A 264036-nucleotide genomic window follows, 5' to 3' on the forward strand; every position below is an offset into this window, starting at 1 on the left:
CAAACAGACACAATGTCTTGGACAATATATGCTCAGGAGTTGTTGAAACTGATTCTCTGGTTACCTCTGTATTGAACTTTTCCCACTTCTGGCTTTGTTCTACGCAGGGCACGTCTTCTTCAAGATTGCACGTGAAGCTGGTGACACTGGAAGACTTGTGAGGGAACTTTATCATAAACATCCTAAGTTTATTGATGTAGCTGGTTAAAATATCAACACATTTGTCCAGATTTTCATCCAGCTCTGTGAAGAATATCAGGAAGACACTTAACAGAAGGAAGGAATGAAAACATCTCCCTGGGAGACTGGCAACACTAAGGGCAGCCCAATGAACATTAACATATTCAAAGACATATCCCACCATATCCTGTTCTGCTTGCACTGGTGCAGAGAGAAAGACATTCTCCCTTTCATTCCTCTCCTCATTACCAGGGGTGACAGTGACAGCAGGGACACAGGGAAGCCTGCCTGAGCCACTCACCTGCCCACTCACACAGGTGCACTCAGTCAACAACATGATGACAAGGAGTCCAAATATAGTATAGAGAGAAACACACAAGATGCAAAAGCCCACAGTATGAACTGACTATAAGGTACTGACCCCTCCTGACCCAGTACAGGTGTTGGTCCAGCTAGTCCAAAGGACTAGGTTGTTAAGTCAGCTTAAATCCTGGAAAACTGACTTAATCGTTTTATGAGTCACAGCTTTACAGCCCATACAGCGACTATGATTGTCTGCGTGTTTATTCACGAGCACATCCCACAGAGTCCAAAAGGGCACACCTCCAAGTATGTGTGTATAGGATTTGGACATTACGGTAATGGGAGAAAACAATTATACATTATTCACTGAGTTGAGGCCTGAATCGCTCCTCCTCCTCTCTCATCAAACACTACCACTGGAGAGGGGTTTTTTTAAAACAAAAAAAAAAAGGTCACATGCAGGAGCACACAGCTTGTACATGAAAATAGCTCAAATAGTAGAAAGGTTTCATGGCCCATTACGGGGGAAATGCAGGGCACGATGATAATTCAAGCAACACAAGCACAACCGTTACCTTCTCTGTGGATACAAATTTCACGGAGCTGTTTGTTAAGGAAAGACAGGGTGAGGTTCAGCAGCTGCTCAGAGAAATGCTTGCTCTGTGCTTCCAAATCATTTTCTCGGATTGCCATGCAAAGCAAATCTAAGGCTGGTGTAAGCTCTTCCATGCCTGTGTGAGAAAAAGCAGGAAATGGCCAGATGATCACTTTAATATGTCCTCCCCACCCCCCACAAGAAAGGATTCTCAGAAAAGAAAGCACAGCTTGCCTCCATCTTTTCTATGGCATCCATTTACCCCATTGCACTTTCTGAATACACAAGGCATGTTCCATCTCTCCCAAGAATTCTTCGCTGAACATAGTATGCCCTTATATAGCTCTCATTATTTTCTATGTGGCTTGTGCAGCTTTAATTTCACACAAGCTGTACCACAGTGAACTTCTTTCATCTTCACTACACCATTCTTTCCTAACATGGAACTTTCCAGATGTTTTGGATCGCCATCAGTCTCGACAACATATGGCCATGTTGGCTGGGGCTGATGGGAACCGTAGTCCAAAATATCTGGAAGGCATCAGGCAGGGGAAGACTACACTATGCTTTGTGAAGGTCTGTGTCAAATCAATGTCCATTTCAGCATTTACATTGTTTTACTTACTCTTCAAGTAAAAATCTGACATAGTGCTTGCAGGCTGATCTTGTAAGGAGCAAGTTGCAGAGGGACTGAAAATATTCTCTTTGTTCTTTAAAAAGAAATCCACTGTGTCCAACTGACGGTTCTCTAAGCCAGCCTAAACAGCAACAACAGAATCACTGTTAAAAATGCAGCAACATGTAGAAACAGAAGTTCTTAACTAAGGGACATATTCTTTTTGCGGATTGAAATGTTACTTTCTACCGATTTCCAGGATGGTTAAACAACAAGACAAGAACAAAGTATTACAAAAAAAGCATCCATGCAAGAATGCAATTAAATAAGCCAAAAAGTCATGCAACAAGACAGGAGAGCCTGTTTTCCCCAAGCACTATTCCACTATGGACCCATAAGTGAGGCTTCATGAAGGAGTGTGGAATGTCCTCCTACCTATCAGAAAAATAGATGCCCAGCAGGTAAGAACTACCATTTGTCTTTTTGTGGGAGGAGGACTTTCCTAGATAGGATGTGCAGCACAAATCAGGAAAAGAAGGATCACCTCATGCCGAAAATACTGCAGCAGAATAAAAAACTAGGGCTGGAGGGCAGAGTCATCAAGAGCAGTCAGTTTTGTCATGCTCCACAATTTATCCACATGGCAGCTCCACATATTACTTTGGGAGGTGCCCTTTCCAAGTAGCCTGCAAAGGCTGCAGGTTAGATAAGCTCAAACTAAACATTTGAGGCTGTCAAAAAGAAAAAGAAAAAAAGAATCCCCTGCCAGTTGCAATATCCCACCACTCCCAGCACTGGGGGATGTGGGAGGCACAGAACCTCAAGGGCCACAAGTGTTTCTTTACCTCCAAGGCATGTATGGGAATAGAGCATCTTCCCCATCCATTGAGCTGGCAAAGAGAATCTACAGTGCCAGCACTTCCATGGATGATCAGTCTATTCAAGAATTCCTCTTGAGTCAAGCCAAACAGAATCAAGGAGAGGCCGGGCTCTAAGGGTTATAATAAATAAAAGAAGAACTTATTCACCTGTCATATCAAACATGATCTATATGGTACTTTATGAGACTGAATGCAATCTTCTTGCATCGCCCTCAATGGTGTCAGTACTTACAAACAAAGAAATGCTTCTGGTTTCTAGACTGCAGGCTTTGGTTTTTATTTGCAACTAAAAGATGCTCACCTGAAAGGATGGGACATAACTGCTCCTCTCTGTTACACTCCACAAAAAATGAATTTTTGCCCACACAGGAACGCATCACGTCTTGGGTCTCCAAATCCCACAGAAGAAGAATCAGTCCTTCACTCTCACTGGAGAGAGTGAACAATGCACTAAATCCTGTCACAGATTTACACTCGAGTTTCACACCATCTTCTAGTCCTCCTAAATCTATGCTCTTCCATAGTCTGTCTCTTTTGCCTGTGTTTTGGGGATCTTTTCTTCTTGAGTTTGAAAGGACATGAGCAGCATCATGCAGAAAGGAGGCCTCAGAAGCTTCACGAGTCTTACAGTCACAGTGCTCTAGATGCAAAGGATACTGACACCAAGGCAGGAAAACGTTGGCTGCCAAATTTGAAGAATTAGATCCTTTTCTTATGTCAAACAATGAAGACAAATGTGCCTTCCAGGATCTGGAAAAAGGAGAAAAATCACATCAACATTTTAAACAATGAATATGAATTATCTATAGTTGTATTGCTTGAACAAAAAGGATTTGTAATACAGATAAACAGATTGGATAAGTACAAATAGTTTCTTGCCATCAAAACAACTGCAAACTAGTCCTGGGGAGGACGGTGTTTAGACATACTTGTGCATCTATTTGGAAATGATGCCACATGTCTAAGCTTATACTAATTCATCCTAACGTTCTAAAGCTGTTTTACCAGCAGTATCAGCAGTAACAGCAGGAACCAGAGAGCTATAGTGGCAAGTAGGACTGAACAAACATATCCCTCTTTTCCACATAGATTAATGATGCAAGGCAGAAGTTCTGTAGACATACCTGTCGGTCCGAAATGGATGCTGCATAAGTTTCATGCTGTAATCTGAACTTCTGAGGTCATCCTCATCTGTCCCCTCCAACTGTTCTACAGGAAGGTTGTCAAAGTTTTTCTTGCAAATTAAATGCTCAGGATATTCTCTGCGGGGGGGGGGGGGAGTGTATATTTATAAATAAGATGATTTCAACTCCACCTTTCAACCCTCAAAAAGTTCCCTATAACAGTTAATCTATAAAAAAAAGAATTTTCACTAATAAATTATAACAATAAAAAACAGTGAGCATTAAAAAGTCATTGAAAGCAATTTAAGCAGCAGGGGGAGAAAGTGAGATTAAGACCACAAACGCCCAGCACAATAAAGTTTTAACCATTTTTCTAAATGTTTCAAGAGAGCAGGACCATCAGACTTTTCAGGAGAGAGAGAGAGGGGGGGGGGAAAGCTAGAACTGGCAAAGAATTTAAAAAGTGAAAATCTGCCTGCCCAATACCACTTTATAGCATATTGTGGCCAACCTACTTGAAGTATAAATGGAGGTCAATAGCCACGACACAACTGGAGCTGTTGGCAACCACAGCAACACTGAGATCATGAGATATATTTAACAGTGTAAGAGAAGACAGGATGTCCAGACGCTTCTCATCTTGCCCCTCTGTTTGATAGAGGGAGACATCAACATGGGCAAGGTAGGCACCATCCGTAGCATCAAAAATATCTTTGCAACAATGTCAAAGAAAGACACTTTCTGAGTCACATGAACAGGCACACATGCAAAGGAAAACCCACCATCCCGACATGGCAATCCTATGCATGCTTACTTAGACCTAATGTGCAAGACCACTGGGCACTGTTTCAAATCAAAATAGTAGACTGAACCATTCCAAACTGCATGCATTTGGACACCTCTTAAGATATTGCAACTGTCAGGCACATGGCTAGAACAATCCTCTTCACAGAAAGATTTGGTGCTCCACAAAACAAGAATGAAAGAGAAACAGGCTGTGTCAATGCACAGTGAGACAGAGCAGGGGGATCTGGGACCTTCAGGTATCAGAGCATCCCAATCTTCTCTGCAAGACAGAGAGGGCCCCTGCAAAGAATCAGAGGCAGAGGCTTAGTTAGCACCAAGTCTGGTGACATGCTGGTGGATAAAGGTACAGGTGCACCCACCCAAAGAACAAGGACTCCTTGAAAATAAAGTGTTACTTGTGAAGAAGCTCCTCCTCATGAGAAGACCAAACTTCTCAGGCCAGAGGTTTTCAACCTTTTTGAGTCCATGGCTCCCTTGACTAACAACATTTTCTGCGGCACCCATGGGGGCTCAGGAGTCCAGTTATGTCACCCCTTGCCGACAAACCTAGCAGCCTCTCACCCCTTTTCAAACACCTTCCCTTGTGGAGTGTTCCCTCAGCCTCCTCTCCTCTCCAGAGTGCTTGAACAAAATCCTTGCATTAGCATCCTGACTTGCCTTGTGGCCTAATGGGTTTTGACCTTGTTTTGATCCTGGACTATTTCTGCATCTTACCTTTTGTATTACTCAAGGCTAGCACTTTATTTATTAAGAGACATACAACAACAAAAAATATCCATTTATATATCTCAGTATTTGTCTCTTTCTTAAGCATTACTGAGCAACACAGACAACTATCTGCTAGTGTTTTATTTTACTGCTTATATTATACATTTGTTTTGCAAACCACTCTGTGCTGCAGGAAGGACAGGATTTTAAAACTTAGTTTAAAAGGATACATATCCATCCAGATTCCTCTAACAAGAAAAGAACACCTCTGCAAAAGGCAACATCTACTATCCTTTCCAGAGCTTCTGATGACAGATCAAGAAGAAAGCATTCCTCCAACTTTTCTGCTTTCAGTTCTCCTCCAAGAAAAGCAAGTTGTGCAATAATACAGTTGTTGAGCAGCATCAAAGCTTTGCCATTTTTAAATGACAGCACTCGCAAAGAGGAGATTGAAGATAAACCTGCATGACAAGGACAAAAGGGATATTTTCATATGCAGTAACAATAGGTGCAGATAAACAAGCAATACAACACAGTCCTAATAAAGATAAATGGATCACCCATCCCACAAGTGGCAAAAGTCAGGCCGTCTGCATTCAATGTTTGAAACAGCCCCACCAACGTTTATAAGCATTACCTGTCTACAACATGTTACAACTCATGGGCTAAGGTCTGCAATAGATACCATATAACGTATTTTGTTTTCTAGACACTGCTGCAGAATGGCCTCCAAATCAATAAACAAATTAATAAACTAGTATCTTACATCTTGTTTTTTTTAAAAAATAATATTTATTAGCTTTTCAACAAATTAAACACAACACTACAAAACACCAAAAAAGAAAAAAACATACAGTACAATACAAAGAAAAAAGAAACACAACAAAACAAAATAAAAACCATTTAAAACACAATCCAATTTCAACATCTTATCTTTCTTTCCCTTATTTCCTCAACCTCCTCACACCTCCCCTTTTGTATTCCACTTCTGTTAATTGTTTCAGCAATCCCTTTCCATCTTCCTCTGTTTTCTATCCTATAATTGTCTTACCACATCTAACCATGTTTTTCTCTTTAAAGCTCTATTAATCTATTTATACTTAATTCCTTGTAACATTTCTACTAAAGCCATATAGTTTCATTCCAACATTCTTCTAACATTCATTAATTTTACAGTATTTCTGTAAATAGTCTTTAAACTTTTTCCAGTCTTCTTCCACCGACTCTTCCCCCTGGTCTCGGATTCTGCCAGTCATTTCCGCCAATTCCATGTAGTCCATCAACTTCATCTGCCATTCTTCCCTGGTGGGTAAATCTTGTGTCTTCCAATATTTTGCGATGAGTATTCTTGCTGCTGTTGTTGCATACATAAAGAAAGTTCTATCCTTCTTTAACACCAATTGGCCGACCATGCCCAGGAGAAAGGCCTCTGGTTTATTAATGAATGTATATTTAAATACCTTTTTCATTTCATTATATATCATCTCCCAGAATGTCTTAATTCTTGGGCACGTCCACCAAAGGTGAAAGAATGTACCTTCAGTCTCATTACATTTCCAACATTTATTGTCGGGCAAATGGTAAATTTAAGCAAGCTTGACTGGTGTCATGTACCACCTGTAAATCATTTTCATTAAATTTTCTCTTAGGGCATTACATGCCGTAAATTTCATACCTGTGGTCCATAACCGTTCCCAGTCAGCCATCATTATGTTATGTCCAACATCTTGTGCCCATTTAATCATAGCTGATTTCACCGTTTGATCCTGAGTGTTCCATTTCAACAGCAAGTTATACATTCTTGACAAATTCTTGGTTTTTGAATCTAACAATTCTGTTTCCAATTTTGATTTTTCCACCTGGAAACCAACTTTTTTGTCCAATTTGTATGCCTCCATTATTTGATAATAATGGAGCCAATCTCGCACTTTGTTTTTCAACTTTTCAAAGCTCTGCAATTTTATTCTGTCTCCATCTTGTTCCAGAATTTCCCAATATTTCGGCCATTTGGCCTCCATGTTGAGTTTTTTCTGTGCCTTCGCTTCCATTGGGGACAACCATCTTGGGGTTTTCTTTTCTAACAAATCCTTATATCTTATCCAAACATTAAACAATGCTTTTCTAACAATATGATTTTTAAATGCTTTATGTACTTTAACCTTATCGTACCACAAATATGCATGCCAACCAAATACATTGTTAAAACCTTCTAAATCCAACACTTCAGTATTTTCAAGAAGCAGCCATTCTCTCAGCCAGCAAAAAGCAGCTGATTCATAATAAAGTTTAAGGTCTGGCAGGGCAAATCCACCTCTTTCTTTAGCATCCGTTAATATCTTGAATTTTATTCGAGGCTTCTTGCCCTGCTAGACAAATCTAGAAATATCCTTCTGCCACTTCTTAAAGCAATCCATCTTATCCAAAATTTGTAATGTTTGGAACAAAAATAACATCCTTGGCAGCACATTCATTTTTATCACAGCAATTCAGCCTAACAATGATAACTTCAAATTTTTCCATACTTCTAAATCCTTTTTCACTTCAGCCCAACATTTTTCATAATTATCCTTGAATAAGTTCACATTTTAGCAGTCATGTTAACCCCTAAATATTTCATTTTTAAACCAATGCTAGTCCTGTCTCCTCCTGAAACTTCTCTCTCTCATTCATAGTTAAATTTTTCTCTAAAACCTTGGTTTTCATCTTATTCAACTTGAAACCTGCAACCTGTCCAAATTCTTGAATCAGTTCCAATACCCTTTTAGTACTAGGTTCTGGCTCCTGTAAAGTCAATACTAAATCATCAGCAAATGCTTTCAATTTGTACTGTTTAGTTCCCACCTGTATACCTTTAACCTCTTGGTCCTTTCTAATCATGTTTAGCAAAACCTCAAAGACTGATATAAAAAGCAATGGAGAAATTGGGCAACCTTGTCGTGTCCCTTTTTCAATCTTAAACTCTTCTGTCATCACATTATTCACAATTAATTTTGCCTTTTGTTCTGAATAAATTGCACCTATACCATTTTCAAAACCTTGTCCTACCCCCATCCCCTGTAGATTCTTCTTCATAAAACTCCAAGAAATATTGTCAAAGGCTTTCTCTGCATCCACAAATATCAAGACTGCTTTAGTATTAATATTCACTTGTAGTTTTTCTAGAATATTAATTATATTCCTCATATTGTCAGACAAATGCCTGCCCGGGAGAAAGCCCACTTGGTCTATATGAATTTCTTCTGCTAACACCTTTTTTAATCTTTTAGCCAAAATATCCGCGAAGATTTTGTAATCCACATTAAGCAGCGATATAGGGCGGTAGTTCTTGAGCTGTAGTATCTTACATTTTGAATGAATGTTATACTCACTAATATTTTTAAATTTGATGAGTTGCTTCTGCGTATCTTCACTGCAGCTCTGCAAGAGTGTTGCATCACATTTTCCAACCTCTAGATTAATTTCATATACGAGAAGTTCATGGGTCTTACTGACAGCAAGTAGTTTAAGACTGTCCACTGGAAGGTCCTCATCTTCCACACTCTCCCACGTGAAGCTAGGAAAGCAATACTCAATACATGAGCCATACCTCCAATTGTTCTTCTTTGAAATTTTAAGGATGCTGTGCCTTTTAGAGACAAATTACTTAACTGAATTACATTACTGTCCACTTGCACAAAAAATGATCACAAAGCTTAGAAGAACACAGCAGTTGAAAAGGACAACATACAATCAATGAAACAAAAACTCTAGGGAGTGAAACCAATAATAATCTACTTGGGTTTACAATTTTGTCTATTTCTCTAACAAGAGTAGTAATACTTCCTATTTATCCAAAGAAAAATTCCAAGCAACTCAATTTCATAACAACAGAGGTAGGAAGGGACCAGAAGGTGAACTGGGGAACTGTAGATTCTGACAGCTCATTTTACATGCAGGCTCAAAGCCTCACAGCAGGTGGGGCTGTTGCAAAATGGGATGCTGAGCCAGAGAAGTGGTTGATTCAAGTGAAACTGGGCAGTAATGGGGGGGGGGGGATAAACCATCCTCAGTGGTGTGGCTAGATCATTTTGGACTTAATGGTCTGACAGCCCCGCGCCCCTCTTTAGACAACTATGTGCATTATTGCCGTAATGAAGGCCAAAACTGACACTTCTCTTCTCTCCCTCACCCGCAATCCATGCTTTACAACTACTTCCACATTCAAGGGTTGGCAACAGAGGCTTTTGGTTATGTGTCTCCAGCCCCCTCTCCTAAAATGAGGTTTTAAAGAAGCAACAGGATAGTTTGTGTGGTGTGTCCTTAGTTGCAATGCGGGGGGGGGGGGTACCCATGACAATTCCTCCGATTTGCAAAGGTGATAAAGGCCCCAAAAAGGTTGGCGAGACCTAATGGTGATAATACTGAAGTCATATGCATTTTTTAACAATGCACCATCATGAATGCAGCAACAAACCCATATGTGCTGAAGCAATCAGCGGAATTGGTACTGCTACAGGTGCCACATAATAACACTTTCTGCCTTTGTAAGAACTCAAACTTTTAGTGTGGCAGGCACCTTCACTGTACTGTACTCTTTTTGTAAGTTTATTGTTTTATTTTTGTTTATAACACATAAACATTTCAGTGCCTGCTAAAAACATTGTCTAGTCAAGCCTACTCCAATGCTTAGAAACTTGATGCAAGCCTAAACTGTTATTTTAACTTTTCGGAAACTTAAAATCATGGTTAAATTTTCTTAATAATTCTACTGTTTTATCTTTCTTTTTTTGTAAACCGCTTTGAGGCCTTTTTTTAAAAAACAATCAAGAGGTGCATAACTTTTATGAAAAAACAAACAAACAAACACCGTTTGCTTCTGCTGCCCCGACATTTACGTGGGGACAAACACCCTTTTGCTGCGGAGAAGGATTGTTGTGCTTCAAAAGCAATAGTAAGTTAGCCTCTGAGATCACCATGTGGGTGGGTGCCTGGTCCTCGACTACGAAACGTTTTTAAATGGGGGGGGGGGGAGCTGTCGCTGGGGGGAGACGGGGGTCGAGTCCGTTACCACCTATGGGGGGGGTCGACGCTGGACTTGGGACCCCCCAGGCCCGGCTCTTGCTCCACCCCCACTTACTCTTCCCAGGCGCCGGGCAGGGCGATACTGCCGTCCCCGCTGGGCCCGTCCTGCCCGCCATCGAGCCGGGCTGACACCAGCCCCGTCAAGCGCAGCTCCGCCCCCGTCACGGTCGCCAGCGCGTCTCGGCCGCCGCTGAGCTTGGCCCGGGTGATGCCCTGGCTGGGGCTGCGGAACGGCTGCAGCAGAACGCGAAGCGACCCAGCCTCCGACGCCGCCATTCTCCTCTTTTCCCTGAGAGAACCGCGACCGCCGGGTTCGTGGGTCTCCTCAGAAACCTACCGCGGCCGCCGCCATCTTGGGGCAGAGCCACAACAAGAGAACGAAAGCCGGGAGGGCGGAGGCCGACGCTCTTCCTTCGGACTAACCTTCCCAGAATGCCTCGCGGGGATAAGCTGCCGCACTACAGGCGGCGAGTGAGAGCGTTGCGAGTCGGGAGATGTAGTCCTCGCTGCGCGGAAAGCCGGGGGAGCGAGCGCGTTGGACGGCGGGAAATGTAGTCTCGGTTGAGAAGAGGTCGCGTTTGTGAGTACAGTACAGCGTCGCTTTGCCTGTGGAGCGCCCCGCCCACCCCGAGACCGGAAGTGCCCGCGAGGGCCGCCTGAGCGACTGCAGGCGGGCCGGTTGATGGAGTCTGTGAGCGGGCTTGGCTCGGGGCGGGATGCTGTCGCTGGGGCTGCTCTGGCGGGCGCTCTCTAGCGGGGGGCATGAGGCCCGGGAGAAGGAGGACGACCACCAGGCCCACCACCGGCCCGAGGCCCCGAGCAGAACCGCCGCCGCCGCTGCCATGGAGCAGGAGCAGGAGCGGGCCCTGGAGGTCTACGGTCAGTGGCTCCCCAGCCCCGTCCCTATCCAGGCTTCACGGGGCGGGAGGTCTTTCGCGGCCCAGGACCCGGCTTGCCTCGCAGTTGGAGGAGGGGGTGTTTAAAAAGAAAACCGAAACCTTGAAGGAGTGTACGAAGAGAAGAAAGCAGTAAGATAAAAATTAAAAACAAAAAACCCCAAAGCAGCTCTGTAAATCACTCAACACATAAAATCAACAATAAACAGAGAACAGTTTAAACTTACGCACCTCCTTTCGTCTGAAACGACAAGGTGCTAAAAATGTATTGAGACTGCAGCACAAACTAAACCAGCAGCCAAGTGTGTCAGAGTGCGCACTTTAAAATGTACAAATTTTAATTTCTATTTTTTATGATAACTTCTACAGCCCGCTGTCACGAATGACTAGCCAGAGGAAATAAATGCGTTTTTAGCAGAGGCCCAGTTGATTCTGGGGTTGGCACTTGCCTGTATGTCTCTGAAGGAAGGGGATTCCAAAGAGAGGGAGCTGCTACTCAAAAGGCCGCCTTCCCCTTGTTTACGGCCCATGGGATCTGTGGGCACAGCCAGGAGGGCCTCACCAGACAGTCCTGGCTGCCAGACAGGGAGATAGGGAAGAAGGCAATCCTTCAGGTACCTGTTTAGGGTATTATAAGTTGAAACTTAACCCTGATCCAGTAATTTATTGGCAGCAACATGAGGCTCTTTTAAGCACACTGTAACATGCGTGACAACAGTATGCCAGCTAATACATTTTGCGTTGCCTTTAACTTCCAGGTCACTCTTAAGGGTAGCCCCACATAGAGTTTATTACAGTGGATCCTAAACTTTTTTGGGGCCACCGCACTCTTAGTTCCATAAACTCATTCCCACTGCCCTTAGCCTTCCCAGTAAATAGCATGATTCATAATGGTGGTTTGCATGACCCATGAAGGAAGATAACAATCAAATTCCAAATTGTAACAATTAATTGCACATTTATTCAAAATCCAATTTTAGTTCAATTAATTTAACAATAAATAATATAGTTTAATTAATTTAAAAATAGTTTTAGTTTAATTAATTCAACAAAGCTGTTGAACTTGATCCAGTGATACCAGCTTTTCAAAGTCTGATATTTACATCTCCAGCCTCCATGCCTCTTACCTCCCCCCACTCAGGTAATCCCTTGCTCAGGTTTATTGCGATAGTTCCTTTCTTGAGGATAACAATGCATGAGTCACAGTGGCAAGATTATTTCCAATCCAGAAGAGACCAAAAAACAAACAAACCCCAAATTCACTCCACAGTACCCACTTGCTTGCAAGGCTCACTGGTCATGAAGCAATGAGCCTCAAAACACATTTCATATGTTGTTTTTATCATTTCTCATTTGAAATGTCACTTGCAACCTTTGTTCCTCCTAAAGGCTGAGAGGGACCAGATTGTGAAGAGTCTTGGCAAGGCTGGCATCAAACTCCCTTTTATGTCACACGCAAGTGGATTTGCAGCTGACTCCAGGCCTAGAGTTTGATCACTCAACCTTTTCCCCATAATCAGACACTTGTGATCTGTTTGTTTCTGCTTAGATATAATTCGAACTATCCGGGACCCAGAGAAGCCCAACACTTTAGAAGAACTAGACGTGGTAACAGAAAGCTGTGTTGAAGTGCATGAAATTGGGGACGATGAATATTTGGTCACAATCAGGTTTACACCAACGGTACCTCATTGCTCTTTGGCCACTCTCATAGGTAAGATCTGGGGGGGGGGGGGTTCTTTGAGCGATTTGTGAAGTTGTTAGTTTCATGACATTAAGTAAACAAAGATATTGGAAAGTCAAATAAAGGGACACTCAGTTCTTCTGGAAGCATTTCTGGATTTGTGCATTGAAACATGCAGCAGCAGTATTGTGAATTATTAAATATGAATGGGTTGCAGGACCTTTCATGTTGAAAAATGTTTCCTTTAGGGATAGGCTTCTCTGGAACCAATTTAACCTTATTTTTGCAAGGCAGACTGAAGACTGTGTCCCTGTGTAAAGCTCAACACATTAGTGTCCTGATCCCAATCAGAGCTCATGCCCTGGCAGTGTGTGGTGCGAAACTCTTCAGTCTTTCAGAGCTTATTACCAAATTGTAAAGTAGTTCTGTGCTTGAAAGCAGATCTCGAAAATGGATGCCGCTCACTTCATCTCCCAGCCTTTTTCACAGTTTAGATGAGGCAACGCTTGCTATCTTTAGAGCAAGATACACTGAGAACCAAGGCCAGCTCTCCCTCACATGTTTATAAAACTGAATTACAGATGGTTGAGCAATATGACCACATGCCACCAACTCTTTTGGTAGAAAGATAATGGAAGGGTAGTGCTTGAAAAGAAAAATGACATCTTTTTCTTTAAAATGCAGGGCTGTGTTTGAGGATCAAGCTGCAGAGATGTTTGCCTTTTAAACACAAGGTACGCAATTTGTACACTTTTGTTTGTATTTCTAAAAACATACTGCAGCTGACTCCCCAGAAATGCATGTTTAGAGGGCATTTTCTGGCCACACATTCCACTTCCAACTTCCCCCCAAATGTTTTGCATGTTTGCTTGTATGGGGAATTTCAAGGGATGGTGTTATCTGTTGCTCATGCAAAATGTGGTCTTAAAAGAGGACGTGAAATGAAGAACCCAGAGTGCTTTTGTTGGCAGGATTTCCAGAGGGATTGCAACCATGCTAGTCTCTTGCAGGAAGAACAACACAGATTTCTGTGACTAACACATTTATTGTTGCGTAAGCTTTCACTCACTGCAGTCTACTTCATCAGGTACACTTCATGCATCTGCTGAAGTGGTTTGTGGTCTACCAAAGTTTAAGTCATAATAAATTTGTACAAGAATCATATAATTTTAGAGTTGTAAGGTAACCAAAGGGTCATCTAGTCCAACCCCTTGCAGGGCAGGAATCACAGCTAATCACAGTCTTTAAGGTACCATAAGATTCTCAGGAGACTGTATTATGTACACAGCTTTGGCAGGCATGTGAGAACTGCCAGATTGTAAGAGGCCATGCTTCCTTACCATATAACAAACCCCTGAGTGGATGTGGAGATTGCACTGCAGAGAAAAAGAGAGACCTTTCATATTGCAAACACAAGTGAGACTTGCCCATTACAGTGGATCCTCGGGTTATGTTACTTTCGGGTAACATAACTTTCAGGTTGCGAACACAGCAAACCTGGAAGCATATTCTTCCGGGTTTCACCACACGTGCATGTGCATAAGTGTTCTGCATGCCTTGCGCATGCGCAGAAACAGTCTATCACGCATGCATTTGCAGAAGCGGCAGCTCTACTTGCAGATTTTTCGGGGTATGGATGGACCCCTGGAACAAATTACATTCGTATCCAGAGGGTCCACTATATAGCAGGCCATCAAAAGTGTTGTATATTCTGTGCAGATGCACACCTGTGCTATAAAAACATATTAAGCAGTCATTTTCTCTCTCATGTAGTTGGAAATCTACATTTCAGAGGGAGCGCATTCCACGGAGGAGGACAGTAAGTATGTCTTCAGCTTGCGTTGGGCAATAAAGCAGCCTCTTGATATACATCACCAAGTGTGTGTGTGTTGAATTTTCCCATTGAGCATGTCTTCAATCTTCTTGTGTGGCAGTCAGGCTGGGAGGGCCTGGCACCCAGCACCATAGGAAGTGATGCATATGAGCTAAGCACGCTGGAACACATTAGCTTCTGCTTTCATACTTGTTTGCAAGATCTCTTGCAATCTTAGCATTGCATGACTTCTCTGTTTATTTATCATATGCCCAAAGGTTCTAGGGCAGAAGTACATAAAATTAAAAAACAAAGTTAAAAACAATATTGTTGAAACTGGCCAACATAAATTCCCTACAAGCAGAAGCAATTAAAAAAACAATCCAATGTACCGTTCCCACAGGAGACACCAAACTTAGATGGCTTTAAAAAAGAATTAGAGAGGTACTCGGGTCCTGCTTGCAGATTTCCAACAATAGGCATTTGGTTGGCCACTTCTAATGTTCTTACCCTTCCCTAAAAGCCCCGTAAGACGGTGATGAGATCTAAAAGTTGCAGGCATTGGACAGCAGATTGTGGGAGGCATTCACTGAGCTCTGATCCTTGACAAATCTGTGTTTGTCTCTGTAGGACTTGCATCTTCATGCGCATACACATCGTGTGTGTGTGTGTGTGTGTGTGTGTGTGTGTGTGTTTTGCGATATTCTAGTGCATTTCTGTTCATCATTAACCAAAGACGACTTGTTTGTTTTTCGTCGTGCTACAGTTAACAAGCAGATAAATGACAAAGAGAGAGTTGCCGCTGCAATGGAGAATCCTCACCTGCGGGAGATTGTGGAGCAGTGTGTTCTGGATCCAGACTAGCAACCGTGACGGCAGCTCCTGTTGACCTGGGATCTTTCTGGCACTTTGGTGTTCATGTCTTTTTGGGTGGGGAATGGAGGCCTTGAATTTGATACTGGACAGTTCTTTGTACCTCCTGTATATTTTTAATAAATTATTTTATTAAAAAAATCCATTTAATTTACGAAGGAGAGTGAGCCATGTATAGTCTTAGATTAATTTTGAAGGAATGTGAGAAGTTCACAATTAAAAATTTTTTTTATTATGAAACCATTCTGTTGACACCTCATGAATATACATTGTAATTTTTTTTAAAAAACAACTGATTTTGAAGATTGAATTTTACACATTGTTATGATGGAATGTGTTTGATTAGCTGTCAGTGTGAGAGATAAATAAAGTACAGAGTTTTAGAAACACAAGTTGTCTTCAATATGAAAACTTCCCTATAAGTTTTTTTAATAGTGTAAACCAAAGTAGATTTTAAAAAGATATATTTAACTAGGCATTTCTGAAGACAGATAAAAATAATGTGGTGGCTGCAACCTTGTAGATATTTACTAGACAGTAAAGTATCACAGTAGCCTGTAGAAGTTACATAAACTCAGAAGTAAGTTCTGCAGGCTTCAGTGGTACTTTACTGTCTAGGGCTGGATTGCCAATGAGTTTGTTCTGTTTAATTAAGTTTGATCAAGTTCAGGTTATTGCCAACTTGCAAAAAGAAAGTGGTTCATACAGAATTTTCTAACAACACCTTGCAATGTGAAATTTCTTGGCTGATATATTGCTTTTCTTCCTGTATCAATAACAAACTTGTTTTTTTATTTATTACAGCAGCATCAACCTTAAGGACGCGGGTGGCGCTGTGGGTTAAACCACAGAGCCTAGGGCTTGCCGACCAGAAGGTCGGCAGTTCGGATCCCTGTGACAGGGTGAGCTCCCGCTGCTCAGTCCCTGCTCCTGCCATCCTAGCAGTTTGAAAGCACGTCAAAGTGCAAGTAGATAAATAGGTTCCGCTCTGGTGTGAAGGTAAACGGCGTTTCTGTGTGCTGCTCTGGTTTGCCAGAAGCGGCTTAGTCATGCTGGCCACATGACCCAAAAACTGTACGCTGGCTCCCTCGGCCAGTAAAGCGAGATGAGCGCCGCAACCCCAGAGTCGGCCACGACTGGACCTAATGGTCAGGGGTCCCTTTGCCTTTACCTAGGCTCTTATAGTCAGGTGGAGGGGAAGACTCAGACTGTGTTTTCCCCCTCCATCTCTCAGCCAAGTTGGCGCTGCAGCTGTCTCAACCACAGAAGCCTTGCTGTACCAAGGCAAGATTTTTGTGGCCAGAACCTGTTGGAAGGAGAAATCCCCATACTGTAAAAACTGTCTTTGCTGTTGTTCTGGTGCTGTTCCTCACAAAGCCAGTAGATGACACTCCTGTGCTAATTAACACTTCCTGTGGGGGATTCCAGCCTCCTGCTTCTCTGTGTGTCTATAGAGGGGGGCTGGGGAGCCTTTCTCAGCCGCAAAGACACATTTGCTTGTGGCTGACCATCTGTCAGGGCCAAACACAAAACTGGGCAATGGATGTGACACTTGCCTTTGTACAGCAGACAGCTTTCCAGCCTCACAGAAAGAAGCCAGAGGTTTCTCTTCCACCCACTCTTCTCTCCATCCAGGCAAGCGAGAGGCTGGATCATAGTTCAAGGACACTTTCCAGCCAAACAGAAGCACTCCAGAAGGCCATAGAGCAGGGATGGTGAGTGCTATGGCCTGAGGAGGGTCCCAAGGGCCAGATTCAAAGGTCTGGGGGCCACTTCCAAACCCCAAGCCTCCACCTTGTTAGTAATATAGCTGACTTTCTCACACTCGGGCACAATAGTTCAGCTGTGAATTGCTTTGGCTTTTCCCGCTATCATTTACACTTTCATATCCTGCCTTTCTTGCAAGGAGGTGTACCTGGCAGTGGCGTAGCGTGGGGGGTGCAGGGGGGGCCCGGCCGCACCGGGCGCAACATCTGGGGGTTAGGGTTAGGGGGCGCAAATCCATGGGTTAGGGGGCGCAAATTACTTGCCTTGCCCCGGGTGCTGACAACCCACGCTATGCCACTGGTACCTGGTTCTCCCCACCTCCCCATTTTATCTTCACAACAGCTCTGTGAGGTAGGTTAAGCTGAGAGGCAGTGACTGGCCCATGGTTGCCCTATGAGCTTCATTGACTGAGGGGGGTGGGATTTGAATCCAGGTCTCACCCACTAACCCCTACACCACCCTGAGCAATGACAGAGATGGCAACTATCCAGCCTGTTCGGGTATCTGGGGGCTGTATTTCATCTCATCTCCGAAATCCAGAGGTAACTTGGAATGTTCTCCAGCTAGAAACATGAAGGCAAGGAGTTGCCACTGAAGTTTCAGTTAACTTCATGTGCAATTAACAATAATTATCAACCCACCCATCCCACACACATTTATTGTGCCACCATTGACATCCTAGCAGCTGAATGTGAGCTGGGTCCAAAGAATCCAATTATATGACGGTCTTCGGTTGGAGGGTGTCTCCTTGGGGGGGGGTGCTTTTTTGTCTGTTATAGCTGATTGGAGGGTGTGTTTTACCTGTAGACTGGGGTGAGATGATGAACTACCATTTTTCCTTATGTGATTTTTTGTAAAAAAAATAAATTACCGTACATTTTCTATGTTTACATTTCAAAATAAACATTTTACATACTTTTGAATATCCAGTGACTTTCCTCCTTCTCCTTCCATGGTTCATTTTACATATCTTTCATTCCCGTATATTTTATCTTAATGCTGTGTACAGTTATTTTCCATGAAGTCAATAAATATTTTTCACTATTCTTTAAATATATCTTCTTCTTGATCTCATATTCTGTATGTTAAACCTGCAGGTTCTGCATATTCTAACATCTTAAGTTGCCATTTCTCTTTACCAGGGACCTCACTCACTTTCCATTTTGGGGCTATCAGAACTCGAGCCGCTGTTGCATACATAAACAAACCTTTCTGACACCTAGGGGTTTCTGTCTGAATTACTCCCAATAAGAAGGATTCCGGTCTTTTTGGGAAGGTTATTTTAAACATTTTTTTCAACCCATTATAAATCATTCCCCAATATTCTTTTACCGTTTTACATGCCCACCGCATACGAAAAAAGTTTCCTCCGTTTTTTTTTTAACATTTCCAACACATATCTGATTCTGCTTTATACATCTTAGCCAACCTACTCAGAGTTAGATATCATCTGTGAATCATTTTCATATAAATGGGATTTATTTATTTATTGCAATACCTATGACAGTTTCTTCAATTTTCAGATGCACCCCGCCCCGCCCAAAAAAAAAGGCTGGAGACCTCAATGTTTAATCACACTTTTAAAATCAATTTTACTGGAATAGGCATTAAGCTAAATGACCTGACAATTTCCTGGATCTCACCACCATTATCCTTCTTTCTTTCTTTATTTTTAAACCAGTGTTTGCTCCTTTCCAATCCTTCGTATTGGAGGACAATTTTTTTTGGGGGGGGGGGAGCTGCATATTCCTGTTAGAAGCTTGCCAATTTAAGAAGTGTGTGTTTTGTCTTACGAGCTCTTGGTTGGATGCCAGTGAAACCTTGTGAATTACTAATTTTCAGTGTGTTGATAACCCGCAGAATCGTATCTCTTCACACCTCCAGTCCTTAAAAAAATAGCCAGATCCTAGAAACTTGCCTCAAGTGTATTTCTGTTATGGAATCTGTGGTTTCAGCCTGTTGCCTAGCTACCTCCTTCCCCATCCATCTCTGCTCCACCTAAACAAAGGTTGTTAAACAGCATCCCTCTCCACTAATTTACACCTGGAATCTTTTCCCATGGCTCTGTATTATTTGGAAAGCTGAGCGTTTCCTTTCCTCTCTCATAGTAGAGGATGTGTGTTCGGTGAATGGAGCACACCGCAGACAAAGTTCCCATCTGTGGTTGACACATGATTCTCTCTGGGGCTTGGGAAACAGATCTGCTGCTCAAAAAGGATGAGAAGCAGGGGGTGGTACTCAGTTACACTCTCATAAATGTTTGGGACAATTCAAACATCTGTTGGGATTTCCAAGGATTTGGAACTATGACTCTTCCTTTGTAATGAGCAACCCTCGGAGGCACGAAACAGACCGTCCTCTGAAGGCTGTGAAAATGAGATGTTGTAGCATGTTTACTTTTGCTCTGCGGACTGAGGGGTGGTCACCTAAAACATCAGGAGGGTACCAGATTGGGGGAAGCTGACCTAAGGTGTCCAAGCGATGTACAACAATCAAATAGGACTTGAAAGAGAAACATACAGAGAGGGCGGTGAAAAGTTTTTTGATATAAGAAGAGATATGGCCAATGGCCCATCTACTTCCACATCCTATTCTCACAGAGGCCAACCAGATTCATATGGGAAACCCAGCTGGATTAGACCACAGAAGCACTCTCTCTGTAGTTTCCAGAAGCTGATACAGTGGTACCTCGGGTTAAGAACTTAATTGGTTCTGGAGGTCTGTTCTTAACCTGAAACTGTTCTTAACCTGAGGTACCACTTAAGCTAATGAGGCCTCCCGCTGCTGCCGTGCCGCCGGAGCACGATTTCTGTTCTCATCCTGAAGCAAAGTTCTTAACCCGAGTGAAATATACTGGGAGTCAAGATTGGATTTCATGCTCTTTATTCAGCTCATAGTGGTGAGGAGGAATGGAAGTTCCCCCAGAATGTCTGCTTTTATATACATTATTTACACAATGGGCCCCAAGTGATTGGCTAATTCCAGTATTCACCTGTAGGCCAATCAGGTTGTGGATTCACTTCCACCTGGAGCTGGATTGGGTGGCTCCTGTGGACTAATTAGGCTGCTGCATTCTGAATCCTATTGTTCTAGGACCAATCGGACTGCTGCCTTTTGGATCCTATTCAACTCAGTACATAACACCGAGGTACTATTTCTGGGTTAGCGGAGTCTGTAACCTGAAGCGTCTGTAACCTGAAGTGTCTTTAACCCGAGGTACCACTGTATTCAGAAGCATTGCTGCCTCCAACTGTGGAGGCAGAGTATAACCTCTATCAAGGCTAGCAGCTATCAATAGCCCTCTCCTCCTTGAATCTGGGTAATCCTCTTTTAAAGCCATCCAAGTTGGAGGCCATCACTGTCTCCTGTGGCAGTGAGTTCCACAGTTTATATGCTGCACAGAGAAGTTCTTTCTCTGATCTGTCCTGAATCTTCCAACATTCAGCTTCGGTGGATGTCCACAAGTCCTGGTGTTATGAGAGAGGGAGGAAAAAATATATAGTACGAAGAACTCCTGGGAAAACCTTTCCCTGCTTATCCTTCCCTTTGGAAAGAAAAGTGTTTCCACGTTTCTTCTAATTCCTCCAGCCACCATGTGTGAAGAAGGGACCTCATGAAGCTGAGAGGGGCCACAGTGTGCCTGCGTGTTCATTGCCCCCCCCCCCCACTCCTCACAGGATCCTTCCCTCCATGGCTGGTTCTTGCGGGGGTTGCGAGAGCTCCAGCCCTCATTTTTCTGCATGGCTGAGGCTTTGCAGATGTTCACCCCCGCTGGAAAATCTGCTTGAAAGCTTTTCCTTCATGCAGACGCCTCGTGCCCCAAAGGGTAAGAGCTGGCTGATGCTGCCTGTTACAAGAACGCAGGTTTTGAAAATAATAATAATAATAATAATAATAATAATAATAATAATAATGGTTCCTCTTGCTGTGAAAGTAATTTCCTCCTTTTGAAAATCATCTGGATTACATTGTTATTTTAGGATGGGCTTTCTGTCTTTGCTGTTTAGGACTTAAAAAAACAACAATACAGTATGGTGAGCACTCTCTCCCCCCCTGCTTTGGCATCTTTTCCTTATTGAAACCAGCTGAAGGCAGCATTAATGTGCAACAAGACCAAATGTTTGTTTTGGTAAATGACATGTGAGATGGGGTATCTTCTTGGTAACAGAATTAAATGTGAAAGTGTGCAACACATTTTTTTTAATTTTTTGTTTTGGAAAAGGGCAAGAATATTTGAAGATCAAACCACTTAATATATTAAAACTTCAGTTACAGTGGTACCTCAGGTTACAAACACCTCGGGTTATAAATACTTTGAGTTACAGACTCTGCTAACCTGGAAAAATACCTCGGGTTAAGAACTTTACCTCAGGATGAGAACAGAAATCGTCTGCCAGTGGCGCGGCGGCAGCAGGAGGCCCCATTAGCTAAAGTGGTACCTCAGGTTAAGACCGGTTTCAGGTTAAGAACGGACCTCTGGAACAAATTAAGTTTGTAACCAGAGGTACCACTGTACTGAAAATGCAATTTGTTCCCAGACTCCTGAACAACTACTTTCTTCTGTGTTTTATAATATCAACTATACCATCCACTGTATCAATATCAGACAATGCAGAATTAGTCTGTAAATCTGTTATATATTTGTTGGCTGCAGCCAGACTGAGCATCACCCAAGGGCGGAGATATAAGCCAGGCTTTCCCCTTAACATCTGGTTTAAGAAGGCCTTGCTTATTGCAGTTTCAGAATAATTTACTCATTCAGTGTGTGTTTCACAAGGCATTGCAAAGCCAATGGACTACTCCACTATGGGGTGGATGTATTGGATGCATATTAGAAAACAAACATATGGTTGGCAGGTTCCCACCTAATTTGGTACTGATTACATCAAGAAGTGCTCACTGGAAGGACAGATCATGAAGCTGAGGCTCCAAGACTTTGGCCACCTCATGAGAAGAGAAGACTCCCTGGGAAAGACCCTGATGTTGGGAAAGATGGAGGGCACAAGGAGAAGGGGACGACAGAGGACGAGATGGTTGGACAGTGTTCTTGAAGCTACCAGCATGAGTTTGACCAAACTGCGGGAGGCAATGGAAGACAGGAGTGCCTGGCATGCTCTGATCCACGGGGTCACGAAGAGTCAGACACGACTAAATGACTAAACAACAACAACATCAAGAAGGCAGTTTCCATATGTGCTGTAGAAGGAAGTGAAGAGCAGGTGGGGCTCATCAACCTGAGAAGGTAGCTCATCTAGGCAAAGGAAAACTGTGATCCTAAACCTCCACTGCCTTGTGAGACATCTTCTGGAGAAGAAAAGGCTAAGGAGTAAACCCTATACCATGGGTAGGCAAACTAATGCCCAGGGGCCAGATCCGGCCCAATCGCCTTCTAAATCCGGCCCACGGACGGTCCGGGAATCAGCGTGTTTTTACATGAGTAGAATGTGTCCTTTTATTTAAAATGCATCTCTGGGTTATTTGTGGGGCATATGAATTCATTCATTTCCCCCCAAAAATATAATCCGGCCCCCCACAAGGTCTGAGGGACAGTGGACCGGCGCCCTGCTGAAAAGGTTTGCTGACCCCTGCCCTATACAAATCTGGAGTGGCGTCCCTTGGATGGCACCTTGTACGCCTCCTTTCCGCGACTCCTGCTGCCAAGCTGGTGCCAAATGACTGCGCAGAGCATCACTTCCCTTCCCTTGTACTGGCAAATTTGCAAGTGTGCAGGATGGGAGCCCAGCTGTTGTATTCTCTCCGACTTTGTGCTGCAAAGTTAGTACAATATTAACATGATGGTCTAGAAAAGCAAAAAAGTATCACCATCCACAATAGCAACCAGATATGACTCAGTGTTTACAGGAAACAGACTTTTGGAGAACAATCTCATGAGAATGAAAGACGGTGCTACTTTTTCCAGCCACGTGCCGAGTAGAAATGGCATGAAATCTACTGGGAAGGAGGTTATTCTCTGGCATGAACCTTGCTGAAGCGGAGAGGAGCTCAAAGAATGGAAGGGGCACTTTTGTCATTTTCTTGAGACTCTTGTCAATTTCAGAGACTTGTCTTAGCTTTAAATTTCACAGATATATGAAACAAACATTTGGCTGATTAAACAATCTGGCCTGTCTCAGGTAGACAACTTACATTTTGTTGTTGGCATCAGTTTGTCTTGAGAGACAATGGAGTACGCCTCTCCGGGGCGCAAGCCTGGGCATTGTTTATGGAGGTCCTGGGCTGCCCAGACAACCAGACTTATCTCTTGGCCTCACTGATGTGGTCCAAAGGAAAACAGAGCAATACGTTTAGCACCAGCCTAGCTACAGGGGTTTGCCAGAAGAAAGTGTACAAGACACCTTAAGGACCCCACTCTGGATTTGTGTAGGGTTTACACCTTAGCTTTTTCTTCTCGTGAAGAAATCCCTCAAGGCAGTGGAGGTTTAGAATCAAGAGTTTTCCTTCTCCAAGATGGGCTGTTTCCGGGTTGACAAGCCCCATCTGCCCCTCATTTCCCCCTACATCACATGCAGAAACCTCCTTCTTGACCGTTGGACACACTACTGGTCTTATCCACACAATCATCCAGATTCTGACTTTGCATGTAGAGGAAGTCCCTAACGCACCAAGGGTTTGACCCTCTCCTGGTTTAGTTGGCCAGTTGAAGCAATTTTCTGGAGTGTGGCCACTGTTGCATGCTGACAGTTTCTAGAAGCCACAGGTGAGAGCTGAGTGCAGGGTGCGGACCAAAGTTGGACAAACTACCCCAGAAGCACATGCCCCCCACCAGACATACTTTGTTGTTGTTTAGTCGTTTAGTCATGTCCGACTCTTCGTGACCCCATGGACCAGAGCACACCAGACACTCCTCTGTCTTCCACTGCCTCCCGCAGTTTGGTCAAACTCATGCTGGTAGCTGCGAGAACACTGTCCAACCATCTCATCCTCTGTCGTCCCCTTCTCCTTGTGCCCTCCATCTTTCCCAACATCAGGGTCTTTTCCAGGGAGTCTTCTCTTCTCATGAGGTGGCCAAAGTATTTTAGTCTCAGCTTCAGGATCTGTCCTTCCAGACATACTACTCTTCCCCTAACACCCCAGGCAACTTAAGTACCCTTTTAGCATTTGAGGAGACTGGGAGGAAGAGACATGACAGCTTGACTTAGAGGAATGGTGGAGGCAGATCAGGGCCATTCTTCACACTTATCTGCTAACCCTAATCTGAGTCTGACAATTTCCTTCCCTCTCCTGCTCCTCCACATGCAGAGCCATCAGTTTTATCCACTTTGACAGCTGGAGTCAAGCATGCTTCATTAAGAGCTTCCCTCAGGCTTTACATTCAGCTTGGCTGGAGTGTTGCCACGATGATTGACAGCTAGGGGGGCCCCCTCCATATCAGCAGGACCGGAGCTGGAGCATCAAATGGGAAGCCTCCACCTCCAAAGTGCAGAGGACCGAAAGCCAGCTGAGATATTTCGGCGCCCGAGGCAGGAAATCCCACTAGCACCTCTCGCCTTCCCTGGTAGTCAAAATGCAACTGTAATAAATAAAACAGCTAACAGACTCCACCTGGAGTCCTGTGTCCAGTTTGGGGCATCACAGCTTAAAAAGGATACCGACAAGCTGGATGGTGTGCAGAAGAGGGCAGCCAAGATGATTGAGGGTTCTGCTCACCAGCTTGAAAAAAGGACAGGTGAGCAGGCAGGAGCAGTGGGGGGGGAGGGGGAGTAGCAAGGTCAGGGGGCTCTAGGGTTTGAATTTAATTGAAAAGGAAGATGGAGCAGGGACAGGTGATGTAGCGAGGCCAATGGTGGTGCCTGCCTTCCTGTTTAGCCATGCTAAGATAACCATAGAGACTCTTCAAGAGGCAGCAGAAATGTTGTGGTGCCGAAACAAACCAACAAAGGCACAGCTCATACTTTGTTGTAACAATTTAATTTAACACACTTGAGAGCTACAGACATTTAAAAAAAAATTAAAAAGACACTCCTCCATAACATCTCCTTGAAAAGAGTTGATTGTTTTTTTATTCCCATGTATCTGTGCTGAATCACTGGGGAAATTCCATGGTTGGCATGGGAGAAAGAAGAAATTTGGATGTGGTCTTAAATATGGTAATTGGTTTTGTCACTCCCCCTAGACAGAGACAAGAAGACAGCCTTGGTCTGGCGTTGACATAATGCAACTGATCCACGGCTAGTTCTGCTGGTACTTCTTGGCTTTCACACTGTAAGGTATTTGTTACCCACCATGCATTGAGAGCAATTTATAACTATTCACACTAAATAACCAAATCTTTGATTGATCTACATCAGAAATGCTGTGGATCTGGCAATCAAACCTTGACATTATCAGCTTTTTAAAGAAGTACGAAAATGTTCTCTAGTCATATAGACAAAGATACTTCAAGTGCATTCATCAAAAGTTCACATAATATTATGCCAAATTATATAAATCAGTCTTCAATGGATTTGCAAATTACTTGGCTAGAATGAAAACAACCCTGTAACATAAGGCCATTTTAGATGAGAAAAATTCAGTCCATATGAAAATTCCAAGTTAAGGAACAATAAATCTTCAGGGCCAGATGGTTTCCCATGTATTTTTTATTTAAAAAATAATAATGACATGTTAATTCCATATTCATAGAAAGTCTACAATGATCCTTTCAGAGAGAGGGTGTATCCCTGACACAAGTAGAATGATGAGGCCTTATTGGACTTCTAGAAAAAACACATTGGCAAATTATAACTTAACTACTGAAGGATTTTGGTGTTATGCCACCTTTGCACCCTGAAAGAATGGGGTTTTGGTTACGATGTCCATATATAACATGACTGTTGCTGTGAACTGAAAACGACAACAGTGGAGTCCTGATCATATTTGCTGGATTGATTACCATTCCAGACATGGAAGGAAGAAGGAAGTACCACCCATTTCTTCATCCACTGGAATTTCCCAACATCCCTACCTCTGGGCTCCCCCCAGATGTTGAGCTCCAGTTCACAGCAGCCAGCAAGGCCATTGGTCAGGGTCCTGACACAGGGATGATGTAGTCCCAACAATGCTTGGAAGGCCACAGGCTTCCTTTTCCTTGCTTAACACATGCTAAACACCCAAACGAAACTATCAGTGCACGATAGAAAGCAATGAAGTGTTCTTAAATCAGGTGCCTTCTTGACAATAAGGATATTGATATGATACTACAAATGCAGTCCCAACTTCCAGGGCTACATAAGGGGGGTGGGAACCAGAAACTGATCTTGATAGTCTTGGGCTTTTTCAGGGTAACCAAGCGAGCAGCCTAGAGAGAAAGGGCAGCTCACCCTGACAGATATTGAACTGCTGAGCCAGATAACAGGGCATTAGATATGGAGGATTGTTCAGTCGGTAGAGCATGAGACTCTTAATCTCAGGTTCGTGGGTTTGAGCCCCACAGATTCCTGCATTGCAGGGGGTTGGACCAAATGACCCTTGTGGTCCCTTCCAACTCTACAGTTCTATTATTCAAAGACCCAAGCCAGAGAGGTTAGCTTTAGTTCAACTTGAGTGAAAACCAAACCACTCTTAACCCCAATGCTTTGGTCCTCCCAGCTAGAGCAAGTGTGATGACCAGCTGGCTCAGCGAGTTTGAAATGGGGGACATTTCACTGCCGCTTTGAGCTCCTCCCACCAACCACCAGGGAGAAAGGCATCCCTATCACAACGAATGCAACCAAACAGTCAAGCGACTTGGTCAGGTATGCTGGACGTCTGTTCTTACAAAATACCAAAAAAATTGCGTGTGTTTCCTGTTTGTGTTTTTTTAAAAAAAGAAATCACTCAAGTCAAGAGTTTCGTGCTGGCCCGCCAACACCGAGTGAAACCTGAATATACCCGACGATAGCACCAGATATGTTTCTGAGATCATGCCAAGAGTTATTGCTTTTGTAGGGTACAGCGCGTGGCCTTGCAGAGCAGATTCTCCTCTGCTGCACATTGGAGGGCAGCAGACTTGGGTAGCCCTGAGGGCAGTTTGGTGAGAGGAACTGGAATTAAAGCACCATGCCTGTCCAACCTCGGTGAACAGCACCAGCCAAGGTCCCATGGGAGGAAGAAGAGGAGAGCAATTGGACAGAGACGGTGGCTGAGCTGCCTTCAAAGCAGCCCGTGAGGCGTCTTAGGCAGACGTTTCTCCCCGAGGCCGCTGCTGGCTTTTTTGCGCCTGAAAGGGTCCTGAGGTGATGGGAGTGCTCACTTCCGGGAAGCCCGCTCGTTCCCGCGGTCCCGGGGGCCATTGCCCTGCTGACGGCACGTCTGGCAGCACTGGAGGCTGACGGTAGGGAGGTGGCACCTGCTCAGGAAGAGCAGCGTCTGGCAGAAGCTGAAGGAGAGCCTGTCGCGCTCGCAGGCAAAACCTGCAGGAAGAAAACAACATACCGAGATTTGAGCAGTGGCGTGTGATTAATTATTTTTGCAAGGGAACGGTTGGAGCTAGAGGCACCAGCTTGTGAGGGCCATTGTGGGGGGCAACATTGTACACATGAGAATCGTGTCTCCCCCCCCCCTAAGCCAGGCAGAAGCTTCCTGGGCTTTGGGAAGGAGGTGCCAGGGTTCTGACAGGATGCTGGAACTCACCTGTCCTGAATCTTTCTACGTTCAGCTTCATTGGATACCCATGAGTTCTGCTTGTTGTGACAGAGGGAGAAAAACTTTCTCTCCTTTGATTCACATAGTCTTCTCCCATTAGAGCCAGGAAGGGAGAAGAAGGGTTTGCCTTTCTCATCCCACAACTGGGGGGGAGGGGAGGCACATCTCAGTTCCCACACTCTGCTGCCCATCTTCTGTCCCCTCCCCTTCCACCACCTGAAGCACTCATGCAAATGCCCCCCCATCCCATCCTGCCTCTCCTGATGTGAAACAGATGCTGCACTGCTGGAAGGGAGTGCATCCCACCATCACTCATCTCAGATCTGTCCATATTCAGGATAAATGTTCCCCTGGGTGAAAAAACAATGGAGTGCTAAAAACCACATTGCAGCGATTGATGTGGGAACAGGGATTCCGCCCCAGATCTTTCCTGTGGCTGCCTAGATCATGGTAGGCAAACGAAGGCCCAGGGGCCGGATGCGGGCCAATCGCCTTCTCAATCCGGCCCGCGGACGGTCCAGGAATCAGTGTGTTTTTATATGAGTAGAATGTGTGCTTTTATTTAAAATGCATCTCTGGGTTATTTGTGGGGCATAGGAATTTGTTCATTTCCCCCCCCCAAAAAAAATATATTCCGGCCTCCCCAATGTCTGAGGGACAGTGGACCAGCCTCCTGCTGAAAAAGTTTGCTGAGCCCTGGCTTAGATCCTCACTAGAAGAGGAAGGGAAGGTTTGTGCATCTCATTCGCAACCTGGAGACACTCCTCCCATCCACACCACCTGCTGCTTTACACACACACACACCAAGCAATCTCTGCATGCTCTTTCTCATCAGAAAGTAGCCCCTGTGAACCTCTGTCAGCCTGTTCCAGTGTTCCATGCTCACAGAAATCACCACCACTCACTTTGGAAGAAATTTATGTCACCAGCAGTGACATCTGCAAATACTAACTTTTTCAAGATCATCTCTTTCCAACTGTTATAAGAATTTTAAGGTCATATATTAAAATAGTAAATGTTCATAACTGTATATATAAACCACATGTCTGAAACTACACCAAAAAGGTCCTGAACAAATTGACCTCAAATATTTCTCTGCAAGGTCAAAGTGGGAAACCTCCCCATTGTCTTTTCCCTCACAAATCCTGTCCTCACAAATCCTGTCTCAAGGGCACATTCAAGATACGAACAGGGTGTGAGCCTGTGACCTGTGACCTAGATTCGGGAATTAAGTAGTTATAATAACAAAAGAGTGGCCAAAACCCAGATAATGCAATCTGGTAATTTGCCAGATAGGCGATAAACAAAGCACTCAGATTTCTGTTGTAGACCACCTTTTCTGTGATGTAGGTATGATGTTTCTGGGGGTGGTCTTGGAATCCAGGGCGGGCAATTTAAAAATGTCTACATAAGGGCTTGTGTGCATGGCTCGGGGTCTTCCTCCTCTCCTGTGTGTGTGGGAGCACCCTGTTGCAACAGTTAATAAAGATCAGGCTTACTAGCTGCTTTACTTCTCAATATTCTCTGGTTGGTCTCTGTTATTTTCTCCTACTGATAGAGAACCTACAAAAGGACTCTATAAAAGGAGCAGTTTTTTAATTTTTATCACAACTATAAGGTAGGGAAGATCACATGCACACTAAGGAATAGGGAGCCACTTTTCAGACTCTTGTGGATTAGGATGACCTCAGGCTTTGGCAACTTGTTACAACTGGATCCATTGCCTGAATGATGATCTGTCTCGTAATCTTCCACTATTTTCTTTTTTTTTAATAGCTTAATTTACACCCAAGAGGCTTCCTCCAGACTCTTTATTTCAGCTGTGCTAATCCTCTTGGAGAAGCCCCCAGCCCCCAATGCTAATATGGTGTGAAAGTTTGCTTTTGGCTGTTTGGGGGATCAGGCTGGATGAGGAGGAATGTGTGGGATCAGGGCCTTTTGGGACACACAATTTAGTTTTGTATGCTTGCTTTTAAATTATGCTGATTTTCTCTACATATTATTCATAATTATTTTACTGGGGTCTTCCAACAAATAGATTATTGAAGCTGTTTATAAAATTCCTTAACCAGCTGAAAGATGGTTAAGAAGGTGCCTGATGCTGTTAAAACTAAGCCCGTTGTCAGAGAAACGAACTAAACTTCATGCTTGAGAGACTGTTTTGCTTTTGTATTTCCATCACCCCCAACCTCTCTCCAATGTAAAGGCTTGCAGTGGAAACAGAGCCAGGACCATCGGTTGACAAGGCTTCCCCTCCAGCACAAGAGTGAATTTCTGCTTAGCCCATTATCTCAGGCGATACCAGGTGAGGCCACTCCCCCCCACCCCATCGCTAATCATTTACAGCCAAGAGGAATGGCCTGGGATTAACCTGCTGCTCAGTGATGTGGAATGGGAACCAGGAGGCTTGCTTGGATGTTTGGCAAGGCGCTCAGCTCCTCCAATGAGCTCATGATCACTTTCTCTTTCCCATCACTCCCAAGGCTCAGAGCTCATAAACAGCTCACTGAACACTGGGCTGACGCAGCCAGTTCCTCGCCTAGCGCTCCTCCAGCATCCCTTCCGCACTGTGCATTTAAAGCACTCTTATACCACTTTAGGACACAGGTGGTGCTGTGGGTTAAACCACAGAGCCTAGGGCTTGCCGATCAGAAGGTCCCGTTGCTCGGTCCCTGCTCCTGCCAACCTAGCAGTTCAAAAGCACGTCAAAGTGCAAGTAGATAAATAGGTACCACTCCGGCGAGAAGGTAAACGGCATTTCCGTGTGCTGCTCTGGTTCGCCAGAAGCGGCTTAGTCATGCTGGCCACATGACCCGGAAGCTGTACGCCAGCTCCCTCGGCCAATAAAGCGAGATGAGCGCCGCAACCCCAGAGTTGGCCACGACTGGACCTAATGGTCAGGGATCCCTTTACCTTTACCTTTACCACTTTAACGACCATACTTTTTCACCCCTGCCAAGTGTCCTGAAAAATGTAGTTTGTGCAGGGTGCTGGGAGTTGCTAGGAGACGCTTAGCAAACCACATGTGCAAGCCATGTAGCCCCAAAGGCAGGACATGAGGTGGTGCTCAGCTCTTAGCCATGCCAGGCGTCCTCAGTCTGAAAAATGCACCTGAAAATGGTTCTTACTTGGGGGCGGGGAGGCTGAGGAGATGGCTTTGAGAGAGGGAAACTGCAGTTCCCAGGAGTCTTTGGGGAAGGTCATGTGCTTTCAGTGGATGGTGTGTATTGCGGCCACAATAGCCCCGAACTGCTACTAGACAGGAGCTTGATATTCCAAATGGGCCGTTCAACAATTCCAAATGGGTAATTGGTGAGGTGTCTTTTTAACTTATTGGATTGTACAAGGGACAAGAAGGGCAATCAGGATTAAATAGCTGGAGTGTGTGTCTATTTACGACAATGATGCTGAGTAGACACTGCAACAAAACACCCCGCATGTGTGGGCAACCCCAATTCCATGATGAAGTCTCCCCGGGAGCCCCCCCAGAGAATTAGGCAGCCCCCCCCCCTGCCAAGGCAATGGCTGAAGAGAGAGGTTTCTTTTGCCTGCTGATAAAAAAAGTGTCTGGAACACAGGAGCTATTTCCTAGTCCATGGAGATTAGCAGTCATGACCTCGCACAGGTCAGAGGTTAAGACCTCTAAACCTCTGGCTCGCCTGCTCTATCACAGGCTAAACCTTCCCTTGCTTTTGCAAATCGCACATCAGGAAGTTTATTTTCCTGCAGTGTTCAAGTATTGTGAGTGAATAGCACCATCCTGCACAAAAAGGCAAAGCAGCTGTAGCCTAACCCTGGAAAACAAATACAAAAGGTCTGGTGTGTTTTTATAAACACACCCATGCAACAAACAGGTCAGCAGTCTGGATGGGCAGCCTGCTGGATCCGTATCCTCTTCTCACAGGGGCCAAACAGATGCCCATCATGGGAAATCCACAAGCAGGATCCGAGCACAATAGTCCTCTCCCCTCCTGTCCTTTCTAGAAACTGGTATTCAGAAGTATTGCTGCTTCCAGCTGTGGAGGCAGAGCACAGCCATCACAGCTAGTGAGCCCATCAATTTGTCAAATCCTCTTTTAAAGCTATCCAAGTTGGAGGCCATCACTACCTCCTGTGCAAGGGAGTTTCACAGGTTAACTATGCACTGCGTACAGAAGTGCAGTGGTACCTCCGGTTGTGCACGGGATCCATTCTGGAGCTCCGGTCGGATCCCAAGGTGTGCATAGCCGGAGGTGCCGCCTCTGCGCATGCGTGCATGGCAAGACCTGGAAAAATACTTCCAGGTTTGCTGCATACATATCCTGAAGCATACGTAACCGGAGGTGAATGTAAGTAGAGGTACCACTGTACTGTGGACGCTCGGGTTGCGAATGTGATCTGTGCGGGAGGCACGTTCGCAACCCGCAGCGTCCGCAACCTGCAGTGCTGTGTCTGTGCACGCGTGGGTTGCAATTCAGCGCATACGTAAAGCACGATTTAGCGCTTCTGAGCATGCATGAGCGCCGAAACCCAGAAGTAACCTGTTCTGGTACTTTCGGGTTTTGGCATGCCCATAACCCGAAAATGCGCAACCTGAAGCATCTGTAACCCAAGGTATGACTGTACTTTCTTTTATCCGTCTTCAGTCTTCCCCAGTGGCGTAGCGTGGGTTGTCAGCACCCGGGGCAAGGCAAGTAATTTGCGCCCCCTAACCCGTGGATTTGCGCCCCCTAACCCTAACCCCCAGATGTTGCACCCAGTGCGGCCGGCCCCCCTGCACCCCCCACGCTACGCCACTGGTCTTCCCACATTCAGCTTCAACGGACGTCCGCAAGTTCTAGTGTTATGAGTAGGGTTGGGCGATATCGGCTTCTCAACATCATGATGTATCACCAGCTAAACATCACAATATAGAGATACATTGTGAAAAGCAGAGGGAGGAACATCCAGCATCAGTTCCAGCCCCACGAAGAAGTAGGTAACCAAGGCCCAACCACAATCTACCACTGGGTGAAGGCGCCATTGCGCTCTGACCCTCAAACCAGTCCTGGACGATGTATCAATACATCACCCTGGCCTCGACTGCAGCTGCTCTGGTGCTGTTCTCCAGATTAGTCTGAACAGGCCTTTGTAGTTTTCCAGCTGCAGATCGTGATTATTCCTGTCGGGGGCTGGAACCAGGAAGCTGCCTTGTACTGCATCAGGCTGTTGATCAGCCACAGGATACCTTCAGGTTCTCTGCCCCTAACCTTCTCCAGCCTCTGGTGCCCTCCAGATGCTTTGTACTGCAACTCCCATCAGCTCCAGCCAGCATGGCTGCATGAAGCTAGAGATGATGGGAGCATGACCACATGGGCTGGGGCTGATGAGAGTTGTAGTCCAAAACATCTGGAAGCCAACAGGGTGTGAAGGTAGTCACTGGGTCACCATTATAATCTGAAGGGGGTTTACTTTTTGGGAGGTCTGTGGATACTGCCTTGGGTAGATTGTTGGCTTGAGACTCATACCTGTCAACAGTCCAGATTTGACCAGTGCACACCAAAATCACGATTGGATGTCCTGTTTTCGGTGCCAAGTTCTCACGCCAGTCAGCTGGCTCCATGAGAGCTTGGCACCAAAAGACTCCCATTCAAAAGAAGGTGGAGGTGGAGGGAGGAGCTGGGCCGCCTCCGCCAGGCCCAGACACCATGTCTCCTGCTCGACCATGCCCTCACCAAAGGAGACGAAGCTGACAAAGATGAGGATGATAACAGGGAAGAGGAGGAGCTGGAGCTGCTGGTCTGGCGCTGAGGGAGCTGCTGCTGGAAACAGAGACAGGGAGCTGGGGTGAGGGAGCACAACACTGAAAGCCACACATCTTGATTTTAATCAGTGGGTGGTTGGAAGGTACGGAGACATACAAACTCCTAACCCATTAATTTTAGATCCCAAGAACTTGTAGGTTTTACCTGCCATTTTTAAAAGCCGCTGGGACAGCTATGGACATCTGAAGCATTTGCCCATTTAAGAAGAGCTACAATCCACAGGATTTACTGTGTGGTTCTGGGGCCAGCACCGATAGGCCAGCCTTACAACGTGGAATTTCTCCAACTGGGGAACAAACATTGGCAGCCTTTCGTGTGGAGGAGATATTTTGCAGCTGATAATGTAAGCGTCTGTTCTCCAGTCCCGTCCCGTCCCCCCCCACCAGACAGGCAACTTAAAAGCATAATGCTCAACAGCAAAGCAAACCGAATATTTTAATTAAGGGCTGGTTGAGTCCCTCCGTGCCAAATCATACTCAGCAGAAACTCACAAGGTCTCGATGGGATCAAATCCCTCTTTGGATATTATTCAGAAGGTTTACTCCTAAATCTGCTGCTAAGCCCGGAGGGAAGAGGTTGAATTTTTTCACAGGGTCACAGAAACAAACTTTGATACACATTCCTAGATAAGGAAACGGCAGCTCGGAGAGAGGGAATTGCCGGGTCAGCTTTAAAAAGTGTGCAGGAGAGCCAAACTAGGCAATGTCTTAGCTACTTAGCGGTACTGTTAAATGCTTTTTCATTCCCTCCAGAAGATGCCAGCATGGACCCAGGACCTCAGCATGGGGATCTGGGGGCTTTAACCCTTTCCCAACTGGAGGTTCCCCCCAGTGCAAACTGCAGGCAGGAGGAGACCAGTCCAGATTGGGTGCAGATCAAAGGGGAAAACAACCCCCATGGTCTTAATCCATATTGTGCTTGCTCCTTGCAATCTGTGTAAAAAAAGGAAAAAACATCCCTGCATGTAAGGGTACAGATCCATAGTTCATTGTAACTTTGCAAAATATAGTGATGGCCTCTACTTTGGATGGCTTTAAAAGAGGGTTAGACAAATTCATGGAAAATTAGGCTATCTGCATAAGGCCACAGTGGCTGTGCTTTTCCTCCAGAGTTGAGGCCTGAAGGTCAGATACTAGGAATCACAAGTGAGAAGAGCACTTCTCTTGCACTTGGGTCCTGCTTGTGGGCTTCCCATAACGGCATCTGGCTGGTTGTCAAGGACTGGATGGATGCAGAGGAATGGGGTACCAGTTGGGGAACCCTCCCCCCCCCCAGGGAAGAAGACTCAGAACCAGGGTACTGGTGGTGGGACTATGATGAGTGGTCAGAGGGAGAAGCCTGGGAGGAGGAGGTGGAGGAGGAGAAGGAGAAGGAGAAGGAGAAGGAGAAGGAGAAGGAGAAGGAGAAGGAGAAGGAGAAGGAGAAGGAGAAGGTGGAGGTGGTGTCGGAAGCAGAAAAGGTAACAGGGTTTAGTGAGCAGGAAGAGGCTATGGTAGAGAGAAGCCCAGAATCAGGGGCAGAAGAGGAGGCTGGGAAGGGATGGGGCCAAGCAGCAGCAATGAGGCAGGTTGCTGAAGAAGCCAGGGGGTCTCCCCCTCCTGCTGCGACAAGCTCCCCTTCCTGCCTGGTCTCCTAGAACCAGAAGAGGTATGAAGAGGGAGCCTCAGGTTGCTGGGGAAGGAACCAGGAAAGGAGCCTTAGCGAGCGGGGGAAAGAGAGCAGGGTCCTTGCAACTGCCTCATTGGGACAAGACCTACTGGGAAGAGTTACTGTGATCATCAGGCCTGCACTTCTGGTTTCTTTGAATAAAGAGTAAACTTCATTCAATGTTTTTATTGCTGACCTACCCCTGACTCTAGTTCCTGATATTGGTCACTGTCAGAACAGGAGGCTGGATGCTAAATAGCCCCCCTCAGGCCACTGATCTGAAATTTTGGGCACATATGCCCAAGGGGCTGACTCCTCCCCTCTGAGATCATGGACTCAGAATCAGGGACATCATAAGTTTCACATGTGAACCCAAGGGGGTTTACACATTTGAATTTGTCAGTGTGTCAGATTTGTCAGATACCTACTCCAAGTCACTTCCAGATGACCTGCTTCTTGTGCATTCATCCTCACTTGTTTGCATAGCGTTTGTGGGGAAGTGACATGACATCTGCTGTTTAATGCACAACCATCCTGGTTTGTTTGCAGAGAGGTTCTATGTTATAGATTCGAGCACTTCCTGGAGTATTTCCCCATCACCTTCCTTACTCCAAAAGCCAAAGTCTGGGGAGAAAGTGGGCTTGCTACATAACAGAGGGCATATCAACACCTCCCTTCCCTTTGCTTTTTCCAGGCACAGCCTGTGCTTTAAAGCTCTGTCTCCGAGTGCCCCCCTTTTTGCTCCAGAGCTTTCCCTGCAAAAACTCGATCTTTAGTGTTCCATTGGCACAAACATCAATCCATGGAAAACCCGAACTGACATTTGCTCCGACTGAACACTAAAGAGCAGGTTTTACCAGGGAAAGTTCTGGGCAAAAAAACACAAAAACTTGGACATCAAGCTTTAAAGTGTGGACCTGTGCCTTGAAAGAGCGGGGCAAATAAGTGCAGATAAGCCAAATCCATGTCAATCGGCTTTTAACTTGGAGTGTTTCAGATCCTGCGGCCTCCTTCAGTGGGTGGGACGTGCTAGGATGCCGTTTATGTATACAAAAGTTGTTAGCTTTCGTTTTGTTCTAGTTTTATATTGCTTTTCATTTTTGCAGTATACGTTAAGTCACTTTGAGCTTACTTTTCGTAAAAAGGACAACTAATAAGTGTCAGCAACGCCACCACAATTTGAATTTGCTAGTATGCAACTGAATGCCACCTGCAAAATAGTAGCAGACTAGAAGTCGTTTGCTTGGCTTTGCCTTTGATCTTAATTGCCTTTGTAATGTGCACCTGTCGGTTACCCACCCTGGACCTCCGGACTGGGATGGGCTATAAATCCAATCAATGCTACCACAGAAAGGGGTTTCAAAAGTGGAGGCAGTGCTTTCTAATTTCTACAACACATCAAAGGAGAATTCAAAGGTCTTCGGGGCTTTATTAAGAGTTTTGGGGTCCCAAAGCAGGGGCGGCAGCTGAGCTGCAGACCCTTTTCTCTCTGGGGCAACGCAGACAGAAAGGAGCGGCAAGGAATCGGGGGAAAGAATGTCTAGTTTGACCACAAAGGTCTCTTTCAGCTCAGCAAACAATGACATCACTGTGTCAGAGGTTACAGCTAGCCCCACCAAACACCCCTCCTACAGCATCAAAGGGGCAAACCGGGGGAAGGGAGCGAGTGGATATTATCGTCTGGAGGAGCCCCCCAGGCCTGTAAAGAGACATTTCTGCCTTTCCTGGATCTTGAGCTGGCTCTTACTGGATCCCCTTTGAACACAAAATCACCTCCGTCCCTTTGTCTGGATGGATTTTGCACTTGGATTTTGCATTATTAGACTCAAATGTTTCCATGGAGATTCCTCCAGGGAGGAAGAACTGTACCTTGGAACTGGTTCCTGACTAGAGCAGTCAGGAAACGCAGCCACGGAGTTAGCCAAGAGTTGCAGAGGATGATGTTCTCTCTCTGCCCCCCTGCCCTGCCTTGACTGCTACCATCGGCTCCTGCTCTGAGCACCGCCTGAAAGATGCCACAGGAAGCTGCGGAGAAGAATGCCTTGGGAATATTGCTTTGGTGCCTCTGATGGAGCCCTGCTTACTCTCGGCAAGGCTTCTTATCTCCAGCCTTCAAGAGGGCTCTTTCAGGGAGCTATTTCTGCAGGAAGGACCCGGCATCTGTCTCTCTGCCAATCTTAGCAGCCGAGAGTCCTTCTCCCAGGGCAAGACACCTCTTCACACACACACATACAGGACGCTCAATAAATGATCGCTGTCAAGTGGCTCATTACAGGGACTAACCTGAGCATAAAATGGAAGGACTCATGGCATTAACACCCCAACAGTTGCGATTTCTGCACTGAAGAGGGTCGGACTAGTTAGAGTCCCTTCCAATTATGTGATTCTAAAAGATATTGCATCTCCACTGATCACAGGTTTGTATCCAGCACAGAGCAATCATGTCTACGTGTCTCCAGCCACCAGTCTGCTTCCAGCTCACTCATATATATATACACTGGCTCTTGATCTCCAACAAAGCAGCTAGGTGAGGAGGGTGGAGGAAAGGCCTACAGCTTGGAAGGCACCACCCCACCCCCTAGTTGTAGCTCTTGCTGAGATAGTTCAGTAAGGACAGCATGAAACTCTTAATTTCAGGGTCAAGGGTTCGAGCCCCACATTGGGCAAAAGATTCCTGTGTTGCAGGGAGTTGGACTAGATGACCACAGGGGTTCATTAATTCTACAATTCTATGCTTCTAACCCATCTCATTCTTTTGGGATGCCAATGAGGACACTTAAGTGGCCAGCTAAGGTTGTTGTCTTACTAAGAAACTTGTCTGACTAGGTCAGCGATTTAAGACTGATCCCCCCAAAATTAAAACCTTCCAAATGCCCTGGGGGGGGACATCCCATTTTTTCCCTCACGAGATCTCAGTAGTCATTTTGGGTGCTACAATCTCACACTGTGTCCCCCCCAAAACCCCCCCACAAATTTTCGGGGTGAGAGCGAGGCGTAGGTCACATGATTCACCCCAGAGCCCGTGTTGGAAGCTGCGTGTCCTGGTTTTGCATCGGGGAAAGTTGGAAGGTATGTTTCCAAGCAGTTTGGCTTTCAGCCTAACATGCAAACCAGTTTGCACACACATGTGCCTGTACACATGCTTTCACTCAGTGCATTTTAAAAGCAACAACTTTTCCCTGTGACAGGAAGGGGAAAGCGGGCTTCTGCAGCGACTGAAGGATCCTCCTTTGGTGATTTGCGCAATCTTGTTTCATGGCTTTCAGTTAATTTATCCCTGTTAGTTATAAAGTTTGGCTCCTTGTTCAGTCTTGAACTGGGGGAAGCTGACAAGCCACAGCTGCACAGTGTAACACACACACACACACACACACACACACACACTGCTCTTCCTTCTTAACATTCTGTGTTACTACATTTTTATTAGCCTTCTGCAGCTGATAAGAAGCGAGTTTATTAATAGCCTGATCTTCCACACAGAGAATCCAGCATGGGTTTATGGGCTGATGATGATGACGCTTCCCACTTCCTAAAGGGAGGCAGGATGCTGGGAAGAGAGGCATCACCACCTGGGGAAAAGGGCCTGCTTCCACTCAGGCGGTTCCTAATGCCACACAATCATCACTTTTGTGCTATAAAGTATAAGCAGAATCACCACTGACTTCTCACCCCCGGGAGCGGGGGGCGGACAGAGTCCTCTGTGCACCTGTTTGGGCCTCCCACCATGTTCCCCCATACACTGGGGGCACTGCAAGCAGGGATTGCCTCCTCCCCCTTCCGCCTGCCCAGTCCAAGGCTACTTTCCCAGAGGCATTTGGCTGGCCACTGCGAGAAGAACATGCTGCACTAGATGGGCCGCCTATCCAGCAGCCAGGCTCTTCTTCGTTTATTATGAATCCTAAAATGGAACCTCCACAGACAGAGACAGTCTACCTTAGAAAGCTGGAGAACAAGTGTGGGAGGAGGCCGTTGCCCTGGGGGCTTTGGGGCATCTGTTTGGCCACTGTGAGAACAGGATGCTAGACTAGATGGGCTCCCTTTGGCCTGATCCAGTAGACAGGCTCTTATTATGTTCTTAATTGTTTTCAAAGCCGCTACTTTGATCATTTAATTATCAGTTTCCAGAAGCTATGTCTTCAGAGGGATAAAGAAGCAAGGGGCAGCTGAAATTCACGCGGTGCCTGCCACGTTCACCAGTTCTCCCCTTGCAGAAGCGGCAACTTTAGTCATGCATACACAGCCATAGCAGAAGCCAGAGACTTCAGTTGTTTGGTTCCTGAAGCTTTTCTTTACCTGGTCACAACCCCAAACACCATTTTAGTGTAACACTGCTGCGTTTCCAGAAGAGTTTCAGAACATAAACATAAAAAGAAGGACAGAGGGGAAGAGAATTGCCCTTACACAAATCTGTGATGTTAGTTTTCAACATGTTCAGCTGCTCTGAGTTCGTTCATTTACAAATTCATAGCTGCTAGGAATCCAAGGAGTGTGTTTGTTGTGTTTCTATCCTGGGAGGTTATTTTGCAGATCATTTTCCCTAATGCCCCACGAGAAGGCTATGAATCCCATATTGGGGGGTTGGAGTAGATGAGCCTTGGGCTCCCTTCCAACTCCACAATTCTATGACGTAAGACCACTCTGCAGCAGCCTGCATGGGGTTCTGGACTAAAGACCAAGGGGACCGGACACCTCTGGGCCCAGGCCTGCAGCTTTAGCAAGGATCTGACTTCATATGGCAAGCGGACGAGACTTTCCCCCTCCCTCCAGAGTTCAGCAGGATATGTTTTCTTTCCCATCAGCGCTTCCTGCCCTGGGCCATAAACCAAATATAGGCCATTAAAAAACCCAGAGTCTTTAGCCCTCCACATTCCCTCACATTGTCTTGCATCGTTTATGTGGGGGGAAATCATGACCCTATACATCAAGGCCATTGTATATCCATCATCACCGCAGGATCTGTATTCCCACTTTATCTCTTAGCGCTATTACCATGAGTAACAAGTATTCTTCTGGATAAAGGCATTTGTTGCAAGGCTAACATTTCCTGTGCCCTGCCCTTGCACAGAAAACCAGTGTAATCTTTTGGCAACAACCAGGACAATTCTACAGGCTATGCTGGATCAGGCCCTCGGGAGCGTTTGCATAGTTTGCATTTTTGGACCAGAAGCAGGCAGGTGGTGCTGGACCTCTAAGTGGTGAGGGTGGAGGGGGGTTGCACCAAAGGGGCTTGCTGGGAGGAGATCGACATTTCTACAGTGTACTCTTTGCACTGAGTGGCTAAGGCCAATGGGAGAAGTGGCCTTTTCAGTGGTGGCTCCACACTTATGGAATGCTCTCTGCAGGGAGGCCTGCCTGGCACCAACACCATCTATTTTAAGGCACCAGCCAATTGCTTTTATTTTTACCCAGGGCTTCAGCCCTTAGGGAGGTAAATTGCACGGAGGTGGCAGGGAAAGAGCTGACTCCCCTTCCCCTGTTGCTGTGGCTCTGGTGGAATCTAGACACATATAAAAAAACACTGTGAAAATGCTTTTTAAAAAAAGTTTTGAAAAATATATTGAATTTTTCTAGTGGCACTTAAACCATTATATTTGCAGCTGTATAGCTGAGTCCCCTGACTCCTGTGGGAGAAAATTCCCTTTGTGGGTTCAAACCAAACTGCCTATCAGTCAGACTTTATTCCGTAATGCAGTACGGGACAGAGCCCCAAAGTGTCTGTGAGAACATTCCACTAACACCCCCTGCCCCATATATGAAATATGCAACATCCTGGCTGCTTTACTCTCTAGCCAACCACTTCTGCCCCCCAGCACATCACCATTTCTTCATCTAACCATGCTCCTTGTAAACACTGAATCAACACAAAGTTTTTACTGAACGTACAGAACCCTCCTTGCACCTTATCTGCAGCTGTTTTTTTCACTCTAATATTCGGTTAGGTTCCTCCTAAACTGGTTCTTACCAGTTCCGTGGCCAGAGGCTGGACTCTTGTGTCCTCACTGCTAACACATCTTGCAGAATCTCTAATTCTCCCACCCCTCCGCCCTGTTAGAATTCCTGCTCCATGATTGCAGTCATGGGATTTTTGTCTATCACATGACGGTGTATGTTTTGACTCCACAGAGTGGGAAGTGACGGAGACAGGATGTTTGTGTTACTGTGTTCTGTGAAGTGGGACTATTGTCCTTTGTTCTTTTTCTCTTTGCTGTCTGATGCTAGAAAGAGAGGGAGCCATGTTGCAGTGCTCCATGTGTGTTTATATGTAAATAAAGTAGATTAGCCAAAATGCTGAATTGCTGAGGTTGGTTATGCAAGCTGCGCAAACTCTGCAGATCCCTAAGTGTGCCGATGTCTGTTGGCATCGGTCGCTGTGATGTTCGGGCTGAAGAAAGCTTTTGAAGCTCCCGAACGAACAACCAGGAGGGAGAGAACATGCCAGTCGGGCATGTGTCTCTTCCAGGGTCCTACTCGAGTGTAGGACGAGCCCCTGACACGCCCACCCCACCCCACCACTTACTTGGTGGGCTGGGGCTGCAGTCCTGGGGGTTGCACTTCTGCGTGTTCTCCGGCCACGGTTCGTGATCGCAAAGGCTGCTGTCTTCTTCCACCTCCCCAGTCTTGGTGTTCATGCATTTCACCTGTCTCTTCTGGATGCCTCCCCCACACATGGCCGTGCACTAAAGAGATCAAAAAGGACTTCAGACCACCCAGCCACAGCCTGCCCTGGACCACCCCGAGGAGGGGGGGTAGCACCCTAATTTCCAGTCATCAAAAGCATTCTGGATTCCTTCCCACCAGGGATTCAGAAGAAGGACTCCTGGCTTACCTGCCCCCAGGATCCCACTGTCCACTTGGTGCAGGGGTGGACGTTGCAAGGCCTGGTGTTGTTTGGGCGGAGGGCTTCATCGCACCGTCCAAATTCCGGGCAGGTCACCAGGCGTTCTTGCTCCCCTCCTCCACACAGCTCAGAGCACTAGCAGGAAACAGGCAGGAGTCAGCTGAGAAGGAAGCACCACCAACCCACTACAGTGGACGCAGGCGGGTGCTTGGGCAGGGGCTAGTTCTGAGCCAAGGAGCAAGCATGGCACTCAAAACAGGAGTGGGAGGCCACACAGCAACCTCCATGGGCTTGTCTGCTTAGTGGGCTTCCCATGGAGTAAGGAGGTCCATTCAGGGCCGGGGCAGCACATTGTAGTGGCCCCCAGATGTTGAACTCCAACTCCCAACCAGCCCCAGTTGACAGGGATGCTGGGAGTTGCAGTCCAATAGTATCTGGAGGGCGTCATGTTGGCTACCCCTGGTTTAAGGCACATCACTGGGGCAGCAGCCTGCATTTCCTGCTCTTTGGGAGCTTCCAAGTCTTTGGGGAGAGAATGTATTTGCTAAAGCAGATCAGATCTCAGGGAGCATCACCTGGCAGAAGACATTCCTATTAAACCGAAATGGCACAGTAGAAAAACTACAATTCAGTGCCCTATACAGCTTAGGTCCAAGCTATGTGAAGGACCGTCTTCTCCCATGCAGACCTGCCTGCGCTCTGAAATCTTCAAGGGAGGCCCTTCTCTCAGTCCCACCACCCTCACAGACATGCTTGGTGGAGACACAGGAGAGGGCCTTCTTGGTGGCTGCTCCCAGGCTTTGGAACTCTCTCCCTAGAGAAGCCAGATGGGCTCCCTCCTTGCTGTCCTTCCATGATCCAGCGAAGACTGTTTTATTCCAACAGGCTTTTGGGAACTGACTGGGGTTTTTTTTAAGGAAAAGGCTTTTACGAGAGCTGTGCTGCTTTGTTTTGTTTTTTAAATCTGTATTTTAACAGATTTATTTTTTATATTGTTCTTAATTCAGCTACTTTTCAACAATTGTTTTTAGTTTTTTCGTATTTGATTTGTGTTGTTTTGATTTGTGGAAGCCACCTTGAGTCCCTGTCGGGGGGTTAAGATCGGCTATACTGTAAATAATTAATAACTACAATAACTACAAGGGAGGGTGGGGGGGGGGTTCATTCATTGTCTTTGGAATTTATTTTCCATTCAGCACAATGGTAAAAGTGAATGGATGCTACAGAGGGCGGAGATCCAAGCCACACATCACCACTACCATCATCATCATTGCAGCCTACTCAAATCTGGGGTAAGAAAGCAGCAAGAAAAATTGGAGCAAGATGCCCTCAGCACAAGGGAGCTCTGGGTTGGGCTCACAGCCTCCTCCCCTCTCTGCTTGCCCCCTGCCCCCAACTCACCTCTCTCCAGGTAGAGGTGTACCAGCCGAGGCACAGCTTGCTATTGCAGGGCATCTGGGTGAGGGGCTTGTACAGCACAGCCTGGCAGTGGAAGGGGCGGAGGGGCCGCTGGTCCCTGCTGTCGACGCAGTGGGTGTCCCGGACTTTCACACCGCCTCCACAGGTCCTGGAGCACTGGGTGCCAAATAGTGCAAAGAGAAGCCGGCTGAGAGCTGGCCACTGTCCATTGTGGGGTGGAGAGATATTGGGAAGCAGTCTGGCTGCTCTCAAAAGGAGACTGTTTTTGTTCCTACCTATTCAATTCCCTGCTGTCCCATCCCCCCATGGTAGGCCCCTCTCAGGTAGGCCAGCCTGAGAGGCAGGGAGTGGCCTCAGGTCAAGGCTATCATGGAGGATAAGACTATCCGTGGTAATTGGCCGCCAGGGCCGGCGCTATCCTAATGCATTCTGAGGCAGTTGCCTCAATGGCACACTGGAGGAAAGCGGACAGGGGCAGCAGGCTTAGACCTGCCTCTATGCCTCTTCCCTTAAAGGTAAAGGGACCCCTGACCATTAGGTCCAGTCGTGGCCGGCTCTGGGGTTGCGGCGCTCATCTCGCTTTATTGGCCAAGGGAGCTGGCATACAGCTTCCGGGTTATGTGGCCAGCATGACTAAGCCGCTTCTGGCGAACAAGAGCACAGAAACACTGTTTACCTTCCTGTTGGAGTGGTACCTATTTATCTACTTGCACTTTGAGGTGCTTTCGAACTGCTAGGTTGGCAGGAGCCTCTTCCCTTACCCACTGTTAGATTGCAAAGATCTGAGGCTTTGGCTCCAGTTGAAGTCACTGCATTTTGGGGTTGGAACAGACTTTGGAAGTCATTAAGTGCAGCCTGATGCTACGCAACATGGAGCAAATACTTTAAAAAATTATCAAGAGGGGTGTGTGAAGAGGAGCCCCAGAGGCCTCCTCGGCAAAGGGCGTTGCCTGAGGTGAGTTTTGCCTACTTTGCTCCAGTTCCCGACGCGCCAGCTAGAACACGGCCTCAAGTAGCACCTCCGGGCAGGGATGGGCTTCCGGGCAGGGCTGCAGTCTTGCTCCTGCCCTGTGCTGCAGCGCACTGTTCTCCAAATGGCGCCCAGGCCGCATGTGGTGGAGCACTGGAAGAAAGAGGAAGCCCTGTTAGCACCCAGGCCTGCTCAGTCCCCAATAATTCGATGGAGCTGGGTTTTCACCTCCTGCCTCTCCAAGCAGTGGTAGGGAACCTCAGGTCCTCCCAAATGTGGCCTCCCAGTCCTCTCCGGCTGGCCCTCCTGACTCTCCCCAAGCCACACCCCTCCTGGTCTTGCTCCACACCCTCCTTGAGTATTTTGCCTTAGTTGGAGCTCCGGGTATGCTTCTTGCTGGTCTGGATGGAGGATAAAGAGGAGGGCGAGAATGTGTAGGGAAGCTAGCCTAAAGAGGTTTTAAAAATCCATACTTGTTGCTCCGCCCACTATTGCCTCTTGCCCCGCCCACTACCAGCATGTGGCCCCTGGAAGGCAACCTTTGAGTTGAAAAAGATTATCCAGCCCCTCTACCCAGTGGCCCAAACTCTGGCCCATCCCCATCTGCCACTGCCTTCTCATACCGCCTGCTGGAGCTTCTTGTAATCACCAGAGTCCCAACAGGCAAAGAGGCCACGTGGTCTGAAAAGACAACCTTGGAGCCAGGACAGGGTGTTCTCTGCACCCGCAACCCCCCTCCATTCCACCTCCTCTAGACCAGGTGTAGCCAACAAGGTGCATAGCCTCCGACAGTTCTCTGATGAAAATAGGGACACCCTATTCCATACCCTCCAACATTTCTCCAATCAAAATAGAGACGTCCCCTCCAATATTTCTCCGGTGGAAAGAGGGACATCCTAAAGAAAAGACAGGCATTCCAGGATCAAATCAGAAACCAGGACAGCATCTGTAAATCTGGTACAGTCTCTGGAAAATAGGGAAGAAGACGAAGAAGAAGAAGAAGAGGAGAAGGAGGAGGAGGAGGAGTTTGGACTTGATATCCCGCCTTTCACTCCCCTTTAGGAGTCTCAAAGCAGCTAACATTCTCCTGTCCCTTCCTCCCCCACAACAAACACTCTGTGAGATGAGTGAGGCTGAGAGACTTCAGAGAAGTGTGACTGGCCCAAGGTCACCCAGCAACTGCGTGTGAAAGAGCAGGGAAGTGAACCCGGTTCACCAGATTACGAGTCCACCGCTCTTAACCACCACACCACGCTGGCTCTCTGGGACACTTGGAGGGTCTGTAGGTGCCGTCCAGAGGTGGTTGGACTACAGCTCCAGATCTGGAGTCCTGCACTGGCTGCCAGTGAGCTAGAGTGTCCATTTCAAGGCGTTGGTGCTAGTATACAAAGCCCTAAAAGACCTGGACTTAGAGGAGAGCCTTACTCCATACATCCCAACTTGCTGTTTATGATCAGGTTGGGGGAGCTTCTTAAGCATAAGAAGCACCAACTGGATCAGGACAGTAGCCCATCAAGTCCAGCATCCTGTTCTCACAGTGGCCAACCAGATGTCCCAATGGGACCCGAGCACAAGAGCAACTCTCCTCTCCAGTGTTTCCAGCAACCGGTATTCGAAAGCGTTGCTGCCTCCAGCCGTAGAGGCAGAGCAGAGCCAGCATCGCCCCTGGATGGAAAGGGCAGTGTGAACATGGAAAGGGACCCCCATCTCTGGAACTCCCTTCCAGACAGCTCCTTATAGGGAAGTTTTTTTAAAAAGGTTTTATTATTTTTTATATACTGTATGTTGGAAGCCGCCTAGAGTGGCTAGGGCAACTCAGTCACATGAGTGGGATAAAAATAGGAATATTGCTGTTGTTGTTGTTGAATAGGATGTCCCTATTTTCAACGGAGAAATGTTGGAAGGTATGCTGTCATTCTAATTATTATATATTGGATATGTCCTTTTCCCTTATGTTTTTTTTTAGCCAATCTAGGCACCCTTCAGGGAGGTAGGGGGAGAAATATAAATTTAATACATAAACAAATAGCAAATAAATAAAATCCCAACCACCAGCATGGCTAGTGACTGCTGTCTAAACAATTTTGCTTAGAAAGTCAATGAGAGTTTCAATTTGTTTTTAGACTTTAAAAACTTTTTAGAAGTTTTTAATTATTGTTGTTAATGCTTCTTGTCGGTAGTTTTATTGTTTTAACTGCTTTGTGGTTTTGGGGGTTTTTTACAATCAAAAAATATGTACATTTTATGAAACAAATAAATAAAAATAATTGCAGCCCAACAATAACTGGAGGGAACCAGGCTGGCTAACCCTGCTCTGGACGAGAGTGTGACCCAAACCCTCCCACTTTCTGCAGAGCTGAGCTCTGGGGAAAGCAGGCCGGGTGCCAAGGGGCTCAGAGCCAAGCAGAGAACTCCCTGCAACCGGCAGGTATCCTCTCCTTCCGGCCAGGAACTTGCCTCACTCCAGTTTCCAGCTTCCCAGCTGGCATTCAGAGCAGCTGCGACGGTAGCTGGAGGAGCCACCGAGACCGTCCTGTCCTCCTTTTCCTCCTGGTGCCTTGCAGTCGTGGGCCTGGGCCCGAGACCTCCATGGCTGCTTGCAAACATCCAGTGAGCCCCATGGGGGGCACTTTTATTTCTGCCCCCAGAGAGTCCTTGGTCCCCCACACTGGGAGGGATATGCTCAGCATCCCACTTGGTTTCCATTCCAACAGATTCCTCCTTCTGCCTTGGTGCAGGTGGCATGGAAGGGACAGAGCCAGGGGAGGAGGGCCCCCACTCCAAGGACGTCGGCTCAGTCGGCAGCTGCCGCCCCAGTGAGTTGGGACTGTGTGGCATGAGCAGAACGCGGCTGGAAGGGGGCTGCCTCTCAACCGTATTGCTGTCAAGCCCAGGTGGCTCATATGCAAAGGTGGGTGGGGGCTCCAGGGAGGGAGACTCGCCCTTGGCCTTGACTACATCAGCAGGAGAGTGTTGGAGGTCCTGTGCATCTGCTGCAAGGCTCTTGCTGTTTGCCACGTCGTATGGACTCACACCATCATCAAGCTTCTTGCTTGTCTCGCTTGGGACCTGAGCTGGAAGGTGAAGAGTGGTTTCAGTAGGACCAGGCAGTGGAGAAATGAAGTTCCCATGCGTCCCCTTTGAAGCTGTTTCTGCAGTTCCTGCCGCAACTGTCCTAACCAGGGCTTCTTCCATTCTGCGTCCATCACCAACGTCATCTTTGAGATCAACGATGGCCCGGTCTGCACCACCACCTTCTCCATGGCCCAACAAGCCATTGTCTTCGATGGTGCTGAGATATGGGACCTTTGAGCCTCCAACGTCTTCCTTCCAGCTCTTGTGAGTGCTAAAGTCATGGTCTTGACTGGGGCTGCCCTCAACAGAAGGTACGGTTGGAGTCAGGAGGGTCAAGTAAGGGAAGATCACAGAGGGGGCCGTGTTTGCTACCTTCCCTTCCCAATGTGTGGTGTCTTCTTGGGCACGATTGACAGATACATGGGTGTTGGTGCCAGAAGGGAAATCCATTGCAGCTGCAGAAGTGGAAGAAGGAAGATCTTCCCAAACGGCTGGTGGGTTCTCCTTCACGTTAACTGCCATGGAGGAGGTCGGAGAGACAGCAAAGGCTGTACCCAAAGAACCATGCCAACTGACAGCAGTGCTATGCTCTTGAAACCCACTGGTTACCCCTTTGCTATTCTGCCCAGCAGCTGGAGATGTTGGGCTTCCATGGTCCATCTCTGGCTTTACAGTAGAGAGAGAATCAGGAGCCATTTCTTGAGGGTCCTCTTTCACGTTGCTGACCTTCTTCACCCCAACATCCGGCAACAAGTCCTCTCTCCCACCACCCTTGGCGTCAGCTGGGTCGTAAGACAGATCTTCATGGAAGTTGATAAAATTGTAATCATAGTAAAAATCATCCACAAACACGTTTCCCTTTTTGTTGTTGCCGGGCGAAAAGTCTTCTTCCCTTATGGCATTGAGGTCTTCAGATTTGGGTGACAAAGGGCTGAATCGAGGGATGGGGTGGCTTGGGATGAAATTGATCTCATTGTACAGCTCCCGGCTCGAGGAACCAGAGCCTGACCAGTCTGGGAAGATGCTCTCGATCTTGTTCCAGCAGGGCAGCAACGAACAGGCAATTTCAGAGGCTGGTCTTTGCCCCGGATCACAGCTGGCTCTGGTATTATTGGGGCAGTACACCAGGCGATGCTGTATCCCACTTCCACATGTGACCGAACACTGTATGGGAAAGGGGAGAGAAAATAAGGAGTGTGAGAGACATCAATGGCCAACACCGTGCTGGTAGTTTCTCTATGTTCTGATCCTCCAAGAGAGATAGTGTGGTATAGTGGTTGGAGCAGTTGATGCCAAAGTGGGTGGTAGCTCCCCCGAGGGGCAATGGGATTACCTAGGTGGGGGTGCTAAGAAGCGTTGGCAAGTGGGAACAGGAAGTGTAAATGATTATCAGATTTGAAAAAGCTGGTATCAATGGTTTGTCCATCAATTTTGTTGTAGTAATTAAACTAAATAGTTTTAATTGATTTTATATATGTGTGTGTGTGTGCAATTAGTTGTCACTGTTTTGAATTTAATTGTGTTACGGTCTTCCTTAGTGGGTCATGCAAACCACTATTCTGATAATACCTTTTATAGGGTAGGGAACACTGGGGAAGGGTTTATAAAACCAAGGGATTGGTGGCCCCCAAAAGTTTGGGAACCACCAGTTAGAGCGTCAGACTAGGACCTGGAAGACCAGGTTTCCAATACAGTGGTACCTTGGGTTAAGTACTTAATTCGTTCTGGAGGTCCGTTCTTAACCTGAAACTGTTCTTAACCTGAAGACCACTTTAACTAATGGGGCCTCCTGCTGCCGCCGTGCCGCCAGAGCTCGATTTCTGTTCTCATCCTGAAGCAAAGTTCTTAACCTGAAGCACTATTTCTGGGTTAGCGGAGTCTGTAACTTGAAGCGTATGTAACCCGAGGTACCACTGGATCCACTTGGCCATGACCTCTTGGCCTAACCTACCTCACAGGTTTGTTGTGGGGATTATAGAAGGTGGGAAGAGAACCATGTATTCCCCACCTTGGGCTCCTTGGAGACATGGGTGGTGGACTATAAATGCAGTAAATAAACAAACCTGGTGCCCCAGTTGTAGTCCAAAATTTCTGGAGGGCACCAGGTTGGGGAAGGCTGGTTCATGCAAAAAAAAGGGCCATAAATCATTATAATCCAAGGTCATTTGCTCTTTCCACTACAGAAGCTCAATCTAAACCCAGCCATCGTTCTTCAGTTTCAGGTCATCTTTGTTTCCTGACAAAGCTTGGCTTGCATGGAAAAACCCAGACAGCTGGGGGGCTGGCGGGTGACCCTGGAGGGGGCTGGCACCCAGTGACTTCATAGGTCGTCTCTATTTGGGGTTCCCATCAAGTACCACCCTTCATCCCAGCAAGATTCCTAGCTGAGGGGGAAAAGAGCGAGTGGGGATTTGCTAACAGGGAGAAACAAAGCACAAGAAGGATGTTTGTTGCGGCTGAGCAGATAAGAGGTCTTCTGACCTTTCTCCAGAGTTGCAGCAACCCACATACCGAAAATAGTTTCATGCCACAAGGACATGTGACTCGCTGCCAGCCACATTAAAAGTGGAGTCTTTCTGTACGGACCCTGGGAGGGAAAAGCCGGATTGCCTAAGGCCAAGGATGTTGGGCAGCCTCCTCTGTCCTCTCCCAAGGACCTAGCGAGATCTCTGTTGGGGCTTGCTCTCAAGTGCATTTGGATTTCAGAGTACAGTGTTGGCCTTTGCCAAATTTGCAAAAGCCATGGTTATTTATGCAATGGACAGTTCCTGTCTGGAGGAAGGTAGGAAGCTAGCTGCTTTATAATGAATCAGATCATGGGGTCCATCTAGCTCAATAATTGATTTGACAGCTGCCCTTCAGGATTTTAGACAGGGGCCATTCCCAGCCCTACCTGGAGATGCCCTTGTGGATTGAACCAAGACTTGCAGCAAGGGTTTTTGTGCTCGGATTCTCCTCACCTTGGACCAATTGCCAGCCAGCCACCGAGCCGGGCAGAGGACCTCTCGGTTGCAGGGGGCCGTGGCATCCGGCTTGGAGAGATGTTGGCATTTGCTGGCTTGCAGAGCCCGCTGCTCATCCAGCGCCACGCTCTGGATGCAGAGGACGGTCCTCTTTGTCAGCCCAGTGTCCCCACAAGTGGCAGAACACGCCTGCCACTCGCCAGCCCACCACCTGGAAGGGAGTGAGCAGGATAGATAGATAATTTATTATGGTCGAAGACCAGCTTATAAAACACACTTGGGGGGGGGGGTACAGCCACAGAGGTAAAACAGACACTTAAAACAATGTACAACAATAAACTATCCCAGGGGGTTGACCCAGAGTCACCCATGGAACCGAGTTTGGGGATTTTCATGGTGGACTATTTTGAGTTGGGAGATGGTCTGTGCCTACAGATTTGTACACAGAATCTGGCGACCATCCAGGTCATCTTCTGATCTTTACCTAACAGGAAAAGGTCAAATTTTTGCTTTTGCGGGAGGTCAGCGAGCCTCACCAGTAGGGGATCAATGGTCTTACTACGTGCATCTTCATAGAAGGTACATCTAAAGAACAAGTGTTCTGGGCTTCCTATCTCTCCCAATGGACAGGTGCAAAGTCTCTGAGCATACGGGACTTTTCTAAAGCTGCCTTCCAGGACTGGCGAGGGAAGAGCCGAGTTTCTGGCGAGTGTAAAGGCCCTTCTTGCATTTCTAGATACGAGAAAGAAGAGATATGTTGCCGGTGCGGCTATATATCTCTCGATATCTCCAATTTTATAGTCGGGGCACCTTGCACAGTCCTGTTGTCTCTCGGTGTCTAATAAGGAGTTCAAGGGTTAGGCTAGGGAAAGAGCAATTAGACGTCCAACTCTGGGAGCATGACCATTGCAAGGGTTTGGAATAGATGACCCTTTGGATCTCTTCCAACTCTACAATTCTGTGATTCTAAGAGGCTCCTTTCACACTTATTGGGGAACAGGATGCTTGGCTCAATGGACCATTGACCTGATCCAACACGCTCTCCTTATGTTCTTGTGGTTTAGATGCAGAGGAGTTGAGCTGACCTGGCAGGGCACGGCTCCTCACTGCAACTCTTCTGCTTGTCGTCCGGCCGGCTAAGGACGTTGCAGTAGTGCTCCTCCACCATTCCAGCCACTTTCTCCATGCAGTGCACAACCTGCCGCTGGACCCCTGAGGAGAGAAGGAGGTGCGTATCAGGCACGCCCCGTGTGCACAGTGGTACATGCTGGCAGGCCAAGAACTAAGGATCAGTGGGGTGTAGTGGTTAGAGTACTGGACCAGGACCTGGCAGACCAGGGTTCAAATCCCCACTCAGTCACGGCACTTGCTGGGTGACCTTGGGCCAGTCACTCCCTCTCAGCCTAGCCCACCTCACAGGGTTGTTGTGAGGATAAAATAGGGAGGCAGAGAACTATGTATGCAAGGTTGCAGGTTCAGTCCCCATAATGGACAGCTGCATATTCTTGCACTGCAGGGGGTTGGACTAGATGATTCTCAGGGTCCCTTCCAACGCTATGATTCTATGATTAAGTTATAAAACTCTTGGCATGTGCTTCCCCACTTGAAGGTTGATCATGAGGAAAAGAGGTTCTTGGACTGAAACAGCTGCACGTCAACGGACAGCAGTGGCCCTCCAGGGTTTCAGGAGGGGGCTATTCCTCAGCCCTACCTAGAGATACGACTGGGGATTAAATCTGGCTCCCCTTTATCACATACACAGCCCAACAAGACAACGACAAAAACCCACCAACAGCATACAAATCAATATGGCTAACTTGATCCAAAACACCCACCCACCCCACTCACACATGAAAACAAAGACCACCACAGCCAACCACAAATGAACAGCCACACCCTAGGCCAACCCCAACCTCTCTCACCACCAAAGGAACACACGTGAACAGCAGAGAACCTGCACAAGCAACGCTGACACCAAACCCCACATATATTAAGTAAAATAGAAACATCACCACCCGACCCCCCCACTCATCTTTCCCCCCCCACCTCTTTCCCCCTATTCTTCCTAATGTCTCGACAAATGAAACTGATTTGTAAAAATGTTACATGGGGAGGGGGCGAATACGAGAGAGACACTGCAAACACTTTTGTAAAACAAGAAAATCTATAATAATAATAATAATAATAATAATAATAATAATAATAATAATATTGTTTTAAAAAATCTGGGATCTTCTGCAGGCAGGGCTGATGGTACAGCCACTTCCCCGGCTGGGTGTTAAGAGTCCCACCACTACACACAATTGCCGCATTGGGCAGCCAGCTGTAGCAAGGACCTTTTGGGAGCAGTGCAGGGGTTAATGATTGCAGAAGATGCTGCAGGTCTCTAAGCCCTGCACCTGTGAGCAGCTGTTACTAACAATACCCCCCCCCCCCAGCCCTGCAAGGTTAGGGAGGGGAAGCAGCAGGAGGCAGCCTAGAGAACTTGGAATGTTGTAATTAAGTCACCACGGAGCACCATTGGGGGGCTGAGGTCAGCAAAGATCAGGTTGAAAACGGAGCATGCCAAGACACACACACACAGAGAGAGTGCATGGATGACCAGCTAACAAACAAGGACCCTCTTTGTCTGCCCCCCCTTCTTTGTTAGGGCCTCTGCACCAACAACTCCTGCATCCAACTCCCTATCTTTAAGCTATTGTAAGATGGGGTGGGGCTGTGGTCTCAAAACCAGGCATAAAAGCGCTTCACCATGCAGGACAAAGAAAACCCGTTCCCTCAACCAGAACCCTCAAAAGCAGCAGACTTAAATAATGCCCAAACCTCTCCATTTCAGAGGTTGATTTGTCCGCTTGTGACCTAGAGCCCAGAGCCGTTAACAAGAAAGAAATCCAAACTGTTGGTCCTGGCCTTAAGTTTATTTTAAAAACAAAAGCTGCAATTTATTCCTCTGTGTTTTTGTTTTTATGGCAATGCCTTCTTGCAATATAATTGGTGCAACTGGTAACGGGACTCCCAAGGAGTCGGTTTTCTGCTGGGCGGACTCAGGGCCCTCCTCCACGTACAATGCTGCAGATTGTCTGCGGGAACAATAGCCCTTTTCTGCCAGGAACAGTAGTGCCGATCTGAAGAGAGCTCTTGCAATTGGATGCATGGAACTCCACAGGGCTGGGAAAGAATCCTGGAAACTGATCTCCTGCCACGTGGGGTGAGCTGCAAGCCAAGACTCTGCAATGAGGAGCGCCGGGCGGGACAGCCAACAGCCGACCTCCAAAATCAATCCTAGCAGCAGGAGAGGCCCACGGGTAATCCCACGGGAGAGAAACCTTTTCCTGAGGATTTATTTGATTTGGTGTGCCCATGTTCCAACAGTACAGTTACATTGCCACCTCCCTCTTTCTTTTGCAGAGCTCAAAGGAGCGTGCACAAGGTGACCTCACCCTGTAAGCTCGGATAGGCTGAGGATGCTACCAGACTGTCCTGTGTTTTACGGCCGTTATGCATGCACATATCAGAAAGGTTCATGCAATTAAAGTGGATCCAAGTGTGCTCTGTCATCCCCATCACAAAAAACCCCAATTTCTAAAAATAAACAAAATATCAGGATATGGATTTCAAACCGATTTGGGATGATATATTGATAGATCACCTCGCCAACAAAGGTCTGTATAGTTAAAGCTATGGTTTCCCTAGTAGTGATGTATGGAAGTGAGAGCTGGACCATAAAGAAGGCTGATCGCTGAAGAATTGATGCTTTTGAATTATGGTGCTAGAGGAGACTCTTGAGAGTCCCATGGACTGCAAGAAGATCAAACCTATCCATTCTTAAGGAAATCAGTCCTGAGTGCTCACTGGAAGGACAGATCCTGAAGCTGAGGCTCCAATACTTTGGCCACCTCATGAGAAGAGAAGACTCCCTGGAGAAGACCCTGATGTTGGGAAAGATTGAGGGCAGAAGGAGAAGGGGACGACAGAGGACAAGATGGTTGGACAGTGTTCTCGAAGCTACCAGCATGAGTTTGACTAAACTGCGGGAGGCAGTGGAAGACAGGAGTGCCTGGTGTGCTCTGGTCCATGGGGTCACGAAGAGTCGGACCGACTAAACAACAACAATTGATAGATCACCCAGCCCTACTTAGAATAATTGAATTGTCGAGTTGGAAGGGGCCCTGAGGATCAACTAGTTCAACCCCCTGCAGTTCAGGAATATGCAGTTGCCCCATACAGGGATCAAACCTGCAACCTTGCCATTATCAGCACCATGCTCTAACCAACTGAGCTACCCAGGCTCTAGCTCTGGCTTCCTGGAATACCCTCTGCTCTGCTGCAATAAAAGCATCAAGATTCAGGCAGAAGGTGTCCTAAGCTGAATTATGATCACGGCTCTTTCCTGCCTCCCCTTCCTTCTGTGCTGCCACGCCATTCCTTCCTCCAGGAGAAAGAGAGGCGCCTGCCCACCGCCCTCCCAGATGGCACAAGGGCTATTTCCAGACCTCTGGAGCTATTTTAGCACAACTGTTTGGACAAAACAGGCTGTTTGCTGCCCGCTAACCTTGGCGGCTTTAGATAGGAAGCATCTGGGAGACGGCTCAGTGAAGGCTGCCCGCTTCCATTGGCGGCCCCTTGGTCAGCAGCAGCACCTATGAGCAGGCCGTCTGCTGAGGACTAGCCTCAGCTACTGCACATCAGCAACAGCTGAGAGGTCAAAACACAAAACAGCTGCGAAATCCTCTCCCTGCAGAAGCCAAAAGCAGGAGCGTCAGGAGCTCTTTGCATGGAATTGCTACAACTCCTTCATGGAGGAGAGGGCAATCGATAGCTACTAGCCACGATGGCTATGCTCTGCCTCCAACTAGCTTTGCGAGAAAAGACTTCTGGGCTGCTTCCAGACTGTCATTATTTTGTAGAGGTAGGGGCATTTCAACTAAATTACCAGCCAATTCAGGTTGCATAATTAAACTGGGTTTGGCACTTTTGCAGGACAAACCCACTTCTCTGACCCTAAACCTGAGGGGGGGGCGGACTGGACAGTTTGCAGTAAGGAAAGGGGTGCGAAAGTGCAACGGAAATTGTGGGGCAACATTTGCTTGAGGCGACATCATTTCATCTCCCTGCAAACAAATCAGAACGAACACTCAATAAACAGTTAATGTTGTTTACCTTCCCTGCAAACTTTGTGGGAACTAATTAGGAAGCTCAATAAACATGTCATCTGGAAGTGACCCTGACCTGCTTCTTAGCCAGACGTATTCAGAAAAATGTCCCATGGAATTTAATAGGATTTCCTCCCCCAAGTGAGTGCGCACAAGATGGCATCTGATCCTTGGGTGACTGTGTGAATGTGCACCAGCTCTGGGCTTGGACCTTGCAAATAGACAACACCTTCCTCCTCCTTACACCCCAGCCAGCACTGTTGCCTCCAGAGAGCCTCCTTTGCTATTTGTAAAATGAATGGCATGGAGGAAGCGGATAGAGATAAGTTGTCCTCCCAGTCTCATAGTGGACATCCAATGAAACTGAACGTTGGAAGATTTGGGATGAAGAAAGTCTTTCTTCACGCAAGGCACAGTTAAACTTTGGAACTTGCTCCCAAAGCAGGCAATTACAGCCACCATCTTGCATGGCTTAAAAAGAGGGTTAGACTAAGGTTACTAGACGTCCCTGTTTCCTGGGGACAGTCCCTGGATTTACAAATCAGTCCCCATACAAAATCCATTGAAGTTGAAAAGTGTCCCCGGATTCATTGGGGGGAAAATCTGGTAACTTTAGGTTAGACAAATTCATGGAAGAGGAGAGGGCTCTCGATGACTGCTAGCCATGATGGCTTTGCTCTGCCTCCACAGTCAGAGGTGGCAATGCTTCTGAATACCAGTTGCTGGAAGCCACAAGAGAGGACTATACCTGAAGGAGGGTCTCCACCCCCATCGTTCTGCCCGCACACTGAGGTCCAGTGCCGAGGGCCTTCTGGCGGTTCCCTCACTGCGAGAAGCCAAGTTACAGGGAACCAGGCAGAGGGCCTTCGCGGTAGTGGCACCCGCCCTCCCACTAGATGTCAAAGAGAACAACAACTACCAGACTTTTAGAAGACATCTGAAGGCAGCCCTCTTTAGGGAGGCTTTTAATGTTTGATGCATTATGGTATTTTAATATTTTGTTGGAAGGTGCCCAGAGTGGCTGGGGAAGCCCAGCCAGATGGGAGGGGCATTATTATTATTATTATTATTATTATTATTATTATTATTATTTATTATCAAATCCTACTTGTGGGCTTCCCACAAGCAATTGGTTGGCCAAAGGACACTGGACTAGATGGTCCACTGGCCTGATGCAATAAGCACTTCATATGTCCTTATATGCAGTCCCCCACCCTGTCACTTGCAACAATCTGCCTCTTGCTCCTGTTGTGGGCTCCTTTTCTACGAGACTCAGAACATCCCTTGCCTTGTCCTTTCTCCTCCTTATCACCAGCTTACCCTTTGCTCCAGAGTTTGACCTTGCAAAGGTCTCTCTCTCCCCGTTCCACCTCTCTCTCTCTCTCTCTCTCTCTCTCTCTCTCTCTCTCTCTTTCTTTCTATCTCTGTCTCTCTCTCCCTCATCCTTTCCCAGCTGGCTGAAGCACACAGACACTTTCCTGGGAGCAAGGAGGAGGCACGTGGGCCAGGGGTTGGCGTAGCTCAGTGGGGCTGGATGCTGGAGCTGCAGGCTGGACAGTCCCCACGGGGGCCGATCACAAGCCAGGATCTGATGTGCTTCTGGCAGCCTCAGTTTCTGGCAGGAAACCCAGAAGGCGCTTGGCTGGCAGACTTCCTCTCCCAACCCAGCAAATGAAGAAATCACCCGAGAGCTCCCTGCCTCTCTCAGTCCACGATTATGTCATCCTTCTTCTGCTCCCTGATTGCCTATCAGCCCCTTCTCCTTTCCCAGACCCAGAACCTGCTTAAAGGTTCCCTTTCATAGTCTGGCGATAACAATTCATAAGGCCAACAGGCCACAAACGATATGAGCGGCTGGCGTCAATGTTTGCAGCACAGCAAGCACACCAGAGGCTTTGGGTGTGTGGGGGAGACCCCGGCTGGGACCCCTGATTGAAGTCTACTGGCAGCAGACCAATCAACAGCCAATCAGATTCAGGGAAATTCACCCTGCCAATCAAGCCTAGAGGAAAATCCACTTTCACAATCCCAAATACAGCCATATGTTTGTTGAGGGTGCTGGGAACTGTAGCCCTAGGAGCACAGGAGCTCAGGAAGCTGCCTTATAGTGATAACAGAATTGTAGAGTTGGAAGGGACTTCCAAGCATCATCTAGTCCAGGGGTAGTCAACCTTTTTATACCTACTGCCCAATAATGCATCTTTCTTGATGGTAAAATTTCCTTACCGCCCACCGGCGCTCGATGGAAGAAGGATTCAGCTTGTGCTGCAGAAACCCCTACCGCCCACCCAGAATCCTGAAACACCTACTAGTGGGCGGTAGGGACCAGTTGACAACCTCTGGTCTAGTCCAACCCCATGCAATTCAGGAATCTAGCCATCTGGATGAGAGTCCACCACTTTCCAAGGGAGTCCGTTCCACTGTCAAACAGCTCTTACCATCTAGCTCACTTCTGCACCAACTAGCAGCTGTTTTCCAGAGTTTCAGGCACTAATCTCTCCCAGCCCTATCTGGAGATGTCGGAGATTGAGCCTGGGTCCTTCTGCATGCAAGGCAGCTGCTCTGCTACTGAGCGGTGTCCCTTCCCCTGTTTGTAGCTCTGTGAGGGGTAAACTGCCGTCCCCAGGATTCTTTGGGGCAAACCATGTGCTTTCAATGTATGGTGTTTACGCAGCCAAATACAAATACATCACAAGGAACACACACACCCAAACCACCACCCCCCCAAGTGCTGCTCTGGGCCTTGTCAAGGCAGTGTGACAGCATCTGTCAGAAAATCTAGAGCGGCGACACTGCAGAGGAGTCCTGGAAGACGATCTGGTTTCAGTAAAAGGGACAGAGATGCCAAGAAAGAAAGAAAGAATGAAAAGAAAGAAGAAAGAAATCTTTGGCAAGTGTAGCTGTGTGTCAGGCCCCAATGAGCTGGGAGAACTGAAAGAAGAGAATCTGTGTCCTCCCAGGTGACATAATCTGCCCCCTCTGAAGACATCCAATTTGCTGCCTCTGAAGCTCAGGTTTCTGGGCTTTTGTGGAGCTGTGAAACCCATCTGCACAGGGCCTTCCAGGCAGCTGTGATCCATCACACAGAATTTCACAGCAACAGACTGGAGGTGGGGTAGCAGGGTGAGGGATGGGGAGAATGCCTCCCCAAGAAATGTTTTGCCCATAGGAGGTAAACATGCAGTAATGAGCACTGAGTTGGAAGGATCCGGCCCTGCCTTCACTGCAGTGCGCCCCTTCAAACCATGGAGCTGATGTTTTGACACTTCTAGGACTTGTAGAAGCAGGCACACCATGTGTGGCAGGTTTGTAATTTATGGAGGAGGGCTATCAATGGCTACTAGCCATCATGGCTTTGCTCTGCAGTGCAGCAGTGCTTCTGAATACCAGTTGCTGGAAGCCACAAGAGGGGAGAGGGCTCTTGTGCTTGAATCCTGCTTGCAGGTTTCCCACAGGCATCTGGTTGGCCACTGTGAGATCAGGCTGCTGGACTAGATGGGATGCTGATCCAGGCTGTTCTTTTGTTCTTATGTAAGGGAGAGCCAGGGACACGGGTGGCACTGTGGGTTAAACCACAGAGCCTAGGACTTGCTGATCAGAAGGTTGGCGGTTTGAATCCCCGCGACGAGGTGAGCTCCCGTTGCTCAGTCCCTGCTCCTGCCAACCTAGCAGCTTGAAAGCACGTCAAAGTGCAAATAGATAAATAGGTATCGCTCCGGCGGGAAGGTAAACAGCATTTCCATGTGCTTCTCTGGTTTGCCAGAAGTGGCTTAGTCTTGACCGGGAAGCTGTCTGCAGACAAACGCCGGCTCCCTCGGCCAATAAAGCGAGATGAGTGCCGCAACCCCAGAGTCGGTCACGGCTGGACCCTTTACCTTAAGGGAGAGCCAAGTGCTATTGTGAAAATTTACCTGGAAAATGCTGCCTTCCGAACAACACTGGGAAATAGGGATATATGCATTTGCTTCAGAAGAACCTCATTCTGACCTCAAACCCCTCATGTCTGGATTAAGCAAACTGGAATAGTTATGAAATGGGTGATTTTGAATGCCGAGCCCTCCTATAACAATCCTGTCCACATATTGAGAAAACCAATGCAAACTTTAATCTTTTAAAAATCTATTGTTATTTTAACTTTTTAAAAGCTTTAAATTGTTGTCGTAAATTTTTCTTAGTGATAGAAAAACCACTTTGAGGTTTGTTGTAGCTTTACAATCAAGCAGTGTATAAATATTATGAAATAAATAAATTAAAAATCCCTTCCTTTTCTTTATTGCAAAAGGTCTGATTTCTGGGGGAATTGGGTGTGTTGCACAAGGCCTCCCAAACCAACTGTAATTGCACAACCTGAATCCTCCCCCAAAATGGTGGTTATTTGGAAGCATCCTAAGGAGAGAGTGAAGAAGCATCCTTAACTGGCCTGTGCACTTGGTCCCCTCATCTCATGCTTTAATAAAACTCAGCTGTAGAGGAGGACTCTTTCCCAGTTACCCCAGTCAACAAGAGGCGGACATCAAAGGACAAGGCAAAGCCTTCTGCTTTTCTGTTTTTCAAGTTGTCTGTTTCCAAAGAGGCCTCGACCAGCTGGCGGCAAGAGAAAGGAGCACATGCAGCTGCGCAAACAGAAACCCATGTCCTTATGCACCACTGTGCATGTATTGGCACACACATTTGCAGAGAGTCAAGCATCCTGGACAAAGGGGCACAGGCAGGGTCTAAACACATCCAGCAGTGTTGCCTGTCTGATCGCTTTGATACATTTGCATTGAGAATTTATGCACTCCACAACAGTGTTTTCCTTATCCACAGGCTAGAGTGGGTGGCAGCGGCCTTTGCAAACGCCTTTCCTTGCCGGCGGAATAAATTCTCTTGCCTGCCTGCCCTTCCATCTTGCACTCAGTTAGCCAGCACCTCAAGGCAGGACGCTGCATCCTCCAATTCAGGGCTCGAATTGAAGTGGCCAAACATGAAATGCATTTGGTACTTCCTACCCCAGCAGTCTAGCCAAACTGCATCCTCAAGCCAGCACTGCATGCCTCTAAGCAGGAGATTATGAACACCATTAAAGGTAAAGGGTCCCCTGACCGTTAGGTCCAGTCGTGGCCGACTCTGGGGTTGTGGCGCTCATCTCACTTTACTAGCCGAGGGAGCCGGCGTACAGCTTCCGGGTCATGTGGCCAGCATGACTAAGCCGCTTCTGGCGAACCAGAGCAGCACACGGAAACGCTGTTTACCTTCCCGCCAGAGTGGTACCTATTTATCTACTTGCACTTTGATGTGGTTTCGAACTGCTAGGTTGGCAGGAGCAGGGACCTAGCAACAGGAGCTCAACCCAGCGTGGGGATTCGAACCACTGACCTTCTGATCGGCAAGCCCTAGGCTCTGTGGTTTAGACCACAGCACCACCCGCGTCTCATGGACACCATTAAGGGATAGCAAAATTTTCTGGCTACTTCATTAGCTAATTATTATTACCATATCCTTCTTACTACAAGGTGAACTATTGGGGGTTGGGGAGAGGATACGCCCATTGGCCTTTCCTGCCCCACAGGAAAGGCCTGATCCTGGGCTCCTAATTCACCACTGTTAAAAGAAGGCTACAGAGCAGTGTCCTGAGTCCTTCTGCCACCATTCATTCATTCATTTCATTTGTTCAGTGCTCTATTCAAAAAACTGCCTTGAAATCGCTTAAAGCATCATAAAGTACAAAACAGCTAAAATCAGTTAAATTTATTATTATTATTATTACAAAATATAGCAGACAAATATTTCCTCAAGTGCTCAATCAGCAATACTTTGAGAGAGACAAATCCTGCACACCACTGAAACAAGAGTTCCACAAAAGAGAAGAGAATCTTACAAAGTTATGATCTAAAATTAACAACCAGAAGCCTTGGAAAAACAGGAATGTCTTAGCCTGGTAGCAAAAGGCTGACAATTATGATGCCTAGCATCTTTTCCTGGGGACAGCATGCCACTATACGGGAGCCAACACTGAAAAGGCCTTCTCTCTCTCTCTCTCTCTCTCTCTCTCTTTCTGCATCGCCCTCTGAGGAGAAGAGACTCTGGTGGTGACTGCAGGGCTCGGGGAAGGTTCACCTGCTTTTCTGGATTTCCCCCAAGGCATGAAGTTTCTTGCTCTGGCTCCTAGGCCAGAACATGACCACCCCCCGCCACTTCTCACCAAACACCGAACAGTGAGACAAAGGCAAAGAAAGAGGCAGGCATCCTTACCTGTGCCACAGGTGGCTGTGCATTTTGTCCAGGGTCCATATTGCCAAAAGAATTCGGCCGGCGTGATCTCGTTCTCGTTCTCAGATTCCCTTTGAATGGTGTATTGATAGCGGACTCCTGGGTTCTTCTCCTGGAATAAGAGCTGAGAGGCAAGGAAGAAAATGTTCTTAGGCAGCATCCAGCCAGACGGTATAAAAAGCGTTTAACGAAATGTGGTCCAAGTACCGAGGAAGTGTGATGATGTCCTGCCAAGAGAAAGAGGGCCAGCAGGAAAAGACCTTGAGATGCCTGCAGCAGAGGACCGGCAACTGCAAACTTACTGAAAGTTTAGGAAGTGACCAGTGTTTGGTTTTCAGAGGATCACAAGGATGTTACAATCAGGGAAGGGCCCCTCCTCAGAGCTAAGGAAAGCAGCATGGATCTGTGGGCTCCTCTTCAGCTTTCCACATGATCTGATTGTACAAAACTCATGCAGTGAGACCAGTGGTACCCAAAGTGGGAGGGACGCGGGTGGCGCTGTGGGTTAAACCACAGAGCTTAGGACTTGTCGATCAGAAGGTTGGTGGTTCGAATCCCCGCGACGGGGTGAGCTCCCGTTGCTCGGTCCCTGCTCCTGCCAACCTAGCAGTTCGAAAGCACGTCAAAGTGCAAGTAGATAAATAGGTACCGCTCTGGCGGGAAGGTAAACGGCGTTTCCGTGCGCTGCTCTGGTTCGCCAGAAGCAGCTTAGTCATGCTGGCCACATGACCCGGAAGCTGTATGTCGGCTCCCTCAGCCAATAAAGCGAGATGAGCACCGCAACCCCAGAGTCAGTCACAACTGGACCTAATGGTCAGGGGTCCCTTTACTTTTACCCAAAGTGGGCAGCAGCAGGCAAGAGGGTGCGGCAGGCAGGTGCTGGAGGTGTAAATGACCGCCAGACTTTGAAAAGCTGGTATCCCTGGATCAAGTTCGTCAATTCTGTTGAATGAATTAAACCAAATAGTTTTATTTGGATTTTTTGTGGGGGGGGGGAGTGCAATTGTTATAGTTTTGATTTTTATTTTGCTATCTTGCTATTGTGCTATCTTGCTTACTCGTGTGCTGGGCAAACTGCTACTCCGAATAGTGCTTTTTACAGAGGAGAGGCACTGGGGGTGAGTTTATGGAACTAAGAGGGCGGTGGCCCAAAACAAATTGGGAACCGCTGGGTTAGACTCTGTCCCATCTTTGCAGAGCATTCATTCCAATTTGTTTATGGGGCAGTTATACAACAATGAGGATTCATCCTGATCTGCTTGCAGGGTGTCTGCAAAGTTTCATGTTCAATCATTCACTCACGCCACATGTTTCAGTACATGCCCCTGTCACTTACCTAATTGCAAAGTCTGTTGATTGGGTTTTTTTAAGGTGGCTTTGTTGCACTAGAGTGACATATTTAAGGCACAGTTTCCCTTAGTTTCCTTACTTCCTTCAACCTGGCCATTTAAATAGGGTGTGTGTGTGTGTGTGTGATTTCAGCTCCACCCCCCGAAATCAGTCTCAGCTTATCTTCAAACTTTATTTGCAGGCTTATCTGCAAAGGCACACCTGCCATTGAATGTGCGTCTACACAGCAAGCCTAAACCAGTTTCAAGGCTCTTTGGCTCACATCACCCCTGCGAAAAGCAAGTCTGAGATAAGAGGCCCGAATCATTTCTCAGCATCCTTACAAGACTAGCCGCAGGGGGTTAAGAGCCTTGAGATGTAAAACAGCTTCTCAGATTTTATTTCCAAGCTGATTTCAGTGTGTTGTAGTGGTACGTGAATGCCCCAAGGTAGACTACCTGCAGGAGGGTTCAAGTATCAGTCCGTGGGGGCGCACAGCTCTGGCAAAGGCTTGCCAACTTAATTAAGGGCTTATCCACACTCACCTCCCGCTCTTTCCAGGCACAGGTCTGTGCTTAAAAGCTTCATGTCCAAGTGTGGGGTGTTGGGGTTTTGTTGCCCCTGAGCTTCTCCTGCGATAACCTGCACTTCGGGCTCTCAATTGGGGCAAGCATCAATTTGGGTTTTCTGGGGATTGTCCCATTGAGCTTTAAAGAGCAGGTTTTCACAGGGACGGCTCCAGAGCCAAAGAAAAAAAGGAGTTTTAAAGCAAGGACTATGGCCTGGAAAGATTGGAGGAAAGGTAAGTGTGAATAAGCCCACCCTCGAAGCTGCCGTTGTTGCCAAAACTTTGCTGCTCTTGGAATGGACTTGGGAATCGGTCCAAGAGACTTCTCAGGGTATATTTTTTAAAATAACGTTTTTTAAAAAGGTTTTTCAATTCCGTTACAAATCCCAGGGAATGTTCCAAGAGATAATGTGCTATAAGTCATTCCAAGGCATTAGCGTGAACATAGAAACTAATAATCTTTAAAAAGTCAGAGAAAGCAGCTTGAGACCCCCTCCGAAGTTGTTTTTTTCCTGAATAAACAAAGGCATTAACATTCATCTAACCTCTCTCTTTGAACTCTTTCCCTTCCAGCTGGCTGGCATGGGAACTTTGTAACTTGGTACCACTGCCTGAACTTGCTTTCTTCCTCCTCCCTCCCAGTCTTTTTCCTTTTGTGCCGTACCTTTTATGTCAATAAGTCCGAGTGCAAGGAGTGGGCTTATCCACACTTACCATTCCTCCACACTTTCAAGGTGTGGAAAACTCCATGTCCAAGTGCCCCCCCTTTTTTTCCTTCTTGGAAACACAATTGGAGCAAGTGTCAACCCATGGTAAACCTGAATTGACGTTTGCTGCGATTCAGCTTTAAAGAGCAGGTTTTGGGGGACAGTTCAGACAGAGAGATTTAAAGCACGGACATGTGCCTTCAAAAAGAGGGGCCAAAGGTAAGGGTGGATAAGTGCCAGCTTGCCTTCTTGATATTTGTAAGCCTCTCTGCAAGCTTTCTCTTGTCTGAAAAGTGAAATTTGCAAACGTATGCAGAAATTGGAGGAAGGCTGGGGAAATTAGAAACAGAGAAAATGAAATGAACAGGTTTGGCCATACTGAACAAGGGGTATGCCCTGAGTTTTCTGAGGACCAGCCAAGAAGTTCTGGGGAAAGAGTGTGTGTGTGTGTGTGTGTGTGTGTGTGTGTGTGAGAGAGAGAGAGAGAGAGAGAGAGAGAATTGAGCTTCCTTTGCTTCAGAGCTCTTTCCATCAAGATTTAAAAAATACTCCCAACTGAGTGATGGGGGGGGGATGAGAACATGGTTTCTGGTAGAATATTCCTCTCCAACCAGTCCTTTGGCTTATTAATATTCTACAGCCTTTTAAATGTGTCTGTGGGAAGGGAGGGGTATTATTTTGCTGTTTTGTTTTAATGATTTACTTTTATTTTTATCTTGTATTTTCTTCTGCGAACTGCCCTGAAATCTTAAGATGAAGGGTAGCATAATAAATAATAATACAGTGGTACCTCAGGTTACAGGCGCTTCAGATTACAGACTCCGTTAACCCAGAAATAGTACCTCAGGTTAAGAACTTTACCTGAGGATGAGAACAGAAATCGTGCGGTGGCGGCGCAGCGGCAGTGGGAGGCCCCATTAGTTAAAGTGGTACCTCAGGTTAAGAACAGTTTCAGGTTAAGAACAGACCTCCAGGACTAATTAAGTTCTTAACCCAAGGTACCACTGTAATAACAATAATAATGTCTCCACAGTCAAAAGCAGCAATGCTTCTGAATGTCAGTTGCTGAAAACCACGGGAGGGGAGAGGGCTGTTGTGCTCGGGAATCTGGCTGGATCTTCTTTGATTGACTGATTGACTGATTGTCTTTATTTCCCACCTTTTCCTCCAAGGAACTGAAGGTGGTGTACATGGTTCTCCTCCCCATTTTATCCTCACAACAACCCTGTGAGGTAGGTTCAGCTGAGAGAAGGCACTGACTGGCCCAATGGTCAAGCAGGGAGCTTCATGGCCGAGTGGGGATTCGAACCCTGGTCTCCCAGGTTCCAACACGCTAACCACAATAGCTCTTAAGGGAAAAAAACCAAAGTTATTCTTGGAACACAAAATGAATAACCTGCCAGGGCAGTGGCAAAAAAAGACAGGGGAAGAAAGCGTGTACCGAAAGCCCCCCACCCCCAGCCTGGCATGCCTCTGATGTCCAACAAGGTGGTGTGATTTAGGAAGAGAAGAGATCCCTGCCTGCCTGCCTGCCTGGTGGGTCTCAAAGTCAGCTCCTTTGTTTCAGAATTCACAAGCAGCTGGAGGAAGACAAGCAGGGGTCAAAAAAGGAAAAAGAATTCCTTTCCTTGTGGAGCTGGAAGGGGAAGAGAATGTTAAAGTAAACACCTCCCTGCAAGAGGGGAGAGAAAAAGAATTAGCCCTGAGAAATCCATTTAACTCCTAAAGAGCTCTCCTGGGAAGTCTGGCTGCTCCAAAGCAAAGGCTTCCCTGGCAGCCAGGAAGACACCCACCAGACTTCCCTGCAGGAAAAAAATGGTGATGAACTGTCCATACAGGGAGGGCAGGAGCCTGTACCACTGACAGGAGGGGCCCTATGGTGGTCTCCGCATTCATAGCAGCCTCTAGAAAGGTTGGAGGCCCTTGGTAGTGCCTCTCCTCCAGCCCCCTCGGCAAACCAGGCCGATGAACCAGATGAGGGTGATGGGAGTGACAGTTCAAGACATCTGGAGGGTTCTGAGGAATGCTGCAACAGATTTCAATTTCAGCTGGGCAAGAGAGAGGCCAGGTCCACCCACGGAAGTCAGCAAAGGCTTCCCAGATCAGCAGGAACCTCCCGAATGCCAGATGCTGCCATTTCCAAAGTAACTCGAGAGGAGTGCTTTGCTCAGAACTTCGCAGAGCAGATTTGCAGAACAGAAGCGGCAAGAAGCATGGCTGGCGGGGGCAGGCAAAGCCCTTGAAGATGGAGGCTATGAAGCAATAGCCAGTTTATTTACATGCTGCGTTTCCCAGAAATCTGTAGTGCGTGCTCAAAGCAGTTAACAGAAAAGAGACAAACCCAGTTCCTGAAATGACAAAGTCCTCGTTCGCAGGCCATTTTAAACTACAGAGAAACTGAACTATGGTTTTAATTTGAACCGTGGTGATGCACATGGCAGCAATTGTGGGCATGTGGCTTCTCCCTCCCTCCTGGCGCTAACACGCTGTGGTGAGCCAAGCCATAGTTTGTTCTTGACTTAGTGCTAGTGCACTCTGCATGTTCATGGATAAACCACAGTTGAACTATACAGTGGTACCTCTGGTTGCGAACAGGATCCATTCCAGAGGCCCGTTCGCAACGTGAAAAGAGCGCAACCTGCAGCAGCATGTCTGCGCATGTGCGAGTTGCGATTCGCCGCTTCTGCACATGAATGTGACGTGATTTTGCACTTCTGCGCATGTGCGAGCGGCGAAACCTGGAAGTAACCCTTTCTGGTACTTCCGGGTTGCCGCGGGACGCAACCTGAAATAACGTAACATGAAGCGGATGTAACATGAGGTATGACTGTAGCTTAAAATGGCATGGAAGCAAGGCCAAAGAGCCTCATGGCACCTTAAAGTCTGACAAATCATAGAATTGTAGTGTTAGAAGGGACCCCAAGGGTCATCTAGTCCAACCCCGGCAATGCAGGAATCACAACTGAAGAGTCCCTGGCTGGTGGCCACCCAATTTCTGTTTAAAACCCTCCAGTGAAGGAGAGGCCAACACCTTCTGAGGGAGTCTGGTACACCGTCAAACAGCTCTCAACATCAGAAGGTTCTGCCTAATATTGAGTTGGAATCTCCTTCCTTGTAACTTGAAGCCCTTGGTTTGGTTCCTCCACACTGGAGCAGCAGAAAACAAGCTTGCTCAATCTTCCGTGCGACAGCCCTTCAGATATTCATAGATGGCTATCACATCCCCTCTCAGTCACATCTCCTTCAGCCTAAACATACCTAACTCCCTCCCCCGTTTCTCATAAGGCTTGGTTTCTAGACCCTTGATCATCTTGGTCACTGTGATTTCTGCACTGCAGGGGGTCAGACTAGATGACCGTGTGGGTCCCTTTCAACTCGGCAATTCTGTGAGAGCACAAATACCATACTGCTACCTACATGAGTTTGGGGGTCAGTTTCAATCAGCTCTTTGTTAGCAGTGAAATAACCTTCCACTCCAGCTTGAGCTGGGAGGGGCTGTTTAAACACAAGCCAGGGATGAGCAGATTCCAGGACATGGAATCACCGAGGGCTGAAAATATGTTTATGACCTCGGCAGCCTCACAGCTGCAGTCGGAAAGTGAAGTCTCAACGAGTGCTGCTTTCCCTGATGCCAAAAAGCAGAGCTTTAGGAAGCTGCACCTGTTGAATTTCTGCTTCACGTATCTTAATTAAGTCTGCCCAACTCTGCAGCAGTGAGTCCACAACAGTGGCAGACTGGACCCAAAACTCCCAGGTTCAAAGCCCAGCACTTGAACCCTCTGCAAGTACCTGAATCCACACTGGCTCCTCCGTGGGGCCTGGAGACGTGAGGTTCTCCCAGTTCCCAGTTCTCTCGTAGGTGAAGGTGGTCCCGGCCACCTTGTAATCGCCGTTCCATTGGATGGTCCAGCCGCCATTCAGGAAGTACTTCTCTGGATCTTCGCTTCTCAAGGCCAGGAAATTCTCTGCTTCTGCCACCTCCTCGATTTGGATCTCTCGTGCACCAGCTGGGATGAGCCCAACATCAACGTAGCCTGTTCAGGGGGATCAAACTCCTCATCAGTTGCAGGTTAACAGGACAAAAAGTAATCCTTTCTGTAAAGTGGAGTCAAAGTCCCCTTTTCTGAATGTCACCAGAGTAGTCCCTTCTTGAATGCTCACACCCTTTCCCAGAATGCCTGTCATTCTACTGTCAAAGGAAATGGCCACTGGGAGACCCAGCGCATGACTTTACTAAGGAATATTTTTTGATGGAGAGGGAAAAGAAGGAGGGATGTTTCTGAACACAGCACATGAATGGGACAGAGGAAATGCTCCAACATTTGCCAAAGGAAAGCATGTGATGTGAACACAACACTCATTGGTGGGTAATGGAAAAACCTCAAAGAAGCGAGGGACCTCTGTGAGGTCTAGCCTCCTCCACAGAACATTTTGGAATGTTGCACTTCAAAGCTCCCCCGCTGCCTCAATCCATATTATTTGTACCTCTAGCTTCTACCAAGTGCACCTTTATATCCTTGTCACAGTGCATCTAATTCCACAAACGCCATGTTATCTGGAACTTCTCAAAGATGGAGGGGGACTGAGGAGGGAAATGAGCAAGCTGGGTCCAAGAACGGCCCCATTCAACCCTTCCCACCAACACCCCTCCATCAGTGATGTTGGTAGGTGTTATGTATTCAGTGGTCTGGACTAAGGATTCTGAGCCCCTGTGTTCTGATTCGATACATGATATCCAATCGCAGAACATTTCAGGATTTGGGCCTCTGCCATTGGCCCTTAAACTCTGAGTCATGATTTGCAGCTTGGAAGTTTTGACAGCCAATCACGTTGGGAGTGGGAGTGGCCAGGCCTTCAGAAATAAGCAATTGCTTTGCCCCTGTTGTCTAGTTCTGTTAGTACAATAAAGGTTCTTGCTGTTATGATATAGTATAGGAACTGAACCTATACTTCAGTAGGCATCCATTTATGTTCTGATCCATGTTCATTCATTGCAGGCAGTCCCATTTCCATTTCTATCCTCTGACATCCCACCTTATTCCCAACCGGGCCCCCAAATCTGGCGGAAACATCCTCACCCAGCCCATCGCTCTCCTCAAAGGTCTTCTTGACGGTCTCGCAGGTTGACCCGTCTCCACGGCACACGCCGCATCGATCCTCCACGGCGTAGGAGTCAATCTCATAGTCACAACCGACATTCTGAAAGGCATCAGGGAAGGGCAATGGGTTAGCCTTGCCCCCAGCACCTCCAGAGCAACTGAGGGGAACTGTAGTCCAAAAACCTAGGGGGTGCTTGGGTGGGGTCGATTGGATCTTCACACTGGCTGACTTCTGAGGCAAAAATCCAGGCTTGCTCTCCGGAAGTCCAGGGCAGAAGCTCAAGGGCACATGCATTTATTACACAGCCACTGGAATTGCAATGTGCAGGATATACATGTATAAAGAGATCATAAGTAAATACATAAATTCTAATAGGCTGCAGGGAGGAGGAAAGACAGATAAGCAGCCACTTCAGACTAGGCTCATGCACTGCCCCAACTCCTGGGGAGACCCTCCCCACCCCCAATTTCGTCACTTCCTGTTCCTCTCTGAGAAGCCAGAAGTGGCAAAGTATGGATTGCTCCACATCCCCTTTCACCTGTCATTACTTGGAGGGTTGTGAATCCTTCTCTGGCTCACCAGCCTCTCTGATCACTTAATCCGCTGGAGTCAGAGGCAGGCTATTTTAAAACTCTCCAGGGGGACCTTCCTTTATCAGGGAGAGAAGCTGCCAGGCTAGGTTTGGCAGGGGAACTCTGAATTTGTTCCTTTCCTCCGGAAACCTTAGGCATCGTCAGGGTTTGCAAGAAATTCCACGCTTACTGTTTCCATGGTCTCTTTCCACACACAGGGACCCTGCCTACCCGGGCAGTTTTGGCCACAATACAGAATGTAAAGTGGCTGGGTTCTAGATTGCACCAGTGTTCGAAACTCCCATTGTTCCAGGCGCATTTTGCGACAGGGAATTTCATTAGGGCGAGCTGTTTCTGAGCTATGGGTGCAGTACTGCGCCTAAGATTTCAGATTAAAACAGCAAAGTGGAAGGAAAGGAGGACTTTTTCTGCCTCCCCATTTCCAGCTCCTCTCTGGAGAAGGGATTCTCGTAAGAATATTAGGGGGTTGGGCAAGGGAAGGACTAGACCATGTGAAAAATGAACATCATATTTGAGCTGCAATTTATTCATTTTCAGCTTTGTATTCTTGTTATAAAAAAGGCGTGCCTAGACATTCCGTTGTTGCACCCATAACCTAGGTTTAAGGTGCCATTTAGCTCCTGGCTTTCCTATCTCACTGGATTGCACCACCACCTTGGATTGCAGGGCTGTGTCTTTGAAGGCTCTCTCAGCTGACTCACCATGCCCTGCATGTAGAATGTTAGCACAGCACACTTCAATATGCTAGATTACTACATGCAGGGATCTTCTTACAGGGCGAGGGCTAGTCTCTAAACTCTCTCTCACTCTCCTCCATCCAGGGAGTCACACTTCCCCAAACCTCTCCTACCTTACAGATCCCATTAATGCACATGTCTCGGCTCGAGTTTCCTTCGTGACACGGGGTCCCGTCAATGACAGCGTCGCGGAGCTTTTCTGCAAAGTACTCGTTCTCCGGGCGACAGTGAAGTTCGCAAGGGTTAACTGCAGATGTCAGAGAGAAAAGTCCAGACACTTGACTGCCTCTCCTCTCCTCTCCTGAAGCCGTGTGGCCCAGGAACAGCTTGCCAGCATTAGGTATTCAATACATGAGGTGTTACACATTGCTGGTCCCATGCAGAGATGCGGCAGGCACCCTCACTTTTGATTTTGAAGGGTTTTTTTATTCTGACCAGCCTGTGCAGCTGTTTAAAATGGCCATTGATTAGCTAGTCAGCTTAGTGAATGTTTTGCAGTGCTTCTCATTTTAAAATATGTTAATATTGCTGTACACTGCCCTGATATCTTACAAAAGGGTCATATATAAATAATACTTCTATAAATAAACAAACATTTATCTGAGCTAAGGCAGGCGCTGACTCTGATGAGATCATGGCACTTCCTTGAGACTTTCTTCTCCACACAAGCATTTGCTGGCTGCTTAAGTTTTTAGCTTGGTGCCTGTGTGTGCATAGCTACAGTATGGATTTCTATTTATTACATTCCATATCCCACTTTTTTCCTCTAAGGAGATCAAGGTTGCGTCCATGGTTCTCTCCCTCCTTATTTAATATCCACAACAACCCTGTGAGGTAGGTTAGGCTGAGAGGCAGTGATTGGCCCTAAGGTCACCCAGTCAGTTTCTTGGCCGAGTGGGGATTTAAACCCAAGTCTCTCAGGTCCTAGCCACCCCCACCCCCACCCTCTCTCTCTCACACACACACACAACCATGAATATAATCTTACTGAGATTATAAACAGATTAATGTATGTGTGTGTGTGTTTTGTCTTCTTTGAACTGCTCTGCTATTGCCCAGAGGAACAACAGTGTAGTGCAGTGGTTAGAGTGCTGAAACAGGAATTGGGAGACCAGGGTTCAAATCCCCTGGCTGGGTGACCTTGGGCTGGCAACTTCCTCTCTGCCTAACCTACCTCACAGAATTGTTGTGGGGATTGAAGGGGGGGGCAACTGTGTAGTCCACCTTGAACTCCTTGGAAGAAAAGTGGAATAGAAATGAAGCGAATAAGTAAACAAATAAATGTTTTAAATAACCGCAGGAGTAATTGTATGAATTCAGCAGCGGTCTGAGTCCTGGACTGGGGCCTAGGAGACCAGGATTCGTAACTGCCATGAATCTAACTGGTGGCCTTGGACCAGTTGCTACCCCCCTCAGCCTAGACTACCTGCCAGGGTCGTTGTGCAAGTAAAATGCAGAAAACCATGTATTCCACATTTTGGAGGAAAGGTGGAATACTAATACATGCATACATGAATAAATACATCTTTGTTGTTTTGCTGGAGAGAGAGAGAGAGGTGGACTCACTGTTATTAGGGAGTGGGGTCCATTTGTACAGCTTCCCCTTGTAGGCTCTGCTGTTGAAGCGGCTGCATTGGAGTTGGCGGAAAGAGGGTCCGTCGGAGGGGCAGGGCTTGGTGTTGCAAACCCTGAAGCGCTTCCTCTCCCCCAGGCAATACTTCCCACCGTACTTTGGCCTGAGGTTGGGACAGAAAGACCGACGCACACCCACATTAGGAAGAACTATCTGACCATAACAGCTGTTTGACGGCGGAACAGAAGACCTTGGAAAGCGGGGGGCTCTCCTTCATTGGAGGGTCTTAAGCACAGGTTGGATGGCCAAGGAGAAAGGGACCCACATTTCTCCTTCTCTCATGATGCTAGAACTCGTGGACATCCAAGGAAGCTGAATGCTGGAAGATTCGGGCCAGATAAAACAAAAGTCCTTCACGCAGCACACAAAATGGACGCAGCTAGGGGGCAGGGGAGGCAGCTGCCCCCCCATCAAGTAAATAAATAAAAATACTTAACTGAAAGTAGAAATAATCAGAATACAGTGGTACCTCGGGTTACCTACGCTTCAGGTTACATTCGCTTCAGGTTACAGACTCCGCTAACCCAGAAATATGACCTTGGGTTAAGAACTTTGCTTCAGGATGAGAACAGAAATCGTGCTCCGGTGGCATGGCAGCAGCAGGAGGCCCCATTAGCTAAAGTGGTGCTTCAGGTTAAGAACAGTTTCAGGTTAAGAACGGACCTCTGGAACGAATTAAGTACTTAACCCAAGGTACCACTGTATCTGAAACTGAAATGCTCGCTGAGGTCATTTGGACAATGTTGTGGCACATGAAAGGTACTCCCTGACGTTAATTTTTAAATTTAACTTGCTAGTTTTCAAACGACTGAAGATTTCGACAGTTTTTTTCTGAGCACTTGGGCTCTAAAGAAGGTAAATTAAAACAGCAGTTGCTGAGACATTTCATTCTAAATCTGCTAGACAGAGACAGACGGAGGATGAGGACAGGTGGGTGTTCTGCCCACCCCCCGGCCCAGGCAACATAAATCCTGGCTAGACCCATGGTGCATCGTTAACCTATGGAACTCTCTCCCACTGGAGGCAGTGATGGCCACCAATTTGGATGGCTTTCAAAGAGCATTAGACAAATTCATAGACAGGATGCTGGACTAGAAGAGTCACTGGCCTGATCCAGCCAATGCTCTTCTCATGTTCTCATATGCCCCTCATGCCTGCCCCCACTGCAAGCAGAACGGTTGGTCACTTACGTGGGGCTGTTGCACTGCCGCTCTGCGTTCTGCACGCCCGCCCCGCAGGTCCGAGAACAGGCTGCCCAAGAACTCCAGGCCGCCCAGCCTCCGTTGATGGACTCGGGGCGGTATCCCATGTGGACACATTCCCCATTGAAGCACCACTGTGGAGGAAGGGAAGGAGGAGGAGGACATCAGATAAGGCTGGCCTGTACATCCAGGCTCAGGCAAGGCCTTCTTCCAACCTGGCACCATCCAGATGTTTTGGACTACATCTCCAAACTCTAACAACTGTAGCAGAATTTCAATACCTTAGCAATCATATAAATAGACGTGTGTGTGTGTGTGTGTGTGTGTGTGTGTCTATGAGAAAGATTCTGGGCTTCATGTTTGGGGAGTTATTTTAGAAACCCCACAGGCAATATCTGAAAATGCAAGCCTGAAGCAGGCAGTTTGATCATTTTCCCTCGAACGGTCTTCCTAATTAAGTACAACGTTTTATCTGCAAACCAGCAGAGCATGACTCACAAATTCTCTTTAACTCGTGACAGCTTTAAAAGAGGGGAAATTATGTCCTAAAAGCCTCACGACCAGAACAAATGGCATGATCCGAACCTAGAAGCTAATAGTAGAATAAAACCATTATCGTAGCCTAGAGAGCACTTTTTATGAGGTGACTCATAAACCAAATTAATAAAATAGATGTAATAAACATTATGTCCAAATGAAAGGTTGTAGAGCAGTGAGTGAGCTCTCAAGTTTGCAAAAGTCTTCATGAGGCTGGAAGCTTTCTTTAAAATAAAAAGAAGAAGAAGAGGGGGTTGCGGAAAAAAGGATTTTGTAAAAGCAGCCTCTCAGCCTGCAGTTTCGGATAGTTTTAAGGCAGAATTGGGAGAGGGCTCTGACAGATTTAATGAAGGCAGCCTGTGGCTGGTGTGTGAACATCTCAGGTTGCACCCAAAGCCAGTGGGAGGAAGAAACTTGAGATGCTCTCCTTTAAAAAAATAAAAACAATAAAGCCAAGAGTAATTTGGGTTCCATTGCAGTGGAAAGAAAGGAAAGAGTGGCTGTCTGTATATACTGAGCAAGAGTGCATTTTATAGAGCCAAGTAGAAGCCAAATCCGGCAGTGGGAACACAAAAAGCTCCCTTAAACCAGGTCTGACCACGCATCTATCTAGCTCAGTATTGTCTGCACTGAGGGCTTATTCACACACACCTTTTGCCCTGTACTTTTCAGGCACAGCTCTGCACTTTAAAGTTCCATATCAGAGTGCTCTGTTTGTTTTTACGCCCTGGAGGTTTCCCCATGAAAACCTGCCCTTTAAAGCAGAAATGGCGAGGCGCTTCGGCACAGAGCTTTAAAGTAGCACGGACCATGCCTGGAAAGCGTGGAGGAAAGTAAAATCTCCTTAAGTTGCAATAACAGAGGTAGCCTGTGCTCACTACCCAGTGAGCTTCATGGCTGAGTGAGGATTTGAACCCAGCTCCTAGTCCAGAGGAGCATGCGTTTGCAGGGGAATTACCTTGCCTTCGTCGCATTTGGTGCCATCGACCGCTGCATCCAGCTTGGAGTGACATGTGTTCCCCACGGAGCACCACAGCGTGCTGCAGACACTCTGTAAGACGAGAAGGCAAAAAAAAAAAAAGAGGTGAGGAGTTTTTTCTCCTTATGGGTGGAATGAGCCCCACACTGCCCTACAGAAGAGAAAAGGGGAGAAGCTCCCACTTATTCCTTTCTCATCTCCAAATCCAGGCAGTGCAGTTTCCCTGCCAATGTGGCCCCCAACACTCTGGATTCTTTTTGACAGTCTTGTGTGAACCAAAGACCAATTTGAAAGGAGCACACTAAGAAAGGCACTGAAATTGGCATTCTTTACAAACCACCATCAATGTATAGATGGTGCTTGATAAAGTAAAGGCAGGCGAAAATGGACAGGTCCCCGCTCCAAGGACTTTACAATCTAACCCAGCCTTCCCCAATCGGGTGCCCTCTAGATGTTTTGGATTACAACTTCCATCAGCCCCAACACAGCGTGACTGAGACCGATGGGAACTGTAGTCCAAAAAAGTTTGGAGGGTGCAAGGTTGGCCTAAACTTTCATGGTGTGGGAGACTAGAAAGGGAAAGGTAAGCATACAGCAGAAAGTGGGGGAAGAGGAATGGAGGAAATGCTTGTGTGGTGTAGTGGTTAGAGCACCAGACTCGGACCTGGGAGGCCAGGATTTGAATCCCCCACTGGGTTATGGAGCTCACTGGGTGGCCTTGGAAAGTGGTGAGCTCTCCTTCATTGGCAGTTTTTATACAGAGGTCAGATGGCCATCTGCCAAGGATTCTTTAGCTCTGATTCCTGCACTGCAGAGGGTTGGACTAGATGTCCTTTGGGGGTCCCTTCCATCTTTATGGTTGTGTGATTCTATGGTCACAGTACTGGCTCTACCAGAGGTGAAAATGCAGGAGCTGCTTACCCAAATCTTGGCTGAACTGGCCTCCTCTCCACTGAAGTTTCCTTCTGGAGAGGGTTTCTCCAGATGAGATTAGACCCCACCCCACCTGCCTACCCTGTTTAGAATTTGATGCTGCATCCAAAATAACTGGGGAGCCCCCAAGGCTCCAGCCCCTCCTTACATCCATATCTTCACAGTAGGTGGAGTAGGCACCATACTGCAGCCGGCACTGGTGGCTGACATCGTAGAGGACTCCCGGAGGGATGGAGGGGAAGTCGATCACATCTTTGGCCGGTGGGTCATCCAGGCAGAGCCCCCAGCCCCGGCTGTGGAGAGGAAGACCCAAATAAAAGGGGTGAACACAAAGCCATGGGTTGCTGAATTAGCCAAAGGCCTGGGAGAAGGGGTGTGTTTTCACCTGGTACCTAAAGATATGCAACAAAGGCTTTATAGGTCAAAACCAGCGCTCTGAATTGGGCCTGGAAACAAACTGGCAGCCAGTGCAGCTGGGCCAGGATCGGTGTAATATGCTCAAAACTGTCTTGCCCAAGTGAGCAACCAGGCGACCAAATTCTGCACCAGCTGAAGTTTCCCAACAGTCTTCAGAGGCAGCCGCACATATAACATGTTGCAGTACAGTGGTACCTCGGGTTACATACGCTTCAGGTTACAGACTCCACTAACCCAGAAATAGTACCTCGGGTTAAGAACTTTGCTTCGGGATGAGAACAGAAATCGGGCTCCGGCAGCGTGGCGGCAGTGGGAGGCCCCATTAGCTAAAGTGGTGCTTCAGGTTAAGAACAGTTTCAGGTTAAGAACAGACCTCTGGAACGAATTAAGTACTTAACCTGAGGTACCACTGTAATCTACCCTAGGTTACCAGGACATTGATGACGGACGTTAGGCTATCGCTGTCTGGATAGGGGCAGAGTTGGGCCACCAGCTGAAGCTGATGGAAGGTACTACACGCCAGCAAAGCCACCTGAATTTCCAGCTTGGCTTGAGCCCCAGGACCTCTTATCTGACACAATGGCCTCTGCAAGCAGACCTGGAGCCTTTAGGCAGGGTTGCACCTCATTCCCAAGTGAGCCCAAGGCAAGGCCTGAATGGCTTGGCTCATTCACTGCCTTGGAGCCACGGGCCTGAAATCTGGGCGAAGGTGCTGGTTGCTTGCTCTGTCACAAGAAATAGCAAGAAAAGGGCTGACAAGCAGCTGGACTGCAGCTGCTGCCCTCACAACCTCTGTGGTTCTTTTCTACAAGAGCCAAAGCGGGGAAGAGCAGCTGGGCCAAGCAGGAGCTGACAGACAGACCCCCAATCCCCAGGCGCTTGGCTTAAGTGCCCTGGGGGGAGGCAGGAATTGGCAGCAAGGAGGCGTTAAAAATAAACAATGCCGGAGGAAAGAATTTGGCACAACTTTTCCAAGAGGACCAGTCTCATCTGGGACAGGGCTGGAGTCCACACTTAGAAGCACAGGGCCAAGGCAGAGCCAAGCCCCTCCTTGATCAAGGCTTTAACTGTTTATCTCTCATTCATGTAACCCACACACTGTTCGATTCTGAGTGTCGACCCACATACGGCCACCCAGTGATGCAGTGTTATGCGACCCCCGAGTCAAAGAGATAAATAACTATTCAACCTTTAGAAGACACCTGAAGGCAGCTCTGTATAGGGAAGGTTTTTTTAAAAAATGTTTAATTGTTTTATTATGTTTTTATATGTGTTGGAAGCCACCCAGTGTGGCTGGGGCAACTCAGTCTGATGGGTAGGGTATAAATAGTAAAAGATACTATTGTTATTGTTGTTATTATTGAATAGGACGTCCTTATTTTCATCAGATAAATGTTGGAGGATATGGGATCAGGGTGAGGGGCAAATTTCTGCAGTGGGGTCCCTGCTTCAAGCCTCCTAGAACTGCCTCATCAGCATGAAAAGGAAACTTTTCGGCCACTGTGTGCTTCAAAGTTAAGCATTGAGAACCAAGAAAAGACAGGTGGGCCTTCCGTTTCAAGAGAGCGGGGTGCAAGTTCTCCTACGTACCATAAAACTTCAATGAAAACACAACTGAAGTCACCTGAAAGAAGATCTTGGAGCTCCCCAAATAATTTGCCCATGCACATGCACAGAAAATAGTAGATCCAAGTCTATTTTTCCCAGCCAGAACTTGCCAGAACTCAGTTCCAGCACCTCTGAAGAGGGCACCATTGCCATTATAAGAGAACAAGGGAGGTGTTCATGGTGAGTCCCTGCACCTCTTTTTCTAGAAACATAGCACTGAGCAGAACTACCTGAAAGGCAACGCACGGAGATCTGCCCTGGTCATTGCAATGCATCTTTAATTATTATTATTGTATGCTTATGGGATTATTGCATAATCTTCAAAACGGCATAGGTGTGAACGGGCACAGGTGTGACTATCATTTGCAGTGTGCCTTTCCTGCAGAAGTCCACGGCTTGTGACTCAGTCGGTAGAGCACTAGACTCTTAGTCTCAGAGTTGAGGGTTCAAGCCCCACATTAGGCAAGAGTCCTTAGACTAGAGGACCCTTGCAGTCTGTTCCAACTCTACAGTTCTATGATTCTATGGCTCATAATTCAAAAACCACCAAAAGCCTAAAGGGGCACTGACTGCAGGAGCCCTCTCTGCTGATGTCAGCACCCGAGAAGGTCTGTAGGGAAGGAGACGATTTTTCAGGTATTTGGGGCTTAAGTCGCTTCATTGACCCAAATGCCCCAATGCCTTGCCCCACCCCTCCAACACACACAGAGTGAACAATGACCCCTGCATCACAGCCACGGCTATCGAGAGCTATGTCAATGGTAATGGCCCCTCAGACTTACTCGAGGAAGCGGGTGATGTACTCCCTGCTGCAGTGGGACCAGGTGAGTGGCGAGGTGTCGTACAGGAGCTGTGGAGACATGATGAAAGGTCTTTTCCCAACTGGCTCACAGTCATTGCCGCTTCCGTCATGCTGAATCCCAAAACTGTAAGAGCACAGCCCCGCAAAGGGGGAGGTGAGCCACGCGCCCAGAGACACGACCGCAAAGGAGCTTCAAGGGGGCACCCCAAGATCCGGGACGGAAGCCAAATTCGCATCCACACACCCCAGGGCGGGAGTCTTCCCTCCCCGAGCCTTTGAGGGATCAGTCTTGACCGACCGAGTGCTCTCCAGAGGGGTTGAGACTACAATACTCATCAGCCCCAGCCAGCAGGGTCATGTGACACTGGGGCCATGCTGTCTGTGGGAAGAGGGAGGTAGTAGACTCTAAATCAGGGGTCGGCAAGGTTTACCGGCCATGGGCTGGATCACTTCCACGGAGATCGTCCGTGGGCCGGACTGGCGCAGCATGACGCCAGAAATTGCGTCTGTGCGTGTCCACAGCACCGGAAATTGCTTCTGCACATGTCCAGATGCCGAAAATCACATCTGCACAGAAGCGCTTTTCGGTGTCTAGACGCGATTTCCAGTTTCTGTGCGTGCACAGACGCAATTTCTGGTGCCGCTCAGCAAGTCCCCACGCTGCACCAGTTTAGTGCAGCGCGTGGGGGACTCGCCGAGCAGGCAGCTTGGTTCAGGGGTGGTTAGTGGGCCAGTAAAATGGTCTTTGTGGGCCGCATCCAGCCCGCGGACTGCATGTTGCCGACCCCTACTCTAAATGCAGCATTCCCTGACCTGGTGACCTCCAGATGTTTTGGACTACAACTCCCATCAGCCCCAGCTCAAGCCCTCAAGCAGGGTCTGAGCACCAGAGCCCTTTCTCCTCCTGTGTTCCGCAGCAACTGGCATTCAAAAGCATTGCTGCCTCCAACTGTGGAGGCAAAGCATGGGCATTGTGCCTAATAGCCATCAATAGTCCTCCACAAATTTGTCAAACCCATTTTTTAAAGCATCTAGATTGGTGGCCATCACTTTATCCTGTGGGAGGGAGTTCCACAGTTCAGCTATGCATTGTGTGATCGAGTGCTGCCCCTTCAGTACCTGTGTCCAAGTTCGTGAGCCACAGTGAAGGCCAAAGGGAGCCCCGTGTCCTCGTTGATGTTGCAGCTCCTGTGAGGCTGGCACATGCCGGAGACGTGAGACAGGCCGAGAGTCTCACAGGGACGGTTCATGGCGGCACAGAGGTCTTTCCTTCCCCAGGCAGGCAGGAAACACACACATGAGGAAAAAGAGGCAGCAATCAGCCTGGTGTGTTTGCATAAAGGGCTGTGCAGAGGTTCTATCACATCCCCTTTTAATTGCATATTCATTCCAATCTGAGTAGATAACAGTCAGTGTAATGTAGCTGTTAGACCTGGGAGATCAGGGTTCGAATCCCCACTTGGCCAGGAAGCTCACTGGGTGACCTTGGTTCAATCCCTCCCCCTCAGCCGAAAGTATGTGGGAGGGTACTTGAATTGATAATGAAAAAATTAACACACTGCTTGTGTACTGTTTACTGCATATGAAACTTAATGTACCACTGGACAAGTTACTGTAGTTATATGTTGTTTTTGTATTTACATGAAAACCAATAAAAATTATTTGGAGGGGTGGGGTGGGGAAGACGAGCAGGAGAACCAATAATGATGATGATAATGATGATAATAATAATAATAATTTATTATCATCATCATCATCATCATCATTTATACCCCGCCCATCTGGCTGGGCTTCCCCAGCCACTCTGGGCAGCTTCCAACAAAATATTAAAATATTAAAAGATGCTATATATATGTAAGAAATAAAACAAACAAACCTGGTGCCCTCCAGATGTTCACAGAATTGTGGAGTTGGAAGGCACCCCAAGGGTCATCTAGTCCAACCCCCTAAAATGCAGGAATCCTGCCCACAGCCGTCCCTGGGTGGGCTTGAACCACCAACCTTCTGGTTAACAGCCAGATTCACAGACCCAATGCACCACACAGGCTCCATGTTGCATGATGCCTCCAGCTCTCTTTACCACCCAAATCGTTGGCTCTGCCAGCTGGGACCGAAGGGATCTAGAAACCTACGACATCAGTGGGGAACCACATGGGATGCCCTTGTTCGTAGCACATGGACTTACCACTCAGAGACCTAAGAAAATGTTGGGCGGTTTATAAATGCCTTCAAAGAAATGCGTGGTAGCGCCAATGCAGAGCCTGAGCAGAGCTATACCTTGTGAGCAGGACAGCCACGTCGTGGTGCAGCGGATGGTCGTCCCCCTTCACATTGATGGCCTTCTGCCATTTGCAGAAACTCCTCAAGGTGTTGTCTGCATGGTGAGTGATTTTCAGGTCGTCCTACAGAAATGGAGATGAGATACTTTGGTCCAACCCCACCTGTGCCCAGTTTTGGGCATCACTATTTAAGAAGGATGTTGACCAGCTGGAAGGTTTTGCAGAAGAGGAGGACCAGGATGATCAAGGGCCTGGAAGTCAAGCCTTATGAGAAACAGTTGATGGAGAAGGGTATGTTTAGTCTGGAGAAGAAGAGACTGAGAGGAGGTATGATAGCCATCTTCCAATATCGGAAGGGCTGCCCGCCACATGGAAGATGGAGCAAGTTCTGCTGCTCCAGAGGGGAAGACTGGAACCAATGGATTCAAATGACAAGAAAGGAGATTCTGACTAAATATTAGGATAAAATTTCCGTTAGCAAAAGTGGAACAGACTCCCTCGGAAGGTGGTGGACTCTCTCCATCAGTGGGGGTTTTAAAGCAGAGGTTGGCTGGCCATCTGTCAGGGATCCTTTACCTGTGACTCCTGCACTGCAGAGTGTTGGTCTACATGACCCTTGAGGTCCCTTTCAACTCTTCAATTCTATGATTCTATGCTTTGCGCTGTATTCCTGTTTAGCATTCCATCAGGACACACTTTGGGGGCATTCCCATTACTCTGTGTCCTCCACCTTATTATTTAAGGTAAAGGTAAAGGGACCCCTGACCATTAGGTCCAGTCGTGGCCGACTCTGGGGTTGCGGCACTCATCTCGCTTTATTGGCTGAGGGAGCCGGCGTTTGTCTGCAGACAGCTTCCAGGTCATGTGGCCAGCATGACTAAGCCGCTTCTGGCGAACCAGAGCAGCGCACGGAAACGCCGTTTACCTTCCCTATTTATCTACTTGCACTTTGACGTGCTTTCGAACTGCTAGGTTGGCAGGAGCAGGGACCGAGCAACAGGAGCTCACCCCGTCGCGGGGATTCGAACCGCCGACCTTCTGATTGGCAAGTCCTAGGCTTTGTGATTTAACCCACAGTTCCACCTGCGTCCCAGCACTCTGTGTCCTCCACCTTATTATTTACAAAGCTCCTAAAAGGGTCAGATACTAAACAGGCCTTTGCCAAGCAGCTGCACTCTCCAGACATTTTGGACTATGATTTCCAGCAGCCCCGGCCAGCGTTTCAAGAGATCCTGGGCCTCGTGTATCGCATCACTGATGTGCCTATTGGTGTCATTGCCCTGAGCATCATCTCTTGCCGTTGGTCCAGCCCTGCCTTGAAGATTCCCCCTCCCCAATAATTGCATGCATAAGCACACAATACAAGCACATAACATCTCCTCCCAACACACCCCAGCAGCCTAATCTGCACAGAAATGCACACACCCATAGACAAATTAGAAGACTCGAGCATGAAGGACCCTCATCGCTGCAAACCACTGCCTTTCTAGAAACACTTCCTGCCTTTCACAGAGGCAGCGCTAGGCTGACAGGGGAAGCCTGAAAAGGCCACTGAAATTGCTTCAGGGAGAAATTGCTATGTGGTCTGTGGGTTGTGCAGAAAGGCACCTAAATTCCCAGAGGCCTGTTCAACCTAATTGCAGAAAGTTGCTCCTATATCCTGTGATGTGCTGGCAGGAACAGAAGGTGTACTAGCTAACCTCTGAATCATAGAATTGTAGAGACAAGAGGGACCCAAACGGTCATCTAGTCCTACCCCCTGCAATGTAGAATTCACAGCTAAATGCTTCTGTTATTATTATATTTCTTTATATACCACATTTTCCCCAGACCAGAACTCAAGGCAGCTTACACAAATAAAAAACGATGCAGATAAAATGCAAAAAGCTAAAAGCGTATAGAATGCAATTGTTAAAAAGTAATTAAACTAATAAAATAATAATAATAATAAACACCTGAATCAATTAAAATACAGATAATGAAAACAGCACAGCAGTATTAAAAGCCTCTTTGTACCTCTTCTTCTTCCAGGAAGATAAGGCGCACAATGGAAACATGGATAGGGTTCCCAATGCTGGCATCGTGGAACATTCCGGCCACCTGTGCCAAAGGAGAAACAGAGCTGATGAAGGCTCAGGGGGTGGAGGGTGGGAAGACCCCGCTATCACCACACTCCCTTTGTAACTCGCACTCATTCATTGGATTTATATCCCACCTTTTTCTCCAAGCAATACATGCTTCTCCCCCTCCTCATTCAAACCCCTGTGAGGTAGGCTGGACTGAGAAAGGCAGTGGCCGGCCCAAGGTCACCCAGTTAGCTTCATAGCCAAGTGGGGATTTGAACCCTGGTCTCTCAGGTCTTAGTCTGGCATTCTAACCACCATGCTACACTTGGTCCTCAGAAGATCAAGGCTGGTGTTCAACGCAAGTCCTGCTCAGAGCAGACCCACTGAAGCTGATGAACCCGACATAGGGCTCATCCATGCTTCCGTCTGCCCCACTGCTTTCCTCTGGGGAAAGCGGCAGTTTGGCGCTGAATTGGAATAAACAGCAATAGGATTTTACACAGATTGCCTTTTCTGCTGATTTAGAGTTAAGAAGTGATAAAAATTTCACACACAGTTACAGTCGTACCTTGGAAGTCGAACGGAATCTGTTCCGGAAGTCTGTTCGACTTCCAAAACGTTCAGAAACCAAAGCATGGCTTCTGATTGGCTGCAGGAAGCTCCTGAAGCCAATCGGAAGCTGCAGAAGCCCCATTGGACATTCAGCTTCCAAAAGAACGTTCGAAAACCAGAACACTCCGGGTTTCGATTGTTTGATCATTCGGGAGCCAATTTGTTCAGGAGCCAAGGTGTTTGAGATCCAAGGTACGACTGTACCTATAACAATGTTACATTAATATGAATGTTACTAATATATAGAAATCAGTATCAATTCATTTTTCTTCTGACACACTCTCCCTCACAGTCTCTGGGTTCTCGCCCAAGGTCCAACAAACTCTCAGTTCACCCACAAAAGTCTCACAACAGCAGAGATCACCCTAGTCTCTCACTCCAGACGTGTTACTATCTTCTTTAGTGGGTTCTGCAAACCACTACAGTGGACGCTCGGGTTGCGAATGTGATCTGTGCGGGAGGCACGTTCGCAACCCACAGCGTTCGCAACCCTCAGTGCCGTGTCTGTGCATGCGTGGGTTGCGATTTGGCTCTTCTGCACATACGCAAAGCGTGATTTAGCGCATCTGCACATGCGCCGAAACCCAGAAGTAACCTGTTCCGGTACTTCCAGGTTCGTTGTGGTGCGCAACCCGAAAATGCACAACCTGAAGCATCTGTAAGCCAAGGTATGACTGTATTCTGAATAATACTTTTTATGGGGTAGGGGGCATTAGGGATGAGTTTATGGGACCAAAGAGGAATTGGCCTGGAAACGTTTGGAAACCACTGGTCTAGTGCACTGAACAGCTTTCCCCACCCAGCACAAAGACTAGTTCTCTCTCTCCCACCCCTGAAGGACTCACCATGTTCATGACCGTCAGGACGTACTTCTCGACGTTCTCGCTGCCATGATACTTGACCATCTTGGTGTCGGCCACCACCAGGGTCTCCACCCACTTCTCCTTGCTGACAGAGCGCTGCTTGATCCGCCGCTTCCTCCGCCGCTTCTCCTCCCACTTCTCTCTCTGCTTCTCAGAGGTCTCGAGGCTTTCTTGGAGGTTGAGAGGAGAAGATGAGAGGATGCCTGGGACCCTCTGCTGCTGCTGCTCTGCAAGCTGGTCAGCCTTGAAGCATCTGGGTCCCTTCAACAGGGGTATGGGTCCATCTGTGCCCTACAGATGTGGTTGGACTCCATCTCCCATCACCACTCATGACCACTAAGGGCAGCAGGCTTGGGAAGGCTGATGTCACTCAAGGATGGGGAACCTGAAGTTCTCCAGATGTTCTTCAGCTTCCACTCCTAACACTGCCATCTGACCATGCTGGTTTGGACTGGTAGAAGCTGATGTCCAACAGGCTTCCAACCCCTGGATCTATACCATCTTCCCACTCAAATAATGGGATCCAACATACCTCTTTCCTTTGCCACATGGATGCATGCCCACCACCCAACTTTGATTCTCCAGGCAAGTTTTTGCTGTAGTCCAGGGCTGGGGAAACTTTGGCTCTCCAGATGTTACTGAACTACAACTTCCAGCAGCCAGCATAGTCCAACTGTAGGGGTGATGGGAGTTGTAGTTCAGAAAAGCTTCTGAAGCCATGTTTTGAATGGCGGGGGGGGGGGATCCTAAAAGCAACAGGGGCAAACTCTCACCCCCAAGCGAGGCTGCCTTCAGATGGAAAGTGTTTACTGTAGTGGTACAGTATCCGTGGCTAATCAGTGTCTCGACTCAAAGTGAAATCTACAAATTAGATCCTCCCAGACAAGATGGGAGGCCCAAAGTGCAATCAAAACCCACCGAGAACATCCCCCAATTTGCTCCAGAGACTTTCCCCACCCAGCAGCAACATAGATGGAGATTTTTAGGAGCTGCATGGTATGAAGAAAACCTTGCCCTTTGGGGAATGCCCAGTCAGGGCTGCACCATCTTGCACACAATCCCCGCTCTCTCTTCCAGCCTTTGAACTGCGGTCACGGTCAATTAGGCAGCTGGAAAGTGAACTTTGGAAACAACTCCCCTGCAAAAATGCAGAAAATGCTCTTCTGAATTGTGTCCAAAAGATTTTGGACAGCCTTCCCCAACCTGGTGCCCTTCAGATGTTTTGGACTACAACCCCCACCTGCCCCAGCCAGCACAAACATATTTTTCCCACATTTGTTTTGGAGGCACATTGCTTCTAAAGTTCTCTTTTCATCCATGCTGGCTGGGGCTGATGAGAGTGTAGTCCAAACATCTGGAGGGTACCAGGTTGGGGAAGTCTGTATTTAGAGCTCAAAAGGTCAAAACCAGCCCTGGTCTGCTTAGCAGAGCCATAGCTGAAAACATGTTCCCAGGAATTTCCATTAAGAAGCATGGATTCAACATTTCTCTGGATAAAAAGTCCCCCGCTACAGACTTGATTCTGCTTTTCTCACCCACGACTGCTGTTCACATTGACACGCACATTCATGTGAGCAGCATTCATGCCGTTAATGTCACATCTAGGCGACATATAATGTGAATTTTCGAATAACAAAGTCAGCATGCAATCTCGGGGAGGAAAGTAAGCAAGCTAACACATTAGGAAGCTTCCTTCAGCCAACAAATCATTTGCGAACCAGGAGGAGGGGGGAGTTACCTTGGACCCCACACATCCTGACAACAGCAGACTGCTTCCTGTCTTGTTTCGTGTTCACGACCGAAATAAACTCTTCGGCTTCATAATCTGGGACGTGGCGTCTATATATCCTGTGGGGATGGGCCGCCTTCTCCCTGGAGTTGCTCTCAGGCAGTGGCTCGATAAAGAAGTCTTCGTTAGCCAGCCGGAAGACTCCTTTCTGGAGATGACAAGAGTCATCATCACTATGGTACATCAGTTTCCAAGTCTTAAGAGTTTGCAGATGTGGTTGCAAATAACATAAGAACATAAGAAGAGCCTGCTGGGTGAAGCCAATGACCTATCTAGTCCAGGAACCTGTTATATAATAAATAAATAAACCTGACTATAATAAAACCTTTCAGGGTTGGACCGTCACTGAGAGTCGAATGAGACTCCCAACATCAGTGGTCTCAGAATCTAATGTGTGTTGCACATGATCTCTTCTGCAAAGCTTTCCAGGGCACGGCATGCAGGAGTCTTGTTTGTTTCCTTTAATCACAATATCTAAGAATAAAACATTACTTTTTTTAAAAAAGGAAAAAGAACCTGAAAAGGAGACGAGACTTATAATTACCTTTACTCGTGCCGAACAACAATTGCCAAACCAGATGTTGTACAAAAACATAACAAAAGAGGGATGTTGAACTGAAGGTCAGCGGCATTTATAACTTGCCATTAAGGAAGTTTCCAACTCTACAATGCATCAAAGCCACCAGGTCAGTTTTTAAGCCAGGCTTCCCCAACCTAGTGCCCTCCAGGTGTCTTGGACTACAACTCCCATCAGTCGCAGTCATGATGAGAACACAGCCATGCTGGCTGGGGCTAATGATGTTGAGTTGATGGGAGCTGTGGTCCAAAACACCTGGAAGGCACCAGGTTGGTGAAGGCATTAGAATCACAGAATCATAGAATTGTAGAGTTGGAAGGGACCCCAAGGGTCATCTAGTCCTCTACAGTGCAGGAATCTCAGCTAAAGCATCCTTGACAGATGGCCATCCAACCTCCGCTTATAAACCTCCAAGGGAGGAGAGTCCACAACCTCCAGAGGGAGACTGTCCCACTGCCAAACAGCTCTTACTGTCAGAAGGTTTCCCCCTATGTTTAGTTGGACTCTCCTTTCTTGTAACTTGAAGCCATTGGTTCAAGACCTGCCCTCCAGTGTAGGAGAAAACAGCCCTTGAGATATTTGAAGATGGCTATTGCAGGGGATGGCTATTGCAGGGGGTAGAGACGCGGGTGGCACTGTGGGTTAAACCACTGAACCTGGGGCTTGCCGATCAGAAGGTCGGCGGTTCGAATCCCCGCGACGGGGTGAGCTCCCATTGCTCGGTCCCTGCTTCTGCCAACCTAGCAGGTCGAAAGCACGTCAAAGTGCAAGTAGATAAATAGGTACCACTCTGGCGGGAAGTTAAACGGCGTTTCCGTGTGCTGCTCTGGTTCGCCAGAAGTGGCTTCATCATGCTGGCCACATGACCCGGAAGCTGTACACCGGCTCCCTCGGCCAATAAAGCGAGATGAGCGCCGCAACCCCAGAGTCGGCCACGACTGGACCTAATGGTCAGGGGTCCCTTTACCTTTATTGTAGGGGGTTGGACTAGATGACCCACTGGGTCCCTTTCAACTCTGCAATTCTACGATCCGATGGTTCTACGTCTTAAGATGCAAAGAGTCCATGATGCTTACCAGCCCATCACAGGTGCTTAGAGCAGCCAATCCACTTTCTTGTTCCTGGTTCTGAACGGACCCGATCATATGACAGGAGTTCTGCTTGTAAGCCTGGATCTTGGCGTGGGCGATGCCTCCAAATCGTCTCTCACTGACGAAGCCGGGAGCCAGGAGGCGGCTGTTCAGGCTCAGGTTGAACATCAGCTCCTGCCCTCGGTGGTACAGCTTGTAGAAAGCAAGCGGGCGATTCCTCGAGGAGATGGCCCTTTTGTATAGCGAGCGGTAGGACAGGTTGTAAGAGAGGAAAAAGCCTTGCTCGTCCACCTTGACGGGGTGAACGACGTCATAGCCAGGATCTTGTGCGTCGGCAGATCCAACCCCTGCAGGAAATACTTTGGAATGATCATCTGGAAAGAGGAAGGGCCAGTCTCTCAAAGGCAGGAACAATGAACCTTCCAGGTGTTTTAGACCAGAAGCTGGTCAGCAATAACTCACAAGGCATCAGTGAACTCTTTATTCAAAGAAACAACCCAGCTCAGTCCTATTTAGCACTGCAACTCTTCCCAGCAGATCTTGCCCCAATGAGGCAGTTGTGAGGCCAGTGTTAGAAACTGAGATATAAAAGCTAGGAGCCAAGTAGCACCTTAAACCTGGATTATGGTCGCCACAAGGATATGCCTAGGCGCATTTTTTCCTACAAGGTTATGAAGCTGAAGGAAGATGTGCTGGACTCGTCAGCAGGGTCACGCCAAGGTGCCAAAGGCGATGGCACTCAAGGCTCATGGAGAAGGAACGGTCGGGGAGTCTGACTGTCAGGAGCCTTCTCTGCCCCTTAACATTGGGGTCCCTTGCCCAGAGATTTTGAGAGGCCCCTGGAGTTGGCACACCTGACCCTTGAGGTCCCTTCCAGCTCTACAGCTTTATTGTTCTTCTAAGCTGGAATTGAAGAGTCGGACACGACTAAATGACTAAACAACAACAAGCTGGAATCTGTGCTTTCCAAAGCTTTATCACCTAAGCTCTGGCTGGCAGACAGCACCTGAGAGTGCAGGTAGGCAAATCTCCAGTTTCCTCCGCTCTGTCCTCCAGAGGCCAAGAGCGGGAGATGATCCTGGCTGCTGGGTCAGGCCAAAGGGGGCCCAACTAGTCCAGCATCCTGTTCTCTCAGTGGCCAACCAGGCGCCCCTAGTGAAAGCCCACAAGTGGGACCTGAGAACAACAGCACTCTCCCCTCCTGCAGTTTCCAATCTCTGGCGTTCAACATCATGCTGCCTGAGCTAGTATATACTTTGGCCCTTGTGGCCAGTAACTACTGAAAGCGCTATCATTCATGAATGTCTTTCATCCTTTTTTAAAGGCTACTAGCCATGATGCCTATACCACCTGTAGGGAGTTGCAGGTGGGCAGAGTGCTCTTGCACTCAGGTGCTGCTCACGGGGTTTCCCTTTGGGGCATCTAGTTGGCCACTGTGAGAAGGGGGTGAAGAACTAGATGGGCCAGTGGTCTGACCCTGCAGCCAGGCTCTTCCTTCTGTTTTAAAAGCCATTGGTTTGACTTTGGGAGCCCTGGAAGTGCACTCCATTGTCTCTCGAGACAGAGGGATGCCAGCCGAAAGCCATCCAACTTGGTGGCTGTCACTGCCTCCTGCGGGAGTGAATTTCACAATTCAACTCTGCACTGCGTGAAGAACTCCTTTCTTTTCTCGGTCCTGAATCTTCCAACGTTCAGCATCACTGGGTGACCGTGAGTTCCAATGTTAGAAGGCGGGGAGGAGAACTTTTCTCTATCCACTTTCTCAACTGGGACTCCAGAAAAGCTGAGATAGATCCCTCTGATCTTCCGAGAAGGCCCAGCGGGTGCTACAAAGGAGCACCCCCCCCCTTGAATAAAAACAGGCTGCCGGATGCCAGGAGGAGAGCCTCCCAGCTCCCCCCCCCCCACAATCTTGCCACAAATATTTCCAAGGAGACAATAGATTGGGGGGGGGGGGGACGCTGCTCCAAGCAGCCTTTTGCCCAGATTCAGTCCACAAACTTCCAAAGCACCCACTGAAGTCTAGATGGCAGGCAGTGATCTTTTTAAAGGAATGCATAGAAGTTTGTTGTTGTTGTTGCTGCTGCTGCTGCTGCAAGAAGCTGCAACTTGAGCCGGGACCCCCGACTTGCCCCCGCCCCGCCACCCCCCCCCCCGATTTGGCACCGTCTCCTCCTGCACCTTTGCCTCCGCCGGCCCTTCTTGAAAAGGAACTCTGTGCATGCTCCGAGCACCCTAGCTTTGCATCCCTCCCCATGCAATCGGAACTATTCCCTGCCAGGAGCCGGGGGCTGCAGGCGAAGCCTCCAAGGGAGAAAGCAGGCGGCACAGTCCGACTCCCCACCCCGCTCCGCAGCACCCACCTGGCTTCTCGGTGCTGCCCCCCCGGCGGGCCAGGAGGGCGGCCACCAGGAGCAGCGGGAGGGCCATGCTGGGCAGGCGGCGGCGGCGGCCGGGGGGCGTCCTCAGGCTGCTGGCGGGGGGCGCCCGGCCGCCTGCTCCTCCATGCCCGGGGCTCCCGGCTTCGCGCCCTGGCCGGAGGCAGCAGCTGCACGACGCGAACGCGCTCGCCGCCGCTTCTCCTGCCCCCACGGCGGGCAGCCTGGCCGGCGGGACAGCCCTGCGACGCCGCCTGCTGGAGACCAGCCGGAACTGCGCCGCCGCGTGGCAGAAGCGCGGTCTTGCAGCTCCGCTGCAGCCAGCGTCGCCCCTTGACCTTGTCGCTGTCCATCAGCTGGGAACCCACCTTGCAGGGATGTTGTGCAGGTAAAGTGAAGAGGGAGGAGAACCACGCACGTCGCTGGCTTGGAGGAGCGGGCAGCGGGGGGAGAATGCTTCTTCCCATAATAAATATTATTATTGTTATTACTTTTGTTAATCTATTTTTTGCCCACCTATTTTCCCAGGGCGGGTTAAAGCATATTTTTTAACTTTTTAATAAAAGAACACAACTTCCATGCATAAAAATAGGGTGTGTCCTTGAAACATACACCTTGGCTTTGAAAGGTGTGCATCTTCTCCAAATGCTGTATAATGAAGGCGCCAGATGTCCCACTGCTGGGAGTGAGTTCCATACCTTAGGGGACTCCATGGAGAAGGCCCTCTTCTGGGCTGCCAACCCCCCCCCCCTGCCAAGTCTCTGAGGGCATAAGAAGACCAAGAGGAGCCCCTCTGCCACTTTCGGCACTGCAGACAGTCTGTGAGGAAGCAGGGCGGTCTCCCAGATATTTAGGGCTTACTGGGAGCAGTTAGAGGGTTCTTGATTTAAAGTTGTGCAAATCCAGGTCTTGCCTTTCTGACCGTGGAGATCCATTGAGCTTTGCTCACAGGTAAAGCACAATTCCTGTTTCCCTGTCCAGGCAGAGGTGACCCAACAGGCCAACCAAGGCCATCTCAGTGCCAGAAAAGGGCCTGAAGCCAGACTGAAATGGATCTGGTTAATCTGCCTCGTACATCCAATCGTTTTGTTTTTCAGTAATGTTTAATCTGAATGCATCTTGCCTTTCAGTCCTCCAAGACAGATTATGTAAGATAATGCACAATTTGAATATCCCATAGAAATAACTAACATTAGATTGGAACCTGATAGAAATCAGCCTTCAATAAACTGCTGCTCTCCAGATGTTTTGGACTACAACTCCCACCGTCCAGCTTACCTATGGTTTGGCCCAATGTCTGAACTGATCAAGCATGCTTTGCAGCAACAATCAGATACAGACACCATGGCTTGCACTAAATAGGATACGGCACGATGCCTGGCTTGACAAACAGGTATCTGTGGCTCAGTGGGTCAGTATGTCTGACTGTTAACCAGAAGGTTGGTGGTTCGAGGCCACCCAGGGACGGCTGTGGGTGGGATTCCTACATTGCAGGGGTTGGACTAGATCAGGGGTCTGCAACCCGTGGCTCCGGAGCCGCATGTGGCTCTTTTACACCTTTGCCGCGGCTCCGGGGCGGATACTAGCGAGGGGAGGAGGCACATTGTGCGCCCCGACACTCCCCACTGTGGTGGGCGCTGTACTGGCTGTGACGTCGCATGGGGGCAGTGTGTGCGTTAGTCACACACCGTCCCGACATCACCTTCCCGCCCACCCACCCGCTACATTGTAAGGGGCATGTACGCTGGTCACTGCATTAAAAGGAGCCATGTACGCTGGTCACTGTTTTGAAGGGGAGTGAAAAACACACACACAAAAAAAGGTAACTTGTTAATTTAATGTTTATTTCTATGAGGAGGAGTAATTCTGAGGGGTCAAACAAAGAAATAATAATAAAAAGTGACAAAAAAGTTATTTTTATAATGACGAGTTTTGCGGCTCCCAGTTGTTTTTTTCTTCGGAAACGGGTCCAAGTGGCTCTTTTTGTCTTAAAGGTTGCAGACCCCTGGACTAGATGGCCCTTGGGGTATATTTCAACTCTACAATTCTACAAAACCATAACTATGGCTGCAGCTTTGCCTCCAGAGACTGAGGTGCAATGGAAACAGGGAGTGCTGAGCATGTGGAACACCAACGCAGTCAGCAGTGATAAAATGTGGTTTGCCTGTCCATTTGGAAGCTGGAAGCACTTGGGTATTGTGTCCATTTATTTAAATCAGTCTCACACACTGCTTTGGGTTCCCAAAGGCACCTGGATTACTTTATTCTATTGGAAATAGAACTCCTGGCCTGATCTGGAAAGGCAGTTTCAATGTTCTCACAGGCTATCCTTCCCTGCTCATTGAGCCCATTATATATTATTTCCTGCTTACAGAGTCCATCATTGAGCCCTGTCTTGGAACAAGGGTGCCATCTGGTGGGAAAAGGGAGAGGCTACCCTTTGTAATCAGTGTCACAATGGAAATACAAAAGCCAGCTGCTCTGCGCAAGGTTGGCATCACAACACCCTACCTTTTTCCTAGTTGCCATCCTGAGAAGGAAGCAGGCAAATTGCACACCTCTCTATGTGCAAGGACTCCTCAGAGACTTGGTGCCGGGAATGGGAAGGGAATCCTATAGTTCTCACAAGAAATCCTCAGCATGGGACATTTATCTCCACTGCCTCAGCACCCCTGGGGCAGAATGTGATCCCTGCCCCTTTGCCTTTTTCCCTCTAGGTGGCAGCATCAGAACCAGCACTAAGGACAGCTCCATGCCTCCAAGTGGGGTGGGGTGGGGTGGGTGGGAGTTCTGAAGTCCCATTCTGCCTAGATTTTTTTTAAAAAAACTTTTTTTTTACTTGCTTTTCAGCTGAAAAAACCTCTCAGAGCAACGTACAAGACTGCTTGCCTGCTTGAAGTCTAAAAGTCATGACACGAAAGGGAAAGGGATTGGGAGGGAGGAGGAAAAAAGCAAGCTCAGGCACGTGTTTTTTTTAGTTGCAGAGTTACTGCAACCACAAGAGTTGGAATGATAAAATTTAGAGAGGAAGATGATAGTGGTGTTTCTGCTGCGCTGGTGGGGTGGTCCCACCTCCTTCTCTCTGCTAAATCATGATTGAAAGGTTGCAGCTGTGGGTAGGGCTTTCTGAGGCTTGTCTTTCAGCCCAGTCCCAACAAAATCCCTCTCCTGACTGGCAGATCCAATGATGGAGGAAAAGGGCTTTTGATGTACCTGCTCCTGAATCCGTGGTGTGGGAAGGTGGGGCAGATGAGTGGGCAGCTCCAATTGTTGTGTGGAAAGGAAATTATGGGTTGTGGCCAGCACTAGCCCAGAGTAGACCCAGTGAATTAATGAACCCAAGAGAGTCAGGTTCACTAACGACAATGAGGTCTATTCTAGGTGGAACTAGCATAGGATACAACCCTTAATAAATGAATAAAATACATGTTGTGTTGACAATCCTGTTGTCAAATATAGGCATATTTATATAAACTCTGACCCTACTCCCCCCCCCCAAGATTATGTGGGGTACCTGGCTGGCCAGTTGGGAAACCTCTGCCATTATCCCAGATCCAGAGCTTCCAGTGATTTTATTTATTTCATAAAACTTATACACTGCTTCACTGTAAAAAAATAATAAATAAATTCAAAATCCGCAGTGGAGGTAAAAAAAAGACAAAACAATTCAAGTATCACTAAGACAAAATAACAACAACAATTTAAGACTTTCTAAAAGGGTGACTGACAATAGACTATAGACTAAGTAAAGGTAAAAGTAAAGGTACCCCTGCGCGTACGGGCCAATCGTGTCCGACTGTAGGGTTGCGTGCTCATCTCGCTCTAGAGGCCGTGAGCCAGCGCCGTCCGGAGACACTTCCGGGTCACGTGGCCAGCATGACGAAGCTGCAGCTGGCAAGCCAGCACCAGCGCAGCACACGAAAACGCCGTTTACCTTCCCGCTATACAGCGGTCCCTATTTATCTACTTGCTCTTAAGAGTGCTTTCGAACTGCTAGGTGGGCAGGAGCTGGGACCGAGCAACGGGAGCTCACCCCGCCGCGGGGATTCGAACCGCCGACCATACGATCGGCAAGTCCTAGGCACTGAGGTTTTACCCACAGCACCATCCGCGTCCCCAAGACTATAGACTAAGAGTAGATTAAAACTTGAATCAACTTTCTGGTTATCTGGCATGTCTAAGGAAAAATGTTTAAGCTGAAAAGAAAACAGTGACAGCATCACCTGCCTGATGACCAACACTGCCGCATGCTTGAAGCCAGACAGCAGCATCAGGGGTTGCAGGCAGGAGTATTTCAGGCTGAAGAACTTGTGCTAATGCCCGGCTAGCTCAGTCGGTAGAGCATGGGACTCTTAATACCAAGGTCGTGGGTTCGAGCCCCAAGTTGAGCGCGCTCTTTTGCCCATTGGTTAATTAAAAAGAAGGAGGTTTGTTTTGACAGCTCATGTGACAGGCAGGCAGGCCCACCGGCGACGAGACGGGAAGCAGGAGGAGCCACCGCCGAAGACTACAAAACCCAGCATGCCCCGGGAGAGGAGGAAGAGCCAGGCGTGGAAAGATCCGTGCGCGCGCGTGCGCAGTAGCGGAGGCTCCCCTCCTCTTGCCATAATGCGGCGACGCAGCTGAGGAGCCCCCGCGGGGAGGGGGAGGCGGAGGAGTCGCTTATAAATGGCGCCCAAGCAGGACCCCAAACCCAAATTCCAAGAGGGTGAGCAGCGGCAGGAGGGAGGGTCGAGCCGGGGACGGAGGGGGCGCCCTGCCGGAGACCCCCAACCACGGACCTCCAACCGCGAAGGGCGGGGGAGAGGGAGAGGAGGGGGCGCCCAGAGCCGGGCGGGGGGCGGCGGCGGCAGCCGCTCTGCCTCCCCCTCCCCACCCCAGGCAGGCAGGCAGTGCATGCACAGGAGCCCGTTTTCCCCGCAGCAAAACGGCCCCTCGGGTTCTTCTCTTTGTCTCCCCCTCCCCACTCCTCAGGAGGGGGGAGAGGGAGCCAGTAGGGGGTGTTTTCCCCCCTCCCCTGTCTGCGTCTTGCGGCTCAGTCTTCCTCTGAGGAAGACCCTGGTTGCTGGGTCAGGCCGAGGAGAATGAGCCAAACACACACCTGAATTTGTCTTTCATTGCGTACTAGTCATAATGGCTACTAGCCACGACGGCTATTTCCCCCCCCCCCCCCAGGAGGCAGTGATGCTCCTGGATCCCTGGGGCAGGGAGAGCTGCTTCTGGCCTGTTGGGGGTCCTGCTGCCTTCAAGGCTTCCTACTAGGGACACCTGGTTGGCCACTGTGAGAGGAGGGTGGTGGGCTAGGTGGTGGACCCCCTTTGGGCAGCTGGCCCAGGTGCAGCAGCCAGACTCTCCTCTTTCTGCCTGCAAATGCCCTCATCCTGCTCAGAGGCTTTCAGCCTCTCCTGTGGGCACCAGAGCTCCGTTGCGTGGCCTGGCACAATAGTTGCTAGCCCAGGCTTTGTGCATGTGGGTTGAGCACAGGTGGGCATATGACACTTTGTCTCCTGTGCCATCTCTTGGTGTGGGACAGGATCAGTTCCTCTGGCATTCTCTGTGGTAGGCCCTGGAGTCTGGACACCCTTAATTAGCAATGCTCAAATAAGTCTTCCTCTTAGCTTATAGGGAGGCAGATTGCTACTTGACGGTTTGGTACTGTGCATTTCAACATGAAAATGAGGACATCCATGTGTGCGCGCACACACACACAGAGGGCGGCGTTGGCGTCCTGTGCAATCCAAATCTCTGATGAGGAAGTTGCATTGCTTCAAAGGCACAGATGAAAAATCCTCTGATTTTTCTGTGTGTCTTATCGTTCAACTTTGAAAGCAAAAATATGTTGCCTTGGAAGCCCTTTTTGCACTCGTCAACAGAAACACCAGCTTTTGAACATGTGTGTTTACTTGGGTTGGTGGATGGGAAGTCCAGTTTGAGCAAAATGGCGGTTCAGCTCTGCGTACCTTGGCCAAAGGTCTTACGAGGAGCTGAAATAATATGAACATTAACGGATCCTTGCATCTTCATTTCAGTGCGATGATGATATTATTCAGTGTTTGTGTGGTGCGTGTGCGTCTAGGCCTGCTTTTCCTACTAAATGGAAATTTTCTCACAGGTGAACGGGTGCTGTGTTTCCATGGACCTCTTCTTTACGAAGCAAAGGTATGTTGGCTGTAGTTTGCTGTGGCAGACGACGTTAACCCACCCACGGCAGTGCTGGATTTAAGGGGTGGTGGTGGGGGACGCGTGCGCTGTGCAAAACAAAACAAAACAAAAAAACCTGCTCTGGGGCTCCAGAGCCAAAGGGCCTGATTCACATACCGTGCTTTCCTCTGCCAGCATTCTCGCACAGAAGCAAGCCTGTGCAAACACAGCAGCCACAAGCAGCCCGGCTCCCTTTCTCTGGTCCGCTCCATCCTGCCTTCCTTTTGAAGTCCTTCTGCAGTACTGATGGTATCGTATTCCTCATGCTAAGAGAGGCAGCCTGTGTGGCGAGTGACTGGGGACATTGTGCCCTCTGGGCAGCCACCGTGTCCCCAGCTGCAAGGAGCAGGATGGGCTCGCACTTTGCATGCTGGGAAACTCCCAGAACATCTTGCCACAGCAAGGGACCCGTTTTGGCTGGGGCAATTAAATACCCTGTAGGCTGCCTAAGAACTGTTAATCTGGCCCAAAGTGGCATAAATGTCTCTGAATTGCATGTGGACTTGCTAAGTTGTTGACAGACTTTCTTCTTCCTCCTTCTAGTGTGTAAAGGTTGCTATAAAGGACAAACAGGTGAAATACTTCATACATTACAGTGGTTGGAATAAGAAGTGAGTATTTATTTTTAAGTAGCGGTAACAAAAAACCACTATTTGATAGGAGGTATATATCCTACTTTTTCTCCAAAATGGAGCACAGGATGGCTTCTGACAATGGCAATCAAATAGCCACATCATAACAAAACCATTATTAAAACCAAAAAAATAAATCTATAACGAACAGCAATGCTTAAAGTTCTTTCATTTCTCTGGCAAACTAATGTTTAAGGTCAGAAAGTTGGGGCAGCACAAAATATGTGCAGCATCTTTGCAGGATTTCACCCCTGGCATTTCCAGCCAAAGCAGATGGCAGCCTGTCCTCAGTCATCCTTCGGGCTAGGCTGCCGAAACACACTATGTGTGTAGCTGCTCCTGAGGGTGTTTTGATAACTACAGTTAGTTCAGGGATATGGCTTCTAGATGAGCAACTGAGGACAGCTGTTGTGATGCCAGCGTTTCACCAACACGACCAGCTCCCTGTCAATTATTTCTGGGCCCAGCTCAAAGTGCTGGTTTTGATTTTTAAGACCCATCATGACTTAGGGCCAGGATACCTGGAAAATTGTATAGGTTCACTTATACTTGCCAATACATTGAGATCTGCAGAAGAGGCTCTTCTCTAGGTTTTTCTAACATATTGTGGTTTCAGGGGAAAGGGCTTCTCTGGTGGTGACTTTTCCCAGAGAGGAATATCTGGCACCTGCTTTGGTATCTTTTTTGTGCCAGGCAGATACCGATTTTATTTTCCTAAGCTTTTTTAATTCAGTTGATCTGTTTTATTCACACACACATTTTGTTTAGCTTTCTTATGTGTTTATATTTTTGTGTATTGATTATTTTATTGCAATGATCGCAGATGTGCTTGAAGTTTCAAGATTAATAAAATAATAATAGTGTTGAACCCATAAGTCAACCTTGTCCACTCACTGCCACAATCGTGAGGCTTTTGAGCAAAAAAACCCAGGCAACACAGCTTTGTGAATTATTGAAGGCTCTTTGCTCTTCACCTCTTGTTGGAGAAACAGTTACAGGTGAAAATAAAAAAATTCCTTCTAGTAGCACCTTAAAGACCAACTAAGTTAGTTCTTGGTATGAGCTTTCGTGTGCATGCACACTTCTTAATTTTTTTATTTTGACTATGGCAGTTACAGGTGGTGTGAGTCAGAATGTGAAATGGGGATTTCTCCTAAGTCTCTAATTGCATTCATTCATATCTGCTTTCCCCATTCTGGCATCCTCCAGATGTTTCAGACTACAACTCCCCATCAGCCCAGGCAGCATGACTGTATGACGCTAGGGCTGGCAGGCCCTGACGGGAGCTAAAGTTCTAAACATTTGGGTGGCACCAGGACAGGGAAAAGATGAATTACATGCTAAGTAGTGATTATGGTTCCTGCTGCAGACATTGATAATTTACCAGAAAGGAGAAAAAGGAAGAAAAAGAAACCACTGTCTAAATTCAAGCAGTGCCCCAAGTTTAACTAGTTATTCTATGGAAATATTAACTGAAATTTCCTAAGTTGAAGGCTACTCCCCTCTCTGCCAGGTTTAAGCTGATACAAAAAAGGAGTCTTCATCTGCCCACAGATTACAGGGCACACTCCTGCTTTCCTTCCATGTGGTGCTCTCCCAGCAGTGTGGGCCACAATCAAGGCATCCGAATACACCCTCTCTTTTTACTCAAATCTAACAGTCCTCCCTGAAGGCTGCTATCTGCTATCTATTCTCAGCCACTCCACACACTCCCAAGGTGGTTGTGGGGAAAGGGAGTAACTTACGTGTCCTCCCTCTCTAAGCTCCCACTAGAACAAAGCCTGTGCCTGCCTCAAAAGGCCTGCTGTACCATAGCAAGGTTTTTGTGGCCTGCAAGAAGTGACAGCGGATTAGGCAGGAAAGGCACAGTGGAAGTCCTGGCAGGTTTCAGTGTCCTGATCAGTGGCAACAGAGCGATTGAAAAGGTGTGTGTGTGTGTGTGTGTGTGTGTGTGTGTGTGAGAGAGAGAGAGAGAGAGAGAGAGAGAGAGAAAACCCCACAGAATAAGCTGCAAATTGATCAGTAATAGGTGGGGATGGTAAACCATGAGGTTATAATCCTGTCGCCTAATCAGAAAGCGTCCCCAAACTTTCTCCAGGAATGTAGTTTTCAGCTAACTTTAAAGTGCTTCTTAATGAAAACAACAACAGCTAGAACAATGATTCTTTTTTCTACAGGAATTGATTGAATACCTGGATTCCGAAACTTAGGAGAAATCCACCCACTTGTGCCTGTAACCCTGTGTTAGGCAGGGCTGCAAGTCGGAAAAGCAAAGTTTTTTATAAATAGCTGTCTATAAATATTTTTTAAATAAATGGATAAAGTTCATTGGTTTTCTGTGAAGCCACTGAATTAACAGCTAGGCGGTGGGCTTCTTGTTATGTAGCCCCTGAAAACTCTTCCCTTCCCTTGCAGCTGGGATGAATGGGTTCCAGAAAGCAGAGTGCTCAAATACGTGGACACCAATCTGCAAAAGCAGAAAGAACTTCAAAAGGCCAATCAGTGAGTATTACCTAGTAATGGAGGAACTAAGCCAGGCCAGTGTATAATAAGTGGTTGGGTTTTTTTTACAGGGGTCTCTGTATTCTTGTGTAAGAAAGGTGTGGGGAACCTTTGGCCTTTGCAATATAACACAAACTTAAAACAGCAAACCTTTTTACAAGATGAATACATTATTGCCTCTGCCAAAAGGGAAAGGGGTGTGCCAGCAGAGAAAGCAGCAGTAAATTCTTGGGGAGCTGCTTCTCCTTGCAGGCTGGGATGCGGAGGGCAGGACAAATGGGAAAAACAGCCCCTTGAGGGTTCAGCACAGTCTCTCTCCTGCCGCCTGAATATGTATTATATGAATTTTATGTGTGTGTGAATTTTGTAGAACTCACTTCACCTAGTATGGGAGAAGGTGCCCTTCTCTCTCATTGCTCAAGCAGGAGAGCTCTTTGGAGCTATAATCTACTTACCCCCAAATTGCTTTAGACATACACTAGGAAATGCCTTCTGTGTTGTCCTGAACTACGTACTGGATGGAGCTCACATTCTGTGCAGGTATATATAAACATATAACACTGTTGGAAAAAATTGCAGCATGGGCACTGTCAGGGCAAGAGGAACAGACCAGGATGCCACAGTTTCGGTGCAATACTTAGGGACATTCCCAATGTTAAATTTTAACTGGTTGCACTGGCAGTTAAGAATAGCAAGATAGGTAGGGCTTCTGTTGCAGAGATACTTCTGTGCTATGGAGGCATAGAGATGCCTCTAATTAAGTCCTGTTTTGATGACTCTTTTTTTCAAAGGGAACAGTATGCAGAAGGAAAGATGAGAGGGGCCGCACCAGGGAAAAAAACGTCCGGACTCCAGCAGAAAAATGTTGAAGTGTAAGAAACTATTTTGTCTGCTTTATTCTTTTTTAATTTAAAGGCTTTCCCTCACAATCTTTTGGCCTTGAAGATCTTAGCAAGCATATTTCCAAAGCTTAAAACTGTACTGTTGGTACATGTGGAATGTTGCTTTGGAAAATGTAACCTTAGTGCTGAGGAAGCTGCTTTCCAACGAAGAACCGTGATGGGAAATGAGCTTGCCACCATTTCCAAGAGGCTGGGCTTTGAATGGTCCAATAGGTGTTCTTTAGGCAGTCATGGCTTCTACAGTATTGTAGGGGTTTTTGAGCCCAGCTCTTTCCCTTACTGTTGAGCAGTCTTAAGTGAGCAGGTGGCGAGATTTCGAAGGAAACTAGCCTTGTCCTTCTCAGGAGGGGGGCCTGCTGACTTCTCTGAGTGTCCTCTGAGAAAATAACACCAATGATTTGCATAAGCCTGGGCTCAACCTTGTGTTGCTTCCATGGATGGATGAATAGTGTACATAGCAGAGCCCAGATATGACAAAATAGCATTCAAGGTAGGAGGAAGATGTCAGCCCCGGTTGGCTTCCCACCCTCCAGACACTTGTTGAATGGGGCTGTAACTTCCTCTAAAAGCTGTCTTGCCTTTTCCAGCTGAACTGAAGTGCATTCTCTTAAAGGTTCCATGTGTCGGGTCTGACACTCTCTCCTTAACTCAACCCCTATTGTGCCTAGATTTTTCAGACGAGATGGAGCGCATACAGTTTGCGGTTTGGAGACCCCTGCAATATCGACGCGGTGAGTTAAGGATGGATTGTCACGCCAGGATCTTCATCCTGAAATCCAGATTTCCTTGCTTTGTGTAGATTGATAAGTTTCTCTCTCTCTGAAAAATGATGTATAGGCATATTATGTGAGTACAGTGGTACCTCGGTCTACAAACTTAATTTGGTACGGAAGTCCGTTCTTAAACCAAAGCATTCTTAAACCAAGGTGCGCTTTCCCCATTGAGGCCTCCTGCTGCTGGTGCCCTTCCACTGTTCGTCTTCCGAGGCAAAATTTGCTAGCCGGAACACCTACTTCCAGTTTTGCGGAGTTCGTTGCCCGAATAGTTTGTTAACAGGACTGTTTGTAGACTGAGGTACCACTGTAATGGAATATCCTCCCTTGAGATAGCTGGTAGAATAACAATTTATGCAGTTCTTAATGCATCAGACTTTCTTGAAGGTGTTCTTCATGATAAAAAAACCACCACCATCTCGGTTGATTGCTCCTTTTTGTACTTCCTCCGGTCACTCGTGATGTGTGGATTGGATTTTCAGATGCTGCATATGGATATTCCACTTAATAATAAATTTATATACCACCCTTCATCCAAGGATCATAGGATTTACAGTATAAAAACATGAAATTACATAACATAGTATTATGTTATTATAACAAACAAAAGAATGACTCCCTGCCCCCATTTAAAAGGCCATAGATTGTTTAATTAGTGAAAGGCCTGGGAGAAGAGGAATGTTCTTGCCTGGTGCCTAAACATATGTATTGAAGGTGCCAGGCGAGCCTCCCTGGGGAGAGCATTCCTCAAGCAGGGAGCCACCACAGAAAAGGCCTGTTCTTCTGTTGCCACCCTCCAGACCTCTTGTGGCGGAGGCACCCAAAGAAGAGCCTCAGATGATGATCACAAGATCTGGGTCGGTGCTTATGGGTGGAGGTGGTCCTTGAGATATTGTGTTCCTGAGCTGTTTAAGGCTTCATAGATCAAGCTAGCACTTTGAATTGGGCCCAGAAACTAATTGGCAGGCAATGCAGTTGGCCAGGGTTGTAGTTATATGCTCAGTCTGTCTTGCCGCAGTGAGCTACCTAGCTGCTGAATTCTGCGCTATCTAAGGTCTCTGAACTGTCTTCAGAGGAAGCCCCATGTGTAACAAACTGCAGTGATCTAACCTTTTCAGATGCTGATGAGAATTGTAGCTGTGCTCTTTTATAAATCATGAAGGCAGGTGGTTGGCTGGTCTGCCATGCTTCCAGCTATTAGGGCAGGGTGAAAGAGGCTGCTTCTAAACCTTATTTTTTTTTAAGGCAGTGTACATTTCTGGTGTGCCTTTGCAGCTGCAGGTATGGCTGGTCATGGGGGAAGCATACTAGCTTTGCGGAAAATGTAAAGCACGTAGCTCTTCCTTTATTTTATCAAATGCTGGGAAAGCAGCTTCTACATATGCCAGATCCTGTCTTTTCTGTATTAGGCCTAAGCACCTTGAATTATCCTGCGTGGATGACGTTCCTTTCAACAATGGGCCTTGCGCTTTGTGGCTTGACCAGTCCCTTACAGATCAAGTGATTGGGCTTAGAAGAAGGAACTTTTTTTAAAAAAAAATGCTGGTGTTATACTTGCTTTGCATGTGCAATAACAGTGTCTCTTTTCCCTTTGGCAGGAAGACCAAAAAGAACAAACAGAAAAGTAAGAGCATCTCTTTTGAGTTGCCCACTCTTATCTAGCATGACGTTCTTCTAGATTTTCAATGTTTTGCCAACATTTCTCCCCAGGCCCCACCTTACTTTTGTAAGAGCAAAAAGGGTTAAGGAAAAGATGGCCCTCCCAGTGTGTTGGCTCCAAAATCGAAGCTCCTAGAATCCGGGAGCAGCAGCAGTAGTACTTTCAATTAGTTACTTGGAGGCAATTTTTTAATCTGCTGTTGTTATTTTGATGCAGTAGTTTATTCAAAGCTGCCCACTCTACATAAATACGAACAAGCGTTAAAAGGCAGCCCTACTATAATGCACATCCTGCTAGAACTTGAAATTTTTTTATATTGGTATCTTAAAAATAAAAATAAAAGGGGAAGGAGAAAAAAGCAGTTAATTGCATTGAGCGATAAAAACTACTCTAATCAGGTGGCAGCCCTAGAAGTCTTAGCTGAGTTTTGATCAGCTACCAGATTAAATCTGCATGTCTAGACTTTTGAATATGGCCTGCCCTGAATGAAAGAATAGTTACTTTATTATTTTTTATTTATTTTTTGAAAAAAAGGTTTTCTTGAAGCAGGGGTCTTCCCTCATACAAAAGAGAGGGAAAGTCTTTTTTAGTGCCTGCTAGTATTAAAAGTTTTAATGTAACACTTCTTAAAAAGCATTGCCCAATCAATTGGATGCATCTTTAAGTCAATCAAAAAGTTCAGTTAACTCAAGACATTGGAGCTACCCCCGAAGCAGTTCTTAGCAATGCTGAGCAACTTAAAAAATGGGGTTTGCATCCGGGATCCCAGCGACTATTTTAAAGGGGCTGCCACAACATTGGGGTGCAGTGTGTGTGTGTCTGATTTCTAGTTCTGTCCAGTAGACTCCTCCCGCGAGTGTGTGTTGCGTGTGAACTGCCACCTGTGTAAAACGTTTAGCTAAAACCACAACAGTGATTCCCTTGCCTGTTTGTGTAGCTCCTGGAATCGGTGAAGGCAGCAGCACTAATGAAAACCCTCAGCCTCCCAGGAAGAAAAGGGCTCGTGTAGATCCCACTGTTGAAAGTGTAAGTATTTTGGAGTATCTGGGACTCTAGGTGGAGTTCCCCTTGTTGGGTTACAGTCATTACACAGTTTGCAAGTCTTAAAAAGCAAAGAATGTCCAAGATTCTTTTGGATCCATCTCAGCCTTTGGGCAACTTCACAAGGAAGGCGGATAGATGGCAATAATATATATTTTTTCAAATCCCTTACTTCAGTATTGGATTACTGCAAGTCACTCTGCATGGGATTTCTTTTGCCCTTGATCTGGAAGCTGCAATTAGTGCAAAATGCTGCAGCACAATTGCTGACATGAGTGAGGCCTTGTCTGCATATAACACCTGTGCTCAGAGACCTGCACTGGTTGCCAGTTTACTACCAGGCCAAGTTCAAGGTGTTACTATTAGTGTACAGAGCCCTTAACAACTTGGGACCAATTTATCAGCAATATCTCCGTACAGCATATACGCCCAATTTACTGCTTCGATCAGTGGAACTGCTGTTGTTACAGGTGCCACATAATACATGTTCCACATTTGTAAAAACTCTTTTAGTGCGGCAGGACTTACAGTTTGGAACTCCCTGCCAATTGACACTAGGCTGGTGCCTTCACTGGACTGTTTCAACGCATGTTAAAAACATTTTTGCTTAGACAACCCTACACAGATAAGCTGAATGCTGGTGTGAATTTTAATCTGCTTTTCGTCAATTGTTATTTTAACTTTGCAAAAGCCTTAAATTATTGCTGCTAATTCTTCTTGATTGTTTTATATTTTTGTAAACTGCTTTGATACGTGGTTTCTTTACTTTTTTACAATCAAGAAATGTATAAATGTTATGAAACAAATAAGAAACGCAGCTTTTGGGAATACGTGAATGCTTATATCGAGTGGCAATGAACATATTTTGCGGCTCCTTGAAACTTTGTAAGTGTCTTCATGGAACCACAAGAAACACTTGGCAGCCCTCCCTATAGGGCTGGCAATAGACAACTGAGGTTTTCTTCCTTGCGCAGGCTTCTGAATGGTTGTCTCCTGCCGTCGCAGTGCCAAGGTCTGTTCTCAGTTCCTTGGATCTTGCTAGTGAGGACATCTCTGAATACAGAGGTGCAATATTGTTAAATTCACTGATACACTGTACATTTTCTGAGCCCCAATACACAACAATGTGCTTTGCTTGGTGCCAGTATCCGAATGCAGGTCTTGTGTCTTTTATTCTTCAGGAGGAGACTTTTATGAACAGGGTTGAAGTCAAGGTAAAAATACCCGAGGAGCTGAAACCGTGGCTTGTGGACGACTGGGATTTGATCACCCGGCAAAAGCAGGTAACTCTGAAATTGTGTTACTAAATGGACTGCTTATTTTTAAGCACCTGCAGTAACCTGAGTTGGTTGTTACGTAATGTGATATTACTGTTTGTTTGCAAGCTGCCTTTCAGCCAAAAAGACTCCCAAGACTAAATCAACACATAAAAATACAATAATGCAAGTACAACTGATAGAATTTCAAAACGTTTCAGCAGTATTACAAACTAAATACATCCATGCACCTTCCAAAAAGGCAAAGAACATTCCCTACAGAAATATTAAGAGAAGGCAAGAATACTTAAGAAGCATAGCTGTTAACTTTTCCCTTTTCTTGCAAGGAATCCTATTTGGAATAAGGAAATTTCCCTTAAAAAAAGGGAAACGTTGACAGCTATGTAAGAAGCATCTTTGCTTTACAAGGTCCCAGGCAGCGGGTTGGGGGAAGGCAGGTGGAAAACCTGGTGGCCCTTGATGGCTCCCGCAGATTATACATCTAAAAAGCTACTTTCAGCCTTGCCGTCTTGTGGTTGCAAAGGAGGTGCAAGTTTCTTCCAATTTGAAAGAAGAGGTTCCATGGAGTTACACCTCTCTCCTGGCTCCAGTCTTTTTTGTTCTGGCTTAGGCGCCTCTCGCTTTCTTCCGTAGCTCTTCTACCTTCCTGCCAAGAAGAACGTTGACTCCATTTTGGAGGACTACGCAAACTACAAGAAGTCGCGAGGGAACACTGATAACAAGTGAGGAGGGGGTGGTTGTGGGGGGGCGCATCAGAAGGGCCCATTGTGGAGTATCTCTAACCAAAAGTATTGGTCCTTTGATATGAGGAGGCTGACCTCAAACTCTTTTGTTTGTTTATTTATTACATTTTTATACCCTCTTTTCTTCCAAGGAGCCCAAGGTGGTATATATGGTTCTACTTGCTGCTCCCCCTCCATTTAATTCCCACAACCATCTTGTGGCTGGCTCAAGGGCACCCTGTGAGCTTCGTGTCTGAGTGGGGGATTCGAACCCTGCTCTTACAGGTCCTAGTTTGATACCCAACCATTTTGCCACACTGGCTCTATTTGAATGAGTCATGTATGTGCTGCACAGCTGTTCAAAGCAGCTTAGTGTGTTTATATTTCTTTTCCTTGTTCTATCTTGAATACCCCCTTCCAGTCCTGCAGGAAGGTTGGCTCAAATTCAGCATGAGGGTTTGGGGTTTTTTTGCAGTCATGCCTCAAGTAATCTTACAACCCAATTCAGTAGTTCTCTTCTCCTCCAGCCCTGTTTGAGGTAAAGTATTTGGGGGCTTGCTTTGTGTGAACTTGGAGGAAGAGGGTGCCAGGAAGCGACTCTGGTCAATTGACCCATTGAACACCTGACTCCATTTATCCACAAAGGGATTTTAGAGAGTTTACCCCACTGTAATATCCTGAAACATTTCCTGGAGCATTCCGGGACACAACTGAATTTGTAACACTCTGAGGCCATCCGAACAAGCTTTCTCTGCCGTGCTGAAGAGGCCGACTGGATCCAACCCAGCCTTGATCTGGCAATAGCCCAATCATGGCAAAAGCTTGGTAATACACCATTCTCAGTGCCACCAGAATCCTACTTTGAGCAAAAAAGTTAGTCCAGAATGTGACTGCCCAGTTTCAAGGTTGCCGTGAAGGCCAGGAGGCTGTGACAGTCAAGGCAGCTTCCTTAAGGGTGTTGAAGCCCCCTACCGTAAGAAAATATAATTTGTGCAGTGTCGAAAAAAATTCTAGGCGCTCTTTAATTTTTTAAAAAGCAATAGCCCTGCCTGCAGGCTCATTATTTTATGCATACACTTACAGATGTCTCCCACAAACAGCTTAATGCTAAGACAGGCTTCTGATACACAAAAGGGGATGGGATGATGTCCATTCCTGAAGGTCTGTAGCTTGGTTCCCACAGGCATCTGGTTGGCCACTGTGAGAACAGGATGCTGGGGAACAGCAAGCTTTTCTTATGTTCTTATGCAAAGGCCAGCCTGGGAGCAGAACAGATAACACCAGGGGGTGGAGAATATCTGTGGCCCTCCAGATGTTGTTAGGCTTCAGCTGCCAGCACAGCCAGGGATGGTGGGAATTGGAGGTTCCCAGCTGCTGAGAACACACTGCAGATGTGCACAGATGGAGGTCAGCAGGAAATGAGGTGACAGCTAGAATTCCCAGAGCAGGAGGGTTTGTTGGCCTTGTCCATTTCCACCCCCCACCCCCCGTGGAACGCCCTCCCTTCAGATGTCAATGAGATAAAGAACTACACAACTTTTAGAAGACATCTGAAGGCAGCCCTGTATTGGGAAGTTTTTAATGTTTGATGTTTTATTGTGTTTTTATATATGCCGCCCGGAGAGATGGGCGGGGTATAAATGAAATAGCAATAATAATTAATAATGAATTATTTTTCTGGCTGTTGCTGACCCTGCATTTTTCTTGCTGTGCACCAGAGAATATGCTGTTAATGAAGTCGTGGCAGGCATCAAAGAGTACTTCAACGTCATGCTGGGCACTCAGCTGCTCTATAAATTTGAGAGGCCGCAGTACGCAGAAATCTTAGCGGATCACCCTGATGCACCAATGTCACAGGTGTACGGAGCTCCCCACCTCCTGCGGCTGTTTGGTATGTACATTGTTTGTGGGACACAAAAGGCTTTTCCCAGCCTGATAACCGTTGCTTTGGACTGCGACTCCCACCACTCCCGGCCAGCATGCTGAGACCTGATGGGAGCACAGCCATGTGCCTGGGGTTTCTGGGAGCTGTAGTTTGAAACGTTTGGAGCAGCCACATTTTACAATGTGCTTTTATGAGGAGGCTGTTCTTTTAAATGTCAGTGGAAGCCGCTTCTTAGCTGACAAACGAGGCCGTCTCTTTCCAGTATGCATGTCCTGTTCCTTAGGTGCAGCATTCATCTTGTTTTTGAACCCATCGTAAAGCTGCACAAAGCAATTTATTGAATCGGGGAAAATTATAACAGACATAAGAATTATGTTGAGGGAAATTGAGAGTTGAACACAAAGAGCTATTGGAGGCCCAGGGTGTAGGGTGGCATCATTGCAGAAGTTCATGTGAGTGAGCATGTGGTGTGATTTCCCCATAAATGAGGCCTTGGGAGCTGCACTGCTCTCCTTTGGGTGGAAGCCTCCAGCCCCAAGATACGAAATACCTTTGCTTCCTTTAATCATTTCTAGTACTGTGGGCAGTGTAGGATGAGTTGCAGAAGATTCAGCGAGGTCCCCATCCTGGTGCATCATTTGGGGAGCTGCTGCCCGCTTGGTTCCATAAACTCACCCCCAGTGCCCCCTGCCCTATAAAAAGCATTGCTCAGGATAGCAGTTTGCAAGACCCACTAAGGAGGATAACACAAACAAATTTAAAACAGTGACAGTGTATTTTTTTCAATATCCAGTTGAAACTATTTAGTTTAATTCAACTAAATGGATGAACATGATCCACTGATACCAGCTTTTCAAAGCCTGGCAGCCACTTACACCTCCAGCACCCGCTTGCCTCTAAGCACCCCTCTAGATAATGTCACCACCCCCGGAGGGTGGTACCAGCCACTTGCTAGACAAAACTGCCCAGGCTATATTGGGGGTTAGCAGCACCTACTAAGTGGACCTTTCATAACCCTCAGTTCCCCTCAGTGCTACTCTTCACTGTGTTCCAAAATGCTTCCTCACTTGTTTCTGACCCAGGAGGCTTTCCAGGCATCCCTGAAACTTCATCTCTGCCTTAGGATCACTAATGTGTCGCTCTCAAAAGGCAGCTGCAGTCATGACCTGTATGATGTGATGGCTGGACAACTCAACTGGAAATAGAGCGGGTGAATTTTATGAATTGTGCAAATGCTTCCCTTAACGTTGTCTTCCCCCTTGTCCTTAAATTACCGTCTGAACAGTCCGGATCGGAGCCATGCTCGCTTACACGCCCTTGGACGAGAAGAGTCTGGCCTTGCTGTTGAACTACTTGCACGATTTTCTAAAGTATGTACAATGGATCGCGCTTGATATCTGCTGAGTTGAGAGAGGCACCTTGGTCCTTGTGAGAGCTTGTGTTTCGTGCAAAGATGTTTGCATGGGGGTTGTGGGCACCTCCAGGGCTCTTCTTCCCTCTAGCGTGATACCAGGGACTGTGCTTTTATCTCTTGGCAAGCTGAAATGTTGATGGATGATGGGACAGGATTAGAAATCCTCTTCCGTGGTCTCTTAGTCCCATGGATTTCCTTAGAGAAGTGTGGCATTTTTTTCAGGCTTTTGAGAGGCAGCACAGATACAGCAAGCCCTTAATGGGTCAAATCTCAAAGGATCCATCCTAGTGATCTGACCTAGTCTACTGCTGTGCCACAAACTTTTGCTGCTAACACAATCTTGTGTTAGCCCTTGTAGAGCTTCTGAATCCAATTCAAATCCTTCCAAGTGCCACAAGCCCCTTGTTTTTGCTGCAACAGGCAGTGAGCTCTCTGGGAATTTCATTTCATTTCATTTCATTTCATTAATTTATTTATTTGATGTTTGTATCCCACCTGCCCTCCAAGGAGCTCATGGTGCTTACGTAGTTCTCACGCTTCCCATTTTATACTGACAACAACCCTGTGAGGTAGGTTAGGTTGAGAGTAAGTGACCAGCCCAAGGTCACCCAGTGAGCTTCATGGTTGAGTGGGGATTTGAACTCTGGTCTCCCAGATCCTAATCTGGCACACTAACATACTGGCTAGGATTTGCTCTGCCTTCTGTCTAAAGCCATAACATAATCCTGCTACTTAATATGGGCAGGTGAAAATGTTTCCTCCCACAAGTGGGGAGAAAAAGAGATCATTGAATATGCAAAAACAAAGTTTTTGGAGAGGAGGTGATGACAGCATCCTTCTCTCTGAAATACTATATTTCTGTGTGAGTTAGTCTGAAGTGGTACCTGTGTAGGTGCCGAGGTTTCTGTCTGCCTGGGTGAGCAGTTGAGCTTCCCTTTCTTCCTTGCTTAAAGGCACAGCCCAGGGGTGTTCTGGCTGGCTGTCCTAGTTCTGCAAAATAGTGCAAGAGGGGGGCTTGTGGGGCTGAGGGGGAAGCATGTGATGGAGCTGTGAGCTGGGTTTGTTTACCTGTCTCTCCACATTCCTTGCAAATCCAAGCTAACACAATAACACCAAGATTGGACACTGTTGTGGATTTTCTTAAATCAACCACACCCAGTTGTGATGTCTGAGATGGCTTGGTCAGAACAACACAGCAGTGGAGTCCACAGGCCTATAAATTAAACAGGCTTATGTAGAGGCATTCCCTCACTTTAGCTTTACACATGTGTAGAGTGTTATAGTCGGGTGATGACTAAGCAATGGCCTTATGGGACAGGTCAAAAGTGACATCCACAACAAGAACTGAGGAGGAACAGGGCCAAAGAAACATCTATCAGTGTTAGGAGGTTCCTTCACACATCTTCAGACAGCTTGACTCTTTTGCAACATCCTCTCCCCAAACCCATCCGTCTGCCAGCATTTTACCATATTTTTCCATTTTTTAAACCCAAAATTAAGAAATTAAGTTTTTTAGCTTTTTGGGGGGGGTGGGGGAGGTCACTTCCACCAATTGCTCACCCGTCTGCCCGCCACTGCCAATCGCTTCCCACAGCCACTGCAAATTGTACACCTTGCTGCAGCCGCCAATTGTCTGCCCATTCGCCGCCACCAACAGCCCACCTGCCCACTTGCCGCAACCGCCAATCGTCTGCCTCGCCACAGCCGCCAATCACCTGCCCACTTGCCACAGCCAATCGCCAGCAGACCTTGCCGCAGTCACCAATCACCCGACCAATCACCGCTGCCAATCTCCTGCTTGCTGCTGCCGTTAATTGCACGTCCCCCCCTCTGCATTCATTATCCGTGTATAAGACGACACCCAATTTTTGCCTTTTTTTTTAAGCAAAAAGTGTTGTCTTATACACAGGAAAATATGGTATTTGTATGGCGCTTTCCTACAACAGTAAATATAACAACATGCAAAACAACATTTCAGTACTATAATAAGATTACATTAATAACACCCAACAACAAAAATAACAAGGGAGTTTGACAGTTTCACCTTGGTCCTAGAAGCTCTTCTATTGCACAGCTTTTTATAAGGCTTCCAAAGACTGGGTGGGGCAGCTGGGGCACCCTTTCAACGCTTCCTTTCACTGCCCATACATCTTAGGCTATCAACTAATAAATAAGTTACAGATAGGTAGCCGTGTTGGTCTGCCATAGTCAAAATAAAAAAATTCCTTCCAGTAGTACCTTAAAGACCAACTAAGTTAGTTCTTGGTATGAGCTTTCATGTGCATGCACACTTGGTATGAGCTTTCGTGTGCATGTGTATCTGAAGAAGTGTGCATGCACACGAAAGCTCATACCAAGAACTAACTTAGTTGGTCTTTTAAGGTGCTACTGGAAGGAATTTTTTTATTTTAACTAATAAATAAAATATCTCACTAAGCCCAACCTCTTGGCTTCCATGTGAGATTCAAGCCTGTTGCCTTCCCCTTCCTTCCTTCCCCGTCCGCAGGTACCTAGCAAAGAACTCTTCCACGCTGTTCAGCGCGAGCGACTATGAAGTTGCACCTCCGGAGTATCATCGGAAAGCTGTGTAAGCTTCTCACACTCATGGTGTGTGTGCACGTGTGTATGAGTGTGTGCATCACTGGAAGGGATCCTTGGGTCTCTGCAGCAGACCTGCCCAGTTCCACGTCTGCTCACGGTCTCCTCTTGCACACGTCTTTCTGCACAGCTGACATCCGTGTCAAGTGAATAGTGTTTTGTGTCTTCAGATGGAACTGTTGCCGCCCCACGTCCCAAGGTCGCTTTTCCTTCAGACGGATCTCTTTCAAGGGGAGAGCCTCCCGGAGCGTGTCATTGGATCGATTTTGCTGTTGGAATGTGGTGCTGGAAATGTGACGAAATGTTTCATAGTCTTGAGCCTCCTGCATGCTTTTAGGCCCATTTCCCCCCCTTGAAACCAAGCTGATGATGGTTTGATGGTGTGTTGTCTTCCTCTTCCATCCCTCAACCCCTTCAAAACAAGCAAACAAACTCTTGCTTCCAACCGAGTGGGGAGGACCAAACGAGATGTCTACTTGCAGCTTGGGAGGGGAGGGACAGGGTGGGGAGGGAGTTCATGTGCTTTCTTGGTGTTGGGAGGGTAAAAATGTGTGGGTTTAAGTCTGTGTTCTTTGCCTGCATAGCTGAAGAATTGTGGGGTTAACTTTTGTCTTGGGTTCAAATGCACCTTCTAACATAGGACGGATTTGCCATTGTGTCTCACAAGTTTTCTGAAATGGTTTTTTTTTTTTTTGGTAGGGGATGTTTACAGGTCCCCAAATAAACTTTTCTATTTCAACTGTTAAAAGACGGGTCTGTTTTGCTGCTTGCAAAACCATACACATCTTTAAAATGCGGTTTTATTCCAGCCATGCATATAGTAGAGTCATATAAATGTAGAGTTGGAAAGGATCCCCAGGGCCCCATGTAATGCACTGGGCTGTACATGAGCAAACAGGTTTGGGAAAGAGACACTTAAGATCACCTAAATGGTGATCTGGGAGCAGGGTGGTGAGAGAGCAATGTGTAAAGAGCCAGCGTGGTGTAGTGGTTAAGAGCGGTACACTCGTAATCTGGTGAACCGGGTTCGCTTCCCCGCTCCTCCACATGCAGCTGCTGGGTGACCTTGGGCCAGTCACATTTCTGTGAAGTCTCTCAGCCTCACTCAACTCACAGAGTGTTTGTTGTGGGGGAGGAAGAGGAAGGAGAATGTCAGCCGCTTTGAGACTCCTTCGGGTAGTGATAAAGCGGGATATTAAATCCAAACTCTTCTTCTTCTAAATATTGGTGGTGAGGCTACATTTTGGGAGGTGGCAAGGGCACAAGTAGCAAACAAGTTATCACCTAACACCTTTCCCCAGCCTGCTGCCCTCCAGATGTTTTGGACAGCAAGCCAGCCTATCTGGGACTGATGGGGCTTTCAGTTCAAAACATCTGGAGAGCACAAGGTTGGGGAATGCTGACCTAACGTATGAGCAGTAGCTGCAGAAGGGGCTTATTGAAAAAGGTGAAAGGCCATGTGAGAAGGGGAGGGAGGGCAGTGAAGCTAACAAGGACTGAAATAATCTGTGTTCTTAAATATAATAATGTTATTATTATTTATATGCCACCCATCTGACTGGGTTGCTCCAGCCATTCTGGGCGGCTCCCCCCAAAATACTAAAAACACAATAAAACATAAAGCCTTAAGACTTCCCTATACAGGCCTGCCTTCAAATGTCTTCTAAAAGTCAAATAGTTGTTTATTTCATTGACTGGTTTTGTCCTGATTGGCCTGGGACAATGTCGTTTAGAAGTGGATAGTTCTTACAGATTTGGTCACCTGAGAAGGGAGTTTTCTCAGGACCAAGTAGATATGTGGGATAATTAGCTGGGCATCAGCGTTCTTGCCATGAGTGGAAAATGCAAAGGAGTGGGGTGCAAAAGGGGTTCTTTGTGGGTGGAGGTTCGTACCCATAATTGTCTGCTAATAGGGTGGCCCATAATGTGTTTAACAGTGGTTTACAGTGCCTCAGGAATGGAGCGTCCTCAGAGCCCAAAGTAAACCCAGTCAGGGTGTACCTTGGGTGGCTGGATTGGGTTAGAGGACAGCTGGACAGAATGGGATGTGTGTTTTCTGCAGATCTTGCACTCTTAGTCCTTCCTCTTAAGACCAACTGGAGGTCAGCAAGCACAGGCTGCAACGTTCCTCAGCTTTTTCTCTGCACACTGTCCTGGGCAACTGGCGATTTCAGAGTCCAGGTCCTAAAGGACATAAGAATACAAGAGCAATCTGCTGGATCAGGCTACGAGAGAAAGAGAGAGGGGGTGGGGTGGGAAACAGACTATCCACTTTCTCCACACCATACATAATTTTATAAACTTCTGTCATGTCACCTCTTACAGTGGTACCTCAGGTTACAGACGCTTCAGGTTACATACGCTTCAGGTTAAAGACTCTGCTAACCCAGAAATAGTGCTTCAGGTTAAGAACTTTGCTTCAGGATGAGAACAGAAATCAGGCTCTGGCAGCGCGGCCGCAGTGGGAGGCCCCATTAGATAAAGTGATGCTTCAGGTTAAGAACAGTTTCAGGTTAAGTACGGACCTCCAGAATGAATTAAGTACTTAACCTGAAGTACCACTGTACAACAGTGACCTTGAGCTCCCAGGAACCAAGATATGGAATATACTCCTGCAAGGGGTCTTTGGATGAAATCCAGTTCTGTTCAGCGGAGCTGTTCCCAGAGCAGAAAAGATTGGTTCCACCCTTTTTGGTTGAAGAGCCTGGTATAACAAAGAAATTATCTAAATAAATAAATTGCAGTTTCGCTGGAGAGTGAGATGGCCATGAAATCCGTTGCCTCTTTTCTCCCGTCTCTTACTGGCCCTTTGTCCTCTGGCAGTGCCCTATATAACTGGAACAAAAATAACCCTATTCCTCATTTGTATCCTTCAGATGTTCCTGAAATAGGCATTGCTTGTCGCCTGGACCTGTCTCTGTCTCTCTGGTGGTTGAGGCTAATGGCACTAGAGTTTGGAATGAAAACGTTGAGTTATGGGAGGCTTTGGTGGTACAAAATCCTCTGCAGGTGGACTGGGGGCCTTTACCCCTGTGAAATGGCCTTTTAGCCAGGCTCCCTGCTGCCCAAGGCCATCAGTCAGCCGCTTGACTGGATGGAGATTTGAATCTGGTGCAATGCCCTCTGCTCCCTGGCCCCACTTGCATAGCCACGCTCTTGTTCAGCCCTCCCCAACCTGGCTGGGGCTGGTGGGAGTTGTCCGAAACACCAGGAGGGCAGCAGCGCATAGCTAAATTCTGGAACTCCCTCTCACAGGAGACAGTGATGGTTTTGAAAGACGATGAGACTCAAATTCATGGAGGAGAGGGCAGTGGATGGCTATTAGCCACAATGGATCTGCTCTGCTTCTACACTGGAGGCAGCAATGCTTCTGAATACCAGTTCCTGGAAGCCACAGGAGGGGAGATGGCTCTTGCACTCAAATCCTACTTGTGGGTTTTCCGCAGGCATCTATGAGAACTGTGACTAGATGGGCCATGGGCCTGATCCAGCAGGCTCTTCTTAGGTTCTTAGTCTCTTAGCTTGAGGAAGGTTGGGGCAGGTTCTCTCTGGCCGCTCCTAAGCCTTCCTTGCTAATGTGCGTCCCAATCTCTTGCTCCACAGTTAGCTGTTTCTGGTACGTGTTTGAGAAAGTGCTGTGTTTTTTCAGGGCTGTTCCATTGTCCCAGCCCTTTCCTTCCTTTTCCCCTCCTAGCAATCTGATTTTCAGCTTCCTGCCTCCAATGGGGCTGTTTTCTTTTCACTCTATCCATATCCTTTGCCGTTACAATACATCAAATGGTCCACCGCTTTTTGCTCGACCTTTTCTCCCATGCTCGGTGGTGGTGGTGGTGTGTGTTGGAGCAGCTTCTTGCACCATCTGTCTCTGTGATACCTGCAAAGCTTGCATGCTGAGAAGCCCGCCTCTTGTCCCCTCTTGCTCTGTTGGCTGATTGGAGCCAATGATCCGGCGGACCAAGCTGCAGCGGAGGACTGAAGGCACCGTCTTGGCCGTCCCAGGGCTCTGCATCGCCCATCCTTTCCTTCTCCACGTCCGCCAGAGTTCAAAGATGGCCTCTTTCTGGGTGAGGCTGCCGTTCTTTGTTCGCTGTCCCTTTGTGCTGAATCTTTACCGGGCGGTGGGGGCCAGGACGGGGAAGTGGAAGGAGATAGGAGTCGGAGCTCTTTCTTTGCCTTGACTTCACTTTCTGCAGGGGCTCAACTGCGAGTGAAGGGTGGGGGTTGGCCAAGAATGTCTGTCCTGTTGTGACTTTTTTAAAAAAATCCTCCTTTCCCCCCCTCACCGTGTGTGTTTTGTTTTGGCTGATGCAGCCAGCGTGACCAAGTCATGGAATCATAGAATGTAGAGTTGGAAGGGATCCCAAGGATCGTCTGGTCCAAACCCCTGTACTGCAAGGATCATGACTAAAGAATCCCTGACAGGTGGCCACCCAACCTTTGCTTAGAAATCTCCAATGAAGGAGCGTTTACACCTTCCAAGGTTGTCTGTTTCACTGTCAAACAGCTCTTACGATAGGCTGGGCTTGCTTTCATCATGTATTTCTACATAAATCTTCTTAGAACTGGGATGGGGAATCTGTGGTCCTCCAGATGTCGCAGGACTCTGAAGCTGTCCTTATCTTTGTCCATTGGCTGTGTTAGCTGGCCTGATGGAAACTGGACTCCAGCAACCTCTGGAGGCCCGCGGGTTCTGCCCCTACCTGATTCAGATGCTGCGGTGGGGAGGCCAGAATGTGTCCTGAAGCAGAGTCTGCGTTTCAACCAGCGGGCACCAGGTTGACAAAGGCTGTTCTGTGCTACTTAAGACTGTGAGCCTCAACCTGACATTGCTGCTAAAGTTCCCTTTCTGCTGGAGGAGATCAGCGAGGAATCTGAACAGCGGCTTCATGCCACGATTGTGCAGGCCAGTCCTAAGGCCAACGCAAAAAGTAAAGCCGAGTGTTGGCAGCAGAGCAAGAGAGGATGTGGCCTTAGTTGGATTCCAGTTCTGAAGCAAGGGTCAGTGCTGGCCCTGAGGGTAGCATCCTATTGCACAGTATTTGGAATACTGTGTGCAGTTCTGGTTGCCTCGCCACAAAAAGGATATTGAAGAGTTAGGAAAAGTTCAGGAAAGGGTAACCAAAGTGATCAAGCGGAGGGAGCGACTGTCCTATGAAGAAAGGTTGCAGCATTTCAGTGTAGAGAGAAAAGGCGAGTAATAGGGTAGAGGTTTATAAAATTGTGCATGGGATTGAATTAGAATATTCTATTCTAATATTATAATGCATGGCATGGAGAAAGGGGATAGAGAAATGGTTTTCCTCCCTCTCTCATCTCACTAGAACTCGTGGACATCCAGTGATGCTGAATCAGCAAGCAGAATAATAGAATTGGAAGGTATAATCTATTCCAACCTTCTGCAATGCAGTAATCTTTTGAGCAATGTGGGGCTTGACTCCATGGCCCCGAGATCAACAGTCTCATGCTCTGCCGACTGACTGTTGGGAGATTTGGGATAGATAAAAAGAAAGGACTTGTTCACACAGTGCATACTTAAAGTTGTTAAATTTGCTCCCACAGGAGGCGCTGATGGTCAGCCATGGCTTTAAAAGAGGAATGGGCAGATTTATGGAGAATAAGGCTACTAGCCATGATGGATCTGCTCTGCCTCCGCAGTTGGAGGCAGCAGCAAGGATTTTGAGTATCAGTTGCTGGAAACCGCAAGAAGTGAGGGGGCTCTTATGCCTGAATCCTGCTTGTGGGTTTCTTACAGGCGTTACAAATATGGCTTTGCCATACAACAGCATGTGCAAGGTTGCAAGCGGGGAGATTCTCCTACTGCTAAAAAGTCATCTCCCCCACCTTAACTGGTGCTTCGGGGCTATAGCAGCAAAGACACTCACCGCTTTGATGTTGGAGATAGATCTAGGTGCCCTTCACCTCAGCCTCCTACAGCTATGCTGGGAGGGGCTGCTGGCAATTGTAGTCCAAAATGCCTGGGGCGCCCCAGTTTGTGGAAGGGCAGTACTAGGGGACGGTTCCCTCCCTTCCAACTCTTTCTTCAGGTTCTCATTAACACTTGAACTGTGCAAGGATGGATTACTGGCTGAAGTGTGTTAGGCTAAGCTGGATAAGTGTCCCTGTGACTAAACCTTGGCTTGCACAATTCTTGTTGCTTATGATGGGCCAAATTGCTCCTAATTCGTCCTGATGGTGGTGGGGAAAGAGAGGGCGCGAGGCCAGGGTGAACATAGTTGTGCCTTCTTAATGTCCAAACTGTAAAAGCATTTCCTCTGGACTCTGGAATCTTTCCTTCCAAATGCCACGGGCTTTCTAACTTGAGCAGCGGTGCAGGCTGCTTTCCATCCCGTTTGAAGGCAGATTTCAGGCAACACGGGGGAAGGTTTTGACCCCAAAGGAGCATGCCTCGGATTGTTGTGGCCGTGTGTCACCCGGCAGGTTAAGTTTACAGCGTGTCGTGCAATTGCCTTATTTGTATTGGACGAGGGAAAACAAACGAGGCAGGAGACGGGAGAGCTGTCTGGTATGTTCTTGATGCGCCCCAAACTACAAATAGCCCACAGTGGCGGGGTTGGGGGGGGTGGAGGAGGAGGCATGGGGCAGCTCAGCCACCAGCGTAGTGCTACTTTTAAAATGATAAATATCACGTCTGTAACCTCCTATAATTTTAGGTCACCCGCAAGCATGGCCTGAATTCCTAGCATGGGGGCAGGTATAAAATTAGAGGATTTATTTTCAGATTGTGGCCGCTCCGTTGGGGGTCTTGAATGCGGGGCTTTTCAGAAAGCTACCCTCTGATCAAAGTTGGCCCTTGGTGATTTTGTTGTCAAATCCTGGGAGGTTTAATATGGCAATAAATCTGCAAAAAAAGTGGGGGGTCTTCCCCAAGCATCTTGTATTCAAAAAAACAACAGCTTTTCTCCCCGTGTGTAGCACTTTAAAATGGACAAACTGCATCTTGGCATGAATTGCAATTGTTGGAGTAGTTGAGGGTAGGAACCCATCGCTAGTCCCTGTCTTCGCAATGATCATAGTGTTTCCTTTTTTCTTTCTTGCATTTATACCTCACCTTTCCCCTCCAAGGATCTCAAAGTGGCAGACATGGTTCTCCTCATTTCACTCCCACAACAACCCTGTGAGGTAGGTTAGGCTGAGATGGGGTTGCCATACATACGGAATTTCCTGGACATAGCCAGAATGCTGCAGTTGGAAGCAGTGTCTGGGCGGAAATTGCAAAAATGTCCAGGAAAATCCAGATATCCAGATGTATGGCAACCAATGTCAGAAGTCTAGATTTTTGCGATTTTCCTGAAAAATGGCTCAAAAAATTCTTATTTTTTGAGATTTTGCAAAAAAAAAAAAAAAAACCCTAAACAACTTTGGGCAATTTTTTAAAAAAGATCAACAGCTTTTGTGTTTGGATTTTCACTTTTTGAAATACAGTGGTCCCTCAAGTTAAGAACTTAATTCGTTCCGGAGGTCCATTCTTAACCTGAAACTGTTCTTAACCTGAAGCACCACTTTAGCTAATGGGGCCTCCCGCTGCTGCCGTGCTGCCGCCACACAATTTCTGTTCTCATCCTGAAGCAAAGTTCTTAACCCGAGGTACTATCTCTGGGTTAGTAGAGTCTGTAACCTGAAGCATCTGTAACCTTAAATGTCTGTAACCCAAGGTACCACTGTATTGTAAAATTAGGCTGAGAGGTGTTGACGGGCCCAAGGTCACCCAGTTGAGAGCTTCATTGCTGAGTTCGGATTTGAATTCTGGTCTCCCAGATCCTCGTCTAACATTCTAACCACTATACCATACTGGTTCTAGCAAGAGGATTCTGTGAGTGCTCCCATGGTTTTTTGGGCCAGGCTTATCATGCATAATGCACCTCGTCTAGACACCTCTTGCTAGCACCAGTCTTCTGCTTGTGCAAATAAATGGTTAGCAGCCTTTATGGCACAGAGCTGCTGGCTATTCCTGTGCTCAGAACAGGAACTGTTTGGTGGCACGGAGAGATCTTGGAACAGTCAGAGGGTTTGCAGCGATGGCTTTGTAGCTCATAAAGAACTCCCAACCTCCCCCCATCCCAGCGGATTCTCTTGTCTCCTATTGCACAGACCTATGCTTGCAATCGCATGCTAGAATCATAGAATTGCAGAGTCGATGGGACCCCAGGGGCCATGTAGTTCAACCTGCTGCAGCGCAGGAATCACAGCTAAAGTATGAATGAGAACTGGCCCACCTGTGTACAGAATCTTGCGGCCACTGAAGTGGATGCTCTCAAGGCAAAGCATCGTGAGGCTTTGATGCGACAGACGGGCCCTGATAAGTCAGTTATGATCTAAGCTGTTCCCCGGGGTCTTGTCTCATTTTGCTAATGGCTTCATATTTTAGATTTCAGCTCCATATGTGACTTTAATTCTTCTGCATCAGCCTTCCCTAAGCAGCCAGCATGACCAGATGGAGCAAGCCTGTTTTCTGCTTCTCCAGAGGCTAGGGCCCTTACCAGTGGATTCAAATGACAAGGAAGAAAATTCTGACCAAACAAACATTAGGAAGAACCTCCTTGGTGGTAAAAACTGTTTGACAGTGGAATGGACTACAGCTCTCCTTCCTTGGAAGGTTTTAATCAGAGGTTGAATGGACATCTGTCAGGTTTTATTTAGCTGTGGTTCCTGTACTGCAGGGTGTTATACTAGATGCCCCTTGGTACCTCTTCCAATTCTACAATTCTGTGATTCACAGAGTCACTGCCTCTGTGACTCCTCTCCTTTGTCAGAAGCTCTCCAGCTGTGTGGAGATCCTGGTAGGGAGAGTGCCCAGGTGGAAGAGACCTGATGAGGCCTCTTAGGAGCTAAACTCCTGCCTGAAGCGTCTGTTCCCCGCCCCCCAGACATTAAGCTTCTCCACTGAGATTCTTTCCTGAGCTCACATGGAAGGATCCTTTCTAACTGCAGTGTGGAAAAAATTGGGGTTTCTTTTCCCATGGTAAACAACCCTGATGAGATAGGCCATCAGATCTCTTGTGGAAAGCGTCATCTTCAGGAGGCAGATTCGCATGACATTCAACCCAGCAAGGACTGAGCATTTGCTCTGCATGCAGATGGTCCCCGTCATGCTGGCTTGTAACCCAACACATCTGGAGGGCATCAGGCTGGAGGAAGGCTGGGTTACATCAATGCCAATTCCAGCCAGTTGGCAGTCTTACCGCAATGGGTCCTATTGCAATCCAAGTAGGGTCATTGTCTGGAGCAGGGGACTGGCTTGCAATCTTTCTGCATCTTCTCCCCCCCCCCCCACATAAAACTATTATTCCCATTGGGTACAAAAAAAATTGTTTCCCTCTCTTCCCGTTAAAAGCCTATTTTTGGGGTGGGGTGAGGACCCAGCCACCCATCCTTCTAAGAGCATAAGAAAAGCTGCCTGGATTGGGCCATTGGGCCATCTCCTCTAGCATCCTGTCCTCACAGTGGACAACCAGATGTCTGTGGGAAACGCACAAAAGCCCTCTCCCCTCCTGTGGTTTCCAGCAATCGGTATTTAGAAGCATTTCTGGTGCCAGCTCTGGCAGCAGAGAACAGCTTCCCCAGCTAGTAGCCATTGATAGCTCTCTCCTCCATGAATTTGTCTAATTCTCTTTTAAAGCCATCTCGATTGGTGGCCACCCACTGCCACTTCTGGGACTGAGTTGCAGAGTTTAACCATGAGCTGTATGAGTAAGTCCTTCCTGAGCCTCATGGGCGTAGCAACAATTTGTAGGGGAGGGGTAAGCTTTTTTAGGGGGGCTGAACCTTAGATTTGTGTTGATTGGGAGAGCAACTGCCCCCCTTGGCTACACCCATCCTGGGCCTTGACCCATAACTATCAATAGCACCTGCACCTGTGCACATGGGCCTGTGGCTGGTGCGCTTTCAGGACCTAGGAAAGCCCTCCCTGCAAGGATGACCAGGCAGGCGACACAACCAGGCCTGCTCAGCTTCAGCAAGGTACGGGGGTGTCTTTTTGGCAAATTTACAGTATTTATTTGTTATCATTTTATAATGTATATAAAACAAGACAAAAAAAGATGAAAAACAAAACTATAAAATGGGCACGTAGAATGAGTTGGACATGAGTCAAAACAGCAAAGTCCAAAAAAAGATTGTCAACTTTATCAGATCTTAGCAGCGCGAGCGTTCGATGCGCCATTGATTCCTGGCTATTTCGCCAGCGCGATGCCAGGTCCAGAGGGCAGCCCTACCTATTTCCCACCCGGGCGGCTGTAGCTGCCGCTCCTCCAGCGCAGGACCCGCGCGGCCCTTTTTAAAGCTGCGCAGCCTCCCGCCTCCTCCCCGCCTAGGGGGCGTGGCCCCACAGGCACCTGGCCAGCCCCGCCCCTCTCCCGACCCAGGTGCGGAGTCCTCGCTCAGGGAGCCGCTTGCCGAAGGAGACCAAGGAAGTCCCGCCCTTCCCCCGAGGATCCGCCTCCCCAATGGCTGCAGCGGGGCCTGGCCGTCTCCCATTGGCCGGGTGTGGGTGGAGGGGCGGGGCGAGGAAAGGGGCGCCGGCGCCGAGCGTCGTCCCGTCCCGAAGTCTGAGGGGCAGCGGCGGCGGCGGCAGTAACATCATGAAGAGCCTCAAGTCCCGCCTGAGGAAGCAGGAAGTGTCGGTGGCGGGAGGCGGTGGCAGCCTCGGGGGGGTGAGTGGCTGGGGGGGAGGGCCAGGTGAGGAGGGCGATGAGGGGGCGAGAGTGGGGGGGCAGCCTCAGGCCAAGAGAGGGGGAGGGGCAGCCTCAGGGCAAGTGGGGGTGAGGGGCAGAGGGGTGGAAAGGGAAAGTGGGAACTGGGCGGGGGGCTCTGGCATGCAGCTCCCGCCTTTCCAGGGGATACAGCGAGGGAGGTAGTTGGAGGGTCGTCTGGAGGAGGGAGGGAAATGGGGTAATGTGTGACCCACACATTATCCTATTACCCCACATATGGGGAGAGGGACAATAGGAGCAGCAGCAAGGTCACGCTCTTCTTTGTTTTGACATATTGTTCTCAAAGCCCTCGCCCTCTTTTTTTTGTGGGGGAGGATGGAGATCCAAATCCCGAGGTAGGAAAGTTTTCGCCCTTAATCCAGTTGCCACAGATCGATCTCTCCCTCCCTCCCCCCCCTCTCTCTCTCACTGTTGCATGGGTTGCACTTTCCAGGGCAACAACGTAAGCTCTGCATTTGTTGTCACACACACACAAATAAAAAGCTGAATGAGTTTGGCCCTCCTCCTGATGCTGGTGCTGGCAGAATTTACGTGCAGTTGACAAGGCCTCCCCTGCATAGCGATCCTCTGCACTTGCTGAGCAAAGCAAAGCTGAAATAGGAGCACCCAGGAAATGTTCTGTGAGAGCAAAAGAGATGGAAAGCTGCGTGTCATGTTTTTGAAAATAAGTTCATCTGGGAAACTGTTCAGCCGCTCCCGAAGTGAACTAAAAAGGCTTCTTGTTAAACTGCTTCCCTTGGAAGTGAGTTGTTGAACACATTGTGCATTCAATTTCCCCTCCTGAAAATGTGTTAAGAACTTTTTTAAAAAAAATATGGATACAGGCATGATGAACATTATCTTAATTAAGTTTGACATGACTTCACAAAAGATGAAGATTTATTGTATCTCAGCCCAAAGTGTGTTGCTGTCATCCATCTGTCTCAAGAGACAGTGGAGTGTGTTCCTGGGGGTGAAGTCAAACTGTTGCAGTAGTCTGTATGGTTGGAAATAAGTTTCATTGCTTCCAGCCAGACATACTTCCAACTATATAGATTTGGGACAACAGCCATAAAATGATTAATTATGCTTTATTTGAATATACATTGGAAAGGGCCCTGTTCACTTACGGTAAGTTGTTTATTGGTCCTCAAACTTTTTTCAGCCAACCACTTAAGAAACTTTTTTTTTGTTCTGTAAAGCAAAGCACATGTTTAACTAGTATTTTAATAACCATAGTATTGTCTTTTCTAATGTGATGAATGTACCTGTTCTTGTGAACAAAAGTTATTTGAAGTTGGGTTTGTCAGTTGCAACATTTTTCCTGTTTCTGTATTTAGACTTGAGGTAGAGTGATGAAAATCCCATATTGCGCTAGTGCTGTTGTATGAAAATCATGGGCCATAGCCTGTTTAGTAATCTGGTCCCAGTTCTAAATGGTCTTGTCAGTCATCAAAAAAGAAGAAGAAGAAGAAATCCAGTTGTTCCACAGCTTTTCCCAGGACCACCTAAAGGGAGCTTGCAGTTCACCAGTGGTCTGTGACCACTGTTTGAGAACCTCTGATGTGTCTGATCCACAGGCCTGAATCCATTTGTGTGCCTATTACTTCACATTAACATCTGTGGGAAGTGAAGTAAGCAGGCAGGTGAGGCAAACCTTGATGACTTCAGGGCAAGTACTGGAATTTCACGGTAGAGTTGTGTACCTGTTAATGACTTTGGTTGTCATCACAGTGACAAGACTCTGAGATACTTGACAAGATACATGCTAAATTAGTCATCTTTAATTTGGCATGTCGGAAAACCACACTCTTGTTACCAGGAAGGGGGGCACCTCAGGGTGAATTCACATGGGAAGAGATTGAGGTTATGTGTTGTGTTGGGGTCTGAGAGGAAGGCGCTGAATAATTTGTTTGAGGACTTTGTTGTTGTTTTTTGCTTTGATTGCATGACAGATAATCTATAATTATTCCTTCATGCTCCATAACTGTGGAGTGCATCTCCCCTCCTCCAGTATTTTTCATTAGCTGCTTCTGGTGGCTGTCACACACCTTTAGTGTGCTGTGTTTGGTTTCAGTCTCTCCTTCTTCTCAAATTGTTGGTAGTCTTTGACCAATCCCCAGAAAATGATTCTCCCATCCATCATTGGAACAGCTTGATGCTGAGGCTTTGGAGCTGCTCATGTCACAGGGGAACTTTGCAGCTCTGTTGCTTTCTTGCTGTGAGGCAGCACATAAGTCCATGTCTAACCTCAGTTCTTTTTCCCTGCTGCTCTTATAAAATAGGAATAGAGCAACCTCTCTCACCATCTTGATGAAGTGATTGCATTTCTCTTGCAAAAGGTGTTATATGACCTGCGGGTATACGGCAGTATATAACTTCAATAAATAATAATAAGTAATAATAATATGGAAATGAATGAAGGTGTGAAAATGGAACAAGGTGTATTGCCTCTGTACTGAAGTGCATTCATAATTAGAACATGTTTTTGCTTCTTGGTGTTATGGATTGTTAATATATGGGAGAAAAAGTGGTATTGGGAACCTTAACATTGGGCTGACTGTGATTGTGAAAGCAACAGTAGAGCTGAGCAAGCTACCCCCCCCCCCGCCGACAACATGTTTTTTAGATTAAGACTTATGCATATACATACTAAGTTAAAATGAGGTATAAAACATATCAATCTCTATACTGAGGCAGAACCAATCTCTATACTGAGGCAGAACCTTAAATTCATCAGATTATGGTTAGAGTAAAATAAAGCCACTTGTGCACCCTTGACCAAATCCCTCTATGGAAGGTGATGAATGGCTTTTGGCAAGCTGTTGAAATTTGTGACTCTTAGAGTGAGTCAATAAATATGCTAGAGGGAGGAACTTTCTAACCTGCTCAGGGACCCTTAGGATGAAGAGTGGATAATAAATTAAAAGAACTTGTGTACACACAAACTCGTTCTTTAGAGGCAGCTCATTTTTTAAAGATTTTGCCAGACTTATTTTGCTATGGAACCTGTTGGTCAAGGCTGTTTTGACACATTCATGCCCCCTGAACCATAGCTATGTAGACTCCAAATGGGTGGAATCTCCTTTGCCCATTATTAGCTTACCTGACCACATACATCAATCATTAGTGCTGTATCAGCTGTTTGGAAGAACAAATTCTTATTTACAAAAACTCATTTGCTTTGTTGTCTGGAAATTATTGCTGCTTGCCAAAGGCATCCAGACCAATGTAAGCCAGTACTGTAGACATATAACCTGTACCATAAACTTAGACATTGTCTCAGCATTCTTTTCTTCAAACTTATCTCCTGTTTTGATTCAAATGTCAAAAATATGAGCGCTTAAGGAGGGTTTTCCTTGAGGCGTTTGTGGCACATTTTTTTGTGTGTATGCATGTTTTGCACATGAAATAGTGCTAAGGTTGTGCCCATTGTGTGTTTGTGAGAACACACATTTTGGATGTGTAAAGTGAGAAGATGAGGTGTGTAGGAAGTGCTTGGGTTTTGTTGCATTAGGAAGGCAATGCACTTATTTCGTAACATCTCAAGTCAAGCAACTCTTGCTCTCAGCCTACTTAGGAATTTGGAATAGGCTGCAAACCAAGGGATAAAGTTGGCTAGCTACACCTGTTTTGGCTAAAATGGATCCCCTCAAAAGGAAGGCGCACAGGGAAAAATTCAGAACTGTCATAAACTATATAAATGGCTTGTAACTGATTTCATGAGGGCTAATGATTGACGTTGAGATTCATGCAGGCAGAACTCAGAGCTTTGCCCATTGAGATGGTTGCTAAAGATCTGCATATACTCAGGACAGTGAAAGATGAAGTGTTGTGTGTTTAGGCCAGAAATGAGGAACACAGAGAACAAATTCGAGGAGGACAATTTCCTCCTAGAATATGCCAGCAACTCAGAGAAATGTAGCCTCTTCATCGCAATCGGACTTGGCAGTATCTGACTGCACACTGAAGTTAACCTTTCTGTCAGTTGCTGAACTTTGCTCCAAATGTAGATCTTCTTTCTGGGCAGTTTTTTTTAATCACAACTGGATTTTGCCCCATGAATTGTATCTTGTGGAAAAGTACTTTTTGAGACCCATGACTCCACCCGCCTGATACAGCCTTTACACAGCAGCAGAAGCAAGGAGGGGCTCTTGCTGTGTGAGTTTTCCATTTCATTGATCAGACTTTGGCTATTGCATGCTACAATTTCTGCTGTGCCTGGATTAATTACTGGTCATAAGCTTGCATCACTCATTAATTAGCAACGTTGAGGCAATCCGAGGTCACCCTGTGTCTGTAGTCATAGAAAGCCAGGCCCAGTGTGTAACTATGGGAATGCTGTTATTACCTCCTCTTTTTGAAACAAGATTCCCATGCTGATGTTTCTGCACTCCTTGAATTTAAAAGCAGCCTTCACATTTGCTGGCATGCTTGCTCCATGACGATATAAATATAATGTAACTGAGAAATGGGCAGTTTAGGTTTGATTTGCCAGATTTACTACTTGCCTGCTACAACCCCAAGATCCACCAACCAGAGCTGGGTGCAAAAGATGGTTGGAAGAAAAGAACAGAGTGCCTCCAAGCATAGAAATTTCTTTTCAGTACCAGACTTGAGCTCCTTTCTTTCACACACACAAAATGCTGCTCCTAATTCACTTTCTTCCTTTTGGCAACGTAATTTGGGTGGAAAAGGTCCTTTTGTTATTGCTACTGGAGTCAGCAACCCATGTAGATCTATTGCAAGTCTCCCAAGAGATCTAGCAGTAGATCCAAATCTGCCTTCTACTCACCCTTGATGTAATTTATTAAGTTTACAGTAATGCTGATCACAGGTCTGTTCTTAAATTTCCCTAGATCAGTTAGGGGTGGTGTGGAGGCTGTGGAGTTGAATTGGGGCACAGGGTTATCAGCACATTCAGTGGGCAGCTTCCTTCCTTTGTTCAGATTTTGCATTCAACAAACAGCTTTGTGGAGACTCTGCTGACCCTTAATGTGATCAGATGAAAGGGAAAGGTGGCCCTTTTCTTGAGAGCAAACAGAATGCTGAGCATCTGATACTGGCTATGCTGACAGCCTTAGCTTTCCTGCAAACTGTTTACATAGGTTTGCACCTTGGTTGCCATCCTGGTTTAAAACTTCTTGGAAGAGAGTAGCAGTTAAGGTGGTGGTGTTGTAGGAGGAATTGCTTACTTCAAGGGCCAGAAACCTCATGCAATTGTCACACTCTTTGTAACACTGTTGTTGTTCTTTGTAACACCTGGTATTGGTTTTTATTTTATTTTCTTAAAACAAGCCTCAGCAAAGTGTTTATTTTTTGTTGTTTTGCTTCTGTGACATAAGCCACTTGAGTGTGACAGCAATAGTTTTCAAAAAACAAATGTATGCTGATTCCTGCTTTAAATAAGATGGCATTAGAGGACTACCCATTCCCTATGAAATTGGAAACGTTCCATACAGTTTCATAGGAAGGGACATTACCATGTTGCATCAATCCTAGGGGAACTTGTGGCCCCATTTGCATCACAGATGGGAGCAGCTGCACACTTTCTAGCTGCTCCAAGCTATTTTTACCTGTAGGAGAAATAAACCATATGTTTTAAAGATGGATTTTGGACCACCTAGAATTTGGTGGAGTGTGGATTTCAGAGAGGGAGCATGTTCTAGTGTGCAACTCAGTCAGGAGTTGCAGGTCAAAAGAGCTAGCTGTGGAATGCAGACCACTGCACCCCCTTCCTCCAGTTCCTCCAGCATTCCCTACTCTGTGCTGCTCATGGGAATATGGATTTTATGCGGATATGTGTGGGGTCCTGATTGCTGTTGGCTGGATCAGTGATCTTCTGTGCCAAATTGCACAGCTATTACTTAAGTGATAGTGGACATAACCCTCCTTGTTCCAAACTCAGGAGTCTTAACCCAATTGAAGGCAGATTAGTGGCAGCTTCCCTGCAGTGGTCTGCATTCCGAAGATTGCAGCCGAAGATCTTCAGCTTTGCTTAAAAGAACTGAGGAGATCTGCTGATCAACCAAATCATTATGGCCAAGTTGTAGATTTCTTCTTGGAGTCTCAACTGAGTGTTGCAATGGCATATTTCCATGCTTCAAAATTACTTCAGCATGCTCTGTTGCTCAGAAGCATACTTTACTGAACTGTTTACTGATGTGTGTTTGTGTGTTTTTCATATATAGGGAGTGGACGTTTATGCAACTTCTTCTGAGAAGAAAAATGTGTGCCTTGAATGAAATGCTATTAGTGGTTAAATGTGTCAAGACTTGCCTGTATTAATTACAGGGTGGAGGGTTAATCTAAAACCTGCTGTTCTACAGTTCTAGAGTACACTGTCAAGTCATTGCTCTTCCAGCAGAGGAGGGGCCAGTGGTGCTCACTGGTGGAGCAGAACCTGCTTTGCATAGGGAAAGTCCCAGGTTCAGCCCCCCAACATCACGGCAGCCTGATGCCCTCCAGATGTTTTGGAATAGGACTCCCGTATTCATGCTGGCTGGGGAGTTGTAATCCAAAACTCCTGGAGGGCACCAGATTAAGGAATGCTGATCCACAGTGAAAAACTGCCTTAGGTAGCACAGTTGGCAATGACTTTCCTCTACTTGAGAACCCTGCTAGCCAGAGAAGATGATACAGGCCTGACTTCCTGTAAGGCAGTTTTGTACACTCAGTGAATAGCTGCAGGCTTAGGCCTGTGATTCTTTGGCCTGCACTTGCACTACATTCAGGTTTACCTGACTATTGGCATAGGGATGTAAGGCGTCAGCCATCTCCATCCCGTCCTGCATTCATTGCAATAACAACAACAACAATAAAAATAGTAAAAATAATAAAAATAAATGTAATAAATTGCATTTATAGCCCACCTTTTCCCTCCAAGGAGCTCAAGGTGGCATACATAGTTCTTACTCCAAGTCCTCATTTAATCTGCACAACAACCCTGTATGTTAGACTGAGAGGCAGTGACTGGCCCAATAAGCACTGTTTCTATTCCACTACAGCTCTGCTTCCACTAAAACCTACCTTATTCATCTTGCTGCCAGCTGTGGCTGAAATGTACACAATTAATTTCAGTGCATGTCAATGGAAGTAAAATGTCAAAAACAATGCAGGGAATAATGCAATTTAAGTAATGTTTGTGGGTTTAAAAAACAGCCCTAGCGAAAACGACTCCTATTTGCTTGCATGATTTTCAGTCCTGACCTCTTACAAACATGCACATTGTGGAAATTCTCTTAACTTTCCTACTTTTGAGTGAGGCTCTTAGGTCGGATTGCTTGCATTAGTATTCCAGCCTGCGCAAATCACAGGCACCTCCAAATCTGTCAGCTAAGCTCTGCTGGTTTCCCTTTGAAAGGGATATTTCCATTTTGTCTTTCCATTTCATAATCGGAAATAAAGCACTCTTGCCAGTGTGAGTGATGGCATGTAAACATCAGCTGGATTTAATTTTGTTTGTCCCTCAGACTGTGTGTAAGATTGGGGGGGTGGTGCCTGCATGTAGAGGTGGCAGTGGGGTCCTGTTTCTTTGCAAACTAAACATAAGCTTCAAGCTCCTTTTTCTTGTGGGAAGAGTAGAAGTGTGTGAAAGTGCTTCCTCCTGTTGCTTGTGGGTGTTTGCTTGGAATTTATTCTACCCTCGAGAAGCCATCTCATAACTGATGGCACTGTCCTTATTACGGTAATTAAGGTGCCACAAGACTTAGTCCTTCCACCCCACTTTGGTGAAGACACTGACATTTGCAAAACACACACTTTATGAGCTGGGCAATTAAACTGAGAAAGCTGCCAGCTAATTGAGAAGGAGCAGGCTGTCCCTCCCACATGTAACAGGAAGGTCAGTCTCTTCCTGTGATGTTTTAATCTTTCTGGAATGCTCTCCTCCTTTGGCTAAATCGTGAGTTAGGGTGAATGTAGCTTTAAAGATAAGAAAAAAGCAGTTCCCCAAATATTTTTCCAAGGGAACGTGTCTATGCTGGGTGAGGCAGGCTTGAGTTTGAAGAAACTTCATGGGAGAGTTTTAGTTTATTCTCAGGATCTGATGCCTATTTTTCCAGATGTGTAAGGAAATTTTCCTCAAGACCAATTGGCTTGTGACCCTTCCATTTCCTCCCCACCCCTCCTTCTGTGTCCACTTGTAAAGATTTACTCATTTGCTTAAGCCATTCTGGATTTATCTGCCCTGCAAACACCTTGGTGTGGTGTAGTTCAGGCTTTGCCAAGCTGGTGCCCTCCAGATCTTTTGTAACCACAATTCCCACCAGCTGTTGTACAAAACATCTGGAGGGAGCCAGCTTCACGAAGGCTGGTATAGCTTGTTCATCCCTCATCTCCACCTGTGGCACAGTCTAGGACTATATGGGTTGTATTCAGGCCCTAACCTATTAACTTCAGAGAGTCTAGTCTGAAAAGAGCTAGCATGGAACATCACAGTATCTGTTTATCAGTCAGTGATGCTGACATATTGAGGACCATGTATTGGGACTCCAAGCAGTTTGGCTAACTGTGCCCAGTTGCTGCTATGCCAATGACTTCCCCACTGCCCCAGCTTACCCCCAAATTCGCAGAATTGTTGCTACTGTAGGCAGACTTGTGACTTAAAGAGCAAATCCGTTCTTAGATACACTCCACAGAAAAATATTTATTTTTGTGAGCAATGTTGGTATCCAATATGTTGCTTGCAGTAGTGTGCGGTGAATTTTTTTGTAGGGGAACAGTTAAGGCCAGAGGTGTCATCTTGCAAGGACGATTGTGGGGACAGGAGGACTGGGACGACAATGTGCACATGTGCAATGCTGCACACATGAGCATCGTACCTCCCTCCCTAAGCCAGGCAGAAGCTTCCCAGGCTTTGGGAAGGAAGTGCCTGGGGAATATTTAGGGAACTAGCCTAGTCCCCCTAGTCCACTGACCGCACCCCACTGGTTGCTTGATAGTATTAAAGCTACTTATCATGTTAAATGAGGTAATGAGAGACTGTAATGAAGACCCATAGAGGAAGAGCCATCTGCCTTGCATGTAGCAGGTCCCAGGTTCATTCCCCAGCAGCTTTTCCAGGTTGGACTGTGAAAGACCCCATCCTGAAACCCCAGAGAGCTGCTGCCAGCCAGTGTGAACAAAACTGAGCTAGACGGACCAACTAGTCTGACTCAGTATATGGCAGCTTCCTATGTTTTCCCCATGAGGAAGGCAGACAACCAGCAGTAGGTGGGGTCTACTGGAAATCATGACTGGTTGTGTTTATGATAAAGAAAAGTGTCTGGATTGAGCGCTGTGTGTGTTTCTGCATGGCTTCCAGAGTGTCATCAAGGTGGGGTGCCATCTACAGAGGCACTCGCTTTGGCAGGGAGCCTGTTTTAAAATAAAAGCGGCTGTGTGGTTGGAAGCCTGTGCCTCTGTGTGTCTTGGCAGGAGAATCACTAGTGTTGTTGTTCTCGTGCTACAAGTCCGGGCCATGAGGCAGGAAGAAGCAAAAAGGGGAGGGTGTGTGTGTGTAAACAAACAGCCACTAGTTTCACATGAGCATCTGTGGCAAAAACAACGGTAGAGGGAGGGATCTTGATGGCCCATGAAGACACTTTATACTGATTTCCCCTTTGGCAGCAAATGCCACTTAAGGATGAATAGTTGGGGCAAGGCGTGGTTACCAAGTGCATGAATGTGGGACCCCCTGCTGCTAATTCTTTCTGTGTGTAGTCTGGCATCATGTGAGGCAGGCTAGGGACATGCATAAACAACTACAGCCAATGCATTTGGAGAACCAGTGTGGTGCAGTGATTAGTGTGTTGGACTAGGGTTCAAATCCCTGCTCATCCGTGAAGCTCACTGTCTTGCAACCTCACCTTCCTCACGGGGCTGTTGTGATGATTAAATGGGGAACAGGAGAACCTTGAGCTCCTTGGAGGGAAGGTGGGGTGGAAATGCAATCAATCAATTTAGCAAATTTCCAAATGAAGAACCTTGGGAATAGTGGGTTTCAAAATGCATGGAAGCATTCCATCGGATCTCATTGAATTCCGAATCTTTGATACAAACAGTGGCATTTGTCAGTATGGCTAGTTCTAGTGAATTCCCACTATTATTTGAATATTCTTGATTCGGGTTGCACCTTGTATATATTTCCTTATGCTGATATCCCATTCCCTCCACCCACCCTAGAACCCAAGGTAGTATGCCTGCAGTTCCCAAGTAGTCTCCCATCCAGGAACTGATCAGAACTGGACCTGCTTAGCTTCAGCAAGTGGCCATGCAATGTTCCTCCCTGCATATTGACATCAGACAGGTGCCTTCACTGTATTCCTTCAGTGCCCGCTTAAAACTTTTTTGTTTTGGCAAGCCTTTCCAGAAATATAGAAGTTACATGTGTTTTAATATCATTTTAGCTAGTATGGAACTGAAGCCTCTTTTAATACCTATTTTTAACTTTTTTATAGATGATTTAAATGCTTATTTTTATTTGGTTGTAAACTGCTTACAGGTTTGAGTCCCCTCCCACTGAATCAAGTAGGATGTACATTCTGTTTAATAATAAATATGTTGGAGATTTGGGGTATGATTTATTAAATGTTACCCCGAAAATAAGTGCCCTGACAGATTTCATTGTAAGCCCTTGAGTACTCATGTTCCACTCATTCCTAGGTCATGTTGTTCAGCCTGATTTAGGATTTTATTGTGTTTGGATAATGTGTGTCTTGTTAGACTGGCTGCCTGGGTGTGATCAGAAGACAGAACAGTAATATGTTTAATAAAATTGAATCTGAATTTTTGCTTAAATTTGCAAAGCTGATGAGAAGAGTGGGCTTTGAGGGCAAGAGGTCACTGAAGAGATTAGCACACTGCTGCATCACCCCTCGCTTTAGTTACTTGAGATCCCACAGAATGCCACTTTTATCAGTTACCTATTTAATCATCCTGACCTTGTAGAGACTATCAGCTCCTTGGCCCAGGATTGTGGGAGTCTGATGTCTCTTACAGGAACTCTGAAACTAACTCAGTTTAAAAGAAACTTAATCAGTTGTGGAATTCACAGGGCAGTGAGTGACTGGAAGAGAGAATTACAGCGTAAGAAGTACACTATGTATCTTTCATAGAAATCCCTGGAATAATCTGGGAATGTCCCATGATTCTCCTGTTTACAGTTGCTCCACTTAGAGTTTCCAGCATTAGAATTGTCCCCTAGGCAAATTCTGGTGCATGGGCTAATAACTTGCTGCCAGGATATACATTCCAGTTGCAGAGTTTTGGATAACATGCAGTGAGCAAAAACCTGATTCTGAAGTGTGCTCTAATCCTTGGAACAATGTGGTGGCAGAGAATCAGTGCCACCACTTAAGCCAAAATCCCATAAAAATATATCAAAACATTAGTGTGAATTGTGCTGGCAGATTATGCTTCTTACTTCTTTTGCGGATTTTTGTGACCTAGAAACACGCAAGGTGATAGACACTTCTTCATTTGAGGTTTTTCAACAGAGGTTAAATGATCATTGCTTGATTGTTTAGCTGTGTGATTCCTGCATTGCAGGGGGTTGGACTAGATCACCCTTGGGGTTCCTTCCAACACTTCAGTTCTGTGATTACATAAGGCTCCATTAGAATTCGAGCTGTAATAGTGCTCAGTGTATGTGGCTCAGAGATAAATGATTGTGACAGAGGAATAACAAGAGATTTCAGTTTTCAAATACTATAAGAGGACTTCAGAAGCCCTCACCAAGTAGCTCCTTTTGACTGGGTGCATCTGTGTTGGGGCTTTTCTGAGAGGGAGACCTCTCATTACCTTAACTGCAGGCCAGAGATTTACACTTGATTGGGTATGCGGGGCTGAGGAGGTTACACTTCTGTTGTCACCCTTTTCTTTTGGCATTCAGTGATACCACCATCTCTCATTTGGCATGAGTCATTAACTGCAAGAGAGATCACCTTACCAGTCCAGTTGGTAAGCCTTGTAAGGCAGGTGTTGTTTTTCTCAAGTTGAGAGCAAATGCTGAGGATTTATTAGCCTGTGTCCATCTCCATTTGGAAGAGAACTTGACAAAAACTTGAGTTCTGCAGAATGAAAGAAGAAATAGGTCCGGTCTAGTGGTGGCCTTGATCCTCGCTGCTTGGATAATCTAGAAACTGGAAAACTTCAAAGTCCTTAGAAGCAGCAGAAACTATTAATAGCCTTTATTGCTGGTAGCACCCAGTGATTCCTATTCTCTGTGTTCACAGCAGCTGTATGCCCTTTCCGCTGGTAATTTAAGAACATCCTGTCTCATTTTACCCTCATCTGCAGGAGTAATCCATGCTCTTGGTACATTACATACCACAAACGCCTCTTTCTACCTTTACTTCAAGGTACTGTAAGTCTTTTATATGTAGGCTCTCAAAAACCAGACAAGTTAGGAAGGATTTACCCCTTTTAAACAACAGGGGCTGCATTGGATGTACAGTGGTGCCTCGCAAGACGAAAAGAATCCATTCTGTGATTCTCTTCGTCTAGCGGTTTTTTCGTCTTGCGAAGCAAGCCCATTGACGGATTAGCGGATTAGCGCTATTAGCGACTTTTAGCAGCTTATCTGCTGATCGGATCAGCTGATGGCTTAGAAAAAGGGGGGGGGAAACCCCCGCAGGAACTCGCAAGGCATTGTCGTCTTGCGAAGCAAGCCCATAGGAAATTTGTTTTGCGAAGCACCTCCAAAACGGAAAACTCTTTCGTCTAGCGAGTTTTCCGTCTTGTGAGGCATTCGTCTTGCGGGGCACCACTGTATTGTGGGTATCTGCAAAACTTTATAATCTGTTTCATGTTCGCTTTTGGTGCATAGCTGTCAACTTTCCCCTTTTCTTGCAAGGAATCCTATTCGGAATAAGCGAATTTCCCTTTAAAAAAAGGGAAAAGTTGACAGCTATGTTGGTGATATGGCATGTTCTAAGATCGTAAATTTGTAGTATTGGAAGGGACCCTAAGGATCATCCAACCCCTTGGCGAATAGATATTCTGTTGTGGCAACCGTGACCTTAGTTTAAGGTGCCATTTGGCACCTAGCTTGTATACCTGAGTTTCTAACGCTGCTTATATATAGTATAAATGTATAGCATTGTTAGCAGATATGATTTTCTGTATTATTATCTTTAAATCTCACTCTCTTCAAAAAGAAGCTGAAAATGTCTAACGGTAATAAAAGCAAGAAAACAACTGGCAGAAAAGAAACAGCAGCAGATAATGCTTTGTCAAGCATTAAAAGGAGAATAAACCCACCAGCAGGAGTGAGGTGGTTTCAGTAACTAACTGTCTTAGGAGTAAGCTCCATTGGACGTGGTAGTTAAAAGCCTTTTTAAACAAGACTAATGAACTCCTTCACATTTTTCAGGGTTGAGTGGTTAAAGAACTTAAACTTGCAGGAGACTTGCAACTTGGGCTGTATTCTGGTCAGGATGAAGCATGTCTTATGATTTATCCCCCACCTCCTAAAAAATCACTGCCTTGGTCTGCAGCAATTCCTTTACTCCTTATTCCCATTACACTGTGTCTGGTTTATCTATCCTGCAGACTTCTTCACTCCTCTCACTATAAATATTCCTTGTGTTCTTTATTCTGGCCTACAGGAACCTGATTCAGCCTCATTTTTCAATCCAAGCATCTTGCTTCCACCAGCCCCGGATTCAAAAATCCATACACCTGGAATCGGGCTTGAGGTTATTTGATCAACCGTTTGCACAGCTGAGGTTCCCTATATCTAAATGTTATTCACAGTCATTAATACAGCTAATATCATAAAACTTCCAAAAATAAACATGTGAATATCATGAAGATCACATTAAGACTATCACAAAAAATCATTATCAGACACACACACACACATGCACACACACACAAAGACCACCCACTCAAAGAAAGCAGAAAAGACCTGAATACGTAATTTCACCCCAGAAGGGATATTTAATCATGTATTTATTTAGGAGCAGGGGCAGTGGGAATGAGTTTATGGAACCAAAGGGACAAAGAGCCCACCAATTCCTTGGGAGTATAATATTTTTCACCAGGTTGGAACTTGGATGTGAAATTCATTTGGCACCTGCTGTAGGCAGAAGGAAGTAAGATATAATGTGGCAAGTCAGGTAAACAACTTATTTTTAAGATCTTTGAAGCTAGTTTAATTTGCCCTTGAACCTTCTTAACATTATAAACCAAATTATGGTAGATTTACAAAATGACTTGCTAGTCCCATTAATATGAGATTTTGCTAACCATTTCAGTTTCATTTTTCTTGGAATGTTGTTTTCGTGAGGAAAAGCTGCTGGGTTGCACAGCTGGTTTCCTAGACTATACCGTTTTCCAAGTTCACTCTAATGTTAAAGCAGGAAGTAGAAAGCAATTCAGCTGCTACTTTCCAGCGTTATGAGAAGTGCAAGCACTTCTGCCTTGCCAGGGAAGCGAGTTCAATTGTAGAAAATGACCAACAACCTTTGCAACAATGCAGTTTTGCATGGGTGGAATGGAGGCTGAGGGGAGCGTTGGTTGAGGCCAACAGTTCGCCTGTGTCTTGCATCGCCAGATCCAAGGCCAACAATTCATCTATGTCTCCAAGTGCTTTCGACATGAAGTATACATGCATACCCACTCAGGAAAAAGGAGCTGTAATGTTAGCTCATCTGCCCATACCTGGTAGATCTCCTGAGTACTGCTGCAGTCTCTCAAGTGTTACTTCTTTGGGGCAGCTTATCTGAGCCCAAGCACTGAGGCAAACCAAAGAAGCTGTCAATGGCTGCTCCCAGCATCACCAGAGTGGTATCAATGCAAGACCTTATTTAGGCAAGCATTTTGTGGCTGGGGATGAGTGAGGGGATCCTTCTATTTTAAAATGCTGAATGTTGTTGTCCATGAGTCTTTTATGGGGGTGGGGGGAACTGGAGTTCGCCTATTGAATGGACAAATGTCCCCTAGACCACAAACCGACCTCTGAGCCACCATTAGAACTTTCCAAGAAGGGTCACCTCAGCAAATTGTATTTTCAGTCCCTCTGTCTTAATAGTCCAGAGGGCTACCCCCCCCCCCCGCATATTTCATGGGCTCCCTTTGGACCATTTGATCTGGAAGATTCAAAGCTGGTGTCATCCAACTGTGCTAAAGATGGCATTTTAAGAGTGTGCCTTCCTTGTTAAAACTGAAAAGGAGAAAAGGGAGCACCGCATCCCTAGCCCTGTTAATCACTGTGTTGTCTATTTGATGGTTTGACAAACCTCCATGGGGCTTCTCAACTAGCCAGCAAGGAGACAGCCTGGCAGCAAAAGTAAACTGAAACCTCCTTGGCTTTCAGAATGGGGTCCGTGCTTGTAAAAGGAGAGTTCTTTTAATTATTTAATTTTTTTTTAGAAAAGCAGGGGCACGTGTGTCTTCTAAATAAACATCTGAGATGCTTTTGTCAAAATAGACTCTTGCATTCCTCTCCGCTGGACGCAGTCATATGATTACAAAGCCGCGATCGGCTCTTAAGCTGTTGGGAGCCCGTACTGGTTAATGACAGGGGTCCCTGGTAGAACTGATCATGCCCTATTTTACAGTGGCTTAGTTTCCCTTGGAAAGTGTCACTTGAAAGCTAATTGGGCACAACGTACTGTATTTGCTTCTTAGAGGGAGCGCAGCGCCTGGGTCAGTAGCATATGTCGCCCGCTCGTGGTGTGAGCAGTTTGTGCACATTCTTGCCTCTCTGGCCGGCAGCGGCCGTCACGTATTACTCACCGGTTGAGCATGCACTGGATATATTATTAGCTATTTCTTTCGATCGCTCAGCTATCAAGTACCGGGCAAATCAAAAAATAGCTCTGGACTGGTGTGAGACTGTCTGCATATTGTTTACAGGATATTTTGGAGCGGGGCAATATTTACTGTGTCTGAACTGCAGAGGCAGTAGTTGGCGCTACGGCGCAGGAGGAGTAAAAACAAAAGCCACGTTGGTGTTGGGCATCCCCCTCCTCCAGTGCCAGGCGGGGGCAGCTGCAGCAGTTGGCACAGCCCGCTGGAAGGGACGGTGCCACTTGGCACAGCCCTGTCCCTAGAAGCTGCCCAGTTGTCTTCTCAAGAGTGATGAAGTCTGAAGAAGACCCCGAAGACGGAGACAGCATGTCAGGGGATCCGAGCTAAGGGAAGAAGGACCAAGATGAATGCAGAAGGGCAGCAGAAAATCAGGTTGCACTGGGCAGCCCCCTTGGACTCTGGCTGTAGCTGAATGTCGGGTTTGCTGTTCACTCTTGGCAGCCAGGACTCGGGAACTCTAGGATGAGTTGCTGGTTTTCCTGTGCCCTTAAAAACACAGTAGGTATCGTCTTACGGCAGAGCAGCTTCCAACTTTTTGCCACAGCTTGCATTGTTCCTTCTCAATGTGGCCTGAATTGCAGCATTTGCTTGTTGTAGTATTCTTTCCGCTTAGAACTCTTTGTGAGAATTTCTCTTAATTTACGCCTTTTTGTGCAGTACAGCAGGTGAATTGAAGAGATGGACGATCTCGGTGCTGCACTCTTTATGGTAGATTTCTGTTCAGAAAGAGTTGCTGGGCTTCTAATGTTTGAAATCCTTTAAATTGTATTTCTGTTGTCTTTATATCCCACCTTTATTCCATCTTGGAAGCTTGCACCTGTGACAGACACACTGTTTGCAGCCCTCCAGGTATTCGCTTTGAGAGGAGCTTCTATTGGTGTATTTATCTGTTTAACTGTAACTGGGAATGTTTGACAAAACCATTCTAGTTCTTCTATATACTTAGCATGCTGGAGCACTTGTGGGCTCTTAAGTTTTCAATGAAAGGAAATATTAATTGCCTAAACTTAAAAACGTCAAGTATGCTTAGGGAATGGGTAGAGGTCAAAAGCATTTATTTCAGTTCCTGGAAAGGGATGCATCACTTCTGCGTTCTGCACCAGCACTGCCCAGAATATTTTTATGCTAGGTAGAAATGCTTGCCATTGAGAATTCTGCTGGTTTGTCAATGACACAGATGTGCAGGAATATAGAAAGTGAAGAGCCTGAAATGGTGCTTCCAGTTGCTTTTTTTTTTTTTTTTTGAAATGTGCCTGCTTGGGATTCCTTGAAAAGATTTATCAGGCTTTTTCAAAGTCAAATAGGACTTGATTTTTGCTGCAAGTGCTTGGTCCCAATCCTGAAATAGAGAATGTGGGGCACTTGTATTGGAGGGCCTGTGGTATTTAGCTCCTCAGGTGTTTGCCATTTCTTCCCTGTAGGTGGTCCAGGTGAGGCTGTTTCTTCCCCATCCAAACTGAGTTGTGGCTTTAGAGTCGCAGTGGTGGTGGTATTTGAGAATTTTCTGGGCGAGGTTTTGCAGGCAAGAATTGGCCAGCTGGGAACAGCTTAAGTGCCACTCATCTGCCGATGCTTCCCTGCAAATGCCCCCGTCACCCCCAAAATCGCATGCATTAAAATCAGCGTAACATAAGCATCCTTAATTCCATGCTTGTTTCTTTTGAAATGTCTTGTTTGGCCTTCAGATGCTGGATGTTTTGATGACTCCAGACAGGGTTCAGTAGGTCAGTGGTGCTGCCTTTGCTTCTTTGAAGAGCCCTAGAAGGGAGCGGCTGAAGACTGAAGGGCTGAGAGATGAAAGCAGGCTCGCCCCATACCACTATAATCCCATACAGGCCAGAATTAGCCGTGGGATAATCAAATATGACGTCCATTGGCTTTTGTGCAGTTTTTGCCTACTGACTTGGAGCAAATGCAAACGTGGAGTCCTGCTGCGGCCCCATTTTTAGATGGAAAGGTATACCTGGACATGCAGACCAACTTGTGGGTCACTGTGCCCTCAAATATGCCTTTCTGAAGCTGTTGATACCAAGGGGATATTTGTGTGCACAAGTTTTTAAATCTGATTGCTGGGAGGTGAAAGATTTAAATATTGTTGTTCATAGATTTTTTAAACTGCTGTTGCACATTGGAAATAGGGCTGTGCAATAAATACCAGTATTGAAATAACATCACAATATATATCGAGATATCGTGATATTTAGCTGGTGATATATTGTGATGTTGAAAACCAGATATCGCCCAGCCCTAATTGGAAGTAGCTTCTTATTTGCAAGGTAATGAGTTGAGCAAAGCCTGGTCTATATGTACAGTACATGGAACAAGATAGCTTGGTGGACCATTGAATGGCAACATGTATTTGGAAGCTTCCTGCATATAGAAAGCTAGCACATCGGGGGGGGGGGAGTGGCTAGAATTTTCTCCCTGCTGGTACCAGTTTAGCGTTTGCTGCTGGTATGGCAACTGCTGTTTCTCCCTCTGGTGATGGATTTCCTGCTAGCTAATGGGGTGCATGCTCAAATTGTGCTACTGTGGTTTCATGTGACACTACAGGCAGAAACATGATACCCTGCTTTGGAATGCAGTTGCTTGCTATGCAGTGGGAGGCAAATAAAATAAAATAAAATTATTGCTTCCACATTCATTTGGGTCACTTTGCAAGTTGTCTTTCCGTAGAAATGACTGGAAAAAAGCAGGTGCCTTGCAGTGTTTGAATGACACTACGGATTGTACATTCTCTCTCTTTTTGTGGTCTAGGTGTGCCTGCCAGGAAGCTGCAGTGGGCATTAGTTTTGGCTTCTTCTGTACATTTCCAGAGCAAACCACACATGCCGCCATTCATAGGCAGGAAGATACTGCTTTTATTTCAGGCAGAGATTTAATCTGCAGCTTGAGAGGAATAACACATGAAATAGGCCCACACCCAGTTGAGATGGGAAGTGGGAGAACCTCAAAAACAACACATTCCTGTGCAGTTCAAATGTAGCCATTATCCTTTGAGTAGAAATGCAAGCCTTTTGCAAGAAAGGAGGACTTGGGCGTTGGGGGGCTGAAGTAGGGGAAAAGAGTGTTTTGGATTGCAATACTTTTTCTTTCTGTCTCTCTTGAAAACAAGAAATGCCAAGTAGGGTGGAGAACCTTGTTTCTATTCTGAGAAGGCACCGAGGTGGCCTGACTGGAAATCCAAACAGAACGCTCCTGGCAATTAAACCAGAGCAAGGAGGCTCTGGAAACAGAAAGGGCCTCTTGATGGTTAAACTGGTGTGCAAATGATATCATAGACTCCTTCTGTTTTAGAAGAACTGTAATTAGTTCTACCGGAAGCTAGAATTCTTGTACAGTCAAAGGAATAGAGGAAAAAGCTGTTTTGTGGGAGGTCTGGCTTATTATCCTATTCATTTATTCATTCATTCATTTGCATTTATATCCCATTTTTCCTCCAAGGAGCTCAAGGTGGTATACATAGTTCTCCTCCTCATTAAATCCCCCCAACAACCCTCATGACTCCAGCAACTAACTGAAGGGCCACAGATCTTCCCCAGGTCTGACCTAGCACATTGTCAGCTGTGGCAGGCAGCAACTCTCCACCATCTTGGGCAGGAAGATGCTTTTCCTATCAGCTTCTATCTACGCCAGGGATGATGAATTGCCAGCCCTCAGGCTGGGTGCAATGAAGGCCCTGGGCCCTCCCCACACCACCTGAAATCTCCCTCCTTACCGCCTCTCTCTACACACACACACACACACACACACACACACACACACACTGCCCTTAGAAGCAATAGAATTTGGTGGTGGGCATTTTCAAAGTGGGTTGCAGCTGGGAAGGGTTGACTGTCTTCTCCCCAGCTGTGACCCCCTCTTCTGAAAACTTCCTCTGCACCAGAATTAGGCTTAGGGAAAAACCTATTAATTACGTGAGAGAGTTTTAAGTGAGCGCGCATGCGTATATGTATAGAATTAGTTGTAACTGGAATGTTTGTTTATTTTTTGCATTTATTTCCTACCTTTTTCTCCCTTGGAACTCAAGGTGACTTATGTGGTTCTCCCCCTCCTCGTTCAATCCCCACAGCAACCCTGTGAGGTAGACTAGGCTGAGATTGAGTGACTGGCCCAAGGTCACCCAGCAAGCTTCAAGGCTGAGTGCAGATTTGAACCCCCATCTCCCAGGTCCAGCATTAACCATTGCACCACTGCTGGCTTGTTGTGTGTGCTATGTAAAATTCAGTTAAAAGAGAAAGCCTTGTTGAAGCCTAACTGTGTTGCAGGAGAGGTGAGCTTTCTGGAGAGAGTGCAGTGAGGGTGGGTGGCTGGAGGGCTAACTTTGCCTCCCCAGCTGAAGTCTGCAAGAAGGTCACCTCTCCCCTCTAGCTATTAGGCTCGAAAAAGCCAAAACACTCCCCACACCGAGCCTGATTGTGTTTAAGGTAACCCGTTCTTCTGATCGTTGTTTAAGTGAAGCTGCCCATTGAGCTGAGAGCTTCTGCATCTCTAAGCACATTCAAATATACATTGAACTGCAGAAAGGTGCTGCAAATATCCTATTATCTTATTTTGTGAGAATAACATTGCATGCCAGTAAATAGTGGGGTGCAAAAGGCATGAATCCTTCATGGTTTTCTCAGTGTTTGGATTTTTCTTAAGTACTTCCCGTATTAAACTGACACAATAATATGTGAAACCAAGCTCCTTCAGTTTTTTGTTTTGTTAAAGACCAGAAGCAGCTTTCCCTGGCTTCCGTTTCTTAAGGGATTTTCCCTTCCAGCTACATGGATGGCAGATGAATAACACTTCTCTCCCCTCCCCCACTTTATCCTCTATGGGAAACAGGCATTTTTGCTCGTATTTCTGAGGGATTTGCACCACTGTACGCTGAAAACATTTCTCCCGCATTCTTTGAACAGTTGACTGCAGACTGGAACAAGTACGATGATCGCTTGATGAAAGCTGCTGAACGGGGCGACGTGGAAAAGATCTCGTCTGTCCTTGCCAAGAAGGGCGTAAACCCCACCAAACTCGATGTGGAAGGAAGATCTGCGTGAGTAGAAGTCAGGGTTTTGACCTCAGCTGCTCTGCCCACCTCCCACCAAGTTTGTAGCCCACCCACCCCTTGGAGGAGGGCTGCTTAGATGTGTCTTTTTTGCCTTTGATCTTCCTGGCCCCTTCCAAATTTTTGAGAGGGGCACTGTTGTTTCTGTTGGCTCTTATCTGCCTAGTGCTTATTTCCTGTAAGCCTCCCTGAGCCTTGGAAAGGTGCCATAGAAATGTTTTAAATAAACAGAAAGCTGTTGGGACCTGCATCCTGCGGAAGAGCATTTTATGCTTCCACACATACAGGGCATGTTTGGATGTCATGCCGAACTGTGTAAACATGTGGTTTAGTGGAGGGGAAACCTGGGGGCCCTCCAGATGTTACTGGACTACAGCTCTGACCACCCCCACTCTTGGGCCATGCTGGCTGGGGCTGATGGGAGCTGTAGTCCAACAGCAACTGGAAGGCACTATGAAAGCTGCTTGAGATGAATTGTTTTCCTTGACACAGTAATATGCAGCAGATCCAGAAGCAAGTAATTGGGTGGTCTCTGCCTGGTTGATTCAAAAAAATCTGTCTAGGTTGCAGGGTGTGTTTGTGGTTTGGTTCCAAACTTGCTCCAGACAAGAATAAAAGGCCTGGGTCTTTCCCATGCGGTTTGTATTACTTGTGTGGTGTCTGTCCCACTCCCGGGTTCCTTTTTGTTTCACTCTCTGAACTCCTGTGTGTGCACATAATAAAAGGGGAGATATTTGTGGTAACTTCAGAAGCTTCTCAGTAGCCAATCCGGAGAAGGTTTGAATGGCAGTCTCAAGTTACTGCACAAAGCTGTTTTCTGTCTTAAATGGTAAGTGGTGAGGACATTTAATGCTAGGGTTATTCTGTGAGCCTTGTATTGGATGCTTTGTGGCGAGTGACTCTGTCTGGGTGGTTGTAGGTCACAGCCTGCATACCCCCAAGAGTTTCCAAGATGAAAGCCAGAGGTCAGAGGCATTCAGGCACAGCTTCCCACTCTCTGGAACCAACATCCAGAGATGTGGCTTCTCAGCCTAGCCATGAGCTCACTCGTTGGTGTTGAGCAAGCCAGCACCTCAGCCCCTTTATTCTAATACATTGGTACCTCTGGTTACGTACTTAATTCGTTCCGGAGGTTCGTTCTTAACCTGAAACTGTTCTTAACCTGAAGCACCACTTTAGCTAATGGGGCCTCCTGCTGCTGCTGCGCCACCGGAGCACGATTTCTGTTCTCATCCTGAAGCAAAGTTCTTAACCTGAAGCACTATTTCTGGGTTAGCGGAGTCTGTAACCTGAAGCGTATGTAACCCAAGGTACCACTGTATGGAGATAACAATGGCCGGCTTCACAGGGCTGTTGTAAGGATTGCTGAGAATTACAGAAATCTCTGAGTTTGTGCATTCTCAGCAAACTGAAAAACAGAAATCCAGGGTTAACCTACATTCTATCTGGCTACTCAAAGATTGCCTTTCCATTAGGGTTTACCCGTTGCACATTCCTCCTCCTCCTCCTCCTCTTCTTCTTCTTCTTCTTCTTCTTGAATTGCTTTCTGTGAGGCATCCCAAAGCAATTTACAATATAGCATATATACAACAGTTATGTATATTAACACAGTTAAAGAAATTGCAACAATAAAAAGAACAGTTTAGAAATCACCCAATTATAAATACAAAAAGAGTTTAAAACAACAACAGTACATACATAAAACCAATTCAAATCCCAGATACAAACTGGGGTAAAGATTTTAGAAGGCTTGTTCTAAAAGATTGTTCTCCTGTTGGAAGATTTGAACTGCAGTCCTTTACTCGCTTAACCCAGGAGTAAATCCCATTAAATCTCAAAAGGTCCTAATTCAGATGAGACATGTGTAGGATTGCACTGCACATTGAGACCAAGATATCCAGAAACCCCTTGGATGAGTGTCTTTCTGGTGCCACAAGATCCAGAGCCGTTCAGGACTTTATGGCCCCAACACGTTATTGGCCCACAGGACATAGCAGGAGACGCTTGGTTTGGTTTTCTCTGTGAGGCAGGAGGAGGAGGGGGAGATATGAAAGTGGGATGGGTGTGTGTGTGTGTGTGTGTGTGTGTTTAAAGAAGGCTTTTGCCATGGTAAGGCCATTTCTGTTGAGGTTTAAATTTCTATCAGCCTCCTCTTGCTTCTCTATAAGGGTGGTGGCCTATTAAATTGGCTAATAGATCCCGAGGGCTCCAAGAGACTTTTTAGCTCACATTTACTTATCCCATTTATATTTATAGTTGTGTTTTAATATTGTAACCTCCCTGGGATCGTAGGATGAAGGGTGGGAAATAGATCGATAGATAGCGGCAGCAGCGGTGGTGGTGGTGATGATGATAATAATAATAATTTATTACATTTGCATCCCACCTTTCCTCCAATGAGGTGAAGGTGGTGTACATAATTCTCTTCTTCCACATTTTATCCCCATAACACCCCTGTGAGGCAGGTTAGGCTAAGAGTAAATGCAAGAATCTTTTGGTCAATGTGGGGCTTGAACCACAACCCTGAGATTAAGAATCTCATGCTCTCCAGACTGAGCTATCCCAGCAGCCTATTTGTTGTATTTCTTTTTATTCTCTGCTGCAGGTGCTTTTCTGTGCTGCTTTTGTATTTTTATAACATTGGATTGCACTTGAAACATTTAAATTGTAACCTTGTATATGCAAACATTACACAGACATTTTCCTGTTTTGCTTTGTTTAGGTTCCATGTTGTAGCTGCCAAAGGGAATCTTGATTGTCTGAATGCCATTCTTGTACACGGGGTTGACATTGTAGCTACAGATGCGGCAGGTATGAGTCCTTGTTTAAAATAAGAGGGTTGTCTCTCTAATAAGATCCTCCTAAAGAGAGATTGTAGAAGATGTTGGGCAAATGTTTTCATGTATTGCTCAAACTTGCTGAGTGAATATGGAAAGGGGTTGTTGTAAACTAGCTTCTTAGATGTGTATCAGTGTCCCTGTTGGGTTCCCAGCCACCTTTTTGCCGATTACATCCCTGGGGTTGTGGTGAGGGTTTGTTGCTGGCAGCCCTGGGGAAGTTGAGACATCATGGAAGGGTCTAAACTGGGTCACTCTTCAAGGTAGATTGACTTAAAATAATCCATTCCATCCCTGGTGAATTGATGTATAAAATACAGTAATTACATCATGGTCAGTATTTTAACTCAAGCTATGTTCAGCACAGGACACGGGTGGCACTGTGGGTTAAACCACAGAGCCTAGGACTTGCCGATCATAAGGTCGGCAGTTCGAATCCCCACGACAGGGTGAGCTCCCATTGCTCGGTCCCTGCTCCTGCCAGCCTAGCAGTTCGAAAGCATGTCAAAGTGCAAGTAGATAAATAGGTACCACTCTGGCGGGAAGGTAAACAGCATTTCTGTGCGCTGCTCTTGTTCGCCAGAAGCGGCTTAGTCATGCTGGCCACATGACCCGGAAGCTGTATGTCGGCTCCCTCGGCCAATAAAGCGAGATGAGCGCCGCAACCCCAGAGTTGGTCACGACTGGACCTAATGGTCAGGGGTCCCTTTACCTTTTTATGTTCAGCACACAACCCATCTCTGTGTGTGTGGGTCTGTGGTAGACACTGAATGAAAGCTCTGCCATGTCTTTCATGATTCCATTCTGCATTTCCTTGTCACTTTGACCTCTCTAGGAAGGAACGGTCTGCACCTCGCTGCGAAATATGGGCATGCACTCTGTCTGCAAAAATTGTTGCAGGTACTGTAGGTTTGACAAATTGTTTAAGTGTTGCATGTAAAAGGCAGGGTAGGCGGTGAGGGGAAACCATGACAGCAAAGCTTTTTTCCTTTCTCTGTGTGTGTTGTCCCTTGAAATATTCCCATCACGTTATAGCTGCCGCTGTTTGGACACCTTAACCCAAATGTTGGTGCAGGAATGGCCAAAAATCTAATAAGGTTTTGATCTCCCTAAACCTTGTTATTTTCAAATTGGGATGTAGAAGAAATCTGAAGAAACAAGCAGAAAACTGAGAGTCTTTGTTCTAGGATAGATATAAGCAGGTAATTCCTCTGTGTGTATGAAGCTTTCTGTTTCTTAAAGATTTATGGGGGAGGATTTATAGCTCACAGCATACAGAAGCTCCCATGTTCATCACTTAGCATCTCCTGGGAAAAGGCTGCTGTCTGAAACTCTGGAAAACCGCTCCCAGTCAGTGTAGGCTAGGCTCCCATAGCCAGATGTTCTTACATTGTCTCTCCCATCAGCTCCAGCCTGTTACTAGGAATGATGGGAATCTTAAGCATCAGAAGGGCAGCTAGCTGGAGAAAGCTAGTGTAGGCAATATTGTGCTGGGTGGATCAAGGTCTGACTCTATATTAGGAAGCTTCCTTTGTTATCTACAGTACAGCACAGCCACTATATGTTCTGACTCCTTTCTTTTAATTATCTCTGGCCTCCTTCTGTAGATGGGATGTTTTATTTTAAAAATACTGTATGAATGCATTTTAGATTCCCCCCATTTTGTTTTATGCTGGTTTTAATGCATGCGTGATTTACTTATTGTTCCAGTTACAGATAGGTAGCCGTGTTGGTCTGCCATAGTCAAAATAAAAAAAATCCTTCCAGTAGCACCTTAAAGACCAACTAAGTTAGTTCTTGGTATGAGCTTTCGTGTGCATGCACACTTCTTCAGATAACTTCTTCAGTATCTGATAACTTCTTCAGTATCTGAAGAAGTGTGCATGCACACGAAAGCTCATACCAAGAACTAACTTAGTTGGTCTTTAAGGTGCTACTGGAAGGATTTTTTTTATTTTTACTTATTGTTGTAAGTCACTTTTAGTTATTTTTATTTTTTAAAAACTGCTATAATAATAATAATAATAATAATAATAATAATAATAATAATAATAATAATAATAGATCTGCAAAGCTGAACAGCACATTTAACATTCTGGAACTGAATCTTATTTAAATGTTTCTTGAAATATTTTCATCATGAGAGTGCTGTCACTGTTAGGAACCCTTAACTGTAAATGTTAGAATAAATAAATTACAGGCCTATTCCATATTCTTGGGACAGTGATTTGTTTTAGCTGTTTTTAAAGCTGAATTTTAAATGGTTGTAGCCTGCCCTGTGGCCTGCTGGTGAAGGGCAGGTAATAAATTTAACAGCAACAACGATAATAATTAATAGTAATAACAGTATTGATGAAATGTGTTTGGCTGTTCCCATAGTACAACTGTCCTACAGAAAATGTGGATCTTCAGGGTCGCACTGCTCTTCACGATGCAGGTAAGGGAGTGTCCTTCCTTTGGAGCAATTTCTCCTAACGCCTTGAAAAAGACCGTATTTGGCAAGGCATATGAATAGCTGCTCATTTTCCACATGTGGCTGGGACAGCCTCTCCCAATTTGTTGTCTCAATGTTTTAGACTATGACTCCCATCAGCTCCAGCTTCATATGACGCACACATCTGGACGCCCCCTAGATTGGGAAGTTTGGCTGCAAACTTCTTATTTTAATATTTATTTTTGTATACTGCCCTTTGTCCAAAGATCATAGAGTTGTTCCGAACATAAAAATTCACAATGAGAACACAAAATACACGATAAAACAAAAACAATCCAATTACCCCCCCCCCAAGTGATTGATGTTCCTCTTCCAGACCACCAGTTAGGAGAAGCTTTTAGGGAGAGGCTAGGTTCTCTTCCACACTATCTCTGCGCCTCAGGCAACTGATAAAGGTGTAGTTGGGTTAGGTGAGCCACTAACAACACACAGGCTTTTCTTGCAGGGCTGGAGTTCAGGTGCAATGAGTAAAGCATGGAAGATACTGGCATATTGGCCCTTTTTAATTGCTGTTCCCTGGTTGGACCTTTGTCATTAGAATGATTGTGGCTTCTAGATCTTAAAGGCGCAGCCATTCATAGAAATCTGACAATGTAGAAATAGCCCACCGGTAGTAAAGTGACCCATTTACTAACGATGTGATGTCCTTCTGTCTCCCAAAGCGATGTCAGATTGTTCATCCAGCATCCAGTTACTGTGTGACCATGGAGCCTTGGTGAATGCCAGAGATGCAGTAAGTCTCATGCAGGCCCCTTTCAGGGTCCTTCCCCAGGATTGGTCAAGTTCATTTTGCCCTTCCTTTGTAATGTTTTCCTGCCCCTTCTCTCTAGGATGGGAGGACGCCTCTGGTGCTGGCCACTCAGATGTGCCGTCCAGCCATATGTCAACTTCTGCTCGACAGGGGCGCTGATGTCAATGCAAGAGACAAACAGAACCGGTAATGCATCCATTTAGCGCCTCGTGGGTGATGTGTCTGTATGCTTTCCAAAGAACACTCTCTGGGGATTCAAACAATGAAACTGTTGGACACAAGCTTGGGGTGTGTTGATCTGAAGTGGTGGGATTTCTTCAAAGATAGCAAAATTCTGACTCAGTTTGGCAATTGACAGATTACCTGCCTACATTCTGGCCTGGTTCAGATGTCACAGCAAACCATGGTTTATTATTACGTATATGAGCCTGGGTGAATCTTTGACTTCTATGCTCTTCCTGCATCCCTCTGTGGCCAAGGGGGAAGAGGTTTAAAGGTCCCATTCCTGGTTGGAACAAACCATAGTTTATCGTTGTGGTTCAGTGTAGAAAATGGTGGTTTGTTCAAACTACAGCTGCTTAAACAAGGATACCTCTGTCAACAAGCCACTGGTAAATAAATAGCAGATAGCATTTCAGGGGGGGGGGGAAGCACCTCAAGTCTCAAACGTGTTGTGAAAAAGAAGAAAAGAAAAATCTCATTGTGGGATGATCTACTGTAGGAGTATTAGACCAGTGGAATGTGAGAGAGTTTTTGAGTTGATGGAAATTTTGCAGGTGCATTTTTCATCTTGTACTACTATGTATTACATGCATATACCAACTTTTCTTCCAAGGAGCTCAAGGTGGTGTACATGGTTCTCCACCTCCCATTTAATTCTCACGACAACCCTGTGAGGTAGGTTAGGCTAAGAGATGGTTTCTGGCCCAAGGCCACCCAGTGAGCTTTGTGGCTGAGTGGGGATTTGAACTCTGGTCTCCAACCATTATGCCACAGTGGCTACACATTACCACATGCCTGGTTTATTGTGTGAACTGTTTTATTGTGCCTGTTTGCATATGGGGAGCCCCTTTGCCCACAGTTATGCAGAGTTGGGAATATTAATGCAAGCGGATGAAAAGAAAAAGCGTAGTGATTGTTCCACAGAGCCCACCATTGCATGTGCCATCTACACAAGACTCCTCATGTGGCTTCTTCTTTCATCCTCAGGACATCTCTGATGTTAGGCTGTGAATATGGCTGCAAGGATGCTGTGGAAGTTTTGCTCAAAAATGGTGCGGACGTCACTTTGGTGGATGCCCTTGGCCATGACTGCTCTTACTATGCAAGGATTGGTGATAGCGTTGAAATCTTGGCTCTGATAAAGGCTGCCATGGAGGAGTCCAACAAAGGTACGTTACCTTTCCTTGGAGTTGAGGAGCGGGTGCTTAAAAATAAATGAGGAATATTTACTTCCTTGCATGTCTGGTTCCAGTTTGAGGCATGAGAAGTTGCTGTTAAGCCAGGACTGGGCAGCTTTTGAGTTTTTACTTGTGATAGGCTGGAGACTGGCCTTTGGGACCTCTCCTTGTGACAGTCTGCACTCGATTGCTACCCATTGTTGAGGAACGTACTGTGACATGATGTGGTAGCTAACTTGAAATATCTGAAAGCCTGTCACATGGAGGATGGAGCAAACTTGTTTTCTGCTGCTCTGAAGGATAGGGCCTGAACCAATGGATTGAAATTACAAGAAAGCAGATTCTGACCACACATTAGGAAGAACTTTCTGATAGTAAGAGCTGTTTGACAGTGGTACGGACTCCCTTGGAAAGAGTGTTGCATTTTGTCTAATCCTCTGCGTGGAATGTCTAAACAGAAAACAAATTATTCTTTTTTTTTAGCAAGTTACGAAGTCATGAAGAAAGGACAGCATCTTCTCAAGGTGAGGATTCTGCATGTTTTCATATGTGTTGTTGCGAGTTCATAACCAAGATAGGTCCTGCCTACTTAATATTTATTCAGGGGGAGTTTCTGCTTTCTAGGAAAAGTCTTGCCTTATTGACCTCTCATCCATCCCTAATGATGCTAATTACAATAATATGATTTCACTTGTTAGTTGCTTGTTACCGGAAGGTCTCCAAGTGACTTAAATCACAATTAAAGGATAAATATGAATACATTACACCATGAAAACAGCACAAACCAATCCCTATAGCCACCAGAGAAAGCTTTGGCAGCACACAAGTAACAAAACAACTTCATCTTAGTCCATTAAAAGCCTGGGAAAGAAGATAAGTCTTTACTTGGTGCTGAAAAGATGTCAACGAAGGTGGCAGGCAGACCTTGCTGAGGAGAGCATTCCACAGATGGGGAGCCACAACTGAAAAGGCCCTCTCCTTTGTCATCATCCTCTGAGTCTCCTTCAGAGGCGGGACTCGAAGAAGGGCCTCAGGAAAAGATGTAAGCGTCTGGGTATATTTGTCAGCCTCCTCAAAATGAGCAAGGCCTGCCATCTTCGCCACCTTCTGGGCTGCTGTTTGCCTCCAAGACTCGATAGCTTTCTGAGATTAATGTGACTGATGGATCTCTTACACTTCTGCTGCTTTTGCTAGCACAGTTCATACGCGTCTCTTACTTCCTCTGACAATTCCGTGTTTCAATGCTGCACAACAGGTGACCAACATGCTGCCAAAATGGAGTCAACCAAATGCCTTAGAGGACATGAGCTTCAAGACGCATCAGAAGGAACACCGGAATGTACAGGTGAAGGGAGAGATTTGGGCTTTGTGTGGGATGCTCTCAAGCGAGCAGGTTTGAGAAAACGCTGAAAGAAGTGTGGGATTCCAGCTTTTCAGGTTCTTTTCAAAGTTGCACAGGTGTGGCACAAAAGTTAAATGGGTGATAGGAACAAGTAAATGTAAATGAGCTCTGCTGGGATCCTCATGGGTGTTCCATTCAGAGCAGACTCATTGAAATCTATGGCCCTGGCTAGCTTAGGTCCATTTCAGTGGGTCTACTCTGAGCAAAACGTGGCTGTTTAGGTTCTTGTTTGCATAGTACAAATGCACATAGTACAAATTGCACAAATGTGAGATCTGGATGAGGACCCATTTTGGGGCTGTCTTGTTTCTCCTCCTACTCTTCTCATGTTGTTTGTAGCTTTAACTGGTCCAGCCTTCCCCATCCTGGTTCCCTCCAGATGTTTTGGACTACAACTCCCATCAGCCTGAGCCAGCACAGCCAGGGATGATGGGAATTACAGCCCAAAATATCTAGAGGGCATGGGGTTCGGGAAGGCTCCTCTATGAAATATGAAGACATGCTTGGCATGGTCCATTACTGGTTACCACGATAGCTTTCCTCCTTTTTTTGTTTGAGTGTAAGAAAAGCTGCCTGTTTTTGAGCTAAGCACATCTGTCTGTGGTGTGTGGGTTGAGCAGTTCAGTGTCTGGCATATCCAAGTCAGAGGAAAAACACTTTAAGCATCTCTAAGAGCTGGTTTTTCAGCTGTTGACAGGCTGGAGATAAGCAGCGGTTTGAAGTGCTGATGGCCTCTTAAGTATGTGGATAAGGAAAGAGGGCTGTTACTGGCCACCTGCCATATTTAGGAAGGGTGCCCACTAGTGGTTGTTGTTAGGATTTACTTTGATTTGTCACATCTAGGGGCGGACAAATCCGTCAGTAGCAGTTGTCTTGTTCAGTTTGTATCATTTTCCACATTAGTTTATTAATTTTTTAAAAGTCTGCATGAGAGTTCATGTGTGTTTCTCTTAATATACAGATCTTTGCAAGCAATGCGCCTTAATATAAAGCATCTTTGTAAGTTGTTTTCCCTAATATGCACTTTTCAGTATGCACTGATCGACTGGAGACTTTTCTTTCTTTAAAAAAATTATACACCGCTTGATTGTAAAAAGAAAAAAACTTAAAAGTGGTTTGTAAAAAAGCTAAATCAATAAAATTATCAGTAAGAAGCATTAAGAAAAATTTAAGACTTTCAGAAAGTTAAAATGACAATAGACTAAAAACAGACAAAGTTGCACCAGCTTTCTAAACACCTGGCCTTGTGCATAAATGCTTTTAGCAGTCACCGGAAAGATTACAGTGAAGGCACATAGCTGATGTCAATAGGCAGGGAGGTCCAACGTGTAGGTGCTGCCACACTTAAAGATGGAGCTCTTAAAAATGCAGAACGGGTGGCACCTGTAATAGTGCTGGTTCTGCAGATCAAAGTGGTTGAGTGTGTTTATATCTGGTAAGGTGATCTTGCAAGTAAACTTGTGTCACAGAATGCAGGGAAGTGTGTATTTCAGAGGACAGCTGTGTTTTAGGTTAGCATAGTGGTTTGGGAGTGTGTGAATTTGGGAGGTGTGCATTAAAATTGGAATTGTTCCATTTCCCTAATGTTATCCATCAGTTGCTTTAATGCTGCCGGAGATAACTGATCTCAGTTTTGAAATGTCCCCTGTTTTAAGGAATTAGAAAGAGAGAATGAAGACTTGAAAGGCAGGCTAAGGGAGATCCAGCAGGAGCACCGGATTCTATTGGACAGAATCAATGGTCTGCAGCTGCAGCTGAACGAGGTAATGGAACACAGTTTGCAATGACAGCAGCTCAGAGGGCCCTTCCAGGGTGATCTGGTGGATTTATGGGCTGGTGCGTTCATGGGTTTATGGTGCATTTGTTTGCCTTTATCCCCATTTTACAGACTGGGATACTGAATGAGGTTGGCCAGGTTTCCTGCTGACAATGTTATATAACAATATAAATCAAGATACAATTCCAATGGCTGTTTCTGTTCTTTGCAGGAGCAAATGGTCGCAGATGATCTCGAAAGCGAGGTAAAGAAAAAATCTTTCTTTTTCCCCACCCTAAACTTATTTGTTGAGAAATCTGAAGCTGAGGGAAAAAATTCTTCCATCTCTCTTAAACAACAACTGAACATTTGATTTGAAATGAAAAAGGAAGGAAGGGAACTTTGCTTTTGGGGTCAGTTCTGATAACATGTTTGGCATCCACCGTACCCACCATAAGATCTGCTCACACCACTCCCTAAAGCCAGTGCAAGAGTCATGGGGGCTAACCTTCCTTGCAGGCTGAATCCAGAAAGGAGAGTGTGCTTGTGTGCATGGATCAGATCTACAGGGGAAGGACTGCAGCTCAGGGGTCAAGCATCTGTCTTGGATGCAGAACGTCCCAGGTTCACCTCTGATTGCATTTCCAGGTAGAGTCGAGAGAGACTCCTGCTTGAAATCCAGGAGAGCAGCTGCTGCCAGTCAGTGTAGGCAGCATTGAGCTAGATGGACCAATGGTTCTCCTATATTACTCTATATAAAACAGCTTCCTATTTTTCTGTAAGCTACGGTAGGCTGGAAAGTGTCATGTTTCTGTCCTGCAGGATTTCCATATTCATATTTCTTAGTGCTTAAACATTACCAGTATGTTCCATGTTGATTTGTTGCTCACTTTCAGAAAGATGAGCTCAGGAGGCTGCTGACAGCAAAGGAGAAGCAGCAGGAAGAAAGTTCACGTATGCTTGAAGCTCTGAAGTCAAAGCTGAGATTCTATGAGGTACGTCACCCTTTGGTGGGGAAGCCAGTCTCTGTTTCAAGCAGCCCTCCACTAAGTTAGCAGGAACTGGGAGCTGTGTTATTGGGTGACAAGGCTATAGCTACAGGGCTCAGTCCACTCTTGCACAGACCCTTCTGGAAGGTGTGCAGAGGAGGGCGACCAAGATGATTGAGGGTTTGGAAACTAAGCCTTATGAGGTACAGTTGAAGGAGCTGGGTATGTTTAGCTTGGAGAAGAGAAGACAGAGAGGGGATATAAAATCATAGAATCAGAGTTGGAAGAGACCACAAGGGCCATTGAGTCCAACCCCCTGCCAAGAAGGAAACACCATCAGAGCACTCCTGACATATGGTTGTCAAGCCTCTGCTTAAAGACCTCCAAAGAAGGAGACTCCACCACACTCCTTGGCAGCAAATTCCACTGTCGAACAGCTCTTACTGTCAGGAAGTTCTTCCTAATGTTTAGCTGGAATCTTCTTTCTTGTAGTTTGGATCCATTGCTCCGTGTCCGCTTCTCTGGAGCAGCAGAAAACAACCTTTCTCCCTCCTCTATATGACATCCTTTTATATATTTGAACATGGCTATCATATCACCCCTTAACCTCCTATGTTGCCCATCTTCAAATATCTGGAGGTCTGTCGTGTGGAAGATAGAGCAATATTGTTTTTTAAGGAGAGGTTGGGTGGCCATGAGTCACGCATGCTTTAGTTGAGGTTTCTGCATTACAGGGGGTTGGACTAGATTACACTCAGGATCCCTCCCAACTCTACAATTCTGTTATTCCGTGAAGGTATTAAGTATCATATCCATTTCAGGAAAGTTCTCTGTGGATTAAGACTATGAAAAAACTAGATCCATTCTGAAAACCCGAACCCTTGTGAACGGTTAATCTGTTATCTCTCTGAACCCAAGTCTGTGTGTGTCGATTTCAGGGTGACCACGGGGGATCTGGAAACAGTTTTGGTAACAGTGAGTATTGCTATTCCTTGATACCTCTTTTAGAAAGGGAACCGAGCGCTAACATTGTGGAGTTTTTGTGCCCTTCTATCTGCAGTTGTGGCAGTCAAGTGAAAGTGGGTAATTTGGGGACATACAGAAGCAGCAGGGCTATAAAGTTCGCTGACTATATCTGTTAATGTTGTAAGCTGCCCTGTGTGTAAATCATCTTGGGACATATGTCCCATTCATAAATTTAATGATAATGATAATATAGAGCAGGAACGGAGAACTTCAGACCTAGGGATCAAATGTGGCCGTCCAGGCCTCTCTGCCTTGTCCACAGGGCTCTCCTTAGGCCATCTCTCTTCTCTGGCCACAACTCTTTGACCCAAGACACACCCCTCCCTGGCACTGCTCTCAATTGCTTTTGTCTGGCTGGGAGGTGACCTTGGTCTGAGATGATTCCTCTTGCTTGTTTGGATTAGGGTTGGAGAGGGATGTGTGTGTCAGTGAGTAAATCTCTTGACTTTTGTGCAGCCAACAGACAGTACAAAAGTCAGCTACATCTGTTGCCCACCTGCTTTTTCCTCTGGCCTCACCCACACGGTTGCCAATGTGACCCTTGAGCTGAAAGAGATCCCCCACCTTGCCTTAGATCTTGTGCTTTCAGGACCAGAGAGATTTATAGTATTGGTTGGCCCCAATCAGCCTGCTGCTCTGTGGTCTTCCAGCCTCTGTGGTTCTCTTGCCTCTCCATTCCCTTTTCCATAGATGCTGCCCTGAGTCCCGGTTCCCTTGACCCTCAGCAGTGGGGGAGGTCCCTGCTTTCTATGACATCCCAGCTGCTCAGCTCCTGGCTACAGAGCCTTGCAGGAAGCAGCTGTCTGTTTAACTTTTAATAGTGCAGGCTGCGTTCCACCTTCTAAACATATAGCAGATTTGTACTTTGTCACGTTAGATTGAACGAGTTCTTTATTTTGTCTTTTTGTAGGGAAAGAAGATGTTCTGCTGAAGCAGGGTTCCACGTATTCTGCAGAACCACAGGTACTCCACTTTGTTGGCTTGTTCATGCATTTGGGAATGCCACGTGGGCATCTGCAGTGTGGCTACTTTTCCTATGATGTTGAGCATGTTAAAATGCCATTGGTGCACCTGGTCACTGGGCCGTCTCTTGGGGCTCCACAATGCCATCATGGTGTCCAGTTGCTCCGTGTCCCTTCTCCTGTGGGAGCCTTGCTGTGTACTGCACAGAAATGGAAGGTGTGGGCCAGCAACTGTCCTCTGGCAGAGCCAGCGAAATGAACAACAGGCTCATCCATTACTTGGCTGTCACACTTATTTGGCTGGGAATCAGCGGAAAGCGGGAGGCTTGTTGCAATTGCCCCATTAGCAAGATAAATTGAGCTTCTGCCCTCAGCTTAGTAACTCGGTTACTGTGATCCGTGACAGATCCATTACACAGTCAAAATGTGTTAATGGAGCAGAGGAGGCCCTTAAGGATCTTCCTGGATGAGCCTATTGTCTGTCTGCTCCGTATCCCTAACGGTCAACTGGCAGTGACCCCCCAGTCTCTCTGCTCACTTACCTGAGATCTACTTACCTTTCAACTGGAGATGTTGGGGAATGGGACTGGGGCCTTTCGTACACAAGACACATGTACTCTGCCATTGAGCTGTAGGAAAGTTCTAATGCCGTACATCCGTGTTTCCCAAACATGGGTCTCCAGCTGTTTTTGGACTACGACTCCCATCATCCCTAGTTTGCAACACCAGTGGTCAGGAATGATGGAAATTGTAGTCCAAAAACAGCTGGAGACCAATGTTTGGGAAATGCTGCCCTACATAAAAGCTAGTTAAAGGTGTGTGTGTGTGTGTGTGTATTTGTTGGTAGAAGCCCCTCTCTGGAGTCTTAAGAAGTCCGTCTCCTTGTTTTCTAGCAGGCCCCTGCCTCAGCGCCAGCTGCCCTCCAGAGTAGATCCATGGTGAGGCCCCTGGAGCTCCTGAGCCCAAGCCTGTCTCCTGCTGCCTCCGAGGCGGAAGCTCTGAAACGGGAGCTGGGCAACCTGAGGAGCTGCTACGATGCGGCCCGAGGGGAGGTGAGCAGGCTGCAGCTGGAGCTCTCCCACAAGGCGGCAGAGTGCAAAGCGCTGGCAGCGGAGTGCGAGAGAACAAAGCAGGAGTCGGACCAGCAGATCAAGCAGCTGGAAGACGCCTTGAAGGACGTGCAGAAGAGGATGTTTGACTCGGAAGGGAAAGTGAAGCAGATGCAGACGCACTTCCTGGCCCTGAAGGACCACCTGACAAGCGAGGCGGCGGCCACCGGCAGCAAGGCGGTGGAGGAGCTGAAGGAGCAGCTGAAGGACACCAAAGCCAAGTACGAGGGGGCCTCGGCTGAGGTGGGCAAGCTGAGGAACCAGCTGAAGCAGAACGAGCTGTTGGTGGAGGAGTTCCGCAGGGATGAAGCCAGGCTGGTGGACGACAACAAGAAGCTGCAGAGGGAGCTGAGCATGTTGAAGGTGGAGCATGAGAAGCGGGAGAGGAGGGCCTGCGAGGCGGAGGGTCAGCTGAAGGAGGCGGCGGCCAAGCTGGCGGAGAAGCTCGAGAAAGTGAAGAGCTCGCTCTCAGGCGAAGTGGAGGAGAAGGCGCGGAGGTTGGCAGAGGCGGAGGCGGAGCGGCAGAAGCTGCGCACGGAGGCTCAGGGGCTGAGGGCGGAGCTGGAGGGCCAGAGAGGCCAGTTTGCCCAGTATGTGAGGCCAGAGGAGCACAAGCAGCTGAAGGTCCGGTATGAGCAGAAGGCCAGGGAGCTGGAGCGAGTGCAGGCGGAGCTGAAGCACCAGAGCCAGGCCTGGCAGGCGGAGGCAGAAAAGGCCAAGGCAGGCCACAGCCTGCTGAAGCAGCAAGTGGAGGCCCTCCGGAGCGAGATGAAGAGCCAGTACGTGCCTTTGAAGATCAGCGAGGAGGTGAAGCGGGCGAGCGACGTCACGGTTGGGGAGCTGAACAAGAAGCTGGCGGAGAGCAGAGAGAAGTGTCAGAAGCACAGCGCAGAGGCGGAGAAGCTGCTGGCGGAAAACCTCCGCTTGAAGGAGACGGTTGGCCAGCTCCAGGCGGCTTACATCCCCCGGGAGAAGCACGAGAAGGAGACGGGAGCCTTGAAGCTAACCGCGGCTGGCCTGGAGCGGCAACTCACCGAGCTCAGCCAAAAGTACAGGGAGCAGCAAGCCAAGGCATCCGAGTTTGCGTCCAAAAATGCCACTCTTCAAGAGACCATGGAAGAGCAGTACGTGCCGGTGGCTACTCACGAGGAGGTCAAGGCAGTGCTGAACAGCACTCTCGAAAGGACGGGCCAAGAGCTGTTGGAGCTGAAGGACAAAATGGAAAGTGTCAAGCAAGAGTTTGTGAGGGTGAGCGATGAGAACGGGACCCTGAAGAGGAAGCTGCGAACGCTGCAAAGCCAAGTACAAGGAGGCGAATACATAAACACACGGGAGCATGAAGCAAAAGTCGCCGCCCTCCAGAAAAACATTCAGGAGCTGCAGGAGAATGGTTCCGAAATGCAGGCAAAATACCAGGCGAAGCAAGAGGAGGTGGCCCAGTTGCATGCTGAGATCAAGGCCCAGAAGAAGGAGCTCGACATGATCCAGGAATGCATCAAGTCCAAATATGCCCCCCTTGCCAGTTTCGAAGAGAAGGAGCGCTGCTTTGAGGAGACGGCGAAAGAACTGAGGAGCCAGCTGCAGAAGGAGAGGGAGCAGCGTCGAGAGAGAGAGGAGGAAGGCAAGAAATGCAGCCAGGAGAACGAGAAGCTGAAGGCCAGGCTCCTGAGCGTCCAGAACGACTTGCAGCAGAACTATGTCCTGGCGGAGAAGTCGCACGAAATGGAGCGCATGTTTGCCAGCAAGATGGACGGCCTCAACAAGCAGTTGTGCGAGCTGCAGCAGAAGTTTGCCGAGATCCAGTGCGAGAAGGAGCGGCTTCAGGAAGAGAGCGCCCGGCAACGCTCCGAGGCCCGCGAGGCAGAGAGCCGCCTCCACGGCCAATACGTCCCACTGGAGCAGGTGGAAGCCCTGGAGAGGCAGCTTGGCCGCACCATTGAAGAGCTGAAAGGGGAGCTGAGCAGCAAGGAGGCCAGCTGCCAGCAGGAGGTGCAGAAATCCCAGGAGCTGCAGCAGGAGATGGCCAATCTCAAGGCCGCCTCTGTGCCTCTAGCCGAGCACCTCCGCATCAAGGAAGGCTTGGAGAGGGAAGCATCCACCGCGAAATCCGCCTTAAGAGAGAAGGAGGGAGAGAGCCAGGAGAGGGCAGAGAAGGTTGCCAAGCTGCAGTCTGAAATCCAGAGCGCCAAAGAAGCCCTGTGGGAGCTGGAGAGCCGAGAGGTGGTTGGGATGGCGGAGCACAAGATGGTGAAGAGCAAGCTGGAAGGGCAAGTAGGCAGCATGGCCGAGAAGCTGGCCGAGCTCAGCCGGAAGCTGGAGGCAGCCCAGCAAGCCAGGATGGAGGAGGCGCCCACCAAGGACAAGAAGGAGCCCCTGCAGTCCAGGAACTTCAGCATTGAGCAGGAGATCAAGGACCAGAAGGAGAGGTGCGACAAGTCCCTGAGCACCATTGCGGAGCTGCAGAAAAGGATCCAGGAGTCCGCGAAGCAAGTGGAAGCCAAAGACAACAAGGTGAGTTGGGCAAGGGGGTGGACGCAGTAGGCTAAAGGCCGGCCAGCAGCATATAAGGCACAAAGCAGAGGATAATGAATGCAGAGGGATCCTTGGTGGGAGAGGCAGTGCTTGGACTAGCGTCTGACATTAGCTGGGGGAGCAGGTAGGCCAGACTAGGCCTGAGTGTTTTGGACTGCAACTCCCATCAGCCCCAGGGATGTATGGCCATGCCAGCTGTGGCTGATGGGTGTTGTAGTCCAAAACATAATAAGGCTCCATGCTAGTGAAGGTGGTCCTGTAGTAGATGCAGGCAACCTCCGAATCCTGCCCAAATCAACTTGGAAGCTAAATGCAGGCTGATTGGTTGAAGCGGGGGTGGGCTGCACCCTTTAATCTGCATTGGAAATGGATTCAGACATGATTTCCTTGCATGAGAGGCAGACCTGCAGAGCTGGTTCATCTGATGAGATGCTGCCTGTGGCTTTCAGCTCATTGGGAATTCAAAACGGGCTTCTTTCCTGTTGGCTAGTTCAAAAGCCCGTGTTTTAAATTATCCATATTTTAATTATTTTTGCTGTCTTGCATTTATCGTATTGTGCACCAGCCTGTGTTCTGTGTGTGTGGGGGGGGAGGGCAGATTAATAATGATAATAGAAGTAGTGAAGTTCTGAACTGCTTCATGCACAGCCACCTTCTTGCCACTCCAGCTCAGACAAAACAATGTGTGTGCTGCGCTTTGACAACCCTGGTTTTTCCTCCTTAATAGACCTTTGCAATGTGCATCCATGCACAGCTCCTGGCCCCGAGACAGTCCTTGTTTCCTTGCAAACTGGTGACTTGAATTTTGGGGGCTTTGGGGTATCATAGCGCATTGTTTCCACCCACCCCCCGCCAGCCCCAGCCCCAGCCCCCAGGGTTGGGGGTTTTGGTGACCTTCCTGTTGCTTGCTTGGGCCAGGGTTTTGGTGACCTTCCTGTTGCTTGCTTGGCTCTGCTCCAGGCAGGGCAGAATACAGGTTGGAAGCAAGCAGCTTTCAACCTCTTTCTTTGCTTTGATCACACAAGTGTAAGTCTGGGATGGGAAACATCTGTGGCTCTCCAGGTGCTGCTGGACTCCATCTCCCATCAGCCACTGCAGCCAACACAGCCAGTGGTCAGGGATGTTGGGAGTTGTAGTCATCCAAATATCAGGCCACAAGCTCCCCATCCCTGTAGTACATGTTGCTGAGGAACCACAGAGGAAAGGCTTACAGTTTGAACTTTGGCAATGTCTCTCTTGAAGATAACTGAGCTACTTAATGATGTGGAGCGGCTAAAACAGGCCCTTAACGGTCTCTCTCAGCTTACGTACAACAGCGGCCTCCCCACAAAGCGACAGAGCCAGCAGGTCGAAGTGCTCCAGGCGCAGGTGAAAACCCTTCAGCAGCAGCTGGCCGTAAGTAGTGAACTACAGCCGTCAGGTGGTAGCTGAAACTTGTCTCATTGATCAGGGTTCTGGTGCTTGGGGGTGAGGGGGGGACAGCAGGACTGGGTGTGGTGATCACCCTTGAGCTGTGGTCTTGCGTGATGCTGGCAAACAGTTTAAGGTCCAATGACCTTTGCTTCCATTTTTTAAAAAAAGTTTTTTTCTGTTCTTTGCGGTTGCAAAGCTAAGCTGGAAAGTGTGTGGGCAATTTTATTTATTATGCATTTACTTAGAACCTTTGTTCCTGACTCTTCAGCCTTACATAAAGTCAAAACGAGACAGTCCATACCTGCAGGCTTACTGTCTAAAAAATAAATGACACACAAGGGAAAAGGAACACGGAGGGAAGAGGAAAATAAAAATCCTGAACTCTGGCACCAGTTTCTGAACAGTTGTTCTTATAATGGCTGGCTGGCACAGTTCAGGGGCAGGAGGTGCTTGATGGAGCTGGGCATTCAGCAAAGCTCTTCCATGGCAGCAGTCTGAGGCAATGGCTGCCCCCAGATGGCAGTTGAGGGGAGAGGAGGCCTGATAGAGCAGAACGGATGGTGTGAGCTCTGCTTCCCAGCTCAATGCTTGGCATGGCATCTTAGGAAACGAAGGGGTTTTTGTTGGCCTTAGAAGTAGGGTGCCAGCATCCCTGCAATGCTGTGCCTCTCTCCAAGACTAGGAAATATGGGAAGCTGCCTGATGGAGTCAGACCATCAGCCCACCTAGCCCAGTATTGTCTACACTGACTGGCAGCAGTGGCTCTCCAGGGTTTCAGGCAGGCAGTCTCTCCCACCCTTACCTGGAGATGCTGTTGCGATTGAACTGGGGACCTTCTGCCTGCCATAAACCACAGTCCTTCCCCAAGGGGGCTAGCGAAGCAGACGAAACTTTGAGAATGTAACTGGAGAATGACCAGGTGTGCTCTTTTATCCTAGGATGCTGAGAGGCAGCACCAGGAGGTCATCTCAATATATCGGACGCACCTTCTCAGTGCTGTTCAGGTACGTGTTCTGCTTTTGCTGCCGCCTGCTGTGTGTCGCACCCTTTTTGACTGATGCCTGCTGAACCTGCCTAAGAGAAATCTTCAAGGGAGGCAGCATGGAGGGGTGGGGGGCATGTTCCACAGCTTGCCTGTGGTGTTTGTTCCACCACAGTTTCTCTTACTCTGTGGGAGCAGCTTACTGGGGTTGGAGGGACGTCTCTTACTACCCACTGCTCCCTTCTGTGAATCAGCCAGAGCCAGTGAATAGTTTAGGACAGTGGTTCCCAAAGCTTTCAGGGCAAGCTCCTCCTTGGTTCCATAAACTCATCCCCAGTTCCCCCTTACCCTAGAAAAAGCATGATTCAGAATAGCAGTTTGCACAACTCACTAAGGAAGATAGTAACACAGCAACAAAATTCAAAATGGTTTCAATTAATTGCGCATTTATTCTAGTACCCGTTAAAGCTGTTTACTTTAATTCAGTTGATAGTCCTTTACACCTCCAGCACCCCCCTGCTGCCCCCTTCCCTCTTAGCACCCCTAGGGAATCCCACTGCCCCCTGGGGGTGTGTGATACCACCCACTTTGGGATCTATAGGTTTTGTCACTGCAACTGAAAAGTCACTGAAAAGTTCCAAGTCCTGCCTGTTTCCTGCAGCTCTCCTCTTTGTTTTTCAGGGTCACATGGATGAAGATGTCCAAGCTGCCTTACTCCAGATCATCCGCATGCGGCAAGGGCTTGTTTGTTAGGGGTGGGGGTCGGGGTGGGAGGGGGAGGTCATGCTGTTGGTCTGAAGGTGCCTACAGCTGTGAAAGCATGCCTTCCTTCCTGCTTCGATCCAGAAAGCAAAAAAAGGGCTATATTTACACGGTCTCGATTTTTTTAAACAAAGCAAAGGGGCTATTAATTGTTTGCCTACTAAACTTAGAATTTGAAAGGTGAAATGCCTGCGCTTTAGATATCTGGGTAGTCAAAATGATGACAAAAGCAAAGTTCTTCTGAATGTCGGATTGACAACGCAAATGTTATAAAACATCGGGAAAGAAAACCCCTCTTTGCTCTTTTCCTGTCCAAACAAAACCCACTCTCACTCGACTGCACCGTGCAAAGTGTGAACAAAAGTGGGGGGCCCAAACCAAGTCAGTGTGGCCAAAATCTTGTAACTCTTCTTCTTTTCCGAATGGGTTTTACCCAGGGGCGATTTTTCGGGGCTATGTCAGGTTGACTGTATTTCTAGCCCAGTCAGGTGAAACAAGCAGTCAAGGAGGCTGCAAGGGCCACGCTCCGTATCGTTGCAGCTTGGCTGGCCGAGTTGCATCTTCTTAAATCATTTTAAGAAGGAGTCGTGCCTTTCTAGCGCTGTCTTCACGAGCAAAAAAATCCATCTCCTACAAACGGTTTTGCGTGTTTTTTATAAGAGATATTTTTTCACAGATTCTTTGTTACTGATTTACGCATAGTTTCAAGAGCAGCGGGGCTGAGGAAGACGTGAATGAAAAGCTATTGCCTTATCTTGAAATGCAGCAGCCTCACGTTTGTTTTAGAGAATTCTCCGTTTTGTTTTCAGAAGCAAAGGACATTTCCTGCAATTAAAAAAAGGCGTAGTGGTGTCAGGGAAAAAAAGAGAGAACTCAGAGCAAACACTTGCAAAAACAAGGAGACGAACACACGTGCCTCCTGCTTTTTAAGATGACCTTGTGATCCCATTTGCTTTTTTACTCCTAGTGTATTTGGCCCAGCTGTCTTTGGCAAGCTGGGAGGGAGGGATCACTTGTTCTTACCAATGACTGAGCTTAAAAAGGCTTATTGAACCTCGTGCCAAGGAAAGAGGCAGCCTCTCCTGGAAAGGTGACCACTGGTGGTTGCAGCTTCACACAGGAGCAAGCAAATCTTCCTTCATGTACTAGTTTCTCTGTGAAAATTGGGTGGCCCCTCCCCTTTGGCCTGGCAGCTAGCTGGCTAGCATCACCTGTGTCTCTCGGAGTGGCTGCCAGCACCTCCCAGCCAACCTTCCTAGGGAACAAGCTCATGAGAATCCCATGTTCTCATGCAATGATCCTTTTGGACATCCCCAGGTGCTAGATGATGTCCCTGGTGGGGGTTGTGCCTGAAGGAGCTTGTATTCATCCAGTCATGTATTCATAGTGGACTCGTTGAAGTCAATGAACTCTGGTGGGTCTGCTCTGAGTATGTCTTGGTTGGATTGAGCCCCTAGACCTTTTCTCCCAATATGCAAAAAGTGTAGATCACTCAGTAAGCCTCCCCACGAGCTGGATTTGACTGACATTCAATTTCGTAGTGACTTCTTAAGATGCTTTCTTCCGTTTTAAATACTATTGTTTTGTAAATTTATGTACTATAAATCACTACGGTGGCTTTTATTTATGCCGGGAGAAGCGTAGGTAGGATGAGAGGTGTAACTCAGCTTAGTGTGTGTGTGTTTATTTCTACAAATGAACACTACAAGGCTTGATAGTTTGTTTTAAGTAAATGTGCAATAATTCTGAAAGCAGAAACGTTAAATCCTGGGTTGCTGGAAGAAGAAACGGAAACTTTTGAAACGGAAAAAATATTTAAAAGGGGGTTGTTTTAGAGAAATGCCAGTTTGGCAGTTGTACTTTGCAGAGCTGGGAATAATCTCCAGGCAAACTTGCTTGCTGCTGGGAAACTGTTCAGACAGAGCACATGTGCCGCTGCTTACTCCCACAGGGTGGTGTCTCCTTCCTCCACCATTCCCACCTGACATCCATTCCTGGAGGCAGAGCTTGCTGCAGGTCGCCTTGCCTCTTAGTACATGTTGCACATGCTTGAGAAACCAGTGCCTCCAACCATGAAGCAAGCCAAGCCCAGTTGCCTCCACTTTCCAGGTTTACAGATAGCAGGCTCTTGACTCTCAACATCATTAATTGGCTTGCAAGCATGAGCCGCCCTTCCTAGGGGCAGGATTGTCTCCTTGTTGCAGAGCTGGCCATCTCCACTGAGAGGCCAAAAGGGGCTTCTTATGTCCTGAACTCCCCAGAAGCGCTTGAACATTAACTGGGTCGCCTTGGGGCAGGACTTCAGAATCTGCAGAGGACATCGGTGAACACACCCTGCTGTTAACTACCAGTCACTGCCTCTTTCTGAAGAAGGGCCCTGGGGTGGGGGAACCCAGTTCACCAAGTGTTCTTCGTGCTCTTAGAAGCAGTATTTTCTTTACCAAAAACAACTGGACAGTAACTGATTGGTTTTGATATACTAATCCTGACAGTTTGGGTATTGTAACTCTCCTTTTGTCTGGGAGGCATTTTGTGTATTTTTATTCTCTCTCCCACACTACATATCAATAAAGTTTTATCTTCTGTGTTATTGTTTCTGAGTGTTTCCTATCCCTCACTGAGACTGTGGGCTGCTTGGGGGAAGCGAGTTTGACCGTGGATTTGGGAGAAGAAATGAAGAACCATAGAGCATTGGCATATGATGAGGAGGAGGAGATTTATTCTCTGCACTTTAGAGTGGCTTAAAATGAAATATTGAAACACCGTAAAATATCCAACACATAAGAAGAGCCTGCTGAATGAGGAAATCTAGTTCAGCATCCTGGTCTCACAGTAGCCAACCAGATGCCCCAATGGGAAACCCCCAGGCAGGACCCCCAAACACAAGAGCCCTCTCTCCTCCTGTGCTCTCCAGAAACTGGCATTCAGAAGCATTGCTGCCTCCAACTGTTTTAGCATAATGTTATTAAGCTTACTGAAAAACTGAATTTAGAAAAAGCAACATAAAAATATCTAAATACTCCAAAGAAAGCTGATCTGCAAAGATTTTAGAAGCCTTAAGATTTATTTATTTTAAGTGCCTTTGTGTCTTTTGAGGCTGGGATGTCTCGACCCAGTATCCAGTGGTTCCCATAGCAGTTCCTTTGGTAGCATATAAGGCATACTGCAGTGGAAACCTCTGGGGCTTAAATGAGAAGAATCTGCTGGCCTGAGGCTGGGACCTTGCCTAAGTGAGTTACACCAGCCTGTCCATGCCCAGGTGTCCCATCTTCTTAAGGTGTAGAAGGAACCCAGTGTGCAAAATCAGTTGTTGGCCAGCAGTGTGAAGTCTCTGGATGGGCCAGGCCTGGGGTGTAAACATGAGGTGTCTTCTGGATTTCTGGCCTTACCCTGTCCACAGAAAAGTATCTGGTTGCTGTGCTTTAGGTTTCACCTTTGCCAGCCCCAATTCTACCCTGGGTTGTGGAAGGCACCTTCCCAGCTGAGGCTGGAAAACAGCTGTCGGCAGTCGTGGAAATGTGAGGTTTCTGGCAAGCAGTTTTCATCAGATGAAAGTTGTTGCATTCAGCAGTCAACCTGTGTGGGAACACTTGGATGTTGCTGTTCATCTTATTTAATACATATATATTACTATTCAAGAGCTCCCTGGGGCCTAGGTTTGCTTGATCAATAAATAAGCATGAGGGAGTCTGTGTGCACTAGAAATGCAAAAGCTGATTTGCAAAGGAAATACAGCTTTTGCATTAAACATTATGAGAAGGCAGCCTAACGTCAGAGAGGAGTGATTGGTATTAGGGCCTGGGATCCATGGAAACATCACTAAAATACTTGGATGGTGGCTTCATCCCATAAGTGAAAAGGGGTAACACTGGCTCCTAGTGACAGAATTCAGCATTGCAGAATCCATGTGGAATACAGACTGAGCAACCTAGACTTCCTTTTATAGTGCTTTCTACACTGACTTAGTCATGCTGGTCACATGACCCAGAAGCTGTACACCGGCTCCCTCGGCCAATAAAGCGAGATGAGCACCGCAACCCCAGAGTCGGTCACGACTGGACCTAATGGTCAGGGGTCCTTTTACCTTTTTACACTGACTGGTACCAGTTCAGCCAGATTCCAGGCAGATTGTGTTTCTCAGCCCAACCTGGAGTTACTGGGATCTTTGAACCTGGGACTTTTCTGTAGGCAAAGCAGGTGCCATCCTACTAAACTCTGGTCCTATGCAAGTCTTTTTTTTTAATGCTCTTAAATATGCCACATTGGGGTTAAACCGTCACATATCTGGCCTGGCTTTATATCTAACTGTTGGCTGTCTTAAGATTCTTCCAAATAATTCCTCTTAACTGCTTTCGCTGCCAGGCTGTTAGATCTGTGTTAAGTGTAAGGTGTTATTTTAACCACCCTGCAAGCTCTCATCAGTACAGAGTGGATCTTCTCCCTCTGATCTGGGAGAGGTGTGCAAACATGCAGTTAATTGAATGGCCTGCTCTTTGTCTTCATCATTTGCATTTACGCCTTTTAAATATCTCTCTCAAAATCTCTTCCATTTACTTTCTTTAATCTTTCCCAGAGTTGTTGCTTTGCTTTGATCCTTGTCATCATCGGCTCTTTGATGATAACTTGGCTTAATTTGTATTTGAATGGAAATGGAGGTAGTCTAATTGCCCAGAGTTCAGTGTGTGTTTTGAGAAGGGGGGGGGGGTTGGGGTTGGTAACTAAACCTGTTCTTCAGGCTCTCTCTCTCCTTGCCCTGAGCTACTGCCAGTGTGGGAATATTCAAAACATGGACTATTTCTCAAATGCATTCATCCCTCTCAAGAAAGGAGATTCCAACTAAGCATTAGGAAGAACTTTATGACGGTCAAAACTGTTTGACCGTTGGTATCCCTATTCTGATTCTATGTTATTTATCTTCCTTATAAGCTCTTTGCCTATGAAGTCATCACCTTTGAAGAGTAGCCCAGTCGTCCATGCATGTCTACACCAGAGAATGACTGCACTATTTTGGTGACAATGTAAGCTAAGTTCACACTAGAGTTAGAAGCAAACCTCTTGGTTTGCTTGCGGGAAAACTTGTTATTATATACTCCTTGTTCAATATTTTCCCACGCTGCTGTCTGGGATCCCAAATGCAGCTCTGTGCCTAAACAGCAAACAACTGAATTCAGCAAGTTTTGTTCAACCGTGTTGCTTTAATATTAGTAAGATGTATTTTTCTTTAAAGTCATCTTAGAAACAAAATCTGGAAACTGAACACTGAGAACTACAACACTCCAAATAAAGGATTCAAATTCGGTTTTCATCTTGTATAAAAGAAGACACCATCCTGCAACTATGGACATGTGCAACTGTTAGTTTCAATCCCTGCCTGGTTGCTGTGTGTGGTTATCTGTTATCTCAGGCAAGTAGCATCAAAAACAGGGCTTCCAAACAGCTCTCGGTGGAGGCGGCTCTGTGTTAGAGCTAAAAAAGGTAAAGGTAAAGGTAAAGGACCCCTGACCATTAGGTCCAGTCGCGAACGACAGGTTGCGGCACTTGTCTCACTTTACTGGCTGAGGGAGCCAATGTTTGTCCGCAGACAGTTTTTCCAGGCAAAACCAGAGCAGCACACAGAAATGCTGTTTACCTTCCCACCAGAGCGGTACCTATTTATCTACTTGCACTTTGACGTGCTTTCAAACTGCTAGGTTGGCAGGAGCTGGGACTGAGCAATGGGAGCTCACCCCATCATGGGGATTCGAACCACCGACCTTCCGATCAGCAAGCCCTAGGCTTAGTGGTTTAGACCACAGTACCACCCCCCGTCCCCACTGTGTTAGAGCTGGCGGCCTGCAAAATGATGTTCTCAGCTGACTTTGGAATTTCCTGTCTCTGTCGTCTCTTTGGCAATTTCTGTGCAAAATCTTGTATGGCTTGTTTTTCCAAGCAGGCAGATAGGGAAGATCAGTGTGCCTGGCCCTCACTCTTACATGAGGGGTGTGATACTGATAGTTGATAGAATAGGTCGTGGGGAGTACTGGCTTTGTGGGGGGGGGGGGCACCCACAACAGTTTCTCCAGCTTGCAAATGTGTTCCTGGGCCCAGAAAGGTCAATGACCCTTGTAAAAAAAATGGCAGTTGCCAGTTCAAAGTGGGGGAGAATTGAACAAGAGGGATTTATAACAGAGCAAGAACATGTGATGGCCAGCAGAGGTCAGTGTTTCTACATTGAAACAGGGAAAGGGGAAATGGAAAGAAAGATGTACAGCGGTACCTCAGGTTACAGACGTTCCAGGTTACAGACGCTTCAGGTTACTGACTCCGTTAACCCAGAAATAGTGCTTCAGGTTAAGAACTTTGCTTCAGGATGAGAACAGAAATTGTGCTCCGATGGCACGGCGGCAGCGGGAGGCCGCATTAGCTAAAGTGGTGCTTCAGGTTAAGAACAGTTTCAGGTTAAGAACGGACCTCCGGAACGAATTAAGTTCTTAACCCGAGGTACCACTGTACCAGGGAAAAGAGAGACTGAGCGTCACTGGAACACAGGACCAGCCCAAGTGCTTCTGCTGGGGCAACTTGCTCCTCTGTCTACCTCCATTCCCAAAGGGAATGATTTAGCAGCACAATCACTTGCCTGGGACAGTCTGAGAGAGACTGCAGGTCAGTCTCCAGGATCCCTGTTGATCCCACAAGAGGATTTGGCATTTGTATTCCCCTGGTGCCCCAAGTGATATTCCTCAATATTAGATTTCAAAACCCAAAACTTTAAAATCCAAAAGATCCAGTTCCAATTAATTTGATATGGTTGCAATACTATGAAACCCAAGGGAAAAGAAGCCTCGCATACCTTCTCACATCAGTATGACCCTAACATTTAATATTTTTATTATTTGCATTTAAACCTTTCTCAAGGTGGTGTACATGGTTACACCCCCTCTTCATTTAATTCCCACAACAACAACCCTGTGAGGTAGACTAAGGCTGAGAAAGGGACACAGGTGGCTGTGTGGTCTAAACCACTGAACCTAGGGCTTGCCAATCAGAAGGTCGGTGGTTCGAATCTGCTCGACGGTGGTGAGCTCCTGTTGCTCTGTCCCCAGCTTCTGCCAACCTAGCAGTTCAAAAGCATACTGGTGCAAGTAGATAAATAGGTACTGCTGCAGCGAGAAGGTAAACGGCATTTCTGTGCACTCTGGCACTCGTCACAGTGTTCCGTTGTGCCAGAAGCGGTTTAGTCATGCTGGCCACATGACCTGGAAAGCTGTCTGTGGACAAGCGCCAGCCCCTTTGGCCTGAAAGCGAGATGAGTGCTGCACCAGGGGTCCTTTACCTTTACCTTAAGGCTGAGAGGAAGCGACTGGCCCAAGGTCACCTAGTGAGCTTTGTGGCTGAGTGGGGATTTGAACCCAGGCCTCCCAGGTCCTAGTCCAACACACTAGCCTCTACACCATGCTGGCTTTCATTTAACAGTTCAGTTTTCTTCTGATGATTCATACATGGGATTGCATTGCAAGTCATGCTTGGAGTAAGTCCCTTGAAATCAGTGTACTTACTGACTTGCCCATTGATTACCAGTGGGGCTACTCTGAGTAGGTATTGGTTACGATCCAAGGTTTCCGCTTTTCTTCACCACTAATGGGCTCTTACTACCTTTCCTTTCCAGGTGCATTTAAGAACTTTAACACTAATTAGGTAATATAATATACCAGTCCCACCTTCTCCCCCTGTCCCCAGTGCCACCAGTCATTCAGCTTATTTTTGTTCTGTCGTTTCCTGCTATTAAGAAGTTACCTGCAAGAGATCTTTTCCTAGAACTCAAAGACTCATTACCAAATTTACCCTATAATCTCCTTGATGACAGAAGAAAGCGTTTATAACAGGGTTCTTTCTGAAATAGCTAATCACATAGCACTTCTGCCAAACATGAATGAAGTCATCATTTATATAATGGCACCTCTTAATATCTCCCTGTCAAATTAGGGAACATCCTTTTAAAACTCATTGGGATGTAATACTATTTTTATTTTTTTTAAGGATACAATATAGCTCGAATATGAGAGAGGGAAAGAATACAGTGGTACCTCGGGTTACATACGCTTCAGGTTACAGACACCACTAGCCCAGAAATAGTACCTCAGGTTAAGAACTTTGCTTCAGGATGAGAACAGAAATCGTGCTGTGGCGGCGCGGCAGCAGCAGCAGGAGGCCCCATTAGCTAAAGTGGTGCTTCAGGTTAAGAACAGTTTCAGGTTAAGAACGGACCTCCGGAACGAATTAAGTACTTAACCCGAGGTACCACTGTATCCCGTTTCCCAGAGTGACCGATCTGATTTTTTATTTATTTACTATACATAATTTATAACCTGCACCTTAAAAATAAATTTGTTCCCTAGGCAGTAGCATAAAACAAAAAGTGCATTTTTAAAATAACAATTTTAAGATATTTTATTAACGTACTAAATTTAACATGCGTATGCTTTATTTTACTGTTACTAACATGCCAAATTAAAACAGCAACAGTTCATCCAAATAGACAAGAGAATCAAACTTCTCTAAGTTAAAAAATTTGCTAAATTGCCAGTTCTTAAAGGCCTAGGGGGAAAAGGAATTCTTTCAGGGGTGGGGACATTGTTTTATAAAGTTGATGGCTTCTTTTTAATTGTGTATGTAAGTCACTAGGACTTTTGTTTTAGGTGATTATAATAATGATAAATATAAAATATTTATAATAATGATAAAAATAGTAAGTTCTCCAGGTGTACCTAGTTGGAGAGGGTATTCCAAAGACTTCCCGCTGTTTTCCCACTTCTATCTTTTGTGTGTGTGTGTGTGTGTGTGTGTGTGAGAGAGAGAGAGAGAGAGAGAGAGAACACCATGGATCTGTATAAGGGCATAATGATAATTCTAGAATCCTATTGTTTTATTTTCAATCCCTTCCTGTGTCTCTATAAGGAGCCGCCTGCTACAGTACTGAGTGAATAGACATGTTCCTGTGTCACAGACTTCCAGCACTAGAGGCTCTTGAGGTGATAGCTTCTAGGTCCATCTTCCAAGGCTTAATCCTGCCCCTTCCATTTTGCATTTTTCTACTTCTGTTTTATTATTGGACACCTTCAGCAGGGTTTTTTTTTTATTTAAAAAAATGGATTCAGCCTCACTTTTTATTTAACAACTGAATATGAAATCCAGCTTGATTGTAATAAAACTTTAAGGCTCCCTGCGGTGTTTGCAGAAAGATGAGGATGGAAGAACAAACCAACCAACCAACCCACCTTATGAGCAGTGCTGGATTTATGTATAAGCTGAACAAGCTATAGCTTAGGGCCCCACTCTCTTGGGGGCCCCAAAAGAATTCAAAAGAAAAAAACAACCTGGATGTATATTTCCAAAAGATAAGATAAAAAACAAATAAAATTATGTGCTAATGGCTTTGGATACCTATTAGGTCTATAAAGTACCATATAGCATATATTCAACAGACAAAAAACAGTGACAATTTGTTGTTGACAAAGGACAGCTGGACATATAAAGGGCCCCACTGCCTTCAGTAGCTTAGCCTTAGAGCCTCATCAAACCTAAATCCGGCCCTGTGTTATGAGCTCAACACTTTTCAAAGTTAAATCACATCTTGCAATGTGAAATTCAGAGGCCAGAACCAGCTGTCTTGCCCCAATTTGGGACGAGGGCTTTGACTCTCTGCAAGATGTTGTTCCTTCTCCCTCTGCCTGCGGGTGGGTGTGCAAAGCATCCTTATCTGCTTGCAACACTGCTTTTGAGCAGCTCCCAAAGCAATTCATCCCCTGTTAACAAGAGTCAGTGAACCTGAGCTGGTGAGTGGAAGGAGACAGAGGCTCCTCTCTGCTTGGTCCTGGACCACTTTGGGTGTTGACTTCAATTGGAAGAAGCAAGCTTTGCTCAGTCTTAGAAGGCTCCCCAAACGCTGCAATGTTGCTTAGAGCCAGAAGCTCCTGCCATCTCCCCAAAGGCAACTCCTTGCCTGATTTTGCCTCATTTTAAAACATCTGCAACTCTGCAAAAAAAGAAGAAACTGAGCAGAGACTCTGGGATGCTCATTAGCTGCTGTTCTTTGTCTGGGAGTGCTTTTTCCTCTTTGCCCCCACAAAATGCTTTGCTGAGCTTTGGAGGGATTTCTGCCTCTATCAAATATTCAAGGCACAGGCCATTTGGGGGCTGGCGTGGAGCAGAGTGGAGTCAGGTGTGTGTGTGCGGGTGGGGGAATAATAAAGGAAACTTAAAAGGTTCGTCTGCAACCGTGGTTGACTCCTCTGCCTTCTCTGTGGCTCGACTTGTGCCTCTGTTAACTAAGTATCCATTGCTGACAGCTTTGGAGCGATGCTTGTTTTGCAATTTACAAGGTTGGGTTGGGCTGGGCTGCTTGTGCCGCTGAAAGAGAGAGCGATGCCGCAGGATTTGCATAAAATTTGCCCAGGCTAGTTGGTAATATCAAGGTGCAAATTGGGAAAGGGTTACTGTAATTTTCATAGAAATCGCACAATGTGAAACCTCTCCGCTGTGAGGGAAATGGGGAGCGAGGTCCCTGCTCTCTCTGGTTTGGTTTGCTAATTCCTGATGGGCAACTTCAAGGAACGTAAGAAGAACAGGCTAGGAGGAGCCCATCTAGTCAGGCATCCTGTTCTCACAGTGGCCAGCCAGATGCCCAAATGGGAAGAAGCCTGCAAGCAGGACCTGAGGTCAGGAGCCCTCTCCCCTCCTGCAGTTTCCAGCAAGTGGGATTCAGAGGTACAGTGGTACCTCGGGTTAAGAACTTAATTCATTCCAGAGGTCCGTTCTTAACCTGAAACGGTTCTTAACCTGAAGCACCACTTTAGCTAATGGGGCCTCCTGCTGCCGCCACACTGCCAGAGCACAATTTCTGTTCTCATCCTGAAGCAAAGTTCTTAACCTGAGGTACTATTTCTGGGTTAGCGTAGTCTGTAACCTGAAGCGTCTGTAACCTGAAGCATCTGTAACCCAAGGTACCACTGTATTGCTGCCTCCAGCCATGGAGGTAGAACATAGCTGTCATGATTAGATGTTGTCGCTACCCTTCTCTTCCACGGAGCCCCCTCTTGCTTCCTGCTCTTAAAACCAGACTTGGACCAACCAGCCCTTCAAATACTATCATCGGTATACAGTGGTACCTCTGGTTACGTTCTTAATTCATTCTGGAGGTCTGTTCTTAACCTGAAACTGTTCTTAACCTGAAGCACCACTTTAGCTAATGGGGCTTCCCGCTGCCGCCACGCGATTTCTGTTCTCATCCTGAAGCAAAGTTCTAAACCCGAGGTACTATTTCTGGGTTAGTGGAGTCTGTAACCTGAAGCGTATGCAATCTGAAGTGTATGTAACCCGAGGTACCTCTGTAGTTTGATGTGTGCCACAGCCTTAAACTCCACCTGGGCACCATCTGAGAATCTGGTCTCCCCCTCTCCACATCATCCTCACAACAGCCCTGCGCAGTAGGCCTGGGTGAGAGAGCTGGCTCAAGGTCACCTGGTGAGCTTCTTCGTGGCCAAGTGGTCTCCCTCACGAGGTTGTGGACTCTCCTTCCTTGGAGGTTTTTAAGCAGAGGTTGGACAGCCATCTGTCGTGGACGCTTTAGCTGAGATTCCTGCATTGGACGGGCCCCTTACAAGTCTATGATACTGAAATTTGACCCCTGATCTCTCAGCTTGCACCTGTGCCTTGCACCTTGCACCTCTTTGTGTCATTCCAACCTCTGGTTTCGGTGTGGGAGCTCCTGGAGGGCTGTCGAAGGAAGCTCTGTGCTTCTCAGACGTCCCTCTGGCGAAGCGATGGTGACCCCACCCAATCTTGCTCAGCAGCCTGGATGATTAACAAGGAGGAGTGATCAGATGCTGGCACTGGGTGCAGCAGTCCCCCCACCCCCACCCCGCCACTACCTCCTGCCTCCCATGACTCAGGCAACGGCAACACAACACCTTTGCCTCTTGCACCGTCTCTGTGTGTGTTCCTCTGGCATCACCTCCTCCTTGGCGGCTCTTCCTGTTCGGTTCCCACCCCCTTCCCTGGAGGCTGGCACCTGCAGCCCTTGGCTGCCGAGCTAATGAGCCGCCCGCCACCCACAGGCAAGGCTGGGTGACGTTCCCGGGGTGGGGGAGAGGCCGTGTCTCGTGCGCTTTCAAAGAGATGGCTCCAGATAGCAGCACAGATGCACTCAGGTCTCCGCCGCCCTGTCTCATGTTCACACAGGAACGAGGCTTGCTGGCTGGCTGGCTGCCTCCAAGATGGGTCTGCACCCTGCAGTGGGGCTACTGGCTGCCCCAGGCCGCCAGGTCAAGTGCACTTGGAGGCACACAGGGGCGAAACTAGGCTTTATTTCACCTGGGTCAAAGACCCAGTTTGGCACACACCCCTGCATTTGCGTACGCACAAATGGCCAGGGTCCAAATCCCCACTCAGCCATGAAGTCCACTGGGTGATTTTCGGCTGTCACTGCCTCTCAACCCAACCTACCTCACAGGGTTGTTGTGGGGATTAAACGGAGGTGCGTGGGGAACGAGCCTTGGAGGAAAGGTGGGCTATATATGCAATAAACAAACAAATAATAAACCCTGCCTTAGGGGTGACTGTGCTGACCAGCAGAAACTTAAGTGCCAGTTTCAGCTGGAAAGGAGAAGCAGAAGCAGCTGTTCTTGCAAAAATAAAAATAAATGCCACCAGCACATTTTCCACCTAACTCTGAGCAGGGCTTCTTTGCCCTGAACTCAGTCAACTCTCTCCAACAAGCCTCTCTGGGTTCGAAACAAGGTCCCATGTGATAACAGGCTTTTTCTTATAAGGCAGAGGTGCCAGCTGTAATGTTTTGGCCTGCGCTGCCAGATGCCATGCCAAGGTGGTGGTGGAGGAGCTGGCCCTACAAGTCTTCCTACCGAGAGGAGATTGAGTATTTCTGGCACAGCCCCTGGCAAATGTGGAAACCTGGCTGTGCCGAGACTTCAGCGTGTTTCTATGTTCTTGCTCTGTCATACGTATTTTATTCTGCTTTTGCCAGCCACGAGGAAAGATGCAGAAGATGCAGTCTGAGCAGAGATGTCCCTATCCAGGACCACGGCAGGACTTCTAACATCCTTCCCTCCCTCCTCTTCCGCTAGACCAACCCATTGGCAAGCACTTTTTGGGATCAGTTAATCAACCAGCTGTAAACCCACCTAACAGTAACATTGTCCAGCCCACATTTAACCAGCTTCTCCCCTGCCAGAGAGTGTGCTGAAAGCCTTACTGAAATCAAGATGCACTACATCCGCAGCGTTCCACTGATCCACCTAGGTCATTTGCCAGTTGGTGCTTCCGAGCAAAGAGAGCCCAGCTTGGTGTTTCAGCAGCTGTTTGGCCGCCTTCCTTTCTGCATCCCTGCCTAACCAGTGCAATATTGCTTCTCGGTGCCTCTGTGCTGTTTTCCCTGCCAAAGCTCTGCCATCCTCGAGTGGCATCTCTCTTGCTGCCTCCGTGGGCGTGACACACGCCGCAAATGGCAGGGTAGATTTCACTACCTTTCCTTGCCGAAAGGAAAATGCCATGCAAAGGCCTGCCCTGCCCTACAGAATGAAAAGGATGCCTTCCAGGGGGCAGGGCTGGTTCCCACTCCCTCTTTCCAATATACATATATATATACACATATACTTTTTGCAACAAGCTGGGTGGGTGCTGTCAGGGTTCTGCGTTCCGGGAAGCCTGCCAGGCCTCCCATGTACATTGAATACTTTACAAGTTGTCAACTGAAATTGCACCCTTGGAGAAAGTTTGTCTATATGGAAAACCACCCAGCAGTCCCTCTCTGAGCAGATGCCAAGAAAACTCCCCACCCCTTTGCCTGCCTCTCGAGCTTGTCATCAAGATGCAGAGTCCCTCGGAGGCGTGAGTGGGAGGGAGCACCCCCAGGTGGCTGCCAACTTCCAACTTCAAAATTGCTGGCTGTGCTGCAAGGGAATCTTAGGCAGGGGGCAGCAGCTGTTTGTGGGTGTATGACAACATGGGCAAGCACTCAGCCCTACAGGAAGCATGCCTCTGAACCCGTGCAAAGTCCAGCAGCCTTGGTTCTTCTTGCCTCACCCGCTAGTTCCCGAAAAAAGAGGAGGAAGCTTTGCATCCCCCGCTCCGGAAACCTTGCCCCCTCCCACAATTCAAGAGGGTGCTCAACTGCTGAGAGTATGACACTCTGCACATGATTAGAGAAACTCGCTTCTTGCTTTTTTCTGCAGCCTTGAAAGGCATGGAAATGAAGGGCTAAATTTGGGGAAGACACACAGGGGTCCTCTGAATGGGGATCACTGCCTTCTGAACCAGCCACCACCCCAAGAAGGAGGAGGAGATGTGTTTGTTGGTGCCCAGAGATTCCTTATTGAGAAGGACAAAAGGCTGCACTGTGCAAATCTGCCAGGTGGGTTGCCTTCCTGCCACAGGTTCTCCAGGGGTCGATAAGTTGTCAATGGACTTTTCAACCCCACCCCCTGCCCTTCAGTCCTGCTGGCCCATGTAGGAATGAATGAGACGGCCAGCAGAAACATACATATAGACAGCCAGGAGCCAGCGTGATTTGGTGGCTGGAGTGTCAGACTGTGACCTGAGAGAGAAACAGTGTTCCTATCCCCATGTGGCCATGAAGCTTATCTTGGGCCAGTTACTCACTCTCAGCCTCACCTAACTCAGAGGGCTGTTGTGAGGATAAAATGGGGAGGAGGAGAACTATGTTTGCCACCTTGGTCTCCTTGGAGGAAGGGTGGGATAGACAGAAATGAAAGAAACAAGTAATAATTCTTGAAATGATCTCCAAAGACTATGAGGCTCTAGGGAGGCAATCAATGGTCTTGGGGGCATGGTGTGTGTGTGTGTGTGTGTGTGTGTGTGTGTGTTTGCTGCTCCTTCCTGTTTGAAGAAAGGGAAAGCAAGGCAACCTTGGAAGTCAGGGGTGATGGGGGAGGGAAGCCGTGCCCCTCCATACATCCTTGGGCTCCAGCTCCTGTCAGCCCCAGCCAGCAGGAGGCTCAAGAATGATGGGAGTTGGAGTCCAGCAACAGCTGGAAGGCCAAAAGTTCTCCATCCTTGCTGGAAGTGCACAACTGGCAATACAGCTCCTCCTGGGCAAGGGCTGGGATTTTGGGATCATGACGTACCCCACCAAAATGAAATACTCTTGGCAGAAGGTGGGGAGCACCTTACGAGGGCTGGGAAGGACCTGTTGATGGATGGCGGCTAACAGTTTGAGGTTGAATCCTGACAAGACAGAAGTACTGTTTTGGGGGGACAGGAGGCGGGCAGGTGTGGAGGATTCCCTGTTCCTGAATGGGGTAACTGTGCCCCTGAAGGACCAGGTGCGCAGCCTGGGAGTCATTTTGGACTCACAGCTGTCCATGGAGGCACAGGTCAAATCTGTATCCAGGGCAGTTGTTTACCAGCTCCATCTGGTACGTAGGCTGAGACCCTATCTGCCTGCAGACTGTCTCGCCAGAGTGGTGCATGCTCTGGTTATCTCCCGCTTGGACTATTGCGATGCGCTCTACGTGGGGCTACCTTTGAAGGTGACCCGGAAACTACAACTAATCCAGAATGCGGTAGCCAGACTGGTGACTGGGAGCGGCCGCCGAGACCATATAACACCGGTCTTGAAAGACCTACATTGGCTCCCAGTATGTTTCTGAGCACAATTCAAAGTGTTGGTGCTGACCTTTAAAGCCCTAAACGGCCTCGGTCCAGTATATCTGAAGGAGCGTCTCCACCGCCATCGTTCTGCCCGGACACTGAGGTCCAGCTCGAGGGCCTTCTGGCAGTTCCCTCACTGCGAGAGGCCAAGTTACAGGGAACCAGGCAGAGGGCCTTCTCGGTAGTGGCGCCCGCCCTGTGGAACGCCCTCCCATTAGATGTCAAAGCGATAAACAACTACCTAACATTCAGAAGACATCTGAAGGCAGCCCTGTTCAGGGAAGTTTTTAATATGTGACATTTTAGTGTATTTTTCATCTTTGTTGGAAGCTGCCCAGAGTGGCTAGGGGAAACCCAGCCAGATGGGCGGGGTACAAATAATAAATTATTATTATTATTATTATTATTATTATTATTATTATTATTATTATTATTATGTTGAGTGGGTAAATTGCAAGCCAGACCACAAGGGCTTGAAACTGAACAGGAAGGCAAAAGTCCAGGGTTTAAGCCCTGAGCCAACTTGTCTTGTGGACAAGAAGAGGCATGGAGAAACAGGAAGCAGGCCCAGGGTAGGAGGTGGTGCTCCGTATTTTGTAGGCAAATGTGTCAGGCAATCCAGGAAGGTGAGATGAGATTCCAGATTTGGACGAGAGCAGTGGGAGGGGTTACACATTGTTCCAAAAGGACAGAGAGCAGTAGGTAAGAGGAAGGAGTTCCCCACACAAAAGTGTAGTTCAACTGTGGAACTCACTTCCTCAGGAGGTGGTGCTGGCTTCCAACTTGGATGGCTTGAAAAGAGGATTAGACAAATTCATGGAGGAGGAGAGGGCTATTGATGACTACTAGCCCTTGTGGCTTTGATCTGCCTCCACAACTGGAGGAAGTAATGCTTCTGAACACTAGTTGCTGGAAACCGTGGGAGGGAAGAGTTGCTCTTCTGCCTGAATCCTGCTTGCAGGTTTCCCAAAGGTTGGCCACTGTGACAAGAGGATGCTGGAGTCGATGGGCCATTGGCCTGATCCAGCAGACTCCATGTTCTCATGCACATGTTGTGCACTGTGTTGTGGTTACGTTAAAGCTCTTTGGTATAATTACTTTTAAAAAAGCTTTTATTCAAGATTTTCTTGTGTAACAAACAAAGAAAGAAAAGTACGTATAGTGTCAATTCATAGAGTCTTGCATATTGTATGATTTTGTGGTGTCATGGATTAAATATTTTAAAAAAACAAAACAGGGACACCAATTGACCTCCATGCAAATTTTGTATACAGGCACCTGTAGCCCAAGGGATCTGTAGGGTGCCCTTTGGAGGTAGGTTGTGTGCCAAGGTGTACTTAAAATGCCAACGAGGCTTCTCTTGGGATGGTTGGTAGTCAGTCACTATCGCTCAATTTAGCCTACCTCACAGAGTCATCGTAAGGATAAGGTGGGGGCTGGGGCTGGCTGAATTGGTGGCTTTAAATACTGGCTGCCCTGGGGGACCACATCTGGCTAGGAAATCACGCCTTCTGGACGTGTCTGGGAAAAGTCGCTCTTGCCACCCACCCACTGTTTCTCAAGCCACTTGGGGCTGACTAATACTGAAACTCTGGAGGAGGAGGAAGGCGAGCAGCAGACCACAGGCAGGTGCTGCCTTGAGGACTTCTTTGCATAGCTAGACACATGTCAAAGGAAGGAAGGCTCACCCAGAGTTGCAAGGCTTCTTCTGCTGAGTAATTGTGTGGAAGGGCCAGAATGCAATGGATTGCAGGGGGTTGGACGAGATGACCCTTGTGTACCACAAAACTCTACAATTCTTTGATTCTATGTAATGAAAGCTAAGTCCTTTTTCATTTTGTTTCATTGAGAGGAGGGAGGGAGCAAGCTGCAAAATAGCTAGTAAATGTTCCGTATCAACAAAGTGTGCCTGTGCTTTCCCAGGTTGCATAATTTTATTCTGCTCACTGGTAGGGAGGGACCGTGAGCAAGCAGAGAAGCGGAACCCATTGGCCTCATCCTGTTGCAGTCATCCGGAATCCTTCCCGCCCCCTCCAGCTTTGGAGAGTTTGCTTGTAACTGCCCTAAATGCACAAGCAGTGGTGCACCTACATTTGGGGGGGGGGGCATGAAAAATTCACCAGATTTGTTTGGTGCAAACCTCTCCTAATATGCACATAATTCCCCTTGATTCAAAAAGAAAAAAACTGGGATGCCTTAGGTTTCCTGCAACTGGGCCGATCTTCACCATCGGCTCCCCAAAACTCTGTGGGGAAGGTGTTTATTTTACTAGCTTTTTAAAAAAACTTTAAAAGGGGAAGATGTGGGTGGAGGGAGATCGTAACTCGAGTGATGTGACCTTTGGGGGAAACCCAGCTGCCCCAAGCTGCTCCCTCCTCGCCCTGGGTTTCTGCATAACCAGTCATGTGCCTTTTCTTCCAGCTCTCATTTTTATAAACTTCTGTTCCTTAACCACAATGCTTGCAGTTCTCGAAAGGTAACTGCTGCAGCAGCTCGGTGATAGAGAATCTGCCTTGCATACAGAAGGTTCCTGGTTCAATCCCCAATGACATCTCCTGGAAGGATTGGGAAAATACGGTAACTCCTGCCTGGGAAACCCCGGAGAGATGCTCCTACTGCCAGACAGTGCACACAGCACTGAGCTAGCTGGGCCCAAGGTCCGACTCTGTGGGAGGCAGCTTCCTGTGTCCCCTAGGCAAGTTCCCCACAGTCTGTTTTAGGACTATCGCTCCCATTGAAAATCTCCCAGAGCAGCACAGAGCTGACCCTGTGGTTGCATCCTGCCCTGCAAATCTGTTAATTAGGTCCAGCATATACAACAATTAGGGACACGGGTGGCGCTGTGGGTTAAACCACAGAGTCTAGGACTTGCCAATCAGAAGGTGGGCGGTTCGAATCCCCGTGACGGGGTGAGCTCCCGTTGCTCGGTCCCGCTCCTGCCAACCTAGCAGTTCGAAAGCACGTCAAAGTGCAAGTAGATAAATAGGTACCTCTCTGGTGGGAAGGTAAATGGTGTTTCCGTGCGCTGCTCTGGTTCGCCAGAAGCGGCTTAGTCATGCTGGCCACATGACCCAGAAGCTGTACGCTGGCTCCCTCGGCCAATAAAGCGAGATGAGCGCCACAACCCCAGAGTCGGTCACAACTGGACCTAATGGTCAGGGGTCCCTTTACCTTTATACAACAATTAATCAGCATAATGGCATATCCTATCATTCTAGGACCCACATCTCTGCCCTGCCCAGCCTCTGCCGCTTAATAGGCACATTTATTAGATTTCTTTCTGCCTTTCTCATTTACTTTTTAAATTTTGTTCTTTATTAAAAAAATTTCTTTTTTCCTGGTCTTTAATTCCACTTGAGCATCAGACCAAAAGGAATCGGTTTAGAAAAAGATTAGCCTGCCTGGGAGGAAGAAAAAAATATTTCCCGAGTATGCGCTGCGCTTAACAGTTCTGGCTGTAGCTGGAAATGAACCTACAAGTATGAAAAGCGGATTAGGGACACATTGGATCGGGGCCAAGGGGCTCCTTCCTGCCTCCTAGCGGGAGATGGAAAGGGTCTTTACCTTTTAGGAACAGCTGTTTCTTCAAAAGAGTTAATGGGTTATACAGAAAAGGTTGGCATCTGCAGATGCAAAGCAGGTGAGGGGTGGCAGGGAATGGGGTCACTGCCCCACCAAACTCAGTCTATACCCAGCCAGTTCCAACTAGCTTCCTGCCCAGGCCTGCCTGCCATCTTCCCCCTCCAGCTCCTCTACCCCCATCTCAGTGTTACCCTTGCAGAACATTAGAACAGAATAAGAGCCCCTTCCTGGAGCAGTCTGCTTTTGAAAGACAGTTGTGCTTTGGGTCTGGTATCGTTTCATAAAGTGCAAGTAACACTGTTGGCATCTGCCTGTCTTGAGAGACAAAGGAGTGCGTCTCTGGGGCTGAAGTCAAACAGCTGCGTTAACAGCACGGACGTGACCTCCGCTGGGCAGTATGTATGGGAGTCCTTGGCTGCCCAGGTGACAAGACCCCCCTCTCTACCTTGCTGATGTGGTCCAAAGGAAAGCAGAGCAATACGTTTGGTGCCAGCTTGGCTGCAGGAGTCGCTGGAAGGAGGCGTACAAGGTGCCATCCAACCGTCTTAGGGACTCCACTCTGGATTTTTGTAGGGTTTACTCCTTAACCCTTTCTTCTCCCAAAGATGTCCCACAAGACAGCGGAGGTTTAGGGTCAGTTTTCCTTCTCCTAGATGGGCTACTTTCCCAGGTTGAGGAGTCTCACCTGCCCCTCACTTTCATTTGAAGGTAAACAACCAGTGGGAGGAGCTTGTTGATGCAAATACAACTGGAAGCTTCCCCTGATGTCACCGGGGGTCGTGCCATGGCCCTAGCCACCAGCAGGGCATCGGACAGGATCCACGACTGCCGGATTCCTTTAACGGAATACCCAACAAGGGGAGGGGTAGGTGATGGCCTCACCCCGCCCACCAACACACGACACATATTCCAATGCCTAACCGCCACCCGAGCCAAAGAGGCTCACTGCCTGATACCCTCACAGATGCAACCAATCCCTGATGCTACTGATGATATCAGCCAACCGCACATCATTTCCTTGATCGGACAAATGAACGCCATCGTCTCTAAACAGGGCCGCCTCGCTGAACCTGATGTCAGCATGCTTGATCACATGGCCGTTAATAAAACGCAATTTGCAGGCCACCACATGATTCAAGAGTTTCCTGGGTTTGTCAATGGCCACGGGGCAACGACTGCCACGCCAAACTCTCCTCTTCAGAAGGGAGGACCAAAACAAGGAGACTCTGGAAATAAAGCAGCAAGTTTGTCTAAGTCCTTTTTTACACTCTTGGCCTCATCTGCTGCATAGGTTTGCATTCAAATGTGAACGGAATCGCATTTTCCCTACTCACATGTAGCAGCTGCCTTTTCATTAGGAGTCTTTTTTTTCCAAACGGGAAGGAATTGTGATTGTTGCCATTCCTGGGATGTGGCTTATGATTGTGGCAGAAATAAGTGTTTGTGTCAAATTTTGCTTTAAAAGAGAAGGGAAAGGGAGCCAGCTCCTTTTCCCGTTGCCTTTTCTCCACTTTTGATCCTTGAATAATCAGCTGCGCTGGCCGATTTAGCCTGGGAAATTAAATTAATTCTCCTGCTCTGATTCCTCCAAGTGTATGTTCCGTTATGAATTATTGAAACAGGTTTATTTATGCAGTTTGATATTTTTCAGTTTTAGGGAAGCAATTAAGTTTTGCCCAAGTTGCTGATCAACAGCCTCTGTCATTAATCTCTGCTTTCTTTGGGTTAATTTTCCTCCTTTGTTTGCTCTCTACACAACAGGATCACCCAATAAAGATTTTTTTCCCCTTTCCGCTGGTGGTTTACACAACCTGCTTCTCCATCTTGTTGTGGGACTCCTTAAGTGGATAGCCAGAAAGTCTAGAGCGGCCAACCTGGTGGTCTCCAAAAAATTCAGATGGTGACTCCCATCACCTAGGCACAATGGCTATGCTCTGCCTCTGCAGCTGGAAACAGCAATGCTTTTGAATACCAGTTGCTGGAAGCCACAGGAGGGGAGAGGGCTCTTGTGCTCAAATCCTTCCAGTAGATTTCCTACAGGCATCTCATTGGCCACTGGGAGACCAGGATGCTAGACTAGATGGGCCCCGTACGCTCTTATCCATCAGGCTCTTCTGATGTTTTTAAGTTTCCTGGCCCAACCAGGTCTGCTGGGCTGCCCCACCTGTTGCCTTCCTGCTCTTCTCGGCCCAGTTATTGCTCCTCCGAGCTCCACCTGGCCTCCCCTTCTCCCCTCCCTGCTTTGCCTGGCTCAGCCTGCCCCTCTCTGACAGCCACCAGAGCCCTACTAAAACCAGCTGAGCTGAAACGGGCATGTAAAAATCTCTTGCAAATTTCCCCTCTGAGAAGCAAACTTTGTGATGAGATGTGCCTCAAAGGGATGGTTTTCCTTCTCCATCAAGAGAAGCGTCTCTCAAGAGCCAGAATCCTCATGAACAAGCAGCAGGAAGTCTACCATGTGCACACACCCCTCCTACATTATTCTCTTTGTTCCTTCCTAACCTGCTAATGCTGTTCACCTTCCATGGCTTCTCTTTCATCTCTCCTTTCACCTGTTCCATCCTTCTCCCTTTTTTCTTCTCTGTAGCTGCTGCACCTTGGAGAACACTAAGAGTTTCTCTGCCTGATGCCCCAGGGTTGTACTGTGGAGGGTAGAAACTGGAGTTGGTGGCACTGAAAAAAATAAAAGGTATATAAAGGAGAATTCCCTGGATGCCAAGATACAGGTGTGGGGCAAGTACCCTTTGGTGAGAGAACCCCAGCAGAGATTTAAAATCATAAAACATGCAGCAAAGTAATGCATCAAAATATAGGCTGCTAAACCTTTAAAATATTCCATTGTAAATTCCTTTAAAAGTTTCTCTCTTCCCCTAGGATAAAACACCCCCACATGTTTGGTAAGTTAAAAATGGTTTACTTGCAAATTCTCCAAAGGTCAATTGCATGTGCTTTTCCATACCTCATTTAGAAAAAGTTACACAGGCAGTAAAACTTGACTAAGTTACAAAATTGTGAAAGTTCCTAAATTATGGTTATAGGAACTCAAAAGTGGCTTGTAAGAGCCATGCAATCTGAGCTGCAGGAACCAGCTCAGACCTCCTCACACAATGAGTTTCTTTGGCAAACTGGAAGATGAACAAAAGCTTGATTACCTAGTCCCAAGGTGAGCTAAGCCTGCCAGGACAGCTTACTCTATGGTCTTAACCCCTTCATGGTTTAATTAGACTTAAGCATGTTGCTTATATGAGGCTGGCTATACCACAACTAGGACATCTGTTCATTGACCTGGTGCCCTCTAGATATTTTGGACTAAAACTCCCATCATCCACAGCACAGAATGTAAATGACTTTGCCCTCAAAGTGTCCTGAAAACGTGCAAGAACAGGTTTCTGAGGTCTTGGAGCTCTCCCCAATACGTCTCAGCAATCAGGACCCAAATATCCACAGGAGCCAATGATGACCACCAACTTGGATGGCTTTAAAAGAGTAGTAGACAAATTCATGGAGGAGAGGGGCTGTCCATGGCTACTAGCCATAATGGCTATGCTCTGTCTCCACAGCTGGAGGCAGAAAGGCTTCTGAATATCAGTTACTGGGAACCACAGTAGGGGAAAGGGCTCTTGGGGGCAAATCCTGGTTGAGAACTTCCCAGAAGTGGCTTCTGGCTGGCCACTATGAGAACAGGATGCTGGACTAGATGAACCATGGGCCTGATCCAGGAGGTCTCTTGTGTTCTTCATGTGATTCTTTTCTTGGCCAAACAGATCCAGAGTCAACATCACTTTCCAGATGAGGCAGAAGTCCAAAGTTTCCCCCCTCCCTCCAGATCTGGCTGGGGCAGATGGGAGTTGCTCTCATCAGGCTCCGTCAACATGGCCAGGCTGGCTGGGTCTGATAGGAGCCGTAGTCCAAAATATATGGAGGGCACCAGGTTGGCCAAGGTTGGTGCAGAGTGCAGAGAAGTCTTCTCATACCCGTTGGGTTTTCTTTGTCTTGAATGGAGCTGCCTGAAAAGTGCTAAGTTCTGATGAAACTTGTCAAAGGGATATTGATTTGCGATCAAAGGGATGTGGTTGCGGTGGTGGTTTGGGGGGTGCAGGAAGGGAAGAAAGCTCCGCTGAATAAAAGGAATATTTGAATTCCCCTTTCTTTCTAAAAAGAAGTGAAGGAAGCTGGTTTCTCTCTAGGTAGGTGTTGCTGCCAAGCCTTTCATGTAAAAGCTTAAATGGAATCTGGAATGAGGGGGAAATCTCACCGGAGCCTTGGTGATCCTTGTAGCCCTCAATTAAAATTAATACGAGCATTGATCTGTACAATTTATTAATGGGCCGGCCCTGACGGGGGAGCTGCTCTGATAAACAGCTGCAGCCCCAAACAGCCCACGCTGTGTGTTCCCCCCACCCCGCCACCGCAACTTGCTGGGCTCCTTCGGGGGTCCCCCGTCACTGCCTCCCGACCGGTTTTTAATTGGTCTGACTTGTTACTATTCAAACACTGCAGGACCAATTAGCTGGCGGTCTTTTCTGACCCACGGCTGGCGTGGGGCGAGGGAGCCCCCGAGGCTCGCTGTGAAAAATAGGAATAAAAAGAAGTTGCAGCTTCAGCCTGCGAGCTTCCCATTCCTCTCTCTGGCTCCCTGATTAACAATCCTGTCAGGGTTATCGCAAGCCTGAAATATTAATGCTGGTTGCAGCTGGGGGGGGGAGCTTTCCCCTCTTTTCGTTTTATGCTTTCTATTAATCTTTAATGATAGCATTGGTCATTGAGGCTCTTTTATCTTGTCAGATAAATGTATGGTTAACAGGCTAATGAGACTTCCAAAGCCGGCTGCCAGCCATCCAGGGCATGCGGCGACCTTTGACCTCTCTCGCGAGGGCGAGGCAGGGAGGAGGGAGGCATGCCATGGCGCCGTTGGCAAAGGGGCTGAGGATGGATGGAGAGGAACTGATGGATGGGTTAAGCTGTGCGGCGCCAGGGTCAGGGGGGGTCCCTTGGCTCGGGGAAGCAATTGCGGTTTTATTACCGGCAGGATCCAAGGGGGGTGTAATTAGATGTAGCTCGGCTGCTTTATTAATAAGTAATCTGTGCTGTCATTGCTTTGGGTTCGCGAGTCTCTTCCGCTGGTAATTGAGGGCATTGGTGTGGCTTTATTTATTAATTAATGCGAGGTGCATTTCCCCGCTTACGGCAGAGAGACCGCGGTGGGGGAGAGGAAACCAGTCCATCCATAGCCCGTGGCTGGAAAAGATAATGGCTGCATTGTCACCCCCTGGCCACCTATGGCTCATTAACACAGCCACTTCCGAAGCTTACAAACCGGGGCCACGTATACTCGTGGGATTTCTGTTATTCCAGTGCATTCCACTGCTTGTATTTGCCATACCCTCCAACATTTCTCCTATGAAAATAGGGATGTCCAAAATTATTATTATTATTGTTGTTATTGTTATTATTATTATTATTATTATTATTACACCCAGCTCATCTGACTAGGTTGCCCCAGTCACCCTGGGTGACTTCCAACATACAGTGGTACCTCGTGTTACATACGCTTCAGGTTACAGACACTTCAGGTTACAGACTCCGCTAACCCAGAAATAGCACCTTGGGTTAAGAACTTTGCTTCAGGATGAGAACAGAAATCGTGCTCTGGCGGTGCGGCAGCAGCAGGAGGCCCCATTAGCTAAAGTGGTGCTTCAGGTTAAGAACAGTTTCAGCTTAAGAACGGACCTCTGGAACGAATTAAGTACTTAACCCAAGGTACCACTTTATATAAAACAGTAAACGTTTTAAAAAACTTCCCTACACAGAGCTGCCTCCAGATGTCATCCACTGTAAAGGTTGTAGAGTTATGCCCTCCCTACCCTCCAAACATACCCTTGCATAAATCCATACCCTCCAACATTTCTCCAACGAATATAGGGGCGTCCTAAGGAAAAGTGGGCCATTTTGGGATCAAATCAGAAACCAGGGTGGCCTCTGTAAATCTAAGACTGTTCCTGGGAAACAGGGACATTTGGAGGGTCTGGGGTTGGGGTGGGGTGAAATCCAGTGGCTCTTAGCACTGATCCTCTTGGGAGTGATCTCTGGGGAGCAAGTACCCCCAGAGACACAGAGGTCAGCCTGTGGCCCAACCTCTGGATGTTGCTGGGATCGGGCTTCCCTCAGACCCCACCTAGCGTGGCCAATGGTCAGGGCTGAAAGGAGTTGAGGCCCAAGAAGCATCTGGTGGGCATAAGAAGAAGAAGAAGAGTTTGGATTTGATATCCCGCTTTATCACTACCCTAAGGAGTCTCAAAGCGGCTAACATTCTCCTTTCCCTTCCTCCCCCACAAGAAACACTCTGTGAGGTGAGTGGGGCTGAGAGACTTCAGAGAAGTGTGACTGGCCCAAGGTCACCCAGCAGCTGCATGTGGAGGAGTGGGGAAGCGAACCCGGTTCACCAGATTACGAGTCTACCGCTCTTAACCACTACACCACGCTGGCTAAGGTTGGAGGCTGCTGATATAGGCACACATGAAATGGTAGCTCAGTTGGTTAGAGCATGGTGCTGGCAAGGCCAAGATTGCAGGTTTGATCCCTGTAAGGGACAGCTGCATTGCAGAGGGTTGGACTGGATGATGGTCAGGGTTCCTTCCAATTGTATGGTTCTATGAAGAGGGGCATGCATCTGGATGTTTGGTGCAGGCCATGCCCTTTCAGAAGTCCCACTGCCTCAGCCTCTATTTAAGGAGGGCTGCCAGGACCTTCTGTGTGCTGAGCGAGTGCTTCATGGTAAAGAGTTGCGCATCTCCCTTCGATTTCGCATTGCAATCTGCCGCCAGAAATCGGGGGTGGGCGACATAGCTGTCTGTCCAGCACCAAGCGGAATACAGATTCCTCCACCCACTCCCAGAACAGCTCCGTTCTTCAAGAAGCAAACACACACACACACACACACACACACACACACACACACACACACTCTGAGGACATGCAACATGAAAAGCAGCTGCTTGAGCAACGGTGCCAGTTAATAGCACTCTGAAATTAAAACGCCCACGCAAGACTGGGAGCAATTTCTCCAGGAGGGGATTCAGCAATTGTCTTCATGTTAATCAGCCTCGACTCATCTTAGCCCACATTAATAATAAAAAAAGGCAAATGCATTCGAGGAAGTGCCCTTCAGTGGGAAACATCCACAATATCGTAATGAGCTCCAAGGGAAGGTGGGGGCGGGGCGGGCGGAACCCCTCTGAAATATAAAGGCAGGAAGAAAGCAGCCATTGCAGTTGGCTTCTCAGCGGACAGCAACTTCTTCTGATCTGGGAGATCTGAGGCGCATGTCCTGAGCCTGGTTTCATTGCTCTGTTGCAGCTAGTGAATGTAACTCCACGTCGGTTGTGGTTGTTATTAAGGATGCAGAGTGGCCTGTGGTGAATAATAAAAGGTCACTATGAGCAGGTCAGGGATGCGGGTGGTGCTGTGGGTTAAACCACAGAGCCTAGGGTTTGCCGATCAGAAGGTCGGCGGTTCGAATCCCCGCAACGGGGTGAGCTCCCATTGCTCGGTCCCTGCTCCTGCCAACCTAGCAGTTCAAAAGCACATCAAAATGCAAGTAGATAAATAGGTACCGCTCCGGCGGGAAGGTAAACGGCATTTCTGTGCACTGCTCTGGTTCACTTAGTCATGCTGGCCACATGACCCGGAAGCTGTACACCGGCTCCCTCGGCCAATAAAGCAAGATGAGCACCACAACCCCAGAGTTGGTCACGACTGGACCTAATGGTCAGGGGTCCCTTTACCTTTACCTTTATGAGCAGGTCAAGCACATCCCCTGCTTTTGCAGTGCATCCTGCAAGCAGGGAGGGTGAACAGCAGAGTTTGTCTGCCTTTGAAGCTTTGAATCCAACAAGCAGACTTCCTTGGGATATTTGTTCTTCTGCAGAAAGCAGACAACTTTACCCTCTCACCATGACAGGTCAAAGGCTTTGGCAAGGGAGATCACCCTGTGTAAGAATCGTAGAATCACAGAATTACAGAGCTGGAAGGGATGTCAAGGGCCATCTAGTCCAACCCCCTGCAATGCAGGAATCACAACTGAAGAGTCCCTGGCTGGTGGCCACCCAACTTCTGTTTAAAACCCTCCAGTGAAGGAGAGCCCACCACCTTCCGAGGGAGTCCTTTCCACTGTCGAACAGCTCTTTCCAATCAGAAAGTTCTTCCTAATGTTGAGTTGGAAGCTCCTGTCTTGCCATTTGAATCCATTGGTTTGGGTCTTCCCCTTTGGAGCGACAGAAAACAAACTTGCTCTACCTTCCACATGAGAGCCCTTCAGACATTTGAAGATGGCTATCACGCCACCCTTCTTCTCCAGGCTAAAGGGACTTGGAAGAAGAAGAAGAAGAAGAAGAAGAAGAAGAAGAAGAAGAAGAAGAAGAAGAAGAAGAAGAAGAGTAGTAGTAGTAGTAGTAGTAGTAGTAGTAGTAGTTTGGATTTGATATCCCGCTTTATCACTACCCTAAGGAGTTTCAAAGCGGCTAACATTCTCCTTTCCCTTCCTCCCCCACAACAAACACTCTGTGAGGTGAGTGGGGCTGAGAGACTTCAGAGAAGTGTGACTAGCCCAAGGTCACCCAGCAACTGCATGTGGAGGAGCGGAGACGCGAACCCAGTTCACCAGATTATGAGTCTACTGCTCTTAACCACTACACCAAATTGGCTGCTGAGTCAGGCGAAAGAGGACCCATCTTAGCCCAGCATTCTTTCCTTCCAGTGGCCACTGGATGTCTTCAGGACGCCTGAGAGGGAGGGACTAATTTACATGGGTGTAAGACCTCAAAAACAGAAAATTGGCAACATATGCATCTTATGGCATGTTTGCTTTAGGCAACTTACGGGTTATTTTGTCTTTTGGGGAAGGTTTAAACAAATATTTTGATTCCCCCAAACAGGAACGTTAACCACCGCCATTTAGATGACTGCGTCTTTCACCCTATTAGTCGTACACAATTTGTTCCCATTTTGCTTGGAATCATCTGTTTGTTTCTGCCATAAAGATTTGATTACTTTCCTTGTTTCATTAATCTTCGTTTGTCTAATTATTTGCTTAATCTTTTTAATCACTGGTTTAAGTGGAAGGAGAAGGCATTTAGCGGGAGTTGCTCGTTCTGATTAATTCCAGGGGTGTTCCTTCGTGCTCCCCACTCTCCTGCGGACGGTTAACTTGCTAGTTTCCTAAAAACCGATTGGTTGGTTAAGAAGGCCTAGTTCCTAAGTTGGAAAGATGGTGGCAAGCGTTTTATCCAGGGCAGGAGTAGGCAGCTTCAGATACAACAGGATTTCTAGTGGGAAGCTCACACTTAATGGCTTGGATGCTATGGGATATTATTCATTTACTACTCATTTATTGGGACGTGGGTGGCGCTGTGTTCTAAACCACAGAGCCTAGGGCTTGCCGATCAGAAGGTCGGCAGTTTGAATCCCCGCGACGGGGTGAGCTCCTGTTGCTCGGTCCCTGCTCCTGCCAACCTAGCAGTTTGAAAGCACGTCAAAGTGCAAGTAGATAAATAGATACCACTCCGGCGGGAAGGTAAACGGCGTTTCCGTGCACTGCTCTGGTTTGCCAGAAGCAGCTTAGTCATGCTGGCCACATGACCCAGAAGCTGTACGCCAGCTCTCTCGGCCAATAAAGCGAGATGAGCACCCCCAGAGTCATTGTGACTGGACCTAACGATCAGAGGTCCCTTTACCTTTACTCATTTGTTACACTTCTATGCCACCTTTCCCCCAAGGAGCTCAAGGTGGTGCACAAGGTTCCTCTTCCTTTGAGTTTTATCCTCACAACAACCCTGTGAGGTAGGTTAGGTGGAGAGTGTGTGGCTGGCCCAAGGTCTCCCAGTGAGCTTCATGGCCATGTGGGGATTTGAACTCTGCTTTCTCCCTTGTCCCAGTCTGACACTCTAACCACTACGCTACCCTGGTGGTGGGATTGCCATACATCCAGAATTTCCCAGACATACCTGGAATACTGTATCTGAAAGCAGTGTCTGGGCAGAAACTGGCAAAACCTCCAGGGAAATCTGGATGTATGGCAACCGATGTCGGTAGTGTCATTTTTGCTAATGTTCCTAAAAAATAGCTCAACAACTTTGCCAAAAGAAGCTCAACATGGCAACCCTACTGCTCATGCTGTGGCAATATTCTCACGTCCAGGGATGGACAAATCTGTTAATTTCTGTTAATTCCCCTCTTTCATTTCCCCAGTCTTCAGTTCAGTTTGCCACTTCTCTGCATCAGTTTGCATTTTTTATGCATGTCTAAAAAGCCTCCTTGAAGATCCACCTGCATTTTAGTGAGCAGCTCTCACAATATACACATTTTATACACAATATACACATTTTGTATATACAGATTTTTGCAAACAGTTTCCTCATATGCATCCCCACCCCCATGTTATGTTTTCTTGTAAATGAATCTCCACACACCCCTTCCCCTAATGTACATGTATTTGGCTTGGAGAACTGCATTGCAAAATTCAGAGAATTGCAAATTTCAAAGGCTAGCTGGATTTTGGTCTGTGTATTGATTCGGGGTGTGTGACTGAGATAGGTCCCCCATCCCACCCCTGCCGCCTCAGAAAAAGGTGTCTGTTGAAGTCAGAAATGCTTCCTTCCACCTTTCTTTAAAACTCCTTGAGCTTTAACAAGGCGCCTTCAGACAGCTGAAGCACTGCCCTTTGCTTTGAATTAGAAATACACACAATTTTGCAAATAAGTGTAATCGTTTAAATGGTTCACATGGAGAAGGGACCCCAGCAAAGGAAAGCGAAAATGTACCTGGCCTCTGCTTGATGATTTCCCTCTTTCTCTGACTCTTTCTGAGATAACCTGTCACAAGCAAAACTTGAAAGCCTTGTTCTCACCTCATCTATTGGCCAGAACAAGGAACACCTGCCATTTACCCTGGCACTCTGGAAGATGACTCCCTTGCGCCTGCCCTGAGGAAGGCGGTGCTTCGCTGTGTTCCCCCCTCCCCTATGCTGCATACGGCTTCCCTTTGCTCTCCTGCGCACATCCGTGTTGCTCAGGCAAGCAAATCCTTTCCTTCCACCTCCCTTCATATTCACCAAATCTCTAAAGCTTCCAAGAGCATCCCTTTGATCTTGCAGGCCTTGTCCTTGCCTCTCCCCCGCTCCCCCCGCAACTCCGCTGAAGGCTAGGAAGGATGAATATTTCATGCTATGTCTGTGTTTTGACTCTTGCTATGAGAGATGCAATTTTTCACCAGCCCGGGGTGTTTGTCTGCTCCTGTAATCACTCGCCTCAATCACGGATGTAGCGTTTTATGAATTAATAAAAATGATCATGGGTAATCCAGTGGGATTCTGGGAAAAAGAAGGTTGCTTGGCAGAATCTTAATGGGCTCGGCTGAGAATGGGAGGGCCTCATTTCCTTTCATGTTATCTGTCTTTCTCGTGACTCTGCTCTCTCCCCCCACATCCCACACCCTTTCTGTTCCGGACACCCCCTTGCAGTCTGCTCCCCCTAAATCACTGTTGTGCAAATGAGGGTTTTCCTGTCCCTTCTAACAGAGCCATCCACTGCAGGCCGTTCACTGCAGCGAAGGGCACCTGCTCTCCTCTCCTAATTGAGTGCGCAGCCTGCCAATTTGTCATGTTTATCTCCAGCCTCTTCCTGGGAAGCATGAGACTGAACAGCCAGTGTGTTTGTGTGTGTGTGTGTGTGTGTGTCTGCTTCTCTGCTCCAGAACACTGAAGCCATCGCATTAAAAAAATAAAATTGACAGCTCTCCTGCTTATTACTGAATAATTCATTGTTGCATGAGGGCCTTCAGATACCATCTTCCTCCCTGTTCTCTTCCCCGCCCCCAACTTCTCTCTCTACAACGCCACCCCCCCCCCGAACTCTGCCCACTTGGGGAAACTTTATTATGCCTTTGCTCTTATTACAGAATCTGCGGATAAAAGATAATTGCTTGGCTTGACTCTGCCATTGATATGAAAATAAGATTTAAATTATTCACTCCTGCTTAAAGGTTAGTTGAAGGTTATTATGGAGGATGGAGAACGGCGGCTCTTCATAACGTTTCTGGTCAAGATGAGGTCCGGCTGGGAAACAGGAGAGAGAGGGGAGGGAAATCCTTTTGCACCACAAGCAAAGAAGGTGTCCCGCTGTTCTGAATGAATAGAGAAGGTCCTTAATCGTTCAGAAGTCGGTTATGCAGAAGGACAGAGCTGCCACCTCTCGCCCTTGCATTGACACACTTGCAAGGAGGGTTGGTGCGTTTTGCTGTACTCTCACCCCAGAATTCCTTGCAGGACTCAGACAGCTGCTACATGGACAGTGTGGATTAAAAGGGATGTCAATTTTTAGGGGTTCATCTTCCTGCCTTTTCAAACAACAACCCGGTTGGAATAAAATGTGCATCTTACTGAAACTTCAGTATCGGGGCCATCTTCAAACGGTGGATGACGCGTTAGGATAATGTACAGTTCCATAAACAGAAGAACCGTCCCTCAAGCTATGGATCTAGTCATGCGATCGTCTGGCAGCTCTGTGCATTAGGGAGATGCTCTGCTGTTCCAATACACCTTGCTAGTTCCCATTTGCATAGTCTAGACCAGCGGTTCCCAAAGCTTTGGGTGCCACCGGCCCCTTGGTTCCATGAACTCATCCCCAGTCCCCACTACCCTATAAAAAGCACTATTCAGAACAGTGGTTTGCATGACCCACCAAGGAAGATAAATAATAAAATAATAAATAATAAATTAAAATAAACAATAAATAGATAAATGATAAAAAATTAAAAAACACAATAACATTCAAAACAGCCCCTTTTATTCCAAATCCAATTAAAACGATATCGTTTAATTCATTCAACAATATTGATGAACTTGATCCAACGATACCAGCTTTTCAATGTCATACACCTCCAGGGTCCCCTTGATGTCCCCTTGTCTCTTAGTCGCCCCCCCCAAGAATCCCCCCGTCAAAGGGGCAGTACTGCCCACTTTGGGACCCATGGGTCTAGGGGATGAGGAGACTGAGTGAGGGGAAAGAGTATAGGATGCTGCCCATCCTGAGCAGCTTAGAACCACAGAAGTGTAGAGTTGGTAGAGACCACAAGACTCACCTAGTGGTCCAACTCCCTGCTGTGCAGGAATATTTTGCCCAATGTGGGGATTGAACCCACAAACCTGAGATTAAGAGTCTCCTGCTCTACCTGCTGAGCTTCTGCTCTTGACTGGTTGGCCATGATTAACCCTGTCCTCACCCCCATCGGCTTCCTTTTACAAGAATCTTGAAGAATTTGACAGAGCCATTTCCTTCCTCCCTGGGCAATCTCTTTTTGTGCCACTGCCTCCCCCCACCATGCCAGCATCCTTCTGGAAGGATAACAAGCACCAGGATGCTCTCTGGAAGGCACCCAGCCTTCCTTGGCACCGTTGGATGTGTTCATAGTGAAAGGCTCTTGGGTCCTCCTCCTCCTCCTGCATGCCAATCCGCTATGGGAGTGGGATGTTTTCTTGGCTTGGCTTCCGCCCTGGCTCTGCTCCATTTTGTACTTTTTTCTACATACAACACCATCAGTGTATTCAGGAAGGTTTTTACACTGAGTTAAAACAAATTGGATTCAGTGGTGGGTGGGATTGCCAAAGTCATTTTCCCCAGAGCTTCACCCCCCTTTTAATTTTATTTTTTTGCCGTGTACATAAAGCTGAATGTGCACAAATTGAATGTGCATAAGTTACAGGCATACTGTATTTAATAACATGGGTGGCGCTGTGGCCTAAACCACTGAGCCTCTTGGGCTTGCCAATCAGAAGGTCGGTGGTTTGAATCCCCATGCTGGAGTGAGCTCCCATTGCTCTGCCCCAGCTCCTGCCAACCTAGCAGTTCCAAAGCACACCAGTGCAAGTAGATAAATAGGTACCGCTGTGGTGGGAAGGTAAACGGTGTTTCTGTGCACTCTGGTTTCCATCACGGTGTTCCGTTGTGCCAGAAGCAGTTTAGTCATGCTAGACACATGACCCGGAAAGCTGTCTGCGGACAAACAGCCTCGGCCTGAAAGTGAGATGAGCGCCACAACCTCATAGTCACCTTTGACTGGACTTAACCATCCAGGGGTCCTTTACCTCCCCCAAAAGTTAGCCCAACGGGGTGAGGGCAGATAAGAATCTGGTCCTCCAGGCAAAAAAGTTTTCCCTGCCCCTCTTAATGGATATGGTGTTCTTCACCTGCTGCCTGTTGGGCAGAAGAACAAAGGACTCAGAATGACTTGGCACGATTAGCTGTGATTCCTGCATTCGCCAGGGGTTGGACTGGATAACCTTTGGGGTACCCTCCCAACTCTGCAGTTCTATTATTCTGTTATGAGTACCACTCCTCAGTTAGTCCTATCAGCAGTGAATTTCCCGCAGGCTCTGCCTGTTCGCCTCTAGCCTGCATCCTATAATCGGGGCTCTTATATTTAATCTCCAGGCTGCATCCGCACTGGCGAGGCCCCTTTCAGTCAGCCGAGATCAAGGCAGGCAGGAGTCCAACTCCCGCAGGACTCCCTCTGACAGAACATGGCTGGCTGCGTTGAGGCGCTGGGCTGTGTGATGTGCCTGCGCTGCGAGCAATCAAAGTGTGAGCTATGGCGGCTCTCTCTCTCCCCCCCCCCAGCGGTCTCGTTGGCAGTTTGGGGGTTTGAAGGGAACTTTCTAGCCCGGGGCTGCTTTCAAAAATCTGACGGCTTCTCCTGTTTAAACAGCCTGGCTGGGGGGCAAACTGTTTATTTCTGTGTCAGTCACAGAACGTAGCTAAGCTGTGAGGTTTGGCAGGACCCCCTCCCTGCTTTGGAGAGCGGGGGCAGGGAGACAGAGAGGGAAAGTGCTGGGGGGGGGGGGGGAGAAGAGGTGGCTGGGCCAGACTTCCATTCCAGGAGCCAATCTATTCTAGCATCCTGTTCTCAGAGTGGTCAACCGGAGGCCCGTGATGAGAAACCAGCAAGCAGAACATGAGCACAAGAGTCCTCTCCCCTCCCCCTTCCTGCAGCTTCCAACCAACAGTGTTCAGAAGCATCACTGTCTCCAAATGTGGAGGCAGAGCATGACCTCCAACATGGCTGGTAGCCACTGATACCCTTTGATAGCCTCAGGGCCGCCTTAAGCATATCCGGCGCCATGGTGCAAAGGTCCCTGTGATGGCCTGGGAATCTGATTCAGAGGCTGAACCTAAGGAATCCCAGCCAGCACAGGAGTCCCCGCCTCCAGGGCTGGCTGAGCTGGGGCAGGGGCTTGAACCTGAAGGGTCCTCACCTATGCCGGATCCTCAGGAGCAGACACCAGGTGCTTCCACTCTGGCTCCGGAGGTGATTGAGGACCCATTGCCTGCAGGTGCTCCACTCTCTGCCCCGTCAGGGGAAGCTGAGGTTGCCTCTGATTCCGGTAACCCTCCAGCCTCTCCTGAGCTGCAGAGGCTCAGGGCAGAGAGGCAGAGGGAACTAAGTTCTCGCAGGAGGAGTGCTTGCCTCCAGGCCAGGAGAGGCGAGTCACCCGTGCACGGGGCCACCCTATGCCTCAGAGGAGATAAAAGCTAGCCAGCCCAGTCCCAGGTTGCGGGAGCAACATTGTTGGTAACCTGTTCCTGCCTGCACCCTGCCCTGCTCTTCTGCCAGAGTTCCTGACCACACCTGACTCCTTGCCTTGGACCCCACTTCAGCCTTGACGGACAGCCTCCATACCACCCCCTCGGACTGGACTCGGACCACGCCGCACGGTAACCCCCAGGACCAGCACAGGGCAGCTCTTCCAGTGGGGAAGAGGCGGAGGCCGGACGTGGCGCCTCACGACTCAGCTGGCCGCTTTGTGCCACGGTGGCCACAGCAGACGGAGGCTCCGGGCGCGGCATGGCGGAGGCGGGCAAGGTTGGCGAGCTGATGCCAGGAGGCGCCAAGTCCAGCCTCCGCCTCTTCCCTGGCGCCCTGCAGAACGTGGCGCCCTGGCACCCCGGGCTACTAGCCTCTATGGGTAAGACGCCCCTGGATAGCCTTATCTTCCATGAGATAGCCTTCTCCCTTGATCTATTCCTCTCTGTTCCTTTGCTGTGTCGTGGTTCCCTTGTCTACATCTGGCTTATTCTTTTTTGAGTGTTTCCTTCCTGGAAAGGGAAAGGGGTGGGGTGGCGTGTGTGTGGAGGAAGACTCCCCAAACAGCATCTTCTGTGTACATTGGCATTTATTCAATTGATAGATTTACACCCGTGTTCGGCCTGCACTCTAAACCCCTCTAAACCATTAGGGAGCTGTTTACTTCAGTATGACCTTTGTTATCTGTTGGCGAGTCTATAGACAAGGTCGGTTTTAATCATCCCAGCCACCTGGTGATCAATAGAGGCACTTTTCGCACCAGGAATTTCTTTTTTCTCTCTGCCTATATTTCCCCATCATTTCATGAGACAGATTCATTTGGAGAAACCGGGATGGACTTTGCTCAGCTGAAGCCCACTGGGGCCATGGAAAGTGGCGGAGGGTTATTTCCTCCACTGTTGTTGTTGCTGATGCTTTTTTAAAAATAGCTGCTCCCCACGAAGCTATTCCACAGCTCGTCAATACCTACTTAACAAATCTGCTTTTAAAACAAGGCATCCAATTTTGCTTGGCTAACTGCCCTGGGGGCTCATCCAGGAAGCCTTTAACAGGTGAATCGATGGCACTTTGTCTCCACTTTGTCATTGGGGAGGATGTGAGTGAGCAAGAATCCCTTAGATCCCTAAGATGTCCTGGTGGGTTCTGAAAAACAGTGACATTTAGGACAGGACACAAAGGAATGGAGTGTGTCTCCTCAGTTGGCACCAGAAAGAACGTGGACCACCCAAGATGCTGAGTGTTGGAAGATTTGGGACTGATGAAGTCCTTCTTCACGCAGCGCATAGTTAAACTGTGGAACTCCCTCCCACAGGAGGCAGTGGTGGCCACCAACTTGGATGGCTTTAAAAAAGGTTGGACGTCTTCATGGAGGAGAAGACTATGGATGACTTCTAGCCATGATGACTCTGCTCTGCTTCCACAGTTAGAAGCAGCAATGCTTTTGAATACCAGTTGCTGGAAACTGCAGGTATGGACAGTGGCGTAGCGTGGGTTGTCAGCACCCGGGGCAAGGCAAGTAATTTGCGTCCCCTAACCCATGGATTTGTGCCCCCTAACCCGTGGATTTGCGCCCCCTAACCCGTGGATTTGCGCCCCCTAACCCCCAGATGTTGCGCCTGGTGCGGCCGGCCCCCCCTGCACCCCCACGCTACGCCACTGGGTATGGAGGGTGTTCAAATCCTGTTTGTGGGTTTCCCACTGGGGCATCTTGCTGGCCACTGTGGAGCAGGATGCTGGATTGGAGGGGCCACTGGCCTGATCCTGCAGGCTCTTTATTATGTTCTCATGCCGTTGTTCGAGAAAAGCGCTCCCCCTCCCTGCCCTGCATCAGTATTTAAGCTCAATCTAGTTCATCCAAATTTAAATTTAAACATAAGCCATCATCTTCACTTTGAACCCCCTCCAACGTTCATTAATATAACAGCACTTTATATTGTTTCATTGGTAACATAAGAGGAAAAATCACTCATGCTGAATCTAAGTACAACCACCAGGGCTCCTGATTAGGTGCAGAGCTATGTGATGTTGAATGTCAGCTGTTAACTCTGTTCTGTGCTGTTTCCCCTTTGTTTTTGTTTAAACCAATTCGTGAACCAAGAACTTACACAGTTACCATTAATAATGAACCATATGTTGTAGATACTACTGCAAATTTATTGTGCTATTTTTGTGATATGTAGATGGCATAAGAAGACTTGGTCTATTTATTTGCATCATTTGTTATTCCTAGGATCCTTGTTTATAAGACCCAATAAAAGTTATGTTTTAAAAACCCAGCATGTTCTTGAGATATCACTCTGTGTCAAAAAGATGGCTTTAAAAATAAGGAAGGGTTGTTGTTGTTGTTGTTGTTGTTGTTGTTGTTATTATTTGCACTACTAGATAGGTAAGTTTTAAGAGTGCACAGCAGAGAGATCCAATGTGTGCAACAAAGTTACTAGTAACCTGCTTTTCCCTTCTCTTGTGCAAGAATTGCTCCACTGGTGCAAAACATTTCGCCTATGGAACAAGCATACTGATTTTAGCTTTGTGCTGCATTGGATATAACCTGAAGAAATGTAATTACATATTAAATTGTTGTTTGTTTATTGCTTAGTTGTTTTCAACACAAACAAGTGTCACAAATTTCCCAGTGCATATTCCCCCTCCCAGTATGGCTTGAGCTTAGATGGATAGAAATGTTAAATTTCTGAACTGGGAACGATTTGGCTTTGGTGCAAAAGATCCTCTGTGTGTTGTGATTTTGAGATGCAACGGAGGTGCCTGGGGTTCTGCGATGGAAATATGAATCTGTTGATGTTGCAGATTGCAGTTTGGCTGCAAAGTCCACTTGACTCTAAAAATAGCTCTATATGGGATGTAAAAGCTCTTTCAGGTCAAAGTTTCAGATTCCCAGACCCTGCTGCCATTTGTTCCTGGATACATGTTGGAACAATTTTCACCTATTCATTACTTCTCCGTTCCCCCTTTGAACTCTAAATCCATGTCAATATCCATGTTGGCCTTGTTTTTTTATAAAAATAAATAAGGGGGGAAATGCTGAATGAAATTCTCTTGTAGTGACTTCCTTTCTTGCCTCTTTAAGCTGCCTATTAATCAATCCATTCTGAGGAACAAAACTTCAAACAGATCCTGGAGATCGCTTTTTACCCAATATGTGTTCAGGATCTTGTGATATTACTCTGTGTCAAAAAGATGTCGATAGATAGATAGATAGATATAGATAGATGATAGATAGATACATAGATAGATAGATAGATAGATAGATAGATAGATAGATAGATAGATAGATAGATGATAGGGTTCATTGAGAAGTAGTTGGTTCTGAATTGCTTAGGCCACCCACCACCAACCTGGTGCCCTCCAGATGTTGTGGACTACAATGCCCATCAGGCTCAGTCAATGTGGCCATGCTGGTTGGGTCTCATGAGAGTGTAGTCCAAAACATCCAGAGGCTGGGTAAAGCTGGTGGTAATGAAATAGCACTGAACTGGGGAGATTTGCTTTCCACAAACCATTTCAGGAAATGCTATAGCCCAACTCCTGGGCTGCTCAGCAGGAATAAAATGTACTGGGCCAGCTCTGATGATGACAGGATTTTCAGCAGTGCTGGGCTTGAGCCCCAAGAGACCTGGGGTCAATCCCAGCAAGTGAGGCTTTGAACTCTGGTCTGTCTCTCTGAGTTCCTAGTTGAACACTCTAACCACTACAGCACTATACCTTTTGCAAGTAGCTATGTATTTTGAAGTGTGTATGTATGTGTGTGTGTTTAGTATTTGGGGGGGGGGATTCTCACTTGTGAAGGCAAAACATGGGAAGGAGAAGCTTATCTTTTTACCCCCACAAGACTGGAATGGAGATTGCCTCCCCGTGCAGCGAGGCTAGGGAGCGGGGAAGTCCCAACGGGTGGGATGGGGTTGTTGTTGTTTTGCCATCAAGTTTCCCCCTCTCTCCATTCTGATCTCAGTGGGGAAATGAAGAGACAAGCTTCCCTTTCTCACATGCTGCCTTCATCAGAAGAACTGGGCTCCCCACCCCTCCAGTGGGTCAAGAAGAAACAGCTCTCCAGCCGCTGCCTGCCACATATTAAGCCCACGTCAGTTGCGGCCCTCAGACTACCCATTTTTAGCCTTCTGCGGTGCGGCTCTCATATTGTGCATGCCTCCAGCACTCATAATTATGGGGGTCAGCGATGTTGATAGAAGAGTTAAAATTAACAAGGTTCTTAACGAGCTCGGGCTGCTTGGCAATCCTCCACTCTGGCAGGAGAGCACTTTGGTAGGATGAGTTTTGCGTGCGCTGGAGGGCCCTTCAGAGCCTTGTGCTGTGGGCTGCCTTGGGAGGAATCTGGGTCAGGGAAACCTCTGCCCCTCTCCCCATGTTGTTGGACTACAGTTCCCAGCAGCCCCAGCAGCCAATAGCCAGAGATCAGGGGAGCTGTGGGCCTCAGAAGCTGTCATTCATTCATTCAGCTTTAAGTTTGTATCCCACCCTCCCTCCCAAAAGGAGCCCAAATGATAAAACATCTAAAAGCATTTCCTGCGAAGATACAGACTGAGAAAGATCTCTACTTATGAGGCTCATTGGAGGTGGAAAGTCTACAGCAGGTACCGGAAAAGAAAGACAAGAGAGACAGCGGTTGCTGAATACGTCAGGTGAGCAGATTCCAAGGGCAGGTGCCACAACACTAAAGGCCCAATATCTATATTATGCAGAAAGGACATCCTGATGAGATGGTATCTCACCCAAGGCCAGCCCATGAATGAGGTGAGGTGAGCAGCCGCCTTGAGCGGCACCCAAAAAAAGGCGGCACTGAAAAGGCAGAGGAAGTCGCTGCCCCACCTCTTTTTGCATGGCGGAGTCATCATAGCTGCTGTGTAAAGGGGTGGTGGTAGTGGGGCTGTCCTCCTCCTCCTCCAGGTCCCACCCCTCTCCACATGGCCTTGGCAAACAGGCATTCTGCTCTCATTGCCTATGTGAACTATTTGTAGCTGTCCTTCCAAATCTGCAGATCTCCAAATGCTGCTATGTAGCTCTTTAACCAAGATTTCATATTAGGGAAAGTTGTGCCCCAATTATTATTCTTATTATATTAAAATTGTAAAGCACCCTACATCTCTAGATCTCAGGACTGTTCACAGCATAAAAACACAAAATACATAATAAAAACAAAAACAAAGATAACCCAATAATCCACAAGACATTCTAAAAGGGGATCAGATGTCAACCAGCTGGATAATCAAGGCACATGTGAATCTGCATGAAAATAAGAACATAAGAAGAATCTGATGAATCAAGCAGAGTCCAGTGTCTTGTTCAGCAGGACCTGAGCACCAGAGCGACTCTCCCCTCCTGTGTTTCCAGCAACTGGTATTCAGCAGCAATGCTGCCTCCAACTGCGGAGACAGAGGACAACCATCATGACTGCAAGCCATGGATGGCCCTCTCCGCCATGAATTTGTCCAATCCTCTTTTAAAGCCAGGCAAGGTGCAGGTCGTCATTTCCTCCTGTCGGAGGGGCTTCCATGGTTTAACTATGCACTGCATGAAGAAGACATTTCTGTCCTGAATTTTCCAACATACAGCCTCCTTGGATGTCCATGAGTTCTGGTGTTATAAGAGAAGGAGAAATACTTTTCTCGACCCACTTCCTCCATGCCGGGTATCATTTTATAAACGTCTATCATGTTGACTCTTAGGCTGGATCTACACACATAAAAAAACCCGACGTTTCAAGAAAACGCGTTGTAAACCTCATAATGGGAAATCGCGTTGCCAAAAGACGGAACTCCACAGCGCCATCTGGTGTCACATATTTAAAATGTTTCTTTTTATTATTATTTTAAAAACTAATGTATCTGAGTCCTTACTCGCCTTTTCTACAAACTGTAGCATCAGGCCAATGGCCTATCTCAGTCAACATCCTGTTCTCACAGGGAGAAGGGTACAAGCAGGACCTGAGTTCAACAGCACCACTCTCCCCACTTTAGATTCTGAGCAACGGGTATTCAGAAATCTACTGCCTCACATCAGCAGGGCCGTCTTACCCATAGGTGCTAGGGGTGCAGGGCACCCAGGCATCATGTTCTCAAGGGCACCAGGCTGAGAGTCCGGGGAAGAGGCTGCCCATTGGTCAGAGCACCGTGGTGGGTTCTTCTGCTGCGGGCAGCTCTGCACCATGAGTTCAGGGGTGACTGAGCCAGCAAGACACTGAGGCAGCCAGCTGGCTCCACCCTCCTGCACGCCTGGGACTGGGCAACCGGGGGGGGGGGTGCCAGGCAGATTTTTGCACCCCAGAGCCGCATATGCTTAAGACAGCCCTGCCCACCAGTGAAGGCAGAACCCAGGTATCATGGCTAGGAGCAGTTGAAATACAACAATGTGTTATAGTAGCAGGAACAGCTTGCATAAAGATGTGTATTATGGGAAATGCAGACGTAACTCTTGTGTGAAGATTTTCATATGGACTTTAGAAATGTTTGCAAACTGGCGTGGAAGGGTTAACTTAAGTTCGGGGGGAAACGCGGGATGAGATAACCCCAAACAGACAGATTGGGTGAAAGGAAATACCTGTCGTACTCCGGGGAGCAAAGGCGCCTGCTATCTGTGTCAACAATTCCATGTTCGAACCGGTGTGCTGATAGAGGGATCCGTCGCCTACCTCGTGCGTGGCCTGCCGCACATGTAACAGCATCATATAATTAACAGTCAAGATCATTTACATTGTCGCTTAGCTAATTTTCATAATGTTTTCTTTATTATCAGAGGAAGAAATTAACCCAAGAATTTATTTACATACCAGTCTCAAACAGTAACAGCTTGCTAATTGCCTGTTAGGTGATTAATAAGCTTACAGCAGATGCTAATGAATCGAGGGCTCCCTCTTCCAAAGGTGCTCCGTGCGGCAGGATTCTGTTTTGGCAGCTTAATTAGTGCAATAATTATGTACTTGTTGCTCCTTCTTTCAAGCAAATACTGTCAAATGCTTAAAAGATTAAAGTGAATTATATCACCAAGAACTAGCAGTACTTAAGGACGCTGCTGCTGCTGCAAACTTCTTTGTTTATTCCAAATATAGATGGGAGCTGAAGGCGCTGGGGCTTGCCATCTGCACAGGCCTTTCCATTCTGTTTCTTTTTATGGCTGCAAAGGTTCTGCCTCCAATATCTTGAAAATCAGCCACAAAGCCTGATAATAACTGCAATTCTTGTGCTGCAGAGGGCTCAGCTAGATGGCCCTTAGGGTCTCTTCCAATTTGGAGGTTCTATGATTCTATGAAGTCTTTCCTTACATATCCAGAGCATTGATAACTGGCCTTTTAGGGCTCCTTGGGGTCCTATTTGAAAACCACAACCTCAGTTCAAAGAACTTGCCTCTGACCTGGAAAGTCTTCCACTAAAGAATGTAAGAACGTCACAAGAGTCCTGTTGGAACAGACCAAAAGGGGCCCATCTGGTCCAGCATCCTGTTCCCTTAGTGGCCAGCCAGGTAGATGCTTCTTGTGGGAAACCCGTAAGCAGGATCCCAGCACAAGAGCCCTCTTCACTCCTGGATTTCCATCAGCTGGCATTCAGAAACATTACTGCATCTAACCATGGAGACAGAACATATAAAATCCTCACGTATCAAATCCTGGTGGACCACTGTGAGAGCAAGTTGCTTTGGCATGATCCAGCAGACTCTTCTCATATCCTTAAAAGCCAGCACCTCCTGATACCCCACAAGTGTCCTGTGAAAAATGGGACATCCTGTTTTCTCTTGTGAGAGAAAATGGCGGCCATTTTGGGTGCTGTGATCTTGCCTGGAAAAAAGTGCTCCTCCTCTGAAGAAAGTGTGTCCTTTGGGCTCCATGATCTTGTGTGGATCACAAGACTCACACGGGAGTGCAGCCTGGAAGACACACACCCCAGTTTTAGGACTCAAGGCGTTGGAAGGTACATGATGGATGATCTAGGCCATTCTCCACTAGACTACAAACCTTAGATGACTTTTTAAAAGGGATTTGACCAAAATGAGGGCAATGGGCCCTCCATGTTCTGGAACAGTGTGTCTCTCAGCACCGAGGGCTTGCTAGGAGCCATGGCGTCTGGCCTTCATTATTCATGGACTGCTTGTGAGCTGTGTGCTTTGGGAGTCAGAAGATGGGCCTTTGTGGGGGACGGCCCCCTCCCCTGGCCTTGAGACGTCCACATTGGCAAGCTAGCTCCTTCTCTGCCTCTTGCCCTTTGCCCTTCCAGACTTCCTGCCTAGACAAGGCAGTTGGGATGAGGCCACATTGGCCAGTCAGCGCTCCCGCCGCTTGCTCAGATTTCCTCTTTCGGTAGCTGTTGCTCTTGCCTCGCTTAATCCCGGCATTATCTGATTGTCGCAGTGTGTTTTTCCACATCAGGCCCCTCGCCAGGGAGTTACTTAACCTACAATTGCACTATAATGCAGCCCATCTGAAACCAAACGCTTTCCAGAGGGGGTCTTATAAACAGGCCATCAACCGCTGCCTCCTTCTTTGTGCCTGAGCCCTCAGGAGTCAGGCTTTGGCCCCCGTTCAGGCCCTCAGAGTGCCCCTCCTCGCTTTATCACTGGCCAACACGTTGAGTGCAAGTCGAGAAGAAGGGGGTCCGTTCGGAGACTGCGGCCTTTGGAAAACAAATTCCACAGGCTGGAATTTATTAGGAATGCCTGAGTCGCTGTGGCTGATCTGGTTCCAAAAAGTTCAGGTCAACCAAAGAAATCTCTGACTCAAGTTCAAAGAATTCGGTGTTATTATGGGAAATGTGGCTTGTCCTAAGGAACGAGAACAGGAACACCTCTCCTTAGATATTAAGAATAATCAGGCATTCGAGAATCAGTCTGGCTGCCAGCAAAGGCTCTTTTTTGTGGTTTGTGGTTTTTTGTGTGTGTTAATAACTCTGCTTTCACAAATGTTATGCTGATAGCATTTTTATTATTATCATCCTGGCAGTCCTGGCTCCCTGCTGCGACGGAGAAAGGGGAGGCGTTCAATCTCCATCAGAACTCATTAATTTTAAAAAGTTGGCCGGTGTTTGCAAAGTGTTAGGCGCATGAAAATTAATGTTGACAAACCTTTGAGGAATAGGATGCAACGATACAAATCAATCGAAGGAAATAGCCTGCAGTTAGACTTCAGCATCGATGCGTTGTCATTGCTTTAAAGAGGGGAAAATTTTAGAAGGGGCTGGTTGAGCGCAGGCATGTAGAGCAAATCTTAAGCTGCCACCTGACGTGTGGCTTTAGGGTAAAGTCGGTCAATGACTGGCATGCAGGAACAGGCCACCAGTAGGAAGGCATTGAAAATAAAACTGCCAGTATCCTAATGCTGATGGACAAATCTATGGTGAGACCACTTTTGGAATACAGTGGTGCCTCGGGTTACAGATGCTTCAGGTTACAGACGCTTCAGGTTACAGATGCTTCAGGTTATAGACTCCGCTAACCCAGAAATAGTACCTCGGGTTAAAAACTTTGCTTCAGGATGAAAACAGAAATTGTGCTCCAGCGGCGCGGCAGCAGGAGGAGGCCCCATTAGCTAAAGTAGTACCTCAGGTTAAGAACAGTTTCAGGTTAAGAACGGACCTCCAGAACGAATTAAGTTCTTAGCCCGAGGTACCACTGTATTGTGTGCACTTCTGGTTGCCTTACCTCAAAAAGGATCATGATGATGATAATAATAATAATAATAATTTATACCCCGCCCATCTGGCTGGGTTTCCCCAACTACTCTGGGTGGCTCCCAGCAGAATATTAAGAATAACAATAAAAAGGTGATAAAACATCAAACATGAAAACCTTCCCTAAACAGGGCTGCCTTTTGATGCCTTCTAAAAGTCAGATAGTTGTTTATTTCCTTGACATCTGACGGGAGGGCGTTCCACAGGACAGGTACCACTGCCAAGAAGGCCCTCTGCCTGGTTCCCTGTAACCTTGCTTCTCACAGAAGGCCCTCAGAGCTGGACATCGGTGTCCGGGCTGAACGATGGGGGTGGAGCTGCTCCTTCAGGTATACTGAGCCAAGGCAGTTTAGGGCTTTAAAGTTCAGCACCAACACTTTGAATTGAGCTCAGAAACATTGTAGAGTTGGAAAAGCATGTTGTAGGATGTTGTAGAGTTGAAAAAGGTTTGGAAAGGGCCAACCAAAATGATCAAGGGATGGGGCGACTCCTGTATGAAGAAAGGTTGCAGCATTTGGGACTTTTTAGTTTGGAAAAAGGCAAAGTGCTGGAAGTTTATATAGTGATACCTGGCAAGGAGAAGACAGATCTAGAAAAGTATTTCTCCCTCTCTCATAAAACTGGAACTCGTGGACATCCAAGGAAGCTAAATGTTGGAAGATTCCACACAGATAAAAGAAATGACTTCTTTGTGCAGTGCGTAGTTAAACTATGGAACTCTCTCCCACAGGAGGAAGTGGTGGCCTGCAACTTGGCTGGCTTTAAAAGAGGATTAGACAACTTCAGGGAGAGGGCCATCAATGGCTCCTGGTCATGATGGCTGTGCTCTGCCTTGGCAGTTGGAAACAGCAATGCTTCTGAATACCAGCTGCTGGAAACCACAAGAAGGGAGAGGTCTCTTGTGCTCAATACCTGCTTGTGAGTTTCCTGTAAGAGGTATTGGGTAGGCTGCTGTGAGATGGGATGCCAGAATAGATGGGTCATTTTCCTGATCTAGAAGGTTCTTATGCTCTTATGAGTTAAATGGTTTATTATTATTATCATTATTATTTAGATCATTTAGACCAGACCTCCCCAACCTGATACCCCTGAGATATTTTTGACTGCAACTCCCATCAACCCAGACAAAGGACAGGGTTGAGAATGTTGGCTACCCCTAGCATATAGGAGTTCTCAGTTTTATTTTTGTGTCTCTCCAGGTTGGTGACATCCAGGTAAGGTGCTGTCCTTAACTAGCGATGCCATATATAGAATTGGTTCGACAAGAGATTCAGGTTCCTCTGCTTGAATTTATGCAAAGTAGAAATTGCCTTAGCACTTTGTCAAGGATAATGAAATCCATATAGACCTCTCGTAAGATTTGAAACTATACTGATTGATCACAGATTGCAAAAGGGCTTACCATCAAGGAAGTATTAGGTGGCAATTATCAGAATTACATGATGTCGAGAGCAGGGTTAAAAATAGATGGGTAAATGTTTCGGGATTATTATCTCTGATTACGTCAAGTTGGCCCTAATTACTCGGCTGATGTGGCTGCAAAAGAAAGTTTCATAAGGTCTTGTATTTATGGTATGACACACCATATGAGTTGCAAAAGATGTGTAAATAATCTAATGCACGTCATTGGTAATATGGGCAAGAATTTAGACATGTTTGATTGTAAGAAAATAAAGAAGTTCTGGATTAATAGATATTTAATTTAATAAATGGAACCTTGTGACATCAGTTGCAACACAATGGTACTGGGTTGTTATTGGTGGGGCTTGGGAAGGTACAACCAAATAAGTTTAATAAAATGGTAAGTAAAATGGCGGTGGGTACTGAGAAGGAACCATATAAGAACATAAGAAGGGCCTGCTGGATCAGGCCAATGGCCCATCTAGTCCAGCATCCTGCTCTCACAGTGGCCAACCAGATGCCTGTGGGAAACCAGCAAGAAGGATTTGAGCGCAAGAGCCCTCTCCCTTCCTGTGGTTTCCAGCAACTGGTACCCACAAGCATTTACTGCCTCTGACAGTGGAGGTGGAGCGGAGCCGATGGCTACCAGAGATGGTAGCCATCAATAGCCTTTTCCTCTGTGACTTTGCCTAATCCTCTTTCAAAGCCCTCCAAGGTAGTGACCATCGCTGCCTCCTGTAGAAGTGAGTTCCCCAGTTTAATCACATGGGTTGCCTTGAGCTCCTTGAAGGAAAGGTGGATATCAGTGTAGTAAGTGATTAATAAATGAAATAACAAAATGCGTTCATTGCATTATTTGTTTCAGTGGCTAAGAAATGGAGGACACCAACAACCCCCCATTTCTAGGCGACTGGAAGCATCTGGGAAGGCATTTCAGTGGGTAAGTTTTTCCATGGCAAGAAGGGGGATTAACTAAAAAAAAGATGTGATAGAATATTGGTATAAAATGTGTATGTTGTTGGAAGGAGAGAATGGTCCAAAAGCAGATAAGGAAGGAGGTGTTAGAATGAATTTAATTAAATGCTTACTGGATGACAAACAAGAATAATTGTGACTAAGCTGCAGTATTCCTATAGATGATGCACTGGATATGTTTCAGGCTTGTGTTACCTTAATCTCTCTGCCCTCTGTCAGCCTGTTTTAAAATTCTTAAATTGCATTGCATAAATTGCATTTATGAATGCAAAGTTTAAAACGAGACAAAAATGCTACTCTGTCTGGCCACAGAGTAGTCAAGGGGATGCCCTCCAGAGGTTGCTGGACTACAACTCCCATCATCCCTGCTGACTGTTGGCCATGCTGATTAGGGGCTGATGGGAGTTGTGGTCTCCAACACTTGGAGTACTTCTTCGTGCTGTGCATAGTTAAACCATGGAGCTCATTGCTCAGGAAGCAGTGATGGCCACCAACCTAGTTGGATGGACAAATTTATGGAGGAGAGGGCTATTGATGGCCACTAGCCATAATGACTATATTCTGCTTCCACAGTTGGAGGCAGCAGTGTTTCAGAATCCCAGCTGCTGGAAACCAGAGGAGAGAAGGGTGCTGCTCTTGTGCTCAGATCCTTCTCATGCGTTTCCCATTGGGGCATCTGGTCAGCCACTGCGAGAACAGGATGCTGGGCTAGATGGGCCATTGGCTGATCCAACAGGCTCTCCTTATGTTCTCATGAGAACAGCTCCTGACCTAGCAAGTTAACCTCCCCAGTCCCAGTGCAGTTTCGAGCACGAACCTGGAGAGTGTCACATGGCCACGGTCGATATGCAGTAGATGGAGGGAACCTGTGTAGGGGCATTAGGAGAACCTTTGGCCTTCCCCAGTCTGTTGCCCTCTGGACTACAACTCCCTTGATCTCCAATTGTGGGGCTGATGGGAGTTGGAGTCCAACAACATCCAGAGGACCATAGGTTGGGTAAGTCTGGGCTAGTAGGGTGGTGGTGGTTGGGATCAAGGCTTGCTTTGATGCACAAAGCTTCTGTCCCATGGCAGCCCTTTCCCCAAAGTGAGGGTGTTGATCCTCTTAGCAGCAGAAGAAAGCACTGGTGAAAAGTGGCTACGTAGCCTGGAAGAAAGACTGAGAGGTGATATAGAAGCCACCTTCAGATATCGGAAGATGGAGCAAGATTGTTTTCTGCTGCTCCGGGGGGGACGGGACCCAAATCACTGGTTTCAGATTACAAGAAAGGAGATTCCAACTAAACGTTAGGAAGAACTTTCTGAGCTGTTCGACAGTGGAATGGACAACCTCAGAAGTTGGTGCACTCTCCTTCATTGGAGAAGGAGGAGAAGAAGAAGAAGAAGAAGAGGAGGAGGAGGAGGAGGAGGAGTAGTAGTAGTAGTTTGGATTTGATATCCCACTTTATCACTACCCAAAGGAGTCTCAAAGCTGCTAACAATCTCCTTCCTCTTCCTCCCCCACAACAAACACTCTGTGAGGTGAGTGGGGCTGAGAGACTTCAGAGAAGTGTGACTAGCCCAAGGTCACCCAGCAGCTGCATGTGGAGGAGCGGGGAAGCGAACCCGGTTCACCAGATTACGAGTCCACCGCTCTTGACCACTACACCACACTGGTTCTCACACTGGAGGTCTTTGAGCAGAGGTCAGATGGGCACCTGTCAAGGACTCTTCCATTGATATTCATGGATTGCAAGGGGTTGGACTAGATAACCATTGGGGTCCCCTTCCAACCCTAGAATTCTATGATTTTAAGAGGGCCCTCCCATCCTTGTGCCTTTTGGCCCCATGGAGCCTGGCAGCAGAACCTCCCTATATAACAAAGGATTGCCCTTTCCTGCTGCCAGCCAGTTATTTCTGCTTAAAATGGTTGTTAACAAATAGAATCCGAAGTCTGTGAGATCTGATCAGTGTTACTTCAGGGCTTGTACATTCTGAAAGCTCCCCTGCCTTTCAGAGTGAATAATGATCCTGCTTTGGAGATGTGCATCGCCACAACCAGAAGGTGACATTGCCTCCATCAGCCGTGGCAAAGTCAATGGGAGATTCCCGCTGGAGGGTTCTAGTTGCCAGAATGAGGCTGATCATGTACCCAGGAATGCGGTAGAGGAAGAATGTGAAAACCAAGCCATGTCGTCCACTTGAACCCACAAACCATCTTTACACAAGCAGGGAATGCCTGCCAGGGGCCTTCCCAACACGCCATCTCAAATCATTCACAGACCAGTTGAAGGAACTATAAGCTACCCCATTTCTGTGCACTCAAGATAGTGGATAATCTCCATTCTATTTTATTCTTTAAAAATTCATCCCATCCTTCAGCCAAAGATGCTTACAGATCGCTAAAGAAAGACAACTGTAGAGCTCAGGCTTGCAGTATTAAAAAAGACATAGCATAAAAGGAAAATGTTTTGGGGAGGGAAGAGGAAAGCAGCAAACTCAGCTATGAGTTCTAAATTAACAGTTCTTCTCTTGACCAGCAGAGGTGAAAAAGTAGAGGAGGCACCAAAAGCAGCTGGTCTCCCCACTGTATGGATGGAGTGGTTCTGCGTCTCCCCTCTTCCTTCTTCTTCTGCAGTCTACTGGAATGACAGCTGAGAGGTGGTAGTTGGTGGAAGGAGAAGCCTGACTTCTCAGCAGCAATGGTGTGAGTGAGGGGGCTGCATCCCTTCTCTTTCCTCCTTTATTACAGCTTGATACAGTCAGATAAAATATTTCCTTTTCAATTGTTCTGAAACATTATATTGTTACATGCTACCCCAATCTCTGAGCGGTGAGAGGTTCTAGGTTCTTACCCATGTTTCGTTTCCTTGGAATGAAGGTTAGTGGAAAATGTGGTGCCTTTAGGATATATGACTTTATTTGCACATATATACAACCTGAGCATAAGATGGAGGGGCTCACAGCATTCTCCATTAGTCACAGCTTTGGATCCAGCACAAAGCAAGCAGGTCTCTGTGTCTCCAGCCTCCAGCCTGCTTTCAGTTCAGTTCACACCCACTGGCTATTGTTCTCCTACCTGGCATCTAGGTGAAGGGGTTGCCTTTGTTCCTCCCACTTCATACCTCTCCTGGTCCTGGGAGACTAGGCAGGAAGGGAGCTGGTCACAGCAGGAGGGGGAGACCCCCTGGCTTCTCCATCAGCCTGCTTCATCACTGCCTGTTGGACCGTCTCCTCTCCAGCCTCAGCTTCTGCATCTGATTCTGAACTGCTCTCTGCCACAGAATCTCCCTGCTCACTAAACCCTGTTACCTCTTTAGCTTCCAACATCCCCTTTTCCCCAGTCTTTTCCCTCTGACCACTGATAGTTTTCCCACTCCCTGGGCTCTCTTGGGGGTTCCCCAGCTGGTGCCTCCTTTTATCCCTCTATATCCAACCAGTCCATGACAGAAGAGGGAGCCTACCCCCCCCATTGTCCCTGTTGTTCCTTTGCAGATCCTGTCTAGCACTTCAACTCCAGCCCTTCCATCTGTAAGTCCTTAATTACGCCACGTTCCCTTCGCCCCGGTATCTGCTTTATGAGCAGCCGTCCAATTTTAAAATAGCGGTTCATTTTTTATGGTAATGCTAAATTTATTCAGCTGCTCAAATCAGCTAGAAAATAATTATATCGGCAGCAACGAACCTCGCCTCCTATTTACATCTCGAGCAGAGACCCCCTCTGGGACTGTGTGGAATACTATTTGCATAGCCAAATTAGTCTCAGCCCACTTCCTTGCAGACAGGTGTCCACACCTCAAAAACCATGGCACTAATTGGGATCTTTGCTCATTGGTGGAATACAGAGGTCACCAATTAGCTGGGGACTGGGAATGTAGTGGGCGGGGTGTGTGTGTGTAGGTGAACTAAATCCATCCATTGCACAAACCATAATGTTTTTCTAAAGCACAAGAAGAGCATGTTCTGAGGGCGCTGCTGCTGGCAACAGGGGGCTGGGGGTGGAGAAGCCCCAGCTGGTTCACGTGGAAGCGCAGTACTGAATGATGCACACCCTCATTTTAATCAGCAGAATCTTGGAGGGTATGGTATCTTTGTTTTTCCTGGTGAGGGAGCCCCAGTCACTCCTGGGGAATGGATGCTTGTCCCTTTTCTGCATTCTGGACACAAGTTGGAACATGGCAAGGGCCATCCTCCTGCTCAGCCCATGTAGGTGGTGTTGGACCTCGGGGGACCGATTCGGTCAGTCATGCCTCCCCTTGGAATTCACCCTGACTTTTGCTGTGTGGTGCAAATTTGTTAAATTCCATAAATGTTAGGGTGACCCATAAAAACCCAGGGACGCGTTCTGGCTTGTTTGCTGAGGCTTGCCCTCGCTCCTTTGCACAATGTAATTTTAACATGTCAATTTGCTCTGCAACAAAAAACATCTGGACTTCACATGTGCCAAGAGGGGTGGGGGTGGAGAGAGAGTGGGAGACGAGCCAAAGATGGCTGCGGGGGGGGGGGGCAGTTACCGGCCGGCCTGGTCTTTTTTGTGCAGCGTTTTGTGGTCAGGGCAAAAGGCTCTTGGAGGAAAGCAATCTCTCTCAGATCAATTGCGGGCTTCTCTTGGCAAACTTCCCTTTGTATGCCGAAAAGATTAGTAAATTTTATCCTAATTAAAATTTAAGAAAAGCCAAGATGAGTGCGGAGACTATTTAACTGGCGTGCAGTTTGCAATTAAATTTCCTGCTGAGCCGCCTGCCCAATATTGACATCTACTCTATTGGATTTTTCTCCCTCTCTCCAGCAATCTTATTATTTTGTAATCATGAATAACAACGAAGGAAATTAGACTTTTAGAAAGGATTTTCATTGCTGGATTGGAGTACAAAGCCCCACTACATTAATTCACCTTCTTAAGCTTGATCGCGTCAGATTCCTCTTTAAAGAAATAAAATGAAAAAGCTGGTTATGTAGAACCCTGCAGATGTCCAAAATGGGGAGAAACTCTCTCTCCCTCGACTCACCAGCTCAAATCCACCATGCCTTCCCTTAATCCCTAATAAACCCGATTTATCAGCCCTCCAAACCGAGACTGTTGTCTAGCGGACAGTTGTGACCTAAATAAGAGGCATCTCAAATCCATGTTTGAGCAAGGCACTCCCCCCCCCCACGGGTTTTCTGTCCTCGGATCCAGCCACTCACACTAGTTCCCTCTGGGTGAGCGAAACGTGGTTTTGCACAGGGAACCGACACATCCATGGGCAAATGATTTGCAAAGGCAGCTGCGTACTGCCTCTGATCGCTGGGTGTTTGGGGACAGACAAGGGGTGTGTGGAAGAAAAGAGCAGCACCTCAGCGGTAGAGCATCTGCTTGGCATGCAGAAGGTTGCAGGTTCGCTCCCCAGTGGCATCTCCAGGAATGGCTGGGAAAGATCCCCTGTCCGGAAGCCTGGAGAGGCGCTGCCAGTCGGTGCTGGCAATACTGAGATAGCTGGGCCAATGGTCGGATGGATTCATTATTATTCATATTTCTATACCGCTAAACCACGAAACGTATCAAAACGGTTTACGACATTAGACATGGACTAAGGTTGCTTCTTATAAAAAGAGCCATAGGGTAGCATCCAACTAATATACAGGGGTGCCCCCCCCTTGTGCAGGATTGACTCTCACATAAGCACATATATGCGTGGCGCTGGGAATAATTAAATAATTTGATACCAACCTGAAATCGCTGGGAGAGAGCTGGGAAGTCCTCATGGCTCACGAGGAGATCCTCCCCAGAGTCCAGAAAAGAGACTCCAAGGGTTCCAAAATGGCGTGCAGGAGCTCTCACTGCTGCTGCACCACCCCACATGACAGCTGTTGGGTGGGGAAATGTATTTACCACAGAAGGCTCCCCACTTACACATATTTCGCTTATGAGTGTGGGGGCCAGGAACGTAACCCCTGCGTAAGTGGGAGTTGTCTGTACTCAGAGTAGGCCCATTGAAAGTCTTGGACCTGGGTTACATAAGAGGAGCCTGCTGGATTAGGCCAAAGAGGACATCCTGTTCTCACAGTGACCATTATGGGAAACCCACAAGCAAGTCCTGAGCACCATAGCTTTCTTGCTTCTCCTGTTGGGCTCTGCTGCTGGAGAATTGCTTGAACCTATCGTTGTAGGTTTTGAAGAGCATTGGACGTATTTCTGGAGGAGAGAGCTATCAATGGCTACTAGCCTCATTGGCTATCCTCTGCCTCCCCAGTTCCAGAAAAACACAAAGCTCCAAGTAAGTCACTGTCAGGAGACGGCTTGAAAGGTTTATCTTTGCCCTAGTGAAGAATTGCACTCCCAAGTCAATGCTTCTTAAGACTAGCGTTCCTTGTGTCCTGCTAAAACCACTTGGCGTTCCCCACTGAATGAAAAAAACCCTCCACCCGTTTGCTGATTCTGGTTAATGTTTACCAAGAGACATAGAATGGACAGGGCGACCTGACCTTCTCTCCCATTAGTCTTGGCTTTGAGTGTCTCTGTTTATCCTGTGCATGACAGCACGCTGCTAGATTTCCCTCCCACCTCCCCCATGGGAAGAAACCCCAGATAATAGAGATGATAATAATTGCACCATAATAATGATATCATTGATTGAAATAATGATAACATATTTGCTTCTGTGATATGCAGCCACTTCCGTGATATGTCACGGAGCACACAGAAGAGGTTTCGAAAGGACATGTCTGGTTGCATAAGAAGTCACCTCTTAAGGAATTAGAGGGAGAGGTTGGCTGCAAACAGATTCCAGGCTCTGTCCTGACAACAGACACCCTGCAGCACTTACAGGGTGCTTAAAATGTAAACCATCATCTTCTGCTCAAGCCAAAGCTTGTGTTTGAAAGACAGAGGAAACAAATGTCAAGTCTAAGTAGAAAATGCTTGATACTCCCACCGGCTTCTTGGTGCAATAAACAGTGTGCTTGGTAACAGACTGGAAACATTTCGTAGGGCAGGGGAGCTTAGTGTCCTCCGGGAACTGCCAGACTCAAACTCCCAGCAGCCAGTGTGGTCAAGGAGGAGGATGGGAGTAAGATCCTACCCAGAGTCCTGTGTTCAGTTCTGGGCACCACAGTTTAAGAAGGATTTTAACAAGCTAGTGTAGGATAACCAGACCCACTTGAGTCTAGTTAATGCATGAAGGGGTTAACACCATAGAGTACTGTAAGTTGTCCTGCCAGGCTTAACCTATATCGCTGCACCTCAGCTTGGGAGGAATGGGCAACCAAGCCTTTTGTTATACTCAGTCAACATGTGAATTCAGTGTGTGAGCTGGTTGCTTCTGCTCAGCCGCATGGCTTTAACCAGCCTCTTTTGTTTCAGACAAGAATGGAGTCTGAAAATAGCAACCCCCCATACCAATAGTTACTGCCTGCATATCTTTTTCTGATTGCTGTGTGGAAAAACACATGAATCTGAACTTTGAAGAGTTGTGTAAGGAAGCCATGTTACAATTTACCAAACAATAGCTCAGTTGGTAGAGCCTTAGACTCTTAACCTCAAGGTCATGGGTTTGAGCCTCACTTGGAGTGAAAGATTCCTGCATTGGAGGGGGTTGGACTAGATGACCCTTGGAGTCCCTTTCAAATCTGCAGTTCTAAGATTTTATGAGTTTGAGTCCAGCAATTTCTGGAGAGCCATAGGTTCCTTGACCTGGCCACAGAAGCCCCTGGGATGACTGTAAGTTCTGCCAGGATACATGAAGCACTTTAAGATTCTGGGCCTAGAAAACAGGACTCAGATTCATGGCCCACCAGCACAGAACATCTGAGACAACACTGTGGGGAGGGAGGCTGGCTCATGTGCTGTCTCTGCTGTAGGAAGTGGGATTAACAGCCATTGATGCACATCGATGCCTTTATCATTTGCAGGTGTAAGCATCTAAGGTACACCTAAGTGGCTCATTACGTGCAGGCGCAGCATTGCCTTGTAGCTGAGCATGAGAGCTGGCAGATTGAGCCCTGAATCACAGCTTGGCCTCTGTTTGATTGCCAGGATTGATTGGGCCAGGAGGCAAGCCTCGTGGTGGGACCAGCCGCTCCTGGCTGCCTTTCATCATCAGATCGCTCTGATGACTCACCTGGAGGAGAACCAGCTGGGGAAAGAGACTGTGAATGTCTGCAAGCTTAATCTGGCCTGGCTTTGATGAGCGTTTGGTGCCCAGGTGTGCTGATCATGTGGGCAGAGAGGCTGGAGAAATGGGCTGGGTAGCATGCCAGGATCCTTAGACGTGTTGGCAGAGTGAGGGAGTAGGTGAACAAGAGCTCAGAGGGCCTTTTGAAATGGCTCTTGAATTATATATACTCCAAGCCAGGCCAGGGTCACCCTGATGAGAGGTGATGGGTTAAAGTGGCCTCCCTCTGACGCCTCCCCAAATGTAGGGCTACTTCTGGAAACAAGTTTATCCCACTGCTTGATTATAGCCCTTTACTTATACAAGAGGGGACGCGGGTGGCGCTGTGGGTTAAACCACAGAACCTAGGACTTGCCGATCAGAAGGTTGGCGATTCGAATCCCCACGACAGGGTGAGCTCCCGTTGCTCGGTCCATGCTCCTGCCAACCTAGCAGTTCGAAAGCACATTAAAGTGCAAGTAGATAAATAGGTACCCCTCAGGCAGGAAGGTGAATGGCGTTTCCGTGTGCTGCTCTGGTTCACCAGAAGTGGCTCAGTCATGCTGGCCACATGAACTGGAAGCTGTACGCTGGCTCCCTCGGCCAATAAAGCGAGATGAGCGCCACAACCCCAGAGTCGGTCACGACTGGAACTAATAGTCAGGGGTCCTTTTACCTTTACCTTACTTATACAAGAACTTGTGTGCCTTCTCTACTGTACATTTAAATGCATCCTCTGTTTTACTGATGCTGTAATATTTTCTAGTTTTACATAGTGTGCCTGATATAAATTTATTTATTGCATACCATTTGTACACTGCTTGATTGTAAGAAGACCTCAGCACGGTTTACAAAGATGATAAAGCAATATAACTATCAGGGGAAATGGGAAAAACAACTCTGTAAAAGATTGGAAAAGGGTAAAATCAGCAGTAAGTTAAACACAGATTAAAGCAGCATTCTACATGTCTGGGTAGGCTTGTTTAAGCAGAAATGTTTTTAGCAGGCACCAAAAGACTACGGTGAAGGGGCCTTTTTGGATGTCCATCGGCAGGGAGTTCCAGAGTGTAGGTGCTGCCATACTAAAATATCAGTTTCTTACAAATGTGAAACAGGTATTATGTGGCCCCTGAAACTGGGCTGGTTCAGCCAACAGAAGCAGTCAAACAGGCATATGTGGGGTAAGGCGATTTTGCAGGTAAACTGGTTTCAAGTTGTGTTATGATTATTACTAGTGTTACTACATTATACACAATTATGAACCCTGCCCCCTCGTGTGTGTGTGTGATTACCAGCAACTATCCTACCGTCTTTCCCTTCTGTGGCCAAAGTGTTCTGAACATCCGAATCTCTAGGGAAAGCTCTTAAAGTCTACTGGGCTGCTCTATCCTCTTCATTCTGCCTTCTTTTTCTTCTTGCCTTACTTGAAGAGACGAGAACTATATTGGAGAAATATCATTAGGCTCCCCAACCAGAAGAAATATTCACGAAATGCAGAGTCATAAATAAGCAAGCAGCAATATCCTGCTGTAGAGAGACATAATTTCAGTCTTTAGGAGCTGAGGAGGCCCCTGGGATGGCATAGATAAAGCCAGTCTGGCCTTGCTCTTTTTGTAAGAACAATGCCATCAACAAGGCCCTGGTTCCCCCAACCAATGGAACAATTCCCTCTTTACAGGAAATTTTGTAGGGGAAATGGACACTGACAGATCCCAGAGAGTTTTGTGGAGCAGCCACCACAAGCCCACTTGCAACGTGGATAGTTGACTACTACGAGGACCACATCTGTCCAGATACCAACTCGCTGACTGCGGATGCCACTCTTCCTAATTTTAATCAGCAAAGCTCTTTGCAATTCTAGGGGGTGGTTTGCTCATATGCCAGCCTGGTAGGTGGGCCATTGGAATACCTGTTTTGCAGCTGAGGTTCAGAGGGAGCCACTTGTCCAGGGCTAGAGGGCGTCTTCATGGAATATAAAGGACCCTGGATGCTGTTGCTGGTTTTGTTTTGTTCAAATTCCATGTGTGTCTTAATTATTTGCATTTTAAAAAAAAACGTAAACCACTCAGATCCTTTCTTATATGGCAGCATATGGGGGTGGTATTGGGTTGTGGGTTTTGTTTTTTAACGTATTTTGTTTTTATCTTGTATTTTTATGTTGTGAACCTCCCTGAGCTCTTCAGATGAAGGGCAGTATACAAATTTAATAAATAATAGTAAAAAATAAACAGCTTTGTGGCACTCAGATCAAGCATCACTTGACAGTCAGTCCATCATCTGACCTGGAAGCTGCTACCTGTCTTGAACCCTTGCAGTTCATCATACCTGCTAGGAAGCTAGCATTGACCTTGGCAGAATGGAGGTGAGATGGAGCAAGACTTCAGCAGCACCCTGGACAGCTCCCTGTATGGCTTAGGCTGGAGGTTCCATAAGAGCAGGACATAATGTTGTTTCAGCACCACCCATCCCCAGACTGAGACTTAGAGGGGAGCTGAAGCTCTGACTTCTGTGAAAAGAGACTCTTTGTTTAAAGTGGTCCAACCTGCTTTAGAAATCATTGATGGGGTCTTTGTGGACCACAAGCTTAATATGAGTCAACAGCATGATGCACCAGCAAAAAGAAGCTAATGCAATCCTAGGCTGCGTTGACAGTAATATAGTGTCCTGATCAAGGAAAGACATAGTACCACTCTAGTCTGCCTTGGTCAGACCCCAACTGAAGTCCTATGTCCCCGTTCTGGGCACTACAGTTTAAGAAGCATAATGACAAGCTGGGAGGTGTGCAGAGGAGGACAACCAAGATGTTAAAGGGTCTGGAGTTGTGTTTAGCCTGGAGAAGAGAAGACTGAGAATTGACATGATAGCCATCTTCAAATACATGGAAGATGGAGCAAGCTTGCTTTCTGCTGCTCCAGAGCAGCAGCGGATTAATTCAAATGGCAAGGAAATTCTAACTCAACATTAGGAAGAACTTTCTGACGGACTCAAGAGGACGAGATGGAGGAGGAGGACTAGTGGGGATCACATCCCCTTCTCCTGATGCTACAGGAGAAGAGGGACACAGCCTTGATTTACAGCAAGGCTTTGGAGAGTTTGAGGAAGGTCACAGCATAGAGACAGACGAACAAAGGAGTTGGGATGTGTTAGAAGAAAGGGGGGGATTGCGACAGGACAGCCAGCTGACACATTGTCACTGGAGAGTATTTCTGATCCCCCTTCTCCAAGAACTCAGCATTCATTAAGGGTGCAACGGAATCAGAAACTTTTGGCTACAAGCAGCCCCCATAAGGGGGGCTGCTGTTGTTAGGAATGTGGGAGGAGGAGCCCAGTTTGGAGCAACGCCATGTTAAGGCTTGTTGCGTTCTTTTGTCTCTCGCTATTAGGACTGAATAAAAACTAATTAAAAGGGGACTCTCCTTGTTTTCTATGCTCTTGCTGCAACCAGGGGAGGAACGGTTTTCCCGAAGCCTTGGCAGAGCCTTGACAATTAGGGAGAACTTTCTGATGGTAAGAGCTGTTTGACGGTGAAAGGTACTCCTTCAGAAGGTGGTGGGGTCTCCTTCATTGGGGGCTTTTAAACAGAGGTTGGGTGACCATCTGACAGGATTTTAGCTGTGATTCTCAGTCTTCTCTTTTCCATGTGAAACATCACCAGTCCCCTCAACTGTTCCTCATAAGGCTTGGTTTTCAGACTCTTGATCCTCCTCCTCTGCACACGTCAAACTTCAGAGAAGGGCATGGGCAGAATTCTGGGCGTGTTCATTTCTCCCTTTGTGCTCCAGCAGGAAAAAACAGGACAGATTCACAATGAGCAAAAAAGGCAGCTGGCTGGCAGCTGATGGAGACGGTGATAGCCTTCAACTGAAAGACCTCAGCACCAAAAGAGACATGGTGGGAGGAAGGGACCCGGCTTATTGTGAGGCAAGTTTGTGCCGTTATTAAATTAGATGATGTTTTTCAAAGGAATGACATGCCGATCTGTTTCATTCCAGTAAATATGTAATTTACATTTAATTCCAAGTAACCTTTCCAGGGTTGCTGAGGTGTGAAAGAATTTAATGACACAACGCTACATTTACGAAGATGCCATTCATATTCATTAGGCTGGTGCATTAGCAGGCCGGCCTGTGGCTGCCACGCTGATATATGTCGGGGCCTTTACAGCTTCAGTTTATGGGAAAATAACAGCGCAATGCAGCGGAGCTGGCTGGTGTGGCTCTGAGATGCACCAAGAGGCCACAAAGGGTGGAAGATATGGCACCTCTGATCTGCGGCTGGGCAAGGCCTTTTTTCAGGCTGCAGGCTGGCAAATTCAGGTGGTACAATTAGAGTGGGCTTAGTGCTCTTGAATAGCAAACCAGTTAAAAAACAACAACAACCACAGAATTTTTTTTGGGGGGGGTGAGAAAAGTGATGTGGAGATGCACTGGGATAAATGTGGGATAATAGCAGCATCATGCTAGCCACTCAAAATGAATAGGCAATAGAATCGTAGAATTGTAGAGTTGGAAGGGACCCCAAGGGTCATCTAGTCCAACCCCCTGCAATGCAGGAATCACAGATCAGGAATCCCTGACAGATGGCCATCCAACCTCTGTTGAAAAACCTCAAATGAAGGAGAGTTCATCACCTTCTGAGGTGGTCTGTTCCACTGCTGGACAGCTCTTACCCTCAGAAAGTTGTTCCTGATGTATAGTGGGAATCTCCTTCCTCGTAATTTGACTCCATTGGTTCAGGTGGATACAACAAGTATTATTATTCATTTATTTATTCATTCATTCAATTCTATACTGAGGATCACAGGGCAGTTTACAATATAAGAACACAAAAATGCTAACACAGTAACAAACATAAACAATTCCCCCTGCCCCACAATTTTAAAAGCCATTGAATTTTTAGTTAGCCAAACACCAGGGAGGAAAGTGATGTTTTTTCCTGCTGCCTAAAGATATGGAATGAAGGTGCCAGGCGGTCTCCCTGAGGAGAGCCTTCCACAAGCGGGGAGCCACTGCAGAAAAGGCCTGTTCTCATGTTGCAGCTGCCTGGAACTTTGGCAGAGGAGGCACATGAAGGAGGGCCTCAGATGATGATTGTGGAGTTCAGGTTGTTGTTGTTGTTATTTAGTCATTTAGTCGTGTCTGACTCTTCATGATCCCATGGATTAGAGCATGCCAAGCACTCCTGTCTTCCACTGCCTCCCGCAGTTTGGTCAAACTCATGCTGGTAGCTTCAAGAACACTGTCCAACCATCTCCTCCTCTGTCGTCCCCTTCTCCTTCTGCCCTCCATCTTTCCCAACATCAGGGTCTTCTCCAGGGAGTCTTCTCTTCTCATGAGGTGGCCAAAGTATTGGAGCCTCAGCTTCAGGATCTGTCCTTCCAGTGAGCACTCAGGGCTGATTTCCTTCAGAATGGATAGGTTTGATCTTTTTGCAGTCCATGGGACTCTCAAGAGTCTCCTCCAGCACCATAATTCAAAAGCATCAATTCTTTGGCGATCAGCCTTCTTTATGGTCCAGCTCTCACTTCCATACATCACTACTGGGAAAACCATAGATTTAACTATACGGGCCTTTGTTGGCAAGGTGATGTCTCTGCTTTTAGTTCATATATTCATAGAATCATCGAACTTCAGAATTGGAAGGGACCCCAAGGATCATATAGTCCAATCCCCTGCAATGCAGGAATCTTTTGCCCAAACGTAAAGCTCAGACTCACAACTCTGAGATTAAGAGTCTCATGTTGAGCCCTCTCATAGAGTAGAGATACAGTTCCACACAGTTTTTGTGCAAACATACCAGGAGGAATGTTCAAGAGACAGATTGTCTAAAGGTGTCCAGACTTGGTTAGGCTGGGGGTGCACTGTGCCAGGGCTTAAACTGGGTGGGGCAGCAAAGGCGTTTGGGCCAAGGCCTGAAATAAGGATTAAAAGTCACTGCAGATATTCAAAGCACATTTAATCATGTAAGGTTTTCTCTTCCCTATTCCAGATTTGGAATAATTAGACCTGTTTCAAAAGCATGAAGTTGCTGGGGTGCAAGGTGCGGGCATAAGCAGCAGCACTGCTGAAGCTTCTTATTGGCTCTTTGCTTGCAGCCTAACACAGCAAAGTGTGTTTGGGCCAAAGATCTTGCAGGCCGAGGGAGAAGAATATCAGGTGTGAAGGAGCAATGCAAAAACAAATAATGTCTCCCCCCTGCTTTTTAATACACACAAAAATAAATGAGATGTTTTACTGCTCTCTTCTCTCAATTCTTCATCCCAGCCAGAGAGAAAGAAAAGCGAGTTTTGTGATGACGCTTGAGGTTGTTCCGGAACACATTAAGGGAAGCAATTGGCGGCGCTGGTTCCTCTGCTCTGCATTCTGACCACATGCTCCAAAAATTGCAAATGGAGATTTGTTACATTTCATTTGCTCCTGTCCCCAAGAAGCCATTTGTGATGAGTCTGTATCTCCCAAGAGGCTGTGCTCAAATCAAAGGGAAAAGAGAGAGGATAGAGGAGACGATTGGATTAGCACATCTACAACACACACACACACACACAGAGAGAGAGAGAGAGAGAGAGAGAGAGAGAGAGAGAGAGAGAGAGAGAGAGAAAGAATTCAGTGGGGTAACTTAAAGATTATCTCATTTATTGTGGCCTGAGCAGTCCTGGGCAAGAGCCAAGGTGTCATGGGGTGGACTCCCCTCCCCCTGCCCCATAAGCACCGCTGTTTTCCTCCTGTTTCTGGGATTAAATACAAGTCAGCTCCAAACAACGTCTTGCAAGCACAACTAGCGATAGGGGTGCAACTTGATTCAGGTTGAATTGAAAGACAAACCTATCCAGTTTGCACTTTCCAAAACAATACAAGACTCCAAACACAGCCGCTCTTTGAGAATTGCTCTTCTCAGAATTTTGCAATGCAGTTTTCCAGACAAGTAAATTGTACAGAAATGCACACACCGGGGCGTATAAGATTGCATACAAAAATGTGGAGATGGGAGAAATTTGTACTAAAGTGCTGATGAAAATTCAGGAGAAGGGTTGTTGTTTTGTTGTTGTTGTTTGTTTTTTTGTAATTGCTAACTTTCCCAGACAAGGATCTCATTACTTACTTGATGATTGCTGCATGGCTTACTACTGCAAAGTATTGGAAGACCCTAAATGCAGACCTGTTTGGGAACTGGATCTCACAACTCTGGGACTGAAGGGACAAACTGACAGCCCTTGCCCAAGAGAGTTGAACAGGCAAGAAAACCACTACTACTGACATAGTTTCATGGCATTCACAACATTGACAGAACATGGTAAGACCATGATTATAGGCCTCTGAGAACACAGGGCAAAATGTGGAATGACACTTCTGTTTAAAAACTGAAATGACTTAAAAGCAGTGGCTTTTTTCTGGGGACGGGACGCATACCCCTAAACATTTTGTGAATCTTTGTACTTTTGTCCATTTACTGTATTTATTTCCCCCGATTTGAACTATAAAATGGTGATTTTCTTGAGTCAAAATGAGAGTACCCCTAAACATTTTTTAAAGGAAAAAAGCACTGCTTAAAAGTTAAATGTAATTAAATAGACATTTGGTGCTTTTGTGGGGGCTATGAATCAATGTTTATGACTGATGCATACTGCAAATAAAGAAACACACACACACACACACACAGAGAGAGAGAGAGAGAGAGAGAGAGAGAGAGAGGATGGGATGGAATTGCAAATTGATGTGGAAATTTGGAGAACTGAACTCAAGGCAGGAAAAAGGAGAAACTGAAATTGACAGATATGGGCATGCTTTGACTTAGGACCAATCAAGCCATTTGGGCAAGACGCCAGTGGAAAATGGGAAATTTTAAAATTGGGAATCCGGAAATGCCAGAAAGAGGCAGTGGCACAGGGAGCTTTGTAAATCCATCTGCATTTGAAATATGTTTAGGCTTAAGTATTATCTCAGAACTGACAGTTGTGGCTAAACAGAAGGCAGAGAGAGACTGCTGAAGCAACAGAAAGCCGAGGTCTCTCCGGAAAGCCACAAAGCCAAACCACACAGTTTGTCTGCATTTACTCCTCGGCTTGTTCCCCTAACAAACCCTGCCAATTGAGTTGTTCCGTAATATTCTAACAGATCCACTTGCCCCATTGTTCCTTTGGGTTGCCAAGTTCTTGAGATGCCTCGGAAAACCCCTTTCTGCGTTGATTCATTTTCTATGTGCAATTTCACAGACTTACTGCTGGGTCATATTCAGATTCACAAGAGGGAAGGGCTCCAAACTTAGTAATCCAAGAGCACCAAGCACAGCTTTTGTACCTGCCATCACTTTTATTGTTGTAATGGCAGTAGTAAAGGTGTATGATAGATCATGGACTTCAACTAGACCACTGCAGTGAGTTGCACGTGGGGCTGCCATTGAAGACTACTTGGAAACTCCAGTTCAGGCATAGGCCAACTCGGCCCTCCAGATGTTTTGGGACTACAACTCCCATCATCCCTGACCACTGGTTCTGTTAGCTAGGGATGATGGGAGTTGTAGTCCCAAAACATCTGGAGGGCCGAGTTGGCCTATGTCTGCTCCAGTTAATCCCCAATGTAGCTGCCATGGCTGGAAACCTTATTGCATTATCTTACTACTCCTTAAATCACTACTCTGCTCCTGGTCCATTTATAAGCACAATCTAAAGTGTTGGTGCTTCCTTCAAACTCCCAAGATGGCTTAAAACTGGTGTGCCTCAAAGGACCGCCTGCCTTCCCCTCCCACAAGCCTTTCTTGATATGAAGATAATATAACAACCCATTGCAAAGAAAACAGGTACGCTGTGATAGATAGCAGCAGCACTCTTGTGCAACAAATCTGCCCTTTTTTCTTTCATAACAGGATTTTTCACAGGATGAAAAGTGTTGGGAAAGTACAGCAGGAAGTGCAAGGAAACAGCCACCTGCCAGTGCGTACCTTTTGTGCTAATTTTTATGAAAACAAACCAGATTCAGTGCCGGATTTACGTATAAGCTAAAAAGTTATAGCTTAGGACCCCACTCTCTTGGGCCCCCCAAAAAAACTTAAAGGAAAAAACTGGATGTACGTTTCCAAAATATAAGATGAAAAGCAAATAAAATAAAACCTACATACAGCAACAGTGTTTTGTGTTGTGTAGGCTCCTATGATATAAGTAATGGGCCCCGCCTGCTAGCCAGCTCCCTAAAATATCACTGGCAGTGGCGTAGTGTGGGCTGTCAGCACCCGGGGCAAGGCAAGTAATTTGCGCCCCCTAACCTGTGGATTTGCGCCCCCTAACCCTAACCCCCAGATGTTGCACCCGGTGCGGCCGGCCCCCCTGCACCCCCAACGCTGCGCCACTGATCACTGGTTTGCTCATTTCTATATATAGGGTGCCTACATTCCATATGGACTTTGCATTCTGCATGGACTTTTCAACAATTACTTTGATAAAATTCATATTTTGTTATGTGCAAATAGCTTTAGATACATATTAGGTCCATAAATTACCATATAGCATATATTCAACACAAAAAACAGTGACCATTTGTTGTTGACAAAGGACAGTTGGACATACAAAGGGCCCCATTACCTTCAGTAGCTTAGGGGCTCATGAAACCTAAATCCGGCCCTGAGCAGGCTGACCGCTTAATCTCAATTTCCCTTGCCACATAGGAGCCTAAGGCAAGCCTGCTAGATCAAGCCAGTGGCTCATCTAGTCCAGCGTCCCATTCTCACAATGGCCAGCCAGATGCCTATTATGGGAAACCCACAAGCAGAACAGGAGCACAACAGCACTCTTTTTTGTGTGTGATTCCCATCAACTGGTATTCAGAGGCCTTTGCTGCCTCTGACAATGGAGGGTGAATATGCTCATCATGGCTAGCTGTCATTGATAGCCCTCTCCTCCATGAATATGACTGGTCCTCTTTTATAGCCATCAAGGTTGGTGGTCGGGACATGGGTGGCGCTGTGGGTTAAACCCCGTGACAGGGTGAGCTCCTGTTGCTCGGTCCCTGCTCCTGCCAACCTAGCAGTTCGAAAGCATGAAGTGCAAGTAGATAAATAGGTACTGCTCCGGCGGGAAGGTAAATGGCGTTTCCATGTGCTGCTCTGGTTCACCAGAAGCGGCTTAGTCATGTTTGCCACATGACCCGGAAGCTGTACGCCTGGCTCTCTTGGCCAATAAAGAGAGATGAGCGTTGCAACCCCAGAGTCGTCCACGACTGGACCTAATGGTCAGGGGTCCCTTTACCCTTAGGTTGGTGGTCATCCATGTGGGAGTGAGTTCCTTGGTTTAACTATGCACCTCTTCTGCATCTCCCCATTGTTTCAGTAAGGATTTGATGCAGTAGAAGTTCTTGAAGAAGTTTGCTTAGTGTTCCGTCTTCAGGAAATTTCCATGTTGCCTGCAAGGCAGTTCTTAAACTTAGCAATTTCAGAATGATGTTATTTTTGCCCATTTCCCCCTCCTAAACTAATGCACTGAAATCTGCCAAACAAAATTGCTTTTTTTCCTAATCTCTGTGCTGAGCACTGAATATAGCACTCCATCATGTCCTTGTTGCTAAAATATGATTCTTGGAGCGGCGCGGAGTCCATCGTACATCGGCAGCTGATACGAACAACACTTTGGAAGGAACTGTGTGTTGGGAGCTATTTGTGCCTTGCTAGAGAAGAGACACACCGGTTGGTGCTGTGCAGATTTTGAACAGGAAGCAACTGCCTGGTGAAAATTTTTGCAAAATGGTGCTAAATATTTCGGGGGATGACGATGTGTTTGAGAACATCACACTCTTGAGCTGCTAAAACTTGTTTGGGAAACCAAGACCAAATGTTCTCAAAATCAAGTGTCAAAAAGACTGAATTTGGCTTGGAAAATCGCTAACTTTTCTGCGTTTTTAAATTTTTATTTTAATGTACTGCTGTCATACAATTCAAGCAACATTTTATTTCTGACTACAATCAAAAAGTCTAGAATATGCCTATAAATGGAGGCAGATCAAGCCAGGATTTGATATGTGAGGAATAATATGAAAGTAAAGTCTGAAGAAGTTGGGGTTCCATTTCACTTGAGGAATACTGGTCTGGGACTTGATATCATTTTCATTAGTAAAGCGACTAATCATTACTCAGTCTTATTTTTTGCATCCACAAATGATACATAACTGATGACATCTCCTCCATCCCAATTTGCACCGTATTTCCTTTACATTGAAACCAATTGTGTAGAGTAGCATAGTACAGTGGTACCTCGGGTTACATACGCTTCAGGTTACAGACTCCGCTAACCCAGAAATAGTGCTTCAGGTTAAGAAATTTCCTTCAGGTTGAGAACAGAAATCGTGCTCCGGCACAGCGGAGCAGCAGGAGGCCCCATTAGCTTAAGTGGTGCTTCAGGTTAAGAACAGTTTCAGGTTAAGAACAGACCTCTGGAACAAATTAAGTACTTAACCCGAGGTACCACTGTAATAACATAAATAATTATGCAAAATTCAACCACAGCAGACAATGAGATGAATAACATAGTTTTCGTTGGAAAATGAATCGCAGCAGAACAGCAACAGCTCTGCATGTGACAGATACAGGTCAGGACGAGAACTGATGCCTCCCTACATCCCAAGGGATGCTTCAATTAATTTCATTTCTTATGTGCACTTTCCCCATACTGCATGCATTTCCATGCACATTTTGGGGCTGGATAACAGCCTTGTAAAATCCAGAGAAGTGTAGATTTCAAAGAAGAGCTGTGTTTTATTTTGTGTATTGTTTTGGGGCCTGTGAATCAGGGAGATTTTCATTAAACTGCAAAGCAGACCCAATTTCTCCCCCCTCATGTTCATATAAGAAAATCCCTCTCCCCGATGTGAAGGCCGCTTTTGCACAGATGTGGGGGACAGGGGCTATGGGCTGGAGTGCTTTGGGGAACATTTCCTCCTCTCTAGTTTTATTAATGTTGCCACCTCCCACACTCCTCACAAAATCCACCATTCCTCCTGTGCAAATAGTTAGTTGTCGTTTTGGAGCATTGCGAAAATTGCAGCCTTATTCTAATGGAAAAGCACCCCTCCTCGACAGACACCTGCAATTTAGAAGGAGGCCAGCTGCAGGGTGTAATTTATACCTGAGGCTCAAGTGCAAAAGTCAAAGAACGGATCACCAACTCCAAACCTTGAAATAAAGTGGTGAGCTTAGAAGGAAGGGCCGCAAGATACTCCTCATTATACTTCTGAAATAATCCAGGATCTTGGGTACATTTGGGGACTTCAAGCCTGCATATTTTCCCCTAGGTTGTTTTGCCAAAAAACAAACAAAAAACACCCACCCCAGAATGGGGTTTTGCATGGCGATTTGATCAAAAGTTGAACGTGCAAAAACTCTCGTATAAAAATAGACTGTCGAGGCCCCTAGTCGCTGGTGACGAATGTGCATTGTGGTGTGAGATCTCGCCACAGAGGAAAATCTCGATGCCTTGCTTGAAAGCCATTCTCAGCACGGAAACAGGGCAGCTGTCATGTGAAGCTCTAACCTTTCTAGGAGGATGCGCACAGGAGGCCCAGCTAAGCGAAACCACACCCCGCTTCCCCCCTCCCTGCCCCAGTTCACCACCTTATGACTCAGTCACGTCAAACTGAGCACATTTTGGGGTTTTCTTGCACTCTCCTTCCTTCCCACAAGAACCACACTGACTTTCAGAGGGAGGCAGAAGGGAAGAGGGGGACGGTCGGAGCTGCGTCTGTCGCTTTGCGGAGTCTCACCACAAAAGAACCTAAGTGGAGCCTTCTGGATCAGGCCAATGGCCCATCTAAGCCCAGCATCCTGTTCTCACAGTGGCCAACCAAAATGCCTGTGGGAAACCCATAAGCAGGATCTGAGCACAAGAGCCCTCTCCTCTTCTGTGGCTTTCAGCAACTAGTATTCAGAAGCATTGCTGTCTCCAACTGTGGAGGCAGAGAGCACGGCATCCATCCTGGCTAGCAGCCTTCGATAGCCCTCTCCTCCATGAACTTGTACACTCCTTTTTTAAAGACTTCTAGGTTGGTGGTCATCACTGGCTCCTGCAGGAGCAAGTTCCACAGGCTAAGAATGTGCTGATTATGTGGGGATCAAATGAGGAGGGCAAGAACCACACATGCCACCCTGGGCATCTTGGAGGAAAATGTGGGATATTGATGCAATAAATAAATTCAAAAATGGTTGTCTGTGGTGTGGCAGGCCACCTGGGAGAGCCTTAGTAGTAGTAGTAGTAGTAGTAGTAGTAGTAGTAATAATAATAATAATAATAATAATAATAATAATAATAATAATAATTCATTATTTATACCCCACCCATCTGGCTGGGCTTCCCCAGCCACTCTGGGCAGCTTCCAAAAAAATATTAAAATACTGTAATACATCAAACATTAAAAGCTTCCCTAAACAGGGCTGCCTTCAGATATCTTCTAAAAGTCTGGTAGTAGTTGTTCTCTTTGACATCTGGTGGGAGGGCGTTCCACAGGGAGGGCACCACTACCGAAAAGGCCCTCTGCCTGGTTCCCTGTAACTTGGCTTCTCGCAGTGAGGGAACCGCCAGAAGGCCCTTGGCGCTGGACCTCAGTGTCCAGGTCGAACGATGGGGGTGGAGACGCTCCTTCAGATATACTGGACCGAGGCCGTTTAGGGCTTTAAAGGTCAGCACCAACACTTTGAATTGTGCTCAGAAACGACCTGGGAGCCAATGTAGGTCTTTCAAGACCGGTAAGGAGCTAAGAGCTCCTAGGACAAAGTGTTTCTTGCAGGGGTGACCCCGTTTCCAAAGGCAAAAGGGTGTCACAGCTGTGAGAGAGCAGGAAACGAAACCCCAGAGGGTCTTCTGTGCGCTGCCTGCGTGATCAGCACTAACACACAGGAAGCAGAAGGCCGGCTGTGGTGAGTTTCCACTCCGCTGTTTGTCTGTGGGTGTTTCTCAGGCTGGCGCACTGGGGGGTGGGGGTGGTTTGGTTTTGCTTTGTGTTTTGTTTCCCCCTCTTCGCCTTCTTTATCTCTGGCTAACCTCACTCAGCTTCCCATGGTTGTCTCTGTGCTTCACAGTACCTGAGGAGAGCAATAAGAGCTCTGCTGAGCATCCGTCCCCACTGATATCTCTGGTATTAGGAAGCTGCCTCAGAAGAGGAGATGGACAGGCTTTTCTTTTGTAGAAGAGGAGACTGACAGGTGACAGGATGGCTGTTTTCAAATACCTGCAGGGCTGTCCCGCGGAAGATGGAGCAAGCTTGTTTTCTGCTGCTCCGGAGGGTAGGACCCGAACCAATGGATTCAAATTGTGATAAAGGAGATTTCGGCTAAACATCAGGAAGAACTTTCTGACAGTAAGAGCTGTTTGACAGTGGAATGGACTTCTCAGAAGGTGGCGGCCTCTCCTTCACTGGAGGGTTTTAAACAGAGGTTGTGCGGCCACCTGTCAGGGATTCTTTAGTTGTGATTCCTGCATTGCAGGGAGTTGGACTAGGTGACCCTTGGGGATATTCTGCAATTCTCTGATCAGAGAGAAGCACCGGAATGAGAAAGTGCCTGTAGCAGCTGTCTTGCTCAATGGCTCTTGTTTAAGATCCCAGAAGCCCAAAGGCAGTCATGACTCACAGGGTCCTCCCACTCAGCGGTACGGTGTGAGCGGGTGCACTAGGCGCAGTTGTGCAGTGGGACATCCTGCCCATACTTTCCCCCAATGACTTGGACGCTTGCCATTGTTTGCTGCTCAGGTGTGATGACTACCTGGGTTTTCTGCCTGGTCCACACAGCCCTTTCCTGCAGGCCCTGATGTTGCCTCGACTGCCCCAGAGTTCTTCCACCCCTAACCCTCCTTTGCACTTCCAGTGACCTGCTCTCATCCTGCAGAATAAGGAAGTCCGTGTTGAAAGAGGCTTCCTGTTCCTTTTTCTCAATTGCCATAACTGCTTGACCAGCACATTTCCTGTGTGCTCAGTTGCAAAGTTGCTGAGAAATCCCCGCCGGCTTTCTTTGCCTCTCACTTTCAAACTGCCTAATCATCTGGTGCTGGTGGTGGGGCCCTCTGGTCATACAATAATAGAATTGTAGAGTTGGCAGGGACCCCATGGGTCATCTAGTCTAGTCTAACACTCTGCAATGCAGGAACCTCATCCAAAAGTATCCATGACAGATGGCCATTCAACAACTACTTAAAACCTCCAAGGAAGTATGGCTCTAATACCAAGCCAGCTTTGCTTTGCTTTCTTAACCACCTGCCCACCTCCAGCTTTGCTGAAAACCCACCCTGATGTAGTGCTTTGCTGGAGTCGGAAGATTGCTGAGTCTTTTGTGACATTTAGGTCAGTCATCATAAAGGGACTTGGGGAAGAAGAAGAAGAAGAAGAGTTTGGATTTGATATCCCACTTTATCACTACCCGAAGGAGTCTCAAAGCGGCTAACATTCTCCTTTCCCTTCCTCCCCCACAACAAACACTCTGTGAGGTGAGTGGGGCTGAGAGACTTCAGAGAAGTGTGACTGGCCCAAGGTCACCCAGCAGCTGCATGTGGAGGAGCAGAGATGCGAACCCGGTTCCCCAGATTACGAGACTACCGCTCTTAACCACTACACCACAAAAGCAGCAGATTGAGCGTTTGGTCACAAATGCTTGTGTATGCTAGCTCTTCTTCTGCTTGGCCTACTTGGTGTTTTTCTCCCAGAGAAAGAGCATATTTATTTAGTGTGTGGAGGATTGGCAAATAGCACCTCTGGGGACTGTATTCTTGCCCTTGCTGTGAAATCAAGTGTCTAGGCTTGCCCCTGCTGCACTGCTGTGATAGATGCAGCTCCTTGTAGTCTGCACTACAGGCTTGAGATGGTTTAGCTCTTGTCCATTGCCCTTGGCTTGTGTGCATGTCTTAGGCAACAGGGTGTCCTAACAGAGAATTCTGAGTGTCCTCACCAAACTACAACAATAAAGGTTATTTGAGGTGTGTGTGAAAGTGGTATGAAAGTAGTATACATTTCTAGTGTAGACACAAGGGGTGGATGAATTCTAATTTTAAAAACCTTAAATTCAGATCACCCCATTGTGTCATCAGATTGCAAACTTTTTTTTTAAGAGATGCACAAGGACATTCATCGGCATTTTCATTTCTCCAAATATATATGCATTTTTGTACCTTATATACAGTTCTTTGCAAGCAATTTTCACGACTATAAAGCATTTTTGTACCGATATATGTGTTTTTGTCTACATTTCTTCTTAAAATAGACCTTTTTTGGCAGTTGTTTAATTAGAGAACCGCATTCAGAGAGGTGTAAATTTCAAAGGAGAGTGGAGATTTGGTGCATATCCCGGTTCAGAAACTGTGACTTGTGTGGGTTTGCAGGAAAATATAAGCCAAATGGTTTTCTTCCCCATTTCTAGTAGAAACTAGGCAGACCACCTAGAAGTGACTGGCAGAGATTCAATAACTTTTTGTTATTTGTTTGTTTCCTGAGGTGCTTTTGAACAAAAATAACTCCCTGCACCTGTCACTTGTTACCGGACAGTTACACTGGTGCAGGATTTTAATCATTTAGGGCAAAGCTACAAGGAAGTCTCCCTCCCAGTCCATTGGAGCCATTTTGCTTGAGTGTCCCTCCCTGTAGCGGTGCTGAGCTCCAGCAGGTGGCTCCTGGAGCCATTACGAATCAGCCCACCCCCTGGTTGCCTGCGGGAGAGAAAAACAAGCCATGTTCCTTCCCTATTAATTATCTCTCTTTGAAAGAAACAGCCGTAATCTCCCTGGAACCTGTCCTCTGCACATAAGGTCTTCTTGGGACTTTGGGTCCCTTGTTATTGTTACGTCAGCTGGAGAGTCAGCCGACAGGAGGCTTAATATAGCTGTTCAGGCTCCTTTGCAAATAGCAATTTACATAATAGGTTTCAGGACTGAATCCTGGGTGGGTTTCAGGCCATTTCTCACACATCCCTCTTCCTGCACAATCCATGATGCGTCCGAGGACTGCCTCAAGTTGGGTGACTTTGCACCTTGTTTAATCCCTGACCTCCACTCAGCAGACTCCTTTTTAAAATAAAAATAAATCGACAATTCTCTCTCACACACATACACTCATGCATATACATTAACAAACTGGAAAACAAATTGCACAGATTTATGTTGTCACCATATATATATATCATCCCGAAATGCATCAGCTAGGCTTCTGCCCTAATAAATCTGTTACCAGTTTTTTCCAGCCTTGCAAAAATCCCTTGGTTGGCTTTGCGACAAACGTCTAATGTGGCCACCTGTCTGGAATGCACATTTTTTGAACTTTTTGGGAGGTGTTTGGACTAGGACTTCTTTACAGAGGGCACAGTTAACCTGTGGAACTCACTCCCTCATGAAGCAGTGATGGCCACCAACTTGGAATGGCATCAAAAGAGGATTAGACAAATTCGTGGAGGAGGAGAGGGCTACTGATGGCTACTAGCCAGGATGGCTATACTCTGCTTCCATAGTCAGAGGCAGCAATACTTCTGAATATCAGTTGCTGGAAACCACAGGAGGGGAATGGGCTCTTGTGCTCAAATCCTGCTTGCTGGTTTCCCAAAGACATCTGGCTGGCCACAATGACAACAGGATGCTGGACAAGGTGGGCCAATTAGCCTGATGCAGCAGCCTCTTCTTATGTCCTTATAAAATAGGTCTTTTGTGGCCTTGCCATTCTTTGTGACCAGGATAACTCCTCTAACACTGCCTTTCCCAAACGGGTGCCCTCCAGATGATTTCTACAACACCTTCCATCAGTCATGCTGGCTGGAGCCCATGTAGGGATGTCAGAGAATTTGCTTGGAAACAGAAAGGGGAGTGGAAATTGCCACATTCTTCATGTTTGCCCGAGGTCAGGAACAGAAATCACGCCAGCAAATATGAGTGGCAGACTTTATAATTGGGTTTTTGTTTTTGTTTTTTGGCTACAAATGTTACATCAATAATTATGTTATTTTCTGCCTCATTTTTTTTTTACCTCTCACTTCTGCTGAAATGCACGTGCTGTAAGTTATTTACTTAATTAATTGCACAATTAATTTCAAGAGTTTCAGCCGGAGCAGAGAGTGAGAGGAATAATCTGAGTTTTAGCAGAAGCCGAACTGCAGCAGATAAGAAACAGTGCTGATTGCAGTAAACACAGAACAGGTTAGAAATGGCTGCCTCCTCGCACCCCTAGGCTCGTGCAACCGCAATACAAAGCTTCTGTGCTCTGGTCATTTTTCGTGTGGGTGATCTGAAAGCTCTTTTTCCTGTGATGTCTCGTGGTGTTCATGCGAGTGGCCAACCTGCGTCCCCAAAACCATCCTGTGATGTTTTCAGCCCCAATCCTTGGTTCCTACGACCCCTCTTCCCACAGCTTGTACCCCTGAAACAGCTGGTTCAAGACAGCAATCTGCTGGTCCCGGGGAGCGTATTTCAGGGTCCAGAGGTTGGCAGGGACATGGGTCTGCCCTGACAACCCTCTCTGTTGCGGGTGCTGAGAACTCTGCCACCCTTGCTGCTCCACCAATCATTCTCCAGTGGCTGGAATGGCAAAGAAGGGGCATGTCAGGGGTGGACCAGGAGATCCGCTGGGTCCAAAGGCCTCCCATTCCGACAACACACCTCCACAGCTGGCCTGGAGCTGTTGTACTAATTTCGCCTCCCATGGGGATCAGCTCCCTCCCATAGATCTCAGTGCTTTTTTTCAGCTCTGGATGATTCGCCAACTATGAGGACAGAGATGACTTGGCCACTGCAAGTCATGCTCTGGTAACTTCCAGATTGGATTGTTGCAATGTGCTTATGTGGGGCTGCCAAGACGACTCAGAAACTTCAGTTTCTGCAGCAGCCAGATTACTGGCCGGGGTTTCATTTTGATCTGATGTCACCTCTATTTTAAAACAGTAGTGCCTGTTGCCAGTTTGTTCTGGGCTTAATTCAAGGTGTTCCCTTTGGTGTTTAAAGCCCTAAACAAGTCCGGCCCCAAATATCTGAAAGAGCACCTCTCTTTCTCTTGGGTGCTGAAATCTCCAGGGGGGAGATTCCAAGGCTCGGAAGAGGATGACTACCTGGGACTGGGCCTTCTCTGTGGTGGCCCCTAAGTTTTGGAACTCCCTCCCCACAGAGGTGCGCTTGGCACCTTCATTGTACATTGTTCCGAGAACGTTGGCAATGCACCTCTTTACCCTGACTTTTGACACTTGAGGTGGAGGATTTTCAGACCCATGTTATTTTTACGGTTGCAAGTTCTTTTGAATTGTTTTTCTATTGTGTTTCACTGCTGTATTGTATCCTGGGACCTTAGGGTGAAGGGCTGCTAATAAAGAAATAAATGAATAAATCATTTCCCATCCCAGCGAGGCAAAAAACCCCTGCCTCAAGGATTTAAAAGCCTGTGGCTCACCCACCCACCTTGAACTGGCGAGAGCTTGGGATTTCATGTTCTGCCACAGTAGATTCTCTCACCCCCCCAATGCAAAAAAAAGACAATCTTTTCTGGCATGCTACATCACATAATAAAGATTGGTTGAAGGAGTGGGGAATAATGGCTATTTTTAATGGTTCCATTGGCCTCAGAGCATGTATGCAAACGCTTCAGGGACACCCTGTCCCGAAACTCTCCACATTTCTGTTGTGGCTCTGCCTCTCCGTTGTTTGGTGTGGCCTTCACGAGGGGTCCCTCAAGATGACTGCTCAGACCACCCGCTGAGAAGACGCCTAAACAAAACCCCAGTGCGTAATTCCCCTTTGTGGCATTTTCCGTCTGTCCTGTTAATAACCACGAGGGAGGATGTTTACAGCAAGCGTGTGAGACATGGTGGGGACAGTCTCTGTGAGCCGGCACATCAGTTTTAAATTCTGCCCTCTCCTGAAATGTTTACCCTCCTGTGACCACCCCCTCGCACTCCAGTGGATTATTATTATTATTATTATTATTATTATTATTATTATTATTATTTGAAAAACCTCTTCATAACACAGCAGAAAGATAGATGAGTTTCCTTCCGGAGGAAGTGGCCCTTTGGAGCATCTCTGCTGGGTGGATGGGTGAACAAGGCCAGGAGTAATAGAATCATAGAATTTTAGAGTTGGAAGGGAAACCCAAAGATCATCTGGTTGAACCCCTTCAGTGCTGGAAACACAACTAAAAAATCCCTGGCAAGTGGCATCTGAAAAACCTCCAGTGAAGCAATGTCCACCGCCTTCCAAGGGAGCCCGTTCCACCGTCAAATAGCTCTTACTGTCTGAAAGTGTTTATTCCTGTTGTTTAGTCAGAATCTCCTTTCTTGTCATTTGAATCTACTGATTTGGGTCCTACCCTCTGGAGCAGCAGAAAACAAGCTTGCTCCATCTTCCATATGGCAGCGCTTCTGATATTTGAAGATGGCTATCGTGTCACCTCTCAGCCTTCTCTTCTCCAGGCTAAACATACCCAACTCCTTCAACCGTTCCTCATCAGGCTTGGTTTCCAGACCCTCAGCCATCTTGGCCACCCTCTCCTGCACACATTCCAGCTTCTCAATATCCTTCTTCAAATGGACTGAGACGGTGGGCTGAATCCATACCTTCCCCTGCTCCCCCATTAGACCAATTTGACATGTTGATGGGGATGCCCATCTGTCAATCACCCAGCACCCCAATGACATCAGGTAACTCATTGGAGTCCATGAAGTTTGAAATCAAAATGTCAGCCCACACTTTCTAGTGAGTTCTCTCATACACTCCAACATGCTGATGCCAGAAACCGGGACTCATGTCTTCCCAACCCCACTCCTACACAAGTTATGTGAACCACACAATATCACGCAGCCGGGAAATGCATGTTTGGGGGCAAAATGTGCCAGATTGTGAGCTTGTGCGAGATCACAGAGCTTGAAAATGCATGGGATGTTCCGCTTTAAGTGGAACAGTTGACCGATATATTCTCTGATCACTTCCCTTATTACAAAAAAGCCTAACATTTTGGGGAAAGGGTTAGTGTGCTGATATGTGATTGACTCCTGTTCCAAAAAAGCAATGGCCTGGAAGCCTGCTGCATTGTTTTAATTAACATTCTATTATCCACTGTGCCTTACGGTAAATCACTTCCGGCTTGCCATTGGGGGTGTGAAGCAATCTGCAAATTTAATAAACTAAACTAAACCAGAGGGCTTTTATTATCTACCGGGAATTTCCCTGCATTTGGAGACTCTGTTGAAATGAACAGGAGCTGTGCAACTGTGACCACAACAGGCCACAGGAACCTCTGTGTCCACATGGAGCCATCAAAAGCAGGACCCAAAGAGCAGAAGCCAGCGCTACCCCTTGGTCACTTCAGTGGATGCCGTCACTTGGAGGCTAGGATGACAATTCTGTGTCATGAACAAGGGACTGAAAACAAGGCATCCCATTCATGGCATTTATTTCCTTTGGAAACGTTCTGTAAACAAATGGCTTTGGCTCTTAGATGCAAAGTTTATTTCCTTCTCTCCTAATGCCAGAACCCATGGACCTCCAACGAAGCTGAATGCTGGAAGATCCAGGACAGTTAAAAGCAAGTGTTTCTTCATGCAGCCCTTAGTTAGACTGTGGAACTCCCTCCCACAAGAGGCAGCCATGGCCACCAACTTGGATGTCTTTAAAAGAGGATTGGACAAATTCATGGAGGGGAGGGCTATCCATGGCTACTATGTTCTGCCTCCATGGTCAGAGCCTGAGGCAGTAATGCTTCTGGATGTCAATTGCTGGAAACCACAGGAGGGGTGAGGGCTCTTGTGCTTCTTGAGGGTTTCCCAGAGGCATCTGGTCAGCCCCTGGGGGAGCAGGATGGGCCACTGGCCTGATCTAGCAGACTCTTCTAATTGTCTTGGGAGCTGAGTTTCACTTTCCTTTATAGCTGGGAGTTTGGCCCAGGCAGCCACTAGGAGAGGCTGAGCCTGTTTGGCTGCCTGGCTGGGGAATGATTCCACCAGGCCCCTGCTTAAGCTTAGGAAGCCTTCAGAGAAAAACAGAAAGGGAGGAAGAAGCGATCATCACTTCCCCTCAACTTCATCATCTCACACATCCACGCCAGCTGTTGCCTGCTCAACACACCTCTCCCCAGTGGCTGTTAAAGACCCCTGGAAGACTGGCCTCAAGCAGAACCTGCAGACGTGCTCCAGGAGGGCACATCAAAACTCAGGCTCTGCAATCTGCCCTTTCCTACTGTGGGGCATGTGTGAAAACAGCAATTAATGGCGGGTGGGAGCAGCCACGTTCCTGGTCTGGCCGACTCTCCAGGGCTTTTCCATAGGCTGCAATCATCACAAAAGTAGCAGCAGCAGTGCAGATGTCAGCAACGGCCAGCTGAGACCATGCACCTGAGCTCACACTGTTGCCCAGTGGAGCCCAGGCACATTGTTTACCTGGAACATCTCTGCTACTGGTTCAGCACAAGCTGAACTGAATGGCAATGGGTGCTGTTTTGCATCTACGGCTCAAATGCACCAAGGAGCCTCCCTTGCCTTCCTGCTGCCATGTGTGGATGTGTTTAGAGCTGGTTAAAAGAAGGGAAGAGAAGGAAAATCTCAGTGCCTGGTGTGTAGTGGAGAGAGCCTGTGTTGTGTAGTGGTTGGTGTGTCAGACAGAGACCTGGGAGACCGGGGTTCAAATCTCCACTCAGCCCTGAAGAAGCTCACTGCATGAGGTTACCAGTGAACTTCATGGCTAAGCAGGCACTTGAACCCTGGTCTCTCAGGTCCAAATCCAACACACTAACAATTACACCACATGGGCCACCCCAAGCAGTCGTGGTTCCTCTTTCAACCACCTTGAACTCTCCCAAAAAGTTATTGCCTGCAGCAAAGCTGCCTGATCTCTCTTCCAACCGCCCTCCCCACCCCTCACCAACCATCCAAATCAACCCCAAAAGCAGGGCCATTTGCGCTCCATCGATTTGGGGACCATCAAGTTCAGGTGGCTTGTATCTGTCCCTTTTTTTATAATGCCTCCTGTCTCTGGCTTGGCCTTCCATCATCCTATTATATGGATGACAACAAGGACAGCCCCATGGAGGGGAAAGAAATTACCTAATAAATCAGGCACCTGAGAGATGAAGTGGACGAGTGTTATTAGATTCCTGGAGAGATGAGGATGGTAATATGGAGGCTCTGGATCTGAGTGAAATCGGAGAGCGGGAGGGAATCATCACCAGGCGATTTCTTCCACAATAATCTGAGCCGAACTGATTTTTTCCTCTTATATTTGGCAAGCTGCTGTAAACCCAACAGTGACAATGAAGTGGGTGGGTGTTTTTATTTGGGGTAAATGGCCGAGTGAAGGAACAGGCAACATATGGGAAGAGCATCATGCTGAACAACCTAAGGTCTACTTGGATCACATCAAAGATTGCCAAATATATCCAGGAAAACTGCAAGCCAGGCAGGCAACAAACCTCTGGCTTTTTCTTTACCTTTGTATCCCTATCCAACTTGCATTCAGGGATTGACTGTCTTTCAACATGGAAGCTCCATATAAATAGCAGTGCTCTGTGACATTGTCCCTTTTTTAAAGTACTATTTGTACTTCCTGGGAAAAAACCTGAAGTTTTTGTTTCAATAAGCTTTTCTAGGCGGACAAAAAACATCTTGCTTTCCTTTTTTTTAGGTCTTTGCTTTGGGTGTTCATTTCTCTTGTGTTTAAACTCATCTTTAGTTGCTTTCTGCATTGTTATAAAACCTGTTCCAGTTGCTTTTATTCTATGGTTGTAAATCACATTGAGACTTATCTGAAAGGTGTTTCACAAATAAAAAAGAAAGAAAGACATGTCAAATCAACTCCCTGAGCCAGTAGAGATCACCACTTCATGGATTCCTTCTGGAGATCTGGAGCTGGAGATCTTTTCTCCCAAATGTCCAGTGCCAGCCCAAGGTATTTTGCTGCCCAGCACAGAGTGGAAATGGCAAGCAAAGGTGCCAAGTGATCCTCCCTGGAGAGGGCATTCCACAAACGGGGAGCCACCACAGAGAAGGCCTGTTCTCATGTTGTCACCCTCTGGACCTCATGTGGAGGAGGCACATGAAAAAGGGCCTCAGAAGATTATCTCAGGGTCTGGGGTGGTTTATATGGGGAGAGGCTGTCCTTCTGAAATTGTGGTCCTGAGCAGTTTAAGCCTTTATAGGTCAAAACCAGCACTTTGAATTGGGCCCAGAAGCTAACTGGTAGCCAGGGCAGTCAGGCCAGGATCAGTGTGATATGCTCAAACCATCTTGTCCCAGTGAGCAACCTGGCTGCCGAATTCTGTACCAGCTGAAGCATCTGAACTGTCTTCAGAGGCAGCCCTGCGTATAAACTTATTTATTCAATGCCAATATCTGGAGTTGACCAGATGCATCCTTTGTAAAATGGAATGGTGCCTCCTAGACTTGTCTGCTGCCTAGGAAGACTTCCCCTGCTTATTGCAAAAGTGTGGCAGTTGGTCTGGGTGTTAACAACAACAATTTTATTATGTATATGCCACCCATCTGACTGGGTTGCCCCAGCCACTCTGGGCGGCTCCCAACAAAATATTAAAACAGCAGTAAAACATCAAACAGGGCTTCCTTCAGATGTCTTCTAAATAATAATAATTTTATTGCTGAGTGAAAGGCCCTCTGCATGTTCACAGAGTCACTTTCCTCTTTTTTACATTCCCTGCTCCATGTCTGACCTCTGGAGCAAGGAACCCCAGCCCAGAGGAGAAATCCTTGTGGATTTTGGCTGGAGCTAAGATTTTTGAGTCGCTTAGGAGAGGGAGAGCTCCCTCCCTTTCATTGGCCTCCTTAAATTGGACAGCAGATGTTTTAAAAACAACCACCACCTCTCGCCGGGAATTTTGTGGTGTGAAGCAAGAGGCAGCTCCAACCCTTTGGGAGCCTGTGGCTTTTGTCGCAAAGCACCCATTTGGTTGTGGGATGATAATTAGTGACTCCGGTCCCGTAATTATACACCACTTAGACCTTTCCCCCTTTCATTTCCAGGAGCCGAGCAAGAGTGCTGGGTTTGTGCTCGTGGTCACGAGGGGAGCAAGTGCTGGGAGCGCTTTCCCAAAAAGCCGTCATTAGAGGGCTGTTTTCAGCAAGTTCCTTCCTCCCTCACAGAGGAAAGCACTCTTGTTGGCAAGAGGGATCCAAGTCCGCTTGAGAGATGGAGCGCCAGGGCCTCTTCCATCAGGAAAGTGATAAGGAAAGGGAGCAAAAAAACGGAACTGGGAAGGTAGGCGGGCAGGACCCTTTAGCCTCCTGCTTTAACATAGAAACAAAGGAAGAGCCGCTTGGATCAGGCCAATAGGATCAGCCCATCTACTCCAGCATCCTCTTCTCACAGTGGCCAATCAGATGCCTGTGGGAAACCCGCAAGCCGGATTTGAACACAAATTTAAGCCCTATCCCCTCCTGTGGCTTCCAGCAACTGCTATTCAGAAGCACCACTCCCTCAAACTGTGGAGACAGAGCAAGGCCACTGTGGCTAGAATCCATCGATAATCCCCCATGAGGTTTTCTGCAGTCAAGTGATCTATACATTTTATGAAATACTGTAAATAAAATATAATGGTGGGGGAGGTAGGATGAAGGTATTAGCAATTACTGTCCTTCATCAAATTGGGTGCCTCCATGTCTTAACTTCCTGTTTCTTCTTATTTATTTATTTATTAAATTTGCATACCGCCCTTCATCCGCAGCATAAAAATACAAAATTAAAACCAATAATATAAATAATAAAAACAATAACAAACCAAACGTCTCCTCAGAGTTTTCCTTGAGCCAGCCTTTCCCGATCTGTGGCCCTCCCGTTGTCTCATCAGGACCCCCGCCAATGTAGCCGTAGAATGCTGAGGATCAGGGGTGGCCCACCTGTGAGGCAAGGTGAGGAGACCGCTTCAGGCGGCAGGATCCACAGGGGCAGCAGTTCCCAATGTCGATCCTTATTACCTACCACCCTTGTTCTTGATGCAGATCTTGCCTGGCGGGGAGGGGGCACTGTTTTGTGGTTCGCCTCAGGTGCCAAAACGCCAACTTGGACTGGCCCTGCTGGGGCTAACGGGGGTTGTAATTTAAAATATCCAGCAGGCACTAGGTTAGCACAGCCTGCCTCAGAGTCAGTGGCGCCGACTTGGGCCCCAGATTGTGGGTGCCAGTGGTGTGTGCGTGTGTGACGTGACACATATCACTCACACCATCTCGTGCATGCGAGTGCCGTTCAGTCTCTGCCTGCCACTTCCGCCTTGCCTCCACTGGCTCTGTGGTGCCATGGTGGCAGCTACTAGGTCAGGGCCTCTTTCTCCTCCGCAGGGCCTCTGCTGGAACCCATTGCCCATGGATGTGCTGCGGCACCCACAGTGGAATTTTTGTGGGTGCCAAGGCACCCAGGGCCTCCCAGAGTTGGTGCCTATGCTCAGAGTCTTCCTTCTAGGGGCCTGGGCCTGGGCATGGGCATGGGCCTGGGAAGCAAAGATTTGCAAAAGAACACAGGACTCCCCTTCCCCCCTTCTCTCTTTCCCATTGCCCTGGTCAAAGTTGCCCTTGATGCCCCTCCTTTCCTCCTCCTCCTCCTCCTCCTTCTTTGTTTCCTGGTCTGAACTCTCCTAAAGACCGTATTGATCACGCTGTCTGTCGTCCGATCCATGAAAATGACTAGGCACCCCGGTGCAGCTCAGTCAAGGTGGGCCGCTCAATAAATATGATTAGAAAACTGACGGATAATTATGACCTCAATTACAGGAGGCCCCTCTCCTCATCGGAGGAGCCTTTCACCTGGAGATGGAAGCACTTAGTCTTAATGGTTAGGGACGAGGCTGATTCTGGGGCAGCCCATCCATTTTATAACCAGGCACACATTTCTTAATGGGCCCTTGATGGCCTTTCCTTTGACAGGTGGGGTGAAACCCTTGCATTGTTTGGAGGGGGTGATTAATGTACAAGTGAACAAAGAACAAGGGGGCGGGAGATTGAGTTAGTCAATTCAGGGGTGGGGAGGGAGAAAGCAGAGATCGCTTGCTGATCATCTCAGCATCATTCCAGCCATGGCTGGAGGTTGTTTTATTTTTTTTGCACACAGACACCATGATATCATTTCCAATCCGGGGAAGGAGGAAGAAAGGGAGATTTGCCTCTCCAGCTCTTTAAGTTTTATGGCAGAATATCAACAGCACTTGCCCATCTCTTTAGTTATGCCAAGCCCATTCTTGCAACTAAAAGGCTTGCCTGCTCACCCAACTTGACCAGCCTTTTCCTTATCCCCAAAACCAATTCAGTCCAACCCCAAACAATATCTTGCTAGATTTCAAAGGCTAAGGTAAAGAAGAAAAGCCATTGTTGGTGTCTCACCGATTGCACTTAGTGTTGTAAACAGACCTTCAAAACAACCAGTAGAGCACCCGAGGTTCGGTACAGGATTTGCTCAAGTCATATGGTGGCCACTGCTTTTCCTCTTTCATTAGCCAGCATTTGTTTGCCCCTTCGTTGTCACTGAGATGTCAAGAGCCCCCCTTGCTGTACTCTCACTAGTGCCTTGTGATGGTCAGGTGACCATCTGTCAGGGATGCTTTAGCTGTGATTCCTGCGTTGCAGGGGGTTGGACTAGATGACACTTGAGATCCCTTCCACTTCTACAATCCTACGATTCTACTATTCCTCCCCTCCCTATAAATAGGCATTGCAGAAGAACATTGCTCCTGACAGCCGCCCATCTGCACATCAACACTCATGCTTCCCCCACTGTGAGCTGTCGTGACGCACATTTGGGGCTGGCAAAGGGAAGCTGGGCTTCTTTGGCGCTGCGTCTTTTCTCTCCCCCCTAAAGCAAGCAGCATCACCCATGGAATTTGCGAACTTTGAAGGTGCTTCTTGCAGACTCTGTGTTCTTGAGATTCTCCCCTGACACCTGTGAAAGGAATACAGCAACAGTGCCTGACACACATCTCTGAAGTTGGCATATACCACCGATGTAAGTGATGGCTGTCGGGCTGTCTGCGAACAAACCCTTCTGTTTTCCTGTTTGCAAATGTCTCTGTAGAGTTGAACTGTAACGGCCGGGAAACGGGAGCAGTGGGGGGGGGGCGGGGGGGTGGATGTCAGAAGCAAAACTGTCAGCAGGCTTCTCTGATTTCTCCAAGTTCATCTTGTTTGACAGGTGCGTCTTGTGGGGGGGGGGTATCAGCACCTCTTGCAATGTGGGGTATGAGACCCAGAGGCTGCTGCTGTCCCCCCCTTTTAATTTCATTTTTTAAAAATAACTTTATCCAGGCTTGGCAGTTACCAGAGAAGCACTGGAGAAGTAGCTGCCACTGTCATCTTTATTAGCCCAGAATGTCCCTGCCCCCTGCCCCATGGACTACTCTGCAATTTGTTGCTCCCGCTTTACCCCGGAAGGAGCACTCTTCCATTGCCTTGCGAGACAGACAGAGGCCAGCAGCAACATAGAATCTGCCTCCAGTTGACACAGTGCTTCTAAAATGAACGTTCAGCTGAGCACCACCACATGTCCCCACCACTGCTCTGGTATCCTTGGCGTGTGGGCAGGGCCAGATTGAGGTTTGATGAGGCCCTAAGCTACTGAAGGTAATGGGGTCCTTTATATGTCCAGTTGTCCTTTGTCAACAACAAATTGTTGCTGTTTTTTTGTGTTGAATATATGCTATATGGTAATTCAAGGACCTAATAGGTATCTAAAGCCATTTGCACATAACAAAATATGTATTTTATCAAAGTAATTATTCAACTGAAATACAATTAAGAAGAAGTATATTAATGGTGAAATAATTATTAAGCTCTAACTTAAAATGATTTTTTATTCAAAACAAACTTAATAATGCAAACACAGGTTTTATTTTATTTGTTTTTTATCTTATATTTAGGAAATGTACGTGTAGGTTTTTTCCCCTTTAAATTTTTTGAGGGCCCTCAAGAGAGTGGGGCCCTAAGCTGTAGCTTGTTTAGCTTATATGTAAATCCAGCACTGCATGTGGAGGGCAAATGGCAGGCGACAACAGTGGGGATGGGTGTCAGTGTTCCCAAGAGAAATTATTCTCAGAACAGAAGGTTCTAGGGGAGCCACAGAGACAGAAAGCTCAGACCCAGAGAAGAGGTGGTGAGACACAGAAGACAGATCAGAGGAGGGAGGAATCCAGGAGGTGGAAGACGCAGCAAGCTTGAGAGAAGAAGAGCCAGAGGCAGGGATTGGGTGCAGAGGGACACACTTTCAGCTCAGAATCTGAAGCAGAGGACAGGGAGGAGACAGACACTGCAACAGCTTCACACATGCTGCCCGGTTCCTCTATATTGAGCTTTCATCACCTTTTGACCCCAAGGTCATACAGAGCTTTACATGGAGCTGAACAGAAAGCAAGAAAAGCCCATGGTGGGCATCCTCCCCACTGGAGTTTGCATCTGCTTGGAAAGGAAGAGGAGGAGGGTTACAAGGAGGAGGAGGTGACCAGAGCCAGTCTTGGCAACGTCTTCACTGAGGTGGTGCTGCCTGTGCGAAAGTCTGTTGCACACGACTTTCCTGAACAGAACAGCTGACCTTACTTTGAGTCTCTGAGTCTCCCTTCTGACCTGTTGTTAATCTGCTCCCCTGACAGCCCCTTAACACTGGTGCACTAAGCCAGGCTTCCTCAAACTCGGCCCTCCAGATGTTTTTGGCCTACAACTCCCATGATCCCTAGCTAGCAGGACCAGTGATCAGATATGATGGGAATTGTAGTCTGGAGGGCTGAGTTTCAGGAAGCCTGCACTAAGCAAAGAAGTCCTTTCCTTTCTCCGTCCTGGAGCTTTCGGAATTCAACTTCTTCGGATGACTAGTTCTAGTGATTTGAGAGATGGAGAACACCTTTTTTCTCTATCCACTTTCTCCCTGCCATGCATAATTTTATATCCTGTCACCTCTCACTCGCCTTTCCTCTAAGGTTTATAAACATGGTGAGACCACACTGTACTATTGAGAGAGAATTGCTTTCCAGCTGAGCAACAATTAAATGTAAAAAAAAAAAAAAAATGGAGGAAAAACTAGGAAGCTCTCTCCGCTCTTTGGCTCCTCGGCCGTACGGCATCTTGCCTTTCCTCCGCCTCGCTTGTTCGCTGCACGACTTGCTTTGTGTTCGTATTTTATGCTCCACAAATGAGCACAATAATTAACATCTGGTTTGCAGCGTATGAAATAAAAACACGGTATAATGAGGAGGATAATGAGCTAGTCTAGAGCCCACTTGAGTTAGGATTATGGAGCTGTTGAGCAGGGAGGTCAACGCCGTCTCCAGCGTCGATGTTTTCCCCATCGCTGTACCTTCCAAACAGCCGGCAGATCTGTATGCGACCGTATTCCCACTGGCACCGCCGCCCTGCCAAGGGGAAAAGGCAGCAACCCTAGAAAACAAGGTGCAGCTTGGGACCGCGAGAGGAAACAGAGCCCCACATCCTTCCAGCTGACTTGCACAGGATGGCGGAATGGAAAAAAGGAGGAAGACCAGGGGACTTCATTAAAGGGAAGAGGCAGATCTTCCACCAATATCTCCCTAGAGAGTCTTCCCCCTGGGACACTCCATCTCAAGGCAGTTTCCACCTCTGCAGTGCCACAGAATCATTATAACTTGCCCCCAAAGTCCAAGGCAGCTTCGTCAGGCTGGAGTGATGCTGTGCTTCTCCCCTGGATGTTTTGCTGGAAGCAACCCAACTCCCTTCGGGCTGCCTGTCTCCCCCAGTGACATCTTTGCAAACACACCCCTGGCATCCTTTGAACTTGGCTGATTGGAGATTTCCCCTCTAATTACAGCTAGGGGGCTGGTGCATTGGGAGGGCACCCCCATCACCCCACCCAGGAGCAGGGACCCTCCCTGGCAACTGCTGGTGGGCAGCCAGGCTGGGCATTTTGGCAAGGCGGGGAGGGGGGATGAGCTGTGCTGCGAGATTTCTTTGGTTTTTATTTCATCTTGTTTTTGCTCCTGTGGATGTTCAGTGCAGTGCCTGGTGTGCCTTATGCAAAACAGCCCAGAAAAGACTTCCCTTGATGTTATGCAGATCTTGGATGGTTTCGAGGCCTCCCTGGAACAGTCCTGCCTTGGGAAATGATCTGTCAAACATACCCATTAACATACTACTTCCACTCTTCTTTATTTGGGGGAGAAGGCAGATCTGCTTAGCTGTGAAAGTAGCAATCAATAATTGGGTGGCTGGTGCTGGAGTCAGGTCTGCATCTGTGCCAACCTCAACCCACCTACTCTCAGCAGCCAGAAGTATCATAGCCAGACACTGGAGAGATCTCACAGGAGTAAGCATGGACCAATGGTATCAAACAGTAGTGGAAACAGCCTTAGAAAAACTAACCAATAAAGGGACATGGGTGGCGCTGTGGTCTAAACCACTGAGCCTCTTGGGCTTGCCAATCAGAAGGTCGGCGGTTTGAATCCCCGCGATGGGGTGAGCTCCTGTTGCTCGGTCCCTGCTCCTGCCAACCTAGCAGTTTGAAAGCATGTCAAAGTACAAGTAGATAAATAGGTACTGCTCTGGCAGGAAGGTAAACGCTGCTCTGGTTTGCCAGAAGCGGCTTAGTCATGCTGGCCACATGACCCAGAGAAACTGTCTGCGGACAAACGCCTGCTCCCTTGGCCTGTAAAGCGAGATGAGTGCCACAACCCCAGAGTCGTCTGCAACTGGACTTAACTGTCAGGGGTCCTTTACCTTTTTTAACCAATAAACTGAAACTGACACAGGGAGAAATAGAAGAAGATGCCTTCATCCCGGTATGGTTCCCCTTTATCACATACACAGCCCAACAAGACAACAACAAGAATCCACCAACAACATATGAATCAATCTGGGTAAGGTGATCCAAAAACACACACCCAGCCCACTCTCACACAAAAAAAACAAATTTCACTGCAGCTGATCAAAGACAACCAACTACACCTTAGGCCACCCCCCAACCTCTCTCACCACCAAAGAAATACAACAAGCGAATAGTAAGAGGACCCACACAAGTGATGCTGACACAAACCCCACAGATAAACTAAGCAGAAGAATAGTAACATTGCTGCCTGACCCCACCCACCATTTCCTCCCTTTCCTCCTTTTCTTCCTAACCTAACACTGTGTGTAACGCTAATGTCTCACAACAAATGAAACTGATCTGTAGGAAACGCAACTCGAAAAAGGAGACAATGCGCGTATTTTTGTAAACTAATAAATCTTTAATAATTTATTTTTTAAGAGACAGTTTGGGAATATGTTCAGGGTCTTTCTTAGAATATTAGAAGAGTCTGCTGGATCAGGCCAGTAGCCAGTATCTCATTCTCACAATGGCTGCCCAGCAAGCAGGATCAAGAATTCGCAATAATAGGACCAGGGAGCGTGAGGATGCCTTGCCCAGGTAGAGCTATGCTTATTTATTGGTCGTTTACATATGACATTTGTACCCCACCTTTTCTTCCAAGAGGCTCAAAGTGGTGTGCATGGTCCTCCTCCTCCTCCTTTAATCCCCACAACAACCCTGTGAGGTAGGTTAAGCTGAGAGGCAGGGAATGCCCCACGGTCACCCAGTGAGCTTCAGGGCCAAGTGTGGATTTGAACCCTTTAACGTATAGTAAAAGCTATGGTTTTCCCAGTAGTGATGTATGGAAGTGAGAGCTGGACCATAAAGAAGGCTGATCGCCGAAGAATTGATGCTTTTGAATTATGGTGCTGGAGAAGACTCTTGAGAGTCCCATGGACTGCAAGAAGATCAAACCTCTCCATTCTTAAGGAAATCAGCCCTGAGTGCTCACTGGAAGGACAGATCCTGAAGCTGAGGCTCCAATACTTTGGCCACCTCATGAGAAGAGAAGACTCCCTGGAAAAGACCCTGATGTTGGGAAAGATGGAGGGCACAAGGAGAAGGGGATGACAGAGGACGAGATGGTTGGACAGTGTTCTCGAAGCTACCAGCATGAGTTTGACCAAACTGCAGGAGGCTGTGGAAGACAAGAGTGCCTGGCGTGCTCTGGTCCATGGGGTCACGAAAAGTCGGACTAAATGACTAAACAACAACAACTCCTCCCAGGTCTCCTAGTCTGACGCTCTAACCATTACGCCACTTGTTCTCTTAACAGAGGTACAGGGAATAACCGCCCTAGCTTCTTCGCCACCTTCTTGCATGCTGACATGCACCCGAGCACTTTGGAGCCAACTGAGCGTGATACGATGCGGTTTAAAGTCATTCCAATTACTGCCTAATATTTGTAAAAGATAGTTTTCACACCTTCTGAGGATAATGTAAGAGAACTAATCTTCCTTGATGCAATACCTGCCTTTCTCATGGCAAATGGGGAGCGGGGGATCGATCAGCTGCATGGCAGCATTGCAGAGGTAAGGATGCCTGAGGGACAGAGGGCCACATGAAGCATTTAAAGAAGGGGCAGAGGAACCCACCACACAGTGGCTGTGTGGGGAGGGAGTGCTTGGGGTGGGCCTGTTGTTAGCCTATCAGATTTGTTACACAGCATCCACAGAAGTTCTTCATGCAGCACATTCCCTCACAATGGGGAATGATGGCTGCCAACCTAGATGACTTTAAAAGAAGCTATCCATGGCTACTAGCTATGATGGCTCTGCTCTGCCTCCATAGTCAGATGCTTCTGAATGCCAATTGCTGGAAACCACAGAAGGGGAGAGTGCTCTCATGCTCTGGTCCAGCTTGCAGGTTTCCCACAGGCTTCTGACAGACCCTCAAAGCATCCCTATTTTCCAGGGACAGTCCCAGATTTACAGAAGCCATCCCAGTTTCTGATTTGAACCCGGAATGTCCTGCTTTTCCTTTGGACGTCCCGATTTTCATTGGGCAGATATTGGAGGGTTTAGGGTAGGCAAACTAAGGCCCAAGGGCCATATCCGGCCCAATCACCTTTTAAATCCAGCCCGCAGACGGTCCAGGAATCAGCATGTTTTTACATGAGTGGAATGTGTCCTTTTATTTAAAATCATAGCTGTCAACCTTCTCTTTTTTTGCAGGAAATTCCCTTATTCCAGCGCCGTTTCCCGCTGCTTCCCGCTGCTATCCTGGATTGTTAGATATCCCGTAGACTGCCTCCGGGACAGGTGAGGCTGCTGATCCCTTATTTTCAAATCAGAAAGTTGACAGCTATGTTTAAAATGCCTCTCTGGGTTATTTGTGGGGCATAGGAATTCGTTCATTTCCCCCCACCTTCAAAATATAGTCCACCCCCCCCACAAGGTCTGAGGGAAAGTTTGCTGACCCCTGGTTTAGAGCTATGCAACCCCCAAGCCAAGGAGATAAGTGCCTTTAGAAGACATCTGAAGGCAGCCCCGTAGAGGGAAGTTTCATTTCGTGATTTTATAAATGTCCAAAGCCATCCAGAGTGGCTGGGGCAACCCAGTCAGATGGGCAGGGTATCAATATATTATTATTATTATTATTATTATTATTATTATTATTATTATTATTATTATTGACATCCCAATTTTCATTGGAGAAATGTTGGAGGGTGTGATCTTGTTGACCGCAGGACTAGATGGGCCATTGGACTGATCCAGCAGGTTCTTATTTTCTAACTCAATGGCTTCCAAGGTTATAGTTTGGGAGATCTACAATTAGTTGGGAGACAGGACTCTCTTTCTCTCACCCTACAAGACACCCGCCCCATGGGAACATTCCCTCCAGGCACTGAGGGACACCCCACTCTCTTGCTTCCAAACTCCCCACCCCCGTGATCCACCCACTAGTCTTCCCCTTCCTGCCGTTGAATGGACCCGAAGCAAAAATTTAGAGACCTCCTATGCAAAGCAGTCTCCGTGGTTCCCAGCCTTGCCTTGAATTCCACCTAATAAACAACAACAACAACGGCGCGGGAATAAATTAAGCACAAGTTAAGACAGCTGCATTACCCAACATTGGCAGAGCTGAGCCATATAATTTCAAAACAATACTTGGCACTGAGCTGGCACTTTGCAAACATCAATTAATTAATCCTTTAATCTACACCCTTCTGAAGCAGGTGTGCAAATAGACTGTGTGCGTGTTTCGTGGGTGCCGCAAATTGAAAATGAGGGTTAAGTGCCTTGCTTAAGTGATTCCGTGGAAGATGCATAATCAAGATTTCTTAACAAGATGGATCGTCCTTTCCTGGCTGTACCTGTTGCCCTCCTGGTTCTGTTGGACTCCAACGCCCATCAGCCCCAGCCAGCATGGCCAGTGGCCAGGGATTATGGGAGTTGTAGGCCAGGGACAGGCTCCTCATCACTGGGCGATACAACCAACACCACACTGGCCACGCAACAATTAAAAGGGGGAGGCTTCTTGCGTGCACAGCATACTTAATAATTATAATTTTATTATCTATACCCTGCCCATCTATTTGTGTCTGGCCCATGAGCTAGTTAGCACAATCTCCTGCCCTCAATCCCCTGCTATCAATACAAGGGGCCTTTTTCCAGGGGATTTTGGGTGCTCAACTGGTTCTGTGGCTTTCTCAGTGCATAAGCAGATTTCGGCTCAGCAGGACGGCATTGTATTTAGTTTTCTTTATGTCCAAGTATTTATAAAATGATCTCCACTGGAATACTCTCAATCCCAGAGTGGGGAGTAACAGACTAAAGTAATTAATAAAAAGATACAGAAACGAGACAACAATAAACAAAACTTGCGGAATCCTTTAAAACATGCTGAACAGATAACAAATTAGCAGGGCTGCCATGAAACAAGCACAGCGAAACTGCAGTGAGGCCAACAGACGTTCAAATTCTGCCAGATTCTTGGGTAAAGAAAACAGGACATCCAAGATGAATTCGGGATGCGTGTCAAATAACCCCCAAGGTTACAATCACATGCCAGGATGACAGTGAGCGTCAGCGTGAGATGACTTTTAAATGGACGGTTGGTGGCCATCTGTCAGGGATTCTTTAGCTCCGATTCCAGCATTGCGGGGGGTTGGACTAGATGACCCTTTGGATCCCTTCCAACCCTACAATTCGATCATTCTGTCATGTTGCATGAATCATCCTAATCTAGAATCTTCTGCAAGCAGCAGAGACTCTGAGATGCTCCAAGTGTTGTAATTTTTCAAAGAGAATAAAATGCCATGCAATGTGTGGGTTGTTGTTGTTGTTGTGTGTTTTTTTAAAGATCAATCATTTGCCAACCATGTGCCACCCCCAGGTGAACTATAATTCCCATCAGCCCCAGCCAGCGCAGCCCTGGAGGAAATCCCAGGAGGGTGAGGGAGACTGAAGCTGCAATTCTAGCTCTTCCTCCACTGGAAGTGGCCCCATTGACACTTGAGCAAATGGTGGCTCTTAAAGCAATTTGCAAGTGTGAATGCACAAGGAAGTGTGTTTTAGCTGTTAAAAATATTAATGCAAGCACACACACACACCCCCATTTATGTGAGGGTTACGTTCCAAGGCACTGCATGTTTAAGTGAAATTGCATGTACTGTGGTACCTCTGGTTACGTACTTAATTCGTTCCAGAGGTCCGTTCTTAACCTGAAACTGTTCTTAACCTGAAGCACCACTTTAGCTAATGGGGACTCCCGCTGCCGCTGCGCTGCCAGAGCACGATTTCTGTTCTCATCCTGAAGCAAAGTTCTTAACCTGAGGTACTATTTCTGGGTTAGCGGAGTCTGTAACCTGAAGCGTATGGTAACCCGAGGTACCACTGTATTTGAAACGCCATTGAAAAAGCCTGCAAACACCCCCATTCCTACCCTGCCCCTTCTGCCCCTTTTTGTGATGTTTCTGGGTCACTTCCGGTTTTGGCGCATTGCGTGCATGTGCATGCAGTTGCACACATATTGCATGCATGTAAATGGGGGGGTTGCCTATATCCCACTTTTCTGGCTTGCTTTCAAAGTGGCTCACAATAACAGAGACAAATTAATATATCTGCAGATGGAACACACCAAAACTACCCAGGACTACCTGAAGGCAACAATCCTGAAGGCAACAATTAGAAACATGATAACATCAGAAGAGCCTGCTGGATCAGGCCAGTGGTCCATTTAATCTATCATCCTGTTCTCACAGACTGTATACACTCTGCGGCTTTAAAGCATATCTGGAGCACATGTCTTCCTTCAAAGAGTTCTGGCCACTGTGGTTTACCCCTCGCAGAGTTCCAATTCTGATCAGCACCTAACATAAGAAGGGGGCCACTGGATCAGGCCAGTGGCCCATCTAAACCAGTATCCTGTTCTCACAGTGCCCAACCAGATGCCATTAATGGGAAACCCTCTGGCCAGATTTGAGCTCAAGAGGCCTCTCCCCTCCTGTGGTTTCCACAAACTGGTATTCAGAAGCATTGTTGCCGCCAGCTGTGAAGGCAGAGCAGAGCCCTCATGGCTAGTAGCCATCTAGGTTGGTGGTCATCACTGCCTCCTGTGGAAGTGAGTTCCACCGTTTATGCACTGTGTGGAGAAGTACTTTCTCTTATGTATTAACAGTGCCCATAATTCTTTGAGGGAAAGAATGTGATTTAAATATATATTGTATTGCACAACCGCAGGGGCCAGATGCTTATGGGAAGCCCACAAATGGCTGCTTCTTAACCCCTGTGAACTCCGTGGGACTTCCTTCCAAGTAGACTGGTGTAGGACTGCGTGACAGCCGGATAAAGGAAGCGAAAGACAGACACGCCATTCTCCAGGCTAACCTGGCAGAGTAGGAGCTCCTACTTGTGTGTGGGTGTTGATGGAAGAGAGTTGCTGTTTCCTGCCATGTAATATGACAAATAAGAGCACAACATCTTGGATCATTAATACATATCGGTACTTGAATAACACCTGCCTTCCTTTCCTAATCCCCTGGAGGAAGTTGTGATCTCAAAGTCACTGCGATGTCAGAAGAGGCGAAACGGACAACTCAGGCTGGTTAAGTGGTTAATAAGATAATCACACCTCTTAAAGCCAATCCATTTCAATTTATTAAGATCTACTTTATATCTCCTATCAAACACTCATGGCACTACTGCCTTGTTAGTATCATTCTAATTAAGACTTGAAAGTGTTGTTCTGAACTAGTTCACAGGTCAGCTCTGCTTAGAAGTATATGTGACATGTTGCATGAGAATATTTCATATTCATTTCCTTACCTTTTCTTTCTTTCCTATCTTGCATGAAATGTTTATATGATCATGTTTCATATTTCCGCCCTATGGTATAATGTAGTTGTGTGTTAGTTTTGAATATTTTAGCTTTGTGAGCAGCTTTGGATACAAATTTGTAGAAATGTGGTATGGAAATAAACTAACAAAACTTGACGCAGAATTTTTATCAATTCATAACAAGACTTTCCCCCTCAACTAAGGTAGAGGAGGCCCTCTGAGATAATGGGACATGGATCATTTAATTTCAATGGGTCTATTTTGAGTGTGACTAAAATGCATTGTCCCTGCTGAGGAAAAGTCAAAGCAATATCTTCTGCATCTAAAACAACAGCACAGCCAGTCTATAACACCCCTAACTCCATTTTATTGACTAACAAAGCTTCTGCCCTCTTGAAAAAGAGAGAGCAAAAAGGGGGGAGTATGGGGAGAGGATTGCTAACGTACTGGTGCCCAAACTTTTTGGGCTCACCACTCCCTTGGTTCCATAAACTCATCACCACTGGCTCCTTTCCTTTCCTTTCCTTTCCTTTCCTTTCCTTTCCTTTCCTTTCCTTTCCTTTCCTACCCTACCCTACCCTACCCTACCCTACCCTACCCTACCCTACCCTACCCTATCCAAAGCATTATTTAGAATAGGAATTTGCACGACCCACTAAGGAGGATAATAACACAATAAAATTCAAAGCAGTAACAACAATTGATTGCACATTTATTCAACATCCAAATAAAACTATTTAATTAACTCACCCAACAAAGTTGATGAACTTGATCTAGTGACAGCAGCTTTTCAGAGTCTGGTAGTCATTTAAACCTCCAGTGCCCCCCTGCTGCCCCCTTGCCTCTTAGCACCCCCCTAAGTAATCCCACTTTGGGAACCATTGGGCCAAACTGCAATATCTTCCCCATTTAAAAGAACTGACAGTCCTCATTTTATCTACTCACAAAGCTGGTGGCCTCTTAAAAAATAGAGAGCAAATAATAAAGGGAAAGGGTTGCCTGTTGTCTAATGAGAACTGAGACAATAGACCATCATTTGCAGAGAACAGTGCTCAAGGAGCACTGCCGTTTTCTGCTTGCTGAGGTCTCCTCCTAACAGAGGTGCCAAATTGCCCCCCACATTGAGGGCTCATATGCATAATGCCATGTGCTAGGTGGGAGGGGAGCCAGGGCCCTCTGCAGAGATTCCCATTACATTGCACCCTGCCAGTGGCAGGGGCTGGAGAGCACAAAGAGTAATGATCACCTTCTGTGCCCCAAACCCAACCGGTGGCAGTGGGAATGGAGAGCCCCCGCTGGGATGCCAGCGGTCTCCCATATGCGGCAGGGGATGGGGAATGTGGAGGGCATGTTTGCAGGTCAGAGGCCGATCTGTTTGGACACCCCTCAATATTGGGGAGGCTCGGCCCCCTGCCCACAAATATTGAGGAGGCCAAAGCCCCTTCTACTCCCTAAAATTAGCACCCCTGCCTCCTAATGTGGTGCTACGCAGAACCTAGCTGGAGACAGCTGAGACCCAGATGTCCAATTGGGCCAATTCCACTTTGCACAACACCTTTGCTTGAATGAAATCTGACTTCCTGCATCTGGGCAGCTGTATTGAAGCACCAGGTCGTCTGTGAGTGTCCTTCCAAAAGCCATCAGTGTCTTTGTTCTAGAGAAGCCTTCTTTAACCTGATGGCTTCTCCAAATGTTTTAGACTACAGCTCCCATCAGCCCTCCCATCATATGGCCATGCTAGCTAGGGGTAATAGGTGTGGTTGTTCCTACAACCTCTGGAGGGCACAAGGCTGGGGGAAGCTGTTCAAGATGCAGTGCTCGTCAAAGGTGACCACATTCCTTGAAACTCTTAAATCCACTCCAAGGGTCTGGCATTGCTGATCTGGAGCAAATCTGCTTTCAATCACGGCAGAGTGCTTTTCATGGGTTTCAGCTCCTAACATATGAGGTGTTGGATTGATGCACCCAGCTTGGGTAAAACCTAGCAGGTTGTAATCTATTAGTTATTAAGCAAAGTAGCCTTTGAGTTTTATTAACTACTGAAATGTCCTGAAAACTATTTTAAAAGCACCATGCAAATTGCAAGGATTAACTTCACTGCTGTGTAATGCCTAGCAAGATGGGAGGAACAGCTTGGCAGATGATTTACAGAGTAGGCAGCTTGAAATATACTAGAAAATTCCCTCCTTATAATTTCAGGAAGTCTTGGATTAACTAAAAACAGTCTCGCCCCCCCCCCTTCCAGGTTTTGGATCTGCACTTGGAAGCAGAGGCCAGCAAATTTCTGAGCAATGCTCTGCAGCAGATTTCTAATCATCTTTTAAGAACATGAGAGGACCCTGCTGGATCCGGCCAGAAGCCCAAGGTTCTCACAGTGGCCAACCAGAAGCCTGTCTTCGATTCTTGGATAGTAACTAGATTTGTTCAAGAGGTTGGATTTGGCTAAAGGGCCTTCACAGTTTTTGACTTTGACTTCATAGTATGCAGTTAGTAGGCTGGCAACAGTATATATCAGCCTTCCCAACCTGTTGCCCTCCAGATGTTTTTGTCTACAACTCCCATCAGCGATGTGTGATGATGCGGCTGATGGAAGTTGTGGTCCAAATGTCTGCAGGGCCCCGGAATGGACAGGTACTAAAAACCAAGTTAAGTCCCACATATATTATTGTTAAGGCTTGCAGAATTGTACAAGGGAGTTAGAACTGGCAAGTGCAGGGCTGGGGAGCCCAGGACATTTTTGGGGAGGCTGGGAAGGTCAAAGGCAAAAGACAAGATTCAGAAAAGTCCTTTGCTTCTTGGGGGGAAATAACTTGGCCTTCTGCTTTTAGGAATCTGGAGGATTTGTTTGTTTTCATTTTTGCTACCAGGGCCAACATTTCAGCCTCTCTCCTTTCATCTTGGCAACTGGATGTTTTCTCTGAACCTCTGGATTTGGGAGTTTGTAAGTCCCCAATGAGCTCTGGGCTCCTCCAGAGGAACTATTTATTGAGCATTCATCCTGACAGGCTTGCAGGAAGCTTAGGCAATGATGAGATTAGATCATGTATTTACTGAGTATTAACTCTTCTTTGTTGATGTACTGGTTCAAGGTAATGAGCAGCCATCCTATAGTCACCCTGATTTGCTTGTGGGTGTTTATACACCTTCCTGTTAGTCATTCGTTAATCCCGCACCTTTCAATGCATTTCCCCATCACTTTCTAAACCACAAAATGCCAGGTGGTTTTTAAAAATCCGCTTTAATTGCATGAACCTAAAGTTCCGGTATATGTGTTCACACACACACACACACACACACAAGAAAAAGTGACATTCTGGGGGCGCTCTTTATCTAGGTGAATCGGAATACAGTTAATTTTCCTGTCATACGTTTGGGAAGTCCCTCATCCACCCACTGCCACATAGAAAATGTTTCTAAAAGGTTCTGCTATGCACTGTTTGCTTATACTAATTTAAGACCTGCAATATAAAATCATTCCATTGGCTTTTACTGAATATATATTTTTGGTTAAAACAAACAAACCACAACTGGTCAGGCTGGTTTGAAGGTTTAGGATCTTCCCTCACAGGCCTGCCCCTCTTTGCTTTGAAAATTAAACACCACTTGACTTGTCATTCCTCAAGAATGGGGAGGTCCGATGATGTTTCTTAATGCTGCAAAGCCTGGCTTCTTGATTGACAGCATCTTCAAGCAAGCCCTGTGTTTCTCTACGTGGCAGGAGCAAAGGAACCCACCATATTATTCTGTGGCCAAGGAAGCAGCAGCCCAGACCCAGTGAGTCCAGGGAGGTTGTGCAGCCCTCAGCACGGAGAGAGTGTTCTCCTTCCCTTTGTAGCTTTAATCATAAGCAAACATGTTGTGTGACCTTAAACTATTTTAACAAGCTCCAGGTACATTTGTATTTACATATTTCCTCTTTGTGGAAAGGGGAGAGACTTGTTTGTCGAGAGACGTGAGAGGTCCCTCTGGACTGGAGCGACAGTTTTCAGGCCTTGTCTTTGCTCTCCGGCTTGGCACACTTTGTGGGAGTGTGAGAGCTGCGGCAGCGCATGTTTGCTCTCCTTTGAACACACACAGGTACTCAGGCAGGCAATTATCTCTGCCATCTGGGCCCTGCCTTGCCTGTTTTGAACCTGGAGGAGAATTTGCACAACCTGAAGGTGGAGACGGCGCAACCGAGTCCTTTTAATGGGCTCATCCACCGAAACTATTAAAGAGGAGAAGCTGTTTAATGATTTAATGGAGCGCCGTGGAGACAAGCTCTCTCTCAGATGTCAAAAAAGCCAATCCAATGAATTATTGGTTTGAACGACTAATTTCTTCCAAAGAAATTGAGCTCCCCCCCCCTTTTTTTTTTTTTTGCAGAGAGTAATGATACGACCAAAAGTGGGCTCACTTATGTCAGGTCATTAATCCTGCCATAATCAGAGTAGCTGAGAATAGCTCTTTGCCAGAGAATCCTTGCAAGACTGCAAGGGGGCTTTTGATCACCGTCCTGTTCCTGTTTCAGAATTCCACTTGAACTCGAGGCTAGGGGCAGCTCCTCATGAGAAGCACTCTGACAGGGAGAGGCAGGGAGAGGCAACGACATCATCAATGTTCCTTTCTGTTGCTAAGTCAGTGTCACTCCAGGAAGAACCATCCCTCAGAATATCTCAGTGTCATTAGCTGGATGTGAAATAAGAGCCTACACAATTTGCGCCTTACCAAGTCAAATCCTATGCACCCAGGGATTCATAAACTTCCTGGTTCTGCTGCCCACCTGGGACTGCAGAGTCCCCCAGGGGTTGTTGAACACCTGTCAGGTCACAAGGCATCGTTGGTTTCTGGTGTTTGGCTTGGCCGGTCAAGAGTTGTACGTGCCTGTTTGGAAGGGAAGGGAACCTCCCCAGCTGCTGAGCCAAACAGAAAATGACAGGCCGACACATGAATGGCAAAGTAGGATAAACGACTGGTGGGATGATGAATGTTTCTATTTCTTGGTTTAAGAGAGAATAATGCTGCCTGTGTTTCAGGATTATGTGTCTTAAAAATTGCCATCGCTGCTCTCAAAATAAGTAAGGATATTACACCCTGGGGGAGATGATTGCACAATCTGCAGGGGCTGTATCTGGGAAACAGAAGGCGAAAGAATGAGCCCCAGAAGGTAAGAGTTGCAGCTGGTACAGTCCTGCAACCCCCTTCTTTATGTTTTACTCACCAGCAAAGTTTCTGGCACCTGCAAGATTCTACAGTAGACTTCACCTGAAAGCAACACCTGAATGGCCACATTGGGTGACACTTGACCCTGGGTCCTTTCTGGCCTTACCTGGAGAGGCCATGGGGGATCGGACCTGGGATCTGCTACGTGCAACATAGGTACTCTACTACTGAGTTACTATTGACCCTTCCCCAGTTGGATGTTTGGCTCTTTTGACCTAAGGGGCTCATCTCACTCCCCGTTCCCTTCTGTAGACTTCCTACTCTTAAACATCCCTTGGTATAACATTTAGCCTTCCAGGCTGTAAAGAAGTGAGCAGATTTGTACAGCATTCTTGGGAATCCTCCATTTTGTGTAACAGCCTGGATACTCATCTCTTTTTGACAGACCCTCCCTATTTTGTCCTCGCACGGGAGAAACAACTCCATGACCTCACCTCTCTTGACGTAAGGCTAGAGGAACGGAAGGGCTGGGTACCTCTGGCAGGGCAGATGCTATGCCTGCAAAAGGCCCTGGCTTCAGTAGGGCTGGTAGTGTGGTGTAGTGGTTAAATTGTCGGACTAAGACCTGGTGGCCATCAACCTTGCACTTAGCTATGCACTGAGTGAAGAAGGACTTTCTTTTATCCATCCTGAATCTTCCAACATTCAGCTTCCTTGGATGTCTATGAGTTCTAGTGTTAAGAGAGAGAGCTTTTCAGAGGGAGTGGGGTTAAGAGGAGTTCCAGCCAGCCTCCAGAGGGCCTCAGGGTACCTCTGTACTGCTGCTGAGAAACAGCTCTTCTTGGCTGAGTCCCATGGTACTGTGATCTGTCCAGCGTCCTCTTGTGATCTCGCATATACAGTGGTGCCTCGCAAGACGAAATTAATTCGTTCCGCGAGTTTTTTCGTCTTGCGGTTTTTTTCGTCTTGCGAAGCACGGTGTCGGGAAAGTTTTGGAAAAGCTTCAAAAATCACCAAAGTCTTTAAAAACCTCAAAAAAGGCTACCACACCGCGTTCTATGAGTTGCTCCTCGAAGTCAAGTCCCAACTGTATTAACGGTGTTAAGAAAAAGGAAACAAACTTTCAAGACGTTTCCGTCTTGTGAAGCAAGCCCATAGGGAAAATCGTCTTGCGAAACAGCTCAAAAAACCCTTTCGTCTAGCGGGTTTTTTGTCTTGCGAGGCATTCGTCTTGCGAGGTACCACTGTAGAAACTTTTGATACTGCTCTGTTGGACGTGCCCATCCAGTAAGGGCCTCTGCTTCAAAACCCAGCCTCCTCTGGGAGCCTTGAGCCAAACGAGATTAATTTTTTAGGGAAAAGCGGGGATTCCTCTGAAAAATAA

General features: G+C 47.0%; 5 protein-coding genes and 1 long non-coding RNA gene across 22 annotated transcripts in view; 4 read left to right on the forward strand and 2 right to left on the reverse strand.

Annotated features, from left to right (window-relative positions):
• SPG11 (SPG11 vesicle trafficking associated, spatacsin) overlaps positions 1-10704 on the reverse strand; it is a 35440-nt gene extending 24736 nt beyond the window's left edge. For both annotated transcript variants that reach the window (XM_083474942.1, XM_083474943.1), the window contains exons 1-10: positions 10331-10704; positions 8583-8767; positions 5445-5675; positions 4215-4410; positions 3700-3837; positions 2877-3325; positions 2540-2685; positions 1704-1836; positions 1059-1214; positions 65-243 (exon numbers count right to left, since the gene is read on the reverse strand). In XM_083474942.1, the coding sequence (XP_083331068.1) occupies positions 65-243; positions 1059-1214; positions 1704-1836; positions 2540-2685; positions 2877-3325; positions 3700-3837; positions 4215-4410; positions 5445-5675; positions 8583-8767; positions 10331-10551 (2034 nt within the window). In that variant the 5' untranslated portion in view covers positions 10552-10704. The remainder of the gene's footprint in view (positions 1-64; positions 244-1058; positions 1215-1703; positions 1837-2539; positions 2686-2876; positions 3326-3699; positions 3838-4214; positions 4411-5444; positions 5676-8582; positions 8768-10330) is intronic.
• A 97-nt stretch (positions 10705-10801) lies between these two features.
• Positions 10802-15933, forward strand: CIAO2A (cytosolic iron-sulfur assembly component 2A). The gene is made up of 5 exons (XM_083475277.1): positions 10802-11154; positions 12721-12885; positions 13540-13589; positions 14629-14674; positions 15435-15933. Exons 1-5 carry the CDS (start codon positions 10992-10994, stop codon positions 15530-15532), a joined length of 522 nt encoding a protein of 173 aa, XP_083331403.1. The 5' UTR covers positions 10802-10991; the 3' UTR covers positions 15533-15933.
• Positions 15934-25218: 9285 nt separating this feature from the next.
• On the reverse strand, positions 25219-91001 carry ADAMTS7 (ADAM metallopeptidase with thrombospondin type 1 motif 7). 2 transcript variants are annotated; one of them, XM_083474969.1, is made up of 24 exons: positions 90817-91001; positions 88439-88800; positions 86735-86933; positions 84979-85166; positions 83472-83555; positions 81454-81578; positions 80296-80445; positions 79157-79300; positions 76498-76642; positions 75396-75488; positions 73889-74034; positions 72632-72801; positions 71179-71312; positions 69714-69834; positions 68425-68669; positions 62014-62155; positions 51712-51838; positions 50624-50837; positions 47046-48827; positions 44589-44741; positions 43601-43774; positions 42188-42334; positions 41879-42038; positions 25219-27699 (listed from the first exon to the last, which is right to left on the reverse strand). In XM_083474969.1, the coding sequence occupies exons 1-24, from the start codon at positions 90881-90883 to the stop codon at positions 27536-27538; spliced, it is 5436 nt and encodes a 1811-aa protein (XP_083331095.1). In that variant the 5' UTR covers positions 90884-91001; the 3' UTR covers positions 25219-27535. The 2 variants fall into 2 exon arrangements, with proteins under 2 accessions (XP_083331095.1, XP_083331094.1); XM_083474968.1 differs by having other exon boundaries at positions 88439-88827; positions 90817-90989.
• Positions 91002-95383: 4382 nt separating this feature from the next.
• MORF4L1 (mortality factor 4 like 1) lies at positions 95384-113186 on the forward strand. 4 transcript variants are annotated; one of them, XM_083475216.1, is made up of 14 exons: positions 95384-95539; positions 96944-96990; positions 97576-97643; positions 100080-100166; positions 100958-101038; positions 101737-101799; positions 103440-103465; positions 104439-104527; positions 105724-105825; positions 106453-106541; positions 108260-108432; positions 109712-109796; positions 112347-112427; positions 112569-113186. In XM_083475216.1, the coding sequence occupies exons 1-14, from the start codon at positions 95500-95502 to the stop codon at positions 112570-112572; spliced, it is 1035 nt and encodes a 344-aa protein (XP_083331342.1). In that variant the 5' UTR covers positions 95384-95499; the 3' UTR covers positions 112573-113186. The 4 variants fall into 4 exon arrangements, with proteins under 4 accessions (XP_083331342.1, XP_083331341.1, XP_083331344.1 ...); XM_083475215.1 differs by having other exon boundaries at positions 112347-113186; XM_083475218.1 differs by lacking the exon at positions 96944-96990 and having other exon boundaries at positions 95399-95539; positions 112347-113186.
• Positions 113187-116173: 2987 nt separating this feature from the next.
• UACA (uveal autoantigen with coiled-coil domains and ankyrin repeats) lies at positions 116174-167000 on the forward strand. 12 transcript variants are annotated; one of them, XM_083474981.1, is made up of 19 exons: positions 116174-116502; positions 143850-143983; positions 146718-146806; positions 147668-147732; positions 149212-149269; positions 149989-150059; positions 150157-150263; positions 151287-151468; positions 151961-152001; positions 152733-152822; positions 154535-154642; positions 154868-154900; positions 155532-155630; positions 156563-156599; positions 157561-157613; positions 158506-161232; positions 162556-162648; positions 163605-163670; positions 164330-167000. In XM_083474981.1, the coding sequence occupies exons 1-19, from the start codon at positions 116380-116382 to the stop codon at positions 164399-164401; spliced, it is 4248 nt and encodes a 1415-aa protein (XP_083331107.1). In that variant the 5' UTR covers positions 116174-116379; the 3' UTR covers positions 164402-167000. The 12 variants fall into 12 exon arrangements, with proteins under 12 accessions (XP_083331107.1, XP_083331106.1, XP_083331108.1 ...); XM_083474980.1 differs by having other exon boundaries at positions 158509-161232; positions 162496-162648; XM_083474982.1 differs by having other exon boundaries at positions 116187-116502; positions 158509-161232.
• A 48294-nt stretch (positions 167001-215294) lies between these two features.
• On the forward strand, positions 215295-225699 carry LOC310693366. Its single transcript, XR_014519132.1, has 2 exons — positions 215295-215568; positions 225450-225699. It is a non-coding gene; the product is annotated as an uncharacterized lncRNA (long non-coding RNA).
• The last annotated feature ends 38337 nt before the right edge of the window (positions 225700-264036 follow it).

This window comes from Podarcis liolepis (genome assembly GCF_965112155.1).
Source record: "Podarcis liolepis genome assembly, chromosome: 14".
In the NCBI taxonomy this organism is placed as follows: Eukaryota; Metazoa; Chordata; class Lepidosauria; order Squamata; family Lacertidae; genus Podarcis; species Podarcis liolepis.

Coding starts and splice junctions, on each gene's coding strand:
- CIAO2A (XM_083475277.1), top strand. CDS start 10,992: ATGCTGTCGCTGGGGCTGCTCTGGCGGGCGCTCTCTAGCGGGGGGCAT. Junction 12,886..13,539: donor CTCTTTGGCCACTCTCATAG/GTAAGATCTGGG, acceptor TTTAAAATGCAG/GGCTGTGTTTGAGGATCAAG. Junction 13,590..14,628: donor GTTTGCCTTTTAAACACAAG/GTACGCAATTTG, acceptor TCTCTCATGTAG/TTGGAAATCTACATTTCAGA.
- ADAMTS7 (XM_083474968.1), bottom strand. CDS start 90,883: ATGGCCCTCCCGCTGCTCCTGGTGGCCGCCCTCCTGGCCCGCCGGGGG. Junction 74,035..75,395: donor CCAAATGCGACGAAGGCAAG/GTAATTCCCCTG, acceptor CTTCCTCCACAG/TGGTGCTTCAATGGGGAATG. Junction 62,156..68,424: donor AGGAGCCAGTGTGGATTCAG/GTACTTGCAGAG, acceptor CTTGCCTCTCAG/CTCTTATTCCAGGAGAAGAA.
- MORF4L1 (XM_083475215.1), top strand. CDS start 95,500: ATGGCGCCCAAGCAGGACCCCAAACCCAAATTCCAAGAGG. Junction 101,039..101,736: donor CAGCAGAAAAATGTTGAAGT/GTAAGAAACTAT, acceptor TATTGTGCCTAG/ATTTTTCAGACGAGATGGAG. Junction 104,528..105,723: donor TAGATCCCACTGTTGAAAGT/GTAAGTATTTTG, acceptor TTTATTCTTCAG/GAGGAGACTTTTATGAACAG.
- UACA (XM_083474972.1), top strand. CDS start 122,902: ATGGCTGCAGCGGGGCCTGGCCGTCTCCCATTGGCCGGGTGTGGGTGG. Junction 146,807..147,667: donor TGTAGCTACAGATGCGGCAG/GTATGAGTCCTT, acceptor TGACCTCTCTAG/GAAGGAACGGTCTGCACCTC. Junction 150,060..150,156: donor TGGTGAATGCCAGAGATGCA/GTAAGTCTCATG, acceptor CCTTCTCTCTAG/GATGGGAGGACGCCTCTGGT.